The following is a 247,823-nucleotide window of genomic DNA, read 5'->3' on the forward strand; positions in this document are numbered from 1 at the left end:
CCCCCTCCATGTTAGGTTATTAAAAATCTTGACAATTAATTTCTCTTAATATTTGCAACAAAGTCTGCGTAGCGAGGCTCCTTAAACAGGGAAGAGGGAGGAGAAGAGCGGATTCATGGGATGACAGAACACTCCGTATTCTATCGTCTCCTCCCCCTCTTCATACTCTGTTAGTGACGCCTGATCTCCTCCCCCCCGTTCCCTCTGAAAACCACGTGCCCCCTCAAGTCCTTACACTTCCGCTCCCCCCTAAGACAACTGATAATGATCGATTCCTCAAGAACTCACAAATATTTCTTTAGAAACCTCTAACCGTGTTAAAAAAAGATAATAATAGAACAAAAAACAACAAAAACAAGGTGAAAAACCCCCGTTCACAGCTAACGTTAAACGGAAATTCATTAAACCATCCGTTACAACTGTTACATCTCGCGTTGTCAAAACGAGTCTTTTTAAGGTATTCTTGCAGATCAGTTCTCTCTGATGTTGAGCGTCATGCGTTTACTAGTCATTGCCTCACGATGAATTTCCATCTCAGGCCAAAGTCCTTGGCTTATCAACAAGCCTTTGGCGCGTAAAATTTTCAGGAGAAACATGATGGACCAAACACGTGACTATAACTCTGAGCACGCATTCTCAATAGCGCCAGGCTTTTGGATGACCAATCATTTCGTGTCAAATTGAGAGACGTCGAACCTTCTTTCTCATAAAGAGGACTCTTAGATGGCGAAAGTGGCCGTGCAAAGCCTGGACTCCAAGGGGGAGTAGGCGCCGGACCCGCACCACAGCAAAGGCTCCCGGGCGGACAAGATCGGCAGGGGGAGCGGACTGGGCGCGAGGAAGGGCTATGACTTTCGAGGATATTCTTAGAGCCTGGTAAAGAGCTGACTGGGCAGGTCATGGGAGGGACTGGAAAGTAAAGATGAGAAGCTGGAGAGTAGAGTCCTTCATGTGGATAATAAATGCCTGAGTGGTACGGGAACGACGTCCGAGGGTGTTGGCGTTCTTGTTTTCGATGTTTCGCCCGCCGATTTTGAAACCAGACCTGAAAAAAAAATTATTTCAATCAGATCTTTACTTGCTTTTAAGAAGTACTCACATTTATCGCTAAATTTTATCTCTACTGTCTCCCGCGCGCGGTAACTCGCCAGCAAAACGCGATGATGCATGCACCAGGATCGCGCTGACTCAGGTCGAACATTGAAAAGGAAAAATATATTTTTTGAATCAGTGAGCATTGCGTAAATAAATATTTTACTACGTGGACAGTAGTGAAACGGAAGCTTAAGGTAGTTTAGAAGGAGAACAATAGGAACATAGTGACAATAAAATACAGAACTGAAAGCCAAATTAGAATATAGCCTAAGGGATAGTAAAATAAGTGAAGCATGCACCTTACAAAGGACACGACGCAATCATCAACAGACACGTGTATTTACAATGGCGTCGAAATAATCGTGAATCGTAGGGAGATTAATTTTGTCTCAAAACTTTTATACAGCAGATCCAATTTCTTCACCGAAAAGAAAATTGCTAAAAAGAATTACGGTTTTTATTTTAAAAGGCACAAATATAGCCCCATTCTTTTAGTTGTTAGTATGAATTTCCGGAAGAGAAAACAATCGGACAGGTTTTTTTACTCTTTACAAATGAAAAGAAGAAAAGAAGATTTCAGGGATTAATTTCGAAATATTACAACGGAATTTTGCAGGTATATGAACACTTGAAAACCAAAATTAACGAAGCGCGAAAATCTTGCAGCCATTTATGATCCATTGTCGTTAAAACGAGAGCAATGAAACTGGGTTTGAAACTTCCCGTGTTACTTTTAATTTGCAATCTTCAGTAATTTCTAAGCACCGTTCTTTGGTCTTTGTTAATTAGGGCAAGGTGTCTCAGCATGTCAAAGTACATGATGTTACAGCACAAAGAGAAAGGCTTTAGAAACTCTCATGTGTATGTACTACTGTTCGAAAAACTAAAAAAAAAAACCAAAAACGAATCTGTCCGCGAGCGAAAACTGTTTGATCGCCCCTTCAGCCATGTATTTTTCAAGCGAGAAAACCCAATTGTAACACGTGGCACGCGTAAAGCTCAGCGAGTTCTTTCCCGTGCCAATAAATAGCGTATCATTTCAAAAACTCACAGCTCGCAAATATATCAACCCCATCTTTTATTTCAACTTTTGTGCGGAGTGGTAAATTGTTTGTCAAAACACGACAACACAGCCTGCATTTGAATAATAGATGTTTAGGAAAACTCAACCCAGCTTATTAACTGCCTACTCGACTAATGAAAGAACTCTATTCTCCCGCCGAGATGATATTCAACAGGCAATACGAAACTTATTTACCTGAAATATTAATAACACGTGCCATACGGTAAATTGTATCAAAAGAGCTAATGAGCTATCTGTTACACAGCTTATTCTAGGGCAAAACTTCCTATCAATAATGATCAATTATCACAATAAAGTACAGAATCGTCCAGAAATTGACAGAGCTCCGCTGTATTTTTCCATTTTACAATCAGAAACGTTGCCATTTATACCTTCATGTATTTTACTTGCGTAAAACGTAAACATTTTTGTCCTGGTTTCAGCACAAACGTATAGGAAACGTAATGTAAGACAATTCATCGAAATTTAAGAGGTGTGTCTCTAAAAAGAATTGATTAGACCAAGCTATTTAAAATTCTATTTGGAAAAGGAATATTTAGTTAAATTTTGAATTAGCCCTGTTGGTATAACGGTTCTCTGGGTCTGAACGTGTTGTTCTTATTTGAAAAATAAACAATAGATTAGTAAATTCATAATCATAGCTGGCTCAGTTTCTTTCGACATCACGAAAGCAGGTTTGCGGTAAATGAAGCGTTGCAAATTTGGCAAATTTACACATGGAGAAGTCCCAAATTCGCTTTCATAAATCTCTTTATCTCTCTGTTTCTGGTCGGGACTTAGTGAATATTTTTCACACAAGGAATTCTTTTTAATTCGCCGTTACACTAATATCCAAAAATCTCAAACGGTTTCTTAAGACTTAGGAAGTGGCTAAACGAAGCGTACACGTACGCTCATTGGAATTAGGCGGCCGTGTGTAAGAGATTGGCTTTTCTTCACCGCTCTTGAAATTAATCAGTTATCTGAAGCTTCTATCAACAACTGCGACGAGGTTAAATTCGTTATCTTGTTTCAATTTGACCAAATGCTTGTTCTGCTTAAAAATTTACGAAATAGTGCGGGTTCGCTTTGAGATTGGACAAAAGAGTCATTCAAGTGGGTAATTTCGGAAAAACTAATTCTCTGCGATTCGAGATTCACCAACAATTTGTGTAACCGCTTAACTAGCAAGTAAGAAAAAATTATCTTCAATTATTTTATTCACGTTTTTCGGCCAAAGGTTAGTGCCAAATTTTTTTCAATGTTTATTTTAACTGCTTAGCAGGTTGAGTTCTGTCAAGCCCTTCACACCTATCGGACAATACTTGTTTTTCAAGTGCTTACTGTTTATTAATGACATCCAAAGATGAATGAATTTAAAAAGCCACTTATGGTTTTTTTAAACTCTATTTACTAAGATATTCGATCAAGCCATAGACCTCAGCCTAAACCTCAGAATTATAACATGTTGCAACAATGAATCCGGTGTAGAATTCGCCAGAAGAAGTTTGACGCGAGCAAAAACGCAGCCGTGTTCTTTCCCAGCGAATTTGCCCGATAATTCAATTTCCACTTCGCCCAGACCTCCGATATAATAATTTGCTAATGGCAAACTTAAGAAATTTTAAAAAGTGTCATTTGCGTCTAAATACGCTTTCACAAAACAAATGCCGCCCTTATTCATATTGATACAAAAGGTACTCCTTGAATAATAGATGCGCGAAATTCTTCAACTTAGGTAAACAGAAACCTTGACAATTTGCCCTGTTCTAGAGAAAACCATTGTATTCTCCAGACGGACTAGATAAGACGCCTACACTTTGGACTTGAAAAGTGGAAACATTTTTCTTCCCTGACCACAATAATTTCTGCGTTCAATTTTAAGGCCTCTTGAGTCAGATCGATGCGGTAAGTTTACTTTCCGTAATAACTTCCAACAGCTGCTAATTAAACTGTCTGTTCACACCATATACACACGTGCGCCGCAAAGCAGGTGGAAGCTTTACTGCGCTTGCGTGGTATCGTCATAAGCTAATTTAAGCTTTACAGATTAACACTTAACATTTCTCTCAACAGAAATTCTCCTTAAAGCGACGCGCCCATCAGGGTCAATCACCAAAAAGTGCGCGCTTTTGAAATAAGTTTAATCCCAGCGCTGTTAATTCCAATTCTCTTTTTTCCTCGAACGTGCAGGTAGCCCAAAATGTTTTTGTGTCCTTTTAATTGAAAGTAATAACAAAAACAAAGATAGCTATTGATTCGATTAGCCTTGGCCGCCCATGAGCGCAGGCCTAGAAGACAAGAAATAGAGAGAGAGAGAGACAAGAGACAATTTGTGGTTCTTTCAAGTTTCGTACCTGTACTCGGGCCTCGTTCAAGTTGATTCCCTTTGCAAGCTGTTCCCTCGTGAATACATCAGGATACTGGGAGCGGTTAAATGCTTCTTCCAAAGCATCAAGTTGAGCCTGCGTAAATGTCGTTCTGTGGCGGCGTTTGCTGATGCTAAGCTCTTCTGTTGATGTTTCTTCTTCTTCTCGTTTCCTCTTTGCGTGGAAACCTTTATGAACAACGTGAATTAACAAGCACGCTTGGGAATTTTTTCAAATGCTCACAAAGTCACCAACACAACCCAAGTATCTTCGATTTGTATTCATACCAGTAATGAAAAGAAAAAAATGTCCACAGTAATATTGGTAACAGCTTTATATTTGAAATAAATATGAGTTTTATCTATTCCAGAAGAGCTTTGTGGCGCGCAGCAGATTCCGTGCTGTAAATAGCAGCTTGGTCTTCCCCAAAATGACATACAATGAGCTTTGTGCCACAAGCAAGCAGTTACAAAGGAGAGACGTATCCTATATCCTCGACCATTGACTTTGCAATGAGGTGTTACTTTGCTTAATGTTTTCTGTGTCACTTGAAACTTTTCAACATTACATTATAGCCTGTCTGATCTAAATTAAGAATTTACCTTTTAATAAGGGGTCTTTGACTTCTATGTCGTCCTTCTCCTGCTTGGTATGCATCGGATTCGATTTCTGATCGTCCGAATCGGCTAGAATTTCCCGGTGGAATTCCGAGACACTGCCAAATTGCGAGAAATGGTCTCGATCTGACATGGCGCTCTAAACCATTCGCGTACGACAAACCTCTCTGGGCCAATGTTAGTTGCAAGTGTAAGAGAAACTGTCGAAAGATAATTGCTTTGTAAAAACTATTTGCATTGCAATGAGCTTGTCGACCAATCACAGAGCTGTGTTTAATTGTGTCGCTGTCTGGCTTGTCTTTGTTCCCATCTGATTGGTCGAGAGTCAGTGCCACAGTAGTAATTTAATTAGATTCAATTGATAGTTAAGAGCCTATTTGGGCCATCGGTCCCGCTGTTTTGTTTGAATAACGTTTTGACAGAAGCTATTAAGCGGCAACCGTCTGAAAGAAATAACACCAAACTCCCTCCCCGGGTGATTCACTAAGGTCCACAATTCCATTAATCAAATTAGCGACAAACAAAGGGCTTTTCGTATGACGGGTAAACGATTGTATTTACAAGCACTCCAGCCCGTTTCTGCTCTGTCGCTCAGGGCAGAAAACAATACAAACAACTGACAGCAAATGTTTGCTCTCGACGCAATTTATTGGTTGACGCGATTTGGACAAAGTAAATCCACTTCAAAGTAGATAACTACTGGCCGACGCTCAAGATAAATTATAGCAGGTTTAATCTTGGAGATAAGCCTGCAAATTATCTGTGAGGTACAGAAAGACCATTTCATTGAACAAAATTAACAATTTGCATGTTATTATCTTTCCTAAAAATTCAATTAACTTTTTCTCTCTTTTTTGGATGTTTAAAACGCAGGTCGGTCGGACCGTCCTCACAGGTGTTAAATGAAGTCTAAACAAGAGGTACGCGACTTTATATTTACCTCGCAAAGGAATTTTATGATCCAAAGACTTCAAGACTTTGTTAGAAAGAAGACGTGGGAGATAATATTCAATTGGTAAATGAAATTCACTCAAGAAAACCACTTTTAAATATTAATTAAAATCCATCCACCAGTACACGTAATATTTACTTGGCAGAATAAAGTCAAGTGCTTTTATCAACACGCGGCTTTGAAAATTTGCCGAGATTTCAGTGAAAACATCCTTAAAACTCACAAAGGAGATTTCGAAGGAAATTTATCTACGCTCTTAACTTGCGAAATACTACTTCAGGCGTTTGTAATTCAAGGCAATTTATTCGTTGCATTTAATGTCGTCAATTGCCAAAAAGCCTTTGAGCTAATTACATTAAAGGAACAATTTTAATATCTGAATAATTTTATCATTAAGAGAGTCTGCCATGACTAAAAGATCCATCAGGTGATTTTTGTTTTTTTACATTTTTGAATTTTTTTTAACGTAAGCAAAACATGCAAACACAGATGTCTTTGTAAATGTACGTTACCCCCGTAACTAGGATAGGCCTGAAAAAAATGTCAATTTAAAAAGCGATTTTTAAGAAAATTGTTGAATTAAACAGGTCTCTCGTTAACAAGAATTTTATTCGTTTGTTCGATTTTTTATCATCGCAAGGCTCCAATTATTAAAGAAGAAAAAAAACTTAAGAAACGAAACTGGCTAAACTAAAGTAATTGACTTTAAGTAAGCAGTCATAAATATAGGCCTGTTTTGGTTATAATTAGGATTCTTAATCTTTAATGATTTGGAGCAAATTGCTTTTGAGTGTGGCGAGCCGAATGGACCTGGAGGAAAAATGATAATAATTTATCGAGCAAAGTGGCTTGGTATGAATAGCGAGGTGTTTACAGAAACCTCAGGTTTTTGAGAAAAAAATTGAGAACGAAGTAGATTATCGACCTTTCCGAAAGTAACTAAGTAAACATTGTTTTCATGTTGATAGCTTCGTAACCATTTCAAAAGATGTCGGCAAATTGCCCACGCAAATTTTGTTAATTCTACGTTTAGTGATAATGAGTTTCAACTACATAAAGGATGTTTAATCGATTGTATTCAACTCAATTGTGAGGCAGATCGAGAAAATTTCTCTTACGCAGCACGAATTTAAAAGCCTATCCAAAATTTTGGGCCGATTGTGGCGGAATTTGAGCAAAAAGCCAATTTCTATTTTGTACAAACTTACGACAGATAACAGTTTCTTTCGAATTGTAGATAACAAAATAATTAATCTTAACTTACTTGAACAACGTGCTCGAAAAATATAACTTACAAAGTAAAATTGCTCATTAAAAACTTTCATTGTCCAATAGTTAATTATATGAATTGTAAAATATATTTCTAATAGGGTCTTGGGATAACACAGATTCAAAACATTACTGCTTCCCTGAAGAAATCGGGAATTCACCAAAACAGACTGAATCTTCTTCTTTGAAAAAAAGTTTTTACAACAGACGAATCAAAAGAACCTTTCATGTTCCATAGCGTTTAATATTTTAAGCGTGGAAATATTCAGAACTTTTAAATAAGTTTATCTGTTTAATTATTGTTAATAACGCATGATGTTATAATTGATAAATATTGACTCCTTCTTCGACCGTAAAATAACTTTACGTTTGGAATTGAAATTGGTAATTTCAATCACTTAGTATTTGAAATTTAAAATCTTATTTTAAACTTAAACGCACATCGATCAGTTAAACTGTTCATTAAAGAACTTATTGTAACGTTTGTTTGCATTCTCATGTTTCATTAAACCTGTGAATGGCTTTCAATTTTGCAAAACTCCTCGTCCACAAAAGAGTTCTAGAAGGTACCTGCTTATTGCATTTTTCAAGAAGAAAAAAAAACAGTGACCCATGAAAGAAAAACAAAAAACGCAGAGTTACTATAAGCGAAGAGAAGACATTCTTCCTACACGATTATGAGAAACAAATAGTGGTGAAAATATATATTTTTAAAAGGAAAAAGTCGTAAAACTCATAAGAAATTTGGATGAAAACGTCACTGGTATTTTACAACTTCACCTGCCTTCGCACTAGTAACACATGCAAATGCTGCCTCTTAACTAAACAAAAACTGCCGTAATGAGATACATCAGCTAAATTCAAGTAATCCTTCTATATTTTACAAGCTCGATGTGAAGCTGTTAAAGAAATTAATGCAGCTATCACGACTAAACAAGCCTAATTATAACTATCGAGAAAACATGTGTTTTTCAAAACCGGGAAATTATGAGTTTAAAAAATCAGCTTTCAAATTCCGACGTAAGAAATTGCTCATTCAAACTTATTTCGTGCTTTTTATTACAAAGCGACAGCGTCAGGAGCAGGTACAAAAAATATAATTTTTTTGATAAAACAAAAAGTTCTGTTCTACCCTTAAGTCTAAAAAAACCGTAGACAAATAACTTTGTTATCAGAGAACAGAAAAGTTGAATATGGAAACATCGTTTGAAATGAAATGCAAATTCAAAGAAAATTAGCCTTAGGGATATTCAAAGCTCATTGGAAAAGAAAGAGCGCAAAAAAAGAAAAAAAAAATCGTTTCCTATTACAGTCAAATTATCTAACTACCCACGCAAGATCCAACCTTAATGGCAGTTATTCACTGTAACTTCAAGCGACCTTTTAATCAATTAGATCGAAATTTCTTTAATACGATAAAGAAGAGTTCTTTCTCTTGAAACTGCTTTGTTTGCCACTTTGCAATTAAAGCACAGTCTGCAAGAGAACTCGGCTATTTGGACGGAAAGAGACAAATTTGAAAAAAAAAATTGTTTTATCAATGGCTTCAATCTGAAGATCTTTACTTCACGAATTTAATCTGTGTTTAACAAAGTCAAGTTGCTACGTGAAAAGGTGTTCATAGATAAGGTTGTTGAGACTAAATTTCCTGGAAACTGGTTCATGAGTCGGTTAAACGTTTCACTACGAAGATTATCCCTTTTGACTTCACTGAACCACGGGCACGCTATGATCTGCAATCAGGTTCGAAAATTCACAATTTTTATAAGTCGTCGAGATGAAACGTAATTTATTCAAGCTTGTCTTTAACTCAAATGGCCTTTTAAAAATTTCTAAATGAATGGTTTCTAGTTTAGCAATATGTGCATAAATTTCAAATTCTCTCGAAAGGAAAGATCAGCATCGAATGGAACAGAAAGCGAAACGTCTCAAAATCGTTTTCTTAAGTTGCCTTGATGAACGAACGCTCGCAGATTATTCGACTTTCAATGAATTAAAACTTCGCCCGAGAGACAGCGAAATTTTCCTCTTGAATGAAAGACTGGTTAAATCATTGTTATGCTAATCTTTTGTCCAACAATTACCTGGAGAAGACCACTTTAACATATAACGACAATGAGTTTAAAACAAAGACAAAAGTTTTTACTATTTGCTCGCTATATCTTTAAGCAAGTAAACCAACCACCGTCGTGGCATCTTGATCACCAAAATTTAAAATCCAGACCCTTCAGTCTAAAGTCGTTCGCACTGTTCTCAGAGGCAAATTTCTCTTGGTTTTGAAATTGCAGACTGGTCGTCAAGTACTCATTGAAATTGAATTGTTAGATGAAAAGGGGTTAAAGAAAATTCCATAGGAAAATTTTCAGTCTCTGGAAAAGTTCATAACTTTGACTATCACAGTTTTAATACCGTTTCAAATTATAATTTAGGTGTTGGTCTTGATAGTAAATGAACTCTATTTTCTTAAAATTCACCCGCAAAAAATGCAGTGTAGACTTAATGAAGCTTAAACCCCTGTCTGAAAATCCCTTTTTTAATTTCCGTTTTTGTTTCTGTTGAGAAAAATAAACTTAATGTCAGAATATGGTGATAGTGCTAAACAAAAACATGTGGGCCAATTTTATATTTATAAAAATTTTGGACACAATTCAAATGTCTTTCATAGTCTCATGTGATGACCCGTAACCACGCAAGTCTGATTCTACATCACGTTGTGTTTACACCTTGACTAAGAAGGGTTGAAGTTCTTTCAGCGATGGAGTTACAAGCTATGGTAACCTTTCTTCTTAAGCTCATAATTGATTTGAAAATTCGAGTGGAATTTTATATATAATCAACACTTTTTGAAATTGCCCTTTTTGGTACCAACAGGAAAACTGCATCTTCTTTCACTCGATTCTGTTCTTCTTAAAAAGACGTTCCGAAATAGCACAGCAGCCATTTTGGATATTACCGCTTCAGTAAACATAAGTATGTGATATAAAAAAGGGTTAACTCAAATTCCCCGCCAACTCGAACAAGATCCGATTTTCCTTGGATTTGACCCCATTTTTCCATTCATTATAATGACCATCAGCTAACTCGACTTAAATCGAACTCCCCGTTCACTCGAATTAAGTTTACCTTCCCTTGGCTCAGGTTTAATTTGATAACTCGAACTTAATATGAAAACTTCGGTCGTTAAATGTCTAAGTGTCAGAGCAGAGCTAATTGACACGCCTTAACCTTCAATCGTGATGGAAACGAACGTAATGAAATTTATGAAAATAAATTAAATGCATTTAGCTCAACTTCCCGAGCTAAAATTTCTCATGAAAAAGTTCTTATAGAACAAACTAAAAGACTGTTGATTGTGCAATGATGGAAAAATACATGATTCGTTATCAACTATTAACAGGATAATTAAAATTCAACAAACCATAACAAACGTGAAGACCACAACAAAAACAGTATGCGCACTGCATACTGGCCAATACTGGGTATTTAAGTAAACAGTTATTAAACCCCTGCTACCATTGTTAACTTTTTATTGTTCATTTCCACTCTTGAAAGGGCCGCGGAAATGGTTTTTACAGACGAATTTTATTTACAAACAGCATTTGTTTGACAAATATATCTTTTATAAGAGAGGTCTTTAGTTTCTTTGACGAGGCAAATTGTTCAAATCGTTTAACCACATGCGCCCCCATCGTCAACAAATTAACTGGCACATGGAGCTCTCTTTTGAAAGAAAGAAAGCCGCTGTAGGTTTATCACGGGCGCAGTCGCCCCTCACTGAAAGCAAATGTCAACGTTGAAATTGCAAGTCCTATAATGTAACCTACAAGTGCTCCTATCACACAAGGAATGGGCCACACCTGAAAAAAATGAAAAATATGATTTATTAAGTAGCTTTTTGCTTCACTCACCCATTATTAGTATTAATATTATTATTATTGCAATTATTATCATCATAAAAGGATGAGGATTCTCTTTGTTGGCATGAGTGAGGGAAAAAAAAACACTCAGCAGTGATTTATTATGCCTGGAATTTGGTAAATAGTGTCCAATGTTCCCACAAATATCTATCAGAAAAAACTCAAAATAAATAGCCCCAGTCCTCTCCCGGCCTAACCTGCCAGGGTCTGTCCCAGTCCAAAGGAATGGGAAAGGCTCCAAGCCATGCTCCTAACAGTGTGAATATAATAGAACATTGGAAATATGCTTCAGGAGTACCATCTGACCTGTAAATACAAACACATATAATGTTTATCATGGTCTCACAAAAGAAAATGTGGAGTGAAATGAACTTGATCACCACTAGATTCTAAACCCTTCATCATGAACAGGCCAAACAAGATTAAATGGGAGCTTTGTCACTTTCTTTTGGAAAAATGCACCAAGTCCTGAATTATATTGAACAAGACGCCTGGAGACATTAATGTGGGATGCGTTGGTCTTTATCTTCAGTCACTCTGGTTTTATGTAGAAAACAATAAATTTAACGCTGACTCTTCATATTACAGGGAATGAAATCCTCAAAATTTAATATATGCTTCATTGTTAATTTTTCTAAATACTCGGTGTTTGCCCACATGATGGTGGAATAGAACCATGAATAAAATTTATCTATTGATCAATTTTCCAAGTTGAAGGCTTTAACCCTTTACACTCTAACATCAGTATTTAAATTCTCCATACTTATCTCTGTACATTTACTAAGGTACTGACAAGGAGAATTTGTCTAACAATCAGGAGTTTCATTCGTTGGTGATCATTTCCTTTAATCTCATGACATTAATGTGTGATTTGGTGGTGATATTGTAAGGAGAAATTAGATGCTAGTCACTCTTAGGGGTGAAAGGGTTAATGATGAACAGGGGCAAGGGGTTTGAAATTTGTGACATGAAAAAATTTCCTTGGAAATGGAGATCAAAAGTTTTCAGTAGTCCAGCATACTTATCCATAAACAAGAACCTAGCACTTACCAAGAACTGAAAAATATCCTAGGAAAGAGTTCCAAATGTGCTCCTAGCAGACTACAGGCAGGAAGGACAACTAAATGTGACATTAATAATGCCCAGCAAAAGGTTTCCTCAGTTTGTCTGCATAAGAGTTAAGATAAAAGTCGTCAGTGAAGGAACAAGGTAATTTTCCGTAGAAACTGTGGTGCTGGGTCAATGAGGGGTATCAGAAGATAATTTGATTTTACCAACTAAGTTTAAAATATAAATTAGCCTCCACAGAGAGTTTCTAAAGCTGATGTTTCAAGTATTAGCACTTTGTCAGAGCAGTGGCCCATTGACATTATCAACTCAATTATCATAAGTGAAGGTTGCCAAGCAAAGCCACTTGTTAGTCTGCCATCTCTAGCCAGTTATTTTCAACTCATTTTATAATAATTGTTAATGAACAATTATGCAATTCATAAAATACCATCAAAAATCTTTTTCCCTGCAGCAATTTCCTATTTTGGACTTACAGGTACTTGGTGTTCCAAGCCATTCTTCATGCAAACATCACAATTTAAAAAAACAAAAACAAAAAAACCAAGAGAAAAACAAAAAAAAAAAATCATACTCTGTGATTGAAGCTCCAAACAATACAGCAATAACATGAAAAATTGCAGCTGATCCAAATACAAAAAATATAAGCTTCAAAACTTGGGCTATCTGTAAAATGACAAACAAAATGATTATCCACATTGTGTACAGCATCTATGAGGTGTTATAAAAATAAAAACTAAAGCCATCTTGATGATCTATCAAAAGTAAGCGAACATCACAAAGGGCCATTAAGAGATAGGGCAAAATTTCCACACAACCCCATACTTCATTATGCATCCACATATGGGGCTTTGTTATTCAGTGTATCATTAATAAGATGTGGATGAATAATTAAGTATGAGGCTGTGTAGAAATTTTTCCAGAAATAGAAGAAAAACCATCAATTGTAACTGAGAGAGGGAAATTTAAGTCAAACGAAAACCTAAAACACGAGCTAAGAACTTAAGGTGACAAAAGATTTCAGAGAAAAGTTATTCAAAATTCTAGTTAGGTTAACAGTAATAATACTAACCAAGTTAGCATTTGAGCTGATATGTTCATGAAAAAAGTGACAAAACACAACCCCTTCTTGCAAAGTTAAACCATGTCTTGACAAGGTTTAGCCTGTAAGGAGGGCTGAGTTGATCAAATACTTCTCTCACGTGTACCCTTTAAAACATTTGACTGGATACCATTTGTTGTGATTCAACCCAAGCCAACAATTAATAATGGTAATTGAACTGAGTGGAGTGCAATTTGGGCTTAAATCATACGTGTGATTTCAAAATTGAACAAGCGCACGACATGAGTTCAATTTGAAATCACAAGTATGATTTCAGACCAAAATTGCACAACAGGAGGTTCAATTACCACTTTATAACATCAATTTTGAAATCACCCAAATACAGGACTTGGTCAGTTCAAATATTTAATTACTACAATACTGAGCCAGTTTGAAATTAAATTCATCCATTTTTTGGGAGGAAAAAATAAGAGTTTTGGAAACGAAAGTTGAAAAATTTGCCACATGATCCTTCATGTCTTTCATCTTCCTGCAATTTGATCGGTTACTTTAAACAAGCCTTGAAGTCTGATTGGTTGTTTTGTTTTTAGTGTAGCCTCCTCATTGGCTGGAAGAAAGGTGCAATTTAAAGCAAAAAATGGTGCAATTCGTGAATAAATCGCACCAATTAGAGCCAATCAGATTACAGGGACCACCAGTGATTTCAAAATGGGTGTAATAAACACCTAAATGAGACCAAATTTTTCCCAACTTTAGCAGCGAAAAGCAATGAGAGAGAAGAAGATTAGATAACCATTACTAAGTCAGATCTTGAACTACAAAAGGGGAAAAACTCACCGACAATCTCATCCTAGATTTTGTACGGATAAGTGTAAAACACAACATGGCAAACACGAAACAAAATAACCTCAGAGATGCTGCTGAGCACGTTAATAATGAGACAGAAGTTGAAGCAAAGTTTGAAACCGCAACAGAAGTCCACGCCGCCAATACTTGCACCAAACTAATGGTAAAAAAGTCTTTTGTAGAGTAAAGATGCAGAAGGGCTGGTGCAAGGCCCGCCATCTTGTGATTTATGGTCCAGACTGCTCGCGTCCGTTCCTGACCGAGTTCCAGTTTCTCCTCGAAAGTAAAAATTAACATAATTTTTCGACGTGTTCCTTGTCTCGCGTTTCGGACATTGTCCTACAGTCTCGGGTTGGTTTATCACTGCCTACCCTTTAAATTTCGACTTGCTAACAAATCAACGGGTAATAGTAATTATTATATGCGTACTGTGATGTACAGTTTTGTTGTGGCTACTGCCTCCCAGTGGAGGCCTCCTGTAGCATGCTCTCTCAGGAGTTTTAAAGAGAAATTTCTAAGGCAAACAGACAAAAGGGCCAATTACGGCAAAGGCTTCCACCCTAATAAAACAACTTCTCAAAGACCAGAACGTTGAATCAGCCAACTCATTCACGTAACAACAGCACAATTGAAGACTTTATTTAATTCTCACTGATTGGATATATTTTTCATTCACAACAGAAAGCAATCTATGACCCTTCTTCTTTCACTGGCGCACGAACATAGCGACTCAGTAGCTTTCTTCGCAAAATTAAAAAGTAACAAACTTCTACTGCTACGAAAGCTCATACTAAAACAAAAATAGGTGTATCACTAAGAGAAATTACTTCCCCGTTTGCACAAGCCAAGTGTGAGTTTAAATCTATGTACAATACAGCTACAGGCAACGAAACAGTATCTGCCCCCTTTGTACAATACTGAAAATGATGTACATTTACAACGTATTCCTACAATTATAAAACGGCTGTACAGTTTCTTTGCAGGTACAGGTTTTCAGGTAGAAAAGCATTTGCATAATTTCCTACCCCATTGAAAAAACAGAAAGCTATTAAGTTGTTGGATAAAAGTCAGTATCTGAGTATCAAGCGCACCTACCCTCCCCTAACCTAACATTAATCCCAACTTGTTATCAGTTGACTGTTGATGGATTAAGGGAGGGGTAGGTGGGCAGTTGTTCAGATACTGACATTGAACCAAGTCTTTCCTCCGCAGATAAATAAATGTCTCCCTTAAAGACAACACACAACGCAAATTTCTCCCTTGCCTTTGAAGTGTACACTTACATTCACAACTATGACTACAGTGAATTTTTACCGAGTAACGGCTAGATTCTAGGTTATCAATCGTCTAATGTAGAGTCTAAATAAAAAGAAAAAAAAATTGAATTTCAATCCTAAAATAATGACTACGATACTTCATGTTCAAGAACAATGCTGAGATAAAGTGAGCCCGCAATTATGTCAAAAAGTTGCTAGGCAACTGAGATTATCCGTAGCCCAAGCCTAACGTCACAAATTTCCGAATAGTCCCTATTGTTAAACCTCCGAACTCAATTTCGTTTTCTGATTGGAGGAGAAGTTGGGAGGTGTGACAAAACTTTTTAGAAACTGGCCCCACGGGAAACAGTTAGCTTTATTTCCTTGGGGCCAGTCATTAAGTGCTTATTGTGCGCACTCTACTACGAAAGGTAATGACCTAAGATCATAAAAATTTTTCATCGATCGTTAAGACACGGAAACAAGAAGCCAATAAATTCTACTATTCCTTTACAATTTGACCTCCTACGAACTTGAAATAAAATACTAAAAATTGTAAAAGGTGCAAAACAAAAGGGTAGAACAGTTTGTAATCAAACGAATAAACTGTCCAAGGCTTTGCCAACAGACATTCTTCATCTGACCAACAGACCAGATATCTACCAGCATATATAATAGACTACTAAAGAAGAGATTCTAAAAACGTCAACATGCTTTAACTCTTAAGGGCTTGCTCTCCATTTTTCCGCGGCCTCTCGTCTAGCATCGGGAAGGATTTGATTACGGACTCCTCCCAGGACACTAGAGGTGGCCTCTGTAGCCAGAATAAAGGGCTGAACTACGGTCGCTGGGACCTGGCGCAGGACACCACCCACAGCACCTGTTACTCCCTTCTGTTCGTGTTCATCTTTAGCCACTTGAACAATGTTTGTGGCTGTTTGACCCAGTCCCTGAAAACCAAAGAACCAGTATTTTTTAAAAAAGTATTTTTAATTCTTGTTTTCTCGTCGTCATATTCCCACCAATAGCGTAGCTCCACTTTCTGCACATAAACACACACACAACCCACAATTCCTCCAATCGCTCTGATGAAGGACTAACGCTCGAAACGTCAGCTTTAAAACTCTCTACGGTGGCCAATTCATGTTATCAACTCTGTTGATAATACTAAATGACCCAGTATTTTAAAGGTCATTCAGAGGTGTTGCATATTTTTAATCACGGACTTCGCCGAAAGCAGGGACTGCTAGTGGTAATAATAATTTAAGTCGCACAAACCATATTTTGAAATTAAGACGGCCGGAATAAACTTGAAATTGGAAAGAGCTCGTAAAATAGAGTGAAGATGATCCTATAAGGAAGTTTAGCGTGTATAAAATATGTCTGACCTCTCTGAAGACTTGGTAGGCATTGGATACTCCTTCACGTAAATCAAACGGCTGTTGTGCCAGCCGATTCTGGCCCCGTTTCACTGGGGAGTCTGGACTCACTACGTCATATGCTGTCTCTGCTGCGGACTGAAAGTAAAACACATCACCCCAAAAATAAGTAAATGGGTAAATAGATTAAAAGATAAAGAAAATAAACACTGGAGTAGCCACTAATTCCGAGAGTATATCGAAGAGATAGTATTAAAAGTAAATGCGAAAGTTCCGTCTGCCAACGGTTCACTTGGAAGAAAAAGATGAGAAGGAGGGGGGGCGGGGGTGATAGCTTGAAGTCTGCCGCTTGAATTTTAACTATTACTAATAACAGTATTTTACCTTTTGAGACTGCAAGAGCTTATTTTGCATAAAGTTGTTCACCACAGGAGTCACATTTTAAAAGATAAATACTTCCAGGTAGAGCTAAGTAGGTGCTGTTACATAATATTCCGTCTCGATTAATTTAGTGGTAAGCACATTTCTTTTGATAAAGAAAAAATTATCTGAGGTTTTCAACAAAGCTACACGCTAAGCAAACTCACCTGCTTTTGGCTGAAATTCACAGTGTTAAATTTCTTAGGAAATTTCCTCTTACCTGTATTATCTGCACCACTCGGTTAGTCAGTTCAAGAAAGGCCATAGCAGATGAAGTAGTGAAGGAGTTGGCTCCCCTCTGCAGCCCCCTCATGACACGCCCATCCCGCCGGTACTGATCAATAGGCAGCCATACCAGGTCCACTAATCCCTGGAACAGCTGAAGAAAGGAGTGCACAGGACCGACTCCACCCAGTATCCTAGGCAGTTGGGTGCTCCTTATGTCCGCAAGCCACTCAGACAACGCGTAGTTGATCACTCTGTCCATTCCAAGCAAGCCGCTACGACAACACAGGCGTTTGAGACGCAGCTCAGAGCAATTGAGCTGACCAAGACCAATTAACAGACCAGCCAAGGTGCCCTGGAGAAAAAGAATTCTTGTAAGCGAGAATAAGGGCGAGCGAAGTCGTATAAGCATTAAAGCTGGTACCCCGTTTTTACAGTGGAACGCATATGGGAATATCGCTACTGCTATTGAAGGCGATTCTTGTTCATCGTAAGAAACCTCCGAACAATTCGTCACATTTTTATGACGGTCTGCTGGCAGCCGTTTGAACTTCGAGATAAAGGATAACACTTGAGGATTCAGGCCAAACCTCGAACCAAGGCTTGTGTTCTGCTTCCAGTTCCGGAGTCCAGCGTGCTCATCGCTCGACTACATATCTCCTTGCCCAAATCTCCCGCCTTTTAGGGGATTGGAGCGAGAAAAAGGTGTCCACTTCAGAATTGTAAACAGAAATTCAAAAAAAGACCTTCCTTGAAACGTGATTTTAACTTAAAAACAAAACAAAACCAGCATGAAGATTATTTTCTGTGACCCATCAAACATCAAACCCATCTTACCTGCTCCATGTCGACTCTCTTTCCCTGATAATCCAACCTAATTGGTACCTCGGGAGAAAATATAAAGGACCGAAAGAAGGTAGGGGCTGGCTGGAGGGTGTCTGTTTCTGACTCACTTGCTGACTCTACCAGGGTCTCTTCGGCGCCTGGGCTCTCCAATAACCACTCAGAAGACGGGGGCGGCCTAACAGGACTGGAATCAACTGAACTAGATCCTAACAGAGGCCAAGAAAAAAAAAGAAAAAATGAACGATAAATGCAGAAACGGACGAGCGAAAGAACAGAACCAACATGGCTAAAAGCTCTTTCCCTTGAGTGAAACCAAACCAAACCTTTGATTGGGGGCAGAAGCTTATAACCTTGAACAGGTTCTACGCTTCTGAATGAGGCCAATGAGAAATTAAAACAAAGTCGGCATCAACAAGTGATTGAACGCTGCTCCAACATGTACGGTTGCAAATCCTCAAATAATTTCCGTTAAAAATTAGGCACCCTGGTATTTGGGAAAATGTTAAAAAATGTACCTTTTGGGTTTTTTGCAGCTTCTCCCATGACTTCTGAGAAGAAATTCCTCAAGAAAAATAAAGCATCCTTAAAAAAGAAGATAACACAAATAAGCGTAGATAAAGGTTTTGAAGGCCATTTCAGTAAGAAAGATTCGTTTTAATCGCTTGTTTATTAAACGGCTGCGTAAACAGAAGAAAACCCTTCAACGTATTCATACTCATTCTCTGATTGCGTGACGGTGACGTCAGTAGATCAGGAGCACTGCGTGACTTTACCTGGTCAACATTTAGCCTCAGAGGCTGTATAGAAACTCTCAGATTACACTCTTGTGCTTTGAGACCAGGATCAGGCCGAATATGAAGCATCTTGAGCAGGATCTAAACAAGAAAATTGTTAAAAAAAAGAAAGGTGAATGTCTATAGTGCTTATTCGAGGAAGAAGACCAGCAACTGTAATCCACCACAAAGGTATTTTCCTACGCAACCCGAACTAGCATTGCCTTCAGTTTTTTAACGAAAGATCTGAATGGAAAAAAAAGTTAAATTTCCAACAAAAAGAAATCATTTTTAGACTTTTCTGCCACTTTTTTTTCTTACTTTTTATTTCAGTAAATTTCATCCTCAAATCTTTAAAAAAAAAAAAATTCACAAACATTTCTTACGTCTCGAAATAAACCAACAGGGGCATGTTCAGTACCGGATCTTTCTGATCACCGACGAGGTTTTATGTCTGTTAATGACCAAGAGCCAGGTTACTTACCATGTTGGCATGGGTCTGTTTCGGACAGGCCTCAGAGGTGTACTGGTATAGGAACTTGTTTATCTGAGAAAGTGCCAAGCGGTCCCTGATCTCAACATCTTGCACGAGCACTACAATCCGTGAGGCCTGTTCTGTGTCCTCGGGGTACTCCTCGTACTGCAGACGAATCTAAAGAAAAGAAGGCGCAAATATTTACCCTCCGCTGAAATAAAAATTACTCGGTGCTAACCTCACTCTACCTTAACCAAACAATGTCATTTCATTCATGTTGTGAAAACTCGACTGACGCCAAAAGACGCTTCTTAGAAAGACATACAGTGTTAGCCAGATGGAACAATGTCCTTTATTTTCCACTCGGCTCTCAACCCACCCCTGGGGGCAGGTATAATTTTTTGCAATTTCCCTGAGTGGGAGTGGAGAAAAGCGCGAGGCGAACGCAAAGGGAAAGTTGGCAAATTATAAAACGCTCTGATTTATCGGTGCTATAGGAAAGCATCTAAAGGCGGATAAGCACATATAAAAGTCCCTTTTTCTCGCGCCCCCTTCTCGCTCGTGGACCACGTTTAGCTCGTGCCTCGGGCGTGCCACGCAATGCCTCTGCTGGTCTGAATTACCCCTGATCTGAATCGCTTTCCCCCTCCTTACTTGTGTTCCTGGATAGCGTTGGTTCAGTCCGTTGATAGCACATTCGCAAGGGCGAAATCTGAACTGACTTAGGTTTGAATCCTTGCGGAGGATTCCGGAAGTGCAATTTTAAAATGGTACATTTATTCAGCTGTAAGGAAGTTTCAAGCTACGGCGACTCTTTCGGTTTTACTCCTTGCTTCACTCAGTGAATCCCTGAAGCATTTTCACCTCTCACCTTCTTTATAACATTCAGTTACTTCTATCCATGCGCCTCTTTGCAGATACTAGTTAGGATACTGATGCTCACCTTGTTTAAATAAAACTCCATCAGCACATCGTTGTTTCTGTTTGGTCCTCCACTGAGTTTGTTTGCAGTTCTCGCGGGTGCAGTGTTTTTAGTGAGTAGCGTTGTGGGTCTCTTCACAAAGGAACTGTCCACAGCCTGTCCTCTTTCATCCAGTGCAAAGCTTATCCTATAAACAGAACTTATCAATTACAAAATTGTTTTTCAACCGTCGACGAGGTGAGGGAAGACGGCTTACTAACGTCGCATTTTGCTTTCGACCTATTCCACACAAGAAAAATCTAATCAATATCAAAATTTTCAACACACTTGCCTCTTAGTCGTTGCAGCAGGAAACAGTAAATATTTCTCAGGGTCAATTTTTTTTAGATTAGTTCTTTACTAACCCAAAGAATCTCCGTGAGAATTGTCTTAAAATATTTCTTTTGGTGGAAAAATATATACTTTCCACACTTAAGTTAAGAAAGCAAAGTTATCTTAACTCACTTCTTCCTGGTGTCACGTGATACTGATCCACCAAAGTCCCGGCCGCCATATAGATGCCATACAACAGACATTTCCTTAAGCGTGCAGCAGAACACCGCTGGTGGAAAATGACTCGGGGCGCAGAGTTGGTCGCTTGGACCCAGCTATGAAACAAGCAAACACAACCAGAACAAGTAAATTAAACTATAAAAAGGTGCCCAACTCAGTAGAGTGATAAAAAGAAAGAAACCAGCCGATATCGACCTTAAGGAAGTATATATGTCAAAGAAACTGGGAACGCTAGGCTTTACAGCGTTCATTCGCTAATGAAGCAAAACCGTTTCCGAATTTCGTCATGTCGTCTATTCCTTGCAAGAGCTTGTTCGTTGACGCTAAAGAAATGTCAGGAGCCAGTAAGAAGTCAAGCTAAACTTTCGCAATAAACCTGCAAGGCGGAAAAGTTAAGAATTATTCCAGCTTATAACATTCTGCCATTCTACAGAAAGAGCTAGTTCAACTGCACAGGACACAACCTCGTCATAAAATACGTACGGGAACAGTAAAATGATTATCCACAACGCTGATTTGTTCATCTATGAGGCGTTTGATGATTACTTCATGACTCAAACCCTCAGGTTCTTTATCTGGGTGTTCCAGAATACAGAAATCGTCGTCACTATCCTCTTCTTCTTCCTCCACCTCCCCCGGATTTGGTAACTCTGCGTTTGTTTCTTCCGGGGGGTAATACTCCTCCACAGGGCTGCTCAGCTCGTCATCAGGGAACAAGAAGAGATCTCGTCTTGGTGATCTGGAAAGTTGGTGATTGAGTTCTCCTTTGACGCTCTGACATAAACAAACAAACAAAAAAAACCGCTGATTTAACGCCAGTAAGTTGCAATAGGAAGAAATTTCTCCCAAATGTGAATCAGAACACACACTCCTGTGGAACTGAATCTGTAATAAATTATAGTACCTTGTCGTGTAGGGTTTCTTCATCAGAGCGACTATCCACCATGGCCTCGGTCATGATATTGCTCAGTTCTCCCTCATCTATGGACCCTTGCTTGACTGGCGGCTCGGCTGGACAGCGGCTTGGAGTCTAAAAAAAATGTATGCGGGTTACATGCGAAGGATACATGTCGCATGAACAAAACTACGAAGCTTGAATACAAGAAGTTCAAATAATGCACGAGAGCGAAGAGAAGAGCAATTCTCTCGCAACATTCTACTACGCAACGGAAATGAGTACCTCTTTACGCAGTTCTCCTACAATGAAAAGATTGACAATTTTGCTACTTACCGGGGGGTTTTTCGTGGCATCGGGTACTTCTGGTTCGTAGCTAGGTACCAGATCCCCGTCCGCTGCAATGTACTGAATCAGTTGAAGCAGAGCGGAGCATGAGTCCGAACATGTTCGGACATTGACTATGTTGTTGGACATGCGCAGTTCTAACTGAGGGTGACCCTGAATGGATATTTAATGAATTCCTTCAGTAACTTTAACGTTGCAGAATTAAAAAAGAGTTTCAAAACGTCTTCTTTAGAAGCTACTTTTGTTTGATTAGATAAAAATTTAGGAAAGTGTGCCACTATGAGCTCAGTAGGCGCTCTCAGCCAGCGGTCAATCTTACAAGAGCAGGCTCACGAAGACGGTTGCAACTTCGTGATGGCTGCATTTCTCGACTGAATAAGAAATGTTTAATTTTCAGTAGCCCTGAACAGTTTTGTAGCGCAGTAGAGGCTCATTCATGATTTGTTCGGCATTTGTGGGACAGAATTCTCCCTGGCGATTGACTGGCCATTTAAGCGACGCAGCAGTTTGTTTGAATAAATGTATATCGCAGCAAAATTTAATTTGATACTCAAGGGTTAGAGCGCTTATGCAGATTTAATATATGTGTGATCATCTTCGAAAATGCGTGCGATAAAATCTCGATTAACAAGCATCTGATTGATTGAGAGTGCAGGGAGGTTGTTCCAGACAAACCTCGGCGCGAAGGAAGCAAAACCGATTGAATCCTACATTATTTCGACATTTAAATGAAAATTGTTCGGCTAAGTAAAAACGCAAAATGTTCTAACCTGTTCACTACCATCACTGGTGAATAAAGAGAGTTCAAACATTCCGAGATCGAGAACACAGACGTAGTCTGGAATAAAGATAATCATACCACCTGAATCAGCTTCACGTGAATAACAACAACACAACCAAAAGTAAAAACAAAACAAACCCCCGGACAAAAATAAGAAACTACGAAGAAAAAGTTTCAGATTGAACCTACTTCTGATGTTCGCAACGCCACTGCATTTGTCGGAGAGATATAGCGCTGCGTCATCGATAATAAACCTGTCAGGAAAAAAACAAAAACAATCAGTCAGTTAAGAGGTCTACAGATCAATGACTCACTCAATTATCCAATCAACGAAATGTAACCGGTCCCGTTTTAGCGCAATAACACAGCTTAAAACACCCTTAGCTGGCAACTCAAGTTAGTTTTGTCTTTTGAATAGAATTGATGATGCAAATTGGCCACCATAGAGATTCTCTGAGATTGACGTTTCCTCCGTTAGGCTTCGTGTATTCGCTCTAAACCCCTGACAAAGGGCTAACGTTCGAAACGTCTACTTTAGAAACGGACGGGAAACACGCAGTTACAAAGTCGCTTACGTCGCTTTTTTTTTCACTGTTATCTAAAATTTAACCCTTTTCCTAATTGCTGAAATGTCGTAGTTTTAAGCTCACAAAATTTCGCTAAAGAGAACAAGTCAAGTAAGTTTCCTTACCTCAAAAGAGAAACATTAGACTCGATGGTGATGTTGCTCGACACGCTGAAAGTACCCATAGTTACCAGAACCCGTAATGGTAAGTGAATTGGCCTGAAAAATAGAAAAATTAAAAAATTACTCTTAACCAACAAATAACAACAAAATAACGCAGCGACGAATTAATGGAATGGACGGATTCCAAAAATGCTGCAGATTCCACTCACCTGTAGTCAATGGTTCCCTCCCATACATGAGTATGGAACACTGTTACAACCGCTGGGGGACTGAAACCCAGCACTGGATCATCCTTCACGTCGAAAAAATCGCGAACCTGTAAAGAATGAATTTTTTTTAAACAACTGTTAACTGCTTTACACTACTCTCTTTCACTTTCAATACAGTTGTTGAGTGAATAAAGAATCGCTTTTGGAAGAAAGGGATTGGAAACTTAAAAAAACGTAACAGTGCATACCTGAGTGAGCCACATCTGTTTAGAAGCCAGCATTCTGTGGCGAAGAGTGCTTCTACGCAGTCCAAGAGAGAACAAAATCTCCTAAAATATCAAAAACAGCAGAAGTAAGGGATCAGTCATTATTCATAACCTGGAAGGCGAGGGGGTGGTCAGAGGATTCGGGGGAAATTCCCATGATTTTCAAGGGGGAACGGAGGGGAAATCAGTCATCGATAACAGAGTATAATAGAATACTACCGAATACTATACTGTAACATATTAAGATACTACAGTGCCTGGGGGGGGGGGGAGGGAAATCAGGTAAATTTTATTAAAACATAATCAAAATCCTTCCAAAATGCGACTTTCCCCCCCCCCCCGGCGATAAAGAGAAGGAAAATTGAAAGTAACATTTTCTCCTGCCAGTACATTGAAATAGGTTTACAAGACAAATCAGTCTTTTTTTACCTTAATGTTCTTCGAAGTATCTGCAGAGACTTTAATGGCAAACGCAAACATCGGTTCACCAGTCCTCCCATCACCTTGTCTCACACCAGGTTCAGTGTGATAGAGGGTAGACTGGAGCTCAGCTCCACTAAACGCAGACTCCATAGACTCATGGGATGCCTGTGGAATCACAGGTGCGTGCTGAAAAGCGACCTTTTGCGACTGCAGGCTCAGATAGGTAAGGTCTGCCTGGCTCTTGTAACAAGCCGCTAAGAAGAATGAGACGTCATTAAACTCGGCTGCTATTTCTCCCAACACTTCCTCAGAGCATGAGCTAAAATCCTTGGAACTTCCACTTGGAGACCAAATCTAGAAAAAAATACAAAACTTCATAGAACCTTTAAACAAATTTTTGAAAAATGCTCATGCTTGCGTGCAAATCGTACCTCACTCTTAGGAAACATTGCCAGTCTACCCTTGTTCACACTAAGCGTCAGAGTAAACGCTGTCTGTCCGTTTGGGTTGGATTTTGCACGTTTGTACTTGTTCTCCAGCGATGTGAAATTGCTGCTGTCTTCTTCGTCGGAGGAAGAAGCATCTGCATACGAAGAAAAGGTGGGTCTGTTATGTCAAACCGTCACAACGTTCTTCCCACTTAGGTTAATATGCATAACAACTCGACCGCCCAAAGAAGAATGAAGTATATGATTCCCTGAGTGGCAAAAACAGTGAACTTAAAAGTTTTAAAAGATGTTTGACCCTTATAAACTCCTAAAATTCAGTATAAGGTTATTCTCCCGTCTAGCTGTAATTGTTTACAGTTATCATTTTTCAACCCAACGTGCTTACAACAATCCACGCATGCACAATCCTTAGGAGTGTACACCTCAGAGGAACTACGTAACGGTATGGTTACTTGTATCTCGGTTGAAAATATAGCCTTAATTTTTTGTGCTCTTCATTTGAAATCTGTTTCAATATTTTCCATCCTCGACTATCCTCAACATGAAAGAAACTTTGCACGTCGTTATAAACGACCCATGCCATGCCAGAGCGAGTTTAGCCTTACCATCATCGTAACTCCGAAGCCCTGATCGACACATGACAAACCGATCCGGTCCTTGAGCCCGCAGCATCTGACTCGCCAAATCCAACCCTGTGCTTACACTGAAACTAAACGGGTCCGGCCGGTCAGTAGGTGAGGGCGCCATGGGTTCCCATAGCAAAAGGTCACTGGCCAGCCTAGCAATAAGATAAAACAACAAAGCTACATTTCTGTGTTTACAGTAATTGGGGAGCTGTCATACTCTGATTCATTTTAATTTGATTAGACTGAGAGCGCCCGAAGTAAGCAACTTGCAATATAGTCTATTAAAACATGATAAAACTTAAACGAATTAAATCACATATTTGACCTGTGGATGGAAAACAAGTAGAGATATGATCATCACAGGTAAGCGGCAATTAAAGAAATCCCAGACGAAGAGCCTGAAAAAAATTCGGAAACCCCTTACTACCAACAGGGCTACGAATCCACATTTTAAGAGCGAGCCAAATTTTAGTGGGTTCTTCATTTACATAATGGTTTCTGAGCACAATTGAATGAAATGAATAACATTTTTGACCAGCAATGATAAACAAATAAAGATATGATCCTTATAAGCAAGCTGAAATTAAAGAAAAGGCACAAAAAAGAGCCTTCTAAATCATGGTAACTATGACTCACTCCGTTAGCTAATAAGATATAACGCAAACTCGGAATTGCTCACTAAGAGGGCAAGATGAATTCATCTTGCGTGCTCGAGTTTACCAACTTTCTGCTTGCGAAAAAAAATGCCAGCTGCGTCATAACACCACTTATTAAGATCTAAATTTCCCGAGAAACAACTCAGTAATGCTTCAAGTTAGCCGTAAAGCTCAGATACGTAGTGACACCAAAAGCTTGTGGTGGAACCATTTCGCAGGGTTGAGAGATCTGACCTTCTATATCTCTGATGTTTTATCCAAGCACGGAATAGGGAAATCTTTACAGTTCTCAATTGCCAGTATATGTTAGCTTAAATCACCTGTTATAGATGTTCTCAAACACATCCTTCGTGTGCAAGTTCACATCAAACCTTGAAAAGGAGCATTCCACATGTACTCTTGAAGTTGCCACAGTGTCCTCTTGGAATTTTCTCATTTCCTCTTGTGAGCCAGGCATTAGCAGCTAAAAAGGAAAAAAAAAACCTGATTGAAGAATCATTGAGGATGAAGCTTCATTTCATAGCCAAGCTCTTGAATAACTATTTGCATACCTGAATATGAAAGTACTCTTTGCAGTCATGAACATTACCTAGGCAATAGCGATACCGGTGCAGTGCTCTACCAACCGAGCTAACAAGCCAACTGGGAGCTGGTCATTTTGTTGGTTCGTTAGAAACACATGAAGTGATGAACATTAAGCACTGTAAATATATGTAACAATCGTATGTGTGAACTGCGCATGAATATGAGAAAGACACGATCATCAATCTCATTTACTTATTAATTCGCAGTTCACATGAACGACTTTCCTACATTCACAGTCATTCATTTGTATACCGTTAGCACCAAAAATGTACACACACTGCTATTACTACTTACCTCCTCTGTCTCAAACATAACAGGTCTAGAGGAGAATGGCGACGGCTCAGCTTTCATCACAGGATACGCATCAAGAGAACTAAGAGGCGAGTTATCTGAGGACGGAACTTCCTCCAAAGCTGATAGAGGAGCCGGGGGCTGGACTGTTATCACAATTCTTAGGAGAAAAAAAAAAAGGTAATTTTTTTAACCTGGGTACTAAGTCCCACAGCCATACAACTATTGGCCTTCCCTTCTGCCTATAGCAATCTTATACCGATAATTCACTCGTGACAGTACAGGGACGGATCCCGGAATTCTTGAAGAGGGAAAGGGGGGTGGAGTCCACACTTTGCTTCAATAAAAAAACACATTTTTCTCTTACGCTATGTAGCCTACCCAAGCTAGGAAATATTTCGAAATAAGCAAATTTCAAAGACTCCATATGGAGCATAAAGACTCTATCTTCTTAAAGCAAGAAGTTTGGTGTCAGACAGATGGCGAAAAAACTTAAAGGTCTGAAGGGAGAGAATGTATCCAGACCATCCCCTCCCCCCCCCCCCTTCGACCACCCCTTTACTGAAGTACCGGTATTCTGACAGATAACATGAAATATGAAGCGGGCCTCTTAACTTGTATGCAAGACTTCCAAACATCTCATAGAACGATAATCAAGAATTACCTTGGCCGACCAAACTCTCCACTCCCTGTCTCATTGTCCGACTGACAATGTGTTACACGAATAACTGGCATTTTACCACTGCTTGTATCCTCCTGGAAATAACCTTTTTGAATGCAAAAAAAAAGGGTAAAGAGGAAGAAAGAAAGAAATCAAGATGAGTTTGTGACATCCTAATTACAACGACCTCCTTTTTCGCACGGGTTTATGGATGTTTCGCCCTTCAAAGATTCGCCCCCTACCACCTTCGCGAGTTCACTCTCCTGCCAATTCGCCCCCAAATCTTCCAACTCGTTTCCTTGCAGTAGAATGTAATTATTCACTTTGAAAATCAAAATGTGCTTCCATCAACATGCAAAGATCGATCTAAATGCAAATTATTGGGCGGGTTTAACGACGCACGACCCTTGCAGAGTAATGCGAAGCCGCTACATTACTCCGGTCTTCAAATAACTAGTTTGACATCGAGCCAAATAGTTTTTCCTTGTGGTGCTCCCTCTTAGTTGATAGGTGCATACAGAGGTGACCGTATTTCAAGTGTTGCATATATCAGAAAACATCTATACCTTCTAATTCTTTGAAACTGAAATCGTACTGGCAGGAGCTTTCTGAGCCAGAATACAATGTACTGAATTCAACAGCTGAGAAGTCAAATATGAAACGCTCCTTTCTCAAGGATTTTTGCCACCAAGGTCGTCGGTCCACAGCTGGCCGTAAATCAGGAATTGGAACTCTTAAATGATAACACAGAACAAAATATTTCATATCAGATGACTTGAATGCATCAACAGACTTGCCTTAGTTAAAATTAGATTTTTACCCTTGAACACACGACTGGTAGAAGCAGAAATCCTGAATTTTTACTGTTGAAAGTAGTCCACGGTTGAGTGTCAAAAAATAATAATCCCCATTACTAGCTTTAAGCCTGTGTAGAGGTGTATCTATCGTTTCCGTTCGCGCTCAAGCCATGAGCCACGAGAGGCTTGGGACGAAAGATCTCGCATGTAGCTTTGCATTTCATCACTTAGCGCTCACAAAACCTCCAGCTACCAAAGTTAAGTAACTTTCCTGGATTTCCCAATTAAGAGTTGAAAACAATATTATTTTGTTTGAATAAATGTTTCCTCTGCTTGCCTTACTGAAGAGCTTACCTTACGACTAGTGTTAGTGAAGGGCAAGTGAGGTTAATGTTAAAAGGCTGTTCTACTGAGGGAGTATCATCCATGGCTTGAGTAAACACAGCCTGCTGGTTCTGCAAAGAACACAACATAATCTTTAAAGTCAGTATAGAATGTTACCACTGACGAAAGGTGAAATCTCACGTGAAAAGAATGTTATATAAATTTGTATGCTAAGCTAAATCATGCACCACGCGTTTTGATTAGATCTTATATATAATCTATGGGAAGACAGATGCATAGATGACGTCACTAATTACAGCATTTTGCTTCTTCATCTTAAAAAAACAAAGTCAAAGTTACCATAGGTCTGTACAGTAATAAATCACAGACAACGTCAAAATGTGGTAAGAACACCAGTGACACACTCTGCTGCACCTTGTGTGCCACCTTTTTGTTTTAACCACATTTTGACATCATCTGTAAGCTTTTACTGAACAGAGGCAAGGTAGGATGAACAGATAATTTTTAAATTACTCTTATTACCAAAATGAGGTGAAGCGCACATAAAATTGTCTGCAAGTAGAATAAGGAAGATGGTAAGTTCTGAGCTCGGTCAAGAAATAGAGAAAATGTTTTTCGTCTTGTCACGAGCGTGGGACAAAGATTCCCTATGAGCAGAATTTTTCTTTGTCTCACGCTCGTCACAAGACGAAAAACATCTTTCTCTGAAAAATTTGTCGTTGATAAATCTGAGCACAAGTAGGGGCTTAGTAGCAACATACCACAACTGATGGATTGCAGGATTTAAACACGTGGGATTGCATGTTGGAGGGATGGTTCATGAAGACTGGTTGCGGGTTTAACAGTGCGGTCAGTCTGTCAACAATGGAGACGTCCAGTTCACAAAGAAATCCACCGAGCTCCAAAGATAAATCCAGTTTGGGCAGTACAATGTTGCGACCTTGAACAACCCCCTAGAAATTGCAGAGGAAACTTTCATCAAAGTTGTCACAATGTCTTACACACCAGCTACATCTCATGGGAGAGGAGAGGAGCAGGATACGATTGAAGACTGCCAACGTTTTTTTCCAGATGTGTCCTAATTTTTTTATGGAGAGGGGGGTACTGGTGAATGAGCTCTTACGTAAAGTTGGTGCTATCACCCTAACATCAGTATGCATATTCTCCAAACCGTTCTCTACATTTTTTTAGGTGCTGACAAGGAGAACTTTTTTAACAATCAAGAACTCCTTTACTTGGTGATCATTTCCTTCATTCTTGTGACCTTAACCCTTTAACTCCCAGATCAAATTTGTAATTCTCCTTACTGTCAACCATACAATTCTTCTAATGTTAGTTTAGAGAATTTAGTATTGAATCAACTAATTATCCCCAAATTGATATTTTTCTTGATTCTCATCACTTGTCTGGTTGATTTTGTATTGATATTGTAAGGAGAAATAATGTCTTGGCCACTCATGGGAGTTAAAGGCTTAATGTGTGATTCAGGGGTGAAAATGCAGGGAGAAATTAGATGCTAGTCACTCTTAGTCTGTGCTGGAACAGAAAATATACAATGCAGCTGAAAAATAATTTATACGAACACCATAATTGCAAGAGGACTGAGTTCACTCACTGGAGACGTTGTTCTTTGTGTGCTTCTGTATTTAATCCTCAAACAGGGACGGGAAAATGTTGGATTCATCCCAATACACGGTGTGGTTTGACTATCACTAGAAAACGACTTCAGCAACTGAAAGAGAACAAAAAGTAACTTTACTACACATCTGTGTCAGAAATAAAACAGAACAAAGAATTATTAGAGGTGTATTGCAAAGTCATTCTCAACAACAGCAAAAATAGAAAAAGATAAATCTAGGAGGTGATTTCAAAGAGTAAACTATGAGTGACTAAGATAGAATTTCTCCATACTACACCAATACAATATCAAGCAGAAAAGTGATGAGAATGAATTAAAATATCAATTGGGAGATAATTAGTTGATCCAATACCAAAATCTCCAAACTAACTTCCTACATATTGCATGAAAGAGTGTAAGGAGAATAACTAAATGAGATTTTGGGAGTGAAAGGGTTAAGAGAATGGTTGTGTAACTCTCTAACTCCCTGATCAAATTTGTAATTCTCCTTACTGTCAACCATACAATTCTTATTCTGTTAGTTCAGAGAATTTAGTATTGGATCAACTTATAATCCCCAAATTGATATTTTTCTTTATTTTCATCACTTGTTTAGTTGAAATTGTATTGAAATAGTATGGAGAAATTCTCTCCTGGTCACTCATGGGAGTTAAAGGGTTTAATAAAGAGAAAATTGACTGTATTTACCTGTGTAGAGGAATAAGGCATTGAAATGGATGTTGAAGAAGATGAACGCTCAAACAGATACTCAGTTAGCTCCAGTTTCCCTGCAGACAGTTCACCATTTCCAGTCTGATGTGAGCTATTAACCACTCTTTCAAACTCAAACGACAGCGGAGCAGCCATGCACCTTAAAGGATAGATACAAGGTCAGAAAATTTCTACACAAACAATAAATAATAACTTTTGCAGGATATTGCACAAAGTGTCCTTTGCCATTTTTTTTTCTGCCCATCAAAAGTTTGCCTCTAGCAACCTTTTTATGATTTGAGGTTGCCAAATGGCCACTCTGAATAATAGTGAGCTTGAAACCCTGTCAAACATTTATGAAACCACATGACACATACCTCAGATGGTCTGCACAGCATGCTGATGTAAATTTTGCAGCCATATCCTCAAAGTCCTTCCCTCCAAATCCATAAGTGCCAATACCAGCGAAAAACTTTTCAGCCATTTGGGACAATGGATGAATCTGACTGCTATCATCACCAGAAGGACTGCCCCCTGCGTCAGGCACTGGAGACAGCACTGGGTCAATGTGAAGCACTGTCACAGCCACACTGGAGAGCTTCAGACATACCTTAGTCACATCTGGACAGGGGTCATCCAAGGCTGCTATTCCAGCAAGACCAGGATTGCTTGATGAAGACAGACTTCGTCTTGAAACATTGCTTTGAGGGGTGTCTAAAAAAAGAATTGACTGTGTAAAATACACATTTGAACTTGATACACCAAATAATGCTATTAGACCACTGGTAATAGGACTACACAAAGTTTGCTTCCAATTGCAACTGTAAATCCTTGGATAGATTGATGCCTAGCACATTTACTTCAACTTCAGAAATGTCATGGGGTGTTAATTTGAGGGAAGGACGGAAACTTAAAAACCCAAAATGTGGCCAGAGTTAATTGCTATAATGGCTTTTTGAATGTTAATGCATTTGTGCAAAAACAACAATTTACAGAATTCAAAAAAGACAAAGTTGACCCTTCCAAACTTAGCCTGAAGCAAGCAGACTACAAATTCACATACAAACTCATGATTTACTTACTACTAGTACTATCTGGAACATGTACGGTTTGTTTTGCACGAACAAAAACTGTATTGGCAGCTTCTGCTAAAGAGGTACCTGGAGTGAACATATTAGAATAAAAACATCAAACAATTCTTCAACAAACTTTAAGCTTATTCATCTTTAATCGAGCTTTCTGATAGGTTCCAAAATAATGAAATGACATAATCATAATTATTATCATTGTCATCATCATCATCACTATTACTAAATATATTCCAATAATCATTATTATTATTATTATCATTGTTAAAATTATTAGAGAGATCAGTACAGAGAATATGCATGGTGATATTAGGATGTAAAGGGTTAGATAATTTCCTAGCTGTGAGGTATACACATATATAATCATGGCATCTCCTTTCTTGTACAAACGATGCTGTCATTTATATTGTATCATTAGCTCACCTGGTATTTGTGTTTTGTGGCTCATGAATCTCTTATCACATCCTAAAGAGTTCATCAAGTTATACTGGGAAGACTGAACCCCACCCAGAGTTCCTAACGATGAAAACTCTGCTGAATGTAGCAAACTTCCCGACGATTTTACCGGCAGCATGTCAGCTGGTAAGACTGGTTCTTCCAGAGGAGGTAGCACATCATGATTGGATGACATGGAATAAAATGTATCCTCTCCCTCCTCTCCTAGGATGCTGTCATAATCCGCACCTGAGGAGTAATGTGAAGGTGTATCATTTACTATGGCAGAGTCAAAGGAGAAGTTCCAGGAGTCTACACGTTGCCGCCCTTGTCGCTGTCTCTGCTCCTGCTGTCTTGTGGACGTCATTTGGTTCTGCAAGTCTTGTTCTACTTTCTGGTAGTCCTCTGGTTGCATGGGTTTGTTGACACCATGGCCTTTGTCAGAAGTATGGCTGGACACATCTGAAAGGAAAACAAAAGCACCTTTTTATTCCATTTGTTCTATTTTCCAATATCAGTCCTGAAGGTGTTCATCATCACAGCAACTAAAGAAGAAAAATTTATCAATGAAAGTGACAGAAAATTAAATTACTATTAATAGATTATCTGCAAGTTATACTTATATCACTGTATTTATCTGCCTACAAATTACCTCAAACTTGTTTTAATCTTCCTGTATGTCTGTCTGCTTATTACATATATGTGCTTGTTTGCTTTTCTGTAACTTACCTGGAGAAGAAAATCCACTGCAAAGTTCTAAGAGCAGATGAAGTTGTTTGGGTGACAAGAAAACATTCATTGTTCCAACAAAACATTCAACATCCACCTAATGAAACAAAAATTAACCATCATGATAACCACTTTGAAGTATATAACAATAGCGCTGAAAATGATGTCAGTGCTTGATGATATCCTAGACTACTAACCCTAAACAAAGACAGTGTCCATAAAAAGACACTACATTGTAGAGTCATGCAGCTAATAGTTCCAACGACATTTAAATCGTATGCTGTAAATCTCCCATACTGATTCCCTACACTTCTTTAAATTTACAACTTTATGGTCAAGGGGGGGGGGGGGGGGTGGAAACTGAACTTCAGTGAACCCTTTACACCCTAACATCAGTATTTGTATTCTCCCTACTGTTCTCCAGACATTTGCTCAAGTGCTGAGAAGGAGAATTTGTTTAAAAATCAAGATCTTGTTTAGTTTGATGATCATTTCCTTTATTCTCATGACCTTATACATGATTCTGTGATGATATTGTAAGGAGAAATTAGATGCTTGTCACTCTTGGGGTCAAAGGGTTATCTACTTAAAAACTGAAGTCCTGTCATAACAACAGAGTAATTGTTTCTATCAATGGTATATCACAATTAATTTATTGCCTATTTTTAAATGTGACAATGGTATATAAGATCAAGAATTTTATCACCTTATTTGCTTTTTTTAGACTTGAAAGTGGTAAATAGGAACTACAGTTCTTTCATAATTTTACCATTACTGTGTATTACATCAATTTGGTCATAATCATATTAATAGTAATTGTACGTAGAGTTCCATAATTGTTTATTCTTAAACTTTACAGTGGATACATAGAACTGAAATGTTATACATATCGTTTCGATCAAGAATTGCACAATACTATTATTGCAATGGTGCATTAAATAACAACTAAAAATTCTGTCATACTTGTATGGTAATTAAACAGTACACTTATTATTTAGTTTTAGATTTGACAGTGACTAGTGGTAAATAAAAACTTAAAATCTAGTCATCATATGCTAATTGTACAATGCCTTGACCTCAGTTCATTGCTGTGAAGATCACTTTCATATTCAATGGTACAGTGTTGAGTGCAATGCATTAATTTTAAGAGCTGACAAAGGTGTAGAGTAAAATTCATTTTCCATCATCATACACTAACCTTTGGTCCTGGCACAGTGACATTCTGTTTCAGTTTCAGTTTGATCTCAGAGTGACCAGCAAATGTCACAATCTTAATTTGCGGCAATAAGCTCCCTGAGAGTGAAGGTTTGCTGATCTGATCTGCTGATAATGAGAGTCTTCCAAGAGGATTTGATGGGTTATGGAGAAGCGGAGAGCATGACCCACTAATAAGGGAGGGTGGGGGTGAATGAGAGAAGTCAGGGACTTGAGACACTGTTCTTGACTCCTCTGGAAATTCATCAAGATGGACAGAAACTCCAAAGATCTTGAGGTTTTTGCATGCACAAGCAGCAGGTTCATAAACACTCTTGGCTTTAAAGTGACTATTCTCCTCAGCCAGCTCCGTAGAGAGATCTAGATAATCAATTCTGCAAATGGGGTTGACATTATATTGCTGATTAAAAATATTTCAAAGAATCAACAAAAACACTAACAATATAAAACTCATCAATTACAATTCCAAAGTGAGCGATGTGTTTATACCTTTTAATGTGTATTTCTAATCCTATTCCTGTCACTGTGTCTTTGGGTAAATGCTCAAATCTAATTACTGTGTCTGTGAAAGACAATTTCACTCTTGCTAACACTGTGACCAAGGGAGAGAAAAATGTTTGTCAGTATATAGAAAAAAAAAGGATTGCTTTCACTGTGACAACATCATTCATTCGTAGCTGTACAAAAAAAACTGAGACATTTGCAAAAGGCTTCATGCAAGAAAATAGATGATTTGGTTTCATCAACTGAGTTGATAACTAAAAACAATTGGCCACTGTAGAGAGTTTCTAAAGCAGATGGCTGGAGTGAACTGATGCATTCTGACAAAGGGCTGTTGCTTGAAAAGTCAGCTTTAGAATCTTTTTATGGTGGTCAATTCACATTATCAACACAGTTGATAGAACCAAATTACGTTGTTCATAATACCACTCACCGTCACAGCACCACTGCAGCTTCTCTTATGAAAAACTTACCCAAGTCATTCACAAGAAAAAAAAGGTTGAGTAAAAACAACTCACCAGACTCTATAGTTTGTGCAAAGGACTCTAAACCCTCAAAGGGTTGGCTAGCTTCAGCTTGTTCTTCCCCACTGGACGGACTTTCCTTTAGGCACTCCTGAGCCAGTTGCATACTTGTAGTCATTGCATTGAAGATCATTGAATCAGTCATACTTCCTCCTATTGGAAAAAAGTTTGGATTTTGCTCCTGTAACATTTACAAAGAATTCATACTTAAAAAGAAACCTTACAGCGAGGACAAGAACCCACAACAAACTCAACAGCAGGTCTGGGAATCAAACCCAGGCCACGGTGGAGGAAGGTAAGCACTCTCACCACTGCACCAAACTCAACTGATAAATATAGCTCAGAATACCTGTATCTACTCTCTGTCTGGGCATGATAGTAACTTCAAGACCTTGGATGTCCATACAACAGCTTTCACTAAGAAGAGCTGTCCAAGGAACAGACACTGAAATGCTTCCAATAAACCCATCAATGATCTCCAGTGGTATTCCAGCATTGTCTAGCATTTCATTCACTGACTGAAATTAAGGAAACACAGGACAAAAAAATCAATATCTAATTGAATTAGCCTGCACTACAATGTAATCACCCTAAAAGAAACACAGACAAATGTTAGGCAACCCAAAAAAATTAAAGAACAAACAAGATTCACAGTAAACACAAAAACATCTGGAAATATTCCAGCCATAAATTTTGCTTACAGAAGCCACATTACTATTAATTAATTTAACATTTCGAGTTTGAGCACATAGTGCTCTCCATTATTTTAACCACATCAAGTAAAATAAATTTTCAACCTGTTAGATTTTTCAAGAATTCCTAGCCATTTTAGGCAGTATTGAGAAGCATTTCAGTTATTAGATTTATATCTCTTACCAACACAATTCAAGATCTGTACTGTAAGTTACAGACCAAGTTTTTCCCTGCTTGGATTTAATTCAAAAACAAGGTTCTGTAACTCACAGTATGAACCAAGCACATGAGGTTAGTAACTAAGTTAGTAAGTAACTGTTAATTATATCTCTCGGATCAAATAGAAGGGGGAAGATTTCAAATAAACAAACTTTTGAATTCAATGGGTCATACAGTGAAACAAGGCCCACTAACACACATACTAACCAAAAGATATAATTATAATACTGTTCACAGCCTAAAAAGAAGAGCACTGTCTCAAGGGTGCGGCTTATCCATGGATACATCTGTGTTTCGAGTTCTCAAAAACCTAATTAATATTCATAAAACTTCTTAAGATGCCAAGAAATAAAAATAAAAGAAACTGAGAGCATGTTGCTGTAGTTCATTGACTTTTTCATTGAGTGGTGGCTCCTAAAGGAGCCGTTTGTGTCTTCGAGTGTTTATCAGTGAATCTTGCTCTCCAAGAGTTCTTGCGATTAATTTTCACTTTACTTGAACAACTAAACACCAACATACAAGGAATCTCTTGTTGTTTTTTACTACCTTCATGGCAAATTTGTCGACTGCATTATCAGGCTCCTGTTCTGCATGAAGTTTTTCACCTATTGCGGGTTTCCAAACATCTTTTTACACGTGGTATCCCCAAATAGCTGAGTCGAAAGGCCCAGACTCCTCCCAACATTTAAAGCTTGGCTACTAAGCACTTGTTTGTTTGTTTTTTTCAATGCCAAAGGAATTTCAACTTTATGGCATGTTTCAAAGTGATAATCTTGACAAATCAGATCGAAAGAGAATTTTAAGTTAAATATTGTGTAAATTCCAATGAAAAAGAAGGTACAACAAATTAAATTTCGCTTTTTTTAGACTTGATAAATGTGAAAGATAGCCACAACTTCTATGTCAGTGTTTCGAAACCTTGATTGTTTGTAGCAATACAACTCTACTGAAACTTCAAACAGTATTGTTTTTATTTTTCCCAAATTCTACGCCTCCAGATCGGGGGTGCAGCTTATCTACGGATGCGGCTTATACATGATTGTTTACGGTACTTTTGCAAAGTGAACATTGATGTTACAACATTTCCCTGTTATTAAAGAGTTATGCTCAATTAATTTTTACTTTTCCATTGTCATCAATTCATTTGACTTTTCACCAATACAAAAAAAATTATCCACAGCATTATAATTTATAGAAAGCAATATGACCCAGGAAGTCACCGCACTTGTGAGACTTTCTTTTGAGCAACACTGAACAGAGGACTACATGCAGCTTTAACAATATTTAACAGCACATCCACCATTGGATCCATAGCACTCATAAAGATGGACAACTGACTCGAGTTTTACCCAGCATTTTAAGTTATTTTGACCACAATCTCAGTACAGACAATCAAGCATCAAATGCCATTAAAATTTAATCAAAATGTATTAATTCCTATTAAGAACTTTGCAAAAATAAAGTAGGTAAAATCTGAAATATCACTTTCAATGATGGCTTTAAAACTATGCCACAAGTTCTAAAACATATTATGTTTGTAAGAAAAAAATTACAAGTAAATCGAACACAAACATCTGTGTCAATATCACTTAACGCCTTTGGCTCGATTCCATTCCTAACAAAATGGCACACAAATGAAAAAAAAAAACATTTTTTGCAAATAATCATAAGGTTCGATTTCAAAGCCACAAACTGAGAACTTCGACACATTACAAAACATTTCACAGTCTAGAACAATTCGTGTAATTCTGAAATACTACATTGTACCAAAAATAGGAAATGATTTCTAACTGCGATGCTAAGAATACCTTCCATTTATTTCGCTTCGGACCGCGATGAGCAGTTTTCTATTCAAAATCTTTAAGCTAGAAAGCACGAAGCCATCTTCCTTTGTTCCTTTAGCATTGAAAATTAACTTTACTCACCCAAACGTCTAATGGGACTTTGTCTACTCTTCCGGTGCCATTGTAAAGATCGACAGTTAACTGATCTAACGTGAGTTTCTCTTGCAGAAAATGGCCGAGATAGTGCTGTAATAGGTATCTACAGGCCCTTTTCTTTATAAAGTCCGACCAAGGGAAGAACCACGGCATTGCTGCTATGAACTCCGTGGTATTATTTTCATTATCATAGGCTTTTTACAAGAAAAGATCGCTGTTGGACGTGCAATTCGCACGTCCGCCATCTTGCCTTCATGAGGTTGTTATTGTTTTGGATATGACGTCAGGCTTTCCCAGCATCTTTTTCGGGCATAATAAAAATGTTAATTTGACAATTTTACACCTTATTTCGTCTTTACATCTTTCGGTTTCCAGGATGAACCCGCTCTTTTCAGTAAAAAATTAAAAATATGCTCATTTTCGTCCAGTCACATTGTGTCAGGATAAATTTGTCTTCAGTCATTATTACGAATACTGACAAAGAGTTTAAATTTAGTGGACATGGATCGTTCAAAGCATATAAAAGGGAAGCTGTGCGAAGCTATCAACAATTTACTAGACTTTCAGAAGTCCTAGAAGAAACAAGAAGTCAAGTATCTACAGAAGAAGTTCAAAAATAAGACAGCATGGCTCTTCGTTTCCCATTTCCAACCTATCAACCATGCAAGTAAGTTTTAAAAAAATCCATAGATATTATTTGATAATGCAAGAGGAAATCAAGGAAAATTCAGTTTGACCATTTTCACTGTAGTCCAAATTTCTTAAGGGCTTAGCTGCCGTGAAATTTATATGAAGGACTTTAAATTTTCCACAGTAGCGCTGTGTTTGATTCTTCGGGTAGAGTACTTTCGGTTAGAGTACAATTTGACCCATGCACGCCTTAGAGCAAATCTTAGATTCTCGTCTATTTCTTAAATTCTGCTGCATCTACGTAAAATGTAAATGCAATTCCATAAAACTTGGTAGACGTTCATTGTAGTGAGGCGGGGGTACCGATCTCGTCAAACACATCTTTTTTAAATGAATTTACGCGTCAAGTATTTAAAAGGGAAAACTTCAAATCTCTCTTCTTGTGTACAAGGTGTCATGAAATCTTGAGGTTTTCACCGAAAAAAACGTATATTTCAGGAGGGTAATCACGCCTCAAGCTGGTTTATAACTTCACGAATCGCGCTCGCCTTCCTGTAAAATTCACGCGTCACAAATCAATATTCTGGCCTTAATCACATGTCACGTATGAAACCTTTGCCACCCTCACGTAAGTATTTAAGCGTTTCGATGACTTATTCCTTTCTTCATACAGTTACAATAATCGAGTGCCTGGATGGTTCGACTTTTTCCACGATCCATGGAGACAGATGGCTTTGGCATTTGAACAAGAAGTCGGCTGCTGGGTGCCGGAACAGTCTGACAAGAGAACGGTGAAGATTGCGTCTGTTCTACTGAGTCACTTCAAACCTGAAAACATCACCCTTGAAGTTGATAGCGACAAGGTGACCCTACATGGAAAGCACCGCTTAGAGAAAGAAGATGGATTCGAAGCAAGCGAGTTCAAGAGGATCTTTAAACTTCCGAAAAATGTCGATCCAACTACTGTGATGTCACACACTACTCAAGATGGACGCGTCCTCGTCATAGAGGGCTTAGAGCGAGTGGAAGAGAATGAAGGAAAATTTGAGACCAAGTTGGATGTCAGAGGCTTTAAACCAGAAGAGATAAAGATTAAGCGGCAAGGAAAAGAGTTAATTGTCTTTGGAAAACGCAGATTAAAAGACGGCAGGGCCAACCGGTCACCTGGTTTCAGTCACCGTATTCGGCTGCCCGATGACGTTGTCATCAGTTCAATAAGATCGTGCTTGTCAAAAGATGGCCTGCTGACGATTGAAGCATCACGTGACCCCACCTTATTGCCGCGCGAGGGAGCGGTTGATATTTTCCTGGAAACAAATGGATCAGAGGATGAACCAAACCCCTTGATCAGCGGACAACCAGCAGAGACCAAATTAGATTAGGTCGAGTATGTAAGAAAGAGATGACATAGTATACGAATCTTATTTTATCTATGTTGGTACAGTTGATTATTTCAGGCGAGGAAAGTTTGATGAAAATGAAAATTGTTTTCTTATTAAGTTCATGAATGATGCAAATAACATATCTAGTTTGACTTTACATATTTGATAACTGTTGTTAGAATTATACACTTTATAGGAAAGAAGCATATGAAAGCATTGTAAATGAAGTTAGCAATATTACAGGGTAATTTATCATTATCAACTGAGTTGATAACGTAAATTGGCTACCATAAAGAGTTTAAAAGCCGACGTTTTGAGCAATAGCCCTTTGTCAGAGCAATGGGGTTGGGGTTAGGCTTGCTCTAATGAAGGGCTAACGATCGGAACGTCATCTTTTAAACTCTTTACGGTGGCCAATTTACATTATCAACTCAGTTGATCATGATAAATTACCCTGTAATGTTGCTAACTTCATTTATAATGCTTTCATATGCTTCTTTCCTATAAAGTGTAAACCGACATGGCACCACAGTTTCTTTAGAAACTAACCCCCTTCATTCAATAGAAACATTACAGTTTATTTTCATAAATGTAACTTATTTTTGGCTGTTTTAAAGTTATTCTGGGAAAGGAAATTATGCAATAAATAGTTGACAAAGTCGTGATTGTTTTTCTTGGTCTCATCCAGAAAGTCCTGCTGAAAGCGTAGGGTCTCAAGGCAAAAAAACCTTAAATGTGACATTCCCCTTAATCTGTTACAGAAACAGGGCATTAAATTTATTTGCCACTGGAAAGCAAGACTTGCTCATATTTCAGCAAGTAACCCCCCACAATTTGAAATGACAGTGAATTTATGTTTATGTCAAAATCCATCCCAAACTGTTTGTCACCCAAAGACCCACAAAAATGAACAGGAAGTCTTAACCCTTTAACTCCCAGACCAAATTTGTAATTCTCCTTACCGTCAACCATACAATTCATATAATGTTAGTTCAGAGAATTTAGTCTTGAATTGACTATCCCCAAATTAATATTACTCTTTACTCTCATCACTTATCTGGTTGATATTGTGTTGATATTGTAAGGAGAAATTCTGTCTTGGTCACTCATGGGAATTAAAGGGTTAATACTGTGAAACTGTATTCAGATCTTGGGAAGGGGCCCTGGGGGGGCCAGGGGGGGGCCAGGGGGGGCCAGGCCCTCCACTCCCCTATTTTGGGTAAAAATAAAAAAGGAATTGCAGAAGGGAGAAAAGACAGGGCAAGCAACAAAAACCTGGACCCTCACCTTAGCTCAAGATCTGGATCCATCACTGGTATTAATGATGTGGCAGCTGTTGAGGGGATCAACTGTCTGCACATTATGACTCCAGAAGAATCTAATAAATTTATTCCAATTCAACATTTTACAAATGCTTATTTCACATCTTGTCACACCAAAAGAAAATTAAATTATGGTAAAGATTACCATACTCTCTGTGAAACAAACTTGGCAAAACTCGCGTTGAAATCAAACTTGGCTTTATTTTTATTGTTTATGCTCTTTTGAGTTATTAACCCTTAAACCCCTTGAGGCAAATGGCATCTAAATTCTTATTAACCCTTTCATTCCCACAAGTGACCAAGACAGAATTTCTCCTTACAATATCAATACAATATCAAGCAGGCAGGTGATGAGAATAGAGAAGAATATCAATTATGGGATTATTAGTTGATCCAATACCAAATGCTCTGAACTAACATCATAAGAATTGTATGGCATATAGTAAGGAGAATTACTAATTAGATCTTGGGAGTGAAAGGGTTAAATATCACCTCTTAAAGTACACATTCAGGTCACAAGAATAAAGGAAATGATCACAAACTAAGGCTCTTGATTGATAAACAAATTCCTCTTGCCAGCACCTCACGAATTGTATAGAAAACAATATGGAGAATGTGCTTACTGATCTTGTGGCCTTTAAAGCAGTTACCTGCCTTTAATTTGTTATTTTACTGAGTGCACAGGTTCAGATATTTCATCAACTTGAAAACCAACTTAACTTGTGAAATTCTTTCCAATTTCGAAAAAATTACCTCACACTTTCAAAAAGTTAGAAAAATATTCCAGTTTAAATTATGTGAACATTTTTGACTGCCATGCATTGAATTCACTGAGCAGATGACACTCCCAGCTAACGTGCTATATTAATGATGAAATACCAAAGCATGATAAATAAGTTTTCCTTTCTAATTATCTCACCGCCTAATGCGTAATCCACGCAGCCTGAGAACGTTGTCATACTAAATGTTTATGATGACCTTGCAAAATGGCAAAATTATTAGCAAAAGATTCCATGAGGTGCACAGCCTTAATTCAATCGAGTGTGAAGCGAAATGTCAGCCATCACTTGGTCCACAGGTACAGGAGTATCCTCATCAGGAAAATACCACTATCAGGCACATCACAATGCCTTAAACCACAAGCCTACATCTCGATGAATCCTTTTACGCCGCTGGTAACATGAGATAAATAAAGCACGTGGAGTCACCGACATAAATACCTTATTCGTTGTGTAGGAGACGCCATAAAATACTTAGTTATATTTCTCAAGCCAAATTTTCCCTAAAAGAAAATTTAATGCACTTTTACGCAGAGAAATTCTGCTGCAATCGTAGCACCCGTGCTGGGTCGCGAATTCCCACGTAGACTCTGTGACCCCCTTCTGCAGTATGATTTTATCGTGTCAGCGGTCGTCTCACTTTAGTAATAATAAACAAGGATCTGCCTGCAGTCAACCAGCGGTATCACAATTGATTACTTTACTCTGATCAGTTGGGTTCCGAAGTTGAAATCTTGCAGGATTTTGTTAGAATTTACGTTAAGAAAAGGCGAATTGAATGGCAGATTCAAAGAGGAGGTAAGTACATGGGTAAAAAGGAATGCTTTATTAGAAAACTGCAGAACTTTTCCGTGTATAATTTTTAATACAGTAGAAAAGCTGAGCTTCCAAGGTGGCCATATATACTTTGCCGTTAAGATCAGGAATAGGTTCGTGTGTTTGATAGTCTACTGGCCCATTGAAAACTTAGTAGTTGACATCAGTTAAAATTAAGAACAAGTAAGCATTATTATCGTAAAAAATATGCAGCTTTAAGAAGCTGGCCAGTAAGGTATTCTTGGCTTATTGCAGAAGGAAATGTAATGGTTTCATATTAATAATTAGTCATGGTGAAGAGCAGGTCCTTGACAATAACAGTTTGAGTGGGTGAAGGGGGGACTCGAGTGTGTTCACATGAGCTGGGAAAACTTGGATTTCAAATTACTGCAGGGAGGGGGGAGTTGGACAGAGGGGTCTGAACATCCTGATTCCCATAACCTTATTAAATGGCTCTTGCCTCTGTTTTATTTTCATTTCAAAAGTTTATGCAATTTTGCGAAAAATTTTACCCAGTTCCTGCCCCTCTTGCCTCCAGTACACCTCCATCCCCTATTCTCATGGGTTCCCATCCCCCTGTCCCCCACCAAATAACTCTTAGATACTGGGAATTGCTTTTGGAATTAGGAAAGAAAGTGTTTATACACAAACCAGTGACAAACGTGTTGTACCCGAAATGCAGTGGTTTCTTTTGTTGTTTTTGTTGTTAACAGTACAAGGATATGAATTATTTAGAACCAGACCTTCTTAATTTTATCATCAACTCCAATTTGATAATATTTTTCACAGGTTAATGCTTCAGCCATTAGTCTTGTAAATGGTTGGTAAATGGTTTATCAATCAGATTGGAACATACAGGGTAAAAAAGGGCATTTTATCACCAGCTTCTGGAAGTGTGTCTTCAATTTTCTCTTCAGTAAGTTCTTGTTTAGTATTTTATCTTTTGCTTGTTTGTGTGCCTTTTGGTTCTTTCTTGTTTTCTTTACAATTACAGTTTCTGAAAATATTGGTTCCATGGTTCTTGTCCTAATCTTGTCTTAATCACGGTGTAATGAACATGACATATCTATTTCATCAGTTTCTCAGCAAATGAGTGCCTAAATCAAGGAACATTTGCTGTGACTGTAACAAAGAAGTATTACTGATCACATTCAGTCGGTCAAATTTTAACTGACTTAAATGATTGGTCTCTTAACAGTACACATCTTGGGCCCTTTTACTGCATATTCTTTGGAAAAAAATGATTTAAATTATATAGCTTGCTTTAGAAAATACACTTTCTCACAATTTTTTTCCCTTGAATGTAAATTTCAACAAGCTGAGCCACAACTCCATCACATACTTTAAAAATGAAAAGAAGACTCCCAGATAGGTTGTTATTTGTGTGTATTTTAAGTGTATGATCATGGACAATAAAAGAAAGGATTTTGCAATGCTGTGGCAAAGTTCACTCCTAAACAACTAGCATGGAAGAACTGTCCACATCTATCGCAGCCATTAGCCTGTCTTCATTGTCATTCATCTGACACACCTTGCAAACAAGAACATCCTTTCCTCTGCCAAAAAGTGAAGTAAAAGTTCAAAATGATTACTTAATTCTCAATTTGTTTTTTGGGATTAAACACAATACACAGTGGTGATTGTAATGATAAGAAAGGCATAATTATTGTACCTCAAAATGTCATTGTAACAGCTGCCAAACAGGTTGGATAGAAGCTTCATTCTCTCGATAGAAACATTGACCTTTGTGATCGGTCTGTTATCACACAAGTTCCTGGCAAACTAACAATAGATCTTGCAGTTATATTATATATGATGTAAGATTGATTGATGTAAAAATGTAAATATTCTGATAATGTTTCTTTAAAAACTGCTATGGAATGACATCATAATGTTTTGACTGTTTAATGTCAAAGATATTGATGGAATTGGTACCTATGAGCTCACTTATCTAATGCTTTATACTACTCTAATGATTACCTTACAAATAAGTACTCCACAGTTGAATCCATCAGTTTGCTGAAAATGGGGTGGCTCAAGGCATGCCCACTCTTTTTTTTTCCAGCCTGTTTTAATGTCAGCAGCCTCACTACAGAAAGATTGCAACCATTTTCATAAATGCTACTGGATATAGCTACAAAAATTAGTTATGAACATTGTCTCAATATTAATTCCTGGCAATGATGGAATCAATTAAGTTAGGTTTAGTTAAGTTTATGTTACATGAAGTCACTTAATTACTCATATAAAAAAATATATATAGCTGAAAAATCATAAAAACAATGTGGCCAGTACAATGGCCATTCATAACTCTCACAACAATGAAACACAGGGTCTTGCTGGGAATACAGAAACTCACCTTATGATATTTATTAGTCTGTACAGGCTGGGATTGAAAGCTACTGTTATTTCATTTGGATGTTTGTTTCCATGAATAGGATCAATGTAGACACGGATAGATTCCTTGTTATCTAAAATCTTTGAACGCATTTATTTTATGTCGTCAAAACGAAGTCCTGAGTCATGTGTACAATGTTCAATTTATCTAAAGAATATAATACAAATTTTAGAGATGACTATTTTATAAAAAAAAAATGTACAGTATGACTAGCATCCTCAACTTACCAGTAATGTCCAGTGATGTCCAGTGATATTCATTGGAATAACAATTTTTTCAATTCCATGGAACCTCTCGCCCATCCACAATCTACGGGTACTTGCCCCATGTTTCACCAACTGACAAAGGGTACTGTCAGCAGCAAAGATTTTTTGGTCGAGTTTTGTTAGTTTCCACAGTGTAGCATCAACGATCTACAAAGAGAAGCACAACGACTTTAACAACTGAAGATATACAAAATTAATCTTTCAAATAGTTACTGGAAAACAGTACTGCTCACCGTATCAGTTAACCATCCATCTACAAAACTAGGGATTTCCTCTTTAATTTTCTGTGTTTCTTTTGCAGATAAAGTGCCAGGAGGAAGAGTGGCTAGCAAGTCAGAAAGGGTTACTTTGAATGGCCCTACTTCCAGTACGGAATCGCGTATACCAGTGTTGACTTGCAAGGTCTTAACTCTCGTCTCTGCGTCACACAACTGTACTTCTGACTCTCCTAGCTGAGAAGGCCTGTATATACACCACAACAGTAGATCAAAAGAATAGTCTAAAAGGTTGATAAATCGTTCCCTACTTAACTGATAGAATATTCGAAGAGTTATGATCACTGTTCTGTATTACTACATTCGATAGAATTATACCTTGGTGAGATACGAGCAGAACTCTCGTGAATTGTGCCAGTTAGCTCATCATTATCCATGTCGTTATCCGCATCATTACACAGTTCAAGTTCATTATCGTCATCAAGAGACACATCACATATCGAGTCAACCTGCAAATAAAACATTGGCACATACAAGATAAACATTTTACTCGTTGACATAAACAGTTCTTTCAATCGTTGTGAGAAAACAACGAATTATACCAACCTCTTCTAATTCCACAACACTGTCTTTGGAATTGCCCTCATCCCTTGTCAAGTCTACAACCACGCCCCTGTCCTTCCTTCTCTTGCTGTGTCGTCTGCGTTTGGGAAGTGTCTTATGTTTAACCTTGTGGTAGTCTACCTTTGTAACTTTGAGCTTCTTTTTTGCAGGACTCTGTCGAAGAGGAAGGCCATTTTCAAGAGAGGAACTTTGATGGAGATCCTTTAGCAGAGATTCCACAGTCGTGATAGTATTCTCAAGGATACCTGAATCATCGACCACGAATGTTGCTGATCTTAATTCATCGACTCTTTCCTGAAGGCGCTTTCTGAGCTTTTCAGTTATTAAAGGTTGCTCGTTGTCGTTGATTTTTTGCCGGGAAGAAGTGCCACTGGATTGAGCAGGTGCATCATATTCATCGGAAGATGAGGTGGGGACTGTTGTTTCTGCACCGCATACTCTTGACTGTAATAGTCATTTCCCTCGTCCGTTGAACTCGGTTCCGAGGTTGGTTGTTCGTCAGGATCGGCTTGATCAAAATGCACGGTGTCCAGAGTTATGAAGACGCTATTTTTGTAAGAATGCGGTAAGCTGTTAAAGCTCCACTCGTCAAAGAAGTTGAAAACAGCAAAAAGGTGTTTACAAGGGAAATGCGTTTTACGCCAGCTTTCACATTTGCAGCTTGGCTCCAACAGCTTGACAGCAAACAGCTTCGTACTGTTCGAACTGCTTTTGACGAGAAATTCACCCTTTTCTAAATTGACACATTTCACGTCATGTTCGGCAAACTCAGCAGCCCCAAAGTTACTCCTGAGGCAGTGTTTGACGAAATGAGGAGGACGGTTGTGAAGATAGTCAGGTATATCGCGCTTGAATTCACGATAAGAACCACTCAGCTGAAGGTTGGTGTCCAGGTAGTGTTGGTAGGAATCAGGGATAAACGACTCTACGATCATCACCACTATTCCAAAAACTGATTTGTCGAGTGATCCAGGCAAATACCTGTATTTGAACAACTTATTCTGCGCTTCAATTCCATTGTTGGTATTCACGATGTTGACGGCCTGTTGTGACCGAGGTCTTGAAAATACTGCCCGAGGCCGTAGGCCGAGGGCAGCATTTTCAAGACCGAGGTCACAGTTTTTCACCATACGGACCGACCCTTAGCCGGTAAATAACATATTTATTGTTTTTAAACTTGACGAAATTCTTTCCGAAAGAACCCGAATGATTTATGGCCGTAAATACGGCAAGATCTTCCATAAACTGAACAATTTTTGAGTGAGTAAATGGTAGTTAAATAGAGGTGATGCAAATTTAAGAGAGATGCCTCAGCGAAACATTTTCATTTCCGTAACGATAAAGGTGATTTAAAATGCTTCCAAACAAACTTTGAAACATTATTTCTACAAGTATCTGTCACAATATGACACCTGTCAATTAGAGAGCGCGCAAGAAAAAGAAAAGCGAAGGAACATTAGAAAACCAACAGAACTAGTTTGGCAAGGACTGTCACGACAATGTTTTCTTCAAAATCAGTTAATGATCTAACGGAAACTATTATTCACTCTCATCGACGATTCATTCATGTACGAAGATTTACCTCTGTTCATTAAGTAAACGGCGAGGAAATTAATTGTGAGTAAATTCAATCTTTTTATTTTGAAGTTGTGAGAGTTTGCTCGTTTGTTTGCTGTAATGGCGTGTTTAACTCTGATCTTTCCTTCACAAAAACTAAATTCGAACGGCACGCTCCAACGAGATACAAGGGAATGTAATGCGGCCTTTTCTCAAAAAATTCCTTCAATTTCTGTTGTGCAATTTAAGGTACAAATGTCCAAATTGAACGGAATTGGAAAGACTCACCAGGAGCGTATATTTGTTGTAGAACTTAAATTAAAACTTTGCTCGCTCTTTCACTATGAATAAATTGCTCGAGAAAATTCAGATATTAAATGAATGAAAGTTCCATCGTTCAGTTTAACTGTAACCAAATACCTCACCTTTCAACTTTCTGGGTACTTTTTGTGAACGATTAAAATTAATTGCAGACGGTTTTTAGGCCGCTTGTCAACCAACGTAATGACACTATTGTTTATACAAATTCATTCTGAAACCAATATTTTTCTGTCAACCAAAGTGATTTGATAGAGAGAAAAGAGAGGATTCATAAGTTATTTATCGGCTTGAGGTAGTGACCGACGTGTTTGCTTAAAAATACTGCCCAGCCGGAAAACGAGGTATGTTTATGAAAAATGATAACGAAAGTTGGGATGTACTCGGCGACTCACGAAAGCGTTACCGTGGCCCGTGGGCAGAGATAGGAAAATACTGACCGGGTAAAGAACCAATCAGATTGCAAGATTCGTTACCGTGCCCTGTAAAAAAACAATAAAGATCTTTATTTACCTTCCTATAATAATTTACTCCCCAGACATCAACTGTTTTATGTTTCTACCCTCGTGTCATTCTTGGAACTTGATTTTGGTAAATTAAAGATTTCTGGAGATTCAAGCTTTCATAATTTTGGGCTGCTTTCTTTGTTTTTCAAAAAAAAAGGAAAAAGAGTGCAAACGAAACAGATCCGGTCCACACGCGCATGTTTTTCACAGCGCTTCTTCTTTTCTTCCAAACCCATGTAAACTGTTAAAAACCTTTCGGGCCGAGGTTAAAGAAAAAAATGTGATCATTTTTAGACTAAGAAAAACGCTTTATTAAATAGTCGCTAAATCTTGACAACCGTGAATGATTGTTGACTTTTATGACGATGATTTAGCATTTCTTCGTACTCATTTTCTCACCGGTGGAAGTTGTGCAATAGTCTGTCAACGCACGTGTGGAACGGATACTGTAGATGCCTTCGGATAATTACCGAAATTAAAATTCTGGCCACTTGATGGCTAAATTTTATTGAACTGTTGCGACATAATATTTCGCTTTCATTTCTTCATTAAAATATGGACGTCGCATCTGGGCTCCATAAATGACTAGAATATTTCCGCCTTAAACAAACAAAAGGCAGCGAAAGGTCAAGTTGTTTTGTAATATAAACATGAAAACCCTGGCATGGCCTGCCTTGACTGTATTCGTCCTCTGTTTTGCGCAATCGTTTTCCTTTTCCCGAAAATTGCAAACCTAAAATGCTCAAAAGAAAAAGTAAAGAAGATTGAAAATACCATTTTCGGATGATCTTCGCGACCTTTCCTTGACCTCTGTTGTGGAGCGCACAAAACATGTAGAATTCAATGTGGTGAATTGCTCAATGAGATCTTCCTTCCGTTCCTCTGTCCCATCTAAAAACCCGTAACCGTAGTCACTATCAACGCGTACCTCGCAGAGGTTTGCATGAAGAAACTCAATTTCCTTTTTAACTAGCGTAGATTGTTTGCCAGAACTATTTGGATTACAGCTAAGGCCAGTAGCCCTCGTTGCAAAAAATTCGGATGACATCTCGTTAGCAAGGCAAGGTCAATGAGCCCTGATAGGGACTTGACTTTAAGTAATAGCGCGGGATTCTTGCCGCTGGTTATAATTAACAGCTGATTCAACCCTAGTCCCCAAGTTGAGCTCCCCTTAGTTAGTTATTACTAAAGTGGGACGACCGCTGGCACAATAAAATCATACTGCGGAAGGGGGTCACAGAGTCTACGTGGGAATTCGCGGCACGATCGACGTAGTGTTTTTCATTGTTGTCCGCCATATTGCAAAATGACGTCATATGTCTCCCAGTGTCCATTTCGCTCCTGCTAAAAAATTTACTAGAACTTTCGGGAAATTTCTGTCTTGCACTTGAGCTGCTGTGTCAGGATGAAAAGGCAACCAGTCATTCTTACGAGGCACTGACAAGTCCCCTAATTTTAGCAACGATGGATCCTTCTAGAATAAAAGCCACGAGTATATATGGACGGTTTTCGCAGAGCGATCAACAGTTCTTAAGAAGACTTCAGAGATCCTACAAGAAAGAAGTAACTACAAGCTACAGGAAGCAAAAGAAGAATTTTATCAGAGGAAAAATATGGCTCTCGTTTTCAGATTTCCAACCTACCATCCGTGCAAGTGAGTTCCTTACTGTTTCAATACAAATGTCAATGTAGAGTCTTAGTAAATTTATTTATCTATGCTTGAGTAATATACCTATTTTCGAGCACTGGTGAATCATTTGATATCAAGGGACATGCTAACATACTTAATTATTATTTTCTGTAAGAGTATTAATGAAGTTTCGTTGAAAAAGCCACGGCTACGAATGGATAAGAATAGAACATTTCTACCTGTTTAGACACTTAAGAGATGCTCCTTTTTTTTCTGCGTATGTCATTTTAAAAATTTTGCTTTTCTTCTTTTTAGCAGTTACTACAAAGGAGTGCCTGGAGGTTTCGACTTTTTCCACAATCTGTGGAGAGAGATCGCATTGGCATATGAACAAGAAGTCGGCAACCCTTACTGCCGTAAAAGACAGCAACAGTCTCACAAGGGAGTAGTGAAGATCGCTTCTGTCCCGTTGAACCAGTTCAAATCTGAAGACATCACAATTGAAGTTGATAGCGACAAGGTGACTTTACAGGGGCAGCATCGCTCAGAGAGAGAAGATGGATTTGACACAAGCGAGTTCAAGAGAGTCTTTAAACTACCACAAGATATCGATCCGACTACCGTGACGTCACGCACTACTCAAGATGGCGGCGCCCTCGTTATTGAGGGCTCCAAACCGTTGGAAGAGAAGGAGGACGACGGAAAATTTGAAATCAAGTTGGATGTCAGTGGCTTTAAGCCAGAGGAAATCAAGGTACAGATCCGTGGAAATGAGTTAAGCGTTAGTGGGAAACACAAATCGGAAGATGGCGAGGTTTACCGGTCACGTCGTTATAGTCGCTGCATTGTGCTGCCTGATGACGTGGTTCTTGGTTCGGTGTCGTCGCGATTGTCAAAGGAAGGCCTACTGACGATTGAAGCATCACGTGACCCTGCTTTGTTGATAAGCGAAAGAGCCGTAGACGTTACTATGGAGACAGATGAACCAGAGGATGAACCAAAGCCCTCCACTAGCGCTGAAACAGCAGAAACTGAGGAGTAACTCAATCTTTCAAGAAAGAGAAGACCAAAATGTATCAATCGTATTTGATAAATTTCAGTACAGCTAATTATTTCATGTAAGGACAACTAAGCCCTTAACTAGCACTAAAATAGCAAAAACTTAAAAAGCGCGTATTTGATGTATGGCAAAAGTAGCAACGTAATAGATGAGAGGTGTGAAGACCTTCAATTGTTCTGTTGAAAATATTTAATTATTATCCTTTTTTTTAATTAAACTTTCTCTTTATGCGTGTTATGATGTTAGTATTGTCGTTTAAATTAAGCCCTCGACAGTTCAGGAAGTGAATTAATTCAATAAAATTTTGACACCATCAATGTCGTTCTGTTTTTTAGGATTATTCCTACAAAACTAGAAAGGAAACCTTTCTCTGATTTTGCTTAAGTTGTTTATACGCGTCCCGGATTGTTTCTCAAACTGTAATGTAATGAAAACGGGGCGCGCGGTTGAAATAGATGAAGAATTATATTTAAACAAAACCTAATGTATTAGTTTTTGGTCAAATAAAAATCGTTGTTTAAATAAACTTTGTTTTCTATCTATTTCCATTAGAAACGAGGTTAAGCGGCAAATCGCGTTTGATTCTCATCTGTTTTAATGCTGTTTAGGCTAAATGAAGCGAAACTTTTCGCAATAACGTTGTATCGCTTTGTGTGACATTTACTTTGCATAGAATCATTTGGGAAACTCAATTCAGTATAAAATTTAATAAGGAGCGAATTTCTTTGAATTAGCGATACCGGAAATCCCAAAACTGTCAAAGACAATAAGAATTGGAATAACAATACCATAATACAATTGACATTGGAGAAACTTAAACAAGTTACTTCAAACAATGCTGAAAATTAAACAACTCATCTTGCATTTATTGATTTTAATTTTTTGGTCACGTACTCTTACTTCTCGAAGATCTTACGTCAAGGTTTGTTTTAGTCAGTCAAAATTACTTGAGCTGCGCGCTCTTTTGAGTTTCTTGAGCATGGAGGCAGATTATCTGAACAGGAGTTTTGGCTGGTTTCTCCTTGCCATGGCGATTTCTACAAATACCCTTGACATCTATCTGATTGTAGCAAATCGACATCTTTGCGAGAAACCGAACTGGATTATTTCGTCACTGGCAACCGCCGATTTTTTTGTAAAGTTAACGTACAAGAAAAGATCGCTGTTGGACGTACAATTCGCATATCCGCCATTCATGAGGTTGTTGTTGATTTGGAAATGACACCAGTTTTTCCAGCATCTTTTTGGGGCATAACAAAAATGTTAATTCAACAATTTTAGCTCTCTTTACGTCTTTACGTCTTTCAGTTTCCAGAATCAACTCGCTCTTTCAAGTTAAAATTAAAAATATGCTCATTTTTGTCCAGTCACATTGTGTCAGGATAAATTCGTCTTCATTCATGATTACGAAGTACTGACAAAGAGTTTAAATTTAGTGGACATAGATCGTTCAAAGCATATAAAAGGGAAGCTTTGTGAAGCGATAAACAATTTACAAAACTTCCAGAAGTCCTGGAAGAAACAAGAAGTTAAGCATCTACAGAAGAAGTTCAAAAAGAAGATAGCATGGCTTTTCCTTTCCCATTTCCAACCTTTCAACCATGCAAGTAAGTTTAAAAAAATCCATTATTATTTGATAATGCAAGAGGAAATCAAGGAAAATTGACCGTTTTCAATGTAGTCCAAATTTCGCAAGGGCTTAGCTTTCGTAAGTGATATTATGACGGAATTTAATATTTCCATTGTGGAGTTGTGTTCGATTTTTCGGGTAGAATATTTTCGCCTGAAGTACAATTTGATCCACGCCTTACAGCAAATCTTAGATTCTCGTCTATTTCTTAAATTTTATTGTATCTACGTAAAATGTAGATGCAGTTCCATAAAACTTGGAAGACGTTCACTGTAGCGAGGCGGGGGAACTTATCTCGGCAAACACACTTTTTTAGACAAATTTAAATTCTCTTCTTGTGTCATGAAATCTTGAGGTTTTCACCAAAAGAGACATGTATTTCAGGAGGGTAACCACGCCTCACGCTGGTTTATAACTTCACGAATCGCGCTCGCCTTTCTGTAAAATTCGCGCGTCACATATCAACATTCTGGCCTTAATCACATGTTGCCTATGAATCCTTTGCCACCCACACGTGAGTATCTTGCATTTTCGATGACTTATTCCTTTCTTCATCTTAAAGTTACAATAGTCCGGTGCCTGGATGGTTCGACTTTTTCCACGAGCTATGGAAAGAGATGGCTTTAGCGTGTGAACAAGAAGTCGGCTACTGGGTGCAGGAACAGTCTAACAAGGGAACGGTGAAGATTGCATCTGTTCTACTGAGGCACTTCAAACCTGAAAACATCGCTCTTGAAGTTGATAGCGACAAGGTGATCCTACATGGAAAGCACCGCTCAGAGAGAGAAGATGGATTCTACAAATGCGAGTTCAAGAGGGTCTTTCCACTTCCGCAAAATGTCGATCCAACTACTGTGACGTCACGCATTACTCAAGATGGCGGCGTCCTCATCATAGAGGGCTTAAAGCACGTGGAAGAGAAAGAGGATGACGGAAAATTTGAGACCAAGTTGGATGTCAGTGGCTTTAAGCCAGAAGAGATAAAGATTCAGCTGCATGGAAAAGAGTTAATTGTCTGTGGAGAACGCAAATTAGAAGATGGCAGGGCAAATCGGTCACGTGGCTTCAGTCACTGTATTCTGCTCCCCGATGACGTCGTCGTCAGTTCAGTAAGATCACGCTTGTCAAAAGAAGGCCTGCTGACCATTGAAGCATCACGTGACCCCGCCTTATGGCCGCACGAGAGAGCGTTTGATGTCGCCCTGGAAACAAATGAATCAGGGGATGGAGATGAACCAGAAGAGACCAAACTAGATTAAAACGAGTTTGTAAGAAAGAGATGACATAGTATATGAATCTTATTGATGAATGTTGGTACAGTTGATTAACTCAGGCAAGGAAAATTTGATGAAAATTATTTTTTTCAAGGTCATAAATGATGCAAATAACATATCTAGTTTGACTTTACATATTTGACAACTTTTGTTACAGTCATATACTTCAAAGGGTAAAAAGCATACAAAAGCATTGTAAATGAAGTTATCAACATTACAGGGTAATTTAGTATTATCACCTGAGTGGCTACCATAGAGAGTTTAGAAGCTGACATTTACCCCTTTATTCAGTATTAACAGTACAGTTTATTTTTACAAATGTAACTTATTTTTGGCTGTTTTAAAGTTATTTTAGCAAAGGAAATTATGCATTAAATATTTGAAAACATCATAATTGTTTTCTTGGTCTCATTCAGAAAGTCCTAACAAAAGTGTAAGGTTTCAAGGCAAATGATACGTTACAGAAACAAGGCATTAAATTTATTTGCCACTGGAAAGCAAGACTTGCTCATATTTCAGCAAGTAGCCCACCACAATTTGTTCAAGAAATGACACAGGGAATTTATGTTTGTGTCAAAATCCATCCCAAACTGTTTGTCACCCATAGACCTACAGAATGAAGAGGGAAGTCATTAAGTAATTACTCTTAGACAAAATATTTCCTCCCTAAATCATCTGCATTACTAATACAATATAAGTATATCCACCTAATTTTATTGGAATATTGAAACTTCTGTGAAACTGTATTAAACAGACCTCAAGTGGCAGCTGTTGAGGGGATAAGCTGTCAGCAAAGCATCTGTATGATCCCAAAAGAATCTAACAAATTCACTCCAATTCAACATTTTATAAATGCTTATTAAACATCTTGTCAAAACAAAAAAAAATTAAATGATAGTAAAGATCACCACACCTTCTGTGAAACAGAGTTAGCAAAACTCACATTGAATTTAAACTTGGCTTTATTTTTATTATTTACATTCTTTTCACTTATTAACCCTCAGACACCTTAGAGTGACTGGCATCTAAATTCTCCTAAAATCTCACTCCCCAAATCACACATTCAGTCACAAGAATAAAGGAAATGATCACAAACTAAAGCTCTTGATTGTTAAACAAATTCCTCTCCCAGCACCTAAGGAATTGTGTAGAATACATTATGGAGAATATGCATATTGATGTTATGGCCACAGATATTGAGTTGCCTGCCTTTAATTTGCAGTTTTATTGAGTTTGCAGGTTCAGATATTTCATTGACTTAAAAACCAACTTAACTTTGAAATTTCTCAAAAACCACCTAACACTCAAAAAGTTAGAAAGAATCTTCCAGTTTAAATTCTGTGAACACTTTTGACTGTCATGTTTTGAATTTATCGAACAGATGACTGTCCCTGCTGCTCTACTTTATTTACAATGAAATACCACGGCATCATAAATAACTTTACTTTTCTAATTATCTCACCGCCTAATGCGTAACCCACGCATCCTGACAACGTTGCCAAACTAAATGTTTATGATGAACAAGTAAAATGGCAAAATTATTGGCAAAAGATTAAATAAGGCGCACGGCTTTAATTTAATCGAGTGTGAGGCGAAATGTCAGCAACCACTTGGCCCACAGGCATAAGAGTGTCCTCACCAGGAAAAAAACACTATCAGGCACACTAAAATGCCTTAAAACCAAAAGCCTTCATCTCAATGAATTCTTCTACGCTGCTGATAATCTGAAATAAAGTAAGAAGAGCTAAACAGACTCATAGACAGTGAAGCCACTGACCTTAGTACCTTATTCGTTGTGTGGGGGACACCATAAAAAAAACTTACTAGTGTTTATCAAGCCAAATTTTCCCTTAAAGAAAATTTAATGCACTTTTACGCAGAGAAATTCTGCTTCAATCGTAGCACGATCGACGTAGTGTTTTTCATCGTTGTCCGCCATATTGCAAAATGACGTCATATGTCTCCCAGTGTCCATTTCGCTCCTCCTAAAAAAATTACTAGAACTTTCGGGAAATTTCTGTCTTGCACTTGAGCTGCTGTGTCAGGATGAAAAGGCAACCAGTCATTCTTATGAGGCACTGACAAGTCCCCTAATTTTAGCAACGATGGATCCTTCTAGAATAAAAGCCACGAGTATATATGGACGCTTTTCGCAGAGTGATCAACAGTTCTTAAGAAGACTTCAGAGATCCTACAAGAAAGAAGTAACTACAAGCTACAGGAAGCAAAAGAAGAATTTTATCAGAGGAAAAATATGGCTCTCGTTTTCAGATTTCCAACCTATCATCCGTGCAAGTGAGTTCCAAACTGTTTTAATACAAATGTCAATGTAGAGTCTTAGTAAATTTATTTATCTATGCTTGAGTAATGTACCTATCTTCTAACACTAATGAATCATTTAATATGAAGGGACGTGCTAATATACTTAATTATTATTGTCTGCGAAAGTATCCCTGAAGTTTCGTTGGAGAAGCCGCGGCTACGTATAGATAAGAATAAAATATTTCTACCTGTTTAGACACTTAGGAGATGTGTGAGTGTTTTTTTTCTTGACTATCATCTTAAAAATTTTGCTTTTCATCTGTGTTGCAGTTATTACAACCGAGTGCCTGCAGGGTTCGACTTTTTCCACCATCTGTGGAGGGAGATCGCATCGGCACATGAACAAGAAGTCGGCAACCCTTACTGCCGTAAAAGACAGCAACAGTCTCACAAGGGAGTAGTGAAGATCGCTTCTGTCCCGTTGAACCAGTTCAAACCTGAAGACATCACATTGGAAGTTGATAGCGACAAGGTGACCTTACATGGGCAGCATCGCTCAGAGAGAGAAGATGGATTTGACACAAGCGAGTTCAAGAGAGTCTTTAAACTACCACAAGATATCGATCCGACCACCGTAACGTCACGTACTACTCAAGATGGCGGCGCCCTCGTTATTGAGGGCTCCAAACTGGTGGAAGAGAAGGAGGACGACGGAAAATTTGAAATCAAGTTGGATGTCAGTGGCTTTAAGCCAGAGGAGATCAAGGTACAGATCCGTGGAAATGAGTTAAGTGTCAGTGGAAAACACAAATCCGAAGACGGCGAGGTTTACCGGTCACGTGATTATAGCCGCCGCATTGTGCTGCCTGATGACATAGTTCTTGGTTCAGTGTCGTCGCGATTGTCAAAGGAAGGCCTGCTGACGATTGAAGCATCACGTGACCCCGCTTTGTTGCCAAGCGAGAGAGCCGTAAACATTACCACGGAGACAGATGAACCAGAGGACGAACCAAAATCCTCCACTAGCGGTGAAACAGCAGAAACTGAAGAGTAATTCGATCACTTAAGAACGAGAAGACCAAAATGTACCAATCGTATTTGATAAATTTCAGTACAGCTAATTCTTTCATGTAAGGAAAACTAAGCCTTTAACTAGCACTAAAATAGCAAAAACTTAAAAAGCGCATATTTGATGTATGGCAAAAGTAGCAACGTAATAGATGAGAGGTGTGAAGACCTTTAATTTCTCTGTTGAATGAAAAATATAGTCAAAACCAACAGTTATGTTATGATTAAGTTTTCAACTAGAATGTTTATGATTGTAATTGAATTGAAGAAAAAACTTTCATATTCAAATATTAATGTATTATTTTTGAAATTTTTACCGGGAGTAATAGACTCTGAGCTTATATTTTTTTTAGTCGAAAAGATTTAATTGTTATCTTTTTCTGTTTCAATTCTGAAACTATCTCTTTATGCGTGGTATGACATTAGTGCTGTCATTTAAATTAATCCCTCGACAATTTAAATGAATTAATTCAATAAAGTTTTAACACCAGCGTATTTCTGTTTTTTGGGTTTATTCCTACAAAACTAAAATATATTCATTTCCTCTGAAGAAAGATCACCAAAGGTTCGTTCCTCGAAAATCTGACTGAAGCACGCATTACAATCTCTTGACAAAAACGAGGGGCAATGGTGTTGTAAATATACCCAAAGCGGTTCCCTTAGTTCTCTCAACAATCTGTCATTTTCTTGTGACTCAATGTATCTTGCACATGTATTGAAAAGGAGTTCTGTGAATTCATTTCGCGCAGTTAGTATTGACAAATAGGGTAAAAATAGATGGGATGATATCTCAAGGAAACTATCCAACGCACAAGAATAAGTTCCTGGGGTACTTAAAACTGAATTCATAAAGTGGCTTTTTCGTTTCCACATGACTGAACGTTTCTTTGTTCCAACTGAGGAAACATGTAACACTCACCCAAGTAATGATCCAACAGCGTTTTCGTACCTCTTGAACACGTCGATTGTAGTAAGTATCACTCTGAAAATAATCAAAAGTCAAATCCCTAGTTACAACCAGTAATTTCCTTTCTTTGACTACTGTTTACTTTCAATGGTGCTGCGAGTCCTTCGCGCCCAATAACAGACTTGCCTCTGACAAATCCAGAAATTGTCGAGTCTTTCGGCTTTGTGGAATAAGCTTGATTTGCGGCTGACAAATCGGAGTTAACCGAGTCTTTCGGTCAAAATGCTAAACTTACACCGTCTTCTGAGCATCGGTGAAATTATTTCTGAATTAACTTCTGTTTAACACAAATGAGTCAAGACAGCTTTTAAGCACAAAACAGCACTCTCCACGCTTTTCACCCGATTTTCACACTTTGATGGTCGCGTGGACTTTGACCGAAGAAACTCTAAAACTCAGAGAATAATCCAACATCAAAGCAAACGAGTTAGAAGCTCAACAGAAATTGTCGAGTCTTTCGGCTTTGTGCAATAAGCTTGATTTGCGGCTGACAAATCGGAGTTAACCGAGTCTTTCGGTCAAAATGCTAAACTTACACCGTCTTCTGAGCATCGGTGAAATTATTTCTGAATTAACTTCTGTATAACACAAATGAGTCAAGACAGCTTTTAAGCACAAAACAGCACTCTCCACGCTTTTCACCCGATTTTCACACTTTGATGGTCGCGTGGACTTTGACCGAAGAAACTCTAAAACTCAGAGAATAATCCAACATCAAAGCAAACGAGTTAGAAGCTCAACTTTTTCATGTATTTGATATCTGGTTATACTTTAATTATGCTGCAAGTTCTTTGCCTTAAGTTCTCACGTTAGCTGACTGAGCTGTGGACCCTCCGCCGCCTTCGATCGAGACTTCACACAACTGTTTCTCTTTTGACGGATTTTGATCACCTTTTAAACTCAAAACTACCTTTAATTGTTAGAAAGATGCTATACACACTTACCGTTACACTTGGAAACGCTTCTCGACGCTTTTCAGGGACGCTTAACTCGAAATCTCGACAAGGACAAATCTCGTGTCAAAGACGCCGATCCTAAAAGTCCTCGCGCGCGCGTCTTTTTGCTGACCGCCCATGACCATTTGCGGGAAAAACGTTGATACCTTGCGGCCGTGCAAGCGATCAAATCGAGATTTTTTCTGGTTATGATCTACCGAAAATACCCACATTCTCTCTTCTCCAGTCTTCCTCTATACTAGTTATAGTTCTCACTAGAGCTGCCCCCGCCCTACAGTACCATTTTCTTTTGTTTTGTTTTTTTTTGAGTTGGGCTTGTTGTTTACAGTTGTGTAATTTTTCTGTTATGCTGTTACGGAATTGCGGCTCAATACTTTGGTTTTAGTAATTTTGGATCTCAAAATACTACAAGTGTACAAGATGTAGTTTTGGGAAGTGCTTGGGGTTTTTTTTTTTGCTGTGTGGTTTAACTTAGAATTTGTTTGATCTTCACGATCAAGAAGAAGCAGAATGTAGGGACTTGGGTGAGTTTTAACATTGGAATGTTATAGGTGGTATTGGAGAACAATTTATAGACAGCATTGAAGAACAATTTATTATTATATAGTTATTAGACACAAAATTATACCTTAAGAGGACAATTTTAAATATAATTTGTTTGAAAGGCATTGAAAAATTGGTTTGTTGAATAGAACGTTCTATTATTATAAACTGTAAAAACGATAAGTGGATGAATTGTAACTGGAACCAACAATATATTTTTATAATAATTGATCTTTTTTGATTGATTAGAGCTTTTTGTCAATATAACTATTGTGATGTGGTATCAAAATGGAAATAGAACTAAATGAATGTACAATATATTTGGCTTATAAAAAGTAGAAACAAGAGAAAAGCATGAAATTTGAACAAAACTATATATACAATATATTTTTTAAAATCTATTTTAAGTGACGATTGTGTTTTTAACTCTGATATTAAGTAAAGTTGTATGAATAAAATTTCAAACTGGAACAACATTGATATAAAAAATAATTAAAAATAAAGTATTTTTGTTTGAACTTTTGGAGTTATCCTTGAATGTCAAGATGGTACAGTGTCCAAATATGATGGTCACCAACATGAAACAATGTTTGGTTTATTACTCATTTTTTGATTTTTCTTGCGTTGGTGGCTACAGTTGGTGATTTACTATCTCGCTGATAAATTTACCGTTTTTTGACAATGTGAAGTCAACATTTTCCAGCAACAGAAGTTTTTCTGTTAGTTCATCTATGTTGTTTCAGTATTGGAAAATGTCCTCGTTTAGGTAGACGCTGAGTGTGGCATGGTTTGCCACAACGTTGAATTGCTTCTCTTCCTTTTCCAGTTGAAAGCTCATGCTCATGTCAACGTAACAGTTTTTAACGAGCATTGCTCTGTTGCAGGCTGTGCAACGAACCATAACTTTAGATTCTGTGTTTCCTGTGATTTTGCTCTTACATCCTTTGGTGTTGCACATTGCATTAGTGTCAATGATGACATTTTGTATTTCTGAGCAGCAGATTTGAGGCTTGATAGCAGTTGTATCTGTATTTACATTGGTAATATTTTTCTTCTTGGCTGGCTTTATGAGGGTTTCTGTAGTGGTACTGATTTTCAACCCATAGTAGTACTTTACAGTGCAGTTGGAGATCTCAAAGAAATCCCCTTCCTTGATCAGAGAAATGTGGTCTGACCAAATCGAAATATCTATAGTTCCTGTTGAGTCTACTAATTTACCATCTTTAGAGTTTTGTGGTGTTGAAGCTTCACTGTCCCATCGAATTAAGCCTGAGACTGTGACCATATCCCCTTACCTCTTAGTTTTTAAAACATCTGCTACAGATGTAATGGGTGGTGTTGCTGGTGGTACATATTTAAATGGAATGGCCATCGCGGAGACATCCTTAACAATGCTGTTCTGGTGCATAAACACCATGCCACTCTGAACAACCCTAAGGTTGGTTATGGTGATGGGCTGTTGTGCTTTTTGTTTGTCTTTGAAAAGCTGGCTTTTCGTGGTGTCATTCATCGAACTTATCATTATTCTTATCATCTGCGTTTGGTCTACTACCGTCTGCAGAATGATGTAGAAGTAATATGTAAATCCTTGCTGGCCTTTTCGATTTCGGTCTACTCTTTGTACATATCCAGTAAAGCCTGAAAAAAAAATGTTTATTTTATATTAAACCTACATGCATATTTTCACACAAACGTATCATATCCATAAGTTCCGGAGAGAATTCAATAAAGACAAATTTTGTCTGTGAACTATAGGTTAAAACTGAATCATCTGTAGGGGTTTCACAATTAGGACAATTCAACTTTCTTGGTTCAGTTTGAATAGCAGAGATAAAATGTGGCCAAGAATTGCAATCCAATTGACATTTTTGTAATGCAGATCTCGTCACATAGTTAACCAAAATAGAGCTTTTGAGAGCTACATTGTCATGGCAGGTCTTACAAAATGACTCAAAGATTCTCTGAGATGAAAATATATTCATTTCCTCTGAAGAAAGATCACCAAAGGTTCATTCCTTGAAAATCTGACTGAAGAATGCATTAGAATCCCTTGCCAAAAACGAGGGGCAATGTTGCTGTAAATATACCCAAATTGGTTTCCTTATTTCTCTCAACGTTCTATCATTTCCTTGTGATTCAATGTATCTTTTACATGTGTTGAAAAGGAGTTCTGTGAATTGATTTCGCACAGTCAGTGTAGACAAATAGGGTAAAAATAGATGGGATGAGACTTCTAAAAAAGTGTCCACTGCACAGGAGTACATATTAGGGACACTTAGAATAGAATTCATAAAATGTCCCCTCTTTGAGATTAATGGGTTTATTTCACAATCACCCAACTGAACTTCCTCTGTCATGTTGTTACTATTCATTGAACTACTGTATGCCATAGGATCTGCTTCTATGTTAAACATGCTCATGCTTTCATAAATTACAAAGAACCATCCTTTAGCAAAGTTTCTTTTCAGGGTGGCTAAACTACAAAATTCTTTAACACCTACACAAAGATCATCAATGTAGGTCCAGTTCCCTTGAGTAAGAACTGCACAGGTAAAATGTCCATTATAACAACGCACCATCCCCTTTAACTTATATTCACATGAGCCTACATGCATATTTTCACACAAATTTATCAAATCCATAAGTTCCGGAGAGAATTCAATAAAGATAAATTTTGCCTGTGAACTATAGGTTAAAACTGGGTCATCTGTAGGGGTTTCACAATTAGGACAATTCAACTTTCCTGGTTCAGTTTGAATAGCAGAGATAAAATGTGGCCAAGAATTGTGATCCAATTGACATTTTTGTAATGCTGATCTTGTCACATAGTTAACCAAAATAGAACTTTTGAGAGCTACAGTGTCATGGCAGGTCTTACAAAATGACTCAAAGATTCTCTTAGATGAAAATATATTCATTTCCTCTGAAGAAAGATCACCAAAGGTTCGTTCCTCGAAAATCTGACTGAAGCACGCATTACAATCTCTTGACAAAAACGAGGGGCAATGGTGTTGTAAATATACCCAAAGCGGTTCCCTTAGTTCTCTCAACAATCTGTCATTTTCTTGTGACTCAATGTATCTTGCACATGTATTGAAAAGGAGTTCTGTGAATTCATTTCGCGCAGTTAGTATTGACAAATAGGGTAAAAATAGATGGGATGATATCTCAAGGAAACTATCCAACGCACAAGAATAAGTTCCTGGGGTACTTAAAACTGAATTCATAAAGTGGCTTTTTCGTTTCCACATGACTGAACGTTTCTTTGTTCCAACTGAGGAAACATGTAACACTCACCCAAGTAATGATCCAACAGCGTTTTCGTACCTCTTGAACACGTCGATTGTAGTAAGTATCACTCTGAAAATAATCAAAAGTCAAATCCCTAGTTACAACCAGTAATTTCCTTTCTTTGACTACTGTTTACTTTCAATGGTGCTGCGAGTCCTTCGCGCCCAATAACAGACTTGCCTCTGACAAATCCAGAAATTGTCGAGTCTTTCGGCTTTGTGGAATAAGCTTGATTTGCGGCTGACAAATCGGAGTTAACCGAGTCTTTCGGTCAAAATGCTAAACTTACACCGTCTTCTGAGCATCGGTGAAATTATTTCTGAATTAACTTCTGTATAACACAAATGAGTCAAGACAGCTTTAAAGCACAAAACAGCACTCTCCACGCTTTTCACCCGATTTTCACACTTTGATGGTCGCGTGGACTTTGACCGAAGAAACTCTAAAACTCAGAGAATAATCCAACATCAAAGCAAACGAGTTAGAAGCTCAACTTTTTCATGTATTTGATATCTGGTTATACTTTAATTATGCTGCAAGTTCTTTGCCTTAAGTTCTCACGTTAGCTGACTGAGCTGTGGACCCTCCGCCGCCTTCGATCGAGACTTCACACAACTGTTTCTCTTTTGACGGATTTTGATCACCTTTTAAACTCAAAACTACCTTTAATTGTTAGAAAGATGCTATACACACTTACCGTTACACTTGGAAACGCTTCTCGACGCTTTTCAGGGACGCTTAACTCGAAATCTCGACAAGGACAAATCTCGTGTCGAAGACGCCGATCCTAAAAGTCCTCGCGCGCGTGTCTTTTTGCTGGCCGCCCATGACCATTTGCGGGAAAAACGTTGATACCTTGCGGCCGTGCAAGCGATCAAATCGAGATTTTTTCTGGTTATGATCTACCGAAAATACCCACATTCTCTCTTCTCCAGTCTTCCTCTATATTACGCGGGGAGTCCTAAGGTGCCTCCTCGGGTTTTTGGCCCTCTGGGGCCAAAAACCCTGCGGGGGCAATTACGCGGGGAGTCCTAAGGTGCCTCTTCGGGTTTTTGGCCCCAGGGCCAAAAACCCTGCGGGGGCAATAAATCGAAAAATAATACCATAATAAAATGGAAATTGGAGAAACTTAACCAAGTTACTTTAAACAATGCTGAAAATTAAACGACAAACAACTCATATCTGGCATTTATTAAGTTTATTTTTGTTTCTCCCGTACTCGTACTTCTCGAGTCGAGGTTTGTTTTAACCAGTCAAAATCAATTAAGCCGCGCGGTCGCTTGAGTTTCCTGAGCATGGAGGCAAAAGATTTAAACAAGAGTTTTGGCCGGTTTCTCCCTGCCGTGGCGATTTCTAGCAATACCCTTGTCATCTATCTGATTGTAGCAAAATGACCTCTTTGTAAGAAACCGTACTGGTTTATTTTGTCTCTGACAACCGCCGATTTTTTTGTAAGGTTTACGTACATATTATTTTCTTTGTTATCGGCTTTTTACAAGAAAAGATCGCTGTTGGACGTGCAATTCTAATGTCCACCACTCTGCATTCACGAGGTTGTTGTGGATTTGGAAACGACTTCAGGTTTTCCCGCATCTTTTTCGGGCATAAAATGTTAATATAACAATTTTAGGTCTCTTTACGTCTTTGCGTCTTTCAGTTTCCAGAATCAACTCGCTCTTTCTAGTTAAAATTAAAAATATACTCATTTTCGTCCAGTCACATTGTGTCAGGATAAATTCGTCTTCCGTCATAATAACGAAGTACTGACAAAGAGTTTAAATTTATTGGAGACAGATCGTCCAAAGCATATAAAAGGGAAGCTTTGTGGAGCGATCAACAATTTAGCAAACTTCCAGAAGTCCTGAAAGAAACAAGAAGTCAAGTATCTACAGAAGTTCAAAAATATGAAGGCATGGCTTTTCCTTTCCCATTTCCAACCTATCAACAACGCAAGTAAGTTTTAAAAAAATCCATATATAGATATATTTGATAATGCAAGAGGAAATCAAGGAAAAAGTGACCGCTTTCACTGTAGTCCAAATTTCGCAAGGGCTTAGCTGCCGTGGAATTCATATCATAACCGACTTTAATCTTTCCATAGTATAGTTTTTGATATTCCGGGTAGAGTACTTTCGATTAGAGTACAATTTGACCCATGCACGCCTTACAGTAAATCTTAGATTATCGTCTATTTCTTAAACTGTACTACATCCATGTAAAATGTGAATACAATTTCATGAAACTTGGTACACATTCACTGTTGTGAGGCGGGGGTACCGATCTCGTCAAATACACCTTTTATAAACAAATTAACGCGTCAAGTATATTAAAGGAAAACTTCAAATCTCTCTTCTTGTGTACAAGGTGTCATGAAATCCTGAGCTTTTTACCGAAAAAACGTATATTTCAGGAGGGTAATCACGCCTCACGCTGGTTTATAACTTCACGAATCGCGCTCGCCTTTCTGTAAAATTCACGCATCATATATCAATATTCTGGCCTTAATCACATGTCACCTATGAATCCTTTGTTACCCTCACGTAAGTATTTGTGCGTTTTCGATGACTTATTCCTTTCTTTATCTTACAGCCACAATAATCGAGAGCCTAGATGGTTCGCCTTTTTCCACGAGCTATGGAGACAGATGGCTTTGGCATATCAACAAGAAGTCGGCTACTGGGTGCACGAACTGTCTAACAAGGGAACCGTGAAGATTGCGTCTGTTCTACTGAGGCACTTCAAACCTGAAAACATCGCACTTGAAGTTGATAGGGACAAGGTAACCCTACATGGAAAGCACCATTCAGAGAGAGAAGATGGATTCAACACATGCGAGTTCAAGAGGGTCTTTCCACTTCCGCAAAATGTCGATCCGACTAATGTCACGTCACGCATTACTCAAGATGGCGGCGTCCTCATCATAGAGGGCTTAAAGCGAGTGGAAGAGAAAGAGGATGACGGAAAATTTGAGACCAAGTTGGATGTCAGTGGCTTTAAGCCAGAAGAGATAAAGATTCAGCCGCATGGAAGAGTTAATTGTCTGTGGAAAACGCACATTAGAAGATGGTAGGGCCAATCGGTCACGTGGCTTCAGTCACCGTGTTCTGCTGCCTGAAGACGTCGTCGTCAGTTCAGTAAGATCACGCTTGTCAAAAGAAGGCCTGCTGATGGTCGAAGCATCACGTGACCCCGCCTTATTGCCGCGCGAGAGCCGGAGCGGTTGATGTCCTCCTGGAGACAAATGAAACAGAGGATGAACCGAAGCCCTTCACCAGAGATGAACCGAAGCCCTTCACCAGAGATGAACCAGCAGACACCAAATTAGAGTAGATCGAGTTTGTAAGAAAGAGATGACATGGTATATGAATCTTATTGATAAATGTTGGTACAGTTGATTAATTCAGGCAAGAAAAGTTTCATGAAAATCGTTTTTTATCAAGGTCATAAATGATGCAAATAACATATCTAGTTTGACTTTACATATTTGACAACTTTTGTTAGAATTATATACTTCAAAGGAAAAAAGCATATGAAAGAATTGTAAATGAAGTTAGCAACATTACAGGGTAACTTAGTATTATCAACTGAGTGGCTACCATAAAGAGTTTAAAAGCTGACATTTCAAGCATTAGCCATTCCTCAAAGTAATGGTTAGGGTCGGTTAATAATAATACCTTATTACCCTGTTATTATTCCCACTGACACAGCATTACAGATTCTTTACAAACTTACCCCTTTACTCAGTTTTAACAGTGGCTGTTTTAACGTTATTTTAGGGAAGGAGATTATGCAATAAATATTTGAAAACATCAAAATTGTTTTCTTGGTCTCATCCAGAAAGTCCCACTTAGAGTGTGGGGTCTCAAGGCAAAAGAACTTAAATGTGACATTCCACTTAATCTGTTACAGATACAGGGCATTAAATTTATTTGCTACTGGAAAGCAAGACTTGCTCATATTTCAGCAAGTAACCCACCACAATTTGTTCAAGAAATGACACATGGAATTCATGTTTGTGTCAAAATCCATCCCAAACTGTTTGTCACCTATAGACCTACAGAATGAATAGGGAAGTCATTAAGTCATTACCTTGGACAAAATATTTAGCTCCTCCCCTATATGATCAGCATAACTGAAAAAAAGTCCAAATGGATCCACAGAATTTTACTGGAATATTAAAAATTCTCTGAAACTGTCTTAAACAGACCTCAAGTGGCAGCTGTTGAGGGGATAAGCTGTCAGCAAAGCATCTGTATGATCCCAGAAGGATCTTATCAATTCATTCCAATTCAACATTGTATAAATGCTTATTTAACATCTTGTCGCACCCAAAAAATAAAATTATAGTAAAGATTACCATATCTGTGTGAAACAGAGTTAGCAAAACTCACATTGAAATCAAACTTGGCTTTATTTTTATTTTTCATGCTCTTTTGAGTTATTAACCCTTAGACCCCTTTGAGTGACTAGCATCTAAATTCTCCTAAAATCTCACTCCCCAAATCACACATTCAGTCACAAGAATAAAGGAAATGATCACAAACTAAAGCTCTTGATTGTTAAACAAATTCCTCTCCCCAGCACCTTAGGAATTGTATAGAAAACAGTATGGACAATATGCATATTGATGTTATGGCCACAGATATTAAGTTGCCTGCCTTTAATTTGCAGTTTTACTGAGTGTGCAGGTTCAGATATTTCATTGACTTCAAAACCATCATAAATTTGAAATTTCTCAAAGACCACCTGACACTCATAAAGTTAGACATTTTTGACTGTCATACATTGAATTCATCGAACAGATGACTGTCCTTGCTGCTATGCTCTATTAATAATGAAATACCGCAGCATCATAACTTTACCTTTCTAATTATCTCATCCCCTAATGCGTAACCCACGCATCCTGACAACGTTACCATACTAAATGTTTATGATGAACAAGCAAAATGGCAAAATAATTGGCAAAAGATTCAATGAGGCGCACAGCTATAATTTAATCGTGTGTGAGGCGAAATGTCAGCCACCACTTGGTCCACAGGCATAAGAGTGTCCTCACCAGAAAAATAACACTATCAGGCACACCACAATGCCCCCAAACCAAAAGCCCTCATCTCAATGAATCCTTGTACGCCGTCGGTAACTTAAAATAAAGTAAGTAGAGCTAAACAGACTCCAAGAAAGTGAAGCCACTGACCTTAATACCTTATTTGTTGCGTAGGGGACGCCGTTAAAAAAGTTACTGATGTTTATCAAGCCAAATTTTCCCTAAAATAAAATTTTTTGCACTTTTTCGCGGACAAATTCTTTTGTAATCGCAGCAAGATCGACGAAATATTCTTCCCACATGTCCGCCATATTGCAAAATGACGTCATACCTCTCCCAGCGTCCATTTCACTCCTGATAACAAATTTTCTAGAATTTTCGGGAAATTTCTACCTTGCGCTCGAGCTGCTGTGTCAGGATGAAAAGGCAACCAGTCATTCTTACGAGGCACTGACAAGTCCTCTAATTTTAGCAACAGTGGATCCTTCTAGAATAAAAGCCACGAGTATATATGGACGCTTTTCGCAGAGTGATCAACAGTTCTTAAGAAGACTTAGGAGATCCAAGAAGAAAGAAGTAACTACAAACTACAGGAAGCAAAAGAAAAATTTTAACAGAGGAAAAATATGGCTCTCGTTTTTAGATTTCCAGCTTATCATCCGTGCAGGTGAGTTCCTAACTATTTCAACACAAATATCAGTGTAGATCCTCGGTAAACTTATTTATCTATGCTTGAGTAATGTACCTATCTTCTATCACTAATGAATCATTCAATATCGATGGAAGTGCCAACATCCTTAGTTATTATTGTCTGTGAGAGTATTCCTGAACTTTCGTTGGAAAAGCCACGGCTACGAATAGATAAGAGTAAAATATTTCTACCTGTTTAGACACTTCAAAGATGCGCGAGTGTTTTTTTTTTTCGACTATCATATTAAAAATTTTGATTTCTTCCATGTTGCAGTTACTACAACCGCGTGCCTGGAGGGCTCGACTTTTTCCACGATCTGTGGAGAGAGATCGCATCGGCATATGAACAAGAAGTGGCCAACCCTTACTGCCGTAAAAGACAGCAACAGTCTCACAAGGGAGTAGTGAAGATCGCTTCTGTCCCACTAAACCAGTTCAAACCTGAAGATATCACACTCAAAGTTAATAGCGACAAGGTGACTTTACAGGGGCAGCATCGCTCAGAGAGAGAAGATGGATTTGACACAAGCGAGTTCAAGAGAGTCTTTAAACTACCACAAGATATCGATCCGACTACCGTGACGTCACGCACTACCCGAAATGGCGGCGCCCTCGTTATTGAGGGCTCAAAACGGCTGGAAGAGAAGGAGGATGACGGGAAATTTAAAATTAAGCTGGATGTCAGTGGCTTTAAGCCAGAGGAGATCAAGGTACAGATCCGTGGAAACGAGTTAAGTGTCAATGGGAAACACAAATCGGAAGATGGCGAGGTTTACCGGTCACGTGATTATAGCCGCCGCATTCTGCTGCCTGATGACATAGTTCTTGCTTCGGTGTCGTCGCGATTGTCAAAGGAAGGCCTGCTGACGATTGAAGCATCACGTGACCCTGCTTTGTTGCCAAGCGAGAGAGCCGTAGACATTATCATGGAGACAGATGAACTAGAGGATGAGCCAAAGCCCTCCACCAGCGGTGAAACAGCAGAAACTGTGGAGTAATTTCATCTTTTAAGAACGACAAGACCAAAATGTACCTATCGTATTTGATCAATTTTATTGCCGCTAATTATTTCATGTAAGGAAAACTAAGCCCTTAACTAGTACTGAAATAGCAGAAACTTAAAAAGCGCGTCTTTGATGTATGACAAAAGTAGCAACGTAACAGATGAGAGATACGAGGATCTTTGTTCTGTTCAATGAAAAATATAGTCAAAACTGACAAAGTTATATTATGATTAAGTTTTCAACTAGAATGTTTATGATTATAATTGAATTGAAGCAAAAACGTTCATATTCAAATATTATTGTATTATTTTTGCAATTTTTATAGGGAGTAATAGACTCTGAGCTTATTATTTTTTTTAGTCGAAAATATTTGCTATCTTTTTCTGTTTCAATTCTAAAACTATCTCTTTATACATGGTATGATATTAGTACTGTCGTTTAAATTAAGCCCTCGACAATTGAAGTGAATTAATTCAATAAATTTTAAAACCATCAGTGTATTTCTGTTTTTGGGTTTATTGCTGCAAAACTAGAAAGGAAACCTTTCTTTGAATTTGCTTAATTTGTTTATAGGCGACCCAGATTGTTTCTAAAACTGAAATATAATGAAAACGGGGCGCGCAGTTGAGATAGATGAAGAATTACATTCAAACGAAACCTCGTGTATTAGTTTTTGTTCATATCCTAATAACATAGGGGGAAAAATAACTGAATGCTGATTGGTCAATAATGAAGAGGGTATTTTTTCTTAATTTTGCTTGTGAAGAGGGCAAAATTACTTGCTGCCGATTGGTCCTCAGGTTGCCTAGCAACAGCTTATGCTATTGAGTAGTTGTTGCCAAAAAGTTGAAAGTTTGTCAGCAGGCCTGGTTTTCAATGCCCTGGTATGTTTGTGCAAAAATAAAATTTAAACTTACCTCATTCGCGCGTTTGTGGCGATTGATTCTTTGTCAACATTAAATAGCTTCCTGTGACTGATTACTCAAGAGCGCATTCATAAATTCAGTATTTTTCGCCTCTATTTCATTAACGAGTAATCGCAATGGGTCCTCGTAAAATCGAGGATTAATCTCACTTGTGTTTTCAGCAACTTCTGAAAACACGCGTGATATTAATCTTTAATTTTACTCGGCCCCATGCGATTACCTATACAAATCGTTGAGTAAACAGGCTTTGTTTCCATCCAGAAACTCCATTGGAAATGAGGTTAAGCGACAAATCGCGATTGATTCTCATCTATTTAATGGTGTTTAGTCCAAACGAAACCCAACTTTTCACAATAACCTTTCTATCACTTTGTACCCTGCATAGAATCATTTCGGAAACTTCATTCGATATGAAATTTGATAAAGAGCGAACTTCTTTGAATTAGCGATACCAGTCATCCCTTAAAACTGTCAAAGACAATAAGGGTTGGACTAACAATACCATAATGAAATGGAAATTGGAGAAACTTAAACAAGTTACTTTAAACAATGCTGAAAATTAAACGACAAACAACTCATATCTGGCATTTACTAAGTTTATTTTTGTTTGTCACGTACTCGTACTTCTCGAAGATCTTACGTCGAGGTTTGTTTTAGTCAGTCAAAACCAGTTAAGCCGCGCGGTCTCTTGAGTTTCTTGAGCATGAAGGGAGAAGATTTGATCAGTACTTTAGGCTGGTTTCTCCCTGCTGTGGCGATTTCTAGCAATACCCTTGTCATCTATCTGATTGTTGCAAAACAACGTCTTTGCAAGAAACTGTACAGGTTAATTTTGTCTCTGACAACCGCCGATTTTTTTGTTAGGTTTGCGTACATATTATTTTAGTTATTGTGGGGTTTTTTACAGGAAAAGATCGCTGTTGAAAGTGCAATTTGCATTTTCGCCATTTTGCCTCCATGAGGTTGTTGTTGATTTTGGAATGACTTCAGCTTTTCTCAGCATCTTTTTTGGGAGCATTAATGTTAATTTTATAATTTTGGGTCTCTTTACGTCTTTCAGTTTCCAGAATCAACTCGCTCTTTCCAGTTAAAATTAAAAATATGCTCATTTCCGTCCAGTCACATTGTCTCAGGATAAATTCGTCTTCCGTCATAATTACGAAGTACTGACAAAAACAATAATAATATAAATCGAATAATAATACCATAACGAAATGGAAATTGGAGAAACTTAAGCAAGTTACTTTAAACAATGCTGAAAATTAGACGACAAACAACTTATATCTGGCATTTATTAAGTTTACTTTTGTTTGTCCCGTACTCGTACTTCTCGAGTCGAGGTTTGTTTTAACCAGTCAAAATCAATTAAGCCGCGCGGTCTCTTGAGTTTCCTGAGCATGGAGGCAAAAGATTTAAACAATAGTTTTGGCTGGTTTCTCCCTGCCGTGGCTATTTCTAGCAATGCCCTTGTCCTCTATCTGATTGTAGCAAAACAACGTCTTTGTAAGAAACCGTACTGGTTTATTTTGTCTCTGACAACCGCCGATTTTTTGTTAGGTTTACTTACATATTATTTTCTTTGTTATCGGCTTTTTACAAGAAAAGATCGCTGTTGGACGTGCAATTCGCATGTCCACCACTTTGCATTCACGAGGTTGTTGTTGATTTGGAAATGACTTCAGGTGTTCCCAGCATCTTTTTAGGGCATAATAAAATGTTAATATAACAATTTTAGGTCTCTTTACGTCTTTACGTCTTTCAGTTTCCAGAATCAACTCGCTCTTTCCAGTTAAAATTAAAAATATGCTCATTTTCGTCCAGTCACATTGTATCAGGATAAATTCGTCTTCCGTTATAATTACGAAGTACTGACAAAGAGTTTAAATTCACTGGACATAGATCGTCCAAAGCATATAAAAGGGAAGCTTTGCGGAGCGATCAACAATTTACAAAACTTCCAGAAGTCCTGGAAGAAACAAGAAGTCAAGTATCTACAGAAGAAGTTCAAAAATAAGACAGCATGGCTTTTCCTTTCCCATTTCCGACCTATCAACAATGCAAGTTAGTTTTTAAAAAAATCCATACATAGATATATTTGATAATGCGAGAGGAAATCAAAGAAAAAGTGACCGCTTTCACTATGGTATAAATTTTCGCAAGGGATTAGCTTAGGTGGAATTTATACTATAACAGACTTTAATCTTTCCATAGAGTTGTGTTCGATTTTCCGGGTAGATTACTTTCGGTAAGAGTACAATTTGACCCATGCACGCCTTACAGTAAATCTTAGATTATCGTCTATTTCTTAAACTGTACTGCATCCATGTAAAAAGTGAATACAATTTCATGAAACTTGGTACACATTCACAGTTGTGAGGCGGGGGTACCGATCTCGTCAAATACACCTTTTATAAACAAATTAACGCGTCAATTATATTAAAGGAAAACTTCAAATCTCTCTTCTTGTGTACAAGGTGTCATCAAATCCTGAGCTTTTTACCGCAAAAGACATATATTTCAGGAGGGTAACCACGCCTCACGCTGGTTTATAGCTTCACGAATCGCGCTCGCCTTTCTGTAAAATTCACGCGTCACATATCAATATTCTGACCTTAATCACATGTCACCTATGAATCCTTTGCCACCCTCACGTAAGTATTTCAGCGTTTCCGATGACTTATTCCTTTCTTTATCTTACAGTTACAATAATCGAGAGCCTGGATGGTTCGACTTTTTCCACGAGCTATGGAGGCAGATGGCTTTGGCGTGTGAACAAGAAGTCGGCTGCTGGGTGCAGGAACTCTTCTACGGAGGCACTACAAACCTGAAAACATCGCACTTGAAGTTGATAGCGACAAGGTGACCCTACATGGAAAGCACCATTCAGAGAGAGAAGATGGATTCGACACTTGGGAGTTCAAGAGAGTCTTTCCACTTCCGCAAAATGTCGATCCGACTACTGTCACGTCACGCACTACTCAAGATGGCAACGTCCTCATCATAGAGGGCTTAAAGCACGTGGAAGAGAAAGAGGATGACGGAAAATTTGAGACCAAGTTGGATGTCAGTGGCTTTAAGCCAGAAGAGATAAAGATTCAGCTGCATGGAAAAGAGTTAATTGTCCGTGGAAAACGCACATTAGAAGATGGTAGGGCCAATCGGTCACGTGGCTTCAGTCACCGGGTTCTGCTGCCTGAAGACGTCGTCGTCAGTTCAGTAAGATCACGCTTGTCAAAAGGCCTGCTGATAGTCGAAGCATCACGTGACCCCGCCTTATTGCCGCGCGAGAGAGCGGTTGATGTCCTCCTGGAAACAAAAGAATCAGAGGATGAACCGAAGCCCTCCACCAGAGATGAACCGGCAGACACCAAATTAGAGTAGATCGAGTTTGTACGAAAGAGATGACTAATTGATAAATGTTGGTACAGTTGATTAAATCAGGCAAGAAAAGTTTCATGAAAATCGTTTTTTATCAAGGTTATAAATGATGCAAATAACATATCTAGTTTGACTTTACATATTTGACAACTTTTGTTAGAATTGTATACTTCAAAGGGAAAAAAACAATATGAAAGCATTGTAAATGAAGTTAGCAACATTACAGGGAAATTTAATATTATCAACTGAGGGGCTACCATAAAGAGCTTAAAAGCTGACATTTCAAGCATTAGCCATTTCTCAAAGTGATGGGGTTCAGATTAGGGTCAGTTAATAATAATACCTAACTACCTTGTTATTATTTAGAAACTTACCCCTTTATTCAGTATTAACAGTGCACTTTATTTTCATAAATGTAACTTATTTTTGGCTGTTTCAAAGTTATTTTAGGGAAGGAAATTATGCAATAAATATTTGAAAACATCATAATTGTTTTCTTGGTCTCATCCAGAAAGTCCTACTAAGTGTAAGGCAAAAGAACTTAAATGTGACATTCCACTTAATCTGTCACAGAGACAGGGCATTAAATTTATTTGCTACTGGAAAGCAAGACTTGCTCATATTTCAGCAAGTAATCCATCACAATTTGTTCAAGAAATGACACAGGGAATTTATGTTTGTGTCAAAATCCACCCCAAGTTTTTGTCTTCCAAAGACCTACAGAATGAAGAGGCAAGTCATTAAGTCATTACCTTGGACAAAATATTTAGCTCAAGTCCTCCCCTATATGATCAGCATTACTAAAAACAATCCGAATGGATCCACAGAATTTTATTGGAATATTGAAACTTCTCTGAAACTGTCTTAAACAGACCTCAAGTGGCAGCTGTTGAGGGGATAAGCTGTCAGCAAAGCATCTGTATGATCCCAGAAGGATCTTATCAATTCATTCCAATTCAACATTTTATAAATGCTTATTTAACATCTTGTCTAAACAAAAAAAATTAAATGATAGTAAAGATCACCACACCTTCTGTGAAACAGAGTTAGCAAAACTCTCATTGAATTCAAACTTGGCTATATTTTTATTTTTCATGCTCTTTTGAGTTATTAACCCTTAGACCCCTTTGAGTGACTAGTCTCTAAATTCTCCGAAAATCTCACTCCTCAAATCACACATTTAGGTAGCAAGAATAAATGAAATGATCATACACTAAAGCTCTTGATTGATAAACAAATTCCTCTTGCCAGCACCTTAGGAATTGTATAGAAAACAGTACGGGGAATATGCATATTGATGTTATGGCCACAGATATTGAGTTACCTGCCTTTAATTTGCAATTTTACTGATTGCACAGGTTCAGATATTTTATTGACTTCAAAACAAAAATAATGTAATGAAATTTTGAAATTTATCAAAAAGGACCTGACACTCTCAAAAAGTTAGAAAGAATATTCCAGTTTAAATTCTGTGAACATTTTTGACAAGCATGCATTGAATTAATCGAACTGACGACTGTCCTTGCTGCCGTGCTTTCTTAATAATGAAATACCACAGCATCATAAATAACTTTACATTTTTAGTTATCTTGTGTAACCCAAGCAGCCTGAGAACGTTGTCATACGAAATGTTCATGATGGCCTTGCAAAATGACAAAATTATTGGCAAAAGATTCCATGAGGCGCAGGCGAAATGTCAGCCACCACTTGACCCACAGGCATAAGAGTGTCCTCACCAGGAAAATATTACTATCAGGCACGCCACAATGCCCCAAAACCAAAAGCCTTCATCTCAATGAATCCTTCTACGCCGCCGGTAACCTGAAATAAAGTACGTGGAGCTAAACAGACTCCAAGACAGTGAAGCCACTGACCTTCATACCTTATTCGTTGTTTAAGAGGCGCCGTACAAAACTTACTTATGATTCTCCAGCCAAAGTTTCTCAAAAGAAAATTTTATGCACTTTTTCGCAGAGAAATTCTTTTGTAATCGTAGAATGATCGACGAAATATTCTTGTTACTTGTCCGCCATATTGCAAAATGACGTCATATGTCTCCCAGTGTCCATTTCGCTCCTGCTAAAAAACTTTCTAGAATTTTCGGGAAATTTCTACCTTGCGCTTGAGCTGCTGAGTCAGGATAAAAAGGCAACCAGTCATTCTTACGAGGCACTGACAAATCCCCTAATTTTAGCAACGATGGATCGTTCTAGAATAAAAGCCACGAGTATATATGGACGCTTTTCGCCGAGTGATCAACAGTTCTTAAGAAGACTTCGGAGATCCAAGAAGAAAGAAGTAACTACAAACTACAGGAAGCAAAAGAAAAATTTCAACAGAGGAAAAATATGGCTCTCGTTTTCAGATTTCCAGCTTATCATCCGTGCAAGTGAGTTCCTAACTATTCCAACACAAATATCAGTGTAGATCCTTGGTAAACTTATTTATCTATGCTTGAGTAATGTATCTATCTTCTAACACTAATGAATCATTCAATATCGAGGGAAGTGCTAATATACTTAATTATTATTGTCTGTGAGAGTATTCCTGAAGTTTGGTTGGAAAAGCCACGGCTACGAATAGATAAGAATAAAATATTTCTATCTGTTTAGACACTTAAGAGATGTGGGAGTGTTTTTTTTTCGACTATCATCTTAAAAATTTTGCTTTTCTTCGGTGCTGCAGTTACTACAACCGCGTGCCTGCGCCTGGAGGGCTCGACTTTTTCCACGATCTGTGGAGAGAGATCGCATCGGCATATGAACAAGAAGTGGTCAACCCTTACTTCCATAAAAGACAGCAACAGTCCCACAAGGGAGTAGTGAAGATCGCTTCTGTCCCGCTAAACCAGTTCAAACCTGAAGATATCACACTCAAAGTTGATAGCGACAAGGTGACCTTACATGGGCAGCATCACTCAGAGAGAGAAGATGGATTTGACACAAGCGAGTTCAAGAGAGTCTTTAAACTACCACAAGATATCGATCCAACTACCGTAAAGTCACGCACTACTCAAGATGGCGGCGCCCTCGTCATTGAGGGCTCAAAACGGCTGGAAGAGAAGGAGGATGACGGGAAATTTAAAATTAAGCTGGATGTCAGTGGCTTTAAGCCAGAGGAGATCAAGGTACAGATCCGTGGAAATGAGTTAAGTGTCAGTGGGAAACACAAATCGAAAGATGGCGAGGTTTACCGGTCACGTGATTATAGCCGCCGCATTGTGCTGCCTGATGACATAGTTCTTGCTTCGGTGTCGTCGCGATTGTCAAAGGAAGGCCTCCTGACGATTGAAGCATCACGTGACCCTGCTTTGTTGCCAAGCGAGAGAGCCGTAGACATTACCATGGAGACAGATGAACCAGAGGATGAGCCAAAGCCCTCCACCAGCGGTGAAACAGCAGAAACTGTGGAGTAATTTCATCTTTTAAGAGCGAAAAGACCAAAATGTACCAATCGTATTTGATCAATTTTGTTGCCGCTAATTATTTCATGTAAGGAAAACTAAGCCCTTAACTAGTACTGAAATAGCAGAAACTTAAAAAGCGCGTCTTTGATTTATGACAAAAGTAGCAACGTAACAGATGAGAGATATGAGGATCTTTGTTCTGTTCAATGAAAAATATAGTCAAAACTGACAAAGTTATATTATGATTAAGTTTTCAACTAGAATGTTTATGATTATAATTGATGAATTGAAACAAAATCGTTCATATTCAAATATTATATAATTTTTGTAATTTTTATCGGGAGTAATAGATTCTGAGCTTATTTTTTTTAGTCGAAAATATTGAATTGTTATCTTTTTCTGTTTCAATTCTAAAACTATCTCTTTAACCATGGTATGATATTGGTACTGTCGTTTAAATTAAGCCCTCGACAATTGAAGTGAATTAATTCAATAAATTTTAAAACCATCAGTGTATTTCTGTTTTTGGGTTTATTGCTGCAAAACTAGAAAGGAAACCTTTCTTTGAATTTGCTTAATTTGTTTATAGGCGACCCAGATTGTTTCTAAAACTGAAATATAATGAAAACGGGGCGCGCAGTTGAGATAGATGAAAAATTACATTCAAACGAAACCTCGTGAATTAGTTTTTGTTCATATCCTAATAACATAGGGGGAAAAATAACTGAATGCTGATTGGTCAATAATGAAGAGGGTATTTTTTCTTAATTTTGCTTGTGAAGAGGGCAAAATTACTTGCTGCCGATTGGTCCTCAGGTTGCCTAGCAACAGCTTATGCTATTGAGTAGTTGTTGCCAAAAAGTTGAAAGTTTGTCAGCAGGCCTGGTTTTCAATGCCCTGGTATGTTTATGCAAAAATAAAATTTAAACTTACCTCATTCGCGCGTTTGTGGCGATTGATTCTTTGTCAACATTAAATAGCTTCCTGTGACTGATTACTCAAGAGCGCATTCATAAATTCAGTATTTTTCGCCTCTATTTCATTAACAAGTAATCGCAATGGGTCCTCGTAAAATCGAGGATTAATCTCACTTGTGTTTTCAGCAACTTCTGAAAACACGCGTGATATTAATCTTTAATTTTACTCGGCCCCATGCGATTACCTATGCAAATCGTTGAGTAAACAGGCTTTGTTTCCATCCAGAAACTCCATTGGAAATGAGGTTAAGCGACAAATCGCGATTGATTCTCATCTATTTAATGGTGTTTAGTCCAAACGAAACCCAACTTTTCACAATAACCTTTCTATCACTTTGTACCCTGCATAGAATCATTTCGGAAACTTCATTCAATATGAAATTTGATAAAGAGCGAACTTCTTTGAATTAGCGATACCAGTCATCCCTTAAAACTGTCAAAGACAATAAGGGTTGGACTAACAATACCATAATGAAATGGAAATTGGAGAAACTTAAACAAGTTACTTTAAACAATGCTGAAAATTAAACGACAAACAACTCATATCTGGCATTTACTAAGTTTATTTTTGTTTGTCACGTACTCGTACTTCTCGAAGATCTTACGTCGAGGTTTGTTTTAGTCAGTCAAAACCAGTTAAGCCGCGCGGTCTCTTGAGTTTCTTGAGCATGAAGGGAGAAGATTTGATCAGTACTTTAGGCTGGTTTCTCCCTGCTGTGGCGATTTCTAGCAATACCCTTGTCATCTATCTGATTGTAGCAAAACAACGTCTTTGCAAGAGACTGTACTGGTTAATTTTGTCTCTGACAACCGCCGATTTTTTTGTTAGGTTTGCGTACATATTATTTTAGTTATTTTGGGTTTTTTACAAGAAAAGATCGCTGTTGAAAGTGCAATTTGCATTTTCGCCATTTTGCCTTTATGAGGTTGTTGTTGATTTTGGAATGACTTCAGCTTTTCTCAGCATCTTTTTTGGGAGCATTAATGTTAATTTTATAATTTTGGGTCTCTTTACGTCTGTCAGTTTCCAGAATCAACTCGCTCTTTCCAGTTAAAATTAAAAATATGCTCATTTCCGTCCAGTCACATTGTCTCAGGATAAATTCGTCTTCCGTCATAATTACGAAGTACTGACAAAAACAATAATAATATAAATCGAATAATAATACCATAACGAAATGGAAATTGGAGAAACTTAAGCAAGTTACTTTAAACAATGCTGAAAATTAGACGACAAACAACTTATATCTGGCATTTATTAAGTTTACTTTTGTTTGTCCCGTACTCGTACTTCTCGAGTCGAGGTTTGTTTTAACCAGTCAAAATCAATTAAGCCGCGCGGTCTCTTGAGTTTCCTGAGCATGGAGGCAAAAGATTTAAACAATAGTTTTGGCTGGTTTCTCCCTGCCGTGGCTATTTCTAGCAATGCCCTTGTCCTCTATCTGATTGTAGCAAAACAACGTCTTTGTAAGAAACCGTACTGGTTTATTTTGTCTCTGACAACCGCCGATTTTTTGTTAGGTTTACTTACATATTATTTTCTTTGTTATCGGCTTTTTACAAGAAAAGATCGCTGTTGGACGTGCAATTCGCATGTCCACCACTTTGCATTCACGAGGTTGTTGTTGATTTGGAAATGACTTCAGGTGTTCCCAGCATCTTTTTAGGGCATAATAAAATGTTAATATAACAATTTTAGGTCTCTTTACGTCTTTACGTCTTTCAGTTTCCAGAATCAACTCGCTCTTTCCAGTTAAAATTAAAAATATGCTCATTTTCGTCCAGTCACATTGTATCAGGATAAATTCGTCTTCCGTTATAATTACGAAGTACTGACAAAGAGTTTAAATTCACTGGACATAGATCGTCCAAAGCATATAAAAGGGAAGCTTTGCGGAGCGATCAACAATTTACAAAACTTCCAGAAGTCCTGGAAGAAACAAGAAGTCAAGTATCTACAGAAGAAGTTCAAAAATAAGACAGCATGGCTTTTCCTTTCCCATTTCCGACCTATCAACAATGCAAGTAAGTTTTTAAAAAAATCCATACATAGATATATTTGATAATGCAAGAGGAAATCAAGGAAAAAGTGACCGCTTTCACTATGGTATAAATTTTCGCAAGGGATTAGCTTAGGTGGAATTTATACTATAACAGACTTTAATCTTTCCATAGAGTTGTGTTCGATTTTCCGGGTAGATTACTTTCGGTAAGAGTACAATTTGACCCATGCACGCCTTACAGTAAATCTTAGATTATCGTCTATTTCTTAAACTGTACTGCATCCATGTAAAAAGTGAATACAATTTCATGAAACTTGGTACACATTCACAGTTGTGAGGCGGGGGTACCGATCTCGTCAAATACACCTTTTATAAACAAATTAACGCGTCAATTATATTAAAGGAAAACTTCAAATCTCTCTTCTTGTGTACAAGGTGTCATCAAATCCTGAGCTTTTTACCGCAAAAGACATATATTTCAGGAGGGTAACCACGCCTCACGCTGGTTTATAACTTCACGAATCGCGCTCGCCTTTCTGTAAAATTCACGCGTCACATATCAATATTCTGACCTTAATCACATGTCACCTATGAATCCTTTGCCACCCTCACGTAAGTATTTCAGCGTTTCCGATGACTTATTCCTTTCTTTATCTTACAGTTACAATAATCGAGAGCCTGGATGGTTCGACTTTTTCCACGAGCTATGGAGGCAGATGGCTTTGGCGTGTGAACAAGAAGTCGGCTGCTGGGTGCAGGAACAGTCTAACGAGGGAACGGTAAAGATTGTGTCTCTTCTACTGAGGCACTACAAACCTGAAAACATCGCACTTGAAGTTGATAGCGACAAGGTGACCCTACATGGAAAGCACCATTCAGAGAGAGAAGATGGATTCGACACTTGGGAGTTCAAGAGGGTCTTTCCACTTCCGCAAAATGTCGATCCGACTACTGTCACGTCACGCACTACTCAAGATGGCAGCGTCCTCATCATAGAGGGCTTAAAGCACGTGGAAAAGAAAGAGGATGACGGAAAATTTGAGACCAAGTTGGATGTCAGTGGCTTTAAGCCAGAAGAGATAAAGATTCAGCTGCATGGAAAAGAGTTAATTGTCAGTGGAAAACGCACATTAGAAGATGGTAGGGCCAATCGGTCACGTGGCTTCAGTCACCGGGTTCTGCTGCCTGAAGACGTCGTCGTCAGTTCAGTAAGATCACGCTTGTCAAAAGAAGGCCTGCTGATAGTCGAAGCATCACGTGACCCCGCCTTATTGCCGCGCGAGAGAGCGGTTGATGTCCTCCTGGAAACAAAAGAATCAGAGGAAGAACCGAAGCCCTCCACCAGAGATGAACCGGCAGACACCAAATTAGAGTAGATCGAGTTTGTACGAAAGAGATGACTAATTGATAAATGTTGGTACAGTTGATTAAATCAGGCAAGAAAAGTTTCATGAAAATCGTTTTTTATCAAGGTTATAAATGATGCAAATAACATATCTAGTTTGACATTACATATTTGACAACTTTTGTTAGAATTGTATACTTCAAAGGGAAAAAAACAATATGAAAGCATTGTAAATGAAGTTAGCAACATTACAGGGTAATTTAATATTATCAACTGAGGGGCTACCATAGAGAGCTTAAAAGCTGACATTTCAAGCATTAGCCATTTCTCAAAGTGATGGGGTTCAGATTAGGGTCAGTTAATAATAATACCTAACTACCCTGTTATTATTTAGAAACTTATCCCTTTATTCAGTATTAACAGTGCACTTTATTTTCATAATTGTAACTTATTTTTGGCTGTTTCAAAGTTATTTTAGGGAAGGAAATTATGCAATAAATATTTGAAAACATCATAATTGTTTTCTTGGTCTCATCCAGAAAGTCCTACTAAGTGTAAGGCAAAAGAACTTAAATGTGACATTCCACTTAATCTGTCACAGAGACAGGGCATTAAATTTATTTGCTACTGGAAAGCAAGACTTGCTCATATTTCAGCAAGTAATCCATCACAATTTGTTCAAGAAATGACACAGGGAATTTATGTTTGTGTCAAAATCCACCCCAAGTTTTTGTCTCCCAAAGACCTACAGAATGAAGAGGCAAGTCATTAAGTCATTACCTTGGACAAAATATTTAGCTCAAGTCCTCCCATATATGATCAGCATTACTAAAAACAATCCGAATGGATCCACAGAATTTTATTGGAATATTGAAACTTCTCTGAAACTGTCTTAAACAGACCTCAAGTGGCAGCTGTTGAGGGGATAAGCTGTCAGCAAAGCATCTGTATGATCCCAGAAGGATCTTATCAATTCATTCCAATTCAACATTTTATAAATGCTTATTTAACATCTTGTCAAAACAAAAAAAATTAAATGATAGTAAAGATCACCACACCTTCTGTGAAACAGAGTTAGCAAAACTCTCATTGAATTCAAACTTGGCTATATTTTTATTTTTCATGCTCTTTTGAGTTATTAACCTTTAGACCCCTTTGAGTGACTAGCCTCTAAATTCTCCGAAAATCTCACTCCCCAAATCACACATTTAGCTAGCAAGAATAAATGAAATGATCATACACTAAAGCTCTTGATTGATAAACAAATTCCTCTTGCCAGCACCTTAGGAATTGTATAGAAAACAGTATGGGGAATATGCATATTGATGTTATGGCCACAGATATTGAGTTACCTGCCTTTAATTTGCAATTTTACTGATTGCACAGGTTCAGATATTTCATTGACTTCAAAAGCAAAAATAATGTAATGAAATTTTGAAATTTATCAAAAAGGACCTGACACTCTCAAAAAGTTAGAAAGAATATTCCAGTTTAAATTCTGTGAACATTTTTGACAAGCATGCATTGAATTAATCGAACTGACGACTGTCCTTGCTGCCGTGCTTTAATAATAATGAAATACCACAGCATCATAAATAACTTTACATTTTTAATTATCTCACCGCCTAATGTGTAACCCACGCAGCCTGGGAACGTTGTTATACTAAATGTTCATGATGACCTTGCAAAATGGCAAAATTATTGGCAAAAGATTCCATGAGGCGCAGGCGAAATGTCAGCCACCACTTGACCCACAGGCATAAGAGTGTCCTCACCAGGAAAATATTACTATCAGGCACACCACAATGCCCCAAAACCAAAAGCCTTCATCTCAATGAATCCTTCCACGCCGCCGGTAACCTGAAATAGAGTACGTGGAGCTAAACAGACTCCAAGACAGTGAAGCCACTGACCTTCATACCTTATTCGTTGTTTAAGAGGCGCCGTACAAAACTTACTTATGATTCTCCAGCCAAAGTTTCTCAAAAGAAAATTTTATGCACTTTTTCGCAGAGAAATTCTTTTGTAATCGTAGCATGATCGACGAAATATTCTTGTTACTTGTCCGCCATATTGCAAAATGACGTCATATGTCTCCCAGTGTCCATTTCGCTCCTGCTAAAAAACTTTCTAGAATTTTCGGGAAATTTCTACCTTGCGATTGAGCTGCTGAGTCAGGATAAAAAGGCAACCAGTCATTCTTACGAGGCACTGACAAATCCCCTAATTTTAGCAACGATGGATCGTTCTAGAATAAAAGCCACGAGTATATATGGACGCTTTTCGCCGAGTGATCAACAGTTCTTAAGAAGACTTCGGAGATCCAAGAAGAAAGAAGTAACTACAAACTACAGGAAGCAAAAGAAAAATTTCAACAGAGGAAAAATATGGCTCTCGTTTTCAGATTTCCAGCTTATCATCCGTGCAAGTGAGTTCCTAACTATTTCAATACAAATCTCAGTGTAGATCCTTGGTAAATCTATTTATCTATGCTTGAGTAATGTACCTATCTTCTAAGACTAATGAATCATTCAATATCGAGGGAAGTGCCAATATCCTTCATTATTATTGTCTGTGAGAGTATTCCTGAAGTTTCGTTGGAGAAGTCGCGGCTACGAATAGATAAGAGTAAAATATTTCTACCTGTTTATACACTTAAGAGATGCTCCTTTTTTTTTCTGCGTATGTCATTTTAAAAATTTTGCTTTTCTTCTTTTTAGCAGTTACTACAAAGGAGTGCCTGGAGGTTTCGACTTTTTCCACAATCTGTGGAGAGAGATCGCATTGGCACATGAACAAGAAGTTGGCGACCCTTACTGCCGTAAAAGACAGCAACAGTCCCACAAGGGAGCAGTGAAGATCGCTTCTGTCCCACTAAACCAGTTCAAACCTGAAGATATCACACTCAAAGTTGATAGCGACAAGGTGACCTTACATGGGCAGCATCGCTCAGAGAGAGAAGATGGATTTGACACAAGCGAGTTCAAGAGAGTCTTTAAACTACCACAAGATATCGATCCGACTACCGTGACGTCACGCACTACCCGAAATGGCGGCGCCCTCGTCATTGAGGGCTCAAAACGGCTTGAAGAGAAGGAGGATGACGGGAAATTTGAAATTAAGCTGGATGTCAGTGGCTTTAAGCCAGAGGAGATCAAGGTACAGATCCGTGGAAACGAGTTAAGTGTCAATGGGAAACACAAATCGGAAGATGGCGAGGTTTACCGGTCACGGGATTATAGCCGCCGCATTGTGCTGCCTGATGACATAGTTCTTGCTTCGGTGTCGTCGCGATTGTCAAAGGAAGGCCTGCTGACGATTGAAGCATCACGTGACCCTGCTTTGTTGCCAAGCGAGAGAGCCGTAGACATTACCATGGAGACAGATGAACCAGAGGATGAGCCAAAGCCCTCCACCAGCGGTGAAACAGCAGAAACTGTGGAGTAATTTCATCTTTTAAGAACGACAAGACCAAAATGTACCAATCGTATTTGATCAATTTTATTGCGGCTAATTATCTCATATAAGGAAAACTAAGCCCTTAACTAGTATTGAAATAGCAGAAACTTAAAAAGCGCGTCTTTGATTTATGACAAAAGTAGCAACGTAACAGATGAGAGATATGAGGATCTTTGTTCTGTTCAATGAAAAATATAGTAAAACTGACAAAGTTATATTATGATTAAGTTTTCAACTAGAATGTTTATGATTATAATTGAATTGAAGCAAAAACGTTCATATTCAAATATTATTGTATTATTTTTGTAATTTTTATCGGGAGTAATAGACTCTTAGCTTATTATTTTTTTTAGTCGAAAATATTATACATGGTATGATATTAGTACTGTAGTTTAAATTAAGCCTTCGACAATAGAAGTGAATTAATTCAATAAATTTTTAAAACCTTCATTGTATTTCTGTTTTTGGCTTTATTGCTACAAAACTAGAAAGGAATCCTTTCTTTGAATTTGCTTAAGTTGTTTATAGGCGACCCAGATTGTTTCTTAAACTGAAATATAATGAGAACGGGGCGCGCAGTTGAGATAGATGAAGAATTACCTTCAAACGAAACCTCGTGAATTAGTTTTTGTTCATATCCTAATAACATAGAAGGAAAAATTACTGAATGCTGATTGGTCAATAATGAATGGGGTATTTTTTCTTAATTTTGCTTGTGAAGAGGGCAAAATTACTTGCTGCCGATTGGTCCTGAGGTTGCCGAGAAGCAGCTTATGCTATCGAGTAGTTGTTGCCAAAAAGTTTTTTTTTTTTTTCCTCCGCCATAAAATGGAAAAATTGCGCAATAGTACCCAGTGGTCGTTGGGCTCTCAACACCATGACAACCAACTGTGATCCAATGAAGTGTTCACATGCTGATCACGAGTGTTATCTTGATGATGATTGACGTTGTCATGCACAGACAGGGCCGGGTCACATGACGAACCACGGGACGTATAAAACGTATACGTATTTGACGTATAAAACTCCTTTGTCAGTCGTTTTATATTTCAACGTATTTAGATTACGATCACCCGGAGTGTCACGGCGCAAACGCTCAAAATACTTACAGACGCATACACAAGTCGTATTGCTCGCGGCCAATCCACGCTAAAAGATGTTATTGAGCGGTAATTTTCGAACGGATTGAGTCGCCAACGCTTGAAAGCCATGAAAGCCTTGAATGCCTTGTATGCCAAGTATGCCAATGTCTTAGTTGAAAAACGTACACTTGTTGTAAAAAGCAAAATCTGAAACCAAACTGCATATACTCTATGCAATCTGTTGAACAACACTCTTACCGTGAGACTAAAGAACAAAACTCTAACGGATGCAAACTGATAGTAAAGAAAGACGGCATGTTGGATTCACTTGATGCCAGGGAACGTAGCTACGATAACAGTGTACAGGGAACGAAATATGGTCGATTTACAACGATAAATATTTCGAAATATAAACATTTTTCTCATAAAATAAATAAATATTACTCATACCCTGTGTATCCGTTGTAGTTTCTGGCGATTTCTGCCGTTTTAAGCTTGCTTTACCATTACTGTTATTCACGTCATCTACTTTTATTACGTTGGTAAAATCTGTACAGACATCACACCAACCAACTCGCGCGCAAAGTAAGAAGACTATATTAAAGGCTTGAAATTATATTACGATCGATTTTCATCAAGAAATGGGCCAGGAATTTTCCACAATAGTGCAAATAATCGTGAAGGCAGATCGCAGAAAAGCGATTGCGTGACGCTCGGTAAGCTGTAAGATGACATGTTATTATATACCAGACGTAAAAACTCTTCAGATTCTAAGTCTGCATTTTGTACCCACTCTGCTGTCCGCAGTCTATATTTTGTATCCGGTTTGCAGTCTGCTGTCTGCATTTTGTACTAACAGGTATCCGTGGCACCAATACAGTTTATTTTTGGTAACATTTATTCGCAAAACACACATAATCTACCACAAAATACCTGTGTGTGAGGTAATTCGACATTTTCGTTCTTTCCCACATTTTCACACAGTTTCAAGTAATCCACCCACCCTACAAAAAAGTAACTCTTGCATGCATAGCATGCCTATGTTTTGAAATAGGTGTATACCCTTAACCAGACTTGAGCGCACTATTTCAGTATACTAGTCCGACACCCGTAGTATCACTACCCTTGATTCCAAGGATCCAGTACCATCCAGGTATCCCAGTTACCTTGCTCACAGGGTCTAGTAATCTTTAACTTTACTCGGCCTCATGCGATTACCTATACAAATCGTTGAGTAAACAGGCTTTGTTTCTATCCAGAAGCTCCATTGGAAATGAGGTTGAGCGACAAATCGCGATTGATTCTCATCTATTTAATGGTGTTTAGTCCAAACGAAACCCAACTTTTCACAATAACCTTTGTATCGCTTTGTACCCTGCATAGAATCATTTCGGAAACTTGGAAAATGGAAATTGGAGAAACTTAAACAAGTTACTTTAAACAATGCTGAAAATTAAACGACAAACAACTCATATCTGGCATTTACTGAGTTTATTTTTGTTTGTCACGTACTCGTATTCTCGAAGATCTTACGTCGAGGTTTGTTTGAGTCAGTCAAAATCAGTTAAGCCGCGCGGTCTCTTGAGTTTCTTGAGCATGGAGGCAGAAAATTTGGGCTGGTTTCTCCCTGCTGTGGCGATTTCTAGCAACACCCTAGTCATCTACCTGATTGTAGCAAAACAGCGTCTTTGCAAGAAACTGTACTGGCTAATTTTGTTTCTGACAACCGCCGATTTTTTTGTTAGGTTTACGTACATATTATTTTAGTTATTATGGGTTTTTTACAAGAAAAGATCGCTGTTGATAGTGCAATTTGCATTTTCGCCATTTTGCCTTCATGAGGTTGTTGTTGATTTTGGAATGACTTCAGCTTTTCTCAGCATCTTTTTCGGGAGCATTAATGTTAATTTTACAATTTTGGGTCTCTTTACATCTTTCAGTTTCCAGAATCAACTCGCTCTTTCCAGTTAAAATTAAAAATATGCTCATTCTCGTCCAGCCACTTTGTGTCAGGATAAATTCGTCTTCCGTCATAATTACGAAGTACTGACAAAGAGTTTAAATTTATTGGACATAGATCGTCCAAAGCATATAAAAGGGAAGCTTTGTGGAGCGATCAATAATTTACCAAACTTCCAGAAGTCCTGGAAGAAACAAGAAGTCAAGTATCTACAGAAGAAGTCCAAAAAATAAGACAGCATGGCTTTTCCTTTCCCATTTCCAACCTATCAACAATGCAAGTAAGTATTTAAAAAAATCCATATAAAGATATATTTGATAATGCAAGAGGAAATCAAGGAAAAAGTGACCGCTTTCACTGTGGTATAAATTTCGCAAGGGCTTAGCTTAGGTGGAATTTATATTATAACGGACTTTAATCTTTCCATAGAGTTGTGTTCGATTTTCCGGGTAGAGTACTTTCGGTAAGAGTACAATTTGACCCATGCACGCCTCACAGTAGATTCTCGTCTATTTCTCAAACTGTACTGCATCCACGTAAAATGTGAATACAATTCTATAAAACTTGGTACACGTTCACTGTAGTGAAGCGGGGGTACCAATCTCGTTAACTACACCTTTTATAAACAAATTAACGCGTCAATTATATTAAAGGAAAAACTTCAAATCTCTCTTCTTGTGTACAAGGTGTCATGAAATCCTGAGGTTTTTACCGAAAAAGACGTATATTTCAGGAGGGTAATCACGCCTCACGCTGGTTTATAACTTCACGAATTGCGCTCGCCTTTCTGTAAAATTCACGCGTCACAAATCAATATTCTGACCTTAGTCACATGTCACGTATGACTCCTTTGCCACCCTCACGTAAGTATTTGAGCGTTTCCGATGACTTATTCCTTTCTTTATCTTACAGCCACAATAATCGAGAGCCTGGATGGTTCGACTTTTTCCACGATCAATGGAGACAGATGGCTTTGGCATATGAACAAGAAGTCGGCTGCTGGGTGCAGGAACAGTCTAACGAGGGAACGGTGAAGATTGCGTCTCTTCTACTGAGGCACTTCAAACCTGAAAACATCGCACTTGAAGTTGATAGCGACAAGGTAACCCTACATGGAAAGCAACGTTTAGAGAGAGAAAATGGATTCAACACATGCGAGTTCAAGAGGGTTTTTCGACTTCCGCAAAATGTCGATCCGACTACTGTCACGTCACGCACTACTCAAGATGGACGCGTCCTCGTCATAGAGGGCTTAAAGCACGTGGAAGAGAAAGAGGATGACGGAAAATTTGAGACCAAGTTGGATGTCAGTGGCTTTAAGCCAGAAGAGATAAAGATTCAGCTGCATGGAAAAGTGTTAATTGTCTGTGGAAAACGCACATTAGAAGATGGTGGGGCCAATCGGTCACGTGGCTTCAGTCACCGTGTTCTGCTGCCTGAAGACGTCGTCGTCAGTTCAGTAAGATCACGCTTGTCAAAAGAAGGCCTGCTGATGGTCGAAGCATCACGTGACCCCGCCTTATTGCCGCGCGAGAGAGCGGTTGATGTCCTCCTGGAGACAAATGAAACAGAGGATGAACCGAAGCCCTCCACCAGAGATGAACCAGCAGACACCAAATTAGAGTAGATCGAGTTTGTACGAAAGAGATGACATAGTATATGAATCTTATTGATAAATGTTGGTACAGTTGATTAATTCAGGCAAGAAAAGTTTAATGAAAATCGTTTTTTATCAAGGTCATAAATGATGCAAATAACATATCTAGTTTGACTTTACATATTTGACAACTTTTGTTAGAATTATATACTTCAAAGGAAAAAAGCATATGAAAGAATTGTAAATGAAGTTAGCAACATTACAGGGTAATTTAGTGTTATCAACTGAGTGGCTACCATAAAGAGTTTAAAAGCTGACATTTCAAGCATTAGCCATTCCTCAAAGTGATGGGGTTCAGGTTAGGGTCGGTTAATAATAATACCTAATTACCCTGTTATTATTCCCACAGACACAGCATTACAGATTCTTTACAAACTTCCCCTTTACTCAGTTTTAACTGTGGCTGTTTTAAAGTTACTTTAGGGAAGGAAATTATGCAATAAATATTTGAAAACATCATAATTGTTTTCTTGGTCTCATCCAGAAAGTCCCATTTAGAGCGTAAATGTGACATTCCACTTAATCTGTTACAGAGACAAGGCATTAAATTTATTTGCTACTGGAAAGCAAGACTTGCTCATATTTCAGCAAGTAACTCACCACAATTTGTTCAAGAAATGATACAAGGAATTTATGTTTGTGTCAAAATCCATCCCAAACTGTTTGTCACCCATAGACCTACGGAATGAATAGGGAAGTCATTAAGTCATTACCTTGGACAAAATATTAAGCTCCAGTCCTCCCCTAAATCATTTGCATTACTAATACAATATGAGTGCATCCACAGAATTTTATTGGAATATTGAAACTTTGTGAAACTTCTGTGAAACTGTCTTAAACAGACCTCAAGTGGCAGCTGTTGAGGGGATAAGCTGTCAGCAAAGCATCAGTGTGATCCCAAAAGAATCTATCAAATTCATTCCAATTCAACATTTAATAAATGCTTATTTAACATCTTGTCAAAACAAAAAAAATTAAATCATAGTAAAGATTACCACACCTCCTGTGAAACAGAGTTAGCAAAACACACATTGAAATCAACCTTGAATTGATCTTTATTGTTTACGCTCTTTTCACTTATTAACTCTCAGACCCCTTAGAGTGACTGGCATCTAAATTCTCCTAAAATCTCACTCCCCATATCACACATTCAGTCACAAGAATAAAGGAAATGATCACAATCTAAAGCTCTTGATTGTTAAACAAATTCCGCTCACCAGCACCCTAGGAATTGTACAGAAAACAGTATGGACAATATGCATATTGATGTTATGGCCACAGATATTAAGTTGCCTGCCTTTAATTTGCAGTTTTACTGAGTGTGCAGGTTCAGATATTTCATTGACCTAAAAACCAACTTAACTTTGAAATTTCTCAAAAACCACCTGACACTCATAAAGTTAGAAAGAATCTTCCAGTTTAAATTCTGTGAACATTTTTGACTGTCATATATTGAATTCATCGAACAGATGACTGTCCTTGCTGCTATGCTTTACTAATAATGAAATACCGCAGCATCATAACTTTACCTTTCTAATTATCTCATCCCCTAATGCGTAACCCACGCATCCTGACAACGTTACCATACTAAATGTTTATGATGAACAAGCAAAATGGCAAAATAATTGGCAAAAGATTCAATGAGGCGCACAGCTATAATATAATCGTGTGTGAGGCGAAATGTCAGCCACCACTTGGTCCACAGGCATAAGAGTGTCCTCACCAGAAAAATAACACTATCAGGCACACCACAATGCCCCAAAACCAAAAGCCCTCATCTCAATGAATCCTTCTACGCCGCCGGTAACTAAAAATAAAGTAAGTAGAGCTAAACAGACTCCAAGAAAGTGAAGCCACTGACCTTAATACCTTATTTGTGGCGTAGGGGACGCCGTTAAAAAAGTTACTGATGTTTATCAAGCCAAATTTTCCCTAAAATAAAATTTTATGCACTTTTTCGCAGACAAATTCTTTTGTAATCGCAGCAAGATCGACGAAATATTCTTCCCACATATCCGCCATATTGCAAAATGACGTCATACCTCTCCCAGCGTCCATTTCACTCCTGCTAACAAATTTTCTAGAATTTTTGGGAAATTTCTACCTTGCGCTCGAGCTGCTGTGTCAGGATGAAAAGGCAACCAGTCATTCTTACGAGGCACTGACAAGTCCTCTAATTTTAGCAACAATGGATCCTTCTAGAATAGAAGCCACGAGTATATATGGACGCTTTTCGCCGAGTGATCAACAGTTCTTAAGAAGACTTCGGAGATCCAAGAAGAAAGAAGTAACTACAAACTACAGGAAGCAAAAGAAGAATTTCAACAGAGGAAAAATATGGCTCTCGTTTTCAGATTTCCAGCTTATCATCCGTGCAAGTGAGTTCCTAGTTATTTCGATATAAATCTCAGTGTAGATCCTTGGTAAACTTATTTATCTATGCTTGAGTAATGTACCTATCTTCTAACACTAATGAATCATTCAATATCGAGGGAAGTGCCAATATCCTTCATTATTATTGTCTGTGAGAGTAGTCCTGAAGTTTCGTTGGAGAAGTCACGGCTACGAATACATAAGAATAAAATATTTCTACCTGTTTAGACACTTAGGAGAAGCGCGAGTGTTTTTTTTTCCGACTATCATATTAAAAATTTTGATTTCTTCCGTGTTGCAGTTACTACAACCGCGTGCCTGGAGGGATCGACTTTTTCCACGATCTGTGGAGAGAGATCGCATTGGCATATGAACAAGAAGTGGCCAACCCTTACTGCCGTAAAAGACAGCAACAGTCTCTCAAGGGGGTAGTGAAGATCGCTTCTGTCCCACTAAACCAGTTCAAACCTGAAGATATCACACTCAAAGTTGATAGCGACAAGGTGACCTTACATGGGCAGCATCGCTCAGAGAGAGAAGATGGATTTGACACAAGCGAGTTCAAGAGAGTCTTTAAACTACCACAAGATATCGATCCAACTACCGTAAAGTCACGCACTACTCAAGATGGCGGCGCCCTCGTCATTGAGGGCTCAAAACGGCTTGAAGAGAAGGAGGATGACGGGAAATTTGAAATTAAGCTGGATGTCAGTGGCTTTAAGCCAGAGGAGATCAAGGTACAGATCTGTGGAAACGAGTTAAGTGTCAGTGGGAAACACAAATCGGAAGATGGCGAGGTTTACCGGTCACGTGATTATAACCGCCGCATTGTGCTGCCTGATGACATAGTTCTTGCTTCGGTGTCGTCGCGATTGTCAAAGGAAGGCCTGCTGACGATTGAAGCATCACGTGACCCTGCTTTGTTGCCAAGCGAGAGAGCCGTAGACATTACCATGGAGACAGATGAACCAGAGGATGAGCCAAAGCCCTCCACCAGCGGTGAAACAGCAGAAACTGTGGAGTAATTTCATCTTTTAAGAACGACAAGACCAAAATGTACCAATCGTATTTGATCAACTTTATTGCCGCTAATTATTTCATGTAAGGAAAACTAAGCCCTTAACTAGTACTGAAATAGCAGAAACTTAAAAAGCGCGTCTTTGATGTATGACAAAAGTAGCAACGTAACAGATGAGAGATACGAGGATCTTTGTTCTGTTCAATGAAAAATATAGTCAAAACTGACAAAGTTATATTATGATTAAGTTTTCAACTAGAATGTTTATGATTATAATTGAATTGAAGCAAAAACGTTCATATTCAAATATTATTGTATTATTTTTGCAATTTTTATCGGGAGTAATAGACTCTGAGCTTATTATTTATTTTAGTCGAGAATATTTGTTATCTTTTTCTGTTTCAATTCTAAAACTATCTCTTTATACATGGTATGATATTAATACTGTCGTTTAAATTAAGCCCTCGACAATTGAAGTGAATTAATTCAATAAATTTTAAAACCATCAGTGTATTTCTGTTTTTGGGTTTATTGCTGCAAAACTAGAAAGGAAACCTTTCTTTGAATTTGCTTAATTTGTTTATAGGCGACCCAGGTTCTTTCTAAAACTGAAATATAATGAAAACGGGGCGCGCAGTTGAGATAGATGAAGAATTACATTCAAACGAAACCTCGTGTATTAGTTTTTGTTCATATCCTAATAGCATAGGGGGAAAAATAACTGAATGCTGATTGGTCAATAATGAAGAGGGTATTTTTTCTTAATTTTGCTTGTGAAGAGGGCAAAATTACTTGCTGCCGATTGGTCCTCAGGTTGCCTAGCAACAGCTTATGCTATTGAGTAGTTGTTGCCAAAAAGTTGAAAGTTTGTCAGCAGGCCTGGTTTTCAATGCCCTGGTATGTTTGTGCAAAAATAAAATTTAAACTTACCTCATTCGCGCGTTTGTGGCGATTGATTCTTTGTCAACATTAAATGGCTTCCTGTGACTGATTACTCAAGAGCGCATTCATAAATTCAGTATTTTTCGCCTCTATTTCATTAACGAGTAATCGCAATGGGTCCTCGTAAAATCGAGGATTAATCTCACTTGTGTTTTCAGCAACTTCTGAAAACACGCGTGATATTAATCTTTAATTTTACTCGGCCCCATGCGATTACCTATACAAATCGTTGAGTAAACAGGCTTTGTTTCCATCCAGAAACTCCATTGGAAATGAGGTTAAGCGACAAATCGCGATTGATTCTCATCTATTTAATGGTGTTTAGTCCAAACGAAACCCAACTTTTCACAATAACCTTTCTATCACTTTGTACCCTGCATAGAATCATTTCGGAAACTTCATTCAATATGAAATTTGATAAAGAGCGAACTTCTTTGAATTAGCGATACCAGTCATCCCTTAAAACTGTCAAAGACAATAAGGGTTGGACTAACAATACCATAATGAAATGGAAATTGGAGAAACTTAAACAAGTTACTTTAAACAATGCTGAAAATTAAACGACAAACAACTCATATCTGGCATTTACTAAGTTTATTTTTGTTTGTCACGTACTCGTACTTCTCGAAGATCTTACGTCGAGGTTTGTTTTAGTCAGTCAAAACCAGTTAAACCGCGCGGTCTCTTGAGTTTCTTGAGCATGAAGGGAGATTTGATCAGTACTTTGGGCTGGTTTCTCCCTGCTGTGGCGATTTCTAGCAATACCCTTGTCATCTATCTGATTGTAGCAAAACAACGTCTTTGCAAGAGACTGTACTGGTTAATTTTGTCTCTGACAACCGCCGATTTTTTTGTTAGGTTTGCGTACATATTATTTTAGTTATTTTGGGTTTTTTACAAGAAAAGATCGCTGTTGAAAGTGCAATTTGCATTTTCGCCATTTTGCCTTCATGAGGTTGTTGTTGATTTTGGAATGACTTCAGCTTTTCTCAGCATCTTTTTTGGGAGCATTAATGTTAATTTTATAATTTTGGGTCTCTTTACGTCTTTCAGTTTCCAGAATCAACTCGCTCTTTCCAGTTAAAATTAAAAATATGCTCATTTTCGTCCAGTCACATTGTATCAGGATAAATTCGTCTTCCGTCATAATTACGAAGTACTGACAAAGAGTTTAAATTTAGTGGACATGGATCGTCCAAAGCATATAAAAGGGAAGCTTTGTGGAGCGATCAACAATTTACAAAACTTCCAGAAGTCCTGGAAGAAACAAGAAGTCAAGTACCTACAGAAGAAGTTCAAAAATAAGACAGCATGGCTTTTCCTTTCCCATTTCCGACCTATCAACAAGGCAAGTAAGTTTTTAAAAAAATCCATATAAAGATATATTTGATAATGCAAGAGGAAATCAAGGAAAAAGTGACCGCTTTCACTGTGGTATAAATTTCGCAAGGGCTTAGCTTAGGTGGAATTTATATTATAACGGACTTTAATCTTTCCATAGAATTGTGTTCGATTTTCTGGGTAGATTACTTTCGGTAAGAGCACAATTTGACCCATGCACGCCTTACAGTAAATCTTAGATTATCGTCTATTTCTTAAACTGTACTGCATCCACGTAAAATGTGAATACAATTCCATGAAACTTGGTACACGTTTACTGTAGTGAGGCGGGGGTACCTTTTATAAACAAATTAACGCGTCAAGTATGTTAAAGGAAAACTTCAAATCTCTCTTCTTGTGTACAAGGTGTCATGAAATCCTGAGTTTTTTTACCGAAAAAGACATATATTTCAGGAGGGTAATCACGCCTCACGCTGGTTTATAACTTCACGAATCGTTCTCGCCTTTCTGTAAAATTCACGCGTTACATATCAATATTCTGACCTTAATCACATGTCACCTATGAATCCTTTGTCACCCTCACGTAAGTATTTGAGCGTTTCCGATGACTTATTCCTTTCTTTATCTTACAGTTACAATAATCGAGAGCCTGGATGGTTCGACTTTTTCCACGATCAATGGGGACAGATGGCTTTGGCATATGAACAAGAAGTCGGCTACTGGGGGCACGAACAGTTTAACGAGGGAAAGGTAAAGATTGCGTCTCTTCTACTGAGGCACTACAAACCTGAAAACATCGCACTTGAAGTTGATAGCGATAAGGTAACCCTACATGGAAAGCAACGTTTAGAGAGAGAAAATGGATTCAACTCTTGGGAGTTCAAGAGGGTCTTTCCACTTCCGCAAAATGTCGATCCGACTACTGTCACGTCACGCACTACTCAAGATGGCAGCGTCCTCATCATAGAGGGCTTAAAGCACGTGGAAGAGAAAGAGGATGACGGAAAATTTAAGACCAAGTTGGATGTCAGTGGCTTTAAGCCACAAGAGATAAAGATTCAGCTGCATGGAAAAGAGTTAATTGTCAGTGGAAAACGCACATTAGAAGATGGTAGGGCCAATCGGTCACGTGGCTTCAGTCACCGTGTTCTGCTGCCTGAAGACGTCGTCGTCAGTTCAGTAAGATCACGCTTGTCAAAAGAAGGCCTGCTGATGGTCGAAGCATCACGTGACCCCGCCTTATTACCGCGCGAGAGAGCGGTTGATGTCCTCCTGGAAACAAATGAATCAGAGGATGAACCGAAGCCCTCCACCAGAGATGAACCAGCAGACACCAAATTAGAGTAGATCGAGTTTGTGCGAAAGAGATGACTAATTGATAAATGTTGGTACAGTTGATTAATTCAGGCAAGAAAAGTTTCATGAAAATCGTTTTTTATCAAGGTTATAAATGATGCAAATAACATATCTAGTTTGACTTTACATATTTGACAACTTTTGTTAGAATTATATACTTCAAAGGGAAAAAAACAATATGAAAGCATTGTAAATGAAGTTAGCAACATTACAGGGTAATTTAGTATTATCAACTGAGGGGCTACCATAAAGAGCTTAAAAGCTGACATTTCAAGCATTAGCCATTCCTCAAAGTGATGGGGTTCAGATTAGGGTCAGTTAATAATAATACCTAACTACCCTGTTATTAGTTAGAAACTTACCCCTTTATTCAGTATTAACAGTGCACTTTATTTTCATAAATGTAACTTATTTTTGGCTGTTTCAAAGTTATTTTAGGGAAGGAAATTATGCAATAAATATTTGAAAACATCATAATTGTTTTCTTGGTCTCATCCAGAAAGTCCTACTAAGTGTAAGGCAAAAGAACTTAAATGTGACATTCCACTTAATCTGTCACAGAGACAAGGCATTAAATTTATTTGCTACTGGAAAGCAAGACTTGCTCATATTTCAGCAAGTAATCCATCACAATTTGTTCAAGAAATGACACAGGGAATTTATGTTTGTGTCAAAATCCACCCCAAGTTTTTGTCTCCCAAAGACCTACAGAATGAAGAGGCAAGTCATTAAGTCATTACCTTGGACAAAATATTTAGCTCCAGTCCTCCCCTATATGATCAGCATTACTAAAAACAATCCGAATGGATCCACAGAATTTTATTGGAATATTGAAAATTCTCTAAAACTGTCTTAAACAGACCTCAAGTGGCAGCTGTTGAGGGGATAAGCTGTCAGCAAAGCATCTGTATGATCCCAGAAGGATCTTATCAATTCATTCCAATTCAACATTTTATAAATGCTTATTTAACATCTTGTCGCACCCAAAAAATAAAATTATAGTAAAGATTACCATATCTGTGTGAAACAGAGTTAGCAAAACTCACATTGAAATCAAACTTGGCTATATTTTTATTTTTCATGCTCTTTTGAGTTATTAACCCTTAGACCCCTTTGAGTGACTAGCCTCTAAATTCTCCGAAAATCTCACTCCCCAAATCACACATTTAGGTAGCAAGAATAAAGGAAATGATCATAAACTATAGCTCTTGATTGATAAACAAATTCCTCTTGCCAGCACCTTAGGAATTGTACAGAAAACAGTATGGGGAATATGCATATTGATGTTATGGCCACAGATATTGAGTTACCTGCCTCTAATTTGCAATTTTACTGGGTGCACAGGTTCAGATATTTCATTGACTTCAAAAGCAAAAATAATGTAATGAAATTTTGAAATTTATCAAAAAGGACCTGACACTCTCAAAAAGTTAGAAAGAATATTCCAGTTTAAATTCTGTGAACATTTTTGACAAGCATGCATTGAATTAATCGAACTGACGACTGTCCTTGCTGCCGTGCTTTCTTAATAATGAAATACCACAGCATCATAAATAACTTTACATTTTTAATTATCTCACCGCCTTATGTGTAACCCAAGCAGCCTGAGAACGTTGTCATACGAAATGTTCATGATGACCTTGCAAAATGGCAGAATTATTAGCAAAAGATTCCATGAGGCGCAGGCAAAATGTCAGCCACCACTTGACCCACAGGCATAAGAGTGTCCTCACCAGGAAAATAACACTATCAGGCACACCACAATGCCCCAAAACCAAAAGCCTTCATCTCAATGAATCCTTCCACGCCGCCGGTAACCTGAAATAAAGTACGTGGAGCTAAACAGACTCCAAGACAGTGAAGCCACTGACCTTAATACCTTATTCGTTGTTCAGGAGGCGCCGTACAAAACTTACTTATGATTCTCCAGCCAAAGTTTCTCAAAAGAAAATTTTATGCACTTTTTCGCAGAGAAATTCTTTTGTAATCGTAGCATGATCGACGAAATATTCTTGTTACTTGTCCGCCATATTGCAAAATGACGTCATATGTCTCCCAGTGTCCATTTCGCTCCTGCTAAAAAACTTTCTAGGATTTTCGGGAAATTTCTACCTTGCGCTTGAGCTGCTGAGTCAGGATAAAAAGGCAACCAGTCATTCTTACGAGGCACTGACAAATCCCCTAATTTTAGCAACGATGGATCGTTCTAGAATAAAAGCCACGAGTATATATGGACGCTTTTCGCCGAGTGATCAACAGTTCTTAAGAAGACTTCGGAGATCCAAGAAGAAAGAAGTAACTACAAACTACAGGAAGCAAAAGAGAAATTTCAACAGAGGAAAAATATGGCTCTCGTTTTCAGATTTCCAGCTTATCATCCGTGCAAGTGAGTTCCTAATTATTTCGATACAAATCTCAGTGTAGATCCTTGGTAAATCTATTTATCTATGCTTGAGTAATGTATCTATCTTCTAACACTAATGAATCATTCGATATCGAGGGAAGTGCTAATATACTTAATTATTATTGTCTGTGAGAGTATTCCTGAAGTTTCGTTGGAGAAGTCACGGCTACGAATAGATAAGAATAAAATATTTCTACCTGTTTATACACTTAAAAGATGCTCCTTTTTTTTTCTGCGTATGTCATTTTAAAAATTTTGCTTTTCTTCTTTTTAGCAGTTACTACAAAGGAGTGCCTGGAGGTTTCGACTTTTTCCACAATCTGTGGAGAGAGATCGCATTGGCATATGAACAAGAAGTCGGCAACCCTTACTGCCATAAAAGACAGCAACAGTCCCACAAGGGAGCAGTGAAGATCGCTTCTGTCCCACTAAACCAGTACAAACCGGAAGACATCACACTCGAAGTTGATAGCGACAAGGTGACCTTACATGGGCAGCATCGCTCAGAGAGAGAAGATGGATTTGACACAAGTGAGTTCAAGAGAGTCTTTAAACTACCACAAGATATCGATCCAACTACCGTGACGTCTCGCACTACCCAAGATGGCGGTGTCCTCGTCGTTGAGGGCTCAAAACGGGTGGAAGAGAAGGAGGATGACGGGAAATTTGAAATTAAGTTGGATGTCAGTGGCTTTAAGCCAGAGGAGATCAAGGTACAGATCCGCGGAAATGAGTTAAGTGTCAGTGGGAAACACAAATCGGAAGATGGCGAGGTTTACCGGTCACGTGATTATAGTCGCCGCATTGTGCTGCCCAATGACGTAGTTCTTGGTTCGGTGTCGTCACGATTGTCAAAGGAAGGCCTACTGACGATTGAAGCATCACGTGACCCTGCTTTGTTGCTAAGCGAGAGAGCCGTAGACATTACCATGGAGACAGATGAACCAGAGGATGAACCAAAGCCCTCGACCAGCGGTGAAACAGCAGAAACTGAAGAGTAATTCGATCACTTAAGAACGAGAAGACCAAAATGTACCAATGGTGTTTGATTAATTTCAGTACAGTTGACTATTTCATGTAAGAAAAACTAAGCCCTTGACCAGCACTGAAGTAGTAGAAACTTAAAAAGCGCTTATTTGACGTATGACAAAAGTAGCAAAGTAATAGAGGAGAGGTGTGAAGACCTTTGTTCTGTTGAATGAAAAATACAGTCAAAACTGACACAGTTATGTTATGATTAAGTTTTTAATTAAAATGTTTATGATTATAATTGAATTCATACAAAAACTTTCATATTTAAACATTATTGTACTATTTTTGTAACTTTCATCGGGAGTAATATACTCTGAGCTTATATTTTTTTTAGTCGAAAAGATTTAATTGTTATCTTTTTCTGTTTCAATTCTGAAACTATCTCTTTATGCGTGGTATGACATTAGTGCTGTCATTTAAATTAATCCCTCGACAATTTAAATGAATTAATTCAATAAAGTTTTAACACCAGCGTATTTCTGTTTTTTGGGTTTATTCCTACAAAACTAGAAAAGAAACCTTTCTTTGAATTTGCTTAAGTTGTTTATACGCGACCCGGATTGTTTCTCAAACTGTAATCTAATGAAAACGGGGCGCGCAGTTGAAATAGATGAAGAATTATATTCAAACGAAACCTAATGTATTAGTTTTTGTTCATATCCTGATAACATAGAGGAGGGTCCCAATGGGGTTAACCGTTAGCCGTAAAACGGCCAAAATATTTAGCCGTTAGACGTAAAAATTGACAAATTTTAACCGTTAGTCGTAAAAAAAGTTAACCGTAAAAAATATCTCTGGTGGAAACAATGGAAAGGTGTTAACCGTTAGCAGGAAATTGGCCAAAATTTTAACAGATAGCCGTAAAAGCCATCACCCCATTGAGACCCTCATAGAGGGCAAAATTACTGAATGTTGACTGGTCGATGAAGAAAGTATTTTTTCTTAATTTTGCCTATGAAGAGGGCAAAATTGGTCCTCAGGATGCCTAGCAACAGCTTATGCTATCGCGTAGTTGTTGCCAAAAAGTTGAAAGTTTGCCAGCAGGCCTGGTTTTCAATATCCTGGTACGGTTGTGCAAAAATAAAATTTAAACTAACTTCATTCGCGCTTTCGTGGTGATTGATTCTTTGTCAATATTAAATGGCTTCCCGTGACCGATTACTCAAGAGCGCATTCAGAAATTCAGTATTTTTTCCCCTTTATTTCATGAACAAGTAATCGCATTGGGTCCTCGTAAAATTAAGGATTAATATCACTTGTGTTTTTAGCAACTTCTGAAAACACGTGTGATATTAATCCTTAATTTTACTCGGCCTCATGCGACGCTTTGTTTCTATCCAGAAACTCCATGAGAAACGAGGTTAAGTGTCAAATCGCGACTGATTCTCATCTGTTTTAATAGCGTTTAGTCCAAATGAAACGCAACTATAACCTTGTATCGCTTTGAACCCTGCATGGAATCATTCGGAAACTCCATTCAATATGAAATGTAATAAAGAGCGAATTTCTTTGAATTTGCGATACCGGACATCCCTTAAAACTGTCAAAGACAATAATAATACTAGTTATAGTTCTCACTAGAGCTGCCCCCGCCCTACAGTACCATTTTCTTTTGTTTGTTTGTTTTTTTTAGTTGGGGTTGTTGTTTACAGTTGCGTAATTGTTCTGTTATGTTGTTACGGAATTGCGGCTCAGTACTTTGGTTTTAGTAATTTTGGATCTCAAAATACTAAAAGTGTACAAAATGTAGCTTTGGGAAGTGCTTGGAATGTTTTTTTCTTTTGCTGTGTGGTTTAACTTTGGATTTGTTTGTTCTTCACGATCAAGAAGAAGCAGAATGTAGGGACTTGGGTGAGTTTTAACATTGGAATGTTATGGGTGGCATTGGAGAACAGTTTATTATTATATTTAAACCTGACATTTTGTACATAATAGACTAGTTATTAGACACAACATTTTACCTTAAGAGGGCAATTTTAAATAGAATTTATTTGAAAGGCATTGAAAAATGGGTCTGTTGAATAGAACGTTCTATTATTATAAACTGTAAAAACGATAAGTGGATGAATTATAACTGGAACCGACAATATATTTTTATAATAATTGATCTTTTTTGATTGATTAATATAATATAACTATTGTGATGTGGTATCAAAATGGAAAAAAAAGAATGGAACTACATGTATGTACAATATATTTGGCTTATAAAAACTGGAAAAAAGAGAAAAGTATGAAATTTGAACGAAACTATATATACAATATATTTTTCAAAATCTACTTTAACTGACGATTATGTTTTTAACTTTGATATTAAGTAAAGTTGTATGAATAAAATTTCAAACGGGAACAACATTGATATAAAAAATAATTAAAAATAAAGTATTTTTGTTTGAACTTTTGGAGTTCTCCAAAATGTCAAGATGGTACAGTGTCCAAATTTGATGGTCACCAACATGAAACAATGTTTGCTTTTATTACTCATTTTTTGATTTTTCTGGCGTTGGTGGCTGCAGTTGGTGATTTACTATCTCGGTAATAAATTTACCGTTTTTTGACAATGTGAAGTCAACATTTTCCAGCAACAGAAGTTTTTCTGTTAGTTCATCTATGTTGTTTCGGTATTGGAAAATGTCCTCGTTTAGGTAGACGCTGAGTGTGGCATGGTTTGCCACAATGTTGAATTGCTTCTCTTCCTTTTCCAGTTGAAAGGTTGTGCTCATGTCAACGTAACAGTTTTTAACGAGCATTGCTCTGTTGCAGGCTGTGCAACGAACCATAACTTTAGATTCTGTGTTTCCTGTGATTTTGCTCTTACATCCTTTGGTGTTGCACATTGCATTGATGTCAATGATGACATTTTGTATTTCTGGGCAGCAGATTTGAGGCTTGATAGCAGTTGCATCTGTATTTACGTTGGTAATATTTTGCTTCTCGGCTGGCTTTATAATGGTTTCTGTAGTGGTACTGATTTTCAACCCATAGTAGTACTTTACAGTGCAGTTGGAGATCTCAAAGAAATCCCCTTCCTTGATCAGAGAAATGTGGTCTGACCAAATCGAAATATCTATAGTTCCTGTTGAGTCTACTAATTTACCATCTCTTACTGGTCGTTTAGAGTTTTGTGGTGTTGAAGCTTCACTGTCCCATCGAATTAAGCCTGAGACTGTGACCATATCCCCTTGCCTCTTAGTTTTTAAAACATCTGCTACAGATGTAATGGGTGGTGCTGCTGGTGGTACATATTTAAATGGAATGGCCATTGTGGAGACATCCTTAACAATGCTGTTCTGGTGCATAAACACCATGCCACTCTGAACAACCCTAAGGTTGGTTATGGTGATGGGCTGTTATGCTTTTTGTTTGTCTTTGAAAAGCTGGCTTTTCGTGGTGTCATCCATAGAACTTATCATTATTCTTATCATCTGCGTTTGGTCTACTGCTGTCTGCAGAATGATGTCGAAGTAATATGTAAATCCTTGCTGGCTTTTTCGATTTCGGTCTACTCTTTGTATATATCCAGTAAAGCCTGAAAAAAAAATGTTTATTTTATATTTTGTTAACTTATTTATGAAAATGCTAGAAACATTTTCTGTGTAAACTTTGCTTAACATCAGGTATATTATTTGCTCAAAATAATTCTTTGTTTGGATTGATTGAAGGCAGCTAGTAAATTTTGAATCTCCTTTTATAATTATTATGCAATCATTGCATCATATGTTGCATATTAGCAAATTCATGTATGTGAAGTTACGGCCTGTTTTTTTGCCTGGCCCAAGATGAAACAGTGAAAGCCAAAGGAAGTTTTTGGAGTTCAATAAATATCTTGAGAAAAAAAATGAAATATGTTGTGGTTAAAAACAATTGGCCAGGGCCACAGTAAACCCAGTAAGCACTGATCCTGGAATCATGTTAAGATTTCTTTAGCGTACTCACTTGCAGAGGATGAAGAGATTGGAGAGGAGGGAGGAGATGACATCCCAAACTTCATTTTCTTTTTTGGACTTTTGTAGTTATCCATTTCACTGTAAGAGATGCATAAAAAATGTCACATTTTTCCTTTTCTTTTGCAATGTATGTTGTGCCAATTGTTCTAACCTGGATTCTTCCAGAAGTCTATATTTATAATTAGATGTTTTTTTTAATGCATGTAGTCTTTCAAAAGTAAGTGGTTCAATTACAGTATCGGAGAGTTTACAAACTCTTGATAATGCAACATATGTTAAACCTGCAACCTTTTCAGTTGATCCTAGGTCAATCCAGCACTTTTTGAGAGTTAAGCCTTGTGACTTGTGGATTGTCATTGACCATGCGAGTTTTAATGGGAACTGTACTCTTTCGAAGTTATTGCCAAGAGCGTTAGAGGAACTTGTGACAGGGAATATAGGCACACAATTAGGTGTGTCTTTACAAAAACTTGGTCCCAGATAGTCATCATCAAACTGTACAATTATGGCAATGGGTAGCATAGTAGCCTTGTGACTTTCTGAAAATATTATATCTTTGATAGTTCCCATAGTACCATTACAGAGTCCTGCCTCTGTCCAAAGGTTACGGGTAAGCATTACTCTAGCTTTTTTTGATAGATAAATTATTGGTTCTAGTCCACCCATTTCTTCAGAACTTAAGGATTTTGCTCTTGGGTTGCTGTGATGGGCATTTATTTGCACAACAGTTTCTTGGAGTTGCTTTAGCTTTTCATAGTTGTCTTTAGCAACTTTTTCATTACCAAAGGATAATCTGACAGCTGTATTCTGAAAGTTTGTTATATCAGTAACATTGTGTGGTTGCCTTGATAAAAGCAAATTCCAATCTTCAAATGTTGAATTACCATCCCTGGCTCTTATCTGAAGACCTCTAAATCGCTGTTGTTCATCATCAGCACCCCTAGCTCTTTCATTAATTTCTAACTTCACAACTGTCTCAAATTTTTTATACATGCAGTATCCTTCAACTGCCAACTCACTTTTGGGTTTGGTGTGGTACAAAACCTGGTCTGTGATTGGGGGTAACTGTGCAATATCCCCAACTAATATAATAGACATACCACCAAAGGGAACTGTAGAAATACCAGTTGCCTGCTTACAGCATCTATTTATTCAGCCAAACATATTTTGACCAATAACTGAAAATTCATCAATGATGAGATAATTAACATCCTCAAGATCATGCTGAAGTTTTGCCAATGCTGATGATTTTAGTGGCCCATTTTTCTTTCCTTTGATGGGCAGTTGCAAAAGCGAGTGTAAAGTTTTTCCTTTGATATTAAAGGCTGCAATTCCAAAGAATGCACAAACTCTGCACTTCGTGTGCAGAAGTTGACTTAAGGCTTGAATTACAAAGCTTTTACCAGAACCTCCTAGTCCAGTAATCATCATTAATAGTGGTTCCTTGTTTTCAGAAATAAAGTGATCTTGAACAATGTTATAAGCAATCCTTTGGGCATCATTTAATTTTTTGATATTAACCCGCATTGGAGTTGTTTCCTTTCTCAAGTTGTTGCCTTTTTTTTGCATATTAATCCAGTGGGGCATATCTCCAATTTCCTGAACAGTGTATTTTAACCTATCCTTTGCATAGAAATCAGAAGGACAATTCAGACTAAGCTTGTTGCCATTATCACTTTGCAATTTCATATCTGCAATTATCATCCATTCCTCTCTTTCACCAGTGTCAGATTCAATGTAGTCATCGTTATTTACCAGTTGTTGCACATAGTCTGAAATAGAATTGATTTGCTGTGACCAGTTTGGAACAAAAAGTTGGGCATCAGGCGTTTGTAAGAATATGTGCCATTGGTTTATGTAAACAGAATCAGAAGCTTTCTCATTGCACCAAGCGTCATCAAGAACATTGCACTATGGCTTATACTTTAGTAATTGGTATCGACAAAACAAACCGTAATTTGGACCCTTGGTGTTAGACGAATAATTAGGAAATGTTTTCAACACAACTGGATTAGTGCGTTTTTCTATACCTAACTTGGTCTTGAAGTAATTTGAAGCAAATTGTACAAAATTACATTTAGAAATTCCAGGATGATCAGCTTCAAACACATTTCTTTTCGCATACAAATCTAACAATGATTTTTCAGTGTCCAATGTATCATTTTCTGATAAAGATACTTTACGAGAACCATCAAGTGATGACGAAATAACTTGGAATGTTGAACTAACAAGCTTTAGTGAAAGTAACTGATGCATTACTTCTTGAATGCTCATATCCCTTTGTCCTACAGCTCTCATGATTATTTTTCTTATAGCTTTATGACTATTATCTTCATTTTGAGAGTTAATCAAAACAGATGTAAAGGCATCTTTTGCAACTGATGACATTTTTTCACCCTTTGAGGCATACTTTGCAATGTATTCTAAGCAAGAGTGATAATCTATAATGACCTGAATATCACAATTTCCTCTCCATCCCTGTAACTGCAATCGCTGGTTGTTGTTTAAGCGGCTATCATTTCTTTTTGTCACTACCTTAACCTTATAGTGGACCTTATCATCTATTGAACTACTGTATGCCATAGGATCTGCTTCTATGTTAAACATGCTCATGCTTTCATAAATTACAAAGAACCATCCTTTAGCAAAGTTTCTTTTCAGGGTGGCTAAACTACAAAATTCTTTAACACCTACACAAAGATCATCAATGTAGGTCCAGTTCCCTTGAGTAAGAACTGCACAGGTAAAATGTCCATTATAACAACGCACCATCCCCTTTAACTTATATTCACATGAGCCTACATGCATATTTTCACACAAATTTATCAAATCCATAAGTTCCGGAGAGAATTCAATAAAGATAAATTTTGCCTGTGAACTATAGGTTAAAACTGGGTCATCTGTAGGGGTTTCACAATTAGGACAATTCAACTTTCCTGGTTCAGTTTGAATAGCAGAGATAAAATGTGGCCAAGAATTGTGATCCAATTGACATTGTTGTAATGCTGATCTTGTCACATAGTTAACCAAAATAGAGCTTTTGAGAGCTACAGTGTCATGGCAGGTCTTACAAAATGACTCAAAGATTCTCTTAGATGAAAATATATTCATTTCCTCTGAAGAAAGATCACCAAAGGTTCGTTCCTCGAAAATCTGACTGAAGCACGCATTACAATCTCTTGACAAAAACGAGGGGCAATGGTGTTGTAAATATACCCAAAGCGGTTCCCTTAGTTCTCTCAACAATCTGTCATTTTCTTGTGACTCAATGTATCTTGCACATGTATTGAAAAGGAGTTCTGTGAATTCATTTCGCGCAGTTAGTATTGACAAATAGGGTAAAAATAGATGGGATGATATCTCAAGGAAACTATCCAACGCACAAGAATAAGTTCCTGGGGTACTTAAAACTGAATTCATAAAGTGGCTTTTTCGTTTCCACATGACTGAACGTTTCTTTGTTCCAACTGAGGAAACATGTAACACTCACCCACGTAATGATCCAACAGCGTTTTCGTACCTCTTGAACACGTCGATTGTAGTAAGTATCACTCTGAAAATAATCAAAAGTCAAATCCCTAGTTACAACCAGTAATTTCCTTTCTTTGACTACTGTTTACTTTCAATGGTGCTGCGAGTCCTTCGCGCCCAATAACAGACTTGCCTCTGACAAATCCAGAAATTGTCGAGTCTTTCGGCTTTGTGCAATAAGCTTGATTTGCGGCTGACAAATCGGAGTTAACCGAGTCTTTCGGTCAAAATGCTAAACTTACACCGTCTTCTGAGCATCGGTGAAATTATTTCTGAATTAACTTCTGTTTAACACAAATGAGTCAAGACAGCTTTTAAGCACAAAACAGCACTCTCCACGCTTTTCACCCGATTTTCACACTTTGATGGTCGCGTGGACTTTGACCGAAGAAACTCTAAAACTCAGAGAATAATCCAACATCAAAGCAAACGAGTTAGAAGCTCAACAGAAATTGTCGAGTCTTTCGGCTTTGTGCAATAAGCTTGATTTGCGGCTGACAAATCGGAGTTAACCGAGTCTTTCGGTCAAAATGCTAAACTTACACCGTCTTCTGAGCATCGGTGAAATTATTTCTGAATTAACTTCTGTATAACACAAATGAGTCAAGACAGCTTTAAAGCACAAAACAGCACTCTCCACGCTTTTCACCCGATTTTCACACTTTGATGGTCGCGTGGACTTTGACCGAAGAAACTCTAAAACTCAGAGAATAATCCAACATCAAAGCAAACGAGTTAGAAGCTCAACTTTTTCATGTATTTGATATCTGGTTATACTTTAATTATGCTGCAAGTTCTTTGCCTTAAGTTCTCACGTTAGCTGACTGAGCTGTGGACCCTCCGCCGCCTTCGATCGAGACTTCACACAACTGTTTCTCTTTTGACGGATTTTGATCACCTTTTAAACTCAAAACTACCTTTAATTGTTAGAAAGATGCTATACACACTTACCGTTACACTTGGAAACGCTTCTCGACGCTTTTCAGGGACGCTTAACTCGAAATCTCGACAAGGACAAATCTCGTGTCGAAGACGCCGATCCTAAAAGTCCTCGCGCGCGTGTCTTTTTGCTGGCCGCCCATGACCATTTGCGGGAAAAACGTTGATACCTTGCGGCCGTGCAAGCGATCAAATCGAGATTTTTTCTGGTTATGATCTACCGAAAATACCCACATTCTCTCTTCTCCAGTCTTCCTCTATATTACGCGGGGAGTCCTAAGGTGCCTCCTCGGGTTTTTGGCCCCAGGGCCAAAAACCCTGCGGGGGCAATAAATCGAAAAATAATACCATAATAAAATGGAAATTGGAGAAACTTAACCAAGTTACTTTAAACAATGCTGAAAATTAAACGACAAACAACTCATATCTGGCATTTATTGAGTTTATTTTTGTTTGTCCCGTACTCGTACTTCTCGAGTCGAGGTTTGTTTTAACCAGTCAAAATCAATTAAGCCGCGCGGTCGCTTGAGTTTCCTGAGCATGGAGGCAAAAGATTTAAACAAGAGTTTTGGCCGGTTTCTCCCTGCCGTGGCGATTTCTAGCAATACCCTTGTCATCTATCTGATTGTAGCAAAATGACCTCTTTGTAAGAAACCGTACTGGTTTATTTTGTCTCTGACAACCGCCGATTTTTTTGTAAGGTTTACGTACATATTATTTTCTTTGTTATCGGCTTTTTACAAGAAAAGATCGCTGTTGGACGTGCAATTCTAATGTCCACCACTCTGCATTCACGAGGTTGTTGTGGATTTGGAAACGACTTCAGGTTTTCCCGCATCTTTTTCGGGCATAAAATGTTAATATAACAATTTTAGGTCTCTTTACGTCTTTGCGTCTTTCAGTTTCCAGAATCAACTCGCTCTTTCTAGTTAAAATTAAAAATATACTCATTTTCGTCCAGTCACATTGTGTCAGGATAAATTCGTCTTCCGTCATAATAACGAAGTACTGACAAAGAGTTTAAATTTATTGGAGACAGATCGTCCAAAGCATATAAAAGGGAAGCTTTGTGGAGCGATCAACAATTTAGCAAACTTCCAGAAGTCCTGAAAGAAACAAGAAGTCAAGTATCTACAGAAGTTCAAAAATATGAAGGCATGGCTTTTCCTTTCCCATTTCCAACCTATCAACAACGCAAGTAAGTTTTAAAAAAATCCATATATAGATATATTTGATAATGCAAGAGGAAATCAAGGAAAAAGTGACCGCTTTCACTGTGGTCCAAATTTCGCAAGGGCTTAGCTGCCGTGGAATTCATATCATAACCGACTTTAATCTTTCCATAGTAGAGTTTTTGATATTCCGGGTAGAGTACTTTCGATTAGAGTACAATTTGACCCATGCACGCCTTACAGTAAATCTTAGATTATCGTCTATTTCTTAAACTGTACTACATCCATGTAAAATGTGAATACAATTTCATGAAACTTGGTACACATTCACTGTTGTGAGGCGGGGGTACCGATCTCGTCAAATACACCTTTTATAAACAAATTAACGCGTCAAGTATATTAAAGGAAAACTTCAAATCTCTCTTCTTGTGTACAAGGTGTCATGAAATCCTGAGCTTTTTACCGAAAAAACGTATATTTCAGGAGGGTAATCACGCCTCACGCTGGTTTATAACTTCACGAATCGCGCTCGCCTTTCTGTAAAATTCACGCATCATATATCAATATTCTGGCCTTAATCACATGTCACCTATGAATCCTTTGTCACCCTCACGTAAGTATTTGTGCGTTTTCGATGACTTATTCCTTTCTTTATCTTACAGCCACAATAATCGAGAGCCTAGATGGTTCGCCTTTTTCCACGAGCTATGGAGACAGATGGCTTTGGCATATCAACAAGAAGTCGGCTACTGGGTGCACGAACTGTCTAACAAGGGAACCGTGAAGATTGCCTCTGTTCTACTGAGGCACTTCAAACCTGAAAACATCGCACTTGAAGTTGATAGGGACAAGGTAACCCTACATGGAAAGCACCATTCAGAGAGAGAAGATGGATTCAACACATGCGAGTTCAAGAGGGTCTTTCCACTTCCGCAAAATGTCGATCCGACTAATGTCACGTCACGCATTACTCAAGATGGCGGCGTCCTCATCATAGAGGGCTTAAAGCGAGTGGAAGAGAAAGAGGATGACGGAAAATTTGAGACCAAGTTGGATGTCAGTGGCTTTAAGCCAGAAGAGATAAAGATTCAGCCGCATGGAAGAGTTAATTGTCTGTGGAAAACGCACATTAGAAGATGGTAGGGCCAATCGGTCACGTGGCTTCAGTCACCGGGTTCTGCTGCCTGAAGACGTCGTCGTCAGTTCAGTAAGATCACGCTTGTCAAAAGAAGGCCTGCTGATGGTCGAAGCATCACGTGACCCCGCCTTATTGCCGCGCGAGAGCCGGAGCGGTTGATGTCCTCCTGGAGACAAATGAAACAGAGGATGAACCGAAGCCCTTCACCAGAGATGAACCGAAGCCCTTCACCAGAGATGAACCAGCAGACACCAAATTAGAGTAGATCGAGTTTGTAAGAAAGAGATGACATGGTATATGAATCTTATTGATAAATGTTGGTACAGTTGATTAATTCAGGCAAGAAAAGTTTCATGAAAATCGTTTTTTATCAAGGTCATAAATGATGCAAATAACATATCTAGTTTGACTTTACATATTTGACAACTTTTGTTAGAATTATATACTTCAAAGGAAAAAAGCATATGAAAGAATTGTAAATGAAGTTAGCAACATTACAGGGTAACTTAGTATTATCAACTGAGTGGCTACCATAAAGAGTTTAAAAGCTGACATTTCAAGCATTAGCCATTCCTCAAAGTAATGGTTAGGGTCGGTTAATAATAATACCTAATTACCCTGTTATTATTCCCACTGACACAGCATTACAGATTCTTTACAAACTTACCCCTTTACTCAGTTTTAACAGTGGCTGTTTTAAAGTTATTTTAGGGAAGGAGATTATGCAATAAATATTTGAAAACATCAAAATTGTTTTCTTGGTCTCATCCAGAAAGTCCCACTTAGAGTGTGGGGTCTCAAGGCAAAAGAACTTAAATGTGACATTCCACTTAATCTGTTACAGATACAGGGCATTAAATTTATTTGCTACTGGAAAGCAAGACTTGCTCATATTTCAGCAAGTAACCCACCACAATTTGTTCAAGAAATGACACATGGAATTCATGTTTGTGTCAAAATCCATCCCAAACTGTTTGTCACCTATAGACCTACAGAATGAATAGGGAAGTCATTAAGTCATTACCTTGGACAAAATATTTAGCTCCTCCCCTATATGATCAGCATAACTGAAAAAAAGTCCAAATGGATCCACAGAATTTTACTGGAATATTAAAAATTCTCTGAAACTGTCTTAAACAGACCTCAAGTGGCAGCTGTTGAGGGGATAAGCTGTCAGCAAAGCATCTGTATGATCCCAGAAGGATCTTATCAATTCATTCCAATTCAACATTTTATAAATGCTTATTTAACATCTTGTCACACCCAAAAAATAAAATTATAGTAAAGATTACCATATCTGTGTGAAACAGAGTTAGCAAAACTCACATTGAAATCAAACTTGGCTTTATTTTTATTTTTCATGCTCTTTTGAGTTATTAACCCTTAGACCCCTTTGAGTGACTAGCATCTAAATTCTCCTAAAATCTCACTCCCCAAATCACACATTCAGTCACAAGAATAAAGGAAATGATCACAAACTAAAGCTCTTGATTGTTAAACAAATTCCTCTCCCCAGCACCTTAGGAATTGTATAGAAAACAGTATGGACAATATGCATATTGATGTTATGGCCACAGATATTAAGTTGCCTGCCTTTAATTTGCAGTTTTACTGAGTGTGCAGGTTCAGATATTTCATTGACTTCAAAACCATCATAAATTTGAAATTTCTCAAAGACCACCTGACACTCATAAAGTTAGACATTTTTGACTGTCATACATTGAATTCATCGAACAGATGACTGTCCTTGCTGCTATGCTCTATTAATAATGAAATACCGCAGCATCATAACTTTACCTTTCTAATTATCTCATCCCCTAATGCGTAACCCACGCATCCTGACAACGTTACCATACTAAATGTTTATGATGAACAAGCAAAATGGCAAAATAATTGGCAAAAGATTCAATGAGGCGCACAGCTATAATTTAATCGTGTGTGAGGCGAAATGTCAGCCACCACTTGGTCCACAGGCATAAGAGTGTCCTCACCAGAAAAATAACACTATCAGGCACACCACAATGCCCCAAAACCAAAAGCCCTCATCTCAATGAATCCTTGTACGCCGCCGGTAACTTAAAATAAAGTAAGTAGAGCTAAACAGACTCCAAGAAAGTGAAGCCACTGACCTTAATACCTTATTTGTGGCGTAGGGGACGCCGTTAAAAAAGTTACTGATGTTTATCAAGCCAAATTTTCCCTAAAATAAAATTTTATGAACTTTTTCGCAGACAAATTCTTTTGTAATCGCAGCAAGATCGACGAAATATTCTTCCCACATGTCCGCCATATTGCAAAATGACGTCATACCTCTCCCAGCGTCCATTTCACTCCTGCTAACAAATTTTCTAGAATTTTCGGGAAATTTCTACCTTGCGCTTGAGCTGCTGTGTCAGGATGAAAAGGCAACCAGTCATTCTTACGAGGCACTGACAAGTCCTCTAATTTTAGCAACAGTGGATCCTTCTAGAATAAAAGCCACGAGTATATATGGACGCTTTTCGCCGAGTGATCAACAGTTCTTAAGAAGACTTCGGAGATCCAAGAAGAAAGAAGTAACTACAAACTACAGGAAGCAAAAGAAAAATTTTAACAGAGGAAAAATATGGCTCTCGTTTTCAGATTTCCAGCTTATTATCCGTGCAGGTGAGTTCCTAACTATTTCAACACAAATATCAGTGTAGATCCTCGGTAAACTTATTTATCTATGCTTGAGTAATGTACCTATCTTCTATCACTAATGAATCATTCAATATCGATGGAAGTGCCAACATCCTTAGTTATTATTGTCTGTGAGAGTATTCCTGAACTTTCGTTGGAAAAGCCACGGCTACGACTAGATAAGGATAAAATATTTCTACCTGTTTAGACACTTCAGAGATGCGCGAGTGTTTTTTTTTTTCGACTATCATATTAAAAATTTTGATTTCTTCCGTGTTGCAGTTACTACAACCGCGTGCCTGGAGGGCTCGACTTTTTCCACGATCTGTGGAGAGAGATCGCATCGGCATATGAACAAGAAGTGGCCAACCCTTACTGCCGTAAAAGACAGCATCAGTCTCACAAGGGAGTAGTGAAGATCGCTTCTGTCCCACTAAACCAGTTCAAACCTGAAGATATCACACTCAAAGTTAATAGCGACAAGGTGACTTTACAGGGGCAGCATCGCTCAGAGAGAGAAGATGGATTTGACACAAGCGAGTTCAAGAGAGTCTTTAAACTACCACAAGATATCGATCCGACTACCGTGACGTCACGCACTACCCGAAATGGCGGCGCCCTCGTCGTTGAGGGCTCAAAACGGCTGGAAGAGAAGGAGGATGACGGGAAATTTGAAATTAAGCTGGATGTCAGTGGCTTTAAGCCAGAGGAGATCAAGGTACAGATCCGTGGAAACGAGTTAAGTGTCAATGGGAAACACAAATCGGAAGATGGCGAGGTTTACCGGTCACGTGATTATAGCCGCCGCATTGTGCTGCCTGATGACATAGTTCTTGCTTCGGTGTCGTCGCGATTGTCAAAGGAAGGCCTGCTGACGATTGAAGCATCACGTGACCCTGCTTTGTTGCCAAGCGAGAGAGCCGTAGACATTACCATGGAGACAGATGAACTAGAGGATGAGCCAAAGCCCTCCACCAGCGGTGAAACAGCAGAAACTGTGGAATAATTTGATCTTTCAAGAACGAGAAGACCAAAATGTACCAATCGTATTTGATCAATTTTATTGCCGCTAATTATTTCAAGTAAGGAAAACTAACCCTTAACTAGGACTGAAATAGCAGAAACTTAAAAAGCGCTTCTTTGATTTATGACAAAAGTAGCAACGTAACAGATGAGAGATATGAGGATCTTTGTTCTGTTCAATGAAAAATATAGTCAAAACTGACAAAGTTATATTATGATTAAGTTTTTAACTAAAATGTTTATGATTATAATTGAATTGAAGCAAAAACGTTCATATTCAAATATTATTGTATTATTTTTGTAATTTTTATCGGGAGTAATAGACTCTGAGCTTATTATTTTTTTTAGTCGAAAATACTTAATTGTTATCTTTTTCTGTTTCAATTCTAAACCATCTCTTTAAACACGGTATGATATTAGTACTGTAGTTTAAATTAAGCCTTCGACAATTAAAGTGAATTAATTCAATAAATTTTTAAAACCTTCATTGTATTTCTTTTTTTGGGTTTATTGCTACAAAACTTTGAATTTGCTTTATAGGCGTTGTTTATAGGCGACCCAGATTGTTTCTCAAACTGAAATATAATGAAAACGGGGCGCGCAGTTGAGATAGATGAAGAATTACCTTCAAACGAAACCTCATAAATTAGTTTTTGTTCATATCCTTATAACATAGGGGGAAAAATTACTGAATGCTGATTGGTCAATAATGAAGAGGGTATTTTTTCTTAATTTTGCTTGTGAAGAGGGCAAAATTACTTGCTGCCGATTGGTCCTCAGGTTGCCTAGCAACAGCTTATGCTATCGAGTAGTTGTTGCGAAAAAGGTGAAAGTTTGTCAGCAGGCCTGGTTTTCAATGCCCTGGTATGTTTATGCAAAAATAAAATTTAAACCTACCTCGTTCGCGCGTTTGTGGCGATTGATTCTTTGTCAACATTAAATGGCTTCCTGTGACTGATTACTCAAGAGCGCATTCATAAATTCAGTATTTTTGGCCTCTATTTCATTAACAAGTAATCGCAATGGGTCCTCGTAAAATCGAGGATTAATCTCACTTGCGTTTTCAGCAACTTCTGAAAACACGCGTGATATTAATCTTTAATTTTACTCGGCCCCATGCGATTACCTATACAAATCGTTGAGTAAACAGGCTTTGTTTCCATCCAGAAACTCCATTGGAAATGAGGTTAAGCGACAAATCGCGATTGATTCTCATCTATTTAATGGTGTTTAGTCCAAACGAAACCCAACTTTTCACAATAACCTTTCTATCACTTTGTACCCTGCATAGAATCATTTCGGAAACTTCATTCAATATGAAATTTGATAAAGAGCGAACTTCTTTGAATTAGCGATACCAGTCATCCCTTAAAACTGTCAAAGACAATAAGGGTTGGACTAACAATACCATAATGAAATGGAAATTGGAGAAACTTAAACAAGTTACTTTAAACAATGCTGAAAATTAAACGACAAACAACTCATATCTGGCATTTACTAAGTTTATTTTTGTTTGTCACGTACTCGTACTTCTCGAAGATCTTACGTCGAGGTTTGTTTTAGTCAGTCAAAACCAGTTAAGCCGCGCGGTCTCTTGAGTTTCTTGAGCATGGAGGCAGAAGATTTGATCAGTACTTTAGGCTGGTTTCTCCCTGCTGTGGCGATTTCTAGCAATACCCTTGTCATCTATCTGATTTGTAGCAAAACAACGTCTTTCCAAGAAACTGTACTGGTTAATTTTGTCTCTGATAACCGCCGATTTTTTTGTTAGGTTTACGTACATATTATTTTAGTTATTTTGGGTTTTTTACAAGAAAAGATCGCTGTTGAAAGTGCAATTTGCATTTTCGCCATTTTGCCTTCATGAGGTTGTTGTTGATTTTGGAATGACTTCAGCTTTTCTCAGCATCTTTTTCGGGAGCATTAATGTTAATTTTATAATTTTGGGTCTCTTTACATCTTTCAGTTTCCAGAATCAACTCGCTCTTTCCAGTTAAAATTAAAAAATATGCTCATTTCCGTCCAGTCACATTGTCTCAGGATAAATTCGTCTTCCGTCATAATTACGAAGTACTGACAAAAGCAATAATAATATAAATCGAATAATAATACCATAACGAAATGGAAATTGGAGAAACTTAAGCAAGTTACTTTAAACAATGCTGAAAATTAGACGACAAACAACTTATATCTGGCATTTATTGAGTTTATTTTTGTTTGTCCCGTACTCGTACTTCTCGAGTCGAGGTTTGTTTTAACCAGTCAAAATCAATTAAGCCGCGCGGTCTCTTGAGTTTCCTAAGCATGAAAGCAAAAGATTTAAAAAAGAGTTTTGGCTGGTTTCTCCCTGCCGAGGCTATTTCTAGCAATACCCTTGTCCTCTATCTGATTGTAGCAAAACAACGTCTTTGTAAGAAACCGTACTGGTTTATTTTGTCTCTGACAACCGCCGATTTTTTGTTAGGTTTACTTACATATTATTTTCTTTGTTATCGGCTTTTTACAAGAAAAGATCGCTGTTGGACGTGCAATTCGCATGTCCACCACTTTGATTTCACGAGGTTGTTGTTGATTTGGAAATGACTTCAGGTGTTCCCAGCATCTTTTTCGGGTATAATAAAATGTTAATATAACAATTTTAGGTCTCTTTACGTCTTTACATCTTTCAGTCTCCAGAATCAACTCGCTCTTTCCAGTTAAAATTAAAAATATGCTCATTTTCGTCCAGTCACATTGTATCAGGATAAATTCGTCTTCCGTCATAATTACGAAGTACTGACAAAGAGTTTAAATTCAGTGGACATAGATCGTCCAAAGCATATAAAAGGGAAGCTTTGTGGAGCGATCAACAATTTACAAAACTTCCAGAAGTCCTGGAAGAAACAAGAAGTCAAGTACCTACAGAAGAAGTTCAAAAATAAGACAGCATGGCTTTTCCTTTCCCATTTCCGACCTATCAACAAGGCAAGTAAGTTTTTAAAAAAATCCATATAAAGATATATTTGATAATGCAAGAGGAAATCAAGGAAAAAGTGACCGCTTTCACTATGGTATAAATTTTCGCAAGGGATTAGCTTAGGTGGAATTTATATTATAACGGACTTTAATCTTTCCATAGAGTTGTGTTCGATTTTCCGGGTAGATTACTTTCGGTAAGAGTACAATTTGACCCATGCACGCCTTACAGTAAATCTTAGATTATCGTCTATTTCTTAAACTGTACTGCATCCATGTAAAATGTGAATACATTTTCATGAAACTTGGTACACATTCACTGTTGTGAGGCGGGGGTACCGATCTCGTCAAATACACCTTTTATAAACAAATTAACGCGTCAATTATATTAAAGGAAAACTTCAAATCTCTCTTCTTGTGTACAAGGTGTCATCAAATCCTGAGCTTTTTACCGCAAAAGACATATATTTCAGGAGGGTAACCACGCCTCACGCTGGTTTATAACTTCACGAATCGCGCTCGCCTTTCTGTAAAATTCACGCGTCACATATCAATATTCTGACCTTAAACACATGTCACCTATGAATCCTTTGCCACCCTCACGTAAGTATTTCAGCGTTTCCGATGACTTATTCCTTTCTTTATCTTACAGTAACAATAGTCGAGAGCCTGGATGGTTCGACTTTTTCCACGAGCTATGGAGGCAGATGGCTTTGGTATATGAACAAGAAGTCGGCTGCTGGGTGCAGGAACAGTCTAACGAGGGAACGGTAAAGATTGCGTCTCTTCTACTGAGGCACTACAAACCTGAAAACATCGCACTTGAAGTTGATAGCGACAAGGTAACCCTACATGGAAAGCAACGTTTCAAAAGAGAAAATGGATTCAACACATACTAGTTCAAGAGGGTCTTTCCACTTCCGCAAAATGTCGATCCGACTACTGTCACGTCACGCACTACTCAAGATGGCAACGTCCTCATCATAGAGGGCTTAAAGCACGTGGAAGAGAAAGAGGATGACGGAAAATTTGAGACCAAGTTGGATGTCAGTGGCTTTCAGCCAGAAGAGATAAAGATTCAGCTGCATGGAAAAGAGTTAATTGTCAGTGGAAAACGCACATTAGAAGATGGTAGGGCCAATCTGTCACGTGGCTTCAGTCACCGTGTTCTGCTGCCTGAAGACGTCGTCGTCAGTTCAGTAAGATCACGCTTGTCAAAAGAAGGCCTGCTGATGGTCGAAGCATCACGTGACACCGCCTTATTACCGCGCGAGAGAGCGGTTGATGTCCTCCTGGAAACAAATGAATCAGAGGATGAACCGAAGCCCTCCACCAGAGATGAACCAGCAGACACCAAATTAGAGTAGATCGAGTTTGTATGAAAAAGATGACTAATTGATAAATGTTGGTACAGTTGATTAATTCAGGCAAGAAAAGTTTCATGAAAATCGTTTTTTATCAAGGTTATAAATGATGCAAATAACATATCTAGTTTGACTTTACATATTTGACAACTTTTGTTAGAATTATATACTTCAAAGGGAAAAAAACAATATGAAAGCATTGTAAATGAAGTTAGCAACATTACAGGGTAATTTAATATTATCAACGGAGGGGCTACCATAAAGAGCTTAAAAGCTGACATTTCAAGCATTAGCCATTCCTCAAAGTGATGGGGTTCAGATTAGGGTCAGTTAATAATAATACCTAATTACCCTGTTATTATTCCCATTGACATGGCACCACAGATTATTTAGAAACTTACCCCTTTATTCAGTATTAACAGTGCACTTTATTTTCATAATTGTAACTTATTTTTGGCTGTTTCAAAGTTATTTTAGGGAAGGAAATTATGCAATAAATATTTGAAAACATCATAATTGTTTTCTTGGTCTCATCCAGAAAGTCCTACTAAAAGTGTAGGGTCTCAAGGCAAAAGAACTTAAATGTGACATTCCACTTAATCTGTCACAGAGACAGGGCATTAAATTTATTTGCCACTGGAAAGCAAGACTTGGTCATATTTCAGCATGTAATCCATCACAATTTGTTCAAGAAATGACACAGGGAATTTATGTTTGTGTCAAAATCCACCCCAAGTTTTTGTCTCCCAAAGACCTACAGAATGAAGAGGGAAGTCATTAAGTCATTACCTTGGACAAAATATTTAGCTCCTCCCCTATATGATCAGTATAACTGAAAAAAAGTCCAAATGGATCCACAGAATTTTACTGGAATGTTGAAAATTCTCTGAAACTGTCTTAAACAGACCTCAAGTGGCAGCTGTTGAGGGGATAAGCTGTCAGCAAAGCATCTGTATGATCCCAGAAGGATCTTATCAATTCATTCCAATTCAACATTTTATAAATGCTTATTTAACATCTTGTTGCACCCAAAAAATAAAATTATAGTAAAGATTACCATATCTGTGTGAAACAGAGTTAGCAAAACTCACATTGAAATCAAACTTGGCTTTATTTTTATTTTTCATGCTCTTTTGAGTTATTAACCCTTAGACCCCTTTGAGTGACTAGCCTTTAAATTCTCCGAAAATCTCACTCCCCAAATCACACATTTAGGTAGCAAGAATAAAGGAAATGATCACAAACTAAAGCTCTTGATTGATAAACAAATTCCTCTTGCCAGCACCTTAGGAATTGTATAGAAAACAGTATGGGGAATATGCATATTGATGCTATGGCCACAGATATTGAGTTACCTGCCTTTAATTTGCAATTTTACTGATTGCACAGGTTCAGATATTTTATTGACTTCAAAAGCAAAAATAATGTAATGAAATTTTGAAATTTATCAAAAAGGACCTGACACTCTCAAAAAGTTAGAAAGAATATTCCAGTTTAAATTCTGTGAACATTTTTGACAAGCATGCATTGAATTAATCGAACTGACGACTGTCCTTGCTGCCGTGCTTTCTTAATAATGAAATACCACAGCATCATAAATAACTTTACATTTTTAGTTATCTTGTGTAACCCAAGCAGCCTGAGAACGTTGTCATACGAAATGTTCATGATGGCCTTGCAAAATGACAAAATTATTGGCAAAAGATTCCATGAGGCGCAGGCGAAATGTCAGCCACCACTTGACCCACACGCATAAGAGTGTCCTCACCAGGAAAATATTACTATCAGGCACGCCACAATGCCCCAAAACCAAAAGCCTTCATCTCAATGAATCCTTCTACGCCGCCGGTAACCTGAAATAAAGTACGTGGAGCTAAACAGACTCCAAGACAGTGAAGCCACTGACCTTCATACCTTATTCGTTGTTTAGGAGGCGCCGTACAAAACTTACTTATGATTCTCCAGCCAAAGTTTCTCAAAAGAAAATTTTATGCACTTTTTCGCAGAGAAATTCTTTTGTAATCGTAGAATGATCGACGAAATATTCTTGTTACTTGTCCGCCATATTGCAAAATGACGTCATATGTCTCCCAGTGTCCATTTCGCTCCTGCTAAAAAACTTTCTAGAATTTTCGGGAAATTTCTACCTTGCGCTTGAGCTGCTGAGTCAGGATAAAAAGGCAACCAGTCATTCTTACGAGGCACTGACAAATCCCCTAATTTTAGCAACGATGGATCGTTCTAGAATAAAAGCCACGAGTATATATGGACGCTTTTCGCCGAGTGATCAACAGTTCTTAAGAAGACTTCAGAGATCCAAGAAGAAAGAAGTAACTACAAACTACAGGAAGCAAAAGAGAAATTTCAACAGAGGAAAAATATGGCTCTCGTTTTCAGATTTCCAGCTTATCATCCGTGCAAGTGAGTTCCTAACTATTTCAACACAAATATCAGTGTAGATCCTTGGTAAACTTATTTATCTATGCTTGAGTAATGTATCTATCTTCTAACACTAATGAATCATTCAATATCGAGGGAAGTGCTAATATACTTAATTATTATTGTCTGTGAGAGTATTCCTGAAGTTTGGTTGGAAAAGCCACGGCTACGAATAGATAAGAATAAAATATTTCTATCTGTTTAGACACTTAAGAGATGTGGGAGTGTTTTTTTTTCGACTATTATCTTAAAAATTTTGCTTTTCTTCGGTGCTGCAGTTACTACAACCGCGTGCCTGCGCCTGGAGGGCTCGACTTTTTCCACAATCTGTGGAGAGAGATCGCATCGGCATATGAACAAGAAGTGGTCAACCCTTACTTCCATAAAAGACAGCAACAGTCCCACAAGGGAGTAGTGAAGATCGCTTCTGTCCCGCTAAACCAGTTCAAACCTGAAGACATCACACTCAAAGTTGATAGCGACAAGGTGACCTTACATGGGCAGCATCACTCAGAGAGAGAATATGGATTTGACACAAGCGAGTTCAAGAGAGTCTTTAAACTACCACAAGATATCGATCCAACTACCGTAAAGTCACGCACTACTCAAGATGGCGGCGCCCTCGTCATTGAGGGCTCAAAACGGCTGGAAGAGAAGGAGGATGACGGGAAATTTGAAATTAAGCTGGATGTCAGTGGCTTTAAGCCAGATGAGATCAAGGTACAGATCCGTGGAAATGAGTTAAGTGTCAGTGGGAAACACAAATCGAAAGATGGCGAGGTTTACCGGTCACGTGATTATAGCCGCCGCATTGTGCTGCCTGATGACATAGTTCTTGCTTCGGTGTCGTCGCGATTGTCAAAGGAAGGCCTGCTGACGATTGAAGCATCACGTGACCCTGCTTTGTTGCCAAGCGAGAGAGCCGTAGACATTGCCATGGAGACAGATGAACCAGAGGATGAGCCAAAGCCCTCCACCAGCGGTGAAACAGCAGAAACTGTGGAGTAATTTCATCTTTTAAGAACGAAAAGACCAAAATGTACCAATCGTATTTGATCAATTTTGTTGCCGCTAATTATTTCATGTAAGGAAAACTAAGCCCTTAACTAGTACTGAAATAGCAGAAACTTAAAAAGCGCGTCTTTGATTTATGACAAAAGTAGCAACGTAACAGATGAGAGATATGAGGATCTTTGTTCTGTTCAATGAAAAATATAGTCAAAACTGACAAAGTTATATTATGATTAAGTTTTCAACTAGAATGTTTATGATTATAATTGATGAATTGAAACAAAATCGTTCATATTAAAATATTATATAATTTTTGTAATTTTTATCGGGAGTAATAGATTCTGAGCTTATTTTTTTTAGTCGAAAATATTGAATTGTTATCTTTTTCTGTTTCAATTCTAAAACTATCTCTTTAACCATGGTATGATATTGGTACTGTCGTTTAAATTAAGCCCTCGACAATTGAAGTGAATTAATTCAATAAATTTTAAAACCATCAGTGTATTCCTGTTTTTGGGTTTATTGCTGTAAAACTAGAAAGGAAACCTTTCTTTGAATTTGCTTAATTTGTTTATAGGCGACCCAGATTGTTTCTAAAACTGAAATATAATGAAAACGGGGCGCGCAGTTGAGATAGATGAAAAATTACATTCAAACGAAACCTCGTGAATTAGTTTTTGTTCATATCCTAATAACATAGGGGGAAAAATAACTGAATGCTGATTGGTCAATAATGAAGAGGGTATTTTTTCTTAATTTTGCTTGTGAAGAGGGCAAAATTACTTGCTGCCGATTGGTCCTCAGGTTGCCTAGCAACAGCTTATGCTATTGAGTAGTTGTTGCCAAAAAGTTGAAAGTTTGTCAGCAGGCCTGGTTTTCAATGCCCTGGTATGTTTATGCAAAAATAAAATTTAAACTTACCTCATTCGCGCGTTTGTGGCGATTGATTCTTTGTCAACATTAAATAGCTTCCTGTGACTGATTACTCAAGAGCGCATTCATAAATTCAGTATTTTTGGCCTCTATTTCATTAACAAGTAATCGCAATGGGTCCTCGTAAAATCGAGGATTAATCTCACTTGTGTTTTCAGCAACTTCTGAAAACACGCGTGATATTAATCTTTAATTTTACTCGGCCCCATGCGATTACCTATACAAATCGTTGAGTAAACAGGCTTTGTTTCCATCCAGAAACTCCATTGGAAATGAGGTTAAGCGACAAATCGCGATTGATTCTCATCTATTTAATGGTGTTTAGTCCAAACGAAACCCAACTTTTCACAATAACCTTTCTATCACTTTGTACCCTGCATAGAATCATTTCGGAAACTTCATTCAATATGAAATTTGATAAAGAGCGAACTTCTTTGAATTAGCGATACCAGTCATCCCTTAAAACTGTCAAAGACAATAAGGGTTGGACTAACAATACCATAATGAAATGGAAATTGGAGAAACTTAAACAAGTTACTTTAAACAATGCTGAAAATTAAACGACAAACAACTCATATCTGGCATTTACTAAGTTTATTTTTGTTTGTCACGTACTCGTACTTCTCGAAGATCTTACGTCGAGGTTTGTTTTAGTCAGTCAAAACCAGTTAAACCGCGCGGTCTCTTGAGTTTCTTGAGCATGAAGGGAGATTTGATCAGTACTTTGGGCTGGTTTCTCCCTGCTGTGGCGATTTCTAGCAATACCCTTGTCATCTATCTGATTGTAGCAAAACAACGTCTTTGCAAGAGACTGTACTGGTTAATTTTGTCTCTGACAACCGCCGATTTTTTTGTTAGGTTTGCGTACATATTATTTTAGTTATTTTGGGTTTTTTACAAGAAAAGATCGCTGTTGAAAGTGCAATTTGCATTTTCGCCATTTTGCCTTCATGAGGTTGTTGTTGATTTTGGAATGACTTCAGCTTTTCTCAGCATCTTTTTTGGGAGCATTAATGTTAATTTTATAATTTTGGGTCTCTTTACGTCTTTCAGTTTCCAGAATCAACTCGCTCTTTCCAGTTAAAATTAAAAATATGCTCATTTTCGTCCAGTCACATTGTATCAGGATAAATTCGTCTTCCGTCATAATTACGAAGTACTGACAAAGAGTTTAAATTTAGTGGACATGGATCGTCCAAAGCATATAAAAGGGAAGCTTTGTGGAGCGATCAACAATTTACAAAACTTCCAGAAGTCCTGGAAGAAACAAGAAGTCAAGTACCTACAGAAGAAGTTCAAAAATAAGACAGCATGGCTTTTCCTTTCCCATTTCCGACCTATCAACAAGGCAAGTAAGTTTTTAAAAAAATCCATATAAAGATATATTTGATAATGCAAGAGGAAATCAAGGAAAAAGTGACCGCTTTCACTGTGGTATAAATTTCGCAAGGGCTTAGCTTAGGTGGAATTTATATTATAACGGACTTTAATCTTTCCATAGAATTGTGTTCGATTTTCTGGGTAGATTACTTTCGGTAAGAGCACAATTTGACCCATGCACGCCTTACAGTAAATCTTAGATTATCGTCTATTTCTTAAACTGTACTGCATCCACGTAAAATGTGAATACAATTCCATGAAACTTGGTACACGTTCACTGTAGTGAGGCGGGGGTACCTTTTATAAACAAATTAACGCGTCAAGTATGTTAAAGGAAAACTTCAAATCTCTCTTCTTGTGTACAAGGTGTCATGAAATCCTGAGTTTTTTACCGAAAAAGACATATATTTCAGGAGGGTAATCACGCCTCACGCTGGTTTATAACTTCACGAATCGTTCTCGCCTTTCTGTAAAATTCACGCGTCACATATCAATATTCTGACCTTAATCACATGTCACCTATGAATCCTTTGCCACCCTCACGTAAGTATTTCAGCGTTTCCGATGACTTATTCCTTTCTTTATCTTACAGTTACAATAATCGAGAGCCTGGATGGTTCGACTTTTTCCACGATCACTGGGGACAGATGGCTTTGGCATATGAACAAGAAGTCGGCTACTGGGGGCACGAACAGTTTAACGAGGGAAAGGTAAAGATTGCGTCTCTTCTACTGAGGCACTACAAACCTGAAAACATCGCACTTGAAGTTGATAGCGATAAGGTAACCCTACATGGAAAGCAACGTTTAGAGAAAAAAATGGATTCAACTCTTGGGAGTTCAAGAGGGTCTTTCCACTTCCGCAAAATGTCGATCCGACTACTGTCATGTCACGCACTACTCAAGATGGCAGCGTCCTCGTCATAGAGGGCTTAAAGCACGTGGAAGAGAAAGAGGATGACGGAAAATTTAAGACCAAGTTGGATGTCAGTGGCTTTAAGCCACAAGAGATAAAGATTCAGCTGCATGGAAAAGAGTTAATTGTCAGTGGAAAACGCACATTAGAAGATGGTAGGGCCAATCGGTCACGTGGCTTCAGTCACCGTGTTCTGCTGCCTGAAGACGTCGTCGTCAGTTCAGTAAGATCACGCTTGTCAAAAGAAGGCCTGCTGATGGTCGAAGCATCACGTGACCCCGCCTTATTACCGCGCGAGAGAGCGGTTGATGTCCTCCTGGAAACAAATGAATCAGAGGATGAACCGAAGCCCTCCACCAGAGATGAACCAGCAGACACCAAATTAGAGTAGATCGAGTTTGTGCGAAAGAGATGACTAATTGATAAATGTTGGTACAGTTGATTAATTCAGGCAAGAAAAGTTTCATGAAAATCGTTTTTTATCAAGGTTATAAATGATGCAAATAACATATCTAGTTTGACTTTACATATTTGACAACTTTTGTTAGAATTATATACTTCAAAGGGAAAAAAACAATATGAAAGCATTGTAAATGAAGTTAGCAACATTACAGGGTAATTTAGTATTATCAACTGAGGGGCTACCATAAAGAGCTTAAAAGCTGACATTTCAAGCATTAGCCATTCCTCAAAGTGATGGGGTTCAGATTAGGGTCAGTTAATAATAATACCTAACTACCCTGTTATTAGTTAGAAACTTACCCCTTTATTCAGTATTAACAGTGCACTTTATTTTCATAATTGTAACTTATTTTTGGCTGTTTCAAAGTTATTTTAGGGAAGGAAATTATGCAATAAATATTTGAAAACATCATAATTGTTTTCTTGGTCTCATCCAGAAAGTCCTACTAAGTGTAAGGCAAAAGAACTTAAATGTGACATTCCACTTAATCTGTCACAGAGACAAGGCATTAAATTTATTTGCTACTGGAAAGCAAGACTTGCTCATATTTCAGCAAGTAATCCATCACAATTTGTTCAAGAAATGACACAGGGAATTTATGTTTGTGTCAAAATCCACCCCAAGTTTTTGTCTCCCAAAGACCTACAGAATGAAGAGGCAAGTCATTAAGTCATTACCTTGGACAAAATATTTAGCTCAAGTCCTCCCCTATATGATCAGCATTACTAAAAACAATCCGAATGGATCCACAGAATTTTATTGGAATATTGAAACTTCTCTGAAACTGTCTTAAACAGACCTCAAGTGGCAGCTGTTGAGGGGATAAGCTGTCAGCAAAGCATCTGTATGATCCCAGAAGGATCTTATCAATTCATTCCAATTCAACATTTTATAAATGCTTATTTAACATCTTGTCGCACCCAAAAAATAAAATTATAGTAAAGATTACCATATCTGTGTGAAACAGAGTTAGCAAAACTCACATTGAAATCAAACTTGGCTTTATTTTTATTTTTCATGCTCTTTTGAGTTATTAACCCTTAGACCCCTTTGAGTGACTAGCCTCTAAATTCTCCGAAAATCTCACTCCCCAAATCACACATTTAGGTAGCAAGAATAAAGGAAATGATCACAAACTAAAGCTCTTGATTGATAAACAAATTCCTCTTGCCAGCACCTTAGGAATTGTACAGAAAACAGTATGGGGAATATGCATATTGATGTTATGGCCACAGATATTGAGTTACCTGCCTCTAATTTGCAATTTTACTGGGTGCACAGGTTCAGATATTTCATTGACTTCAAAAGCAAAAATAATGTAATGAAATTTTGAAATTTATCAAAAAGGACCTGACACTCTCAAAAAGTTAGAAAGAATATTCCAGTTTAAATTCTGTGAACATTTTTGACAAGCATGCATTGAATTAATCGAACTGACGACTGTCCTTGCTGCCGTGCTTTCTTAATAATGAAATACCACAGCATCATAAATAACTTTACATTTTTAATTATCTCACCGCCTTATGTGTAACCCAAGTAGCCTGAGAACGTTGTCATACGAAATGTTCATGATGACCTTGCAAAATGGCAGAATTACTAGCAAAAGATTCAATGAGGCGCAGGCAAAATGTCAGCCACCACTTGACCCACACGCATAAGAGTGTCCTCACCAGGAAAATAACACTATCAGGCACACCACAATGCCCCAAAACCAAAAGCCTTCATCTCAATGAATCCTTCCACGCCGCCGGTAACCTGAAATAGAGTACGTGGAGCTAAACAGACTCCAAGACAGTGAAGCCACTGACCTTCATACCTTATTCGTTGTTTAGGAGGCGCCGTACAAAACTTACTTATGATTCTCCAGCCAAAGTTTCTCAAAAGAAAATTTTATGCACTTTTTCGCAGAGAAATTCTTTTGTAATCGTAGCATGATCGACGAAATATTCTTGTTACTTGTCCGCCATATTGCAAAATGACGTCATATGTCTCCCAGTGTCCATTTCGCTCCTGCTAAAAAACTTTCTAGAATTTTCGGGTAATTTCTACCTTGCGCTTGAGCTGCTGAGTCAGGATAAAAAGGCAACCAGTCATTCTTACGAGGCACTGACAAATCCCCTAATTTTAGCAACGATGGATCGTTCTAGAATAAAAGCCACGAGTATATATGGACGCTTTTCGCCGAGTGATCAACAGTTCTTAAGAAGACTTCGGAGATCCAAGAAGAAAGAAGTAACTACAAACTACAGGAAGCAAAAGAGAAATTTCAACAGAGGAAAAATATGGCTCTCGTTTTCAGATTTCCAGCTTATCATCCGTGCAAGTGAGTTCCTAATTATTTCGATACAAATCTCAGTGTAGATCCTTGGTAAATCTTTTATCTATGCTTGAGTAATGTACCTATCTTCTAACACTAATGAATCATTCGATATCGAGGGAAGTGCTAATATACTTAATTATTATTGTCTGTGAGAGTATTCCTGAAGTTTCGTTGGAGAAGTCACGGCTACGAATAGATAAGAATAAAATGTTTCTACCTGTTTATACACTTAAAAGATGCTCCTTTTTTTTTTCTGCGTATGTCATTTTAAAAATTTTGCTTTTCTTCTTTTTAGCAGTTACTACAAAGGAGTGCCTGGAGGTTTCGACTTTTTCCACAATCTGTGGAGAGAGATCGCATTGGCATATGAACAAGAAGTCGGCAACCCTTACTGCCATAAAAGACAGCAACAGTCCCACAAGGGAGCAGTGAAGATCGCTTCTGTCCCACTAAACCAGTACAAACCGGAAGACATCACACTCGAAGTTGATAGCGACAAGGTGACCTTACATGGGCAGCATCGCTCAGAGAGAGAAGATGGATTTGACACAAGTGAGTTCAAGAGAGTCTTTAAACTACCACAAGATATCGATCCAACTACCGTGACGTCACGCACTACCCAAGATGGCGGTGTCCTCGTCGTTGAGGGCTCAAAACGGGTGGAAGAGAAGGAGGATAACGGGAAATTTGAAATTAAGTTGGATGTCAGTGGCTTTAAGCCAGAGGAGATCAAGGTACAGATCCGCGGAAATGAGTTAAGTGTCAGTGGGAAACACAAATCGGAAGATGGCGAGGTTTACCGGTCACGTGATTATAGTCGCCGCATTGTGCTGCCCAATGACGTAGTTCTTGGTTCGGTGTCGTCACGATTGTCAAAGGAAGGCCTGCTGACGATTGAAGCATCACGTGACCCTGCTTTGTTGCTAAGCGAGAGAGCCGTAGACATTACCATGGAGACAGATGAACCAGAGGATGAACCAAAGCCCTCCACCAGCGGTGAAACAGCAGAAACTGAAGAGTAATTCGATCACTTAAGAACGAGAAGACCAAAATGTACCAATCGTGTTTGATTAATTTCAGTACAGGTAATTATTTCATGTAAGGAAAACTAAGCCCTTGACCAGCACTGAAGTAGTAGAAACTTAAAAAGCGCTTATTTGACGTATGACAAAAGTAGCAAAGTAATAGAGGAGAGGTGTGAAGACCTTTGTTCTGTTGAATGAAAAATATAGTCAAAACTGACACAGTTATGTTATGATTAAGTTTTTAATTAAAATGTTTATGATTATAATTGAATTCAAACAAAAACTTTCATATTTAAACATTATTGTACTATTTTTGCAACTTTCATCGGGAGTAATATACTCTGAGCTACTTTTTTTTTGTTGAAAAGATTTAATTGTTATCTTTTTTTATCTTTTCAATTACTAATCTATCTCTTTATACATGGTATGATAGTAGTATTGTTGTTTAAATTAAGGCCTAAACAAATTGAAGTGAATTATTCAACAAATTTTTGACACCATCAGCGTAATTCTGTTTTTTGGGTTTATTGCTACAAAACTTAAAAGGAAACCTTTCCTAGATTTTGCAAAGTTGACAAAAAAATATAAATCTATAGTCTTAAGATGTTTATACGCAGCCAGGATTGTTTCTCAAACTAGAATATAATGAAACGGGGTGTGCGGTTGAAATAGATGAAGAATTATTTTCAAACGAAATCGAATGTATCAGTTTTTGTTCAAATACAAATCGTTGTGTAAACAGGCTTTGTTTCTACCAAGAAACTCCATTAGGAACGAGGTTAAACGTGAAATCGCGATTGATTTTCATCTATTTCAATGGTGTTTGGTCCAAATAAAGCGAAACTTTTCACAATAAATTGTATCACTTTGTGTGCCATTTACTTTGCATGCAATCATATCAGAAAGTCAATTCAATATGAAATTTAATAAAGAGCGGATTTCTTTGAATTAGCAATACCGGACATCCCTTAAAGCTGTCAAAGACAATAAGAACTGGAATAACAATACCATAATAAAATGGAAATTGGAGAACTTAAACAAGTTACTTCAAACAATGCTGAAAGTTGAACGCCAAACAATCCATATCTAGCATTTATTGAGTTCCTTTTTTTGTCACGTTCTCATACTTATCGAAGATCTCACGTCGAGGTTTTTTTGTGGCCGGTCAGAATTTAAGTCGCGCGGTCTTTTGAGTTTCTTGAGCATGGAGGCAGAAGATTTATACTGGATTTTTGGCTGGTTATTCACTGCCGTGGCGATTTCTGGAAATACCCTCGTCATCTATCTGATTTTAGCGAAACGACATCTTCGCAAGAAACCGAACTGGTTTATTTTGTCGCTAGCAACCGCCGATTTATTTGTAGGGTTTACGTACATTCCTCCGTTTTACGCGTGTAGAGAATGGTTTTCTTGCAGTGAACACGTTTGGTTTGTGAGGAAAACGATTCAATGGTTATTTCTTTACGCGTCTGTATGCAACCTTTTTATATTAACTTTAGATCGTTACATTGCTGTCACATCACCACTAAAACATAAGAGATGCTTGACACTAGGTCGAATCGCCATATTGGCATTGACCGCCTGGTTTATACCGGTAATATTCCGAGTATGCATCTACACCCCAATTTATCTCAAAAACAAGGAGATTGCCTCGAAATATCTTGTTCCTCTGTTTATGGTGATGTTTGAGTTTGTTTTATGCATCGCTCTTCCCTTCTTTACGTTTCGCATGGTTCACATTGTGAGGAATTTGCGAAAGAGCAGAGGAAACTCAGAAAACCTTGAACATTCATCCATTATGGAATTGAGATCTTCTACGATTCGAATTCACGTTAGCGAAGAAAGACGCAGAAATTACAACATCAACGTTGTGGTTTGCGTTGTCATTCTTTTCATTATTTGTTACTCTGTAAATCTTTACACCTCTGTTTGTTCCGTTTTTAATTTGTGCTCGATATCTCAAGAGTTATGGTATATTCGGCATTTGTTGTTGGTCGCAAATTCTGCCCTAAATCCTGTTGCTTACGCTTTACTCAAGAGAGATATGAAGAGGGCGATTTTAGCACTGGGACGCTCCAAGTCAAATAATCAAGTCAGGCCGGTATCTGTGGTAAACTGATTTGAAGTGTGAAAAAGAAAAGATGATTCATCACAGCAAACAGAGGCAAAATTGTGTTACACTGCATAGCTGTTCTGAGTTGCACCGCGTGTCCTCGAGGAAGAACAATACATTCTCGCGTGTTTCACCCGCGCGCGGTGTCGTTTACGTATGCCATCTACAGTGTGTTACGCATTCTCGTCCCCAAAGCCGCTCGTTTTCATCTTGAAAAGCTACTTTGTCTTATAAGTTATGAGACAGAAGTCCACATTGTGAGAAATATTTTATCATTTATTAAATCTGAAGCTTCTTTTTATTTATGATTAAGGATTCAGTTGAACAGTCATCAATAAACAAGATATCGCACCAAACCTAATATCAATTGCGAGAAAGTTGAGGCAATTTCTGTACCAGACCCCTAACGACACGAAACCTGACTGAAGTTACCTTCGTATATTTCTCTCCCTCTCTTTCCTCCTTTTTTATTCAACTTATATTTTCCAATCCTTTTTTCCTTTCAATAAGATTTTATCAAGCAACCTGCAGAGAAGCCACATCATCATTGGTGCGTCGTGAATATTGCGACTCCTTCAATGCGAAGCCTCGTCATGAGAGAGTGGCCCACTTTATATTCTAAGAATCAAAAACCGAGATTTTCTCTTCTTTTCGAGAAAGCTCTTCTCTTAATCTGTTATTTTAAAGGATTACGAGTTGCTTAAAAAAAAAAACACACAACAACAAAAACAGACAAACAAGCAAACAAAAAAATGGCGCTGTTTTAACCTTAATCATAGGTTCATGTTTCTTCTTTCGCCCTGATACCAGGTTACATATTTCTATACTTTTAATCCAAAATAATCACCTCATGTGCTAATCAGATTTTTAAAATCAAAACTTTCTCTCCTTGTTGTAGGTTTTTAATAGGGAAACAAGACAATAATTTCAAAATAATTGAAAAAAAAAAAAAAAAAAAAAAAAAACAGAAGAATTTTCGACCCCTATTGTTTCATCAAAAACTTGCAAAAGCTCTACGAGAGTTTGTCGTCTCCTTTGCCTGCTATTCCTAATGGACTTCATTCCCAAAACATGAAACACTGTATAAATAACTATACAATTTTCTGTTTCATGACACACATCGACCGACACTCATCACAAAAACGTGACGGAAGGTTGAATTAATTCGAACCTAATTTAAGCATAACGTGATATATTTTAAAGGTTATAATTTGAGACACTCTTCAAAATGTTCTCGCTTTGTGAAATTAGTTACCGTTGTGAGCTCCGTTCAGCGTCTCTCGCGAAAGTGTCTGTCTCCATCCCTGCATTACCGAGTGTAGTAAACTCGGTAATACAAAGTCTTTGACCTGAACAGTGAATATGAATTATCAAACTTGAGAAGATACACGCCGCGGCCTGGATATAAGTGACTTCCAATAATCACTTCCTCGTTACAAGGCCTCCGTACGACAGGCAGTACTTCGTCTACTCTTGGTTTGGGGGGACTGGACTCGTTTTCAGCCGATTTATCCTCTTCTCCGAATTCCTCGTCGTCAGATTCGTTCACCGCGACGGTGATGTTCTTTGTTTGCGGTTGCGACCATTCAAAGCTGACTCCAAAGCCTAAATCGTAGAATTCAGTGGCAAATTCCCAAAATACACATGTTCCTAAGAATGAAGGGTAACAAACAGTATTTTTGAGCCGATAAGTGTTAAAATAGTGGAGTTTTCGACGTAGTAAACTGGATAAAACTGCAAGATGCAGGTCCACTTATTTACACCTCCTCGTACTTTGTACTTTGTACTTCAAAGTACTGAAGTACTTAGCTCAGCTGACAGACTATCTTTGAACCCAAATCAAAATTTTTGACATGAGTCGATCGAGTTTCACTTAAACTCGTTGTAACTTGCCAATACTAGTAAATAGCCAAATTTTGTATCTTAAAATTCAACTTTAAACAACAGAGGTCAGGTCAAGGCTCTGGGGAAAGAACCATAGAGTTTGTGTAAAAAAGTAAGAGTTTGTGTGGCTCATTCCTTAGAGCCTCATTTTGACGTCTCTTGTTTGATACTCAATTTTAACACATTGAAATTAGGCTGATGTAGGACAGTTGTCCTGCACTTACCCCCTTCATGTGTAGGTACACGAACTGTCATCGTCTCCCCACGTCCAACAACTAACACAGAAGTAGGATCAGACTTGAGATGTTGAATGAACTCTTGGACTTTTGGACGCGTCCATAATGAAGGGGGTGCTATCCTTGGGGTGCCATTCACTGCCATTGTCTTGGGCTTGATGACAAAGAGCATACATCATGATTCACATTAAAATAAAAATGTTTATCAATAATTGGGCTAATAACATTTTGACCTGTATCTTTCTGTCTAGTTTACTCTTCAGATGCAATGGGACAGTCAAGTTACCAGTGTTGTCATAAGAGCACAAAAAAGAAGTGGCAAAATCCCATCGCAATTTGTTGAGCATGATGTGAATTGGAGTACATCTACTCTCCCTCTCTGAGTTGTAAGTCCATTGCAATTTACAGTACGGAAAATTTGCATACTGATGTTTGGGTGTTAAAGGTTAAAACTGCAACTCAGCTGATCTACCTGTTGATCTGGTGTCTGTTGTTGTTGATATTGCTGCTGCTTATTCAACATTTGTTGTTGCTGTTGTTGTAAGAGTTGTTCCTCTTGCTGCTGCCTCAGAATAATTTCTTGTTTTCTCCTGAATGTGATGGAAGTAAATTAACTTTTACCCAGTAGGTATTTCTGTATATTGGACACATACTAGATACTTCTTGCATATCAACTTGAAATGCACCCATACTGACACAATTCATGTACTCCATACTAATGCAACTACTTCACTGCATTAAAATGCTAGTATCAACTATACTGGATGTTAAGTTTTGCCCTGGGATAAGTTTTGTTGGTCAGATTTTCCAATAAAGAGCACTCTCATCAATAGAAGAGAGAACAACACCACCACAAGTGTGGAACAAAGTCCAATAAATCCTCTAAAAATGATTCAAACCTAAGCCAGTTCCAATTTCACACTAGGAAGCTCTACCAACCAAGCTCAAGAAAACTGGCAGCTGGCCTACATGTAGTTCAAATTAGAAAGTAACAACATTTCAAGCAAATAATCATCTCATCTTTAAACACAGTTTGCCATGATAGCAACTTGCTATAATCACCTCATGCAAGGTGATTTTAGCAAGATATGATGTAATCCTCAACCAATAATAGCATGCCCATCTTCCAAAAATCACCACAGCGATTGAACTAATGAAATTTACATGTATTATAACTCTCAGCTAGTAAGTGTTCTATGATTGGTTAATTTAGCAGGCCATATTTCACTGTATGCCTGCTACATTAAAAATGTTGTTTAAACTGAAATCTTTCCCCTCTATTTGAACCCAGAGATATGATAAATATCTTACTAACCTACATGTACTTCTCTAAGTTAGTATTGTAAGTTACAGAACCACCTCTTTTCAGCTGAGATTTTTGACCTACACATTCTGAGTGGACCTTGCACTCAGATAACAAGAGGTATGTAAAATTCACACACCAAATAGAACTATAAAATAATTCAAATAGTGTGTGTGCTCTGATTGGCCATAAAACCATTTTACATGAGCGTATGTAAACAAAGTTTTTGTTCCTCTTTCATTAGTTATTTTATAAAAGAAATGTAAAATGGTTTCTGTGTTTACATAGCCTGATGTAAACACTTGGGAGGTTGGGAGAACACTCAATAACCTGGAAATTACTCCACTTTGCAGTTTCCTACGATTATCTCTTGTTCTCCCAACCTCCCGCGTCTTTACATCAGGCTATGTAAACATGGAAACCATTTTACATTTCTTCAACATTAACCCCTGTGTACCTTTCCTCCTCTTCTTCTTCAGCTTTTCTCCTCATTTCCTCTTCCAACAGTCTCTGCCTCTCTCTCTCAGCAGCTTCCTCTGCTTCCCTTCGCAGTCTTTCCTCTTCTTCTTTTCTCATTCTTTCGTTTTCTTCTTTTTCTTTTTGCTGTGCTTCCATCCAAGGAGCTAACTCAGGTGAACATGTCCCTAGTAATGTACAGAACTTCTTCATGGCTTCCCTAGGCTCCATGTTACCAAGGCTCTCCCATGCTCTCCTGATGAAGAGAAAATAATGAACGTAAGAAAAATTAGTCATGCTAATTTAGCATCAAAACCAGTGACAAGGGTTGAAATTGAAGCCATAAACAGAAGGCATAGAAGAAAGACAGTAAATTCCATTAACACCTCAATTCCCACAACTGAAATATCCTCATATGTATCATTCTACAGAATGTGATAAGAATAAACAAACTTATCGGCCTCAGCAGTTATCGACCAAGGAGGAGGTGCTAGTGCCAAAAAACAAATTGTCTACCGAATCAAAGCTTAGACATTCCATATCTTAAATTCTTGAATCTGCCGCTGAAGAGGGTATGTTATTGATTCAAGAACAAATGGTGGCTTAACCCTTTAATTCTTAAGATCTAATTGGTAATCCTTCCCCCCAGCTGCTACACACATCCTTGTAAATTGGTTATGAGAACTTGGTGTTAGATGAAGACAACAGCTTCTACCTGATAAGTTTGAATATTCTCATTAGCTGTTTGCTGGATAATGTAAGGATATTATAGGGAGAAGTTTCATGTTGATCACTTCTGGGAGTTAAAGGGTTAAAAGGTATATGGAAATAAGAGACTGATGTAAACTTCAATGCTTCACTATAATAGCCAAATTTTATTTCTTCGTTTATCCTTTATCTATTCATTCATTCAGTTATTTATTTGGTTATTCATTTAACATCTTTACCTCCTGTCGTTGCCAATAACATCAAAATATCCTACATCTGGGTACTTTTCAGGGTCAAAAGCTCCACTTGAAACTTGTTTCCAGTATGCAGTCAGTTGAACTTTATCATCATAAGTAAGCTTTATTATTTGCTTTTCTGCAGAGTGAGAAATAAATTAAATGCACCAATGGAAATGCACCTACAAGTTGCACTAAACTAATCTTGAACACTCAATTTAGTCTTGGATTCACAGTGACACAGTCATACAAACAATTTGATTGGCTCTAACTCATGATCTGTTGGAGGACAGACGAATAAATGCTGTTCCCATTAACCCTTTACACCCTAACATCAGTATACACATTCTCCCTACTCTTCTCTACACATTCCCTTTAGTACTGACAAGGAGAATTTGTGGAACAATCAAAGCTTCCTTAGGTGGTAATCATTTCCTTTATTTTTGTGATCTTAATGAATGATTTAGCCATATTACTGTAAGGAGAAATTAGATGCTGGTCACTCTCAGGATTTAAAGGGTTAACAACATTTTTGTCTTTATCATATATATCAAATTAATTCTATGTTGCCATGAGTCTGTACAGTAATACAGTTGAACTTGTATTGAGCGGTCACCCATGGAGAATGGCAGGGTGATCCCTTAATACAGGTTAACAGCTTATGCAGGTTCCACAGAATAGGGGTAAATTATAAAAGAAAATAAAAAATATTGCATAACACCATAATTGACCATTACATGTACAAAAGTTCCTTTAAAAATACCACTAAGATTGATTTTGGAAGATAAAAAATACATTTAATTTAACTTGAAAGATAATTCTCAGTTTAATTAGAATGGTTCGGCTTGAAGTGATCCTTCAATGCAGGTGGAGGACAATACAAACAGGCCTTTGGGACTCATTAAAGAGTAACTGACACTGTTAAGTGGAGGTGAAAATTACAGTAACAAGGGGTAACAATTTCAGGACTTTGAAAACCAACTGCTTGAAATAGGGTGACCACTTAATATAGTGTTGCTTAATACAGGTCTGACTATAGATCACAAAAGATGTAAAAACCTGGTAAGAACATCAGTGACACATTCGCCGGTAACTTATGTGCCCCTTTTTTGTTCTTACCACATTTCGATGTCATGTGTGATCAATTACTAAACAGACAAACTGCAACATGGAATCTATTTGTGTTCTATTTGTGGGAAATGACGAAACCAGCTGTGATGAATGCTGGGGAGAACAATCACAAAAAGATCTCCCTCTGATATGCAAAACAGTGACAAAATACAATACTCCAAGTCCTTAAAGGCTCTAAGGAATTTTCCCAGAGCTCTCTCAGAGGCAACAAAATCCTGAAAAAATTTCGCCAAATTTAGATGATTTCAAATTACAAGAAGCAAAAACTTAGAATTAAATGAAAAAAAAATCTATGCAGCCCTCCAAGGTTGATTACCTTTGTCTGGTAAGTGAAGGGACACGAATAAAGTAATTTCAAATTAAAAGATGTACAAGCTAGCTTCCGCAAACTTAAAAGAATTTAGATAAATGGCACTTTAATGGAACAAAAACTAGCAATTGTGTAAATAAACTACTTTATCAAGGTAATTATCGCGAAAAAAAAGCAGAATGGGTTATAAGAAAATCAGAGCTACCTAAACAAATACAAAATGTATAAGAATTTACAGATATGCAGAGATGAACTGCGCAACTGGCATACCTTTGTGATAATACTGTAGGCAAAGTTTGTAGTATTCCGGTAAGGAAAATCCATAATTATACGGTAGTTCTTTTTCTCCTGTTTCTGAAGCTCCTTCGGTCTCCCCAGAAGCGTTTTGGTCGTCAGTAATGGTTAAATCATGAGAACTTTCCACAATATCGCTATTACCCTCGCCTTCCGCCATGTTGCCACGAGTACGAACCAATAACATGGAAGCACGCATGCTCGGATTTTTGTCAAACCGGAAGTCAAGTAGCAACAGGAAACGAATAAAACATCAGCTTTTTGATAACAGTTAGTAATAGTTTCCTCATTTTGGCGATGGCCTGCTTTTCTTTTGCAGTGGAAGCCGCTATTCATACAGTTTTAAATGTTTCTGAGAATATGCTCCTCTTTTCTAACAGAATCTATCAGGAAAAAAGTTAAATCAAAGCTTTACCCTGTCAGATTGAGAGGCATTTCTGCTAATCACTGGCTTTGCTAAATGCGTCTTTAAAATGACATCTCAAGCGAAAACAACTTGCTAATATAAAAAGTGGTAAAATCACGGAAAGGGGATGGAAAGTGGGAAAATTTACCCGGTGTCTACACTGTCTTTACATGTCATGAGTTTTCATGAATATTGTAACTAAATCAATTCCAAAATAGTTTGGTTGCTAAAATCAAAGCATTTTTCATGTGCCATACGACTTTTGACCTCCGCTTTTCAGATGTTATTACGGAATAAAATAATACCTTATCACAATTTTTTGAGTAAAGGAAATGACTGATGCGGTACAACTCATGGTCAAAGACCGCTACAAGAGCGAACAGGTTGCACAACTGATCGCGTGATCATATGTATTGTGTAGAGTCACGCAAGGAAACCAAAAAGGTGAAAGATTACATTACAAAATCTGTTGCTGTTGTATTTCTCAGAAATATAACAGCAACCACAGCTGTCACGATGGAGGCGTGGGGCTTTATTCTTCAGCTCTCTTTTCTAGCCCTTAGTATGAAGGGAATTAATGCCGAGAAACCTGCTTGCAACAGCGAGATATTCTGCCGCGGCGATCTTCTTCACACCGTTCAAATGGCTCGTATTTTTAACGACTCCAAGACGTTTGTTGATATGAGACTCCAGAGTGACGAAGCGGACGTTTTGCAGGCATTCAAGGCTCTTGGACCATCGGCTAACATATCGAAAGAACAAGTGATCAAGTTTGTGAATGAAAATTTTCATCTCGTAGGACATGATTTGCAACAGTGGACTCCACTCGACTGGCGAGAAAATCCCGCTTTTATTGATCACATAAAGGACAAGAACTTGAAGACCTTTGCATCGAAGCTCAATGAGTTATGGAAGAAGCTGGGAAGAAAGATAACTGACGAAGCGCGAATGAACCCCGCGCGATCTTCTTTGATTTTAGTGGCAAATCCATTTGTTGTTCCTGGTGGTAGATTTCGAGAATATTATTACTGGGACTCGTACTGGGTTGTAAATGGTTTACTCGTTTGCGGCATGAAAGACACTGTCAAAGGAATGATTGACAACTTCATTCAGCTGGTTAACACCTTCGGGTTTGTTCCAAATGGGGGTCGCATTTACTACACAAATCGAAGCCAGCCTCCATTTCTAATCCCAATTGTGGGCCTTTACCTCAACAAAACTGGCGATGTAGACTATGTGAAGTCCATTTTGAATGCCCTGGAGAAAGAATACACATTTTGGAGGAAAAATCGCACTGTTGAAGTTGAATTGTCTTCTGGAAAATATAAGCTGTCCATCTACGCTGCAAACATGAATACCCCAAGACCGGAGTCTTATTATGAAGATATTCACACTGCTCAAGAAGTACCTGAAGACGCCAGATCAACTCTGTTCCAAGACATAGCATCCGCTGCCGAGAGTGGCTGGGATTTCTCGACCCGATGGTTTAACCATACTGATTACAAGAGGGGGTCCCTCAGTAGTACCCGGACAAGGCAGATCATACCCACAGATTTGAACAGTATTCTCTATGCTTGCGAGAATCTTCTAGAAAAGTTCTTTCGTATGACCGGAAACACTGCTAAAGCAGATGAGTATAAAAGCTTCTCAGAGGCCCGTGCAGCTGCTATAGAAGCTGTATTATGGGACGAAAAGGGACTATGGCTTGACTACGATCGGCAATTGAAGAAAAGAAGGGGTGATTTTTATGCGTCAAGCGTGGTTCCACTCTGGGCTGGGGTTATTCGGGGCAACATTACAAGAGAGATGATAGTTCTGAGGACGCTCAAGAGACTTAGAGTCCTCGATTACCCTGGGGGTCTCCCCACCTCGTTGTTCTCATCAGGTCAGCAATGGGATTTTCCAAATGCATGGCCACCCTTGCAACATATGCTTATTGCAGGTCTTGCAGAATCAAACGGCGAAGGGATGAAACAGGAAGCCTTGAATTTCGCTCAGAAGTGGATCACTACCAACTACAAGGCGTGGCGTGCTACCAGTCATATGTTTGAGAAATTCAACGTGAGCGTTCAAGGTGCCCCAGGGGGTGGGGGTGAGTATGATATTCAAGTCGGGTTTGGTTGGACCAATGGAGTCATTCTAGACCTGCTACAACGATACCCAGACGAGTTGGTCAGCGGACAAGCGCACACAGCACTTGTTAGAAATCCACCACCAAAAGCCAGCGGATATCTGGTAGCGGCAACCAACACCTTTCTTATTTGCAGTATTGTTTTGATAGTATTTGGAATCTAGTCTCGTACCCACACGGTTACACAGTAGGATCTGGGTATGATACGAGATTATTTAGAAACTAAGGTGCCTCTGTCACACGTCAATTTTTCCTGACATGACAGATGTCACGCAGGAGTCATAATATAGGCTTCGTAGACAATTAGACTTTCAAACCTCATTTAACATACTCGTTCCATATCAAACGATTATGTCAATTACAACGGTATTTAGCATTTTTGTTACATTGTGGTTTAGAAGTGTAAACTTATTAGGGTCAGGTTTCAATAATAAAGGGGAGGGTAGGGTAGGGGATAGTCGCTGGGATGGAGGAAACCCTCGAGTGACCGAGTCGGGATTGGTTTATTTCTAAATTTGATAGATTGAGAACTTCTGTGCCTGTTTTATGGACCAATCAAATTATGATGTAGAGCAATACTAAAAGCTATCGGATTTCTTTCGATACAGTTGAAAAAAGCTCTACCTATCTTTCTCTTTTAACTTCGGGTTGACGAAAGTACCCTGGATTATGTAGAGGGTGCGAGAGATTCCAGAAAAATAATTCAAATGAGAAGTTTGCTCTTAATTTACATGCGTAAACATTCATGTTACAGAGTAAACTGACCATGATTTCTAGAAATTAATCACTAGGAAAAATTTAGGGCTAAAAACATTTTATGAATGTACAGCATATGGAACTGCTTGACACTTTACTCTTTAACTTTGACCTTCGAATCGGATTAAGTAAAAAGTCAAGATGAAATCGTCATCACTGTTTTTTTTGTTTGTTTATTTGTTTGTTTTATTCACAGTAGGCTTCTCCCTTTTTGTAATCCATCTTGTTCTTGTTCTTTTTCCTTTTGAAGTGTCTTGTGTCGACTAAGCGGACCTTGTTTATGTGACTAAATCTCCTTCCATGTTACGGTGTCTGGATTGTGTGACGTTTCCACAGTAGCAGAGCGCTACGTCTGGAAAAATCTCTCCACTGCTTCAGCTGCGGGATAAAACACTAGTTCATTGAAATGCACACCATCCAGAGTCCCTTTTGGGTAGGAGCTTGAAACGGGGTAAACATCGAGGACTAAGAAACCAGCCTTGCACATCGCCCAATTCGCGTAAGCATTGAATAGTTGTATTCTCTAAACAAGATAAAAATAAAGTGTAAGAATCATCTCAACTCAAATAGAGGTAACTTTTACCAGACTATTTATTTATTTATCTCCTAATTTATTTAGTCTTGAAGAGAATTTTAGTGGCTACGCCTTTTTTGACTTGATGGTTTGAAAAAATAATTATAGTTATTACTAACACTAATACAATTAAAATTTATATTATCAATATTTAAATATTTTCTTTTAAACTAATCACTATTGCCATGTGTGCATTAGCCTGTTCTAGGCGTTCAGCTGATAAAACGAAGCGAAACGGCGAACGGCGCGATACCAGCGGAGGAGTGAAAAAAAGACGGAGTTTTGGTCAGGTCTGGTACCCGACCCAAACCTCTCTCGTCCACAACATTAGCGCTGTTTACTATCGCGCTTCGTTTTATTAACTGAACGCCTGGAACATGCTTATGTGCAAAAGGGTGTGTCCGCTATCAATAAAACTACCTGATCGGAGTGAAAACGTCGAAAACAACCACTGTACAGCTCTCGTTGGTCATGAATGCCAGTAGTGCTCTTCCATATAACAGTTCCCCTGTAGTAACGTTTCAACACGCTAATAAATCCATTAATTACTTTTTGATAATTGTAAAAACTCGCGCTCTTCAATAGGTGCACACCCGCATTCAGAATAAGGGCACTGTCTTGGTCCATGTCAGAGCGCGTGACTACGTTTTGTAGCTCGTAAAGGATCCTGGGAATGTTGATAGGCTTCCTGCCAAACATCAAGTTCATTTCTTCTTTAGCGCTCTGTGTTAATACATACACCCATAACATCGTATGATAGCAGGCTCGGAAGACTTGCCAGCAAAGCGGTCGTTTTAGAAGAGACTCGTAAAAGTAGCGATTGAGAGAATCGCCATAGACCCACAATATTCCTCGGCCTTGTTGGTGTCCAGATCTTCCGAGGCTTGCAGTGAAGCCTGAGGACGTGATCGTGAAAATAACGATTTTTAAAATATAACAAAATTTGTTGGGCTTAAAGATGGCGACTTATTTTACTGCACAGTCGAACTTCTCCAAAACAGACGCCAAAGTAGTAGAGGGAAATTTCCGTAATGGAGAGCTGCCCGAATTACCTACGTTACCACGGTGTTTTGCAAAAAACAAAAAAGCAAGTATGCGCATCTGAATGTATTGATATGAAGTACTTAAACGTGGTCTTACTGAAAAAGGAAACGTTGTACAACGCAACTCCCTGATGTGCTTTTCTTCCAACGTCTTTTTCATATTGGAACGCTTTTCTCGAATAACATCTTGAATGTTATAACCTTTTGGATTAATATCAGTATCTAGGCAACTACTCACCTACCCCTCCCCTAACCCAACATTAACCTTAACTTGTTATCAATAGAGTGTTGTTGGGTTAGGAGAAGGGTAGGTGGGCAGTTGCCCAGAAACTGATATTGATCCAATCTTTTCTTACTTTTTCTCGTTTACAGGGTCTACATTTTTTCCCGTTTTCACCAATTATCAGAGGATGGAAGACCTAGGAAACGAGTTTGTATGATGCTAAAACTGTTAACAAAAGAATCGTCAGAACACCTGCCTGTTTGATATGGCCTCCACTGTTCACCGATCCATGACCCATATCCGTCAACTAAAAGATTACATTTCTCTTTGCAGGCTGTTTGGCTTACTTTTTTAAATGCATTGATCTCTGACAAAAAAAAGTAGCGAGACGATTTGTGTATGAGGTGTTCTATCTCACAGAAATGTTCACTCTTTAATTTTTGACTCTAACACAGAATGTGAACGGGAGATTATACTGACACAAACTGCGTTTTTCATCGGGCAAACATTATGTATCCGCAGATAATTGTTTTGCAAACCTATTCTGTTCCTGAAAAAAAAGATACCCCACTGAATTAAAACTTTTAGCCTGAAGGAACACAATTTTGTCTATGTTTGCATTTGCGTTACCAAAACATCTGTAGAAAATTTTTTTATCATAATTCGTATTTTGCGCCAGAAATAAAGAGGCGTCTTGACGAGAGGGTTGCTCGTAAGGGTACCCCTTACACTATATATTTATTGGAGATCATGCTGCCATATCTTGAATCAAAGTATCAAACTGAAATTCGAATATCTTTTTGCAATCCCTTTTAAATCATCCTCATGGTTACACAATCAATACGTTATCTCACCCTTGGCTATGATCGTTGAAGGTGAGGGAACAGTGAAAGTAATTTGTTCGCCTCCTAGTCGCCCCTGCAAGAAATCATGCGTTCTGTTACCCAGGCTCCCATGTGGCTGGAATGAACCGTGTCGACAGCCTAGGGAGAGAGACATACACTGAGGTTTGGAATTGTGTTTGTCAGATTGTGCACTATTAATTTTTTGTAAAACTCAGTTTCGGGAACAATCAACTTTGGATCACGGAGTCCACCATAATCCCTGAATCAATTCAATGGGAACATATTTTTGACAGGGTTGGCGATCTATCTACCTTGAGCATGAAATTAGATATTAGCGCGAGGATGACTTGTTAGTGACTCTGCTCATTACAGATTCATTTTCAAATGTTAAGCACCCACCATCCTACAAGTATTTATGAATTTAGACTACTTTGTATCAGTGTATCATAGATCTAACGAGGATTCGAACATGGGTTATAATTTTAGTGCGCCAATACCTTTTATTTTGGATATCGTTGTGTTTCTTATTACCTCTCATAAACCAATCCACTGGTGGATCTTTGAATCCCTTGCATAGCGAATAATCCAATGTTATCTCCGCCCTGTACAGCCCAGGCTCTTCTGGCAAAAACATAGCCTCGTATGCTCCGTTGTTTTTGTCGTACACCGTAGCTGCCATGTTGGAAGGTCCCCGAATGTCAACTCGCCAAGAATCCCCACCGATCGTTTTATTTTCGTTTTTCACTGAAACTGACTGAATGTAAATCTTGCTAAAGAATCCTGCAGGTTTAATATCCAATTGTTTGACATAACTTTTGCTAGCTCTTGTTTGAAGCTTTTTGTCCAGCGGTTTTGCATCCCAAGACACCTGTGTTAAGCAATGACCAATCAAATTTTTCCATTCGTACCTGTGCATGCGCATTTGGCACCAGGCAAACTTGAAATCGATCACATTTTTTCTGTAGTTTAGCCTTTCATTTTTGAAGTGTTTTTCAGCGTCGAAGCATGTTATAAAACTTAAGAAGATGAGTATAAACAGTGTTGTCATCATGCAAGATAGGCAATGCCGAGTCAAGAATCATTTCCAAGATCCTTGTCGCGTGCGTTTACACCAAAACGGGAGCCATCGATTTCAGAAAGCCGAAATATCTCAGGTCTTTATCTCTAATGCAGTCCTCAGAAACAACTTCAGAGATATCTACAAAACAAAGGGTACAATTTTTTCACATTCCGTTCTCTTGTTGCAATACATTTCAAATATCAATTTTGAGCCTCCTCGATTAAAAACTGACCAGCTCTTCTCAAAGAGAACATGGGGCTTTTCAACTCATTTTTTTTTCAAATATGGTTTAATTCTAAATAGCTCTCAGTATTTTATCATTTGAATTCCAATTTTTTTCCCGTGGACATATGTTCTATTCTCCAAATTAAGAAATTCTCATGGCTGAGCAAAGAAAGGATAGGAAGAAAACACCTAAATTTATTTGCAAACCCTCAAAAGTTGCAGGTGATCAACTGGAAACTGTTAACGAAAAGTAATGACATATAAAATAAATTACAAATTCTTCAGAGTTACATGGGGAATAATGCATGACATAGTGTTTTGAGGGTTCACAAATCGATCTTAGTTTGGGCGGGGAAAATAAGATACTGACGAACTAACAAACTTGTTTGCTTGCTTGAACTCACAGTCTCCTTAAACCTTTTACCATTTGATTGATTTTTCAATATCAACTGAGGTAAATTTCGCATATCTTATTTCTAACGGTAATTCGAACACTTTAATGCAGAATTTATCGTCATAACACCAACAAGAAATAAATAGCGGCGGGTGTTTATTCAACAATGTACCTTCCATCTTGGAAACACAAATATGTTAGTTTTTTCTTTGCAAATATGTAGTGCAATATCATAAACAACCTATTGATATTGCTATCCGTATAAAAACTCTTATCACAATTGAAGCGAGTTTTATTCAAAATATTTGCCGTGCTCTTCACGGTAGACGTAAAAATCGCTGAGATTATAACGAACATTGAAATCATTATCACAGAACCCCATCAGGGGCTTGATTCAGTTCATGCTAAATTAGTGGATACTTACAACTATTCAACAATGGTCCAAGAGATCTGAACTGTGGTGTGGTTGATGTTTGTTGTACATAGACTTGTTTAGGACAAAATCGTTGTTAAAAAGAGGTTATCCATCCTATCTTATTTATTATTTCTCATGAATAGCACACGCGAACAATACATCACATGCAAATTCGTGACACGGAACAGGTCAAACTTCAACCCATTCCTCACAGGTAACAATAGTTTTCTTCTTCACTGATTTCCGCGCCGTTTTGATAGGGACTGGTATTTACTCTCTCTTTACTCTTTTGGCAAAAACAACTCTCTTGAATCTCAGTGTTGCATCGTTCACTTCGTCACCTGAGTCAGGAGTTGTATTCTATTTTTCAAAAAATGTATGATTCTCTTGAGGAAGGGTGCAATTTCCCACAATTTTTCCGCGCAGAAAACTCGTAAAAAATAGAATGAAGACTGTCAAAATGTCTAAAAAAGGTAATAACTAGACTATAACGCAGAGCACATTGCATGTATTCGGAAAAAAATCTTGATCAGCAACATGAGTGGCAATTTACAAAGACAAGCTCTGCGGTTTTATGCAATCGAGCAATTTTCGGTCAAGTGTCGAAAAAACATTCCCTTTACTTCGCTGCTATTGGTCCGAAAAACTCGGGCCACTCTATCAACCAATCGGATTCAAAAGTGAACCTGTTACTTCATTGAGTCTTCATTGGTTCCTTGTGATATTTTCGTTTCCTTTGATTGGGACAGAATGGCGTTCACGTTCGCGTACGGTCCTCCAGCAGATCATAAGCAAGCATCAATCAATGTGTTTGTGCAATTTAACCGTGGTGTCATCCGCCATTGAATTGTTATGCTGTAGTTTTGCTCCCAGATTCCCGGTTCCCTGTGCTTCGTCCTTCGTTCCCCGTTCCTAATTTCAAAAATATCTCTTCTGTAGCTATATAACACCGAGGGAAGGCTCAATTAGTTCAGACTTACCATGTCGGCAGAAAGAACGTTTGAAATTGCTGGAAACTACACAGATAACCACGTGAAAACCAGGAAACTCTTCTGCCATATGAGCGGTCGTTCTGGTTACAGGTACGGCCAAGGGACTGGTTCTAGAAAAGTAACCAATCACACCCCTCGCAAGAATAGAAGCAAAGTTTGAATTTGTAAACAGCTGGACATTGAAATCCGATCAAGTATTCGCTAGGTGCAAAATGGTACTTCAGGTATTTTTATTTTAGATTTAGCGTTTTGTCTCTTTTGTTCAAGGAAAGTTACTTAGTAAGTTTGTTGTTGAATTACTTAGCTAATTAACGGCGTTATTTTAGCGTTCTTCCGTACGAAGACACGACTTTGATAGCTCGGACGACGAGGAAGACAATATTGGCGCTGAAGATCTTTCACCTTTCCAAGTTGACTGGTAATTGAGTTTTATGAACCACGTGTAGGGCTTGGATCAGTCATAATAAGCATATGTCTTGCTATTTACTTACAACTTACTGGCTTATACCGTACTTTCTTGTTGAATTGTTCAATCCATTGATCGGTACGTTTAGTATTACTGCGAGTTCTTCACTCTTGATAAATCGTACTACGAACACTTTGGATTCACAGTTTTTGTGCACTTGCTCAAATGAAATATAAATTTGTGCATTTTATTTAAGGATTGATCTTTCGTTTACTGGCTGCTGTGCAGAAATAGTGGGTATCAGTGGATTGCCAGGTAAAGTGAAAAATTATTTGGAAGCTAGCGTTATGCAAACTGCAAACAAAGGATCATCTTAAAGCAGTGTAGAAATATCAAATCACACACATACACTGTTCTTATTATGTCTAAAGAACGTCCGGGTTTTTGACCGAAGCTGGACGTTAAAGTTCCCAGCTCTTCTGAATAAAGGTCTTGTATAAATAATCTTGCCTTATTTTATATGCTGGTTAAATTATCGAACTAACTCAACTTTTTTTTTCCCTCAAGGTTGCAAGTATCGTGAAACAAACAGAAATTTAGCAGTCGATATGAGTATGATTGTCATTTAATGCTTACAATACGAGTTGAAATCAAACCTGACTTAGCATGATAATTATTTTGCAATTTTGTTGTTCATGCAGCCCAGTTAAAAGCTATGGACATCACAGATGTGTTTGTGTTCTGCTCTAGTAGTGAGATGGTCAGGTAATCTGCTTATAACATAACAGAAAACATGAACTGAAAGGGGCCATAAATTTTTTTACTTTTACCCAGACTATTAAATGTGATTTTCCAGCCTCATTGATGGGAATGAAACTTCCTCACCCTCTCTTTTGATGTGGCCTAAATTAATATGGCCCCCTTTCCCCTAGCACAGACAATCGTTAATTGGAGTACCATGCATTGCCTTTTCAGATGCAGAGTTCCTTCTCTCATGGATGAGTACAGTTGGGCCGGTTTTGAAGTGCATCATTTCCCTGTTGATGCAGGAGGTGTTCCAACACTGGATGAATGTAGCAGTATGATTAAGCAGTTACGGCAGTGTATTAGTTTTGGACGTAAGACAATTTTACAGTAAGTATTATAATTAATAATAAATAGAAAACAATCATTGTTACAAGCATGGAGAATGTTTGTCTTGTTACTTTACAGCTCTGTAAATATCCACCACATACTTCATCCACTTGGTGAATAGATGTAAATTGTCCTTATTAGCCAGTGGTGCTTCTTTGGAATTAATTTTCAAAAATCAATCAAAATGTTTCTAAACACTGAGTTGTCAAAGTTATGTTACAGTACTTAGCATAACTGACAACTCACTTTACTAATCTGAATACAGATATTTAGTCAACAATTTAAACCCAAATCTGGTGATCTTTACAGATTTATGTTGAAGCATTACTATTATTATAATTTATTATTATTATTATCATTATTATTATTATTATTATTATTATTTTGAATTCTATTGCTTACCTCTTTCTCTTTATAGCTGTGTATCTGGATTAGGAATTTCTTGTTTAGGTGAGTTTCTTCTGTCATTTATATAGAAATTTCTACCTTTGGCCACTAATTACTTTTTTATGTTACAACTTGCTTCACCTGAGATTGCATTGGAAACTAATTTGAAAATAGTTAAGGTAACTTTTGTATCTGTTTTTTTATTATTATTATTAAATAGAAAATTCAATTTCCTGGAAAAAATAAGTATTGACATTGCTCATTCTCATATCTGATTACAGAAAATGAAAGGTTATCTTTCAGAAACTTATCTATTAAAATTTGATGTTGAGATTTCTTAGTTCCTATTAATTTTATCACTCTTCTTCTTGGCAAACCCAGATTATAAAAGACAATGTAGCACACTACTCTACATTGATGTAATTTTTGCTTTCTTTTGTGTCAGTGGCAGCAATTTTGTTGTTAAGTTTGGATGAAACTCTGTCCCCTGATCATGTGATATCCAAGTTAAGACAAATCAGAGGTCAGAGAGCATTTCAAACAATCAAGGTATGTTCAAGTGAGTTTGATTGAATTACACTGAGTTTAATTTTTTTTTTAGGTTGAGACCACAAATGTGGGAAGATTTCATATCTAGAGATTTTTTCTTTTTTATTTTGAATTTCTATTTGGCCTACATTGCTATTTTACCTAAAAAGTGAAGATGATGTGTGGTTCCATCTGTCAGAAATTTTGATTAGTTGTGTGATCATGCAATTAGATCTTGGCTTAAATTATAGCAATAATTAAAAATCAAGTATGAACACCCAGCCTTCCTTTTCCTCATCCTACATCTTGACTTCTAAGTCAAAACCTCCTTCTTGTGCTGTGCCCCGCCATTGTATACATTGTAAACTGCAGGGGGGGAACCTTCTAGAGCATTTTCAAGCATGTTCCAATACCAGACATAACCTCGTGTGTCAATCAATTTGAAGCTTCAACTTTCCCATTCCAGGAAGCCCTGCTGGAATTTAAACTTTTAAGGAAAACTTTGTTAAAATGCCCCACCCAAGTGCAGGATTTGATGGTCTTTTCTTTTAGAAAGGCAAAATCAGCAACTTTTAGAGATAAAACACTTCTGTTTCAGACGAGAGACTTGACATTTCCAGTTCAAATTCTCCACCCCAGCAAGGCAAGGTTCAACTCCCCACCCCCTGGGCATGGACAATGGGCAAAAGCCTGTGGTTTGCTGTGGGAGAGGGGATGTTGAAGCTTTGAATTAATAGATGTATTATTTAATGTTTTCTTTTGGTGTTGGCTTTCTCTCAGGAATACAACTTTGTCCTTGAGTTTCGGGACTTACACAAGGCTCATGTTGAAAATCAGCAGAATTCTGCAGAAGCTGCACCAAGATCACTTTCAAGATGAAGGGAAATTAAATATTGAAATAAAGTGTAAATAATAATGCATTGCATAATTAGGTATTTTGAAAAAAAGATGTTTCTCAGAGTTATAAATACAATGTTGTCTTGTTATCTTGTTTGAATAATTCATTACAGAACAATTTTTATCGAGTGTCAAAGTAATCCAGAATTACTGTGGTTTGATGATTAATTATGCTCTCTGTTTGGTCAAAAACACTTGCACCCCATCTCAAACAATCAGATGCAAAGCTAAAAGCAGCCACATGTTATTCACTTGTGTTTACACGCACCTCGGGTAGTTTTGTTTAAGCCTCAATTCACTCAAGTATTTCTTGCTTTGGAAGTCTTTGGTGTGTGTTTGCTTTGAGTTCTCGTTGTTTCCTTGTAAAGTTAGATTTACTTTGGTTTCAGCTTTGAGGGAAACTCAGTTGAAAAAAGGCTCTATTCAACTGTAACAATTTAAAACCATGAGTCATTTCACTGAAATTTGTAGGGTTTAAGTTAAGATAAACATTAGTATATTTGCTTAAAATATAATGATAATGAACTAATTTAAAACTAATGTAAGACAATGTTTCTGATAGGGATGTTTGAAAATGAATTTGTTGCTGTACTTGTTAATGGTTGTTAGCTAGATCTTTAGATTTAGGGACCTGTCATTATTCTTGGCAGGGGGGGGGGGTGGGGATGAGAGGATTTTGGTTGTGTCCTAATCAAGTTTACCTGATTATCCCTTAAGGCTCTGTAGTGTTCTAATGTTCCACCTTAATTGGCAGTCAATTTTCTATAGTCTCCCTGTATACTTTGTTAGCAACCATTCATCCCATTGCTGTTCTCCCTGAAGACCATGTGGCTCTCCCAAAATCCTCCCACCCCACCCCACCAGGCAAGAGTATTGGATGTATTGTTGTATTACGTCTTTTGAAATGCGACGTTTAGAGTTTGATTTCGTTGTATATATGTTTAACATCTTATGCATGACATGTTCTGTTCTGCTTAACTCAGTAGTGATGATGAACAGGAAGGGAATGGAAGACATTCATTTTGACGTGTTTTTAATCAGATACTATCACACAAATAAACAGTTATTGTTACTGATAAAGTAAAGTAGTTTTAAAGCTTGATATCGAAAACACATGGGAAAAATTGTGTAGATCAGTTGTGTTAAACTGCTTTGTAGCTGGATAAGGCGTTTTACTCTAGCATACAATTAAAACGTCATATTAAAACATTTTCAAATGAGATTCAATAGAGTTTCGAAAATTTTACAAACTATTCCAAGATACCATTACTATTGGTTTACTGCGTTTCGTGATTGGTCTAGAAAATTCGCCGCCTCAACCAATCAAAATTCCAAAACTGAAACAAAGCGCGTCTTGGTCAATCGCGTTTTCCCGCGCTTCAGGCAATCAGCGTATTTCCTCTGTGAGTTCTCATTGGCACCCTGTGGTATTTTCCTTTGCTGTGATTGGTTGTTGTGGGTACTTTGTTTTGGTTTAACGGCACTCAAAAATCTTTCATAGAGAATTGTCAAGTATGAGCATTGGTTTAGCGTCACTGCATTTTGGTTGGCTAAAAAATCCTGCGCCTTCTTCTGAACTAGCCAAATACAAAACGAACATCAATCATTAGTTAATGACCTCAATCATTCATTGATCATTCATTGTTTCCAGCGTTTTAGTTTTGATGATGAGTACTAATTAATTCTTTAGAATACCAACCTCCGTTCTATTCAATAAATCGACAGTGGTTTAACGTGGTTTTTATCCTTACCACAACCATATTCGTCATCACAGTGGTCAAAATCTTGACTACAGACCACGCAATACCACTCACAATTGATATTTTAACAAAATATCGACGTCAAGTAAACATATTCCTTCAGCAAGTGATACGTTGCGTGACACGTTGACGTTAGCAGTGTTCAGGTCGTATTCTAATCGCTGACGGCGAACGGCAAATTGGCCAATCAGATTGCGACATTACTGTCAATTTTGGTAAAATTGTTTGTCTCATTGGCTCAATCAAGTCAACTCAATTAAGTCATCTCTAGCCTGCCACTTTTGCCTTTGAACTTTCCGTCCTAATTATGAGGCGAGAATAATATCTTACAAAGTAAACGATTTTGCAGACCTAAGAAGAGCCGCAGAGGTTAAACCACAATAATAATTTTATCACTCCACGACTGTCATTTATTTTTTTGGGCCAGAAAAGTTATTACATCCGGCATGGGTTCGTTTAGTTCGAAGGTGTTAGCCTCCCGTGACAACAGAAGCAGTCGCCAAAGGTTTGAAACTGAAGAAAATGGTGGTGAAATGGGAGAGGGAAGAACCGAGCAACAAGATGAAACGGCGAAGGAGGATAACCAAGAATGCCCTTCCACCAGTCGTCAGGAGAACTCCCCGCCACCGAGAGTGCGGCAGTCATTTTCATGGTTAGTGGACACACCAGTGATTTTGACGACCACTGGGAAAGAGCAGAAAGCAAAAGGAAAAAAATGCACGGAAGGAAAAGAAAAAGCAAACTACGTTTTGAAATACAACAATGGAAACTATCTCAAATCTTTTGAGCACTTCACGGACGTTCCTTCGTCGAAAACGTCCAGCGCACGACAACCAAAGCTGCTAGAACCACGGGCGCCTACAGGAAAACAAATGAATGTTGAACGCTCGAGGCACGAGAAAAATAAATAAATTAAAGAGACATTGAAAGAAAACCAGGCAAATGCAAGCTTTACAATAAAAAGTGTCTTCTCGCCATCAACGAGTGCAGGCCATCGTTTTGGGTTTGGAGTTGAGCTCGTTCAACTGGCGTTGACGATGGAAAAATTTTCAGAGAAGTGTCATTAAGCCTTTAGGAAACAGAAACCAAGGGGAGGTCCGAACGGCTCGATTTTTTATTTTATTTCTGGCTTGCAGTTTTGTGCTTTGCAATGGCTAATATCATTAACAACGATTTGTGCGGAAAATTTCTAACCATGTGCCACGATAATAGACCTTGAACGTGTCGACATAAGTGGACGAAAAAAATGGAAAAAAAAATTTCTTTTAACAGGTGAAAAAAATGTATTCTTAGACTTTCTATGATTTATGTGCGTAAAGCTTTCAGAAATTGATAGTGTTTTAGCTGAAAACGACTTCACTATAAATTATGTTGTGGCTAGCCAGTAGTATGAATAAAATGTTTAAAAACTTTTTTTCTTCGTGTTCTATCCAGCAAAATTGTATTTCGTACGTAGTGAACACCAAAGCGATTACGAAATTTCTCCTGAATTGTGCAAGCCAAGCTGTTTAAAAATAATTACAGTTTTCACTTCTAGCCAAATAAAAGTATAGTTTGTAGTGAATTCTAGAAGTTACGTCCTGGGACATGAAAATATTTCAAGAACCACCAGACCATGTGAGCAAGTGTTCTTATTTCTCGAGGAAGCGCGTTAGGCTTATTTTTGGGCGAAGTAACAAGAGAGGCGAACGCCGTAACTCGACCGCCTTTAGTTTTTTTTTCCTCGACCACCGACTGATGTGCTGCTGCACTATTGCGCACCCCCGAAAAAGAGAGATCGCCTGATCACAAGTTAGGATCATGAGAATAACCTCAGGAAATATGATAAATGAATGAATGGAGAAATGAACAAGAAAATGAAGAATCGAATCAAACAAATTAATCAATAAGTAAATAGTCAATGATTAACTGTTAGAGCAGACCTGGTACATGAAGTTTAGGGATCGCATTTGTTTGTCTACCGTCAGTAAACGGATAATCTCATCTATATCCATTCCATGTTTCTTCCCTCTTCGTCGCCAAGCGATAATTTCCCTCTCCTTGGTCACAAATCGTAGTCCGTCACGCAACTCATGTTGTGTTGCGTGACCAACAAAAAAAACGTGTGTGAGCTAAGGCCCGGCAAGAACTTTTGCATGACCTTTCTGATCACTTGAATTTATCCAACTTCAATTTTTTGAAAATTTTCTAGAATATCCATCCATGCAAACGAGCTCAGTGGAGACAGGTGAGAAGAGATCAACTTTACATTAGCATTACATCGTCACCATGACCGAGCATTACTGGGTTTCCCCTTTGCTGATGACACTTCCGGTTAAACTGCCATATATGGCATTATCCCGCGAAGTTTGTTTACCTCTGCGAGGGTTTAAAATCTGAAATTTAGCTCGTGGTTGCATCAGATCGTGTTTCTACAGTAAACGATCGAAAATGTCCCTGTTTCCTAAATGGCGTATGATTTTGCCAGCTGTGCATCGCATTAGGTGAGTATTTCAAAAACTGGTAGATGAATTTTTGTCTTCGCTGTCACAAAATTTATTTGTTTGATCCCAGAAGCTTGCAGATACAATCAAAATTTCCAGACTCTTCACTTTACTTCTTTAGTCTAGTCTTGGTACATTCGCCGTTGAAAGAAATCTATGAAGAATCTAACTACTCAATTTTTTTCAAGTTATTGGGAAAGAGTTGACTGAATGGCGACGTTTGACACAGTTACACGTTTTGTCCAACTTTATTAGGCATGCTCCAGAAATTTGGCCAAGTTACGATAGATTCATGCCATCGTTGTGGGAGTCATTCCATTCTCCTCTGTACAGAAAACCTGTACTCGGCACAAGTTACACATACATTGAATTCACTGAAAGTGGAGAGGGTGCAGCGAAAAAAGAAACCAAAGATGTAGGAGATGGTGGAAAGGAATCTACAAAATCAGCTGAGAAATTTGTGGACGATCGTGAAAGTTTCAAAGTGTCCTTTGATGTTTCCAAGTTCAAGCCAGAAGAAATTACCATTCGCTCAGAAGATGGAGAGTTGTTGGTGGAAGGCAAGCAGGAGGCGAAGAACGAAGAAGGTTACTCGACACGCCATTTTGTGCGCTCATACTCCCTTCCCAGGAATATCGACCGCGATTCATTTCAGTCACGCCTTTCCAAAGAGGGAATCTTAAGCATCGAGGCAAAAAAGCTACAAAAGCCAGAGGCCAAGGACAATTTTATCAAGATCGAGACAGAGGATTAATAATAGTGAAGAAGAAAGCATGCTTCGTTTCGTAGGACAAACAAAATTAGCAGGAGGTTTAATCAAGGATGCCCTTATACTTCGTTAGCTTTCAAAAATAGGTGTAAACTGTGTTCGCTTTTCATTTTTATCCAGCCTTAGCTCAGAGACACAAACTTCTTCTTCGGATTTTTGATCATCAAATGTTTGGATGGTTTTGAATAAAATGGCAAAGAATCATTTAGGCGAAAGGTTTGTCATTCGAAAAGTGCTGACTCGTCTAGAATGCCAATTAGGGGCGGGGTAGGGTATAGCTGTAACTGCTCGATAATTGGCCCCACTAACTGTCAAATAAGTGTAATGGTACATGTGAACTCAATGACTTCACGCATTTTCTTGAGAGGTACTGTTCAATCTGCAAACAGGTTTGTTGACAATCTTCAAACATATCAAGTGGAAGTATTTACCTTGATCAGTGATGCCAAATTCTCTTAACTAATCTGCAAGGAAATGTATAGCAGCTGGGGTGGAGAATTAACAATCAGATCTTTGAAGTTAAAAGTGTAAATTAACTCAAAACACTTACTTGAACTTCATTTTGGAGGAGGCTGCATTGTATGTTAGCATGGCATACTTTTCTTTTCTTAAATACTAAATACATAGCTGGATGTTTGGTGTAACAGAAAACTGAACATTAGATATCTAAAATTGCCCCATTTTCAAGAGTCTTTCATAATTAATCTCCTAAATGTAAACTCTAAAACTTCTTTTGGATGTCTACACATTTGTCAGATAGTGGTAAGAATTTGATTTTATCTCCAAAAGGGATACGTGTAAACCTTGGTTTAGATATTTCCTTCATTCTTTTCAATTCACATTACATAACTGAAAGGAGAATTTCAGGGTTTATTACACCCATTTTGAAATCACTGGTGGTCCCTGTAATCTGATTGGCACTAATTGGTGCAATTGAGTTACACCATTTTTTGTTTTAAATCACATCTTTTTCCCAGCCAATGAGGAGGCTACACTAAAAACAAAACAACCAATCAGATTTCAAGGTTTACTGAAAATAATTAGTCAAATTGCAGGAAAATGAAAGACAACGAATATCATGAGGCAAATTTTGCAACTTTTGTTTCCAAAAGTCCTATTTTTTTCCCCCAAAAAATTGGATGAATTTAATTTCAAACCAGCTCAGTACTGCATTGAACTGACCAAGTCCTGTACTTTGGCAATTTCAAAATGGATGTAATAAAGTGGTAACTGAACCTCGTGTTGGGCAGTTTTGGTCTGAAATCATACTTATGGTTTCAAATCGAACTCATGCTACGCCCTTGTTCGATTTTGAAATCACGCATGTGATTTCAGCCCGTATTGCACTTCACTCGGTTCAATTACCATTATAAATCACTCTTAAATCAGAGCGGATTACACAAGTAATTCTGAAGAACTGATATTCTTTCTGAAGCAGCGAAAGCAAATAATGATCAAGAAAGACGACTTCATCTCCATCAATTTAATTTCATTTGAAAAGCTTGAGAAGCAAGAGTTGAAAGCAAGCATGTTTGGAAGATGAAAAAATGGTGAAAAACTTGTTCTGTCCTTTCTTGTAGTCCACTTTATTGGCTGATATTGGATTACATTCAACACTTATCATTTGTAGTTATAATAAATTAAAATTGTCTGTTTATCACAGTGTTCACCTTGATGTCTGAAAATAACTTTTTCTTACATCTTGACCCTTGTAATAATAACCTTTTATAAATAAAAATTAGTCCTCAGCTATCTAAATTTAAATAAATATAACAAGCAACCCACAAAAATCCTGAATATCAACAATTTGGTAGTCATTGCAAACTTGTGCATTTAACCAATAAGTGTAAAGTTCACCCAGATATCCTTAAATAACATTGCTAAGAGTCTGGAATCAAGGTGTTGCCTGCCTTCTTTTCCAAATGGTGGCATGTGCTACAGACCACTGGTTTTCACACGCATTTTCTCTGATGAGGAAAGGCATTAGCTTATCTTCAATCAGCTCAAAATTTGGACCCAGGTAACTCTTCAAATTGTCAAATCCTGTGACAATCTTTCCCTCTGCATCTTTATAGCCACCAAGCCAAAGATTCTATACTCACAAAAAAAGAAAAAAGTCGATGTATCAAGATACCTGTGCTCAGTCATGTTCAGGGTTGTAATTAGAAGTCAGCAGTTTGAGTAAACCTGCCAGCTGAAGCTATCAGACCATTTTGCACTGGCTCAAAGGCAGAAAATAAGTACTATCTGAACTAATTCTAACATCAATATCTGGCTGAAAAATAAGTTACTCAAATATTATCCTGAATGCTGGAAATCACATTCCCCAGACCCTCCTAGGAGGGCATGTTGCCAAGCAACATGCCATCTTTACTATGCAAGCATCATTCAATTCAGCCACCATTCAGCGCATTTTGTAAATTATGACAATCCTGGTTTGTAATCATTCATCCTTCCCATAATGTTATTATTTGACTACAAAGAGCTAGTTTTGATGTTTCTACAATACATTATGGTTGCAATGTCACAGAGATAATCTACCAGCAGAATTCTCAACAAACCAGCTCCATTACATTCTTTTCCAAGAAAGGACAAAAAAAGGAAATTTGAGTTATGTTTTTTGGCAACAAAGTAATAATGACCACACTTCTATAAGTGCTTCTGAATCAATGATCTTACCCATTAATGTTTATAATTGAGTTAAGGAGGTAATTACTTTAAATCAAACCATGGAACTTGGAGGCCTGTATGCCTCGTGGTGAGTTCAAGATCATGAAGTCACCTATTACTAGCACTAAATTTGTGCTCTTGGGGAGCTCAAAATCCTTTCTTTTCTCGGTATCTTATACTGACAGTATTTTCAAGTTGTCCATGGAATGTGTAAATGCCAGTTTTAACCTACAAGGCTAACTTTAGACAAATTATCATCTAGTTCTTAAAAATATTACCTTAGGTGTAAACTCCTCTAACCATGAATATGGTGATGTAATGACCAAAACACCTCCAGGTGCCACTAAAGATGGAAGCCTATCTAAGAACTGATAGGGATTAGGAAGACGGCAAACTAAATTTGCTGCCAGAACACAGCCGAACTGTCCAAGATCACTGGGCAAATTGCAGGCATCTCCTTGATAAAAAGATAGACGACTTCTATCCTAGTAACAAAAAAAAAGAAAAAAAAAAGATACAAAGTTGTAGCTAATGTCACACACCACATACATCACAACTACTCCTTGGGAAATAAGCAAGACAAACACAAATTATCACTTTCATACCAGCTGGTAAATATGCTCCTGTGACCTTTGCATCTACCAACTTTATCTAACCCTTTCCACCCTAACATCAGTATGCATATTCTCCTTACTTCATACATGTTCTCCATACATTTCTAAAGGTGCTAACATGAGACTTTGCTTCATAATCAAGAGCTTCTTTAGTTGGTGATCAATTCCTTTATTCTTATAATTGTGATGTGTTATTCATGGGTGATATTGTAATGAAAAATTAGATGCTTGTCACTCTTAGGTATCAAAGGGTTAAGGAACCTCCTTTTTAAGGGACAATTGCACATTCTGGAAAAAGGTTCCTAAGTGCTACCTACTGAAAATTTTAGCGTTTAACGTTAACGTTTCCTATACCCCACTCCCCCCTGATTGCTTTCTAAAAAAAACAACAACAATGCTGTGCCAATCCAAAAAAAAGAAATGAAATAAATTAAGTACTATGTGTAAAATGATCATTTCACTAACATCCAGCCAATCAGATCTTATGATTGGTCAATATTATATCTTAGTATTTCCCCAGCTACCCTTGCGAAATGGCTTTTGGAATTCCTAGGAATTCCCAGGAATTTATTCCTAGGAATTCCCAACCATAACAACTCTGGTTCTAAAAACCTAGAAATTCCTAGAAATTCCCAGAAATTCCCAGAAATTCCAAGTTTATAGCTAACAGGACTTGGAATTCCTAGGAATTCCAACTCAGAGAACCAATGACTTTCCCTGAAAAGCTGTAAATCTAAAAAATTTCTGGGAATTTCTGGGAATTTTTGGGAATTTTTGGGAATGTTTAAGAATTACTGGGAATTTTAAGTAAAAATTTGAGGCTAATGATATAAAATAAATACTTTAAATTAAAAAAAACCCAGCTAAAATTCAAGTATTCAATGAAATTTATTTAGAAGCTTAATTAAGGCTTACATGTAAAATATTTTTGATTAAATAACATCAATGTGTGGTAATATTAGGATGGAATTTGATTTATTTTTCTTTTCTTGAAAACTTCATACGAATTAATCCTCAATTACAGCTATTCATATAAAATAGTTCTAATCAATCATTAAATTTGGTTTGACACAAATTGTGAATAAAATCTGTTGATTCTTTTCCATAAAATACAATATCTTAAGTTATATTTGAAAACCAAGCGCTCTTGGGAGTGAAGGGGCTAATTACAGACAAATAAAATTGATTTTTTGATTAAAATCTTGTTGTAACTGTAACAATAAATTAGAATGAAGTTATCCTAAACTGCAAACTTAGCTGCTGTTTGTACTGTTTGTATTTTTTTTCCTGGGCTCACAATGAGTTGGCCTTGAATGAGGTTGTCAACAAGAACCTTGACCATTTTGTATCTGGATTCCTTGACATCTGAATTTGAAAAAAAATAATATATTAAAATATGTATATTTAAAGCTCAGACCAGGCTTTTAAGATGGCTATGAGGAAAAGGGCATTCATTGGATTCTCAAATTGAGAAATCTCTGTCATATTGAGTGACTTTTATATTGGAGTTAGTACATCTCTCTCATGGATTTTACTAAAAAAGGGCTGAATACATTATTTTGTTTTTACCAAGGAGTGCTTCTTTATGTACTAAGGTTTGTTTAATAACAGTTCCTATTATGAATCTTGAATGTTCCCAAACGTGACTAGAGGAATCTTGAAACCTTACTGATAGGTTTATTTCATTGTAAAGCTTAAGCTTAAGAAACTGCGGCATGAAAGTGACCGATTCGATTCTCAGAATTATTCTAGTTTCAGTTGCGCCGAGCGTTACGTAAGCTTAATTCAACCCGCTACATCTATTCTTTTATAAGATTTTGATCACGTAACGAATATCGCAATTTTTACTCACCACAAACTTTCAAAATCGTAGCTTTACAGATGGCCACTCGACCCTTGTTTGTACCAGTCAATATGTCAACTGTTGTCCCTTCTTTTAACTCCACGGCGCCAACGACTTTCTTTTCTTTTACAATACTCACGCTATTCTCGTTTTCCCATTGAACCACAATAAAAGCTATCTTTAGAAATGTTATATTAAGCAAAACAGTTGAGAAAAGCGATCAACCGATCCAAAGTACATTCAAAGATGAGCGCCAAATGGAGTCTTCTTTGTTTCCGATCACGGGCATGATCACGTGGATCTTTTAGGACTTGTAATTGGCTAGCAAAGTGAATCCGCTGGCTTGCCGTTTGCAGTGTTAGGAGAAGCGCCTAACTTTAATCTGACTTCTCCGACCGGTTCTCCGCTTCTAGAAGATGGATAGCTTGGTGATACAAATAAAGATGTGAGCTCACTCTATGTAGAAATAATCGAAAAGAATCGATCGTATTACAAATGCACGATTTGTGGCCGAAAGTTGTCGAGGAAACAAAGACTCGAAACTCACTTGAGTTGTGTTAATGGCCTAAGTGAGAAATAACACAAGCCAATCACAGTTTTGAATGCGACTACAAATCGTCTTTTACCCTCATACTTATAAAAGAAGGATACCACATTCGGAAGTATAAGAGATACATAGATGATCCCAGTGTACCAGTACCTAAATCTACAAAGCTTGACCGTAGCAAGCGTTCAGCAACACGTTCCAACACCGCCATCTCGATTCCTCAGTCAGTCGTTTCCAATGAACTTAAAGCAGTATTGACAACAGAGTAGAGTGCGTCTTACAAAAGAGAAACATTTGTACAAGAGACAGGAGTAGCTATATGCGATTACAGAGATGCGTTGGAACTCTGGTCCACAAATAGTTATGCACTGCCCGAAGTATAAAACAATCTTGTTGATAGCTGACAGACAGAGAAGAACAACAAGTAAACTTAAGAGCTGTTATTATTGAAGTGTGACTATCACTTTTCATTTTTATATAAAGAAGGACTTGTAATTTGCACCAAAAATAAAAAGATGTAATATTTTTTTGGGAGATCCAGTGATTGGGACATTTAAAAAATTAAGTTATGAAAGGAAACTTGGTTGGTACTTCTCACTACTAACAAGTCTTGTTGACAAATATTTTCAGATCAGAGTTTCAAATAAAGTAAATTGAAGACGTCATATAAAAGGTGTTTTTCCTCTAAGGGAACATTGACTACCTCTGTCTTGTCTGCATGCCAAGTGTTTGCAAAGTGTGTGGATGATCCACAAGTATTGGAACATATACAAAACATTTTTGTAAGAGTTCCAATACTTGTGGATCATCCACACACTTTGCAAACATTTGGCATGCAGACAAGACAGAGGTAGTCAATGTTCCCCTTTTCTTACAAAAATGTTTTGTAAGAATAAAAACAGCAAAACAAATTACAGCAATTAGTCATGAAAATAGAGCAAAAAACTGAAAAAAAAAAAAGCAGCAACAACAATCATGAAAAAAGAAAGATTAATTAGGTGTTGAATTTGTTTGTCTAAGGCATGAAATTTCTGCTAAAAGTATTGTCAACAAAAAGTCTCTGACAGCGTTTGAGGCAACTGAGCTTGACTGTTCCAAGGTTTTCTAACATTAAGGCAACCAGTAATGTAGGTGAGGGAAGTAAGATAACAATGTAATTATTGTTAATTATTGTGGAAGTTGGCAATTTCCATTTAACATAACTGACAGCTGGTTCATGAGAAAATCCATATTAATGTCAAGATTTACTAAAACTTAGTTTGAGTAATAAATTTCATGATCTTTAAGTTATAAACATGTACATGTATGTATATCTCTTGGTAAGTTTTGTATAGCATACCTTTTATTGAGCCAAAGTTTTAAGCCTCTGAAATTACTCTTTTTCTTAAAACCTTCACATTCAAGGTATTGAGAATTTCTTAGAATTTATGTGGACCTCAGGGTATTAAAATTGCCTCAAATTCAATTCCCAGAAATTCCCAAGAGTTCCACACTTCTTAAATTATAGGTTGTTTGTAAAGCTGAGAATTCCTAGGAATTCCTAGGGATTCCAAGTCCTCACAAAACTGGAGTCTTCCTTTCCCAGAAATTCCCAGTAATTCCAAGCTTTTTAAATCAGAGTTAATTTGCATAGTTGGGAAATTTTGAGAATTCCTAGGAATTCCTAGGAATTCCCAGAAATTCCCAGAAAACTGGGAATTCGGTTTGCAAGGGTCATTTGCATAATTGGGAATTTTTGAGAATTCCTAGGAATTCCCAGAAAACTGGGAATTCAGTTCGCAAGGGTAATACAAAGTAGAAACACCTACATTGTTGAGATGACTTTTCTCACTTGTAACCCCACTGAGACAAACATTTTACAACGTGAATAACTTACAATGTCAAGATCAACCTCAGCGACATGTTTAGACACAAGACTTCCTTCAGTTTGGACAGAGTACTCCAATCTTCCATAAGTCTTGAGTTGATTGCAGGCATTAATAAAACCATGGGAAAAATCAATTCCTACAACTTGATCAAACCTCTTGGCTAATTCAAATGAAGATCGACCAACTGCACATCCTATGTCGAGAGCAATGCTCGGCACATTATCCTAAAGAGATCGAGATTTAATAGTTTAATCACTTTTTAGCGAACATACAATAAAGAAAGAATTCAATTTTAGTCAGATGTTATGGTTTTTTCCTCCAAAGCTGAGGTTGTAAGAGGACCATCCGTACATGAGAAACACTTAATTCTACAGTGTGGAAATTAGGAGTTAGTTGCCGCACTTCATCTACGTGCAGTGGCCAGAATTCAAATTACTTTGACATACCTTAAACTTTATATTCGAAATTCCGTGCAAATTATTGCGAAATAGAATTAAAATTTACGTTCATTAGCATATTCTTTACTTGTACAGTGAAAAATTTACGATTGTTAACTCACCCCAATATGTTTAATACACTCCAACGCACATCGCTTGGGAAAATCAAGAGAGTCATGAGGACCAAAGCCATATGGTAACAGTTCATCTGGTTTGCCAAAGTGGAAAATAAGATATTCGCCGAAAAATTTTTCTGTCTCATACACGTTATCGTGCGCTTCGCATCTATTGGAAAGATAACGACAAGCCAGTAACGTCAGAGCAGAAGCACCTAGCGCGCTAGCCGAGGCAATCATAAGACTTTTCTCCATAATTGATAGAAACTTGAAGAAGTATTACAGATTAATTCGCCGAAGTAAACGACCTGACGTAGACAGGATCTCCGATTTGGTGCTAGGGTGAACAGGTCATCGCTTAGGGCAAGTGCACTCTACCAGAACTATTTTTAAGCGAATTTTTAAGCGAATGAGGGCAACGGAAATGGCAAATGGCTAAAAAGAGTTGAAAGTAATATTTTATTGGTGGCACGTTAAGAGACTTTTTTCCTCTAGAAGTAGCAAAACAACAGATGTGGTATGGGTTAGGAAATCTCAATAAAGCAATTGAATGTTTCTGACTAACTAGCTAACTGAATACATGTACTACGCTTAAAGCGTTTCTTAGCCTGTTTCAGGCACTCTAAACGGAGCGAACAGTAAATGGTGGTAAATACTTGCCGCCGATTCGTGCTCTGCTACTTTATTGCGCATCCGCCAAAAAAGGCACGCCCTATCACAGTTTACTGACAGCGTAAGTGATCGGGAAGGAAAAGAACAACGTGGGGGAGGTGGTTGGGTTGGGGCGTCATTTCTCTCTGAAGAGCATTTTCTTTTCCAGGTTCTCTGACATTTCAATTTAGATATGACTGATATAACGCATCGACTTCTGCCACAAGTTCGGACACAAGTCTCCTTCAGCTTGAACAGTGTAGACTAATTTTCCAGAGTTCTTAAGATAGTGACATGAATTTATTCAACTTTGTGAGAAATCGACCACAGTATTGCGCAAAAGTAACGCAAGCGAAATGCCCGAATTTCGTCTTTTTTTCTCGCGAACTTTCTTCGAAATTTCGTGCGAAAGTTCGAATGACAATTCGAGGCTTTTTGAGCGAATTTTCTGATGAACAAAGAGCGCTATTTCGTCGAATTTTCGCTTCGAAGCGAAAGTTCGGCGAAATTATCAAGAAGCTAGACATCAGCAAACAAATCCCTGGAGAAAGTTTTAAAACAATTGGTTCATACATCAGCTGTGCGTTCATCGAGATATGAAGCACTTAGGAAGTTTGGAGAGCACTCAAGAAGCTAAAGTTGCTCTCGGCTATGCCTCGAGCAACTCTTACGCATCTTTCGTGCTCTCCAAACTTCCCGCATGCTTCATATCTCGATGAACACACGCTGACATATGAACGAATTGTTAATTAATAGTATTACAAGCACTTAATAAAAGTAAATGCATTGCGGCAATTATTACATTGAATTCAGAAACTTAGAATCGACCAATTGCCACAAACTATATGATTATTTATAAAATAGGCCTTTCACTGATATTTTTGTTGTAGGAGGCCAAAGGCAGAGGATTGCCCGTTGAACAAAGAGCGCCATTTCGTCGAATTTTCGCTTCGAAACGTAAGTTCGGCGAAATTTCGCGATAAAAAGCGTCGGTTTATTGCCTACTGCTCGAAATTTCGCGCTGGACAGACTTAATCGTTTACCATGCGATTTTTGCGATTTATCATTCAAATAACGTTCACGAAATACACGACAGGTCCTCGGCTGAAGTTTTAAAGTCACGAATACAAACGATGAGAAATAATCGCTTAACTTACCAAGAATAAAGACTTTAAGTTTGGTTTTATATCAGAAAAGACAAAACATAAGATTGTTCTGATCATTGTCATCAGATGCTACTGTAATAGTAAATTTTATACATCGCTTTTGTCTCCAATAAACAGCACACACGTTTTTGGCCGATATGGTATCCGAATGTTTCTTTTAGTTTTCGCAGATTACGTTCACACATGAACAAATTTGAATTCCGTCATTAACGTGGGAAGTTTGGATAGTAATATGAAAGAGGATTCAAAAACTTACTTTGCAGTCAAGAGAGACCTAGCACCGTTTGGTACCCTTATTCTAATTCCACCCTGTCGAAAACCTTCCCCATTGTTCGAATGATCTTTTTTATTTTCCTTGCAGAGACAAATAAATCCGATGTAAGTTGCATCACGATTATTCCGACTGGTCGCTAAATTCGATGTTGAATCCCAAAAGTCAGTTACAAATACTTCTCTGCCTTTATTCATTGACTAATTACAGTGAATACAGAAACTAATGAGCAAAAACGAAACAAATGGCATCGATCCTAGTTTGGCCTGTTCTTGCGGAGGTTTTGGCATCGTTTGGCAACGCTTGTCTTGCACTGGATGCGTAGGCGGTCGTCGGCGCCGCGGCACTGATATGCGAATGATGTCAGTACCTCAGCTGAAAATAATCTAGAAAAGAAGTGTTACTTCATGTTTTTTGACATGTCGGCGGGGTTTTCAAGCAGACGTTTTTAAATCGTCGACACCAAATTGTCTATTGACTTGGGTGCGTATTCCAAATGTTGAAAATGTTATAATACAATTGGTTCATACGTCAGCTGTGGGTTCATCGAGATATGAAGCACTTGGGGAGTTTGGAGAGCACTCAAGAAGCTAGAGTTGCTCTCGGCTACGCCTCGAGCAACTCTTACGCATCTTTCGTGCTCTCGAAACTTCCCAAGTGCTTCATATCTAGATGAACGCACGCTGACGTATGAACCAATTGTTAATTAGTAGTCCCTAAGCCAAATCTCGAAAGAGGCCTAGAAATTGAGTTTCGTAGCACCCCCAGGAGACATAGTGAATTTGGTATCAAATTAAAGCTTAGGACCTATATTTTTAGAATCTACTTGTTTTCAAACCGTTAACGTGTGCTATAGTGAGATATTGGGCTGCTTCCATGGGGGATGGGGTGAGGAGAATTTGCTTACTATAGTCGTGGTGAGAAGAAAAATGGTCCATACCTCTAACAAACATCAACCAAATTGGTTCAAATTTGCGAGATATAGTAGTTGTATCATAAGCTACCCAAATGTGTTATCAAACCTGTAGTTTTGGTTGCCATGGCAACAGGCACCAGTCAAATACTGCTCGGTTATGAAAATGTGTGGTTTTTCGAATACAAGATGAAATTCTATATATTTAACTCAAGTTCGATTTCTTGATTTCTTGATTTCTAGATTTCTAGCTAACAAAACGACGTTTTTAACTTTTTTGGAATGCAAATGTTTACCACAAACCATATAAAATAATGACTTTAAGTTGAAAAAAGTATTTTATTGCAAAAGTCGTCTTAGAGGAAGCAGTTTTACAGGCTTTACTTCATTTGACGATCTGATAGTATCAAATCAGCTAAAACGGATTTGCTTCTTTAATTGCATTTTTTGTGGCAAACTAATTAAGTTACGATTGTCAAACGTTTTGCTTTCATTCCAAATGTCAGTTCCTCGTTATTCAAAACCTAACACAAAAAGATAACGTTGTCTTCATAAGAATGCTGCTTCAAAAAGATCTGTAAGTACTGAGCCGATAATGACGATAATTTTTACTGCCTAATGAGTTAGAGGTAACATAGATCAAGCCAGCTTCTAGGAAACGTTCAGCCAGTTTGAACTTGCGGCCCAACTGGAAAAGTGCCTTTGTCATGTGGCAGAAAGTAGCGGGAAATGAACCTTGTTTACAGAGAAAAGCCGGGAGAAGTTTGAGAAATGCTCTTTGAGACGAAATGACCACATCTGGTTACAATGATGAACCACTGGAGAGGGGAACCCAAAGGAGGGTACCACAGGCAATGTTACCAGAGTTATACTAATGTAGGCAACATATCTAGGATCGAAGGTACTGCTAACAAGGCCGCGCCTGCATCTGCTAATCAAGAAATCGCTGCAGACGAACCAAGTAAAGAGCCACCAGCAAAACGCTTCCATAGATCTCATGTTCAGAGATTTGATATTGATAAATGCATCATTTGCCAAGTGGAGAAATGTAAACGTGGAAAGGGAGCGAGATGAAGGGAAGCTCTAACCCAGAATATCAGCTAGTATGGCAGTGCATCCCTCCTCAGAGCAGCTGAGATAAGGGGCGACAATCGTGTGCTACCGCAGATAAAAGGACAAGATTGTATTGCTCGCGAGATTAAATACCACAGATCGTGCTAAAAGAATTATGTTCGCCTTGAGGCACTAACAAAGCTCGAAGCTCAGCAAAGCGAGGCTACAGCAAAGTATTTAGCAAATTGTGTCATTATCTTCAAAGGGAAGTCATTATTAAAACAAGAATCCTCAACATGATAGAACTTGTTGGAAAATTTGTTTCACACCTAAACGAGGAAGGCTTAAACATCAGTGACTACAGGTCATCAAAGCTCAAGCAACGATTGAAAGGAGCATTTGGAAAACAGTTAGACTTTCGCAAGCCTTCTGATCCTAGCCAGCCGGAGCTTGTTTATAGCGCCAATGTTGAGAAGGGAGAAATCTTCGAGTCTTTGGTTTCGCAATCAGATATGACAGATGGTGGGTTAGAGTCTGGATCGGAGGAGATTGATGAGCAAGACCCAAGAGCCAGGAAGGACGTTGCACATCAGGTTTATCACGCGTCAAGTAAGTAGCTTCAAAGTAATACGTTCTAGTGATAATATGGAGGTAAGAAAACGAAAAACGCAAAGCACCTTTTCGAAAAATAACGTTTTGCAAAGTAGACAAAGCACTGCTTCGCTTCGTTCGTTTTTTCGCAAACTTTAGTACACAGTGTAACGCCACACTGCGACAACCGGAAATAGTTTCGTTTTCCATACCCGTAGCCCCCTCTCGCCGCGCTTTTTATTAAATTTTTTTCTCGCGCCCAGTCTTTCGCGCTGCGCCCCAACTATAAACTGAAAGTCTGGAAGAGGCTAGCCATACCGGAAAAAAGTACAACTAAATTGTTATTTTTTAAGTGTGAGTACATTTATTTTATTCATTTTACTACTTTAAGGTAAAGGAAGCTGAAATTTGATGATTTCCCTAAAAAAACAGGGTCTTAGTTTTCCGGGTCTTAGGTCTTAGCTTTAAGGACACCCGAATTCCCTCAAAAAGCCACGAAAAGTCAGGAAATTCGTCGAAGTTCGTTTGCGTTACTTTTGCACCTAAAGTTCAACCAGATATTCTAAAACAACATTGCTAAGAGTTTGGATTCAAGGTGTTGCCTGCCTTCTTTTCCAAATGGTGGCATGTGCTACAGTCCACTGGTTTTTACGAGCAGTTTCTCTGATGAAGAAAGGCATTGGCTTATCTTCAAGCAGCTCAAAATTTGGACCCAGGTAACTCTTCAAATTGTCAAATCCTGTGACAATCTTTCCCTCTGCATCTTTATAGCCACCAAGCCAAAGATTCTATACTCACAAAAAAGGAAAAAAAAGATGTATCAAGATACCTGTGCTCAGTCATGTTCAGGGTTGTAATTAGAAGTCAGCAGTTTGAGTAAACCTGCCAGCTGAAGCTATCAGACCATTTTGCACTAGCTCAAAGGCAGAAAGTAAGTACCATCTGAACTGATTCTAACATCAATATCTGGCTGAAAAATAAGTTACTCAAATATGACCCTGAATGCTTAAAATCACATTCCCCAGACCCTCCTAGGAGGGCATGTTGCCAAGCAACATGCCATCTTTACTATGCAAGCATCATTCAATTCAGCCACCTTCTCAGTTCAGCACATTTTGTAAATTATGACAATCCTGGTTTGTAATCATTCATCCTTCCCATAATGTTATAATTTGACTACAAAGAGCTAGTTTTGATGCTTCTACAATACATTATGGATGCAATGTCACAGAAATAATCTACCACCTGAATTCTCAACAAACCAGCTCCATTACATTCTTTTTCAAGAAAGGACAAAAAAAGAAAATTTGACCAATGTTTTTGGCCAACAGAGTAATAATGACCACACATCTATAAGTGCTTCTGAATCAATGATCTTACCCATTAATGTTTAAAATTGTATTAAGGAGGTAATTTAATTAATTTTTTTAAATTAAACCATGGAACTTGAAGGCCTGTATGCCTCGTGGTGAGTTCAAGATCAAGAAGTCACCTATTACTAGCACTAAATTTGTGCTCTTGGGGAGCTCAAAATCCTTTCTTTTCTTGGTATCTTATACTGACAGTATTTTCAAGTTGTCCATGGAATGTGTAAATGCTAGTTTTAACCTACAAGGCTAACTTTAGACAAATTATCATCTAGTTCTTAAAAATATTACCTTAGGTGTAAACTCCTCTAACCATGAATATGGTGATGTAATGACCAAAACACCTCCAGGTGCCACTAAAGATGGAAGCCTATCTAAGAACTGATAGGGATTAGGAAGACGGCAAACCAAATTTGCTGCCAGAACACAGCCAAACTGTCCAAGATCACTGGGCAAATTGCAGGCATCTCCTTGATAAAAAGATAGACGACTTCTATCCTAGTAAAAAAAAAAAAAAAAAAAAAAAAAAATGACACAAAGTTGTAGCTAATGTTACATACCACATACATCGCAATTACTCCTTAGGAAAAAACTAAAGACAAACGCAAATTATCACTTTGATACCAGCTGGTAAATATGCTCCTGTGACCTTTGCATCTACAAACTTTATCTAACCTTTATATCCTAACATCAGTATGCATATTCTCCTTACCGTTCTCCATACATTTCTAAAGGTGCTAACATGAGACTTTACTTCATAATCAAGAACGTCTTTAGTTGGTGATCACTTCCTTTATTCTTATTATTGTAATGTGTTATTGATGGCTGATATTGTAATGAGAAGTCAGATGCTTGTCACTCTTAGGTATCAAAGGGTTAAGGAACCTCCTTTAAAGGGACAATTGCGCATCCTGGGAAAGGTTCCTAAGTGTTACCTACTGAAAATTTTTAAAGTTTAACATTTTCTGTACCATTATGTACCACTATTTCCACTGTACCACTATGATTGGTCAATATTATACCTTAGTATTTCCCCATCTAATACGAAGTAGAAACACCTACATTGTTGAGATGACTTTTCTCAAACCCCACTGAGACAAACATTGTACAATGTGACTTACTTACAATGTCAAGATCAACCTCAGCGACATGTTTAGACACAAGACTTCCTTCAGTTTGGACAGAGTACTCCAATCTTCCATATGTCTTGAGTTGATTGCAGGCATTTATAAAACCATGGGAAAAATCAATTCCTACAACTTGATCAAACCTCTTGGCTAGTTCAAAAGAAGATCGACCAACTGCACATCCTATGTCGAGAGCAATGCTCGGCACATTATCCTAGAGATCGAGATTTAATAGTTTAATCACTTTTCAGGGAACATACAATAAAGAAAGAATTCAAATTTAGTCAGATGTCATGGTCTGTTCCAGATGTTGTAAGAGAACCATCCGTACAAGAGAAACACTTAATTCTACAGTGTGGAAATAAGGAGTTAGTTGCCACACTTCATCCACGTGCAGTGGCCAGAATTCAAATTACTTTGACATACCTTAAACTTTATATTCGAAATTCCTTGCAGATTATTGCGGAATAGATTAAAATTTACGTACATCAGCATATTCTTTCCTTGTACAGTGAAAAATTTACAATTGTACTCACCCCAATATGTTTAATACATTCCAACGCACATCGCTTGGGAAAATCAAGAGAGTCATGGGGACCAAAGCCATATGGTAACAGTTCATCTGGTTTGCCAAAGTGGAAAATAAGATATTCGCCGATTAATTTTTCTGTCTCATACACGTTATCGTGCGCTTCGCGTCTCTTGGAAAGATAACGACAAGCCAGTAACGTCAGAGCAGAAGCACCTAGCGCGCTAGCCGAGGCAATCATAAGACTTTTCTCCATGATTGGTAGAAACTTGAAGAAGTATTACAGACTACTTCGCCGATGTAAACTACCGGCACGTGGAAAGGTCTCCGATTTGGTGCTTAGTGACCAGGTCATCGTGTAGGGGAGTGTGCTCCACCGGAACTGATGTTTCAAAAAAAGCGAATGAGGGCAACGGAAATGGCACATGGCTAAGAAGAGTTTAAAGTTATATTTTATCGGTGGCACGTAACGACAACAAAACAACAGATGTAGTATGGGTTGGGAAATAATTTCGGCTCCATGTCGGCGGTTAGTCGCAGGCAGAAGACCAAACGAAGGAGCATCGATACAGTACACTAGTAACAATATTTTGTGATTCACCTCGGTATCGCTTGTGTCGAATATGTAGTATCGTCATCTCCCTATCCTTATTTTAAGGCCTCCTAGTGATATTCTTGAAGGATTACGAAGCTTTTTGGCTTTGGCTGGGCAGGCTTACGTGAGTATTTCAGTTTCATCTAACCAGGTGAATTCGATTTGCGTGTAGAAATAAAGTTTCGGCAGAAAATGGTTTATTGGAACTGAAGAGTCGGCGCCTTTCCATTTTCTTTGAGTGCAGGTGATGAAGAGCTTTTTCCCGAAATTTTCAACACGGTAAATTTCATCGATATGTTTCTTTCCCAATTTCTTGCTTTTATCTAGAACTGAACTTCGCCCCACATGTGCCCACATTTTCTTTTATAAATCCTGTATTGTTGTGGTGTTTTGACAAGAATAGAGAGCTGGATTTACCTGTCGGTTTCTTCGTTCAAAACGATGTCCTGGATCTTTTGTTTTTGGCGGGTAACAAAAACGTCGTCTCTGTAGCGGAAGTGTGTTCTTCTGGAAGTGACATTTTGAGCAACTGAAAAATATATTGGGAAGCATTCGTATTTCCTTCTGCTAGAAATGATTATTAGGTCCTTTTCTAGGGATTTCTGAGTTAAAAAGTAAACGCCAAAAAGCCCAATATAACTAACCAGCCAGATGTAAATAGTACACTCTTTATATAACAATTTTTATCCCCATTTCATTACTTCCGGGGATGTAGCTCAGTGGTAGAGCGCCCGCTTCGCATGCGGGAGGCCCGGGGTTCAAATCCCCGCATCTCCAGAACAAAACTACCGACGCGATTATTTTCTTTATTTTGAAACTTAATTCTTTTTTTCTAATTTGGAATTATCGCTCACAAGCAAAGTATCTTTATCGTTCTTTCTGTTTTCGACTGGAAACGAAATCATCTAATTTTAGCTAAGGAAGATTTTCTTACTCTGAGGTGTCAGTCAAACACTGTTAACGATTCACATCCTAACATTAATATCTAAATTCTCCACACTTTTCTCAATTTGTTTTCTATGACACTTTCTGGGAGAATTTATTGGACAGTAAGGAGCTTCCTGGATTGGTGATCATTTCCCTTATTTTCGTGACCTTAGTGAGTGATTCAAGAGTGATATTGTAAGAAGAAACTAGTGCTGTTAATCTTAAGGGATAAAGGATCGACAATAATTTACCTTGGTTCAACAACTTTATTAGCATTGCTTGTACCAACAGTATATTGCCTATTGCATCAGTAAAAAAGAGGATAAATATCACAAATATGACTAATATCACAAAATTACTCGATTACATAACAACACAGCTAGGGTCTGGGAACCAATGACTACGATGTTCTCTTGCTATAATCATAATCAACCAATCAAATTCCTCTTTATGCAGCCAAAAAAAATTAACACACAATCAGAGCGTTTCCCTTGATGTAATCCACATCACTTACAAGGGAACCTTTGTTCCCACAAGATGTGGAACACCAAAGGTCCGGTTCAAACGTCGAACTTTTCATGTGCCGAACCGAGTATTAGTTTGGGTTGACCCAAATAATTAAGTTCAGCGGTTGATTTAAACATGAAACCTAATTAGTCAAACTTAATTGGTTCTTTAAGTGTTTTCTTTCTTCTGATTGGACACTTAACTTTGTTTTAAATTTGGCTTCACAACCCTTTAAAATGTGGAAAAGTGTCCTAATCCAAGACCATTTTTTTTTTGAGGTAGACATTTTGAAAAGTGTTCTCTGCTATACCAGCTAGAAAGACGGCCTCTCTATTGCTATCCATTGAAAAAAGAAAGAGGTGGGGTGGGGTAGGACTTGAGTGTTTATGATGCAGTGAAACCCATTATAAAACACAAAGGCAAATTGAGGAGGGAAACGTTTATTTTAAAAATCTCACACCCAATTGCCCTACAGAGCAACTATTACAGTAATAATTGACTTATTTACCAAGGTTTTCAGTTAAATACATCTTATTAAGAGTCTTGATTTCCATACAAATCTGAAAATTATCATGTTATCAAAGATGCAATTGCAACCCAAGGATAATTTTCTTTATGTATGTGAAGTGGTACCAAAACTAATTTTACCAGGAGAAAATGTTAAACTTAATACAAAAATGCATATTATACTCACCAATTTTGATTGATTTGATACTCATTTACAAAAAATTAGTTAAATATTTTTGCTACTACATTTTTTTAAGAGTAACATGAACCCTATAATTTACAAATATACCACAGTGGAAAATGACATTTTGGGTGACAGAGTAATCTGGCTCTAAAGCCATCCACTCAATAACTCCCAATATCAGTTAATTCTCCCCCTAGCTACAGCACATTTCCCTGTAAATTAGTTATGTGAACTTGATGCCAGATCAAGATAACAACTTCTACCTATTAAAAGGTTTAAGTTTTCACGTTACTTGTTTGCAGGATGGTGTTTGGATATCAATAGGAGATGTTACATGCTAATAATATCACTTCTGAGAGTTACAGGGTAAATCACAACTCAGAGGAGAAAGTCAAAAAGTAACAGTCCAAATTAAAAAGCTTTTGTTTGACAGATAAATCAGAACAGATGTACCTCAACATTACATAAATGATGAAACTTGAAGCATTAACTCACAAACCAGCAAAACAATTAAAACAAGAAAAAAGACCACTGTTTGGTGGCCAATGGCATAAGGGCAGCCATGGACACATTAATTGTATGCCCAAGCTTAATTACCTTTTAGTTTTTAGCTTGACTCATCTTTACTCAATCTCACCATCATTTATTATCATTTGGTTCTTTCCAGATCTCACAACTTTTCACCATACAAGTCACAAATGATGTAAGTCAATGCTAATAACCTGAAAAGAGCCTCTTACAGTTCACTGAAGTGCAATAGTCTGCTTCTCAACCAACTTTCGAAACAAACCATCTGGCTCAGCCATCAATTCCATATAGGATCCAGCCTCAGAGATTTGTCCATCACTCAACACAACAATATTGTCAGCATTCTTGATGGTTGACAGTCGATGTGCTATAGTTATGACTGTACGACCCTTCATTAACCTCTCCAAAGCCTCTTGAACCAAGTGTTCACTCTCTGCATCCAGGGCACTAAGATGAAAGAAAAACTGTGGTTTGAGCTGTGGTGTGACACATAATTTCATGAAAGTACAGTCTACTAGCCTTCTGAAAGCAATCTCTGTGTCAATTGCTATGTTAGTAGAGACAGGGCAATGGAAGGCACAACGGAAGAAAAACAAAGTTGCAAGGCACACGAGGAGCTAGTTGAAGGAATCAAATTTGTCATTCTCAAAAGAGAAGGGTTTGATATTACTAAAAAAAAACTCTTAAGTTATGAAGTTGAAAGTTTCATGATAGGCTTGGATGTTATTACTGATTACTCAATAAAGTACATATACCTTGTGGCCTCATCAAGCAGCAGGATGGAAGGGTTCTAAAATAAACAAAAAAATGGATTGTTCACAGATATGAAAATAAAAGACCACATCATGAACACAACAATTAAGTATTAAAACTATTTAATGATGGTCTTCATTACCTTCAAAATTGCTCTTGCAATTGCAATCCTCTGCCTTTGACCTCCTACAACAAAAATATAAGTGAGAGGCATAAATAATCATATAGTTTGTGGCAATTGGTTGATTCTAAGTTTCTGAATTCAATGTAATAATTGCTGCAATGCATTTACTTTTATTAGGTGGTGGTAATACTATTAATAGTATATATTTCATTGCTGCTATAAATGATTACTAATTACACCCTAAGTCTTACTAAGTCTGATCTGGTCCTACTTGACCAAGTTTACTCCCCATCAGTTTAGGGCCCAAACACAAACATTAAGGAAAATTGGCAAGAAATATAAAAGGTGAGATTTGGCAAAAAATACTGCATTTAAATATATTTTGGCAATCTGCACTCTGATAAGAGCTTACCTCAAGGCTGATAATTGGACCAATCACAGTGCTTGCAGTTATCGATAGTTGTAGTAAAATTATTTATTCTGGGACTAAAAGTGTGAAAAATTATCTATGTTTCTGACCTGAAAGCATTTGTCCCCTTTCTCCAACAACAGTGTCAAATCCATTAGGAAAGCTCTTGATGAATCCATAAGCATTGGCTTGCACAGCAGCATCCAAGATGTTATCATTAGTCACTTGCTGACCTGTATTAGCTCCATATGCAATGTTGTCCGCAATTGAACATGAGAACAGAATAGGTTCCTTGAGAGAAATCAATCAAATTTAAAATTACAGTCTCACTTGGAGGTTTACACATAAATGATTCTTAAAAAGTTCTTAGTGGCTGGAAAAAAAAAGGGAACTAACAAACACTTAGAAAAGTACTCTGAGTGGCCTATAAACTGAACATTTTACCAAAAATTTGAATATCTAAATAAGTTATCTCGTGGTTGTTTAGTGTCATCAACTAAATTACCCTGTTATACTCTCTCACCGACACAGCACCACAGTTTCTTTAGAAACTTACCCCCTTTATATCATGGTTGGATGTAAGGTTACAAAGCGATAATACCGGCAGTACAAAAAGATGGATGATCAGGAAGAGGAATGGTATATTTAATATCAAACTCAAACTTATTGTACAACACCTGATGAACTGTTCCAACTGCACCTCTTAGCCAATCAGGTGACAGAGTTCGCACATCATGTCCTCCAACTATAACCTGCCCCTTTCCAGGGTCATATAGACGAAGTAGTAATGACCCTAGGGTACTCTTCCCAGATCCACTTGGTCCAACAACGGCTGTGATAGACCCAGCAGGCACCTCTAGATTAAGTCCTCTGAATATTTCCAGGTCAGGGCGTGATGGATAAGTAAAATGAACGTCCTTAAATGTAATTCCATCATTTAGGTCATGCATGTCTGGACGTAAACCCCCTATAAAATGGATAGCAAGGTTATTAGAAAAATAATAAAATGTGATTGATGCATTAAAAAAAAAAAACAGATAAAAAACTCATCAGCAAGGTTGCCCACTTTTAAAATATGAGCAGGAAGCACATTTCCTGCTTACTAAAAAACATTGCCTGGCTTGATAAAAACCTGTTGTAGTTGTTCAAAGCAAATCAGAGTCTGAATAAGTTGTTCTGTGAAATTGAACTCACAATGACTTTAGACAGCTACATGATCATCAAACACATCAAAATCAAAGCAAAGCAACCAGTGTACCTATTTTTTTTATTATAATTATTAATTGTAGTGCAGAATAAAACTATGAACTATCACAGGCTATGAGTTAATTAATTCCGAAATTTACAATCACATCTAACCTGTCAAGGGTATGGTAGGATTCCTGTCAATCAACTGCCACAAACGTGCACTGGCACCAATTCCCTTCATCAATTCTGAATAAAATGAGCTCAGACCTGCAAAAGTAAACAAAAAACAACCCAACATGTGAAAGGTTTCTTGAAAGTAAAAATGACCAATACAGCCTGGATCTAATTACTGTGTTCAAATAACAAAAGAATATTGCTTTTTTTTTTAATTCTTTTGGATGGGACACCTGTACTAGTAAAATACATTTACTAACCCAGTGACATTACGTCCAGTTTTCTGTGTGTTTGGTGGTACATGTGCATATACAATCATACATTTACACCCAACCACACTAAATCATTATAAGTACCATGAGAATGCATGACAGTGTTTTTATTTTGTTTGTTTTTATTTATTTTGGGTTGATATTTTACTACTTTAAGTTACCGGTACATGGAAACTTCTAGGACTCAAACCTGGTGAGTGTTATATATTAAAAACATAGAGACCCCTTCAAATTTACAGCATGGAGATTGGAAACTTTTAAAAAATAACTGAAAAATCATTGAGTTGACCATTATGGTGACTGATACATTTTTCTGTCAGATGTCAACTAGATGATTGTATGAGTGAAATTTTAGAGAAGAGTTTAATTCTTGATTGAATTTGTTACAAATTCTACATATTTCACCAACATGACTAAGAGAACATGACGCATTGAATGATAAGTAGCCACAAACAGCAGGTTAAAGTTTGGTTTTAATTTAAGTTTTTAGTTTCAGAATGATTCAATTACCTCCAAATGAGATTCCCACAAATCCAGCATAGAGAAGAAAAGATGTAAGATCTCCAACAGAGATCTGAGCACTTGTCATCATCATTCCACCACTGTACAACACAGAAAGCATGATGGCATTACCTGATAGTCCTGTCTGTAACACAACAAAACAGTGTCACATGAAGGTGAACAAAAGCAAATATTCACTTGTCGAACTGAATGAATTGCCACTTGTTAAAAAACACAACAACCAGAAAACTCACAAATCCAAAGAACACTGCTCTGGCAAGTGCCTCTTTCTTTGCCAGCTTGAAAACATCTTCAACACTGTCCTTGTATCTACATTTGGTAAAAATAGAAAATAAAAATCACCACAAACATTACAAGGTGTCCAAATGTGGTACAAACATCAGTGACAAACTTGGCTATGCCTTGTGTGCCCCTGTTTTGCTCCGCATTACCTCTTTTTGACATTGTCTGCGATCTAATACTGAACAGATACATGACAACATATATTAAGCTATTTGTTAATCATAACAATTGTATGGATACTTAGAATATACCTTCTCATCTAAGGAAACTCACCTCTCAATTTCCTTTATCTCCTGTCCAAATGCTCTCACTGTTCGTATATTGCTAATTCTTTCTTCTGCAACCTAAAATTTTTTAGCAAAATTAAAACAACACTTCCAATAAACTTTACATGTTCAATTGTAACTAAATTCCAAGCGTTGGCCCTTTTCAATAAAACTATCAACTTTTCAGGCTTATTTCTTAGTTTCTTCAGCAGATGCCAGCTACAACTTAATGGAGGTCAGTTTAACCCTTTCACTCCCAAGAACTCATCAGTAATTCTCCTTACTATCTGCCATACAATTCATATAATGTTAGTTTAGAGAATTTGGTACTGGATCAATTCAAATTCCTCTTATGACTATTTTTCTTTATTCTCATCACTTGTCTGCTTGATATTACATTGACACTGTAAGGAGAAATTCTCTCTTGATCACTCATGGGAATTAAAGGGTTAATACACAATTCAATGCATTCATCAAATTGTATTCTGAAGTCTGTCTTACTTGAGTAGATTCTGCTAAAGAATCTTGAGTTCTCTTTGTGATGTTACGCAGATAACGTCCATACATGATAATGGCAATAGCTACTGGTGGCACAATACCAAGGACAATGCTGGCTAACTTGGGAGACACATAAAACTAAAAAATGAAAAACAAATAATGTAGCAATAAAACATTGAGACATAACAAGGCCATCATCAACCCTTTACACCCTAACATCATTATGCATATTCTCCATAATGTTCTCTACACATTTCCTAGGTTCTAAAAAGGAGAATTTGTAAAACCATCAAGAGCTTCTTAAGTTGCTGATCATTTCCTTTATTTTCGTGAATTAAAAATTTGAGTCAAGGGATAGATTGAAAAGACAAATCAGAATCTTGTCACTCTTAGGGATTAGAGGGTCACACAATTCCAAGTTCAAAATGATGCGTAAAGTTTCATGAAAATGACAGTTTAAGTTACTGTAATTTTTATTTCCATAGTTCCATTACAATTGGTCTGGCTCAAGTTCTACCAAAATGATTACTGAATATAGAGTGAGGATGTCAAATTTTTTAATTAGCAAGAGTTAACCAACTAATCGAATACTAATTTCATGTTAGGTTTTCCACTTCTTTACAAATAAACCAGAGAAAAAAATTTGCAGGGGCTGTAGAGCATGTGTCAGGTAAAGTAACCTTTACAATCAAACTCACCATCATTGACACGCCAGCAACTGACTGAGCCACAGCTCGCAAACCATCAGACACATTGTCTGTCACAGCCTTTCCTACGAGGATGGTATCTGCTGACAGGCGATTAATCAGTTCTCCAGTTCTTGTTCTGTCAAAAAAGGCTGTTTCTTGTCTCAATATGGCTCTAAAGAGTCTTTCACGCAGCCGCTTGATAACTTTCTGCCCTAGAAATAAAGTGCACAGAGCTTAAGCCTAAGTAGTGCTTAGGTGCTACTGAAGGTAAAGGCCATTAAAAACATGTTTATTGTTATAAATAAAGACAATCCTTCGTATTACACAAAAGCAAAATGCACAAGTAAAGACTGAAAGACAAAAATATAGGAAAAAATTTAACATGAATAAAATGAAAGAACCTCATTTTATTCTGTTCTTTTCAATAGAAACAAAAGGGTTGTATTGACTGCCTTCACAAAAGGAAAACATCACAACTGTATTTAGAAAAAATATGGGAATGGTTTTAATTTAATAGGTAATTTTACAGAAACTTTAGTGATACCTAAGGCTGTAGAACCTAAGGTGGACAGAAAATACATTTCTTTCCTCACCAGATACTTGAATTAAGTAAACTCTTCCAAAATTGGCTGCCCCGCCCAAAACAAACACACCGCAAAGGATTTTGCAGACATAGGATAATGTTTCAACCATTTGCCTTGTATCCTGGCTTGAACTGTAAATAATGTCAATGATCTTTCCCATACAAAATGGAACAGACATAGTAACTGCTGAAGATATAAACAAAAGGCCTATGGCTCCTGTGGAAAGAAGTCAGAGTAATCTAACTATAAGTTACCATTTGGATTGCCATAGTTTGAATGTTACAGAATCAATGTCATAGCTCAATAAGGATTGAATGACAGTTACCAATGGATCAAATACCTGACTGACTGATTAACTGCCTCCGTAACAGACCAATTAACTGACTGACTGATTTATTGTCATATGCCAGTACAGTCTGATCAAATTATCGACTTGAAATATTGCCTTATATGTCAATAATAAAAGAAAAGATACTTCAATTCAATCTGATTTATTTGAGTTTTAAATACAAAATTCTTATGACTGAAGTGTTTCCCTTCAGATTATGGACTCCGAGGGAGCTCCATAACATGACTTTCCTGTCAACCTTGGACTAAAAAGTCTCTTTCCTCCTTTTGTGCCCATATACTGACAGTTGAACGTGATATTTGCCATTCCACCTCACCCACAAATCAGCTTATGCAGTTTTAGGTTTCTCCAAAAGGTGGGTTAATTGGCAGCTGCTATCTCCAATTTCCTCTGCTTAAAGGTTACTATAAGGTTTTGTTTGACCAAGTCTTTCAGATTTCACTGTTACTTCGAATCAGCTTTTAACAGACACATTGCGTAATAAGCACATTGTTTTTCTAACCCGCCTTCCCTGTTTTCAAAAAATTATTGACTCTTCAACTTCCAAGGTGTGATTGTTAATTCTCCCTTTTAGCTGCTACACATTCCCTTGTACAACAAAGGTGCAACAGAGATCCAAGACACAGTGGATCATGTCCCTCAGTGGTCAAACAACAACAAATTCAAGCTGAACTTGTTAGTGTGCAAGGAACTCCATACAGACTTTTGAAGGAAACCAAATGAGGTCACTCTAATTGAGGCCAATGGCAATATTCCTTAGAAACCATTAATTCAGCAAAAGTGGTAGGCATTACTATAAGGGGTGACCTAAAGTGGAACAATCATGTAGATAATAGTACTGTGAAAGGATCTCAGCAAATCTATTTGCTTAAGCAACTTAAGCATGCTGGTATTGACTGCATATCTCTAATTCACTTCTACTGCGCATGTATTCATTCTGTCTTTGAATATGCCTCTCAAGCTTTCCATTCTGGCTTATCAGTCTACTTGTCTGATCAAATTGAAAGGGTTCAGAAGCAAGTTTTAAGGATCATTTATCCAGACGCGCTGCACAGAAAAGCACTAGAAGATGCAAATCTGAAAACATTTTTAATAGGCAAGAAGAATTATGTGCAAGTCTATTCAATCACATCAAAGCATAAACTAGCTGACCTGCTACCTACCAAGAATAATGTCTCTCAGTACAACCTAAGAAATAGGCAAATTTTATTGCTATGCCTGGTATCAAAATCAAAAAGGTTTCAAAATTTCTTCATAAAGCGCTATGCAGCAAAAGAGCTGTTATTGTTAATATTTTCAATTGTTTATGTTTGAAATTTATTATTATACGATTTATGTTTTTTGTAATACATGCTTTTTTAAATTATGTATATTGCACAAGTAATTCAGCTATTACCTGCTAGTTGTGATTTTAATAATAATATTAATAATAATAATAATAATAATAATAATAATAATAGGAAAAAGTAAATTAGTTTATGAGAATTTAGTGTTAGATCAAGATCGCAAGTTCTACCTGATAAGTTTGAACATTTACATTACCTATTTGCTGGTAAATTTATGAACATTATAAAGAGATGTTTCTTGTTAATCACTTCTGGGAGTTAAAAGGTTCTGGCAGGAGGGGGAGAGACAAAGTGATTTAATACACTCTTTAAGTGCTATCTCCTCTCTGACATTCTTCAAATAAAAACACACCTCTCTCAACTAAACTCATTCTATGCTGTTTTTTTTGTTAAGTAGGATCTCGCAAAAATGTTAATTTAGCGTGAGGTGTTGGCAGCTCTATGGTCATGAATCAAACCATTATTTTGCTGTGAGAAGTCCTACAAAAGATTGATCTTGGTACTTGAGGTTTTAGCAACTTGAGTAAAAGTTAACTTATAATTTAATTTCTCTTTGATTCAGGATTGTCTTCAACTAAATGATCACTCTAGATGTGAACCATTTAACTCAGACTTTTTGAATGCAATTCTTAAAATCCATCCTGAGAAAACATTGAGGATAATTAATTTTTCCACCAATCAAGTCACGCATTTCAAACTCTCCATGGGAAAAAACAGTACAAATTTACATGTACCTGCAAGGCTCTTGTATTCTGGTTTGGCCAACGACAGAATCCGGAGGAGATCATCACTCTTCAGTTGCTTTTTCTTCTCACTTTCTTTCTCAACAACCTTCGCTTTATCGCCTTGATCTTCGCTAGAAAAAGTTCGCACAGATCCTGCCAACATTCTGCATGGGAATATTTTAAGTGTTTCTCGGCTTTTCAAACTTCTGAAAGTTCGATTTTCGAATTTGAAATTCCCACCATTTGTCTTGTAAAAACACTTACTGCATAAACTCAATCGTAAGCGAATACACGGGAAGGAAGGAAGAATTCTCGAACGTTTGAGAATGAGAGGAGCAAATGCGCTGGAAGCAGACATCATGCGTTACCGGTACCTGTAGGCGTCACAGAGTGGAGGATCAAATCGAGGGGAAGCTTTACAACATGTGATGACAGCGATTTCAAACGAACGTCTGTCCATTACCGCATATTGACGCTTGATATTTTAGAAAGGTTCCTTTGCGGGCTTTTCCTTAAAAATCGCTCTGAAGGTTTGATGCAATTCCGAAGCGATTATACAACACCTGAAAACTTTTAGCTAACTCACGCGAGTGAAATACCGCTGGTCAGCAAGTTCGTCAAGTCAATAGACGATGGTGAGAGAGAGTGGGTAAAGAAACTTACGTAATCAAAGATGGTTGAAATGTTGTCAGAGGGACCCCATCATCAATATTACGATCCGACTTTTTCGTAATAAAGCCCAAGTGAAGGATTTCTCGTCTTTACAGTGAAATACTCCCCTGTATTAATCCCTGCTTACTCATAACAGCCTCAGTTCTCGCAAAAGCCAACGTTCAAGCTGTCCATAGCGTTCTAAACGGATTCCAGATTTTTTTGTGTCTTTGGGCTATGGTTTTATTTTTTTTAGTTATTTTCAAGTGTTTTAGCACAATGGCAACCCGAAATAAATTTGCGAGAGCGTTGATTATAGAGCCAGATTTGTCCATAACAGATATATGTTGAACTAATATGAGCAAAACGCGCTTTCTAAGTCTCCAAGCATGTCAAGTTTACCATCAAATGCACCTCGAATATCAGTCCACCAAACAAGAATCTACGCAAAACAAAAGAAGATCAAAAGAGTTGAGTGAGTAGCCAGTGATCTATATTGACACTGGCTGAAAGGTTAAGTTTCGGCAATTACGTACACCTGTATTAAACCTGAACCTAACGGAATGACGTATATATGTAGAGATCAAGCCGACACTGACTAAAGTTCATAGGTGTCGGCCTTAAGAATACAGGTCTTACTGTACAATATCAGAGAGGTTGTACATGACGTATACGGCAAACAACAATATTAAACAATACTAAACTTCTAGCTGACTACTTTTAGCTGTTGATTGTGCCTAAAATTGAGTGAAAAGTCAGTTTAATTTTTTTTCGTATGCCGTCAATCGTGTACGTCATGCTCGAACTCGCTGTTACTAGCAATGTGATAGATCTAATGATCAGGAATTTATCCAGTGAACGAGAATGTAAGAGGTACTTTCGAGAGATCCTTGATCACTCATCGAAACGGAACCAAGAGTTTCCTTAGATCAAAGGGAAACCGCGAGAAAAATGCGGAAATGTTTCATTGCGTGTAAAACTACTGCCTTGATATACAGTTATAACCGGCCCAAAAATCAAAACAAACCCCTCAGAAATGTCATTTGTGATTCTAGGAGTAATATATATAGATTGCAAATCGTGCTATTATGAAAAAAATGCTTTGTCACGAGAGCTGCGATGCGCATTAGGCGTTTGGATCATTCCAGACTCTGCTGAAACAGGACAAGCAAACAGATACCATCAAATATAATCACTGTGAACCACTGTGATCTATGAAGGTTCGTCACACTAACCCACTGGGTCAGGGGATTTTTGCATGAATTGTTGAAGTAAGGGCTAAGCTCATCCTTCACTCTAGCTGCTACATATTTCCTTGTAAATTAGATCAAGACAGCAAGTCCTACCTGATAAGTTTGATTCTTCTCGTTACCTGTTTGCTGGATGATGAATGGAAATTATAAGGAGAAGTAATAGGCTAATCTCTTTTGGGATTTTAAGGGTTAAAATTAAATAATTTCGTAGGTGCGAGCGCAATAGTAAAATTGACATTTAATTTGATATAACAATTAGTTGGATTAAAATGGACGAAAGTTTAGATGATTGATAGTTTCAGGTCTGGGTGAGAAAATTCACCTTTCTGATCATGCTACAGAAAATCGACAGCAAAAGCGAGGAGGCTTGCCTTAAGAGGCATTGTTTTCTTCCAATCGTAATCATGATTCAAGATCAATGTAATGCTTTCGTAGTGCTATTTGCAAGTCGAAATATCGACCCCAAAGCCCATTATCAACGTTGTTTAATCAACCTTTCCGTTCCGTTTTTTTCTTAACAGTTATTTATACCGGACGTAATTTCTATAACGCTATTGTTAGTCTAGAAAATTTAAAAAGTGTGGCATAACATTTCAATCCCTTTAGCTATGCGTATAGTTCCACATTTTTAAATCAAGTGCTATATGATAAAATTGTGAATTAATATCGGAGGCAATCGAACAATTCAGATGCCCATCACCAGACAATGTGCGCCTGAGTAAAAAAACCCTCGAGGTAAGAGTGACAAAACGTGAACAGTAGCATGAGAGAGCTGTGTTCCTATTTCAAAAAAGGCTTTGTCGTCGAAAATTTTTCTGAAGAAAGTTCTGTAACGGACAGGGGCCAATTGTTTTTTAAAACTTAGGTTATCCTGGACGGTAAAATGGGTTTATTTTAGGATGGGCGCTGTCCAAATCGACGAGTTCACTAACATCGCGTATCTGTTTAGGTTATATATAAACCAGTTCAGAACATCCGAAATAAACTGTACCACGCGTTTTTGAACTCACGCTGCTGTAGATCAGGTTTCATACGGGTTTCTTTGAGGTTTCACTGAATTATATCCGGTACAAAGCAGTAAAACACGAACGACAAATAACGTTGTACTTTGTACTTCAAGTGAATGACTGTCTGATGTTTCAACCACGGATCTTCACCTCTACAGCGACAAAATGTATTTTACGAGCACTACAGACATTCTGTAAGTATAATTGAACCTCAAATTCTAAAAGAGCTTTGTCTTGTTATAGAAATGTCTTAGAAATGTCTAAAAAAAGACTGATACAACAAAACGGAAAAACGATTAAGAAGCAAAAATTAACCAAGAAGGAATTAAGATAACTTCGGACTAGGAAAAATTGAAGTGGAAAGCAATTCACGAGAACTGGGAGAAATAAGGCTAACTGATTTTTTCATGATACACAATTCGTCGACAAATGAATAACTCCTTTGTCACTGTAAGCACACTCAAGGCTCCGTAGTTTAGGCGTTTTTTGTCATCTCATACTTGCAATAAATGCTTGTATACATCGGGGTATACTTCAAGGTTTCTTTGTAACTGTTGTTACTGCTCATAACCAGCCAACAGAAGATCGTGAAATTCTTTAAAGAGATTACGGTAAAACTGACCTGTATACTGAAATGATCTATTTTGGAAAAAAAAATTAAAAAAAACGAAGCAAGACTGAAACAATTTGAGAAATCTCAGCCTTAACTCTTTTACTAATTACAGTTTTTTTCGTATTTTCGCTTCTATAATTAAATTCATTCTTGTAAAAAGACTCGAATTACCATATAATTTTTCGGTAACTACACAGAACAGTGCGTGTGAATGCCTTCTGAGGTGGGCGTAACGACAATGATTTTACTTACTTTAATTGCGACGGTTCGTGATTCAAGTGTGCATGCAGGAATAGAGAAATATCAAATCTTTTTCTAGTAGCAACTTCAACCATTGGCATGACGCCAGATGGGCGGTATGGTTTTTTATATGTGGGTACGGAAAAGGGGCTACGACCGAGTTTACTAGTTAATCCATTTTATAAATATGCTTATTTACTGGAAGGTTGCCGAGACTAAAGAAGTTTCCTTGTGAACTCGACCCTTTTTTCACCTTAATTCATCATGGACGGCAAAATGAAAGAAAGCGAAGGGTTTTTGCTGTAGAATGTTTAAGGCACTTCTTACCTCTACATCCGTTCAGGAAATTGTTAGATTACGTGGGTAGGAGCAAAGTTATGAAGGAATCGGGCTTAAGTCATGCTAACTTCCAATGTCGCCCACAAAAATGACCGAAAAAGGACTGGTGCTTGCGGCCAGGTCAAAAAAACATATCGTGCTAGAAATCTACGGGAGCAATATGCCTCAATTAGAACGTAATAAAAAATACTTGAAGAAGACGTAACTAAATGCTGAGTCAGAGTTGATGCCCTTTATAATCGAAACCGTCTTTGTGGGCTTTAAATAAAATCAGTCTTGAAAAGATTTTAACCACGGACGAGAACTGAAAAAACCGAGGAGAGCTTTCAGGTGTACTCGACTCGAAGGTAAAATATGCGTTATAATCGCAAACTCTATAGGGACGCTAAGAGGGTAGCGCTTGAGGAATACTGTGATTTATCTTTCAGAGTTTTCATAGATGGTTTTATTTCATTGCAAGAAAGGCTAAGCGACATATTTTAGAACGAGATCAGCAAATGGCAAAGTTTGAACTTTTTCTCTGTCTTTCAGACGTTCACTGAGTAAAGTGAAAATGCTTGCATTTTATGCGAAATGAGGTAGTTTTGTATTCCTCTTTGACACCTGCTTAGGCAGCTTGGTTAAAAGTAAGGGAAAAAACAGAAATTTTGATATTTGGGTTTGCCATACAACGGTTATTTTCAAATATACTATTTGTTTATGTTCGTGCATTGGTTTCACATTATACAGTTATTCATAACGCAACACTTTGAACTTTGATAAGGGAGGCGAAATTTAGAAAATACTCAGTTCCTTTTTTAAAAATTCCCAAAGCAACTTCTAGCATCGTTATCAGGGAACAACAAGCTTTATTTTTGTACACTCTACTAAAGTAGAGTTGACATCATCCAAGGATGAAGGTTCCAGCTATCCAACAAACTTCCCGAGTCTGAGGTCAGAGTCCTCATTAAAATGATCTGGCTTTCGAATTTATCTCGGTGCTCGAAGTTACCTCGTTTCTGTAAAGAGCTAGTTATCAAAGGCTCTCGTTTTATAATCATTGATAATATTGCTAAACCTTTATATGAATAATTCACTGGAAAAATTCTTAGAATGGCGAAAGCCGCCACTTGGACATAACTCAAAAGAATCTCTTTATTAGTTGCCTGTTCAGTTGAGTTAATCACGGCAAGTACTAATAATTAGGTTTGGGCAGGATATACTAAGATTTTAAGCTCCATCATCCTCCAAGAATTACGGTTGAATATTTTGAAAAGTTGTGTTTAGTCATCGCGGGGAATTCACTTGATGATAGGGTTAATAATTTTTTGTCTGACAATGCAATCTCTCTCGATGCGGATTGAAATGCTGCGACTGTATTTTGCTGGTCTTCTTCTCTCGCGAGAAAGATCAGACTTGCAGTCTGTCTCTTTCGATGAGTGCTTCTCATCGAAAGAGGCAGACGACAACATTTCATTAATTTAACTTCTAGTGACCTTTAGAGCTGAACCCTACATCGCAATTTATGATTTGCTCAGCGTGCTTAGCGATGTCTGAGTGTCGAGGTATTTGGCAAATTTTGTTAACGATTTTAGGAAATCTGCATCTCCAAGCTTGGCTTAAGAAGCGTCAATGGAAGTGTTATTTTCTGTTACTAGGTTTAATTCCGAAATTTCAAGGTTTAATTTAATCTCCTGCTCAATTACGAAATCATCATTTTTTTCTTTATCAATCCAACTGATATATCACTGTGAACTGTGAAAAGTCTCAAATCTTGAACCCAAGCATTGGAGAAAGTGTTCGGGGATCTAAAAAATAATTACCCTTTGTGATGAAAATTATCATAAATCAGAGGCCAAGTGCTTAATTGTAACAAAGCTGTTTAGACTCAGACCTCTAGATCAGCCCACGATCATCATGAAAAATTATAAATCTTGTCACTTTTGTTAAACGCTGAAGTTTTCATCGGAACGTGCAAGGGTCACGGAGAAATCTTCATTTACAATCTAAACTTTAATAAAAGCAATTTTGCATGCAGTAGTGATACAGAGAAACAGCAATGGCATTGGTATCAACCCTTCGTCTATAGACGAAGGATGGATACCAATGCCATTGCTGTTTCGTTCGTCTACAGACGAAGGATTGATACCAATGCCTAACTGTTTCTCTGTATCACTACTGCATGCAAGATAGCTATGACTCATGGCTTATTTAACAACGAAACGTTGGAGATCAATTCGCCGATGGCAATCGAAAAAATCACCATCTTAGATAGAAAGATGAAGGAATCCTAAAAAAGATTGCGCCTTGAAATAAGAGTCATATTTGATTAGAGGCCAGTTAAACAAACAAGGCGTGGAGGATTCTTAATAAGCTATCGGTTGAGATCAAAAATATTAATCCATGTTTACTTTGTAATGTTGAGTAATGTTATAGCTTTAGTAAGAATCTTAGGGTGACAGGTAGACGTGCATTTGCAATTTAATCCGAGGTAAACACAGTAGTGCGTGCAATGGTGTATGCATGAGTAGACGCAATGGTACATACACTAATGCACGCAGTAGTTCATGAAGTAGTGTAGGCAAAAGATATAGATAGTGCAAATAACAGAAAATACAAAAGTGTATTCAGTGGTAGATGCAGCAATGCAAACCATAGAACGTGCAATAGTGTGCGCAATAGACTATGAAATAGCGTGCGCAGTAGCACGTGCAACACTATGCACATTAGTGCAGTATAGCATTGTTGGTGGTGTTCATTCTGCCATTTCTAGCTCATTGTTTATTTCAAAACATGGCTATAATTATACTTTTCTGGAGGCTAGGGAGAATGATCAGGTGTTACTTGACAGGATGATTGCATCTTCTTTTCTTGTATAAGAGGCATGGAAAATTGTTCCTTCAATATGCGTGTCATGGTTTATTTAATAATCTCACGTTAACCATCAGTTCGTTGAAAGCGAAATAAAACTAGGCCGGCCAGGGAGAATAATCGGGTAAAATTTGACCCGTGTGAATATAAATAGCTACTTACACCTCTTTCAATTTGTTTGTCTTTTCCTCTGAAACATAAAAATTGATTCAGCCACCCGGTTGAGTGCTGTGGGTCACCAGTGTGCGCGGGGCGATTAAAGAAAAGATATCACTTACTGGTCGACCAGTCATGCGCGCATCCGTACATAAAATCCTCGATGATTGATTTAAGATATTTCGTGAAGACCAAACCCTTTTCCCCGCTGCGAATCGAGTGTTGCAAATTCAAACCTTTGCCGAACCCTTTACTTTATACTTATCAATTCACATTCGTCACTGAGGGTCTTATAATCGAAGGACTTATCACGTTATTTTTCACTGCTGGAGATGAAGAAAACCTTTCATTGGGATTGTTTTTACCTGACAGGAGAGAAACGTCGAGAAAATTCACCAAGCCTCTTTGAAATGCCATATTTTAACAGTATAATGATTATCAGGTTTATGGGGAATAATGGGATCACTGGTAATCAAATTTTCGATTTTTAATGCACAGCTGATTGACACTTTCCTTGATCTTCCACCAATGAAAAACATACAGTTTTAATTTGCTTGCTATCTTAAATGGATCTTGCAAACAAAGCTAGTTATTTCTTAGGGAAAAAAAGAGTGATAGGTGAAACTTCTCAGCATACGCGGTGAATCACGGGATATGGCTAAATCCAGCTTTATTCAGCTCGGGGGAGTGGCTCTCTATGGCTAAAGCAGAGTGAAAGATTATTTTTAAACTAGAAAGTGAATATAAAACTCGATCGTTTTACACCCCTTCTTGTTAGATCTCTCTTTACTTTGGTCAGCGACACATTTATCCAGCAGCTCCTTTGATTTTACGAGATACGTGGCTGGTGGTCGTCCATCTGAACTTGGACTGAAAAGAGATAAGCAACTTCTGGGTGGAATTCGGTCTTGACCTCTCATTCTAGTTAATCTTATTTTTCCCCCGCAATATTGGTTTTATCTTTTAGCTAAGTATCTCTAATTCGGCTCAACATAGTATGAATTTTTTTTGGGTAAGCGCCGGTATTTCCTTACTGAGCTCGCATATTCAATCTGGAGCGTAACAAAAATCTGACCTCCTAAAGATACAAAGTCGTGACTTTGGCACAGTTTCTCCTTTTGAATGTCAGTTTTTCTTTCGCTGCCATAACATAGGCAGCCAGATTAGCAGTAGTTTGCGTTTAGGATTTAAAATAACTTTTTTTCGTGGAAGAACCTGGTTACGTCAGTCGTAATATTTTCTCTGCATTGAAGAGGGCCTCAAGGGGAGTTAACCATAAACTGTCAAATATTTCAATAAAATCAACTACTAATCGTAAAACTGCAAGGTTTTTATCGTCAACCGTCAATAAAACTAACCAAAATTAGCCCTCAAATCTTGTAGATACTCCTGATTAAAATTTGAAATCGAGCCAAGGTAAGCTTTATTAGGAGCCCTAATCAGGGATTGTGGTCCCTCATAATTCAATCAGCTTAAGTTTACACAAAATTCATCCATGTACAGGTACTTTAATTCGCATCTACGGTCGAAGAAGAATTGACTTTTTACTGAAAACACTTCCTGTGCCGTAAACCCTTAATGTTAAACTCTTCACCTGTCAGTGGTATTTTTTAAATAACTTACCGACCAATACACATTAAATGTCCTCAAACCTTCGCTGTTGACTAAGCAAAGTAAAAAAAAAGGATTCCTTTTTTAAATTGTTGTGGTGTTGTTTGTTGTTTTTTTTCTCAAAGCCGAATTAGCGAGCAATAACACAAATTTGTAGAATAAAAAATAGTTAATTCCCAGACACGTTAAGTCTGATTAACACAGACCTGTCAACAGGAGTTTTCCCATACAACAGCTTTTATAAGTATGAATACCCATAAGCTAAATGCACTACAATTCATGAAACATCGCTCACTGAAGCGGAAAGTTCGAATTCCATGCAGGAAACAGGCAAAACATTTCCGTAAAATTTTCAAAAGATATCCATTTGTCACAGTTTGGCGCGCCATGTTTCCTTTGTATCTCTGAAATTTCTTTCCTTATTCTCCAAGTTCCAAGTTTTAAAAAAAATTTGATTTGTGAATTATCACGCGTGATTACTTGTTTTTCTGGCATGTAATCCGCCAACCATGAGGTGGCCTAAAATTCAATCTTGTATGGTAAAAACTGAGTGTTAAGTGCTAATTAATGTTTCTCGATTTGTTCCAAATGAAAAAGAATAGATCGAGAGGTGAATTTTAAAATACACTGACGCCGTTCAATTTTTTTTTATACCTGAGAAAAAGAGTCCCTTTGTATGCCACAGGTGAGGTTGGGTAATTTCTTTTCGTCAGTGAAAAGGAAGATTTTGTCATTCCCTATCTGAAAAAGATAAATACTTGGATATTCAATGTGACGCCGTACATTGACTGATTAGAAAATAAGTAGAGGATTAGGGTATGGCGTGTAAATAAGCGGGAGTTACTGTCTTATCACTCCACTTGTCCTTATTTTCCTCACATATTGCTTTCTCGTATCAATCGTTAGGGGCCGAGCAGAAATTTGTTTTATGCTATCCAAGAAAACTTTAATCCGGTTATCTTACGTCTCCTATCACAACAAAAAATCTAACAATCTACGTTAAGCTGAAATAAACCTGATTATTGCTCTAAAGTGCACACTGCCCATTCGCGCGCCACGAAATTCCGGAGTGTAACAAGCTCTTCTATATGTTTTCGTTTTTCTAAGGCGTTCATTAGGTGTTAACAGAAAGATATGAAGTATCAAACAGTACAGGTAACTTCAGGCTCTCTTTGGGAATTTCGAACATTTTACCTTGCAGAACCAAGTGAAATGAAAGGCAAAAAACACAAGATCAAGCCGAAGGGGGACATTAGCATTGATTGTCACAGTAGTCTAACGGAAAATGATTTTCACGTCTCGAAAAACACATTTGTCCTTTACACAGCAGTTTTCCACATCCTGCATTTCCACGTTCTTTACCTTGTAATGAATTCCACTCCTTCCGTATCTCTCACTTTCACTCGCTGTACTTCCCCCCCCCCCCCAAGTCCCCAATCTCATATTGCCATGCTGTGTCCACCAATTCTCATGCACTCCTGCTTCCCTGAACTCCCATATCCACATCTACCATTTCATTCTCATCTCGACTAGTTTCCACAAGTTCGTGAGCATGCTCCCTTACCTCTTTAGTAAATGAGTCACCAGCTGCCTCCCCCCAAACACATACTTTTTTCTGACCCTCTTGGAATAAGAACGTCATAAAAAGTTTCAGCCGAGTTATTTCGATGAACCCTTGGTAAAATTTTGTCTGGCGACAGACAATTGTCTCATGTCTAAATCTCACCAAAGCGGAAAGAGAAAAGAAGTGAGATAAAAGAGTCAAGACATTTCATAAGCAGGCTTTCATTTCCTACTATTGAAACATCTAGCTACAAGTTAGAGGGGCATTTTGCGATCGGTGTTTGCGAAAGTTGACGAATACTAATTCAGTTCCTATTTCAAATTGAGTACAATACTAAATTGAATGTATCTTTGATAGACAAAAAAAAATACTGCGCTTTCTCTGCAGGAACGCAGCGTTCTTTGTCACCGTTTAAGACCGTCACAGGGCATCAGTAAAGCAACTGCCACTACCCTTAAGAGCCTTAAATTATGATCGAGTGAAAACTGACGTTTTGCTAATCGACTTTCCCGTGACTCGAGCGCAATTGCTATTCTCAGACTTATTGACTACAATACTTTAATTAAATGACAAAGCTTACATTCTTTTGCGATCAAAGCTCAAGGAGGACTCATTTTTTTACTGTCATGCTTAGTACTTAGGTGGTTATAACATCAGGTACTCATACTATTAAGAACAATTATATTTTTATTCTGTTTTGGAACTAACACCCGTGTTAATTCCATCTTAGGTATCTTTCGAAGAAAACGTTGGTGGACAAAGAGGAAGAACTTTGTATACATAGCAACTCAGTACTAAAACTCCATCTCCAAAAGGTCAGTTATATACTCGTTAAAGAAGAGCCAATTAATTGTAAATAGATTTAGAAAGCCACCGGTACCATGTTTACAGCAAACGCGACTTAGGGAACGATTCACCCTTGTTTTTGCTAACTTTTCTTCCAGTCCTGTTTAAACCCATCAGAAAAGTATAGAATTCTCTCCTATTCATAACAAATACAAAAATTTTTTACGTGCACTATCGATCAAACAGCTGAAAAGAAGAGAGCATAAGTTTAATTCTTCCGTCCCTTTCTATTCGGGAAAACATTGCTCTAAATCTAAATGATTGGTGTCAGATATTTGAAACTTGGTGAAAATATTTGGCAGACGTTGCCTCGTTAAATTTCGTTCCTGAGTTATTACTGCCTGGCTATTAGACAGCCAGAGTTTACGAGAATCCCTTCAGTGTTGGTGCAATTCTGCTATTAATTCCGGTACATCGTAAACAAAGCAATTGAATAAGATCCAACACGAAGAGGCTTGCTTGCCTAAGTGAGGGCTGCATTCCATTATGGAATTCCATCATCTGTTGATTTTACTCGATATCAGCGGCACTCTCTAACCGCAAAACCCACATTTAACTCACCCATGTGGATCAAACCAAAAAAATCTCTCGAAAACGCGTGCCAATAAATTGTTGGCTCACATCTGATGAGCCAGACGAGAGGTAAAGCTCATGACAGCTGTGACAGCTGTTTGCCATGTTCGCTGTTAGCTCAAGACGGAACCAGCATTACCAACTCTCTTGGCGGTCTCCTTTCGATTTAAAACACAGATCTCGACAGTTTTTTTTTTTTAACTAAACCGACTTTAGAAAATTTTTGCATGTATCTTGTCAGAGACACGTTGTGACAGAGTAATCCAACTTTGATTTTGCCGTTTAAATCGATGTTTATTTAATTCTCTGTCGGAGTATGCGACCTAATCTGCGGCAATGATTTTTGTCTAATCAAACAGCTCTTTGTGGTTATCCATCTCGACAACTGTTGAAAAGCTCTGGAAAAGCAGAATGCCTTTTGCTAACACCTTGGTGAATTTCATGTCTATAACAAGAGTATGACTTAATGCAAAGAAAACAAAATCCAGACGACGAGAGAAATCTGTCATCAGTTCGACCATCATGTTTTTCTACGAATGAATAAATTTGTTAGGCCTTCCAAACTTTAACCATTGTGAGTGTTCTTAAAGGTTTTTGTCGAGAAATAAGAGACAAACCTACAAAGAAGGAACCAATTTCTGCGCCCATAAAATGAAACCTTTTGCTCTCCAGATAGAAATATCGGTCGAACGATGCATCGACACTTCAAGTCACGTGACCCGACTAGACGTCAAATAAATGTTTATCTGAGTTTTATTTCTTGATTTATTTCGTTCTTCATTAGATAACAAAACATGTTGCTTTTTTGATAGATTCGACCCGCTTCACATAAATGTTTGGTATAAAAATTGAACTTTCTACCTTAATCTTTCAACAGCTTTAACGACCAGTCAAAATCACGTGATATGCCTTTTTCTGAGCTATGACTGAAATAGCACGCATGTAGAGATGGAAGGATTTCTGTTGTTGAAAGAGACAAAGGCATTCATTATTTAGGGCCACCAAAGTGTTGGGTTTGATACACCACCGATCAACGTTTCAACAATCGATAAAAAGGAAGTCGGATTTTCATCAATCAAAAGCAAGCATAGTTTGCGTTCACAGACAGTTCCCGCTATTTGAAGCTATTATGGTTTCTTTTTGGCGGATGATTGTTGGCCCTTAAAGCGGCTGACAATTTGTTTCTCGTTCGTAAAGCCCCTCGGGTCTCATCAGTGGTCTGAAAAAGCTTTGTCACTACTCTAGTTACTTATAAAAAAAATATCGGATTCGTGGTTAATGACATCAGGAATGTCTGATGTTAAAGATAATGGCCATGCACACGTCAACAATAGCAGTAGAGTTTAAAGCACATTAGCCTCAAGACTCCCTATATTGTCTGGACTTAATGTCGCCACAATTTCGAGGCTAAAATATCAGGTATTTTTATCCCCTCTCTTACGGACAGATACTTCAGATCGTTTAACTGACCTCAGAAAACAAAATAATTGGATCGTTTATTCTTGATGTCGTCAATCATTCAACTTGAGCTCTCTTATGGTCCAGAATGTGCGCGTCGCTTAGCAACGAGCGCTGAGACTGCGGACTCGAGCAGTTTTCAAAGACAGCTCCCGACAGACTTAATATTAATACAATTATGTCACAGTCATGCAAGAGAGTTTCAAAGTATCTCAAATTTACCAAAAGGCTCTAACAATTAGCAGGACTGCAGGCAGAAAGGAAGGCCAGGCCTAGATCAGTAAGTATTACTAATTTTCCTAAGTCTTTTAACGCTTTCTAAGCAGGTTTAGTTTCTTACAACCTAAGAAAGCTACAGTAGAAAATAGCATAAAACAGTCACCGAAACTTGACTGAACGTATTCGTTCGGACAGTGTCGCCTTTACAGAAGGTTTCACAGGACTATGTGAACTTAGCTTATTAATCGCTACCTTTAACGTATATCACCTTGAAGTCTTCTAGAAAAAACAAATCGTGAACAATCGCACTCACAGAAGCTCCTAACTCTAAAAGGTAACTCAATATAAGCTTATCTCAGTCAATTATTTTGCTGTAAAGAAGCTGACCCGAAAAATTGCCTTTTTACGACCACGCGTATGAAGAAGACAGCCTGTCCCACCCAGTTAGAGGAAAAGGGTGTTTTGGCAGCATTTAACTGATGAAGCCAGCAAGTCTGGCAAGTTCATGAAACTTCCAAACACTTAACTCTTGACATTTCACACATTGAACACAGCTCACGAAGGATCCTCTTAAAGTATTATATGTTTCATACAAATTTTCGAATGCATAGTGCCCGGGTGTTAATGATGTTCCTTGAACTTGTACCTTTAACATTCGGCAATTGACTGTTAGAGTAGAAGACTCAATCGCTTTGCTTTTATTTGTTTTTGTTCTGTTTGGTACCAGACTAAATTGGAAAGAGCAAACGACCTTTGTGAAATTTAAATCATTTTCTCAAACACTTTTGTTAAAAACAAAACAGAGCAAAACAAAACACAAACATAAATGCTACAATGTGCAGATCATCTAACGTGGAAATTTGTATCATTTTTTGCCCGATGAGCTTTGAGCTTGTTTATTTTAAGCGGGGAAATCAGTTCACAAAGAAAATCGTTGGCTGCATTTTTTCGGTAACTCAATACTAGATGAGATTTTGAAACAATCGCCTTCCAATATGGATAATTTTACATAGTGCTAACATAGCCTTAGCCTGCTAAAGACTCTTGCTTGGATATTGGACAGACAAGCTGACAGAATAATAGGTTTCAGTCTAAAAACACCAAATATGGCCAAGAGGAAATGGGAAACAGTTTTGGCTAACCGGCCCCACCCACGATCCGGATTACGAAGTTCTTACGAAATGCATTCAATCTCGGGCCGCCAACTACGGCAACACGACACGGCCGACATTTTGGAGCGAATTCCAAGTGCTTACACCACAACCGCGGCATGATAAACTCAAAATCCCGTGATATCGTAAACTGTGTGGGGTACCCACACTCCGCCTGAGTGCAGTGTATGTCCCAAAGAGATTCGACCAGCTCGCGTTTTAGAATTTCTCTCTTTCAACTGACACATTGGGAGAGATATTTTTCCATCAAAATTTTGCCAGAAAGAAATAGAAAGGCAGTGCCTTTTGAAAGAATTGTGTCTTTTTTTTAATCTCTTAGCAGTTAATCTGACTTTTGTCTCTCAAGACAAAGGTCATGCTGGTGACCTGATGTTTTTTATATTTTCAACAGCCAAATAGAAATGTTATTTTGAGGTATTGCTAAAGAAAAAGCGTGTCTCGCCGAGCAGTACTGAAAGACAAAATTTTTCACACCCTTATATTTTGTTCTTTTTCTTTCATTTTGAAAGCATTTTCCAACTCTATCGAAAAAATTAAGGAACTGAGCGACCGGCGGATTTTAGTTTGGTGGCAAAAGAAAGAGCGCTTATAAACTGCCACACCCTTTAGCCTGATGTGTTCTCTGATGTAGTTCTGTCATGACCACGTTAAATTTAGAAGAAACAAGAAATGTAAAGAAATTAATATGGTAATCATTCAATCGTTTCCCACTGGACAGATAGCGTGAGCATTTGTGTCGCAATTCCTGGGCGTGGTAAAACAAACAATCAAACAGACAACAAAAAATTTTGAATTACACCACTGAGCCCCCTCGCCTCTGTATGCGGTTAAATACTTTAAATGACGTTGTTGTGATTTATTTTTCCGTTGAACTTTCCTATTATTCACTTTTTTTTATATATAAGAACGTATAATTTTGGGGCCAAGGCTGAACGTTTTAATTTTCTTTTGCCATTTGAGCCTAACAACCTTCTGAACATGTTCTGAGGCATTGTATTTCAATAAATCAATTCGGACGTGACTAGACTAACTCATCCAATATTAACTGAGTGGTTCTTGTTAATGTTAAAAAAGGCCATTAATTATCTGCTCTTAGACCATAGTTTTAAATTTCTTTTACCTTCATTCAAACTTCTCACACACAAAAAAGAGCAAAATCAAGAAGTTCTCAACTCATCCTCAGCTTAGGTATGTTCTTAGTATTTTCTGAAAATTTTGGTTGATCTCAGCCTGAGCGTTCTTGTTGAAAAGATTCCTATTTATAAAGAGTGTACCACAGGAGTAAGGTTACCGAGGATTTATTGCACCACACAACATCAGCATTGCGTAATAAATGTAAAGCTTTGAATGCCGCTTACGGACTAAGACAATATGCAATTTTGCCTTGAAATGAGTTGAGAAGATGTTGCTTTTCATATTCTTTTCAATGTTTGAACGTTTTCTCAGACGAGAGAATGTAATCTTCGAGAAAAGAGGCAAATTTGGACAAGTTTCGCCTGTCGAAATCTCATTGGTAAGTTTCACTGTTTTGCAATGATCCATCATAATTTTGATACCGCTTGAGATAACTCTTGACTATAACTTTATCGCAATGGACTATCTACTGATAGCGGCAGAAAAAAGATAAAACTTCTCACGTCTATAAAGTCAATTTTTCGTTCAAAAAACTGAGAATTTCTCAATCGGTGGCCTCCTCTCTCACTTGAGATAAACCATGAAACCTTTCCTTTAATTTTAGACTCATGAGGAGCCGGAAGAACTTAGTTAGAAATTAGAATTAAAGTCTAAATTATGGGAATCTAACAAGACTGAGGCAAAGGTGCAAGGTGTAAGATCATGTAAAAAAAAAAATTGAAATCGAGGTGCACGCCAACGGAAGGTCAAAGCTATTTTTACGATCAGCCTAGAGAAGCAATTATTATTTCCGTTCATCAGGTGTCATATTTTAAGCAAGGTGTGTTTGTTCCAGGGTCGACCTCGGCCCAAAGCTCAAAATTCAAACATCAACTTACCTCTCTAAATTTCCAGATTAAAGTGTCAGACTACAGTGGATCTTTGAGCTGTTGATAATGAGCAGTATCATATTGGTGAAGGGGTCGAATGACTGTGAGTTTCAAATCAATTCGATTAACGATTTATGCCAATTTTATGAGAAAATGATCTAAACGTGTCTGCTCCATTTAACCGTAAGTAACTATTTCTCAGTCTCCCGCCAGTCAGCCCGAGTACCATGACCCCACTCCACGCCCCCTGGTATGAAACTTGTTGAAAATGATCGATTAACTTATATTTAAAAACGGCGCTAAATGCATTTAATACTTCCTGATCAAACTTACTCTGTCACAGCCTGTTGAAACGAGTTTCGTCCTTAGACGGAAAAAAGGTAATTTATCATGTATCTTGGTAGCCTTGATTGGATCAGGAAATGCAACTATGGAAAATTTGATTAAGCGACAAAATGCCTTTTTTTTTTTCGCTTACTAAACCCGGATCAATATCAGTATCTGGGCAACTGCCCACCTACCCCTCCCCTAATTCAACATTAACCCTAACTTGTTATCAATTGACTGTTGTTGAGTTAGGGGAGGGGTAGGTGGGCACTTGCCCAGATACTGATGTTAATCCCTAAACCCTTTCGTGAACTCCGATAAAGCTTTCTCAGTCTGTCAATGCCAGTTTTTCTTCATGTATTTCGTCTTTTTGAACTAGATGGAGAGACATTTTACAAATGATCTTTAAACTCAAGGAAAGATTTTAGATTCCTCAGCATACTAAAGATGAAGATTTTCTCTTTACTAGAATACTGCATCTTTGTGGAGTTTGAGTTTGATGTCTGATATAGCTTTTTCATAGTCACAACTTGATTAATTTCGTCTACAATTATTGGATCAGGATGCGACTAAGTAGGATTATTTTCATTAGAATAAAATATGCTTTGGAAAACGGCAAACAACTTAAACCAGGATCTTGTTCTTTTTTTTTTTCCCCTTATTGAAATTTATCTCGATGTGATCCAAATAGAAACATACTTAGCGGTTTACAAAACTGTCGTTATTCATGATTCAAAATATTTACATATCGGAAAATCTCTCTGAGCAAACAGCTTTCCCTTTCTTCTACGAATATGGGATGGCATACTGTTCTTGTATCGTATATGGCATTCAATCGAAACGAAAAGGGTTTAAAGAAAGGAAGACGATTCGCTCTGGTGTTTCGAACAGATCATTTTCCCCCAGTTACACAGAATTTGTCTCATTCCAAAATGCTCAATCGATTGCGCCTTTTAGCTGCACTAAACGTAGGTGATAAACGCTTTTTTCAGGACACTATTCAGTCGCCTTGCTAATAGACAGTTTGTAGGGCACTCTCTGTGTCCTGCTGAGCTTGCGTGCTCTAAGACCAACGTGACAATTGGATGTTATTGAAAGCATTTACTTGCCTCCTGTGAAGTCTTGTGATTGTCTAGAAAAATAATTACCGTAAGAATAAACCAGTTTTACTTCGCGTGAATCGTAATTTTTTCCGCCGTGTATGTGTTTAAATAAATAGCAAACAATAATTCCAAAGACCAAAGAAGCCGGTTTATGCTTTGAAGCGATGTTTAGTAATGATAAATGGTTTATAAACACACGGCGAGGGCGCAAGACTCTTTATAATGACTGGCCTTAATTTAATAATCAGTGCCAAGTCTGGTTCAGTTCAGGAAAAAAATGCGATAAAAAGTTACATGTTTACCGAAGGGTATGAGTTTTGCAGACCGCGCAAGAATTCGCCATATTGTATGAGCGGAAGGATTAACTAACGGAAGCTGTTTTTTTTTTTAGCCTAATCTTGTTTACCTGTCTCATAAGTGGTTATTATTTATGATTGTCACCGGTTTTACTTAAGACTTGTATTGTGCAATAGGCTGTAAATAAGCCCTATTTACTCTTATTATCCAACTGCACAAAGTAGAGTACAAATAACGCGTGAATAGAGTGCAAACATCCTTGCGATACTGCCAGGTTATTTGGACAGTTAATTATTTTGTACTGTAAAAAAAACCTGTTTAACTAGTCGGCTGCGCGCGCTTGCTTAAGCAAGCGAAACAGCCGCGTGCTTCTCTATCCGCTTTGCTTTTCCCACCTTATGAGAAATGAGCAGAAAGAGTTCGTAGAAAAAAAATATTTGGATAATAAATAACTCATTAGTCATTAGACGATTTGGTGTGTAGTATCGCTGAGTATCTTTACGAGTTGTTTGTATTTTGTCTCGTCAAAATACAGCACAACTCGTAAAAATAGTCAGTAATAATACACACCAAAACGTCTAATGAGATATGTGCGTTGAACCGGTTATGTAAGGTAGCTGGTGTTCAAGAACTAAAAGTTAAAACTACAGAGCTAAGGAGCTAAGAGTCAGGAACTTCTTGAAATAATTCTTTCCGATGGTAAGCAAACATTCAAGAAATAACAATAGTGAAAATTAAAAAGGAAGACTGAAGCAATCTTCTAGCTCTTTAATCTCCTGTTTATTTGTTCAAGGTACAACAAAGTCATGTTCAACCGTGATCCTTAAATTAGCGCTATATAAACCTTTTTCGATGAAATACATCAACAGGGCCGAAATATTTCTGACTAGCTCTTTACAAATTTCCTGCATCAAGATATTCGTGCAGACACCAGCTCATACTGAAAAATTCTGCACGAATTTTCATAACAGGTCTTAAAGGCTTGAAGTAACATGACACTCCGAGACTAGTCCAAAGTCCATTAAGTTTTAGCACAAAAAAAAAAAGAGAATGTCTTGTTCCTAAATTATTATGGCGTCAGATCTGAATTAGCAACAACTTGTTGCTTTCTCACACCTGACGCCATGGTAGTTAGCGCCGGGTTTGACTAAATACGCTTAAAAGAGCATAATTTTTTTTATCATCGAGCTCCTGTCGCAAGGCTATGATAACTTCAAGCTTCAACGCTTAGTCAGTGTTATGTTTTTCCAAGGCACCTCGGCCATTCGAGTCATAACCGTTAAGAAAGATTCAGAGACCGCGACTGTCACCCTTGTCGAAGCAATTTCAAAGCCTGACGCTTGTATAACACTAAAAAGCATTGGGGTCTTGTGCATCAGTTGTGAGCTTAGAAAGCGTCGACAACAACCACAAATCCAGCCAAAAATTGTTTCATGAGGAGTTTCAGAGTTCATGCGAACTTAATGGCGAATGACTTAACAGAATCGAAAGACACCGATCTTCGCTCTATGTTCCCATTTCGCTAAGAATCAAGTCACATTTCAGGTTCCTTTAACAAAAGTAAATTTCAAATCTACAAAAGCTTGCAAGATTCAGTCTACTCGCAGAACTGTGAGGATCTTCAAAGTGCACATTATCACGTGGATAGACGCTGTCAAAGGACGTCAAAAATGGTATTCAACAAGATATCTTATTGTCTAGTGAGAGTCCCGGGGAAGATTCATAACTGTATCATAATAGCTTGAGTAGTCCGAGGCTGGATTTCTTTTAGCACTAGTGTCTCAGGAGTTTCTTCTGGAGTAGATAAACGCCAAGAGTTTTTGACAGGGAAATAATGGATTGGTTTCGAAGTTTTGGAGAAGAAAGTGGAACTTTCAGTTCAGTGACAGTTTTGGAATGGGAACTACAGAGATTAAGCGAGAACAATACGAAGACGTGGTAAACCGCGTTAGTCGAACCACAATAGAGAAGCAAGGAAACCACAGCGACAAAGAAGAGAAGCCAGAAGCTTGTCCTCAAACTTTCATCGCAAATGATGAGGAATTTTAGCATGCAAGGAAGTTGAACAGAATAACTTTTTTTAAGAAACCAACGTGACTACTATTAAGATTGTTTCGAACATTTCTTGTTGCCAAATACTTGCTAGAAATGTGCTATTGTCCCTTAAGGGACTGTCACTTAAAATGACGCTGAAGGAGTGACGTTTTGAAGTATCTAAGTATCAAACAATATTGTCATTTCAGCATGATTTAGAACCATTGTGTCCTGTTTGTGAGTTATTCGTTAGCGAGTCAATTTATTCTTACGGGAGTGGAATGCCAACTCTTACCTGAAACAAAAACAAAACGCTTTGATATCCAATATAATCTCGAGAATTTCAATATTCGTGCATAAAAGCTGGTTGTACATGGTTGTACCTTACGAACAATGCATCACACTTGGCGTCGAGCGGACGTGTTCAAAATGATTACGTCTCAGACTGAGCGACGTTTTTCCGGTGCAAGTAATTAACAAATTGGTCGTTTACTTAGATACGGCCTTACCACAAATTCCCTTTGTCTTATTGTCCATAGCATCCATCTGCAGCACGCATTCTGTCACAGATAATCTCTTTTGCCATTAAAAGGGCTTCAAAACAAGACCTCCCATTAATATTTAACCATTAAAATTGATGGTAAGAACGCAAGGGGTCGATCTGCCCATTTTGGGTTATAATTTCGAATTGTTCACAAATGATGTGACGTCGATTTGATGCCAAACTTCTTTCCTCCCGTCGAATCGAAGCAATGGCAGGAAATTCATCACAAGCAGAATCATTTACTGCACAAACTTTGGTTCCAATTACGAACGTCAGTTTGTTGTTCACTGATGACAGTTCGTCCAGTCTAATCTGTTAATTGTTGCTAATCCCGGAAAGTTTTGGTAATTGAAACAAACTGCTGGCCAATAAAGGTTGGTATCATTACAATACAGATGTACCTTGGGGTCATAATTTGGCCTGCGGTGAAGGAGAGCAATTCTAAGGATAGGATCCATACTGAAAGTACACTTTTGGCAAATTTTTACGTTATGGCCCAGACTCTACTCGAAGGTCAGTTGAATGCTTGGGTGATCTAGCCTGATAGATTTGAAATTTATCTCTCCTTGATATCAAAGGGTGGTTTTTCCCTCCTGCAAGTATCTTGTTGAAGTACTGCCTGTCTGTGGATTGGTCAGCATAAAAGAACTGCAATGCGGGAGTGGATGTATTTTTTCCTGTTTTATCAGTCTTCACGGTGGAATTTCCGTAATTCAACCTCTTGTTTGTATGGAATATCTTTCTGAAGGCTTCGATTGTTCCGTGAACTATTTAACATTCGTGACAGTGGTGCAGAAGTGTTGAAGGCTCCAAGGCAAGAGAGTGATCACTGATGCCATGAAAAACTCAAACGACAAAAGTTGAAAAGAACGTCATCCAGGAGAGTCATTGAGGAATAATCTTGGGTCATTAGCTCAGGGTCGACTTGCTTCAGTGGACTTCAGAGAAGACGTTGGGCTACTCAAGAACTTGGACTGAGAAGACTCCGTTCGAATGTGTAACCAAACACCTTGAACATATGTTCGCCTTTTAGCTCAAACTCTCAAGTCTGAAATTGCTGATAAACTCTTATCTGACAGATGATGCGATAATTCTCAGTAATGAGTCTTCACTAATAGGGTCCATTAGAGAGTTGTTCTCTTCCCAAGCCGTTTTTCGAGACCGACGCAGTTTTCAGCATCGTCATTCGAAGGTATGGCCACCTAAATAAGTAACTTGCCACAGTGTTCGCAAATTTAAAGAGAAAAAAAAAACGCTCATAACATTACTTGCATTCTTTCAACAAAGGTCTTTTCTCAGTAACTACAGCCTGCGAAACTGATACGATCTCGTGATGTTTGCTTTGGTTATTCCTGATTAGGAGTTTATCCCTCGTTCTCTTCCTTTGGACACGATGATGAAAACAAACAATGGGTTCATCTCGTCTGATAAACAAATCCCTGAATTGCTTGTGTTTTTTTAATGCTAATCCCAAATCCGAGAGATTTTGTCGCAGTTCTCAAGACTTTCGTACTGAGCGGAAACCATGTCTCTTGCGATCTCGACAGGTTAAGAAGTGGAATAGGTATTTGGTACACAGTTGGTGAGAGTAACACAATTTACAACAACTTTAATACTAACAATCGTCCGTGAAGAATCTTGCTAGTAATTTTGCTCGATTGACAAAGTTTTAAGTTAGGCAACCTCTCGTTCGAACAATCCAAATTCCACGAAAAGTGCAAATCTCTCTTTCTTTACAATAGAGTTTTTATGGAGGCCCTTTGAGTAATGATTCGTTTAAATCCGCTTTACTCAGAGAAAGAAATTTAGTAAGCTTAAAGATTTCATTAGGGGCGAAGTATTTCACCTACGAAAAGTGAGGTATCTTGTTCGCTGAGTCGAATTCAACTGAAATGCTCATTTAATAGGTCTTTATTGTTCGTTCAGGCCCCATTAAAAAAAGAAAACCTACGAGTTATGGTCGACTTCAGTTTTCCGGTGGTTCAAAACTAAGATAGATTTACTCTTTAGAAAGAGTGTAAGAATCGTAAAAATAGGTTATTTTTGGTGATTCTTTTAAGCCTGACTCAGCCAATTGTCTTTTTGCCTACGTTCGGCTGGGTGGGCGTTAAAAACTGAACTCTCCCTGAATGACAACCGACTCCAAGAATAACTGCAATGATACAGCGTTTCTGCTGCGGCGATGACTATAGTAATTTAAATAAAAAATAATGAACTCTTTAAGCAAGTGCCAGACAAAAATCCGATCACGAATAGCTAGACTCTGAGGAATCCAGCTGATAAGCTATCCGTCTCATTTTAAGGTCAGCTCAGAAGGCTCGTTCAGTTGAGATAAATGAACTTGAGGTCAGTTTACCCCAAGTCTATCGAAAATTTGCTAGGTTTTTCGCCGGCGTGATACTCGAACAAAAATTACTGAAAAATTCACCGTGATTGTTGTTTTGCGTTGTGCGTAAAAGGTCTATAGACTATGCATTGTTCTCTGAGCCCGAAGTTTCTGCATTTCATTTGCGGTCGGCTGATACTCAATTTTTCTTTGTGTATTTCCAGTCAACTGCAGCGGATATCACTTAAATCACTCAAAGTTTTTACGAATGATGACTTCATTTTGAAATTATTGAATACACTTCTTCTCTTGTGAATGTTCGCTATTGGGCACTACTGAACTACTTGCAAACTGATAACGTCAATTACGATTACGGATGATGTCATCATGACTCACTCGTCCTCAGGCCTTGTCATTGTAATATCTTTAGTCAGCTGTCGTAACGAAGCGTAGCGGAAAATTTTTCCCATATTTTGAAGACGCCTTTCTACCTCTATCAACTCGGATAATAAACAGTCAAATGGCGCAAATTTTGATTCTTTCCCGCCCACGTAAACAAATGAAAAGTTTACACAACGAACGATAGTAGACAATACGGAGCCAATGAGAGTGGAGCAAGCAAAGAGCAAGCTGCCTAAATTGCAAGAAACACTGGCTGGTCTAGTTATCAGGTGTTATATCGATGGTTTTCGCTTCCGTCATCTGATTGGTTGAGACGGAGTCGTGGGTTTTTCATCACTGAGTGCATTGAAGCGAAACCAATGTAATCCCGAGTGTCATTCAATTAAAAATTGACCAAACATGCGAGGCAAAAGCAGTTTTCTAGGATAGCAAAGCGTGTTCCTTGCAAAAGCAGACTTCATCTAGGAATGTGTAGAAATAGTTGCTGCTAAGTTTTGAAGGATAGAAGGAAACCAGAAAATTCCTTTTTTCTTTTATTTTGTTTTGTTTTGTTTTTAATTGCTTTATCCAGGCTCTGGTTCATGGGCAAATCATCTTTTTTTTCTACATCTTTTTTTCTACGGAGCGCAGTGATTCCTGTGAAGAGTGCAGTAATTTCATTTATGACAAGAAGTTAAAATTGACATTTTCAATTGAGGCCATACAATTGTGTCTCATTAAACCACAACCGAATTACTTACAACGACCAATCAGAACAAATTGAAGTAGAACTGAGAGCCAATCAAAACCTGAGTAGAAACAAGCAAAGTTCTTCAAGCGCGGGAAAGTGCGTGTGACCTTGTCTCGGTTCATTCTACCGTAAGCTGGCAACATGTCGATGGCGGCGAAATCGGTCGTAGCAAGCGATATTCGCGTGCGAATTTCGCCTTTTATGGCTCCTGGTAAAACGAACGATTCGGCTTTGTTTCCAGACTCCATGTTGAAACTCATGTAATTACAATCACCTCACGTTTTTCCGGAGTATTACGACGAGAATGCATCCAATATTACTAAGAAAAAAAAGCTACCCAATCCTTTAGCGAGAAAATCTCTTCCTATAATTTCACCATGAAACAAAATACCGAAGGAAACTTTCACTCTGGCAAAACAGGTATACTCCCAAATTGTCACATAATATAGAAACAGGTTCACATACGATCACCATCGACGTCTCACGTGCGTGATGCTGATTTAGCTATCACGTTTCTGAGAAGAAAGATTCCTTGAATGCATCCAATACTACAAAAAAAGGCTTTTCCTAATCCACCAGCCACCCAAACATCTTCCTTAAACATATGTTTGACGTGCCAGAAATTAATGGTGCCAATTTTCTGCCTCATTAGAAACAGGCATAATTCTTAATTGTTACAATATGTAAAAAAGATGTTGCAAGTTCAAATTTTATCGCCGCTAGCTTCTCACGTGGGTTATTTGAACGCTTTGACATCCCTCACGTTTATGCGGAGTATTATTACCTGAATGCAACCAATATCACTCGAGGTTTATTTTATGCCTTTAATTGAGATGTTTTCACGTTTCCGTTCAATATTCAAAATATTGGCTCTTTTACACTTGCCCCCACTATAGGTACCAAAACATATATAACAATCCCTTGGGCTGCAATGTTGTTTAATGTATTTTATATCGTCCGTCAGCTTTCCATGTTTTCATTTCTGTTGGGCCAATAAAAAAATGAGGCATCCAAACCTGAGGCGTTCAGAGATACTTGTTAAGCGGTCTTCTCGTAACACGAACTAACTTGATGCGAGTTTAACTTGAGTTAGGTTCTTAATCAAGCTTGGCTCGCGTTGTTTTTCTGAATCGATCTTCTTATCAGTAAATCAAGATTCTCTTTCTTTAAGCTGTGCACATGACTTTTTTTTCAGTTTAAGATAAAAGTTACGCCGGACTTGAGATACATTCATCAAGTGCTTGGCCCACATATATAATTTTTTAAAGTATCACGGATCGGTAAATTTATATCGCTCATCCTATCTCAGTTGCCAGTTAAGTGAAAATTCTTGCTACCCCACATTAAACCGCAGTTGTTTACAAAATTCGAGTTCCTGTCCTCAAATCTATTTTCGTCTGAAAGGTCCTTGAGATTGCTACCTATTTTCTTTCATATTTGTTACATTTTTATACAATACCTCTTAACGCAATTTTTAGTGGGATTAGCTTTCTTCGAACTTGGCCTGAGCCACACCTTAGCGAAACATGTTCTTGCTGAAAGTAAAAGTTTTCGACCGCGTTGTCTCACAACAGTAAAGAAAATAATGATTAGAAAATCTCGAGTAAAACGAGTTCATATTTGAAAAAGCGAGAATCCCTCTCTGCATGATTTTCAGTTTACTTGAAGTGATTTTGGATGTGGAAGGATGAGAGCCATGAACGAATTCATGACATTTTTCATCAACTTAGACTAAAGCCAAATTCTTTCAAATAATGCGCTTGCAGGGAAACGTGAGAAAAGCGTGCAGCAATATTGGGTCGCAGTCACATTCGGCAAAATGTTTCGAGTGACTAGAGACCATTGAGAGAATCCCATTGGCAGCTAGCGTTTATAGCTTTTCAGTTTGATTCCCCGACACAATGCTTGTCAAATTGTCTAGTGACAGGGCGCTTGATATCGACATTGACATTGTAAACTGCAATCGCTGGACATTCTATTTGGGGGGTTAATCGGCGTTAAAATAAAGAGCTTTAGTGTTAGCCGTGTTTCACACTCGGTATGAAGTCTGGTCCGTACACCTTAGCAGATACGAAGACACAACATCTTTTCATTGAGTGTCTCTGACAGTAGTAGCAGTTTCTACCAAATACATTATTCAATACGGAGGTGAGTTTCAGTTCCAACAAAAAAGTTCTCTATACAGTTTTCGTTCTTCAAAAGCATCTTCCAGACATTTCAACTGGCAGTTGCGTAATTTCGCCACCTGTTTTACTAGTGAAAATCTGAATCGTAATTTTAACTGTGGACTGAAAAACTTTCATTTTAAACTGTTTCTTGATTTGACCAACCTGAAAAAGTGAGTGTCTTTCCTCTAATTTGTACAAATTTCAGAGTATGTAAATTAGATAACAATTGATCTGTGCTTTATCTAGCTGCGTTTCTAGACGGTGTGTTTCCTAAGAAAGAAAAATAAGAGCATTACGATGTCAAAGATACACTTTCCACATTTTTCCCCAAAGCTCCATCGATTACAAACAGCCTTTACGTTGAACCGATTTTACTTATCTTTGAAAAAAAACATATGGTCAAAAGTTTCCAATTCTGCCCCCACACGAGGGTCCCCAGGATAAATGCAATTAGTTAATTTCTGCTGAAGAAAGTTGAATCATCAAGTTAAAGAGCTGGAAGAAAATTCTCTAGATATGCTTTCAGCTGGAACTAAAACGTAAAGTGGCCGGACAAACGTAGCACATGCGTTGCGCAGAGACGGTATACAGTGCTCTTTAACGTGTTTGATTATCGGTGACTTTCCGTCAAGGAAAAAAGAAAACAACGTGTGGCAAATGAGTAAAATTAATTTGAAATTGTCAGCCAATGTGAAGAGTAAGACAAACTTCATTAAATTGATACAATGACAAAAGTGGGCGCGTAAGGAAAAAAAAAATGCCCCTGTCAAAGGAAAGGAAATATTTAATGATATTAGCTCGAGTGGTGCCGCGTTTTCTCTCTAAAGGGCTTAGAAAACCAACATGATTTCGACCAGTTAATGAAGCAGATCAATTTTCAAATGTATTTGCTAGCGTTCTCCGTCTTCATGGATAACAATCATATCTTTTGAAAGAGAGCCGAGAGCTATAAACATTCGTCACGTTATCTGACGAACATTGACAGTATGCACGCTCCAACAAATGACTCCATTTTAGTTGAAAACATTGACAAATGTAATTACTTTTGGATTTGCATTGCTTACTCTAGCATCTTTAACGACTCGTGGAAAAAAAATAGTTAATGCAACTTTCATTGCTTTGTGTTATCGCTGCAAGATTTTGATCTCTGACAAATTAGACAACCGAAAGAAAAACTACCAGAGCAAAACTCATTTAGAACTGAAACTCGCTCTGACGAAGAGCTAAAACTTGTTGAAACACGACCTTCGATCATCACGTGTGCTGGAGAACTGATTTTGTCAAAGAGGGGTCAAGAACTATTAGTATTATTTTGAAAGAGATATAAGCAGCGAATTGCATAATATCTCTTGATGTTGGCATAAATTATAACTTGGGGCTATATTGTAACTCGATTCTGTACTCAATATTCAAGCCTCGTAGTACGGCAAGTTTACAAGAGAAAACAAAAATGTTGCATTCACCCTGAGTTTTGTCATTATGCGTTCTTTGAAAGTAAGTTGTGGAATTTATTGCGGGTTTCCCCTGTTGTTTTGAAAGTATATTGTCTTTCCTTCTTTTGTTTATGCTGTATTTTTTTTTCAATTTAGCTATACAGAGGCATTGTGTTTTTGCCATTTCATTTCTTCTTAGTGTTGAATGAGGCTCGTTTCGAGAGTAGCCTGCGATTTGTTCACGAGTAATTCCCAGTGGAAAAGACCTTCGTGGGGGCTTGTGCAGACATACGGCTAAACAATGTGTAATTATAAGCTAATTCCTGTATTAAATGTGAAAAACAAAGGGACGGGTTCTCTAAAGATATTTGGCAGATTTCTTGAGTCTCTGGGAAACCTTCGTATGTTTCTTTCGAAAGATGTTTTAGCTCCACGTTTACCCAGATACGCATGCTGGTTCTGTCGCAGCTAGTGCATCCTTGCCTGAGCAATTCCTAGACTTTTTAATCATTCAAATTCCGTGTTTCCTTTAGAAATTACTGTGTCTGATTCCTTGGTTAAACGCTAGTCATCACTTTGAAGAGGTAAAAGTCTTTTACTTCATAGATCTTTATAAGGAGTTGAGATCTCTCGCTTTCAAATTTAGTAAGCGTGTCCAGATTAACCAAAAGTCCAATTACTTTCTTTTTCTTTAAAACACTTTTTACAAGAATTCTTGAGACTGAAAAAGGAAATATAATTAATACGCGTAAGTGGCAAGCTTTGAATGTCACGATTCCTGACCCCTCCTGATGGCAAATGACAATCCTACAGCCTTTAATTAAACGATCTGTCTGTGTGTTGCATGTGTAAAGAATACTTTTGTACGTTGAATGCAATTGTTTGCGTTAGTTCAGCTGACAGATCTTTTTGGCCCCCAGCGTGTTTGTGTTGTCGAATAATTGTAAATTAGTTGCTTTGTTCAAAATCAATCTGGAAGACAAAGTTAACTAGGCTTCGAAGTTGAGTCGCCGTGTTGTTTGGGCAGACCAATTACCCAGTTTACGGTAAGATTAGACATTTGAGTTATTTTTAACGCTGCTTTTAGGCCATAATCTACACGAGATTCCGATGCTGCGAAGTTATTAAAGGCAAAAGGAAGTTTCTCGATCGGGCAAGGTCATTCCGGCTTTATCGAGCCAAGCTTGGATAGCGCAGTTGAAATGATTTCGCGTGGCTTTGACGGCATTTTACGACAAAAACGTCATTATCATATAGTATGTACTGCACTCAACATAATGCAAGAAACGTTTCTTGTAAGCATTTGTTTTCTGGCGTCTTTGTGCGGGTGGGCTAAACTCAAAGTGGCAGGACAAGACTATCTGCACGTACATGTGCTAAGATAACTTTTGTATGAGGACTGTGTTTTTGATGGTCGATCTGAAAATCCTGGCTTCCAATTCCTTAGTCAAACGCTCACGTAATCAAAATGAGAATGAATTCCTTGGTTATTTTGGTCTTTTCGATTTTCTTAGATTTATAAATTAGCATTTATTTCAAGAATTCCAGCGATAGTTTTTTGGAGTTGAAGGCTCCTAGACACGATAACTGATCTTTCGGATCGTTCAGTCATGTCATTACAAAGACTGAGGTAAGACCAGTTTACACTTCTGCGAAGAATATACCTTTGATTAGATCTTTTTGTTCTTAAAAAGACAAGTGAGGTTGCAATTTTATAGAACCTTTCTCCAAATTTTGTCATTACTGCGACTGGCGATTCGCCAGTATACCGGAAAATTTTCTACTTTTGAGGGGGGTAGTTTTCGGCATCATATTCTTCAGCATGGTGCATCATTATCGATCGCATAGTTCGGCTTAGCACTTTCACGGTTTTCTTCGGTGCTTTGTTGTTCGAAGCCCACCGAAAATGTTAAGTATTTGGCTGTTACTAATACTCTTTACTTCTATCATCAGACTGAAGGCCGCAGAAATTTCGTAACAAAGTATGTAGATTACGACAAAACGTGACATAGGAAGATATTTCCTCCATTAGCATTACTTTTATTTCAGATTTTTCCTACGTGTTATCCAGTCTGACTGTCTGGATTTTTAAACCTTGAGCACGGATGCAGACACCTTATATAGATAAACACGTGTAAAGAAGTGCGGCCAAAGACCTTACTCAAATTGTATAAACTTTGACCAGGGACCACACGTCGTACTGGAATACTGTTAGGCACACTTTCTATGCGGTTTTCGACAATCATTTGAGATCAGTCAAGTCTTCAGGTTAATAACTGTCACCTGAACCTATCGCCATGCAGTGGGGCCCTCTAAATGTACCAGATTGAAACTGTTTCCACTTCTGAAAGACCCAGTTGAGGAGTGTCTGGGTGTGCACAACATTCAAATACTCCTCATTTTTGTTCCAAAGGTTCTTTAGTGCTTGCAAATTTTTGTAATTTGGCTCAGTGCGGCTGAAAACGACAAACTCAACTACCATTGGTAAGCTTGATGACTTCTAGGGGATATTTTCATGCCAGTTTGTAAACGTATTTTGTTCCGTGTATCGTGAACGAACTCAGTAATTGCTTCACCATATTTGCCTGATGCTGTATTTATACCAGCAGAATATTGTACCGTGAGCATCAGATTTAAGATTTTAAGAGAGAAGATATATATTGCCTTAGAGCCCCTGATTGTCTCTGGACGGATATTGTCTTAAAAGCTGTCACTGGTAGTTTGTTTCATCTGTCCAACGATCCTCTCTTTGCCATTGAAACTGTCAGAAAACGACGGAGAAGTGACAACTCTGTAAAAGCAGATTTTTCTTGCAAACAAAGCTTCGTGTAAATAGCTTTCCAAAACAAGTATCTTGTCACTATGCACTTATTAGTTAGTACAAAAGCTTCTAATTTTACAAAAATGATACTTGCTTCAAAGAATTAATCTTGATCTAAAAGATTACGTACGTGATAAGAGCGAAACGAAAATAAGTCTGAGTGGAATTTCACATTTTAACTCAACGAAGAGCTATTCTTGGTCATACGCTCTGAGCGTACGTTACCACTCAAGTTTATGTCGCCAGTTTTGTTCACGACGTATCTAACCTCACGCCAGTTAACAGCGAGGTCGAATTGATTATCCTCTTGAGAGGGGTTTAGAAAACGGAAATTTTTGGTTATCGTGAGAATGACAATAATTAGGTTCTCACTTCACACCTTTTTATAGCCCTAGCGGCTCTTAAGAATCCATTTAATTCAGTTTTAATAGCCTATGTAATTATTGGGTCACTTCCGTTTTGAAAAGTATAAATAGACCTCCTAGTGTGCAACTATACTTATTGCCTTTTGTTTTAGAACGGCTGCTGTTTATAAAATCAGATAGCCGCTGTGAAGAGCGTTCAAGGGACCCACGTTTACTAAGCTTAAGCTCCTTTAAAAACTGGCTTTAATATAATAAGATCAAACGTTCGGCAACACGTCCGTCGAACCTCTGTTGTTATACAAGGCGTGTTTTTCGTCAAAGATGCTTTCGTTTCCTCTTCCGAAGACAGATCGTGTCGGCAATGAATGTTTTTGATGAATTCTTTACATTGTAGCTCACCTGGGCAGTGCGATTGTCTTCGCGTGTGTTGTTTATAAATTTGGTTACAACAGTTGAAGCAAGGGATAGTGCTTGGTGTTGAGTGTTGTTAAATCACTCCGCAGCTTCCACTAGTGACCCTATGATCCTCATTCCGGGGGTCAACATACGCCGTGGGGCTTTTTATGGAAAGAAAGCAAATATTGGAACGTGATACGGTAGTTATTTAATTTGCCTTCCTGTGATACAATATAAGTGCTTCGGTTTTTATCTTAAACTGTTGTGAATCCAGAGATTAAGGTTCTCTGGGAATTTGTCTGTGGAACAACTTGGGCGAGTGCGCATTGAAGCGTCTGTTGTTAAGAGCATCACTTTATTAATTCAGGTAAATCTACCCGACAAGTTTCAAGCGTAACTTTATTCGATGTAATCGGATGGACTTCGTGGTAAAGCTGTATATAGATGAGTTACGATCGATACGGGAAGTCATAATTCTTGAGCATCCAAGGCCACTTAATCCTTCTAATCATTGGGAAACACTTATGTAATGACGAAATTCAGATAACGTAAAAATTCAATCGCCTTGGCAATTGACTCATGTAATTTGTTTCCTGTTCTCTCAAGGAGATCGTGCTGGGAACGAAAGATGTTGATCGCTCAGCTGTGGTGTTTACTCTTTGGAGCAACGATATGCGCAGAAGTAAGATCCCTCTCTTTGAGTCATTCTGAGGACAACATACGTTCGGAATTATTCAAAGGAGCAGAACAAGCCATGTTGCAAAAGATGGGCTTACAATCCCGCCCCAGACTAAGAAAGGGACAAAAAGACAAAGTACCTCAGTATATGCTCGACTTGTATCACAATCACATCAATGATCCAGAATGGATTTCTACCAATTTTAGAAACAAGGGGAAATGGACCTTTGCCAATACCATCCGGGCATTTGATCATGAAGGTGAGTGGGTGATAATTTGGTACTAGAGATATAATATTTTGGTTGGCAACCTGTCCTTTGTAAACGTGACATATCTAGGACCAATGCAGTGTTACGAGTGTTTCCCACCGGTTGTGTTCCCTCTGCGAAAACAAGTGTTAACTCTGTTTATTTTTGTTTGTACAAAAGGTGACCATCTGCCTGTTCCAATGTCAGGATTGTCGACAAACCGATGGAACCTCTTCTTTGACATTCGTTCTCTTCCCAGACAAGAAACCCTGACAGCAGCAGAACTTCGTTTGACGTTTTCAGGCGGAAAGAATCACTCCAACGAAACCGCTCCAGTAGTCCAACAACTTGTGGACATTCATCAAGTGATGTTACCGCAAACAGCTGGGCATCCGGCTATAACTCGTTTGATAGACACGAGAAGAACGGCTGGTCATGGAATAGAAATTTTTGACATTAAACCAGCAGTTCAACATTGGGCACTTAATCCCGATGAGAATTTTGGCCTTGAGGTGCGTCTTGTCACCACTGATGAATCTCCGAAAGTTCACATGAGCGCTGACAAAAGAGCGACAAAAGACACTAAACCACTTCTGGTCACGTTCAGCCACGATGGGACACAACACGTCTATCGCCGTCGTAAACGAAGAAGTCGACGGAGCACAGGAAACCGTATGGCGAAAGACAGCACCTACTGTCAAAGGCTCCCTCTATATGTTGACTTTGTAGAGGTTGGGTGGAATGACTGGATCGTTGCTCCTCCCGGATACCCGGCATTTTATTGCAATGGAGACTGTCCCTTTCCAATCGCAGATCACTTGAATACCACAAATCATGCCATTGTACAGACCCTTGTAAACAGTGTAAATGCAGACGCTGTGCCACGTGCCTGCTGCGTGCCCACAACGCTGAATCCCATCAGTATGCTTTTCGTGAACGAGCACACCAAAGTGGTGCTTAAAAATTACCAGGATATGGTGGTAGATGGATGTGGATGTCGGTAAAAGAAGGGAGGAGGAGGAAGTAACAAATGCTCAGAATCCCTGAAGCTAAACTGATGTTAGATTGCTTCCGTCGTAAGACACAACTGAGGCGAATTTCTTAGCGAATGGTCAAGGTCAACAATAAGATCGTGTCCAGTGCTACTGCCATCGGTCTTGGCTTCTTCACCAAGGTGACCACAACGTGGAACAGATCTCAGTTTTAAAAATTGCACGTGCATTGCCATGATGGATAATTTATAAACACAGAAACATGTGTATATAACGACTGTCGACAATAATTGATACGTCGACGAAGTAAAATAGAAGTCAATGAAAAAAAAAAAAGAAAAAAAAAGGGATTGCAATGGATATCGAACTCAGTTTTGTATCAAATTAGCAATAAGTAAATGGTTTTTGACCATTTCATTTTTATAAAGCCGGATTTTCATAAAAGACAGATTAAACATTTTTTTTATTTTCCCAGAAGGTATGCTAATTTTCATGGGAAGATATGATCAAAACTTAAAATTTTTTTAACCTAATAGACTGGATACTCCGCAGTATCAGACAGGAATTTTTATTACCACGTCATAGGTATCGTTCCTTCCTTCGTATTACGCCGCATTCTTCCTAGTATTTACAATGATTTCTGTCGTTATGTATAAAAGACTTACTGATGACATTAGCTCAGTTTAAAACTAAAATAATGTATAATATATTTAAGAGACGGAGATAGTTTCCTAGATGCAAGCCTTTGAAAGAAGTGTAAACTGTTAGATTACTCCTAATCAGTTTTTAGTCTCTTATTTAATGCCAGGTAGCCTCCAATAAAAACTGCAACTTGTGTAACCCATCAGCAAAATAACTGAACCAGGCCGGTACAAAAACTCTGGTTTATAGTCTGATATTTTCCTTTCAATCTGAGATGATAATAAAATTTAAGTAAAGAATGGCGTGAGTTGTAGTACCCTTTTGTTAAAGGTTTCTCTGTTAATTATCCATCATCTGTTTTGATGTAACTACCCATGGGTCCGCGTTGAGCTTCGGCTCCCTCTGGAGGTCTTGTGAAAAGAAATTACGTTTCATGCACCGAAGCTATTCTTCGTTTTATTATAGTTAAACCAGTTCAAAGAGTAAGCGTTGGTAATTTGTTGAATGCAGTCTAACCATGATTTGACCCTGAAAAGACTGTTAATGAGCCTTGCAACACAAATAAAGAAATCAGGAGCAGCAGTTGCGAGTTATGATGATAAAATTCTTTGATCGAAAAAAGTTCATAGAAGACGCTTTCCAGCTTTCTTCGTTCCTTCAAAAGTTTCCTTGAAATTGTTTGATTAATGGCATTTTCATTGTCCTTTACACAGGTCTAACTATCCGGAGTTAATTTTCAGGCAATTTGCTTTGTCAACTTTATTGTTAGCAGCTTCGGTTTGCGGGCTGATTGTAACTGAAGGCTATTTGCACCTCCTTGGGCGCTTCATAGCGCAGTTACTAACTGTTTTTTAATTACTTTTGGACAATAAACGCTTCAAGAGGTTCAAAATTTACTTAACATATCGCTTTCCAAGTGTCCCCCGCCGAAAGCAATGACAATTCCAGACAAGGATTTGTCATTGTTCATTTAAACTCTCTTAATTAAAATTTTAGTTGAAGTGCCGATGTGTTGTTATGACGGACGGCAAGGAAGTTCTTATTTGTTATGAACTCACACTGTCTGCTAATATCTCGAGTCCTCTGAGAGAAAAACCCCACAACCAAATGTCAGTTCGTGGAATGATGTATCGAATATTGGCCATGCGTTGTTCATTGAGGTATTACTATTTGATGAGGACTATGATATTCATTTTGCTACCCCATGCAAAGACTGACAATTTTGCGGGAGGTAACGGAGGAACTTATTCCGATGTATTCCCAATTTTATTACCTGTAATTCAGTTACAATCAATAGAGCTATTGACAGTCCGGAGGCCAATTTGAAAGGTTTCCAGTGGCTTCTTTGTGAGCTTAATGAATTCACGAAGGTATCTCTTATCGTTGGACTAAGTTGTGGAACCAAACATGATCAATACAATGCTGTTTTGTGATAACAACTGTCCTTATTTGACTCTGTCCAGTAAAGTATTCGTCAAATGGGGAACGAGTAAAAACAGATGGTTCTTCTTCATGCCAAGACATGTCAAAGTCAGTCTGCGAGGAAGAGGGCATTTGATTCTAGAAAAAAAAAATCTTGTTTTTTCGTTGACCTTGGCCACTAATTTGTTGTTTACTCAAAAATTTCCGCTTTTTAATCATCTTAAGTGTCTTAAAGTAGTTTGAACAAAGAGGGTCATGATCGAGTGTGATAAATAATATCCGGGTTTTTGTCTCTTTCCTACCAAAAGGGTGAGCCCCAAAAACTCAATTTTCCCTCTTTAAGTTTTTGGACCCACACGTTACAGGACGATTTTGGGTTACAATATTGTGTTCTGCCATTTTTCTTGTGCAACCTCTTTCCTTTGTTCTTCGTGACATTTGCCTGTAAAAATACCTACCAATACTTCATGCCATCTAACAGGGACATACCTATTCGAAATTAAGTGTCTAGGCATAGCTATATTTCCGAACCATTTTAACCGCTCTCTATGTCTCAGTCTTGTTTGTGTATATCAATCGACCCCGTCTCGAAGTAACGGACTAATTGCTAGCTTCAGTTAGCACTTCATTATATTGGCGGCTGATGTAGCACTGAGTTGTAATTACAGTATCCAATTGCTTCTTCATTCAGATTACGTTCTCTCGCTGGTGAGAACCACCTTAATGTCTTACCAACTAAAAAAAATCCTTCAAAGATAGACCGTCATTGCAGCCCTTTGTTCCCGAAAGGCGCTTAACACTAATCTAGACTTGATTGGGGGCACAAATCCAGAAAGAGAAGCATAAAAATAATATTATTTCTATTTTTTATAATTAGCGCATGTTACAGAGAATGTCTAGTGGGGTTTTTGTCTAAAAGGAAGCCTACCAAACTCTGACTGTGGGTAGTAAAATATCAACAGAACAGCCTCTTTGAAAGACCATCGCGCGAGATCAAATATTTATATTAACTCGTGGTTAGCCGCTTACTTAATTAATTTTTAAAAGGCCGGTGCCCTCTGAACTAAAGCCAAAACGTATAGTTTGATGGTTAGTTTGCGAAAAAAAAAAGAGAGAGAGAGATAGAGAGAGATTATCACGACACGCAAAGCGTTTCTTCGAGTTGCAGACGAGTATATTCATCGAGGTGACGGAGGAAACTTCGTTCCCAGGCTAAATCTCCTTTCCCGGCGCTCGCTAGTAGAGGGAAGAACTCGGGAACATAGTTGTAAAAGAGGCTCTTAGAGTGCCTAAGAAGATTTAACGAGGCCTTGGAAATGAGGCAAGCTCATAACAGCAATTTAAACTTATTCTTTGACGAATGAACGACCACATTTAGTCATTTGCTGCTATCAAAATGGCACAAAACGAATTTGCAATCATTACTAGCTAATTAAAATTATTTTCCCAAATACAAATAGTTGCTTGGCCTGTTGGCAAACCTACTTTCTCTTTAAAAAAAAACAACTCTTTAATCCTTTAGCTCTCGCGAAAAAAAATCATTATAGCGGAAAGTCTAGTCAGTTTTAAGCGCTTAGATTTAAAAAGACCAGCTTTGAATCACGCAGTCCTCCGATGATAATTGGATCGCCCTTTTTCTCTACTGTTAGCACCACTTTATTACGTAATAAAATTCCCTCAAATTCTCCTCAAAACTGAGAGCAAACGATGACATTGTCTCCTTAATAAAATAACCTCAAAGCACTTTCTTGAGTGTTTGGTTTAAGTGTGCGTGCAGTAATTTTCCGAACAGAGCACGCATTACGCCCGAACCTGGTCGTCCGCCATGTTGTCGACAAGTGTAAAGCAGTATGTAAGTTAGAGGTAAAGGGCAGGTTGACCGCGCAGAAACATTCACACACCCACACACACGCAAACTTATGGTCGTGTGGAGATCGAACTCTGGAAAACTGTCTAATTAGGTTTATCAGAAATTTTTTTTGATGGCTTGGTGCCTAAACTGAGGCAATGTCAAAGTAAAAATTCATTACCTGACAAGGAAATTCCGCATTAAATTACACGCGAAAACCGATACCGCATGCACGAATCGCGAAGCGATACGTGCGATATCGGTTTTCATGTGCAATTTAACGCGGAATTCACGAGTCAGGCAATGAACTTTCCTTGAATCGCATAATTGAATAAAAATAAGAAGAAAAGAAAACAGTAATAATATTGTTTGTTTTTATCCTAAACGCGCGCCTCAGAAAGCCATTTCAAAGTCAACTGTTAGAACCGTCATTGCATTAGCGAATAGGAAGCGAGGTCAGCAGTCGTGCACGCTTGAATCTTCCACAACTTTATTTGTATCTCGTGCTTGTTTTTACATTTGTTTTCAAACTTTTTAAATAGGCTTCACACTATCTTAAGAATAATAGTAGAATTTCACTGAATTTACGAGCCATTTATTTTTAACATCATTTTTCAAATTTCAAATCATTTGCTCCAGATGGAAAATAATTTACACCTTTTACCTCTTTGGTGGCAAAACTGAAAGAAATTAAATTTCCAAGCGAAAGCACTGAAAGTCTAACATCGCGATTAAAGGTAGTTATTTCTTCTTCTGTATATAGGACAATCGACCTTAGCACCCCTTCCGTTGTCACTTCTTTGTCTTGTTCAGTTAAACTTTTGCTTGCCATTTTCTGGGCCGTGTTCACAGGATTTCCTCGCTTTCTCGTTGTCGCAAGCGAAAGAAGTTTTTTATGCCTCTCCAAGAATTTGTAGTTCATTTCAATACAGGGAAGAACCTCTGGCTCACTTTGAAAAACGCTTTTGTTTGGTTTTTGGCTCTAAAAAATGACATTGTAGAAAACTTTGTTACCATTTGACGATAGATGTTATGTTTATGTACTTGCGAAACTATCGCATAGCTTCGTTGACGAATCAGAATGCGAGATTTTATCCAACTATGAGATCTAAAATACATGTAGTATTTTCAAATGTATTCGTTTATTTAAAAATGTGTATAATCTTTCAAAATGTTCAGCAGCTAGTGAAACTCCTGTCAGTTAATCATCTTGCTATTAATAAATTAGTCTTTTTACGAAATATCTTGGTCACAATTTGATTGGACAGATAATGGATAAGGTTAAACACTTGTCTCACAACTCACACGTGTACAAAACAGAGGTCTGGAGACGAGACGAGCACTGGGTATGAGCGCGGTTTAATCCTGTCCGGTTGCTAAGGAACGCTACAGAGAAGGGCAACAGAGACTGTCGTCGCCAAAATGGCGGACGGCAGAGATGGGCTGAGCTTTCTACCGAATGTTAAAGCCAGCACTTGCAAACAAGGAAAGAAGACTAAACGAGTAGCATTCAAAAATCTCCAAAGACCTTTAGTACTCCCTAGCTTGGAACTCAGCACTGTTGACTTGCAATCAGTGAGTAGCTTGTTCTCTCACAAGCAAATATGTAAAAAAGTGTGCGAGTGGTTTACAGACTGGAGGTCGTGGCAACAACGGATCTTATTATGCGGCGTCTCTGAAAAGTGCACGAAAAGTCAATTACAGGCTTTTGTGACGATGCTTGAGCCAGTATTTCACAGGGATTTTACTGCTAGGCTTAAAGGAATTTATCCAACAACTCGTATTAAGGCGCGACTGGTTCACACAGCCACTGTTCCAAGCTTCAGCGCGGAAGAATTGAAAAATGCTCTTCAGCCATCGCAGGAAGTAAATCGGGTGAATTCTTCAACCACGGTTGGTGAGGTAGAAAAACCTACAGACAAGGATTCAGACAGTTTTCACAGTGAATCAGGTGGATCTCATGACCGAAATAGTTTCAGTGGTATGAATTTTACCACAGACACAAGGATTGTGAGTATCCCTGAGGGGAGCGTGGATTCCCCTCTCACCCCAGATGGGGGTACAGCTATGACAGCTTCATCTCATACTATAAAACCAGCTGCTGACATTGAGGAAAACTGCCGGCATGAACATGCCCCGCCATTTGTAAGGAGAGTTAGTACACCAAATTTTTTCCCACACTTCAATCATAAGCAGCTTGGCCACATGAGAACTGTTCTAAGGACTGGAGATAAAGATAAGCTCTATGGACATGCGCCAGTTACATTTAAACATAATAAGTGGTGGGAAGGCCATAAAGGAGGTCATCTGATCAAGCCCAGGAGGAGTAAACTTTCAAATCATTTTAAATCTCAACTCAGTCAGATTCATCAGGTATTACATAGATGGGTCAAGCTTCACACAATACCTACAATATATATCAAAACATTTGACACATCAATATTGAAATTCTAGTACCATTTTTATTTTAAACCTTTTAACTCTCATGAGTGACCAAGACAGAATTTCTCCTTACAATATCAATACAATATCAAGCAAACAAATGATGAGAATAAAGAAAAATATCAATTAGGGGATTATAAATTGATCCAACACTAAATTCTCCAAACTAACATCACAAGAACTGTACAGCAAACAGTAAGGAGAATTACTAATGAGATCTTGGGAGTTAAAGGGTAAAGACCCCTACTTTCACCCTCCCCCCTCCTCCTATCCCACACCTTCCCCCCTCCCTCTCAGCCCCTGTGCTATGTTACACTTCACTTTTTGTGATTTTGTAACAATGAATGATACAAGGGGGTATTGCAGCAAACTGCATTTCTACATGCCTCCTCAAGAGTAGTCCCATTCAGGTTTTGTTCCAACACATATTGTAGTCAGTTATTTCCTCTTTATATCTTCTGTCTTTACTTTATGACATAGCTCAAATATTCCATCTTTCTTTCTTGTCCTTACAATGAAGAAAAGGAGTAACCTGAATTTTAAAATCCCAAGCTTGATAAATTTTTAAGCGGATTTCCTCTCTTGAAAGTGCTTTGGTAGGTTTGTGTTACAGTTTTCTTTGTCATTAATGAATTGTTCATACTATATAGTTATTACTAATCCTATATTCATAGTCTTAATAATTATATGTAGCTATGGAAGCTATATCCTTCAAATGAATCAATGGATGATTTGTTTTGTTCTCTGGCAGTGGCTGGATGAGTGGCCAACACATGAAAGAGTAGAGCTAGTATCAGAGGTGGTGAAGTGCTGTGATGAAGAATCTCTAAATTTTTTTGCACAATGTCTTACCCAGAGGTAAAGGGTGAAAAAAGTTTTTATTCTTCACATAAAAAGAAATTTAAAAGCCATTTCAGACAAAAATCTTGCAAGGATCATGACATTTTGTTCATTTTGTTTTTTTTTTTCTTGTTTTTGTTTGTTTGTTTGTTTTTTTTTATCATCTTGCAAGTTCATGTAGATCCCAAGGGTTCATCTTATCCCTAGCTAAATCACAAGAATTGTTCTAAGAATTTAATATTTAATCCTACAACATGAGTATAACACTAGAGGCTCTTGAAAATGCAAATTCCATACATTTATGAAATATGTTTTGGTGATTGGAAGTTTGATAGGTTTACAATTTCCCCCAACTACCAATTTTAGAAATTGTGAGCAATACAATATAATTACTCAGACAGGTATTGCCACTACTGGTAAATTTAACAGATTGGCAATGGTTTAGTGTGGTCTGTACTGTTATTGACAAGGATATTTGTCATTTCATCGCTTAAAATGTTGTAGACCTCAGAGGATGCAGGCAAGTGAGTCTGCATCAAATTTTAACCTCTGTGATGAATATTTTATCGTTGACAATCAGAGTACAGACCATGCTAAACCACTGTCGATTTGTTTCTCACCAAAATAACTACATCAAATACAATGATTCTTTCAGTATGTGACCATTGCATGACATGTTGTTGTGAGCAGTGTTATCTGTACTCTAATCAGCCAATCAGATGGCAACATTACCACCAATTGTGGTTAAAAATTAAATATTAATATATTACACTGTACCCCTATTTTTATGATTTCAGGTTAAGAGATACAACAGATTTAAACTGTGTCCCAGACAATGTTCTGCTTTACGTCTTTTCCTTTTTGAATGTTAGAAGCTTGTGCCAAAGTTCTCAGGTAGGAAATTCAGTATTTTGGAAATTATATTTGATTAATTTTAATTTTTAATTTCATTTGATTAATTTTGATTTTTATTTCATAGTCTGAAATTTTATCTAATCAATACCCATTTTTATTTGTGGTTAAAATTGTTTCTAGTTTTGTGCTATTCTTACATTCATTATCACAACCAGAAAAAAAATCAAATTAATTTGAAAAAATTGTAGTCAGAAAGAAAAATTTTAACCACAACATTTTCATTTGCTGGATTACAACTCTTTAGCTCCCGAGATCTGATTGTTAATTATACCCTCTAGCAGCTGTGCATTTCCTTGTAAATTAGTAATGGGAGTTTGGTGCTAGATCAAGATTGCAGCTTCTACCTGATAAGTTTGAGTATTCTCAATATCTGTTTGCTGAATAATGCATGGATATTTAGGGAGAGGGTTCACGTTAATCACTACTGGGAGTTAAAGGGTTAAACTGTTTAACCCCTAATAGTGACGACATGTAGTATTTAATTTCCTCTCGCAGTATCACTCTCAAATCACCAAGTAAGGTCAGGAGAGTTATGGAAATGATCATTAACTAAAGACTGAAATCCTTGATTGTTAAACAAATTCTCCTTGTCAACCCCTCAGGAAATATATATATACTCTGGTGTTAGGGTGTATAAGCTTCAAGGTAGAGAGTATATGGCAGGAGTCCATGTAAACTATATACCTTCAGAGAAAGATGTTTTTTTGTCTTGTCACAAGTGCAAGACAGAGAAAGAATTCCAAGTCCCCATGAGGAATCAACCCTCAGCCCTTTTGATTCCATGCTCTAGTGCTCTACCACTGAGCCACAGAGACTCTACACTGAGTGAGTTTTATTACAAAGCTCATATGACAGGCATCCTGCATACTGTTAGGTTCAGATATGTCGATAGCGTCATGTTTGTAAATAGAATACGAGAGATGGTAAGTTTTTGAGCTCAGTAAAGAAATAGAGATAAAGGTTTTTCATCTTGCCATGTGTGTGGGACAAGGAAAAAAATTCTGAGCCTCCATGAGTCTGCTATTTATACTTTCACTTTCCAAGAGTTAGAAAAGGTTTTTTCGTGGGGCATGTTTCTTGCTAAACAAACCTTTTATTATCATGTGTATCAAAGGCATGAACTGAATGAATTTGTGATTGCTTTTCTGAAGGTTTGTTATCGATGGAGATTCTTAACTAATGATAGTAGACTTTGGAAAGCTAAAATCGCTTCACTGGGTAAGTATTATGGAATTATTTTCAACACGGTAGTGTAAATTTTGTTGTGTTTGAAGTTATGAACTTGACATTTTTAGATTTTTTTTCTCCTTTTTTGTAATTTTTTTTGGATGAGTCAAGCAGTTTATTATTACTATCTTTGTATCCAGGGGCCGCTGAAGGAATTGAAAACTTAACAGAAAAGATTGAAGTCCTTGGTCATGGTCAGGCTGTTGATTGGAAACAAGCTTATAGAGAAGTAAAAAATTACTACAAAGATTTGGCCATGGTGAAACTAGAGAAGGAAGAAGAGAAAGGTGAGTCATAAACTAGACAATAAACTATGTAACCCTATGAGAAGTAACAAGATTTCCAAAATTTGAAGTTGCTATGAAAGTTGTTGAAGGGTTGAATTTTTGTCTTGTCACCCACCACCCTCTCTTCCCCCCCCCCCCCCCAAAGTGGGTCAGCAACAAAAAGATTTTGCCACTCAATAGTTTAGTTATTTTGATAATCAGAAATTTTTGCTAAATTTGCCAATAACAGTTGATGTCTTTGCAGGTGGTTTGCTTCTGGGTAGAATGAGTGCCCTCCATCCAAACAAAATGTAAAATGCCAAACATAGAATGACCTAATTCCAACAGATTGTATTTAAATTGATGTGACTGGGTGAAAAGTTACAAAACATTAATCTTAAAAAGTGAAATGTTACATTACTGCCACAGAGTTGAAAGAGAAATTAGAAGCTGCAAGATGCGAGGAAATGAAGAAGCAATCAAAAGTAACAGTAACTGGTATGTCTATTTCAAATATGTCTGGCCATGACAGAAGAACAGGAGACAACATGCAGTTTCAAAAAGTCAGAGATATGTGGTCTCCTTTTGGAGAGAAATCATAGGAAAAGGAAAGGAAAGGAAAACCGTGAGCTTCACTAAACAGATTATAATGAAGAGAGATTTCTGTCTTGAGCATATTTCAAATCATGTTGAGTATCTCTCATAAACGTTTTTTGTACTTTGCCTGGATCACAAAATTTAACCCTCGCAACATGCTTTTGTCCCTTCAGCTGCTCAGAGGGGAATAAAACTGGTACTTACTGATAACTTTGGAACTAGTCAATCAGTGTGTGCCAAAAGCTCTATTCACCTGTGTAGAATGAACTAACAGTGGATATATTTGCCAACTTTGCTTGGGGTAATTATGGGGTCAGGTGTTAGGCTTAGTCCAAGGCCACGCAAAGGGACATATATGATGGATAGCAAGAATTATCTGACAAGTAAAAAGTTGTACTGTTAAAGAAGCTAGTGACAATTAAATGTATTTGTATGCATTTTGGTAACTTTTGGTGTTAGTCACTTAGTGTTAATTCAAGGTCAGTTTTCCAATGATTGAATTTGCTCTTTTTCCATCAGAATTGCCACCAAAGCCCATCATCAAAGATGAACCAAAGGCTGTGTACAGTAGCGTTGGTAAGGGATGTGTTTTTTTCTGATCAGTTTGTAAATAAGCAAGACGCGGTGGCATAATGGCCAGTGCACTGGACTTCGCGTCCAGAGGTCTGGGTTTGAGACTCGGCTGGGTCAGTGTGTTTGTTCTTGGACAAAACACTTTAGTCTCACCATGCCTCTCTCCCCCCAGGAGTATAAAAAGGTACTAGCAAATTGTCAGGGAAGCCTGATGAAATGCAGGGGGAAACCTTGCGATGGACAAGCATCCCATCCTGGGGGGGGGGGGGAAGTTGTAATACTCCTTGTCGCTTCATGCTTCTTGGAAACCAGGATAAACTCTGACTGAGGGGGGCTAATAGGCTTGAGAAAACACTTTATTTTTTCCTCTACGGAAATAGCACCAGAATTTTTAGCCATTAAAAAAATAAACTATCTGTAGTGTAAGTTTCTTTGTCTTAAAGAACTGGTTTTCTGCTATTTTGCACATGGAGTTCGTATCGATTCCTTTCCTTTGCCAGCTGAAATTGTGATAGCTCAAGTGATGGAGAACGTCGGACCCGCTCAGTCTGCCCCGACCGCTGATCAAAAGGAGCATGGTGACGAGTTCACAGCAGCAGACTTTGATGGAAATGATCTAACAGGTGGGAACCTAAAGCTCCTGACACGCAGTTTGAAGGCACTGGCTGATGGCGGAGATAAACCTGAAGATTTAGATGTTGCATTGGATGTACGGCCTACCCTTGTGCAGGCATCAAACTTGTTGGCAACATCAGTATGTATATTCTCCATACTGTTATTTACACATTTCCTAAGGTGCTGATAAGGAGAATTTATTGAACAATCGAAAGCTTCCTTATTTGGTGATCATTTCCTTTTTTCATATGTATTTGAAATGAATGATTCAGTAGTATAATTGTAAGGAGAAACTAGATGCTGATTACTCTTAGGGTTTAAGGATTTAAATCTTCCCGCGGGCGAAGAAACGTGCGTCATGCAGCGCCGACAATGACGCCTGCTCGAAGGCTAAATATAGTTTTCGTTTGTCTCACAGGAAGGTGATGGAGAAAGAGGCAAGCAAAAGTTTCGTTATCTCTCACTTGCAGTTCAAGGTGTTTTTTCTGCTCGAAGGGTGCGGAGATTGCAGGTATGAAGATCGTCTACTGTAACACTTTTTAAATACACAAGAATCTCTGCTACAAGTCATCAGTTTAGAACCTAAAAATTTTATTCCGTCCCGCGTCCTTCGTTTTCTATTTTTTAGGGACACATGGATGCCATATTCTGCTTACAGTTCGATAAAAGAAGGATTATTACCGGCTCTGCTGACCGCACAATACGGTAGGCTTAAACTGGTTCTTTAAGTAAAATTGAAGTGTGACGAAATTCATTTGTTTCAGACGTATTTCATGAGAAAGTTTTTAAAGGACGATAATCAAATCAGATTGCTTGTTATGTATTCTTTTCTGAAAAGTGATCTTAGTTGTGATTTTCTCTCCATTTCTAGTATGTGGGATGTGAGGAGTGGGCGAAGTATTCACAAGCTAAAAGGCCACAAGGTATTGTTCTCACATCGCTCAGGAAGATACGATTCTGACCGTGAATTGATCGTAAGCGACAACTTTGTTTAAGCGCAACAAATCCTTCTTTCTTCCCTGGTGGCATGGAAAAGTGTTGTACAGGGCTGGATTTGAAATCTGGAGGGTCCAGGATGACACCTGCACACTGTAACTCAATTGGATTTCTTTCTCGGTAGTTTCGAGTTGAACTCCTCTGTTGAACTTTGTAACTAATCAATTGATTTGACCTGCCGTAAATGGACACTTTGAAAACTGATCGCATGATTTAATTGTAATTTAACCATTTCGTTACCAACATCCTTCTTTTTGCTGCCATATCATCCCTTTGAAATAAGTTGAGAGAGTTTGGTTTTTATGTCAAGGTACATAATAAAAAACTCCTGCTCGTATTCATGTGTTTTCTCATTTCTCATTTGGTGAATTAAGTTTTGAAACTGTTTGGAGAATAAACCTGTGAAGTAATCCTGCAAGGTGAATGGTCAAACCATTTCTTTTGGTATTTTTTTATACCTCAAGTACCACTTTGTTTTTTGGTTTTCAGGGTGGAGTGCGGTGTCTTCAGTTTGACGATGAGAAAATCGTCAGTGGCTCGTGGGATATGACTATCATGGTTTGTGTTTTCTTGATTTGTCAATTTTTGTGTTACCTGTTGAGACTCCAGGACATCTTTTTAATCAAGGCTATGAGATTATTATTCATATATGTGTACCGTTAGTTGTGACAACTCCGATTTAGTGATGGAGTGAATTGCGATTGGTGTCGTAAAACTAGCCAATCCCAACAGAGCGAAAAAAGACCAAAGAGCCTATGAGAGGTCAATGCGGAAAAATGGGAAGAAGAAAAAAAAAAAAACAAACAAAAACTGGACAAAGTCAGTGCCTCAAGCACAGGGAAGCGAGAGGGAACTGTTTGTCAGAAAAACCAATTTAGCGATCGATCTGTTCGGGCGCCGAAATTTTGTCTTTTTGTTTTAAGTTATTTTTCCGATCATGCGGAAACCAAGCTTTAATTTTTTTTGTCTTTCACACTAACAGTTGAGTTTTGTGATTTTAGGTTTGGCACATTGTTAAGTTCCACAGATTAAAAGTTCTTTATGGGCATTCTGGATGCGTTTCATGTTTGCAGTTTAAAGGAAAAATCCTGTAAGTGTTGTAGAACAAGAAAACTTTTGCCTTTCCTCTGCATGCATGAGCTTGGAGTAAAATCAAGGCATACACGAATTACTTTCGACACTCAAGTGAAAATCGCTTTTTTCTCCTTTCAGAGTGAGTGGGTCACATGACCGTACCCTCCGCATTTGGAACGCAGACACGTGGGAATGTGAATCTGTAATTGAAGGACATGAAGGTACTAGGATTAATATTGTTACATTATCGCCAGTGGCACAGAAGTTGCGCTTCATGTGTCCGACCAGCCTGGGAGGCTGTCAGTGACTTTAAAAGTGGAAGGCAGAGAAGAATTAGTAGGCGTCTAGGTTGTCGTAGACGCCTTATTATTTCGTTAGAAGAGGAACTATTTAGTTTAAAAGTCCCAGGCGTAGAATCGATTCAGACATCTAAGTTACGGGCAAACAGTATATTCAATTTCACTCGAAAATGGAAAATGGCCGCGTTACAAATTGGTTCTATAGTAGATGTATTTCAAAAGTTGCACGATCTTTCAATTGCACATAGGTAAACTGAGGTGTAACTAGCCAGCTATAGATGGCGGCTGGCGGTTTTGGTCAGCCACTGACTGAGTCTGTACACATTGCTAACATAGTGCTTATAGCACTTAATTTGTTAACTCCTAGGTGCTGTTACGTGTCTCCAGCTGAACGGAGACTACTTCGTCAGTGGTTCTATTGATAGGTAGGGAAACTAAATATCCCGTTTAATTTCTGCAAACCAAGGTGTAAATGCTCATTTTGGGGGGCGAGGGAACGAGAAGCGCGACAGGCAAATGATGCAATAGAGTTTGCGTAGTTCGGCAAATGCAGCAAACTTTTAGATGCATGCACAGGGAAATTTGCAACAGGCGGTAAGGGCGGGAAACTTGCAACAAGCGGCAAGCGGGGGAAACCTGCAACAAGCAGTAAGCGTGGTAGAAACTTTCGTCAAGAGGCAAGCGCGGGAACCTGAGGCAAGCGCGGGAACCCGAAACAAGCAGTAAGCGCGGGAAAATTTGCAACAAGCGACATGCACGGGAGACCTGCAATAAGCGTTGACCGCGGGAAAACTTACGGCAAGCGGAAACCGCGCGGAGAAGCTTGCATCAACCGGAAAGCGTAAGAGAAGTTCTTTTGGCCAAATCCTCGTTGTGTTTTCTTTGCTCTTGTACATCATCTAAGACTCACCACTATTTGAATATCACGGAAAATGAAAATTATTTAAACCTATCTCGTCTTTGTAGGACGTTAAAATTGTGGGATATAAAGACAAGAGCGTGTCTTCATACATTTGAGGGACATAAAGACGCTGTACTGGCCGTCACGGTAAAATTTCTCAACTTGGTAGCTTTTAGATGTGTTATACTCGTTTCTTCTTACAGCAGTTTTCTAAAGGTGACTTCGTCGCGATTGGTTTGTTAAAACGCCACTAAATTTTTTTTCTTATTTTCTTTTTTTTCCTTATTTCTCTTTCTGTTTTCTTTTTTTTTTTTCTTTGAAAGGTACTCGGTAACCTAATAATCAGTGGGTCCGCGGACGGCATGATTATGTTCTGGAACCTGGAAACGGGATTCTGCGAAGCTGCTATCCAAGGTCACGAGGGCCCAGTCCACTCTCTGGATTACAATGGTCATCAACATTTCTTCTCATCAGGAGGGTAAGACTTTTTCCTAGGTTATTTCATTTTCTTGCGAGAGAACCTCCTGTAACTCTTCTCAAATAGCACTGACGTAAAATATTGCAGCAGCACTAGTTAATGCTAAGCCAACTGTTACAAGCTTGGCATTAGATGTTATCTCACGTTTCTGCTTTGATTTAGAAAACCCTTGACTACTATTCAGGAATTGCCGTTTCGCGCTTTCTTAGTGAATTTGTGAGAACAAACTCGCCCTCGCCGAGACTTTGAGCCAAGATTTTTCGTCATCATTATTTTGGCGTTGTATTTTGGCGTTTCAGTCTTGATATCTATATTGTCTCAGTTTAGATCTCAAAGTAGTTCACTCTGTTGAAGAGTTTGAGCCAACAACACTCAAAAACAAATTTTGCAGGCTTCTTTTCAGCAGCTGCTTAAATTACAGCTTACCATCGAGGATTATCGCTTTGCCAACCCATAAATATAAGTAATCATTTCCTTTACGAGATATGCGTATTAGGAAAGCTTGTACCCACAAGTCCTTCTAGGTAATTATATTGAAAATGGTTTGCGCTCCGACGTCCGAACGTTTACAAGTGAAAGTATTGCGGTTTTTTAGCGCGTTTTTTTTTTGTTTCATATCACAGGGATAATTTATTGAAGGAGTGGGACCTAAGTACCTGTACGTGTCTACGATCATTACAGGGACACAAAGGGCCGGTGTTCTGTGTTAAGGTAGGATTAGGATCTTTCATTTGTGCTCCGTTTAATGAGCACAAACTTCTTTCACTTTACTTTCGTTATACTACTATAACTTTGACAACTTTGTTCCCAGGCCGTCCCGCACAGGGTTGTCTCTTGCTCTGCCGACGGATTTACGAGGATCTGGGACCTAAATAGTTTGCCCGAAGGAAAGGTTGGTGACGTTGCATAACCCACAAGTTGGAGTCAATTTTTTAAAAATATATCATTTTTAAAACGCTGTTATTGTTCCTTTCTTTTTTTGGTAGGGTCTGAGTAAAGCAATTGCTGTTCAAGAAAACGTTATCACACCAACCAAAGTGGTAGAAAACTCTCTCGAGAAATCTTTAAAATAGATTTAGGGGGTAGATAATGCTCATTTTGACCCGGTCTTGCACCAAAATTTTGTTTTTTAAGTAATATTGCTGCTTGTTTTTTGACACCTGTTTACGTCAATGTTACTGATTGTAAAGACAGTCGAGACACAAGCACTCTGCTTGGTTGCTATGCAATCATGTCCTTTACTAACAAGGAAACAAACAAACAGCATAATTATTTATTAATTTTTTTCTTCGCTGAACTGTTTCAGACTAACTGTACATTATGCGCTCAGCACACGGTTTTTCTTTTTTTTTAAAGAAAACACTGTTATAAATTAAGAACATTTCCAAAATATACGTGGAATTTTTCCGTTTTTAACTGAAACAGATGCTAAAAGAATTTGTACCGAAATGTAAGCCAGGAGATAAAATAAACAGTATTGATGCCTGGGGACGTTTACTCTGGAATACAAACAGATGAAGAAATAATTAAAATTTTTAAAATTTCAGATGTTAATAGCGAGATGCTCTTTATCAGGCAATGATTTTGGAGAAGGTGGAAATATGGAAAATATTTGTATTTGTTTAGATATACTGTTGTCATGTTAATAAAAATTAGTATCTATAAACATTCGAGTGAATAAACAACATATCGATTTTAACATATCTTCAGTTGTACCTTCTTGGTTTAAAATATTTCAAGGGCATCAACTTGATATCCTCATCAAGTAATTTAAAATTTTTGTATCTTTTTTGTACCCTTCAATCCTGTAACTATCACAGGTGAAAAAGAGTCCTTTTTTTACCATTATTAGCAGTGAATGACGTAGATAGAGTGAAGTGTTCCTCTGAGATATAATTAATTATCAGGTTCTAGAAATTTGCGCCGCAGGCCATATTTCTAATTTGTCCTCTTTCCTGCACGCGAAGTTTTAGCGTCTAACTTTTACTTTTGTTAAGTGTTCGACAGACCTCTTCGCCTTTTAAAAGTGTCCACTGTGTGATCATGTACAGACGCGATTGATTGGAAAAATTTTCTTTACCCGCAAATGCGTGTTTAGTATGTTGTCATTGTTATGGAGTTTTAAAAAAAAGCACAACATTGTCGTTAATGATAGTGAATGTCTCTGGTTTGACGCGTTGGTCGCTGAAAACAATTTTTACGTGTGATAAAATTGATAACAAGACATTTGGGAAACATGCGCCTGTATGCAATGGAATTAATTTGGCTTGAAAGCCAAGAGTTTTTATAGGAATGTGCCCCGGATTGAAATGCTTAGCATAGAAGCTACTCTTGAGCTGACAGTCTCAGTATGCAGAATGCTAAGTTTTAACATCGATTTTCCCATCACAGAAAACATTGCCGCTTTATTTTGGATTATACCAAAAACAGTGAAACTTTCTACCTAGGTTTGGATGAAGGAATTAACATTAGGAGGGACGGAGAACTTTTTTAATGGAAAAAAAAAGACAGTCGAAACTGATTTGTTAAATTGACTGGGACACTAATGAAGTCTTGATGTCAATTTGGCAGTTCTGTGCGCCAACCATATTCCACGCTGTCAAAGTTCTCGCATCTCCATACAACTGTAGTCCTTATGTGCGAAATTTTCCGCCGTCCTCGTCCGCTGGCTTGCTATGCAAATTGCTTATCGAAACCCAGCCCTTGGCTCAATGCTGCTGAAGCCTACGCCATTTCAGTTGACACACAGAGGAACAGTACTGAGAGAATTCTCTCTTTTCGCAGCATGATGGATTGAAAGACTCCAGCTGATCTCTAAAAAAAAATGTAATCTAATTTTGCACTTCTAAAATAATCACTAAATTCCGCATCAGATTTTTCTTCTAATACCAAATATTAGCACATACAATACTCTTGAAAAAGTGAGTTCAAAATGGAAAACCGTGCTTCATTTCACGTTTTTTCGTACCAAAGGTTGATATTGTGAAATCTTTTCTCATTGACATGAAGTGTTATTGTTTTCCAGGATTACAGAGCGTAAATCACATGAAGTGTATTGACAATGAAATAAATCTCTCAAGCTGTTGACACTATTGTTCAAATACCACGCTAATTAATATCGAAAACAAAACAAGAGTTGTTTTTATTTCTGAGGGTCTATGGTATAATTGCTCAATCCTGAAGGAGGAAGACGACATGAACTACCGCTAGCTGAGCTGTGATTTAATTGAGCAATTGAAGCAGTGTGCTTCCTTACATTGAGAAAACTTGATATTTACCAATTAACTGCAAGACTCGAGGCAACAAAATGAACTAATGTACATTTGAGACCAGGCGGCCTTTGGAAGGGTTTTCGCAAAATTTAGCACAACTGTGACACATCTCGAGAAAAGATATCTTTCACGGTAAGAAGCAATTGAAATTCTTTAGATTTTACATTGATTTTGATCCACTGGGGATTCATTAATTTTAAAGAAGAGTATTTGATAAGCCTCACTCTTAAAATCTACTGCGTCTCTCTGAAGTGAACGTAATATTTGAAATTGCCAATCGCGTAGAATACTCATTCACTCAGTCTAACGTTTTTGCATGACATGCCAAGCGCGAAGGGCTAGATCGCTTTTTCTACCCTCAAAATTGGCGAGACGAACAACCGCCAATTCTTGGTGACCCGAACAGCCTATCTTAGGGAAAAAAGCCGTACAGGAAATATCTCAATTGCGTGAAAAGTAGTTTTGATAACCTCACGCGACGAAGTCAGTATTTGCGTGTGTTCGCAGCGCCAAGATTCTTCATTTAAAGACTTTAGAGCTTACATTCGCGGAAAGATTTATCCCTTTAGCGTTCCTGTTCATTTGCCAGGAAGTAAAAGGCTTAATAAAACAGCGAGAGCTTATTCAATAAGAATCTTGCAATGCGATCTCGAGTAATTGACAAGGGGATCATTGGGTTTTATTCACTCAAATCATCTGCTAACCGCTATCTGTCTCGGATCAAAAGCTGATCGATCGGGCGACAGAAAGTAATTTTAACCCCTAGATATCTGTATTTCGGCGTGCCTGCATGCCCTTTGCTTTTTAAAAACATAACGGAGACACGATAGTAATTTATTTACAAAGTAATTGTAAGTGTTTGTAAAACTTCTCGATTTTTCTGCATCTCAATTTCCTAATTTCTTCACTCCTGTGAACTAAATTTAGCACTAAAGATTATTGATGCTATAATTGATAAGGAAAAGAATAGCGCTGTTCTTTAAACGACAAATTATATTCTAGATCGTTTTGCGCATTTCAGAAAATTGTAGTTGCTTCCATTTCAAAGAAATAATATACAACACCGCCGGGCTTTGCAACGCTGTTGACAACATGGACTTGACCAACCGCCGTGCGGCGTGTAAGGCAGTTGAAGAGCCGGTAGTAATGATAATAACTACTCGAGTACCTTGCGGCAATGCAGAAGAGTTATGATAGTGCTGGGGTCACGTTCTTCGCTCCAATAACCTTGTTACCAAAGCCAACGTAGCATTTTAGGCAGACGGTCAGTAAATGACGAGGATATCCATGAAATGATTTTGAAATGAACAAGCAGCGGTTTCTCGCTTACGACGGCACCATAACCTTCGCACTTTCTTTTTTTCTTAATTTCGCTTTTTATTTCATATTTATTTTATGGAGAATCATCCAGGAATCAGAGCCCTCCATAACACCAATAAAATAAACTCGCAAAGTCAGAAATTGTATCGGTGAATAGCAATTAAGTAAACTGTGGCATTTTCTTTAAGAACAAAATTCCCTCTTTGACTGACGTTTCACCGCACTCAAGAGTCACTGGAGACGAATAGCGCTTTTTCAGTTTCTTCTGAGCAGGCCTTATGGTATTGGGGAAAGAATCTATTCAGTTACTGGTTTGGCATTTCGCTTCCTTTTCGGAATTCTAACGGTTAAAGAAAAAGGAAACTTCCTTCTGATACGTACAAAAATTTGTGTGCTCAACAGGTTGTTACGTAACGTAAGCTTTGCGTATCTTATGCTTACTACGCATGCGACAAAACACTAAAAGAGATTCTGTCTTCCATCGTTGAACATGTGCCAATTCTCGTGAGAAGACAGCCTGATGGTTAATTTACTGTTCATTAATTTTCTGTGACACGATATCAAAACGGTCCCTGTTTGTGAGTTGAGAAACGTAAAAAAGATGAAAGTCTCACCAGGGAAATCAAGAAACCCTCAGGTTTTTTTCCTGTGACGAAACTGAGGTAATTTTTACCATCTTACCAAAGCGAGTCTTAACTTTCGAACGGAAACGTATAAAGAATCACTTCAGATTCAATCAATCAAAGTCGGTAAATTTTATTTATTTACTTTCATTTTTTGTCTCAAGGGACTAGTTGTTATTAAGTACAGTTTAACCATGCAAATTAGTCACAAAGTGGATCTAAATAAAAAAAGGTTTTAAATCTTCATCCTTCCGATTAGGATTATAAATGATTTATTTACGTGCAAAGCGAATTGACGTCTAATACTTCCTTTGTGGGCTCACAGTGTAGCACCGCTGTTTCCAACAATACAAGAGGAATGGAAAGTGAACAAACTGTTCAAAAGGAAGCCGGCTTTAAAACATGGTCAGTGGAGCAATCTCATTAGAGCGCTCTAATCAACCTTGCTAACAAAAACAAGCATTGTTTAAGAAGCCATTAAAATCTTCAACTGACTCTTACCTGCTAAAATACATTGCTCACTTCGTCGATCAGGGCAAGCTGATGTTTCCGTCTTTTCATATCATCGCTCATATTTCTAAATTAGTTTGTGCGGCAACGAGAGTAGTGAAAGAATTATATTTTGTTAAATACGTCATATTGTCATTTTTAAGACTGGCCGCTTGTTTACCTAAATTGCGTTTAATAATGCACCGGCTATAAAAAAATGCCCTAATCACGCCTCCTATATGACTTTTTCTAAAAGAAACCGAGCGACATCATGTTTCCAGTTTCTCAATTGTTTGCCTTGTCACTTAACTTCTTAAGTACCAACTGACATAAAGCCAAAAATTTTGGTTGCACACATACAATCGCACTTAAAAACTGCTGAAATTTATTAGACAGTTGTGTTCCTCCCGCACGTCCAATAAGCGAGTCGGCCTCTTCAAAGGAATCTGATGAATGGATTTAATTTATGTTTGTTTGCGCAGTGGACTGTAATCCAATCGCAAACAGCACTTTACATACACCTCCAATATTCTTAAGATTCGAAGCCCAAACTGTGCATTTTTGTTTTCCAACAGTTTCGTCTCAACGTCAAACAGTAAAAGGTGTTCTTCACCCTACAGTCATGTACGAAATTTCATTCGTTGACGATGACTCCGAGGATTTCAGGATCCAGGACTTGCTGGGCGAGGGTTCTTTCGCTCAGGTTTACAAATGTGTGGAAACCAAGTCACAAACCGTGTTCGCTCTGAAAGAATTTGACCTGAAACACAAGGAATTTGATGAGAAAACTGTAGAACAAGAAGTACTTGTTTGGACTGATGTTGTGTACGAGAACATCGTTCGCTTGTACGCCTCCTTTGCCACAGGATCTTACATGTATTTTGTCCTGGAATACGTGGACGGGGGAAGCCTTTTTAATCACATGATGCAAAGGCACAAATACAGCGAAAAAGAAGCTGCGAACATTTTGAAACAGGTAAACTTCAGCTTTTTATCTATAGACTGCTGCGGTTAGCCCACTGATGTAAGCTTTCATCGTGTAAAATGCAACTCAGCTGCCCTGGTCTTCTGTTTCTAATTTTGACATTTTCAGTTGCGTTAGCGGTTCCATTTCAGCATTTAACAATTAATGCACTACCCATTTCACGTCCTGTCATAAGCAGAAAGGAGTTTATTTTAATTTGCTGAGCACGTCACCTTCGAAGCATGTTGCACCGTCAACAAAGACGATGTTTGAAGAGCAAGTTTATCAGACCTCTTGAAACAACTATGGCAAAAATGTTTCAAGATTGTGGTGAAATAGACCGGACTACCTTGTTCACTCTAGTACTCTTCAATATGTGACAAGGTTCGGTAAATTCTGCTAGAAAACACGACGCACATTTCGCTCTTGCGTTTACGATCTTGTATTTAATTCCAGACTCATTCGCAAAGCTAACCTTGCATATACTTTTGGTGAGCAATTTTACAACCGTTTTACCTCATTGATTAATTTATCTGACAGAATCAAGTCATAATCAGTTCCGGTTATCTTGAAGATAAAATCAACATTCTCTAAAATAATACAGCTAATCAAACAGCGGATTCTGATAAAAAATATCGGCGATACCTGCAAAATTTCCGCTTTTTTGTCTCGGATGTCTTTTACCTTAAACGGGGCAAACGTGCTTACTTTTATCACAAGTCATTATATATTCAATTTAGGGTATAATTATCGGATTAATTTTTATGTTGAAGCCTTTCAAGATCAAAAACAAGATTTAAACAAGAGCTCCGTTTTTTTGTCGCATGGATTGTCGAAAGTTTAGCGAAGTCCTGATGTTTTCGTTATGTTTTTACAGCTCATTCATGTTTTTAAAGTATTTTTTGGCGGAGAAAAATCAGCATAGTCTCACTTTGTTGTATAGTTGTTAAAATTTTTAGCCGTGGAATAGCTACGATTATTTTTTTTCCCTGCTGCTTATCTAGGCACAGACTAAAACCTTTGTCCATGAGCGCAAAGTGTCTTGAACGTGCATGACATCAATTGGTCAGGGCGTTATTGCAGCGCAGTTTTCATTCAGTTGATATTTTTGGCATCTTCTATGTAATTCCAACTCTGACCTCTAACCCTTTTCAACCAATTCAATTAATTTCTTGTTGCTTACCGTGGGTTGTATATACAACCAATCTATTAGTGTTGTATCACTTCAAACTGTTTTGTTTGTCTCCGATGGCGCCCACACTATGGTAAATCGTGTTAGTTTATGTAAACTGAAGATGCATCAGAGGAGCACTGAGCACTGACTGGTGACATGAATACTTCAAACGTTTGGTTCAAGACTAACCGTTCTCAATAACCTTCGTGAAACTTGCTAACTTACGACTACTGTACAGCCTACGACCAAAGCTTGGCGTTCTAGGACGCGGGTTTCTTTCCCCGTGGGAAGATTCGAGTCGAGTTGTGAAGAAGTTTTACCGGGGATTTGGCACTAACAATCAGTGCTAGACCCCTAAAGGCGGGCGAAGAACGCTCGTGCTACGCTAATAACGAGGACCTGCTCCCAAGGTCATCACCGTGCGTCGAAAAAACCAGCGCGTTTTTCCGAGTAGACGATGAAATGCGTTAGTTGCCGGCTTATACAGTTATCGTAGTCGTCTAAAACCTGATATTTAGACATTTATTTGCACCAGGCCTAAGTTTTGTTACAAGAACACTGCAAGAAATAGTTAAGAGCCATCTTTTATTTGGCTTCAAGTTTCACTCCTTTTTTGTTAAGTCAACTTTTAAAATTTAACCCTTTATTGGTATCGCTTCGTAGGTACTTGAAGCCCTTCATTACCTTCACAAGAAACGAATCGTCCATCGAGATGTCAAACCGGATAACCTACTGATCAAACAAGTTCCAGATACCGCTGGCAAATCTAAACAGCACCTTACAATCAAATTATGTGACTTCGGATTTGCTTTCAAACTCCCACCTGGTGTTGAGGTCACGTGCTGTCCTCCGCGGGGCGCGCCGATGTTTTTGGCGCCAGAAACAATTCTCGACAATCCAATTGGTCGACCTGTGGATATGTGGTCCACGGGTGTACTTCTTCACCTCTTAGTGGCGGGCTATCCACCATTTTGGCACGATAACAGCGAGAAAATGTTACTGGCGGCAGTGCGAGGCCAGTTTAGTTTAACTACTCCCACTTGGAACACAATTTCTAAGTCCTGCAAAGACCTGGTCAAATGTATGCTTGCAGTGCAGACATCCCAGCGTATCACTGCTGTCGAGGCTTTAAGACATCCTTGGTTTTTTAAGTTGTCGGAGTTGGACTCACCACGCCCGCGAAGGAAACACAGTAGTGAGCTGTCGAAAAGTTGTCGGCTGACAGAGAAGCTCAAGTGTACGATCAGCGAGATGCATTCAAGCATGAAGCTGCACCGCTTGGGTCTCGATCCTTTGAAAGGAAAATTTTCCCCGCTATATCACTCAGCCATGAATCTCTCCGAGGTTAGCAGATGACAGCAGCTGCGTTTGTCTCGTACAGTTAAATTTGTTCACGCTTAACAGTTCGGCATCTCATGACAATGTTAACAGATACGTTAAAAGTTGGTATCGAGGTCAGACGTTCTCCCTTCCGGGTAGCGCTGATATTTCAAGCGCTAAGAAGTCTTGACAGTCTTATCGGTCCACCTGCGGGGTTGTGGTCTACCGGTGTTTCCCCCTTACTCACTCTGGAGAGAATGATTCCCTTTAAGTCCAGTCTCGTTTCTCGTCGCTGTGCTTGACCGAGGAGGCCTAAGTTTAGGAGCTTGAAGCCAAGTGGGAAGGCCCACATGCGCACTCAGAGGCTGGCTTTTTCAAACGTTTTCGCTTCATATTCAATTTTAAAAACCAGGCATAACCAGTTTCTGCACAAATCAATGTCTTGATCGCATGCTTTCATGTACAATAGAGAATGTTAATGAAGTTGAATATCAAAATTTTGCTTATTAGACAGTGTCTATATTTCCTCTGAAATTCCAAATCATGGGATAGTCCGGTGATGGGACATAGCATTTCAAGATGATGGCTAGAGATGAGCAGGCATGTAGATGGGGCTGGTCGCAGTTGCCCAAATTATTTCACAAAACAATGGCTACACCTTTATCACTTTATCATTTTATTATAGGCAGATAACTTGAGTGTTCTTACCTTGACATTAGTGATTGTTTAACTAGTTTAATGATCAGAAAGGTAATCTTGGGTGGAATTTCAAAGTGTGACCAACGTCTTCCTTTCAATTCTTAAAAATCGACTCCTAAATGGTTCCAGAGAACCACGAACGAAAAGAGCTCAAAAAGTGACGATAAACTTGTTTGTACTTCAAATTATGCATTTCAATTCACTTTTCGAATTGAGGATGCGGAGATTATTCTGCTACTAAGCAAACAAAACAACAAAAATACGTTCGACTGTAACCCTACATAGTTAAATAATAAAAAACTCAAATATCTGTCACTGTGTCTACCTTCTTCTACATTCTCTTAATGGTTACAACAATGACTGCATTGGCCCTCTTTGTGGGACATGACATAAACAACCAACCACAATCAACAAACTAAAAACACCAGATGGGTAAAGAAGCATGTCTCCTTCGCTTATGACAACTTCACAGCTGCTAAACCAAATGACTGTAAGAATTGCCAATATGCAAGAAATTTCAGAGAACAGACAAAACTTCACTTGGTAATCATTAACATGGTACCATTTTGTTCAACATCAATTCGTGCAAACCTTGTCAAAAACACCTTGACTACAATCCTGCTACACATCCAGTTTCTAAGACACTGTGGTGCTGCATAAGTAACGAAAAGGGGGTGGGGAAGGGGGGGGGAAGGAAAGGGATGGTGGGGTTTAAAGAAAACTTTGTTTTATCATCTTAGTTGAAAGTGTAAATTGGTCACCATTAAGACTTCCTAAAGCTGACCTTTCAAGCATTAGCCCTACCTGTTGGTTCTGATGAAGAGCTAATGCTAAAATATGTCATCTTTACAAACTAATTACAATGGCAACTTTACATTATTAACTCAAATGATTAAAAATCATTTACTGAACATCAGGGCCAGTTGTATAAAAGGGCAGACAACACTATCCAACAGATAAATTGCCAGCCTGCAGATAAGTGATAGCAAGCCATATAGCATTATCCACTGTATAGAGATTTATCCAGTGGGTTGGCGTTATCCAACCTTCAAATAACCGGGGCTGTTGTTAAGTTGTATTAAGAGGTTATTAATTGATAGAGCACAATTAAGGAGAGTGGCCTGCCATGAGACATTGTTGGCTAAAATCAGTGTTTAAATCAGCTTTGAAACATGCCTGAATGCAATTTAGGGCAGATTCACCGAGCTGTTGTCCCTCCAAGCTATGAACCAAAACAAGACTATAACTTACACCAAGTGACAACAAAGATACAGAAATTGAAGTTTTCTTTAATTTAAACTCTTCATCTATTTGCCTTCCTGTGCCTTGCTATACACATATGTTAAACAGCATTTTCCACAGTACTGGCGATCAAAGTGACTGGCCATGAAAACTCCAGCCCCACATGACTCATTTGGACATTCCCGTCGAAGACGAGTGATCTTTCCATTTTCATTCACCTTGTAGTATTTCAGGACAGCCAGCTTAACCTAGTAATGAAGAAATAATGTATGGTTAGCCTGCAATCTAAAGTACAACCAGGAAATGTTAAATTCTACAGAAAAAACATTCACTTCTGTAACTCTCTTACAAGTCATTATTATAAATTATTCTAACAGTTTAAAAAAAGTTCTGAACAGGTAATGAGAAATCTGAAAAAGAAACTAAGGAATAAATTGTTTTAATATCTCAGCAAATTCTTTGGACCAGACAACAAAGAAATAAATGGTAAATAGTAAGGAGATTGAAATTTTCAGATCTTGGGAAAGAAAAGCCTCATTTCACTCAGCACTGAAGAAAGCTTGTTAGCAGTTAAAGTTATTTTGATGATGTCTATCACTCATGTGTCATAGTTTTTTTTTTTCCAATTAAGATTTTACACTGATAGATATATGAAGATCATGATGTCACAGTAATACTTGATAAACTTTCTACTCCTAAGATATCATTGATAATTCTCCTTACTATCTACTAGACAGTTCTTATGATGTTTTTTCAGAGAATTTGGTAATGGATCATTCTATAATCCCCTGATTGATATTTTTCTTTACACTCATCACTTGCCTGCTTGACAATGTATCAATACTGTAAAGTGAAATTCTGTTGTTCCTGGGAATTCTTTGCACAGGAAATTAGATACGACTCTTACCTTCTTCTTCTTGTGCTTGATCTTCTTGGGGGTGGTATAGTTCTTCTTCTTCCTTTTCTTTGCTCCTCCTCTCAGTCGCAGCACAAGATGAAGAGTTGATTCCTTCTGGATGTTGTAGTCACTGAGGGTACGTCCATCTTCCAACTGCTTGCCAGCAAATATCAATCGTTGCTGGTCAGGAGGGATTCCTAAGGTAAATGGTGTTCTCAGTAAACTTATTTCTTGTGCCAAAAGAAAAATCCACACAGTTGTGTACATGATAATGTACATCCAAAGAAACAGAAAGAACTTAAATCTTTCATTTAGCTTACATCTCTTCTCCTTACCCTCTTTGTCCTGGATCTTTGTTTTCACATTCTCTATTGAGTCACTGGGTTCAACCTGAATAACAAATACCAATGGTAATCAAAAACAATCTTATATATTGAATCTTTGAGGACCAGTTGAAATTAAGGTTACTCATTTCATGAAATGCATCTTTGCATTCTGCGTGGATGCCTCATTCTTCAGCAGCCACTTTTAACCATCAACAGGTGTATTCATAATTTCTCCATTTGAACAGAAGTTTGCTCAAGAGGGTAGCATAAAAAAACTTAAATGAAATAAATTGACAAGCCAGTTTACTGACACTTTCCCTGGTCTCGATTCACAGCCTAACATGATTATCTTACTTAAATGTTTAACTTGGGTTAAATATTGTTTTACCATGCACAAATTTCTACAGAATACCGCGCCACTTATTGCCATCTTAGTGGTGACTTTTGAGGAACACTTTCTTCAATACTTCTACTGTTAATAAGTTTTGTGATTCCCAAGGAAGTGTTTGTTGTCTCAAAAACATTGACAGGCCTGTAAGGAGTCTAGTTTAAGTCTGCGAGCTGTGTTAGTTTTTCATTCAATTTAGTTTGTAAGGAGTAAAATTCAGGGACTGCGGTTCCAAGATTCATCCTTTTTTTAGGAAAGCCAAGAAACTGACGTAGATTTAGGATTATTTGAAGACATCGATTGACTCTTTCTTCGATCATGGACAGTCGTATCAAGGAAACAAAAAAAAGGAAACTTCCCAACCACTTAGAAGATTCAAGTGCGTTATACAACAAAAAGATGCGAAAACGAAAAGACAACTGTTCAGTGGATAAATTCACCTAAAACACTTTCTTAACTTGCACGTGTCATAAACATATAATTACAGACCTCAAGAGTGATGGTCTTCCCAGTCAGAGTTTTCACGAAAATCTGCATGGCTCCGCTTGAAAATTATCTAAGAGATAGAAAAGCTATTAAAGAGTTGTTCTGTGGAGCACAATTCGAAAAATTATCCCAAGAAGACAAGGAAAAGTTCAGAATTCTCAATAAGTTTCATACCTCTCACCAAGATGGCGGAGAACCACGAGAAAAGAGAACTTCTAGGGGTGGTCTGCCTCTAAATCAGGGGGCTCCGACCGCTGATCAAAACGTACGCTGTTGGAAATTGAGTATTCGTTCAAGATGGCGGAGAGACGGGATATTACAAGCGACTAAATACAGGAATGGCTCCGACCTGTGATTGGATGATAAAAATAGTAAAAGTTAATAAGTTATAGCGTAACTCCTTGCTCGTGAGTATTGTTTACCGCGTGTCTCGAAGCGGAACAATGAACTATCAATGCGAGTGAAAACACCGATGTGTCAAACAAGAAATGGTTACTTACGTAGCGAAGGGAAGGCAGCCTTTCTTGTTCAGCGAGGTCATTCAGCGATATTCCGGTAATGAAATAGTCATCTGCTGACTAAACTCATTTAGTCAGTTCAGGCGGACGATCAGAGACTGGAGCCATTCCTGTATTTCACCGCTGACAGGAATAGCTCCGACTCAAACGTTTATCAATTTTTTTCAATAATTTTTATATAATTTTTAAACAATTTTTAAAAAAAAAATTTTTTTGAAATTTAAAACTAAACTAGTGAGCAGCGCTGTGCGAACAGTAGTTGTAAAACTTCTTTATTCTCTGACGCGTTTCGTCCAACTGTCGTAAACTTCTTCAGGGAGTTTTACAAGTCAACACCAAACGCCTGTATTTATAAGCCATTGTTAGAGGCCATTGTGTGGGCCAATGACCATAAGGGCTTGGCTGGACCCACGAGCAGGAATAGGCAAAGCTGTGAAAAATTTGAAAATTTCTTCTGAAAATTTTTTAGGCAAGGTGAGAAATATATTTGGGAGCCACGGTTTTAGCTAAAAATTTTCAAATTTGAAAAATTGAAGCGGGTTTTTACAGACGATGCCTGGAAAGTAGTTGGCAAATTAGGTTAGGATGGGTCGTGTACTTTACGGAAAATGTGGTTTATGTTCTACTCATCCTTTCTTAAATTTAAGTGGTATAAACACCTTGTCTAAAACAGTAGTGTGATACAATAGCAAACGAGATATACCCGTTCCAATACAGCGTCATGTGATGAACAGCCTTCATTAATTTTAGAACAAGTTCTATAAAATCATTTTACTCTTTCTTGTTATGGCCGAAAACTTTTCGAAGATTGGTTGTACCATCATTCCAAACAGTCAAGGTACTTCGACACGATTCAGTGCGAGAGCTACTGCAACTGGCTTGACTGGTAAGACGTTTTTTTTGGTTTGGTTTGTTTTTAGGTCTAGTGGAGTTGTTAGAAATTACCAAGCAAAATTAATCCGCGACTTTCTTCCTTTAGGTGTTGTGCAAAAAAAGATGAAGAGCCCGATGAATGGATTTCTCCTTCATGTGAACAATAACCTAGGAAATCAGTTTTCCACGAAAAAAACTCCCTCCATTGCGGCTAAGCCATATTTCTCTACCAGAGCATGCTGTAAATTAAAAACATCAGTCGCAGCGTCACGCAACATTGCGTGATTTTCCAAACGTGACATGCAGTTGCTGCATTATTTTAAAACTTAGAACCTATGTGGCCCCGTAGTAATAAAAGAGGGCCTCATTTGCAAGCACTGTAGATTACATAAATCTAAAGTTGAGAACTGGCCCATAGGGGGAGTCCATTTAGACTTTCGAATCTGGAGTGTTTCGAAAGTATCTTTGTTCGTGGTGTTAG

The 247,823-nt window shown here is 38.0% G+C and overlaps 37 protein-coding genes, 7 long non-coding RNA genes, 1 other non-coding gene and 4 pseudogenes across 71 annotated transcripts in view; 28 read left to right on the forward strand and 21 right to left on the reverse strand.

Annotated features, from left to right (window-relative positions):
• LOC113669315 (uncharacterized) overlaps positions 1–5,358 on the reverse strand; it is a 5,830-nt gene extending 472 nt beyond the window's left edge. The window contains exons 1-3 of the mRNA XM_027185333.2: positions 5,130–5,358; positions 4,516–4,715; positions 1–1,045 (exon numbers count right to left, since the gene is read on the reverse strand). The exon at positions 1–1,045 is cut by the window's left edge and continues 472 nt beyond it. Coding sequence (XP_027041134.2) covers positions 584–1,045; positions 4,516–4,715; positions 5,130–5,277 — 810 coding nt within the window. The 5' untranslated portion in view covers positions 5,278–5,358 and the 3' untranslated portion in view covers positions 1–583. The remainder of the gene's footprint in view (positions 1,046–4,515; positions 4,716–5,129) is intronic.
• Positions 5,359–10,876: 5,518 nt separating this feature from the next.
• On the reverse strand, positions 10,877–14,547 carry LOC113669324 (GPI ethanolamine phosphate transferase, stabilizing subunit). The gene is made up of 5 exons (XM_027185343.2): positions 14,251–14,547; positions 12,925–13,016; positions 12,333–12,449; positions 11,480–11,588; positions 10,877–11,222 (listed from the first exon to the last, which is right to left on the reverse strand). The coding sequence occupies exons 1-5, from the start codon at positions 14,476–14,478 to the stop codon at positions 11,118–11,120; spliced, it is 651 nt and encodes a 216-aa protein (XP_027041144.2). The 5' UTR covers positions 14,479–14,547; the 3' UTR covers positions 10,877–11,117.
• Positions 14,548–14,877: 330 nt separating this feature from the next.
• On the reverse strand, positions 14,878–39,077 carry LOC113669292 (autophagy-related protein 2 homolog A-like). The gene is made up of 37 exons (XM_089212309.1): positions 38,786–39,077; positions 36,298–36,466; positions 35,943–36,101; positions 35,413–35,515; positions 34,907–35,297; positions 33,709–33,805; positions 32,968–33,441; positions 32,539–32,616; positions 31,834–32,170; positions 31,454–31,616; positions 30,743–30,859; positions 29,889–30,080; positions 29,137–29,237; positions 28,552–28,718; positions 27,989–28,091; positions 27,328–27,484; positions 26,769–26,911; positions 25,772–25,944; positions 25,149–25,300; positions 24,724–25,071; positions 24,277–24,357; positions 24,029–24,135; positions 23,823–23,915; positions 23,321–23,385; positions 23,121–23,188; positions 22,339–22,503; positions 22,012–22,137; positions 21,591–21,881; positions 21,060–21,202; positions 20,577–20,742; positions 19,643–19,810; positions 19,159–19,260; positions 18,901–18,967; positions 18,377–18,591; positions 17,535–17,894; positions 16,904–17,032; positions 14,878–16,465 (listed from the first exon to the last, which is right to left on the reverse strand). The coding sequence occupies exons 1-37, from the start codon at positions 38,951–38,953 to the stop codon at positions 16,238–16,240; spliced, it is 6,366 nt and encodes a 2,121-aa protein (XP_089068435.1). The 5' UTR covers positions 38,954–39,077; the 3' UTR covers positions 14,878–16,237.
• A 272-nt stretch (positions 39,078–39,349) lies between these two features.
• Positions 39,350–41,473, forward strand: LOC113669290 (uncharacterized). Its single transcript, XM_027185293.2, has 2 exons — positions 39,350–39,467; positions 40,104–41,473. Exons 1-2 carry the CDS (start codon positions 39,427–39,429, stop codon positions 40,810–40,812), a joined length of 750 nt encoding a protein of 249 aa, XP_027041094.2. The 5' UTR covers positions 39,350–39,426; the 3' UTR covers positions 40,813–41,473.
• Positions 41,474–45,031: 3,558 nt separating this feature from the next.
• LOC149043176 (uncharacterized) lies at positions 45,032–46,033 on the reverse strand. The gene is made up of 4 exons (XM_089213705.1): positions 46,011–46,033; positions 45,710–45,818; positions 45,402–45,511; positions 45,032–45,285 (listed from the first exon to the last, which is right to left on the reverse strand). Exons 1-4 carry the CDS (start codon positions 46,031–46,033, stop codon positions 45,183–45,185), a joined length of 345 nt encoding a protein of 114 aa, XP_089069831.1. The 3' UTR covers positions 45,032–45,182.
• A 36-nt stretch (positions 46,034–46,069) lies between these two features.
• LOC149043177 (uncharacterized) lies at positions 46,070–48,167 on the reverse strand. Its single transcript, XM_089213706.1, has 6 exons — positions 47,757–48,167; positions 47,215–47,676; positions 46,987–47,117; positions 46,627–46,855; positions 46,355–46,540; positions 46,070–46,207 (listed from the first exon to the last, which is right to left on the reverse strand). The coding sequence occupies exons 1-6, from the start codon at positions 48,165–48,167 to the stop codon at positions 46,085–46,087; spliced, it is 1,542 nt and encodes a 513-aa protein (XP_089069832.1). The 3' UTR covers positions 46,070–46,084.
• Positions 48,168–49,483: 1,316 nt separating this feature from the next.
• On the reverse strand, positions 49,484–50,787 carry LOC149043178 (uncharacterized). The gene is made up of 2 exons (XM_089212315.1): positions 50,388–50,787; positions 49,484–49,589 (listed from the first exon to the last, which is right to left on the reverse strand). Exons 1-2 carry the CDS (start codon positions 50,659–50,661, stop codon positions 49,510–49,512), a joined length of 354 nt encoding a protein of 117 aa, XP_089068441.1. The 5' UTR covers positions 50,662–50,787; the 3' UTR covers positions 49,484–49,509.
• A 283-nt stretch (positions 50,788–51,070) lies between these two features.
• On the forward strand, positions 51,071–52,829 carry LOC149043179 (uncharacterized). Of its 2 annotated transcripts, none has more exons than XM_089212311.1 (2): positions 51,071–51,267; positions 51,562–52,829. In XM_089212311.1, the coding sequence occupies exons 1-2, from the start codon at positions 51,227–51,229 to the stop codon at positions 52,283–52,285; spliced, it is 765 nt and encodes a 254-aa protein (XP_089068437.1). In that variant the 5' UTR covers positions 51,071–51,226; the 3' UTR covers positions 52,286–52,829. The 2 variants fall into 2 exon arrangements, with proteins under 2 accessions (XP_089068437.1, XP_089068436.1); XM_089212310.1 differs by having other exon boundaries at positions 51,100–51,267; positions 51,559–52,829.
• Positions 52,830–53,208: 379 nt separating this feature from the next.
• LOC149043180 (uncharacterized) lies at positions 53,209–55,598 on the forward strand. 2 transcript variants are annotated; one of them, XM_089212313.1, is made up of 2 exons: positions 53,209–53,910; positions 54,496–55,598. In XM_089212313.1, exons 1-2 carry the CDS (start codon positions 53,870–53,872, stop codon positions 55,190–55,192), a joined length of 738 nt encoding a protein of 245 aa, XP_089068439.1. In that variant the 5' UTR covers positions 53,209–53,869; the 3' UTR covers positions 55,193–55,598. The 2 variants fall into 2 exon arrangements, with proteins under 2 accessions (XP_089068439.1, XP_089068440.1); XM_089212314.1 differs by having other exon boundaries at positions 53,731–53,910; positions 54,505–55,598.
• Positions 55,599–57,347: 1,749 nt separating this feature from the next.
• On the forward strand, positions 57,348–59,032 carry LOC149043181 (uncharacterized). The gene is made up of 2 exons (XM_089212312.1): positions 57,348–57,502; positions 57,800–59,032. The coding sequence occupies exons 1-2, from the start codon at positions 57,462–57,464 to the stop codon at positions 58,521–58,523; spliced, it is 765 nt and encodes a 254-aa protein (XP_089068438.1). The 5' UTR covers positions 57,348–57,461; the 3' UTR covers positions 58,524–59,032.
• A 1,976-nt stretch (positions 59,033–61,008) lies between these two features.
• On the reverse strand, positions 61,009–65,117 carry LOC149043182 (uncharacterized). 2 transcript variants are annotated; one of them, XM_089212332.1, is made up of 3 exons: positions 64,992–65,117; positions 64,301–64,363; positions 61,009–62,641 (listed from the first exon to the last, which is right to left on the reverse strand). In XM_089212332.1, the coding sequence occupies exon 3, from the start codon at positions 62,286–62,288 to the stop codon at positions 61,743–61,745; it is 546 nt and encodes a 181-aa protein (XP_089068458.1). In that variant the 5' UTR covers positions 62,289–62,641; positions 64,301–64,363; positions 64,992–65,117; the 3' UTR covers positions 61,009–61,742. The 2 variants fall into 2 exon arrangements, with proteins under 2 accessions (XP_089068458.1, XP_089068459.1); XM_089212333.1 differs by lacking the exons at positions 64,301–64,363; positions 64,992–65,117 and having other exon boundaries at positions 61,436–61,553; positions 61,696–62,434.
• A 972-nt stretch (positions 65,118–66,089) lies between these two features.
• On the forward strand, positions 66,090–67,624 carry LOC149043183 (uncharacterized; annotated as a pseudogene). The gene is made up of 2 exons (XR_016188871.1): positions 66,090–66,247; positions 66,884–67,624. The product of XR_016188871.1 is annotated as an uncharacterized LOC149043183 (transcript).
• Positions 67,625–69,828: 2,204 nt separating this feature from the next.
• LOC149043184 (heat shock protein beta-1-like) lies at positions 69,829–71,527 on the forward strand. Its single transcript, XM_089212329.1, has 2 exons — positions 69,829–70,005; positions 70,303–71,527. The coding sequence occupies exons 1-2, from the start codon at positions 69,965–69,967 to the stop codon at positions 71,024–71,026; spliced, it is 765 nt and encodes a 254-aa protein (XP_089068455.1). The 5' UTR covers positions 69,829–69,964; the 3' UTR covers positions 71,027–71,527.
• Positions 71,528–73,821: 2,294 nt separating this feature from the next.
• On the forward strand, positions 73,822–75,219 carry LOC149043185 (uncharacterized). Its single transcript, XR_016188445.1, has 2 exons — positions 73,822–74,019; positions 74,659–75,219. It is a non-coding gene; the product is annotated as an uncharacterized LOC149043185 (long non-coding RNA).
• A 1,935-nt stretch (positions 75,220–77,154) lies between these two features.
• Positions 77,155–79,253, forward strand: LOC149043186 (uncharacterized). The gene is made up of 2 exons (XM_089212321.1): positions 77,155–77,725; positions 78,022–79,253. Exons 1-2 carry the CDS (start codon positions 77,685–77,687, stop codon positions 78,749–78,751), a joined length of 771 nt encoding a protein of 256 aa, XP_089068447.1. The 5' UTR covers positions 77,155–77,684; the 3' UTR covers positions 78,752–79,253.
• A 2,197-nt stretch (positions 79,254–81,450) lies between these two features.
• On the forward strand, positions 81,451–83,581 carry LOC149043187 (uncharacterized). The gene is made up of 2 exons (XM_089212316.1): positions 81,451–81,744; positions 82,384–83,581. Exons 1-2 carry the CDS (start codon positions 81,704–81,706, stop codon positions 83,096–83,098), a joined length of 756 nt encoding a protein of 251 aa, XP_089068442.1. The 5' UTR covers positions 81,451–81,703; the 3' UTR covers positions 83,099–83,581.
• A 575-nt stretch (positions 83,582–84,156) lies between these two features.
• Positions 84,157–85,137, reverse strand: LOC149043188 (uncharacterized). Its single transcript, XR_016188447.1, has 2 exons — positions 85,026–85,137; positions 84,157–84,927 (listed from the first exon to the last, which is right to left on the reverse strand). It is a non-coding gene; the product is annotated as an uncharacterized LOC149043188 (long non-coding RNA).
• On the forward strand, positions 84,921–86,976 carry LOC149043189 (heat shock protein beta-1-like). 2 transcript variants are annotated; one of them, XM_089212325.1, is made up of 2 exons: positions 84,921–85,495; positions 85,788–86,976. In XM_089212325.1, the coding sequence occupies exons 1-2, from the start codon at positions 85,455–85,457 to the stop codon at positions 86,512–86,514; spliced, it is 768 nt and encodes a 255-aa protein (XP_089068451.1). In that variant the 5' UTR covers positions 84,921–85,454; the 3' UTR covers positions 86,515–86,976. The 2 variants fall into 2 exon arrangements, with proteins under 2 accessions (XP_089068451.1, XP_089068452.1); XM_089212326.1 differs by having other exon boundaries at positions 85,791–86,976.
• A 2,114-nt stretch (positions 86,977–89,090) lies between these two features.
• LOC113669293 (uncharacterized) lies at positions 89,091–91,684 on the forward strand. 2 transcript variants are annotated; one of them, XR_016188443.1, is made up of 3 exons: positions 89,091–89,848; positions 90,481–91,431; positions 91,479–91,684. XR_016188443.1 is itself a non-coding variant. In XM_089212320.1 (2 exons), exons 1-2 carry the CDS (start codon positions 89,808–89,810, stop codon positions 91,193–91,195), a joined length of 756 nt encoding a protein of 251 aa, XP_089068446.1. In that variant the 5' UTR covers positions 89,091–89,807; the 3' UTR covers positions 91,196–91,684. The 2 variants fall into 2 exon arrangements, 1 of the variants encoding a protein (XP_089068446.1); XM_089212320.1 differs by having other exon boundaries at positions 90,481–91,684.
• Positions 90,214–93,256, reverse strand: LOC149043190 (uncharacterized). Its single transcript, XR_016188446.1, has 3 exons — positions 93,087–93,256; positions 91,826–91,903; positions 90,214–91,120 (listed from the first exon to the last, which is right to left on the reverse strand). It is a non-coding gene; the product is annotated as an uncharacterized LOC149043190 (long non-coding RNA).
• Positions 93,189–95,124, forward strand: LOC149043191 (uncharacterized). Its single transcript, XM_089212327.1, has 2 exons — positions 93,189–93,603; positions 93,900–95,124. The coding sequence occupies exons 1-2, from the start codon at positions 93,563–93,565 to the stop codon at positions 94,621–94,623; spliced, it is 765 nt and encodes a 254-aa protein (XP_089068453.1). The 5' UTR covers positions 93,189–93,562; the 3' UTR covers positions 94,624–95,124.
• A 1,578-nt stretch (positions 95,125–96,702) lies between these two features.
• On the forward strand, positions 96,703–98,729 carry LOC149043192 (uncharacterized). Its single transcript, XM_089212330.1, has 2 exons — positions 96,703–96,910; positions 97,532–98,729. The coding sequence occupies exons 1-2, from the start codon at positions 96,870–96,872 to the stop codon at positions 98,244–98,246; spliced, it is 756 nt and encodes a 251-aa protein (XP_089068456.1). The 5' UTR covers positions 96,703–96,869; the 3' UTR covers positions 98,247–98,729.
• On the reverse strand, positions 98,305–100,283 carry LOC149043193 (uncharacterized). The gene is made up of 2 exons (XR_016188448.1): positions 100,172–100,283; positions 98,305–100,073 (listed from the first exon to the last, which is right to left on the reverse strand). It is a non-coding gene; the product is annotated as an uncharacterized LOC149043193 (long non-coding RNA).
• Positions 100,026–101,960, forward strand: LOC149043194 (uncharacterized). Of its 2 annotated transcripts, none has more exons than XM_089212324.1 (2): positions 100,026–100,641; positions 100,937–101,960. In XM_089212324.1, the coding sequence occupies exons 1-2, from the start codon at positions 100,601–100,603 to the stop codon at positions 101,658–101,660; spliced, it is 765 nt and encodes a 254-aa protein (XP_089068450.1). In that variant the 5' UTR covers positions 100,026–100,600; the 3' UTR covers positions 101,661–101,960. The 2 variants fall into 2 exon arrangements, with proteins under 2 accessions (XP_089068450.1, XP_089068449.1); XM_089212323.1 differs by having other exon boundaries at positions 100,492–100,641; positions 100,934–101,960.
• Positions 101,961–103,664: 1,704 nt separating this feature from the next.
• Positions 103,665–110,259, reverse strand: LOC149043195 (uncharacterized). Of its 3 annotated transcripts, XM_089212318.1 has the most exons (4): positions 110,118–110,259; positions 109,126–109,188; positions 105,625–105,713; positions 103,665–105,217 (listed from the first exon to the last, which is right to left on the reverse strand). In XM_089212318.1, exon 4 carries the CDS (start codon positions 104,994–104,996, stop codon positions 104,166–104,168), a length of 831 nt encoding a protein of 276 aa, XP_089068444.1. In that variant the 5' UTR covers positions 104,997–105,217; positions 105,625–105,713; positions 109,126–109,188; positions 110,118–110,259; the 3' UTR covers positions 103,665–104,165. The 3 variants fall into 3 exon arrangements, with proteins under 3 accessions (XP_089068444.1, XP_089068445.1, XP_089068443.1); XM_089212319.1 differs by lacking the exon at positions 110,118–110,259 and having other exon boundaries at positions 109,126–109,499; XM_089212317.1 differs by lacking the exon at positions 105,625–105,713 and having other exon boundaries at positions 103,897–105,217.
• LOC149043196 (uncharacterized) lies at positions 105,711–108,407 on the reverse strand (annotated as a pseudogene).
• Positions 110,260–111,145: 886 nt separating the features above from the next.
• On the forward strand, positions 111,146–112,680 carry LOC149043197 (uncharacterized; annotated as a pseudogene). The gene is made up of 2 exons (XR_016188872.1): positions 111,146–111,303; positions 111,940–112,680. The product of XR_016188872.1 is annotated as an uncharacterized LOC149043197 (transcript).
• A 2,087-nt stretch (positions 112,681–114,767) lies between these two features.
• LOC149043198 (uncharacterized) lies at positions 114,768–116,586 on the forward strand. The gene is made up of 2 exons (XM_089212328.1): positions 114,768–115,061; positions 115,359–116,586. Exons 1-2 carry the CDS (start codon positions 115,021–115,023, stop codon positions 116,080–116,082), a joined length of 765 nt encoding a protein of 254 aa, XP_089068454.1. The 5' UTR covers positions 114,768–115,020; the 3' UTR covers positions 116,083–116,586.
• A 2,294-nt stretch (positions 116,587–118,880) lies between these two features.
• LOC149043199 (uncharacterized) lies at positions 118,881–120,931 on the forward strand. Its single transcript, XM_089212334.1, has 2 exons — positions 118,881–119,067; positions 119,707–120,931. Exons 1-2 carry the CDS (start codon positions 119,027–119,029, stop codon positions 119,951–119,953), a joined length of 288 nt encoding a protein of 95 aa, XP_089068460.1. The 5' UTR covers positions 118,881–119,026; the 3' UTR covers positions 119,954–120,931.
• Positions 120,932–121,764: 833 nt separating this feature from the next.
• LOC149043200 (uncharacterized) lies at positions 121,765–122,512 on the reverse strand. Its single transcript, XR_016188449.1, has 2 exons — positions 122,370–122,512; positions 121,765–122,271 (listed from the first exon to the last, which is right to left on the reverse strand). It is a non-coding gene; the product is annotated as an uncharacterized LOC149043200 (long non-coding RNA).
• A 75-nt stretch (positions 122,513–122,587) lies between these two features.
• On the forward strand, positions 122,588–124,367 carry LOC149043201 (uncharacterized). Its single transcript, XM_089212322.1, has 2 exons — positions 122,588–122,839; positions 123,136–124,367. Exons 1-2 carry the CDS (start codon positions 122,799–122,801, stop codon positions 123,863–123,865), a joined length of 771 nt encoding a protein of 256 aa, XP_089068448.1. The 5' UTR covers positions 122,588–122,798; the 3' UTR covers positions 123,866–124,367.
• Positions 124,368–126,021: 1,654 nt separating this feature from the next.
• Positions 126,022–127,970, forward strand: LOC149043202 (heat shock protein beta-1-like; annotated as a pseudogene). Its single transcript, XR_016188444.1, has 2 exons — positions 126,022–126,153; positions 126,774–127,970. The product of XR_016188444.1 is annotated as a heat shock protein beta-1-like (transcript).
• Positions 127,558–129,536, reverse strand: LOC149043203 (uncharacterized). Its single transcript, XR_016188450.1, has 2 exons — positions 129,413–129,536; positions 127,558–129,314 (listed from the first exon to the last, which is right to left on the reverse strand). It is a non-coding gene; the product is annotated as an uncharacterized LOC149043203 (long non-coding RNA).
• Positions 129,537–129,627: 91 nt separating this feature from the next.
• Positions 129,628–131,761, forward strand: LOC113669297 (uncharacterized). Of its 2 annotated transcripts, none has more exons than XM_027185301.2 (2): positions 129,628–129,882; positions 130,178–131,761. In XM_027185301.2, exons 1-2 carry the CDS (start codon positions 129,842–129,844, stop codon positions 130,899–130,901), a joined length of 765 nt encoding a protein of 254 aa, XP_027041102.2. In that variant the 5' UTR covers positions 129,628–129,841; the 3' UTR covers positions 130,902–131,761. The 2 variants fall into 2 exon arrangements, with proteins under 2 accessions (XP_027041102.2, XP_027041100.2); XM_027185299.2 differs by having other exon boundaries at positions 129,737–129,882; positions 130,175–131,761.
• Positions 131,762–131,988: 227 nt separating this feature from the next.
• On the forward strand, positions 131,989–133,373 carry LOC113669296 (histamine H2 receptor-like). Its single transcript, XM_027185298.2, has one exon. It carries the CDS (start codon positions 132,109–132,111, stop codon positions 133,021–133,023), a length of 915 nt encoding a protein of 304 aa, XP_027041099.2. The 5' UTR covers positions 131,989–132,108; the 3' UTR covers positions 133,024–133,373.
• Positions 133,273–139,754, reverse strand: LOC113669295 (Golgi resident protein GCP60). Its single transcript, XM_027185297.2, has 6 exons — positions 139,552–139,754; positions 137,844–137,979; positions 136,898–137,152; positions 135,610–135,727; positions 135,126–135,291; positions 133,273–134,667 (listed from the first exon to the last, which is right to left on the reverse strand). Exons 1-6 carry the CDS (start codon positions 139,733–139,735, stop codon positions 134,327–134,329), a joined length of 1,200 nt encoding a protein of 399 aa, XP_027041098.2. The 5' UTR covers positions 139,736–139,754; the 3' UTR covers positions 133,273–134,326.
• Positions 139,755–140,270: 516 nt separating this feature from the next.
• On the forward strand, positions 140,271–143,253 carry LOC113669321 (trehalase). Its single transcript, XM_027185341.2, has 2 exons — positions 140,271–142,216; positions 143,119–143,253. The coding sequence occupies exons 1-2, from the start codon at positions 140,390–140,392 to the stop codon at positions 143,152–143,154; spliced, it is 1,863 nt and encodes a 620-aa protein (XP_027041142.2). The 5' UTR covers positions 140,271–140,389; the 3' UTR covers positions 143,155–143,253.
• On the reverse strand, positions 142,926–147,826 carry LOC113669322 (uncharacterized). Its single transcript, XM_027185342.2, has 6 exons — positions 147,657–147,826; positions 146,085–146,751; positions 145,563–145,691; positions 144,965–145,075; positions 143,863–144,338; positions 142,926–143,391 (listed from the first exon to the last, which is right to left on the reverse strand). The coding sequence occupies exons 2-6, from the start codon at positions 146,602–146,604 to the stop codon at positions 143,215–143,217; spliced, it is 1,413 nt and encodes a 470-aa protein (XP_027041143.2). The 5' UTR covers positions 146,605–146,751; positions 147,657–147,826; the 3' UTR covers positions 142,926–143,214.
• Positions 147,827–148,795: 969 nt separating this feature from the next.
• Positions 148,796–153,213, forward strand: LOC113669291 (cyclin-dependent kinase inhibitor 3-like). 2 transcript variants are annotated; one of them, XM_027185294.2, is made up of 9 exons: positions 148,796–148,863; positions 148,966–149,057; positions 149,302–149,360; positions 149,613–149,657; positions 149,747–149,810; positions 150,021–150,179; positions 150,598–150,629; positions 151,012–151,115; positions 151,875–153,213. In XM_027185294.2, exons 1-9 carry the CDS (start codon positions 148,852–148,854, stop codon positions 151,971–151,973), a joined length of 666 nt encoding a protein of 221 aa, XP_027041095.2. In that variant the 5' UTR covers positions 148,796–148,851; the 3' UTR covers positions 151,974–153,213. The 2 variants fall into 2 exon arrangements, with proteins under 2 accessions (XP_027041095.2, XP_089068457.1); XM_089212331.1 differs by lacking the exon at positions 149,613–149,657 and having other exon boundaries at positions 148,797–148,863.
• A 2,868-nt stretch (positions 153,214–156,081) lies between these two features.
• Positions 156,082–157,235, forward strand: LOC113669317 (heat shock protein Hsp-16.48/Hsp-16.49). 2 transcript variants are annotated; one of them, XM_027185337.2, is made up of 2 exons: positions 156,082–156,234; positions 156,490–157,235. In XM_027185337.2, the coding sequence occupies exons 1-2, from the start codon at positions 156,182–156,184 to the stop codon at positions 156,986–156,988; spliced, it is 552 nt and encodes a 183-aa protein (XP_027041138.2). In that variant the 5' UTR covers positions 156,082–156,181; the 3' UTR covers positions 156,989–157,235. The 2 variants fall into 2 exon arrangements, with proteins under 2 accessions (XP_027041138.2, XP_089068463.1); XM_089212337.1 differs by having other exon boundaries at positions 156,113–156,234; positions 156,423–157,235.
• A 1,330-nt stretch (positions 157,236–158,565) lies between these two features.
• Positions 158,566–165,488, reverse strand: LOC113669316 (uncharacterized). The gene is made up of 4 exons (XM_089212336.1): positions 165,105–165,488; positions 164,554–164,769; positions 159,952–160,158; positions 158,566–159,095 (listed from the first exon to the last, which is right to left on the reverse strand). The coding sequence occupies exons 1-4, from the start codon at positions 165,351–165,353 to the stop codon at positions 158,898–158,900; spliced, it is 870 nt and encodes a 289-aa protein (XP_089068462.1). The 5' UTR covers positions 165,354–165,488; the 3' UTR covers positions 158,566–158,897.
• On the reverse strand, positions 161,162–162,450 carry LOC149043204 (uncharacterized). Its single transcript, XR_016188451.1, has 2 exons — positions 162,140–162,450; positions 161,162–161,652 (listed from the first exon to the last, which is right to left on the reverse strand). It is a non-coding gene; the product is annotated as an uncharacterized LOC149043204 (long non-coding RNA).
• A 4,599-nt stretch (positions 165,489–170,087) lies between the features above and the next one.
• LOC113669318 (uncharacterized) lies at positions 170,088–174,007 on the reverse strand. The gene is made up of 4 exons (XM_089212338.1): positions 172,774–174,007; positions 172,236–172,451; positions 171,402–171,608; positions 170,088–170,531 (listed from the first exon to the last, which is right to left on the reverse strand). Exons 1-4 carry the CDS (start codon positions 173,020–173,022, stop codon positions 170,334–170,336), a joined length of 870 nt encoding a protein of 289 aa, XP_089068464.1. The 5' UTR covers positions 173,023–174,007; the 3' UTR covers positions 170,088–170,333.
• A 59-nt stretch (positions 174,008–174,066) lies between these two features.
• Positions 174,067–174,138, forward strand: Trnaa-cgc (transfer RNA alanine (anticodon CGC)). Its single transcript has one exon. It is a non-coding gene; the product is annotated as a tRNA-Ala (tRNA).
• A 1,081-nt stretch (positions 174,139–175,219) lies between these two features.
• On the reverse strand, positions 175,220–184,795 carry LOC113669306 (ATP-binding cassette sub-family B member 10, mitochondrial-like). Of its 2 annotated transcripts, XM_089212339.1 has the most exons (13): positions 184,205–184,795; positions 181,785–181,991; positions 181,201–181,403; positions 180,506–180,640; positions 180,012–180,082; positions 179,690–179,765; positions 179,445–179,580; positions 178,660–178,755; positions 177,978–178,267; positions 177,411–177,591; positions 176,910–176,953; positions 176,770–176,804; positions 175,220–176,461 (listed from the first exon to the last, which is right to left on the reverse strand). In XM_089212339.1, the coding sequence occupies exons 1-13, from the start codon at positions 184,554–184,556 to the stop codon at positions 176,230–176,232; spliced, it is 2,058 nt and encodes a 685-aa protein (XP_089068465.1). In that variant the 5' UTR covers positions 184,557–184,795; the 3' UTR covers positions 175,220–176,229. The 2 variants fall into 2 exon arrangements, with proteins under 2 accessions (XP_089068465.1, XP_089068466.1); XM_089212340.1 differs by lacking the exon at positions 181,785–181,991 and having other exon boundaries at positions 184,205–184,788.
• A 1,255-nt stretch (positions 184,796–186,050) lies between these two features.
• On the forward strand, positions 186,051–218,558 carry LOC113669300 (bone morphogenetic protein 2). Of its 10 annotated transcripts, none has more exons than XM_089212342.1 (4): positions 186,051–186,066; positions 195,210–195,294; positions 216,303–216,634; positions 216,803–218,558. In XM_089212342.1, exons 3-4 carry the CDS (start codon positions 216,325–216,327, stop codon positions 217,624–217,626), a joined length of 1,134 nt encoding a protein of 377 aa, XP_089068468.1. In that variant the 5' UTR covers positions 186,051–186,066; positions 195,210–195,294; positions 216,303–216,324; the 3' UTR covers positions 217,627–218,558. The 10 variants fall into 10 exon arrangements, with proteins under 10 accessions (XP_089068468.1, XP_089068469.1, XP_089068467.1 ...); XM_089212343.1 differs by lacking the exon at positions 186,051–186,066 and adding an exon at positions 187,144–187,300; XM_089212341.1 differs by lacking the exon at positions 186,051–186,066 and adding an exon at positions 195,099–195,136.
• Positions 218,559–222,808: 4,250 nt separating this feature from the next.
• On the forward strand, positions 222,809–234,453 carry LOC113669308 (uncharacterized). Of its 2 annotated transcripts, none has more exons than XM_089212346.1 (20): positions 222,809–223,900; positions 224,721–224,827; positions 225,607–225,703; positions 226,876–226,942; positions 227,092–227,238; positions 227,647–227,715; positions 228,334–228,390; positions 228,888–229,141; positions 229,421–229,513; positions 229,631–229,707; positions 229,874–229,925; positions 230,488–230,556; positions 231,000–231,088; positions 231,211–231,293; positions 231,739–231,796; positions 232,338–232,419; positions 232,596–232,750; positions 233,374–233,461; positions 233,562–233,642; positions 233,737–234,453. In XM_089212346.1, exons 1-20 carry the CDS (start codon positions 222,950–222,952, stop codon positions 233,821–233,823), a joined length of 2,763 nt encoding a protein of 920 aa, XP_089068472.1. In that variant the 5' UTR covers positions 222,809–222,949; the 3' UTR covers positions 233,824–234,453. The 2 variants fall into 2 exon arrangements, with proteins under 2 accessions (XP_089068472.1, XP_089068471.1); XM_089212345.1 differs by having other exon boundaries at positions 222,815–223,900; positions 227,092–227,237; positions 227,640–227,715.
• A 1,435-nt stretch (positions 234,454–235,888) lies between these two features.
• LOC113669303 (calcium/calmodulin-dependent protein kinase type 1) lies at positions 235,889–242,926 on the forward strand. Of its 2 annotated transcripts, XM_089212347.1 has the most exons (4): positions 235,917–236,154; positions 238,291–238,370; positions 239,030–239,430; positions 241,256–242,926. In XM_089212347.1, the coding sequence occupies exons 3-4, from the start codon at positions 239,077–239,079 to the stop codon at positions 241,946–241,948; spliced, it is 1,047 nt and encodes a 348-aa protein (XP_089068473.1). In that variant the 5' UTR covers positions 235,917–236,154; positions 238,291–238,370; positions 239,030–239,076; the 3' UTR covers positions 241,949–242,926. The 2 variants fall into 2 exon arrangements, with proteins under 2 accessions (XP_027041117.2, XP_089068473.1); XM_027185316.2 differs by lacking the exon at positions 238,291–238,370 and having other exon boundaries at positions 235,889–236,154.
• A 954-nt stretch (positions 242,927–243,880) lies between these two features.
• LOC113669304 (ubiquitin-ribosomal protein eS31 fusion protein) lies at positions 243,881–246,161 on the reverse strand. Its single transcript, XM_027185318.2, has 5 exons — positions 246,126–246,161; positions 245,955–246,021; positions 245,087–245,141; positions 244,761–244,948; positions 243,881–244,101 (listed from the first exon to the last, which is right to left on the reverse strand). Exons 2-5 carry the CDS (start codon positions 246,000–246,002, stop codon positions 243,919–243,921), a joined length of 474 nt encoding a protein of 157 aa, XP_027041119.1. The 5' UTR covers positions 246,003–246,021; positions 246,126–246,161; the 3' UTR covers positions 243,881–243,918.
• Between the last annotated feature and the right edge of the window lie 1,662 nt (positions 246,162–247,823).

This window comes from Pocillopora damicornis, chromosome 7, assembly GCF_964200805.1.
Source record: "Pocillopora damicornis chromosome 7, jaPocDami1.2, whole genome shotgun sequence".
NCBI lineage: Eukaryota > Metazoa > Cnidaria > Anthozoa > Scleractinia > Pocilloporidae > Pocillopora > Pocillopora damicornis.

Excerpts from the sequence above, each read along its gene's own strand:
- LOC113669324 (XM_027185343.2), bottom strand. The coding sequence starts at position 14,478 with ATGGCGGGCCTTGCACCAGCCCTTCTGCATCTTTACTCTACAAAAGAC. Across the intron at positions 13,017-14,250 it reads AATCTAGGATGAGATTGTCG|ATAGCCCAAGTTTTGAAGCT; the intron begins GTGAGTTTTTCC and ends GTCATTTTACAG. Across the intron at positions 11,589-12,332 it reads AGGATATTTTTCAGTTCTTG|GTCAGATGGTACTCCTGAAG; the intron begins GTAAGTGCTAGG and ends TTGTATTTACAG.
- LOC113669292 (XM_089212309.1), bottom strand. The coding sequence starts at position 38,953 with ATGCCGTGGTTCTTCCCTTGGTCGGACTTTATAAAGAAAAGGGCCTGT. Across the intron at positions 25,072-25,148 it reads CAATGTTTCCTAAGAGTGAG|ATTTGGTCTCCAAGTGGAAG; the intron begins GTACGATTTGCA and ends ATTTTTTTCTAG. Across the intron at positions 17,033-17,534 it reads GAGTGGTGCAGATAATACAG|TCCGCAGCAGAGACAGCATA; the intron begins GTAAGAGGAAAT and ends TTTTACTTTCAG.
- LOC113669290 (XM_027185293.2), top strand. The coding sequence starts at position 39,427 with ATGGCTCTTCGTTTCCCATTTCCAACCTATCAACCATGCAA. Across the intron at positions 39,468-40,103 it reads CCAACCTATCAACCATGCAA|TTACAATAATCGAGTGCCTG; the intron begins GTAAGTTTTAAA and ends TTCTTCATACAG.
- LOC149043176 (XM_089213705.1), bottom strand. The coding sequence starts at position 46,033 with ATGGCCATTGTACTGGCCACATT. Across the intron at positions 45,819-46,010 it reads GCCATTGTACTGGCCACATT|TGAGGCTGCTGACATTAAAA; the intron begins GTTTTTATGATT and ends ATCTTTCTGTAG. Across the intron at positions 45,512-45,709 it reads GTGGAGTACTTATTTGTAAG|TTTGCCAGGAACTTGTGTGA; the intron begins GTAATCATTAGA and ends ATCTATTGTTAG.
- LOC149043177 (XM_089213706.1), bottom strand. The coding sequence starts at position 48,167 with ATGATCGTAGAGTCGTTTATCCCTGATTCCTACCAACACTACCTGGAC. Across the intron at positions 46,856-46,986 it reads TCTGCTCGTATCTCACCAAG|GCCTTCTCAGCTAGGAGAGT; the intron begins GTATAATTCTAT and ends GTGTATATACAG. Across the intron at positions 46,541-46,626 it reads ATGGATGGTTAACTGATACG|ATCGTTGATGCTACACTGTG; the intron begins GTGAGCAGTACT and ends TTCTCTTTGTAG.
- LOC149043178 (XM_089212315.1), bottom strand. The coding sequence starts at position 50,661 with ATGTCATCCGAATTTTTTGCAACGAGGGCTACTGGCCTTAGCTGTAAT. Across the intron at positions 49,590-50,387 it reads GCGAAGATCATCCGAAAATG|GGCACGGTAACGAATCTTGC; the intron begins GTATTTTCAATC and ends GTTTTTTTACAG.
- LOC149043179 (XM_089212310.1), top strand. The coding sequence starts at position 51,227 with ATGGCTCTCGTTTTCAGATTTCCAACCTACCATCCGTGCAA. Across the intron at positions 51,268-51,558 it reads CCAACCTACCATCCGTGCAA|CAGTTACTACAAAGGAGTGC; the intron begins GTGAGTTCCTTA and ends TCTTCTTTTTAG.
- LOC149043180 (XM_089212313.1), top strand. The coding sequence starts at position 53,870 with ATGGCTTTTCCTTTCCCATTTCCAACCTTTCAACCATGCAA. Across the intron at positions 53,911-54,495 it reads CCAACCTTTCAACCATGCAA|TTACAATAGTCCGGTGCCTG; the intron begins GTAAGTTTAAAA and ends TTCATCTTAAAG.
- LOC149043181 (XM_089212312.1), top strand. The coding sequence starts at position 57,462 with ATGGCTCTCGTTTTCAGATTTCCAACCTATCATCCGTGCAA. Across the intron at positions 57,503-57,799 it reads CCAACCTATCATCCGTGCAA|TTATTACAACCGAGTGCCTG; the intron begins GTGAGTTCCAAA and ends TCTGTGTTGCAG.
- LOC149043182 (XM_089212332.1), bottom strand. The coding sequence starts at position 62,288 with ATGGTCACAGTCTCAGGCTTAATTCGATGGGACAGTGAAGCTTCAACA.
- LOC149043184 (XM_089212329.1), top strand. The coding sequence starts at position 69,965 with ATGGCTCTCGTTTTTAGATTTCCAGCTTATCATCCGTGCAG. Across the intron at positions 70,006-70,302 it reads CCAGCTTATCATCCGTGCAG|TTACTACAACCGCGTGCCTG; the intron begins GTGAGTTCCTAA and ends TCCATGTTGCAG.
- LOC149043186 (XM_089212321.1), top strand. The coding sequence starts at position 77,685 with ATGGCTCTCGTTTTCAGATTTCCAGCTTATCATCCGTGCAA. Across the intron at positions 77,726-78,021 it reads CCAGCTTATCATCCGTGCAA|TTACTACAACCGCGTGCCTG; the intron begins GTGAGTTCCTAA and ends TCGGTGCTGCAG.
- LOC149043187 (XM_089212316.1), top strand. The coding sequence starts at position 81,704 with ATGGCTTTTCCTTTCCCATTTCCGACCTATCAACAATGCAA. Across the intron at positions 81,745-82,383 it reads CCGACCTATCAACAATGCAA|TTACAATAATCGAGAGCCTG; the intron begins GTAAGTTTTTAA and ends TTTATCTTACAG.
- LOC149043189 (XM_089212325.1), top strand. The coding sequence starts at position 85,455 with ATGGCTCTCGTTTTCAGATTTCCAGCTTATCATCCGTGCAA. Across the intron at positions 85,496-85,787 it reads CCAGCTTATCATCCGTGCAA|CAGTTACTACAAAGGAGTGC; the intron begins GTGAGTTCCTAA and ends TCTTCTTTTTAG.
- LOC113669293 (XM_089212320.1), top strand. The coding sequence starts at position 89,808 with ATGGCTTTTCCTTTCCCATTTCCAACCTATCAACAATGCAA. Across the intron at positions 89,849-90,480 it reads CCAACCTATCAACAATGCAA|CCACAATAATCGAGAGCCTG; the intron begins GTAAGTATTTAA and ends TTTATCTTACAG.
- LOC149043191 (XM_089212327.1), top strand. The coding sequence starts at position 93,563 with ATGGCTCTCGTTTTCAGATTTCCAGCTTATCATCCGTGCAA. Across the intron at positions 93,604-93,899 it reads CCAGCTTATCATCCGTGCAA|TTACTACAACCGCGTGCCTG; the intron begins GTGAGTTCCTAG and ends TCCGTGTTGCAG.
- LOC149043192 (XM_089212330.1), top strand. The coding sequence starts at position 96,870 with ATGGCTTTTCCTTTCCCATTTCCGACCTATCAACAAGGCAA. Across the intron at positions 96,911-97,531 it reads CCGACCTATCAACAAGGCAA|TTACAATAATCGAGAGCCTG; the intron begins GTAAGTTTTTAA and ends TTTATCTTACAG.
- LOC149043194 (XM_089212323.1), top strand. The coding sequence starts at position 100,601 with ATGGCTCTCGTTTTCAGATTTCCAGCTTATCATCCGTGCAA. Across the intron at positions 100,642-100,933 it reads CCAGCTTATCATCCGTGCAA|CAGTTACTACAAAGGAGTGC; the intron begins GTGAGTTCCTAA and ends TCTTCTTTTTAG.
- LOC149043195 (XM_089212318.1), bottom strand. The coding sequence starts at position 104,996 with ATGGTGTTTATGCACCAGAACAGCATTGTTAAGGATGTCTCCACAATG.
- LOC149043198 (XM_089212328.1), top strand. The coding sequence starts at position 115,021 with ATGGCTCTCGTTTTCAGATTTCCAGCTTATTATCCGTGCAG. Across the intron at positions 115,062-115,358 it reads CCAGCTTATTATCCGTGCAG|TTACTACAACCGCGTGCCTG; the intron begins GTGAGTTCCTAA and ends TCCGTGTTGCAG.
- LOC149043199 (XM_089212334.1), top strand. The coding sequence starts at position 119,027 with ATGGCTTTTCCTTTCCCATTTCCGACCTATCAACAAGGCAA. Across the intron at positions 119,068-119,706 it reads CCGACCTATCAACAAGGCAA|TAACAATAGTCGAGAGCCTG; the intron begins GTAAGTTTTTAA and ends TTTATCTTACAG.
- LOC149043201 (XM_089212322.1), top strand. The coding sequence starts at position 122,799 with ATGGCTCTCGTTTTCAGATTTCCAGCTTATCATCCGTGCAA. Across the intron at positions 122,840-123,135 it reads CCAGCTTATCATCCGTGCAA|TTACTACAACCGCGTGCCTG; the intron begins GTGAGTTCCTAA and ends TCGGTGCTGCAG.
- LOC113669297 (XM_027185299.2), top strand. The coding sequence starts at position 129,842 with ATGGCTCTCGTTTTCAGATTTCCAGCTTATCATCCGTGCAA. Across the intron at positions 129,883-130,174 it reads CCAGCTTATCATCCGTGCAA|CAGTTACTACAAAGGAGTGC; the intron begins GTGAGTTCCTAA and ends TCTTCTTTTTAG.
- LOC113669296 (XM_027185298.2), top strand. The coding sequence starts at position 132,109 with ATGGAGGCAGAAGATTTATACTGGATTTTTGGCTGGTTATTCACTGCC.
- LOC113669295 (XM_027185297.2), bottom strand. The coding sequence starts at position 139,735 with ATGGCGGAAGGCGAGGGTAATAGCGATATTGTGGAAAGTTCTCATGAT. Across the intron at positions 137,980-139,551 it reads CCTACAGTATTATCACAAAG|AAAAGCAAATAATAAAGCTT; the intron begins GTATGCCAGTTG and ends CTCACTCTGCAG. Across the intron at positions 135,292-135,609 it reads AACAGACACCAGATCAACAG|CCCAAGACAATGGCAGTGAA; the intron begins GTAGATCAGCTG and ends TTTGTCATCAAG.
- LOC113669321 (XM_027185341.2), top strand. The coding sequence starts at position 140,390 with ATGTATTGTGTAGAGTCACGCAAGGAAACCAAAAAGGTGAAAGATTAC. Across the intron at positions 142,217-143,118 it reads CAAAAGCCAGCGGATATCTG|TGTCTTGTGTCGACTAAGCG; the intron begins GTAGCGGCAACC and ends TTCCTTTTGAAG.
- LOC113669322 (XM_027185342.2), bottom strand. The coding sequence starts at position 146,604 with ATGATGACAACACTGTTTATACTCATCTTCTTAAGTTTTATAACATGC. Across the intron at positions 145,692-146,084 it reads AGTGGATTGGTTTATGAGAG|GCTGTCGACACGGTTCATTC; the intron begins GTAATAAGAAAC and ends CTCTCTCCCTAG. Across the intron at positions 144,339-144,964 it reads GTGGAGGCCATATCAAACAG|GCTTCACTGCAAGCCTCGGA; the intron begins GCAGGTGTTCTG and ends TCACGTCCTCAG.
- LOC113669291 (XM_027185294.2), top strand. Across the intron at positions 149,658-149,746 it reads AAATTTAGCAGTCGATATGA|CCCAGTTAAAAGCTATGGAC; the intron begins GTATGATTGTCA and ends TTGTTCATGCAG. Across the intron at positions 151,116-151,874 it reads GAGCATTTCAAACAATCAAG|GAATACAACTTTGTCCTTGA; the intron begins GTATGTTCAAGT and ends GCTTTCTCTCAG.
- LOC113669317 (XM_027185337.2), top strand. The coding sequence starts at position 156,182 with ATGTCCCTGTTTCCTAAATGGCGTATGATTTTGCCAGCTGTGCATCGC. Across the intron at positions 156,235-156,489 it reads CCAGCTGTGCATCGCATTAG|GCATGCTCCAGAAATTTGGC; the intron begins GTGAGTATTTCA and ends CAACTTTATTAG.
- LOC113669316 (XM_089212336.1), bottom strand. The coding sequence starts at position 165,353 with ATGGAGAAAAGTCTTATGATTGCCTCGGCTAGCGCGCTAGGTGCTTCT. Across the intron at positions 160,159-164,553 it reads CTGAGGTTGATCTTGACATT|GATAGAAGTCGTCTATCTTT; the intron begins GTAAGTTATTCA and ends TTTTGTTACTAG. Across the intron at positions 159,096-159,951 it reads TAGAGGAGTTTACACCTAAG|AATCTTTGGCTTGGTGGCTA; the intron begins GTAATATTTTTA and ends TTGTGAGTATAG.
- LOC113669318 (XM_089212338.1), bottom strand. The coding sequence starts at position 173,022 with ATGGAGAAAAGTCTTATGATTGCCTCGGCTAGCGCGCTAGGTGCTTCT. Across the intron at positions 172,452-172,773 it reads AATGTATTAAACATATTGGG|GATAATGTGCCGAGCATTGC; the intron begins GTGAGTACAATT and ends CTCGATCTCTAG. Across the intron at positions 171,609-172,235 it reads CTGAGGTTGATCTTGACATT|GATAGAAGTCGTCTATCTTT; the intron begins GTAAGTAAGTCA and ends TTTTTTTACTAG.
- LOC113669306 (XM_089212339.1), bottom strand. The coding sequence starts at position 184,556 with ATGATGTCTGCTTCCAGCGCATTTGCTCCTCTCATTCTCAAACGTTCG. Across the intron at positions 176,954-177,410 it reads AAGGGGACAAATGCTTTCAG|GAGGTCAAAGGCAGAGGATT; the intron begins GTCAGAAACATA and ends TTTTTGTTGTAG. Across the intron at positions 176,805-176,909 it reads TTGCAAGAGCAATTTTGAAG|AACCCTTCCATCCTGCTGCT; the intron begins GTAATGAAGACC and ends TGTTTATTTTAG.
- LOC113669300 (XM_089212342.1), top strand. The coding sequence starts at position 216,325 with ATGTTGATCGCTCAGCTGTGGTGTTTACTCTTTGGAGCAACGATATGC. Across the intron at positions 216,635-216,802 it reads CCGGGCATTTGATCATGAAG|GTGACCATCTGCCTGTTCCA; the intron begins GTGAGTGGGTGA and ends TTTGTACAAAAG.
- LOC113669308 (XM_089212345.1), top strand. The coding sequence starts at position 222,950 with ATGGCGGACGGCAGAGATGGGCTGAGCTTTCTACCGAATGTTAAAGCC. Across the intron at positions 232,420-232,595 it reads ACGCTGTACTGGCCGTCACG|GTACTCGGTAACCTAATAAT; the intron begins GTAAAATTTCTC and ends TTTCTTTGAAAG. Across the intron at positions 232,751-233,373 it reads CATTTCTTCTCATCAGGAGG|GGATAATTTATTGAAGGAGT; the intron begins GTAAGACTTTTT and ends TTCATATCACAG.
- LOC113669303 (XM_027185316.2), top strand. The coding sequence starts at position 239,077 with ATGTACGAAATTTCATTCGTTGACGATGACTCCGAGGATTTCAGGATC. Across the intron at positions 239,431-241,255 it reads CTGCGAACATTTTGAAACAG|GTACTTGAAGCCCTTCATTA; the intron begins GTAAACTTCAGC and ends ATCGCTTCGTAG.
- LOC113669304 (XM_027185318.2), bottom strand. The coding sequence starts at position 246,002 with ATGCAGATTTTCGTGAAAACTCTGACTGGGAAGACCATCACTCTTGAG. Across the intron at positions 245,142-245,954 it reads GGAAGACCATCACTCTTGAG|GTTGAACCCAGTGACTCAAT; the intron begins GTCTGTAATTAT and ends TTTGTTATTCAG. Across the intron at positions 244,102-244,760 it reads TCAAGCACAAGAAGAAGAAG|GTTAAGCTGGCTGTCCTGAA; the intron begins GTAAGAGTCGTA and ends CTTCATTACTAG.